The following is a 288,358-nucleotide window of genomic DNA, read 5'->3' as shown; positions in this document are numbered from 1 at the left end:
ATAATATCTAAGGAATACGATTAAAATAAGGCATCCTCTGTTAATGCCATTTAACATTAATGATTTCTATATAAACCTCTAAAAGATGGTTGACCAACATAATTTTGTAATCTTTTTCACCCAATCCTCAGAGAGCAAGGCCTAAACGACGTAGTGGATAAGTCAAACCTATAGTAAGGGATCTTGGCATGACCTTTCAAATCCGAATATGATACAAAACACTGCTGTTTACAATAAAATTGACGAAAAATATGGAAACAATCGTTCCTCTTACAATACAAACCGATCAACTATGGCTAAATTAGATTTAGAATCTTCTAGTAGTTAATTATGATCGTCATAGATCCAAAATTTTAACTATAGGAAGTATAACGTGTAAAATGATGTAGAGCTTTGAAATATTACAACGGGTCACTACGAAGAGAAAAATGTTTTTCCTTCGCCGACAAATTTATGTTTTCAATCTGATACAAAATCATATATTAATCATGCCCTCTATCCACACTCATTTTCTGCGTAATCCATCTCTTTTCATGACGTTTCGTGGAAGAGAACCAGTGAATCCAACTATAGCACTCCAGAACCAACCTGACTACCCTAATTTTCTTCCCAATCTTCCATCTTCTCGCTTCCCGATCTCTTTCCTACGCTTCGCTATCTTTCTTCCAGCCCACCTTATCCATCGTACCTCATTTTCCACCCCTGGCAACACATCTACCGCACCCAGCGAGCTTGCCTGCTCACCTCTCCCGCGCATCAAAGCCTTTTCTCCTCCGAGACTACGCCCTGCACCCCTTGAGCCCCACCCAACTGAGAAACCCTCCCGATTTAATCCACCGCATTTAAAATAAAAAAAAGAGCGGACCGCTGCTACGAAGCTGGGAAGATTGCAAGGGCTGAAGGGAGGAACAAGGGGAGAGGTTGTATGGGGGGTAGAGGAGCTGTTCCCCATTTAACAGAGAAGAAGAGACGGTGTTAGAGAAAAGAGCATAGGTTGGGCGATAAGAGGGATGTTCTTTCACAGGCTAGGCTTACAGCCTCCCTGCCGCCACGAAAGACTGTAGGAAGGTAGGATGAAAGAGTACGGGAAAAGAAAAGAGGTGAGATTTTCGGATTCATTCACTGTCGGCCCTTTTAAAAAGGAAAATGTAAATGGTAGATCGCTGGAAAGTTGAAAAAAAAGAGGCAGTCTTGATACATGGTCATTTTTGGGATGAATCTTACGAGGAACAGGTTACTATGGGGGACTAGAATGCGATTAATTTAGCGGAATACCTGTTATAGGACGATGTAGCCAAGAAGACAGCTCATAGCTGAGGTTTGACTTAAACTCAGGTACGGAAACCGTCTAGCTTCCTCTATCTCACGATATGTTATATTAAGAGAATTGGTCTTAAACGAAAAGGCAGGATAGAGGCAGTTTTGAGTGACAAAATTATCATCAGATATGTTATTACTTTTAAATCGCAGTCTCATTACATTATTTTATTAATCATTTCTAAATTGCAATTTACCAAGGAACTATGAGAATATAAATATAACTCGCGCAAATCACCGGTCAAACGCGCTCGTGTTACACTATAAATATGACAACCAGTTGGATCTTCGAGGCACCAGAATCCTTATCAAGCAGCTTTCCTTATTCTCAAGCCAATATATTTCCAGCTAAACATTTGAAACTGGTTCAAAAGTTTCCACTATGGTTTTTTCCATGAAATTGAACAAGAAAATAAAAAGCTGACACTTTCTCCTTAATATTTTCAGGAGCGCACAAGATTTTGGCCGTAAAAGAAATTTGTAGAAGAGAATACTTGGGGAAACATTGTTATTACATTTTCCCCCAAGAATTCTTTTATATTTATTATGCCTTAATGCATGATTAAATGCCACAAAGTAAAGTGTGAAATCATTTTGTAATATATATTCATTCTCCAGAGATAACTTTCAGAGGATATACTTGCTAAAATATGGATGATGGTGAAGGGAGCCTAGGTTGACGTACTGAAAAAAAGCTTAATAAATCATCGATAATGGTTAATCCTGGCTGAGTTATGAGCGCAAGTTTTGGAATGAGAAAGATGAAATTACATTACTTCTACAAAGTACCATGCAAGCGAGAACTCTAAAAGTTACCCATTATGGTTCAAAAGAAAAAGATCTATGAGTGAATTTAAAATATCAAGGCTCTAGAAAACTATCTCAACACTCTAATAGAGAGAAAATGGACTCTTTTCCCATGGTTGCTGAAGGAGGGTATAAACATTTTCGAAAGGAAAAATTGTTAGCTCTTCACTACATTATGGTTTCTAAATCTCTCTAAATTTCTCTAAGTGGAAAGTTGATTGCCAAAAATATTTTTTCATAGAAAATAAAGAAAGTGGAGGATAAGAGAAGGTAGGAACCACATGCATGATTATTTTCCCTATTAATAAAAGAGTAGAGATGAAATTAAGGAAGTATATAGAAATGACAAAGAGATTAATAGAGGAGATTATAAAGAATAAATAAGAGTTATGAATGAGTACCTTAGCTTCCGGGGAGGCATGGGATGAATTGGAAAGAAATTAAAAGGAAAATGGAAGGCAACTCTTCGAAAAAGAAATTCTTCCTACAAAACTATTTATTAGATATCAGAGACAAGAGAGCTTTGCTATGGTGCTTCTGGGTGTGTTAAGAATATACGTAATTCAAACTGAGCTACTGAAAATCAATTCTGAATATGATTGGTCCATGCGAGAGGAATAGCGTAAAATCTACACTGAATAACCAAAACATACTCATAAAAACTTTCACGTCTTTTCGAAGTTAAGAAATTCCACATGACGGAGACTATGAGGGTTCTAGGTGAACCCTCTTAGGGATACAACACACCGGGGCCGGGACCCAAGCCCGTGGCTTATACGCCCGATCACCCGGGGAGGGGGCGGAGAGGAGGGAAAAAGGAAAGAGGCGCCGCCGCGATGGGAGCCCGCCGACGCCTCTGGGAAAGGATAGGAGCGGAAGGGACGGGACGAGGGAAAAACACCCCAACGCTATAGAAGCGAAAGGGGCCCTACTAATTAGCGAAACCAAGCGTGAGCTATTAATGTTCTACCAATCCTAGTGGATTTTCCCATGAGGAAGAAAAATCCATCGATCGAATCGGTAGGTATTCCAAATGACAATCAAAACAGATATACTCTCATGGTGATGCTCCTTGATCAAGACTGCTTAAGATTCGATACCTGCCGCTCAACAGCAATTTCTCTTGCAAAAGAAACCAAATAATCGTTTGAAACATAGCACTTAGATTTGAACTTGGAAACATAAAAAGTTATGAATGTATTATAAAAATTAATGTGTAAACTTTTTTCCAAAAGGAAATTGAATTAATATGATTAAAATCTGTTAAGATCATAAAGTAAGATTAAGTCGTGATGTTCCGCTGGAAAAATTGGGAAAAAACTGCCCTCACAGCACTGCAAAAAGTAACGACATAATTGTGGTAATGAGGAAGGGATAACACGGAAATTTATAGATTTATTCAATAGGCTCGCTTGAACACCCAGAATCCGATCCTGGAAGAGTTTTGTACTTATTTGGCCCAACAAAATACCATGCTGCCTAAAACCTTAATCTTCCACCGATTACGTAGAGAAATATACACAGACCTTTTAAGTTGCCTTAGAGTTTTTCTATGGGAATTCATCTCGTTACTGATGCAGCCAAGGGAGTTTCACAATTATTTCGGTCTATCTACGCACTAACTTTCACCACTTGAAAATAGAAACTGCCTTCAGGCACAGTAGAATCAAAACTAATACAAGTTATTGCGATCTCTTCCGTTCATTATTTCTGGATCTTATTCTACGAGAAGGATCTAGCTTCAATAATTAACTTATGCAATAGAATTTTATAATGAATTTAGCCTCATTCAGCGGAACAGACGACGAAAACAGTTAACTTACAACAAAATTCTTGGTCATTTCTATTTCGGAATTTGGATTTATTTTCTGAGAAGCGTGTGTATATGAACTCGTAATCGGCTAATCACGTTTTAAGAAACCGTGGAAAAATACATCAATCACTAGGTGATTTGAAGTTAATTTAAATTAATTCCTATATAATTAAAACAAATAAAAATGGTAAGTCCATTAGCTGTTGTTAACCTTAAACTCTCTTTCTTAATGTCAATTCTCTACCTTCCAAGCTTTTGACCGCACTCGCCATTCACCATGAGTTAACGTCAGCATCAGAAAATCGCAAATTTCCACCTATCCATTAAACCTGTCGTAAATTATACCTGTTAAGCTGCATTCGTTCTGAGCCTAAACATTTCGGAGAATAGGAAGGATTTAAAGTTTTATGGAACCCTGGGGTTCAAAATACTAGGGGGATCAGCTACGGCGAACATTTTGGATAGAAAATAAAGGAAGGGTTGGAAGAAGAGAGGTTGAGGGGTGGGGTGTGTGTTGTGTTGAAGAAAGTCCGGAGGGTGAGACAAAGGGGTGAGAAGGCGGTGGAAGAAAAATGGTGACCAGCTGTGAGGAAAGTGAAAGGGGCCGACTTAAAGACTATAAAAGTATCGGTAGGAGTTCGGTTAAGACGGTGACGTGAGCCGCACGGAAAGAGCTAGACACGCGCGCCGCGGCGCGCCGGTGCCAAGGCTCACGGAAGTTCCTTCATTTATCTAAATCCACACCGCACATTTTAAGCAAGATTTTGAGCTACACATCCCGGGTTTCCTTTTGGGTATATGGTCCCAACGTTTCATCGGATAAGTCTGCCATCATCTTCAGGGGTAGAATATGGAGCCAAGTTCTTGTCGGTATTCATACCATCTAGTGCCGTTCAAGTAGGTCTTGATTGGTTTTGTTTTAGTATGTTGTGATAAATTATGCTCTTCCATGCATTGCTTAACTGAAAGCCCTTGTGCCTATTAATGGTCTTTTCTTCTAGGCTAATTTCTATCGCATCCTTATGATGCGTTTCCCGTAGTTGTCAGTGTAGCATAGAATCGTATTTGTATTTTCGAAATTAATACTACGCCCGAGATCTTGTCAATGTCAGCTGATTTTATTAGGTAGAAGAAGTGGATGAATCTTTTTTGCTTTGTAATTCGAATAAGTTAAGCCGAATACTCCGAAGACACGACATAGAAGCAGTTTGCTGGACTGCCATCAATATCAAAGCTTGCAAGAAGACCTAAGCCTCAAAAACCTCTAGTGTATACAACAATAGGCCGGCGTTTATTTTTTTCAAAATGATCCGATAAAAAAATTAGTGGTTTCAAAATGTGCGAAATAGCGAGAAAAAAAAATTAAAAACTTTCAGGTTCGTGCGACGTCGGGTAGCCGTGCCAATGGCGCCTATAGGACCTAGATGCAGTTATTTTGTATGTTGAGTTTTTCGACCCAAATAAAATACTTTGTTATGTAAACATGATATTTTAGACTCCTTTGTACAAATACTTCAACCGTTTCGTTGTTTCTCGATTCCTTCATGCTGAAAAACTGCCTCAAAGGTTCCCGCCACACGCCCCTCGCCTCCCTGCCGATAGGAGCGCTGCGAGTTTCTTGATTCGCGCGACACTCCTCAGTCCCGTGGATCTTCCCTCCTTCCCCTTACATACTGGCAGAGTGGAGCTAGAGTGAGCAGTAATGACAAGTCGGGGACAATATGATTCATTTGTCAATACCATCTTATAAATAGTGCACTTGAGACGAAAAGGAGGAAAACTAGGATTTTCGCAGGGAAAATACGTTGGAATAATTACATGAGATCTCGTTTCTTTTCATACCTAACAATCAAAGTTTACCTTTTTTCAACTTTTTCGTATACATACACTTTTTGTCGTATCTGCAAATATGGAGGTTTTGAGAGCAAAAAAAGATTAATCCAACAAAATGTGAGAATAGTTCTAATGCTGTCGTGAAGCATATCAGTGCAGTGATAAGATGGTCACGCAATGTGGGATTATTTCATTTCTAAGGTGATGTTACGGGATTAACTCTGTGTGGTGCGGTTTTTGAAACCAGCATTTATTCTTTGAAAGTCAATTTTAGACATTACCAAAAGTTTTCGTTCAAATAGCATACTGTAATTAAGCGTGAGCTATTTATTCTGATGCTCAAGTTCTTACACTACGAGCTACAAAAATTATGAAGTTAAAAATGTTTATCAAAATGCATTACGTGTTCGCCTGTTAGCATAAATAATACTTTCATAGTTGTCTCACCCAAATGTAACAGGTGATACTAGGGTACCATAAACTATTTCATAGTTAATGGAAGATATAAATACAGTCGATTCCGTTTAATGGGTCCACCGGTTACTTGGGGCAGCCGCTTAATCGGGGCAGATCTTGAAGAACAGAACACAAAAGAGGAATATCCCAGGGTATTCTCCGCTTAATTGGGACCGAATCTCACTTTATTGGGCCATGAGTCGGTGACATAGACTCTATACTCGCGACGAAAATAATTTTTTTTGTTTTCAGATTACTATTTTTTCATATTTTCCTCCTTTGATTTACTCTTATTTTTCACAAATGTTCCTATTCTTGCCCTATTTTGAAAGCTCTTGTTGTTATACTATCCGCAAGAGGATAGGACTTTTCTTTAATAGGGCTTAGTGAAAGACATTCATTCAGCGTCGCCCGAGTCTGTGAAAAATATTTCTCACTAAATTGTTATAATTCTTAAAAATAATAATAAATTAACTAAACTCACTGATTTATTAATCAAAATAATAGTTTGATAAACTTATGTTGCATTATAAACATTCTTTAGTCTTCTATTTATCATTTTAACGTTTGTTTATGCCCATATATATGATAGTTCGCCTAATTGGGGCAGCCGCTTAATTGGGGCAAAGTGCACAAGTCCCAATATGTCCCAATTAACCGGAATCTACTGTATTTTTATTTCCTATTATTATGCAAACTCCCCGGAGATGTCTTTCCCTGATGAATCAAAGACAGTTTAGAGTGGAGATTTGCAAACAGGAGGCAAGTTGCTTAGAAGTTTGAGACGAAACCGAGCTGATTGCAATGACAAGGAAATAGGCGAAGCCATCTGCGAAGGGTTTTGGAAGTTCGAGAAGAGGAGTTGAGAGAATAGTTTCGGGATCAAAATGTGCTCAGGGATTGATTGAATTGTAGGGTGTCTCAGATGTGGACGTGAGGTTAGACTCACTGATTTCTACCCGCCATCATAGCCATGTGGCTTCATTCAACCATTTTGAGTACGAGATGCTCTTGAGGGAAACCAACACTCCTCTTTTCTGTCAAATTGTTGCAAATATGTTGTTTAATTTTACGATAGCTCAATCCACTTATTAGATAGTTTATTTTTGATCGCGTTCGAAACAAGCCCAATGACCGAAAAAGACGGGTGCGCAACGAAAATTCAATAATGTAAGTAACATTTGTGGATATATTATTTTAACTTTCCCCCTTCCTAAAATACGCTTGCACTAAAGATTCATCTTTCATATATCAAGGCCTTCCATATAAAATGATCAACGTAAGAATCTGACGTCGTTGCCACCCTATGTATCTACATAGCCACGGTTCATTCGTAAAAAACAATTTCATGTGTCTCCAAAATATTTTACAACATTATGCAAAGACGACCATGGGAGCATAATACCTTAATATCTTCACAATCGTAAGCAAATAGTCTTCTGTGCGGTGCTTCAAGGTGAGGTCCTGATAAGAACGTGTCATGCCGCTGTACTGGTTACCCGTCATTGTTTGGGATCGCATCCAGAAACCTCGCTATAGCAGAAGCCCTGTTGGATACATGATCAGGTGGTGACGTAGCTGCTATAGCGGCCGAGATCCGCTGCAAAGTCTAGTGAGGTTCAGGCCATGCTACTCGCTACAAGTAATATTGCCGTCGGACTTCTTCTGCTTATCGTCTCGCATTTATAATCAATAATTAATTATGTATGGTGAGCTATAACCTCATGATAACCTTTTCTCTTTATATAAGTATTTATTATTATATAATTTATTATAAATATATTTATGATATGCATTATCCAAGTCTCAGCTAAACTCTGTCTTTAATTCATCAGAGGAGGAAATCTCCTGGGGGTTTGTACAGTAATAGGAAATAAAAATATTTATATTTTATATTAACGATGGAAGAATTTATGGTACTCTAGTATCAGCTGTTACATTCCGGTTATATATTTATGACATAAATTTAATGTAAACAGGTGAACACATAATGAATTTTGATACAAATCTTTAACTTCAAAATTTTTGTAGCTAGCGGTGTAAGAGCTTGAGCATCAGAAAAAAATATTGTAGGAATGCTTTAATAATCGGTTTTGATGCCAATGAGTAAATATTTTGTCTCAAATAACTACCAATAACTACTGTCAACAATACAGTGATGAAACCTCTTCGGCTTCAGTGTTTTAATTGCTATTATATAGCTTCCGAACTGGTCCTGTCATACCTTGAAAAACATTTATAATTAAAGAAAAACAAATTCGGGACATATTAATGTATCACCTTGATGCTATGAAGTATGTAAGTCACAGAATCAAACTTGCGATTTTGGGAATTGTTCGTTCATTCATAACACCCTCATTATCACTTTTCCATTTTTCAATGTAGTGGTGAATAACATTTCAGTTAAGATTTAACAGTAACTGAGGCGGTCGAGATGGAGTGGAATGACATCCTGATTTAATGAAAAAGAGGGATGGAAATTTTTCTAAAAATTAATTCAATAATGTACGATGTACTTCGACATCGTACTTGAAAATGGCCTGAAGGTGGAAACGCGGCGTATATTATGCACTTTCTTCCCCCTTCTCCCTTTCGTCTCCCTTTACACTTGTGTAGCCTGCTACATTGGACTCCAATTAGTTTCCGTATTTAATTTAATACATTTAATGTATTAAATTTTTTGAGATAGAGACATCCTATCTTATTACCTTTGAAAAATTGACCAAATTTAGGGATGAAATTCTCAGTTATCAAACGCAGTTGCTTTCATATTTTTTTATTTCAAATTTTATTATGAAATGAACTTTTGGAATAATTTCCTTTTCCCCTCATTTTCATCAAATTAAGTGATTTAAGATTTGCGCATCAGCCATTCACAAATTTACCAAGAATGGAAAAGAAAAAATAACATTGTACACTAGGCACATTTAAATATTTTAAGCCAAGAAAAACAAGATAAAAACCGAATTCATGGAGAAAATTTTTAAGTGTGCCCGACGTATACACGAATGAAAATAGAGGAAATATAACGGAAAAACATATTTAACACAACATCATTATTTGTCAGGGATAATAATTGATACATTCATATTTTAGGTGACTTACAATTTGAGTGAATAAGGTATAATTGATTAATTCAAATTTTAATGTGAAATAACATAAGCTTATTCCTTAAAATGGTTTCACACGAAATCACCATGCGAAAATATTACGAGCAGGGGGTCTAAGTATTATCTTAGTCTCTTATTACTTAAGTCCACGTAATAGCTGCTAGTAATCCCTGAGGATATTTCAGATATTGAAATTACTTGGCACTAAATAGATGATATTATATTGAAACCAATTATATTTTAACTCTTTTGAAGTTTTACTCCGAAATTAATTCGTGAGATTATTTGCTATGCATGGAAACTGTTGTCATTTCTTTCCTTAAGCATAAAGTGTTTTAGGTCTTTTGGAGGAAATAGGTGTTACTTGGTTGCAAGAAATTATGTAGTGTGTAACAAGGAACAATAAAAGCACAGCTATTACTCATCCCACTCAGCGGACAGGTTATATCAACATGCTCCATCAAAAAATAACAAAATTTTCATAGTGGCGATATCAAGATAGCTGAAGCGAAATTCGGTAGTGAGTTAACTTATTTAAGTAGCTATTAATGAGCCACAATTACGGAAAACGTGCCCATTCTGACGAGGGCAAAGTCTATATTTATCAAAACCCCGTAACACTCAACAAATAATCTCCACAGCATAGTAAAGACATCATTAAATCGGAGAATAATCCTCACTCCGCCTTACTTTTTGTTTCCTAACGTATACATCTTACTCTATGGCTTATATAGAATTACACGACATCATTGGTTATTCATATTTTATTTTTTATTTTCATATTGAGTGGCAATATGCAATAATGAACAATTAGGTACATTTATGAATTCGACTTACAGTTAACGTGATGCAATAGACTACTTTAACTTATTATTTGAAATAAATATAAGTTAATTCATCAAGATGAACTCATTTTGAATTCAGCATGCGAAAACGTAACGAGCAGCAATGTGAGTAGGAATTATTTTCATAAGTTATCAAGTTAAACAGGTCCTATCGTGTATCTTAGGGTATTTTCATTAACGCTGTGGTTAGAGTTGCGAGTAGCCCCTGGGGATATTTTTTTCCTTTGTTGCCAAGATGGTTAAGCAAACATGTACGTATATCTGCATTAGAATCGTTGATTCCGCATTCATCGCCTTGACCTTGATATTGCTTAGGATGCTTGCTTATTGCCGAAATCTCTTTTTTACCAATGACATGAATTTCCTTCGAGAAACTATGTTCATTAAATGAAGAGTTTCCCGGTTACCTGGAAACCGTCTTTGACAAGAAACTCACCATGACAGACCATGCCGGCCAGGGCACAAACAGAACTGAGCCCTGCGGCAAATGGCATTTGCATATGAGGGCAGGTGTGTCCTTCCCTTGGCCTTAAGCGGTATCCCAGGGAACTGGTTTGCTGAGATCACACAGCTAAGGGTCAAAGTCATAAGACTTCTTGCAACATCTCCCTTTACACTAACCTGCTACAATGGACTCCAATTAATTTCATGTATTTAATCTGCTGAAATAGAGAAATCCTATCTTATTACGCTTGAAAAACTATCCAAATTTAGGAATGAAATTCTAAATCACTAAACAAAGTTGCTTACATATTTTTTTATTTCAAATTGCCTCCCACAAAATTGATGCTCAAAAATGTTTTTGCTGTGAAAAATTTATATTATTCCCTTAATTGATTATAGTCAATGATCTGTCGATTATATGGAACCATATTTACTTTTGCGATTGAATTAGTTTCATAAGTATATTCCTAGGTTCCATTTACTACAACGATGCTCCATTTTGATGGCTAGTAAAATGCTGTAAACGCATTTAAATAAAGGTTTAAGTAATGTAACGCAAATTGATAGTTAAAATAGATGGCTAATACAGTTATAGCAGCGGAGGGGTTTGAATCATCGAGAAATTAAAATAAAAAAATTCTCGAGGATTCATCCCCAGCCTATATTTTGTGCACGAGAAATGAAAATACAAAAAAAATCCTTGTAAAATGATGACATGAAATTTTTGATGGGATGCCATTCTTTTCACCATACTTAGTACATTAACAAATTTTAGAAGTATTTTTGTCATAAAATGGAGCTCCCATTAGATTTGCCAGTTTTAGACACTGCTAAAAAAAAACAATTCAGACATTAATTAGTAGTTGACTTACATAATTAATGACAGTGCAACGTGAGGGAAGTTTGCGTGGCAAATACGGAAGAGAAAGGGAATTTAATTTATGGAAATGCTTATTTACACAGAAGAGATATCAGATCAAACAAGATCAGGCGAACCAGGATTCAGCACATCCTTGGAAGTGCCACCGTGGTAAAAACGTTTCCTTGATTCATTCCCCGGTTACTCCGGCGTTAATATGCATACACGCTGTACATTCGAGTGTCGCGTAAGAGATGAGAATAGGCTAGCGAAGAAGCGAAATGGAATAGGAAAGCGGTAGATTGAATTGCTGGAGCCGGAGAATGTGGAGGAGACATGCTGATTATTCAACAGGGCTTATGTAATTAGCATCGGGAGATTCGACACGAAAATTCACCACTGTTCGCCTCGCTATCCTCCCGACATTGGCCCCCAAAACCCTCCCTTCTAGGCCTCTCTTCTTGAAATAGTCGGGTACGCGCTGAATCCATGCGCATATAATCAATCTACTTCCATCGCAGCACTGTCTCACCTTAACCCATTCACACACATACAAATAGTGCGCAGAGACCTGCCCTCAATCTCACTATTACTTTATCACAGCGGGCACTAAAAACGTACGTAAGTCGGGATGTAAATTGGTCCCATTCCTTCCTCACAGAGAGAGAGAGAGAGGCGAAATTCTTACCTTACCGCACACCTTTAAGCTTCCACGTTCTTTTCACGACGTCTCATCGTCGCCCCCTCAACCTATTAGCTTTGTTCATCCTATTAACTCTTCATCCTCAACCCACCGCGCCACGTTCCTCCACCGTGTTCTGTACCTCGCTTCCCCGCCTCTCTTCCCGCTTCAATAACCTCCTTCTCTCCTTCATCTGAGACGTGCCCCACCGCTCCTTTACTTTTTTTAGCATGCTTCAACTTTTATTTCTCTTCAGTTTATTTTATTTTTTGAACGTTCATCTGTTGCACCTCCAGCTGCGTTGCTTTACACAGCCTCCGCCCAGAATGAGGGAAGAGCTCCGAGGAGTTTTTTTTCAGCTACCCTCAGTTCTCAACTCAACAGCAATTTTCTCATTCCGTTTTTTTATTTCTTTTTTACCTTGCCTTCTCACCTTCACTTTACCCCTTTCATCTTCCTCTGTTATACTCTCTAACTCCATTCTGTTTTATTCCACTGCTTATTTCACGTCTTGTCCAAGCACCACGTCTCACAGTCTCAGTCATCCATTAAAATGCGGAGGAAAAATTTGACGCGATAATTCATTTCCGACCGTCCACGCTAAAGCTTTAAGACCATTCCGTATCTGCCCATCCAAAAGCATCTCTTTTGCGTTGACGAAAAGCTTAACCTTGAGGAAAAAAAGATGCCACGGATGTCGTACTTATCACTCAACAGTTAAGTCTAAAGCAACTCCGAAACCTTTCATCTTAATTAAATTAAAAGATTAATGAATATCAGCGAAATGCTGTAAACTCTCATATTTTAAACCCAACTTTGGCTTAAAATGTTTAAATACTGCTCTCGATGTAACGAAAAATATTTAATAAAGGTATATATTTCCAATTAAAACTTGTCAAAACCGTAACTCCGATGAGAGCTAAACCACGCCAAAATTTCTCAACATTTCATCATGAGAGCTACTAATGACGCTGTAATCGGAGCAATTTTTGAAGAGTTTACGCAAGCCCTTCCGTAATTTAGATTTACTTTTTTTTTCATTCCTGCAACTGCAAGAGCATTGTTTACATTCGGAAGTAGGCTAAGAAAGCAGAACACACGTCGTCTTAAAAATATGTATTTGTTTGAATTTATTTTTTTAATTCATTTATTCACTAAATTTAAATATTATTATAATGAGCAATGGTACAACTTCCCTCTCGATTTGCTGACCAAGACGTGTTTCGCTGTGTATTGAAACATTGTTGAGCGGCAAGAGGCAATCATGCATTACGAAAAGAATTTTATTTTCCACACAATTGTGTCAAATGCTATACTTTTTTAAACACATTACAGGAATTCATTTTCTTAAATGCTGAAAAAATTTGCTATCGCCAAACTTTTAACAATTCGTAATTTTGTAATTTAGTTTTACATATTTTACCTTTATATATCGAGCATATCCCATAATCCGTATGTTCCAATGTTTGAAATTTCTCACTACTGCAAAATGCAGCCAACAAACATAGACTATTGTATATTTATAACCAGTACTGAACCATTTTCTTCACATTAAATACTTAAATAATGAAGCAACGAATTCCTTTCTTCACGCAAATATTCTAACATGGAAGACTTGATAGCGCTTTTCAATAATAAAAGACCTAGGATAAATCCTGGAGAACTGATCCTTCCTTAGTCATTTAGATTTAAACGGAGCGGACACTTTGGTTTCCTACCAAGCCAACCAATAAAATAAATGCAACGATAAAATGCCTTCCAAAAGAACGAACATCAAATCATCCTAATGAAAATAATTGATTAGATTTAGATTTAGACGGCTTTTGCATTGTTTGGGAAACGATCGCACTAGACCGAGAATCTAAGCATGGATTGCATTCGGGGCCATTAAAAAGACTTCTCCGCTATCCTTACCCTTCAATCTCGTCAAAATCTAATTGACAATAAATTTGGGTAACGAGGAGGTCTTTGCACTTCCCTGAAAAGCCAAAGGTCCTCGTTAGAGCGAAGGTTTTCGCCTTGGTTCTATTGTCGTTTCAAGTGATTTTTTCTACAAATATTAATATTAATGTCACCGCAGTTCACACAGAAGGTTGAAAATGTATCACAACAATGTTTTTAAATAAGATTTATAGCGTAATACGTGGCACAGCGTAATACATCAAAGAGACAACATTTCTATAAAACAAAATAATGATTAAAGATTCTATTTGAAGAAACTATTAAAAAAAACCTTCAGTGAAGGTCGTTATTCAAGGTCCTTCATAATTCAACATCTTGTACACATACAGCTATTGGTGGGATGGTAAAACAGTCAAAAATTGCGACTGGCCCTTAATGTTAGTGATAACTCGGGTTCTCGGGTCTTTAACCGCGTATGGTCCACCATATCTCCTTCCGACGTTTCAATGTGCAAGTCGCCCATCGTCCTCACAGATTCTGGTATCCAAGGGTTCAGGAATTCATAAATTCTTGGGTTCCTGAATCCCTGAGGAAGGTGGACGGGTTGCACATGGAAACGTCGGAAGGCCCTATGGAAGACCTAACCTGGTGTGACACCCGAAAATCTTCTGTGGCATTGCTAGCCGGAAAAAAAGCAGATAATATAATTTTAAATATACTGGTACAAGCCACGGTGATAAATTTTACGGGAGTCACCCGCAATGCACAAATTGTGCGAAAAATCCACAGTGAAAAAATTATTCGCTTTGACCAGTATTGACGATTGAGTCCAGAAATATCCACAGAGAGGAATGACGCCTCGGTAGCTAAACTGGCTAAAGCACTTGAACGGAAATCGGGGGATCCGAGTTCATAACCTGGTTAGGGCGAATAATTTTTTCTATGTGGATTTTTCCCAGACAATATGTCAGCCTTCATGTTAATTTTCGCAATAAAAACTAATACTCCCCCAATCAACCAAATTCTCCTAACCCCTAGTTAGGATTCTGCCGATCACCAGCTTCTTCCCTCCCCTCGTAAGGCGAGTCCTTGTAAATTAATCTGAGGATATAAAGGCTGGGGCAGGTCGGGACAATATTCATTCCAACTCCTTCCCCATCCCATCACATCCGGTTTTTGCGGAAATCCATCCCGAACGTCGGAATGAGTTTCAACCAAGTCACGTACGCCTCTCCTCTTCTCCCTAAAGTAGTTTCCCGCCCTTTCTCTATCTCACATTTCTGCTTCTCTCTCTCTCCATCTTCCTTTCTCAGCTTTACTCCGCTCACTCACAAATCCCTCCTCTTCTGCATCGCCCTCCTCATTTCCCTCCCAAAACCCATTGTCTTCCATCTTCCCGCCTTTTTTTTCCCTCCAATTTGGAGCTCCAATAAGATCCGCGTTCGTGCCGACACTCCTCATCTCCGTCTCTTTTTCTCTCGCCTCCTCCTCCTCCTCTACGTCTCTCGCAAGCGCGAAATTCTTTTCCTCGGCCAATCCAGCGAACACCATAAGTGCCCTTATCTATAATCAGAGGGAACTACGCGAATAATTCTCGCTCTCTCTTCTCCAAACTTCACCTGCTTTCACTTATTTTTCATTTTCAACTCTGTTCCTCGGACCAAAATGTCAGCCAGAAATTTTGATATCAACAGCATGGGAAGAATAAATTGGATTTTTATAAGGAATATGTATATTTTAGATAGCTCAGAGATTTTATACATATTATTAACTATTAGCAATATGTGATATCATATTTTGGGTAGGGTGACTATTGAGGAGAGTATCCCACCAACGCAGAAGCACAAATATCTATAATCAGAGAGAACTATGTGAATAAATCTCTCTCAACTCTCCAAAATTCAACTGATTTTACTAATTTTACATTTTAAAATTTGATTTCTCGGATCAAAATGTCAACCAGAGTTATTCATATTAGCAACAAAGGCAATTAAAAATGATTTTTTATCGAGAAAATGTTTTCATAGATAAATTAGAGAATTTATTCAGATTAAACTATTAGATGAAGTGATATCTCACTGTGGCTAGAGCATTTGACTACTAAGGAGATGATCCTGCAGGAACCAAACTCTATTCTCCAAACTTCATCTACTTCCATCTATTCTTGATTTTCCACTCTGTTGCTCGTATCACAATGTCAGTCGGGTTAATATTATTAAAAACATGGGACTTTTAAAATAAATTTTTACTAAGAAAACTGTACAGTTTAGCATCTGACTATAGATAACTTTGAGATTTCATTTACATTAAACTATTTGCAAGATTCTAAGGTGGGTAGAGAACTTGACTAATGAGGAAACGGTCCCGGGAAAACCTTGATCTAGATTTTGGATATTCACAAGCAAAATACTACCCAGAAAGCAAAATGGCCTAGAGAAAATAACTCCCCTCCTACCATGAATTCCTATTTTTGGATGGAAATGTACGAGTGAGGTGTATTTCGCAATCCTTCGACCACACTTAGATTATGCAGCGAGCATATTACATCCCATGCAGAAAGGCTTAATCCGTGAACTTAATAAAATGCAAAGAAAAGCTTCGTGATTCGTCTAAAACTGCTACGTAGTCACAAAAAGGGTTGCCCATATGTTAAAGAAATTAGTTTAGGAGCCGCAAGTTGCGCGCTAGACTTGAATTTCTTGACAACATGGTATTAGAACCCCTAAGTGTTTCCAGGTCCGAGAAAAAGAGAAATTAAGAGAAATATATTTTCCCGAACATTTAGATATTGGAACTCTTATTTAATCTCGAGCAATAAAGAGCTTTAATTTGTCCTACGAGAAACTTCGTTAGAACATTTCCTTTTTATTTGCCACAAGTCAATTGAAGTGGTGTTGCGGGGTAGTGTGTATATTTAGATTTTACTCACACGCTTCCACCGCCAATAAGATCCACGTTCGTTCAAAATTCCCTCCTATCCGCTACCATTCCCTTCTTTCTCTTTCTTCGTCCACTAGCGCGAAATTATTTTCCTCCCCTAATCCACTGAACACCAAGTGACAGTATCCATAATGAGGTGGAGCTAAGTGTATAATTCTCGCTAGCCTCTCCCAACTTCCATTAACTGTAAGTCGTAACTATTTCTGCCAGGAATGATAATATCAACACGGGCATCATAAAATAAATTTTAACTCAGAGAAAGTATATTAAAGATTAATTCGAGATTATTTCAAAATTGAATTCTTCGTAGAAATTTCTCTTTTGGACCTCATGGCCATTGATTTTTTTTTTTTTTTTTTGCTATTTAGCCACGTCACATTTTTGTTATCCCAGCTTATCCCTACAGACACTGGTTGCTTTCTAAAGACAATCTGGTGAGAAAAGGATTATTATATTTCTCATCAATATAGATGCTATATCAGGCGGAAGAGGAAGGTCAGAACATGTGTTTTAAATTTGTAAAAGCTGCCAGGTTCGAGTAATTTACTTAAATTCAAGTTGAATTTGAATAAATTTAAATAAATTGGCTATTAAATATCTCAAAAGGTATTTAATCAACACAATGAATTATTTGAAAGTTACGATTACCAAGTGGGTAGTGTGTTTGGATTGTTATAAGAGAGTTCCGGGGTTGACCCGAGTTAAGTCTTTAAAGATTCCCAAACAAAATATAGACGCTCAAAGTGAAGACGCCACAGGGAGAGAAAATACTCTAAATGTATATACTCAGACGCCTCTAGATTAGTCTGAGTGGAGCTCTCACTTTAGGCTGCGGCTAGTTCTAATAAATCAAATTTCACGTTAAATCAGTGAGCCAAAATATTTACCAGACTCTCTAATAATTCAATTAATAATTGCTTTATCACTAAATCATTTATATATAATTATCCTCAAGGAAGTTCGGAAAGTGAACACTACAGTGTGACGTCACAAGGCAAGACCCCAGCAAGCAAGATGTAACTTTTAATTTGATTCCCAAGTCTTTCATGATGTTTCTAAGCCTCTTTCAGCCTTGAGGACAACCGCTATTTAGAGATGAATGGAAATGTCTATGATGTCCGAGTTTAAAGCATGAAGCCCAATTTTTTTTAATTGGTCATTGATTATGAAGGTCTTTTTTTATATAAAAGCCATCAATTATTAAACAATATTGCTAAATGATACGAGCTTACTCCAAATCTGTTCGAAAGTTTGTTTGGGAAAGATAAGATTCCACTGAGTTCGGTGGATTGATATAAAAAGATCAATTTAAATATGCTGGGAGAGGGAGAGAGAGATTTATACTTTTTTGAGCAAAGTTTTAATAAAACGTTCCATTTAACATTGAGAATCTCCCAATTTGCTTTTGGTTTTTGGATTATTTTGACTTTAAATCTCTTATGTAATCAAGATTGAGCACCCAAAGAGAAGTAGTGCAAGATGCATGGAAAATACTACGCAAAGAAAGACGTGGAACGAACTTGAGAGAAAAGTAATGAAAGTTAGATTCAAAGTAATGAAACCAGACTTTACGTAAGTACATCTCGGTCCACCATTTGTGACACTGAATAAAAATAAACGATAAATCCCCCATGATGACATTAATTCCGTTATCGGTAGAACTGCGGCTATCCAAATGTATACTTATTATAAGATAATTATTAGAAGGTAAAAAGTGTGCCTATGGAACTGACTTTCACATCTGAACTCTTTAACGGTCAAAAATAGAGTCCTTTATTACATAGATATTTTCAGATGATGAATTTGAATTCCTGTTGGTGCAGTTGTAATAGTTTCCTCCATATCCTACGTTGAGAAATAGAGGCGATAAGCTCTGAACCAACTTTTCCATGGAAAAAAACTCGCCCAGTTTCTACGAACAGTTTTTCTAAAGCCATTTGACGTGAATAAAACTATTTTTACTATAGTAGCGAACGGAGATGAAAATTCAGAGGAAATACTCACAAAAATTTGAGATTTCAAATATAGGGTTCGCATGGAACAAGTCCATTCAGCAATGCTTTTGACTTCCAGAAGTTTTTCTCCACACATAAAAAGTTAACAAAGCTGTCAATCTAACTTTTCGTCAAGAAATAATGTGATGCTATATGCGAAAAAAATTGGATCATGAAAAAAAATAGGGTCAACAGCTATCACTAATAACAAAAATAAACATTTAAGCTATCTATCTCAAAGTTCTGCTAAAATACATCGTGTTTTTCGGATCTTTTGCCTCATATTTTTTTTTCTTGTGGCTTCGACAAAAATATTAAATTAATACATCATTATTTATATTAATTGACGGACGAAGTCGCTACAAATTTGATTTTCTATGGAAATAAAGGAGATATTATTAACTTAGATATCAAATGCCGTCTTATGAATTCACAATATTTTTTCCCCTCAGTCATGCTCTCAATCAACCGATATCTCGAACGACAGACACTGTTCCGACGAGCGTCAAACTACCTCCATTCTCTCAGAATGTAACACAGAATTTTCCACTTGAACAGACGCGCATTTGGCTTTTCATTATACCCATGCATATTCACACAGCCTGAATTCCTCACGCAGATTCTCCTGCTCGCAAATCTCCTGCCCTATGATTTTCCCTCGTCTCCATATGTTCCACCAGAAAGATTCCATTCATGGATTAGCTCAACTCGAACTCAGGCTCGTATCGATGGCTGAGACAAAGAGCGACTTGTGCAGGAAAAGACGTGTGTTTGCCGATTCCCTAAAGATATTAGCGAGTTTCGGCGCATACCGGTGGGGTGCAAACCAGATAATTCCATGATAAATTAGACATACAGTTGTATGTCTAACTTGATGTGCCTGGATTTTTGGCACAATGCAAAGTTTTGAAACGCGCTGCTAGTGAATTATCCAAGGATATGATTCATGAAGTTCCCATATTATTCACTGGGATCCCATGATAGCTTATAATGAGCCGCAATAGTTTCGAGATAAAGAAATCATTTGTCATTAGCAGTATTCTTAACTCTCTTTTACGCTATGAATGAAAAATGCACTACACCTCAATTTAAGTAAAGATTGACCAATATATACCTCTCATTATTAAATTCATTCCCTATTCCCAGATGGAATAAGAGAAAAAAAAGTATGTATTTGTTTTGAAATATTAGATTTTATAATATAAGTTGTAGCAGAATATCAATTCAATGGATAACAAAAATGACTTTAGCAAAGTTACAACTATAAAATGAGCTAAACCTTAAGTATCTAAGACAGTTGGGTGCAAAAATTAAAGATGGGTCTTAATTCAAGGCCCGTAAAAAGGATATTAAAAAATAAAATTCACACTAGTGACGATTTTTCTTCGCCCAAGGTATTTTTATGGTGAAAGGTAAAATTTAAGGTCAAACCACACGCAAACAGAATTTTTTATTAAAAGACTGAGATCAGACCCGAATGAGGATCAATCGTTTGTTGATGCAATTATGCTGGAATCGGGCAGTGTATGAAAAAACCTCAACTGACGCCAGGATTAACATGTGGACGCACAGGATGGGAAGCCAGCCCTGTAGCCACCACACCACATCTATCCCCCAGACGCCATAAAAGATAATAAAAATAAAGTGAGGGTAGTAGATTATAGAACAGATAAATAAAGAATCTCGTTTTTTCCGCGATTGATAAGAGACTACAAAGGCAGTTGTTATCTCTTAGAAACAGATAAGTTGGCTGGTAGTTTAGCTTATTAACTTATGTATTCCTTTATGCATGTTCCTGAATTTTCCTAGTATTTCTAACAGCATGTTTTGCACGTTGTATCTTCGTTGGCAGATTTCCTTCGTAAGTAGGATATATAGTAGATTTTGTTTCATATGCAGCGTACAGGACCCGTAATGCATATTAGTGGAAGTAAATTTTAATCCTATGGAGCATTTTGATGGTTCACCCCCTGTCAAACATCTCAGTAGATGGCTCGCAGGGTAATATGTATATGTAGATTTAAAAGAAGTTAAAATAATGAGAAGCAAACAGAAGTGGCACAAAATTGAGCTCTGATCATTGAAGTACTGAAACATATGTATGTTGGGCACATGTGCCATATAAACGTGTCTGACCGATGAGGAAGGAAGAGGTGGGCAGTGGTAGACGAGGAACATGGCCTCGAGCAATCGCCATAAAATCCTCAAGAGGCCCATTCAGAGAGGGAGAGAGACCCCCTCTATCCGCAGACGCAGACAACCCAGAAAACTTATCGAATCGGACCCGACCACCGCCCCATCGAAGCCTTACGTGGGGGTGCGGTGCAGGGGAGAAGGTCCCGTTGAGAATCCAACCCCAAGCTCTCTCTCCCACACTCAATCCTTTCCCTTGCCGAAAAAAATAAACTCCCCTGCCAGCTCACCGAGGGATAGCCATTAGAGGGAGTCAATCCTCGCCTGCATACTATTCAACCTTCACAACCGCTCCACCTCTCTCAAGGGTTCCTAAACTGGTCCCGAAACACGTGACCGGGCCTCCTCAACCCCCTCGCAAAATGCTTTCCCATTCATCGAGGGCCAATTTGGGAAATCTGTTGGTTCGGATAGTGGCCGGGAGGGTGGATCGCAATGGAGTGGTTCGAATTGGAATGGGCTCTGCGTGTCGTGATCGTCTTGAGAGTAGATTTTCATGCAACCGAGAGTGTGAGTGCCGATAACTTAATAAAACCATTTTGATCTACTTATGAGGTTGAAAATATCTCCGATGGTGAGCTCACCCGTCAATGTAAATTCTAAAAAGTTTAAGATATTACGAAGAGGTTATAGTACATGTCCATCTTAATCAGTAGCGTAACTTTGTGAGGGGATAAGGGGATAAATCCACCCCCCAAAGACTCAAAAGAATAAAGAAATGATTTACTATTTTCTAGTTTTGATATATAATAAATGCATCTGCATAAAGTTAAATTTTAAGAGACAGAATGATGTAAAATGTATTTCCAGGCATGTCATTTTTCAAAACTTTTCCCCGACCCCCGTTGCCTGGGAGGGGGGATGGTCGACCCCCAGACTCCTCATCCCTCCCCAAAGCATGTTGCTAGTTACGCCACTGTCTTTAATGTTTTTACGTACAATTATGGTTATGATGCAAAAACATGAATGCCATTTTGATTATATTATAACGCTGAGAATTTCTCCGATGCTGAGCTCAGCCGTTTAATTATATTCAAAAAGGAATAAATAAAATACATTAAGGGTATAAATACGTCTACTCTAACGTTTTCACGTACAACTAGTTTCGACACTTTCACGAGTTGAAACTATAACAACTGAACGTGAAAAAATTAAAGTGGACATATACTACATCATTTAAGTATTTAATTTATATCACTATGCTCCACAGCATTTTGCCTCACAGCGTTGATTTCATACAAAAAAATAAATATCTTAAAATATTCTAGTAGACGTTTAATTGTTGACGACGATTCAAAATATTCAATATTCTAAGACACGATAATGAAGAAGAGAATAACGATCGCATTTACATACAAATTGGCCTATCACCCTCAATCCTAAATCATCCTAATATTGGTTTTATGCAGCTCTCCACTCAATTCTCTGATCAGCTAAACCTTTACTGCTTAAATTATCCTCCTGTGATACATTCTTCATCATCTTCTCTAAGTAAGTATCTCATCCATGACTTACCTATGTCGTTCTTCCCATTCCCCTGTCCTTCAAAGTTTATTTTCGTGAGACATTTTGGCCCAATTACTGCAGATAAATATTTATAAATCAAAGACTGCATTTACAAATTTTTACAAATCAATCAATTTTTACAAATATTTACAAATCAATGGCTCCACACATTGGAATGAAGCGAACAAATACCTGAAATGTGATTTTTTTATGCATAAAAAAATTATTGTGAAGCCAAATAAAATGTAGCTAGGAACTTACCTTGCAAAAACTGTTGAATGTTTTCCCTAACGCATTGCCCAGAATTTAACACCCGTCAAGATGCCTTTTTTTAAAAGAACACTCTCATCCTGCGTATTAATAATATGAAGGCTGTTCGGAAATTAACTTCCGTTTTTTATAAATAAAGTAAAATAGATTTAAAAAATTATTTAGCATAATTATCATGACAATTTAGGCATTAATCATCCCTATAAACTAACTTTCAAATTCCTTCTGCAAAAAAAATCTCCCGCCTGTGCATTGAGTCATGCGGTGACCGGATCTTTGAGATATTCATCATGCTGAAATCGCTGGGAGCCATGCTATTCCATCATATTCATAAACCCATTCTTGGGCGTTGATTCTCGTTCTCCTTTCGCCCGGGTCTCCGCTTCGCCAATTTTCGAAAATTTTCTCCGCGATTATTCTCAATCTTTTCGCCCCGCCCATCGCTTCAGTTCGGGTAACTTCGTTGCCCTGGCGAAATATTGTGACGTAAGAAACGACGAATAACCCATAAGTCAATGGGCATTAGATAGTTTCAGCGATCAACGCACTACTTCCGCTAACAGGGTACTACACATCCTATTCTGCCTTGGGTTTTGCCGGAAATGAATTTAAAGCCTAATAGAGAAATTCAGTGATTCTTTATAAGAGCTGAACAGCTGAAACGAGATTTTTCCTGTAAAGAGAGATTATTATTATTACTTTAAGCGACTTGCTGGTGAATAAGAAAAACATAAAATGCGAAGTATATGTATTTATTGTGGTGGAAAGAAAAAAAGGTGAATTCGTGTGGAATCGACTTTAAGAAGTTAAAATTAATCTATCCATTACACCACTGCACCAGTACGTTATGCACCAAATGAATCGCTCTTATATGGCAAAACTCCCGTCAGTCTCTTTCTTATTGTTTCTGATGAAACGTTCACGAACATAAGAATCAAAGCAACGAGTTTTCTCAAGTAATCCAACAAATTAATATGCTTAGAATAACGGCATTTACACGATAACACAACGCTTACCAAACACAAAGTTCGCGGTTCATTCAAATGCAAACCCACTTTTAATCCCATTAATTTAATTACGTAGAAGGACAAGACGAGTAAAACAACACACAGGTTTATGCCAAACATCTTCAAAACAATTGAACTCATTGGGATGAAAAATACAGCATAATAATGATGTAAAGTGGTTGTAAAATCACGAGTCTGTCTCTCGCCAATTCTTTCGCTAAACCGCTAGAGCGATTTCATTGCCATCGCCAGCGAAATTCGGACTTGGCGTATGTTTACGTTCACTATATTCTCGCCAGACAGAACGAGAATAACTTTTTTCTCGCCAGAGGGACGAAGCACAGAATTTCTATGGAAATAGCGGATGAAAATGAGAATACGAAGGCATACACAGATCTCCAATCTTTTCGACAAATTGCGCTGGCTATAGCCAGAGAGAACCAGAATCAGGCCCCAGAACAACTCCTTCACTCATAATATTTGGGCCATACACAGCACAAAGCTCCTTATGAATCGTTGCTTGCGATTATTCCTCAGTTGTGAACAATCGAATCGAATAGCAGCATATACTTCACACTGGGATTTTCTGTTGCAGCACACATTTTGACAAGCTACCAAAATATCAAACTAGCCCTCAGTCAACCTTCGCTCCACCACGACTGCACGCAAACTAACCTGCCGTGCGTGCCGACGCAAGAATGGCGGCTCTACCCCTCCACTTTTCACGAAGAGAGCAAGCATAGGTTACTTTCGGAACAGACCTCATATTACTTACACGTAGGAGTTTAATCCTTAAATAACTGCCATTACGTCAGCGTTGTTGTAGAACTAGTATATGGACATCTACAAAAAATATAGATTTTATAAAATAAATTTCAATTTCTCAAAACAAATGTTCCTTCAGTGTGTTAAATACCAAATTTGGTCAAAATTACAAATTTTGTTCCTGAACTTTGCCCGGAAACAAATTGAATAAAGCTTAATTATACCACCGCAAATATCGGTTTCCCTTAAATTGAATGGAAATATCAGAATTAAGCGATTAAATTGCATTGTAATCTGATTTATGGCCATGTGAAAATTTATCTATTAAACAACATGCAAATGAATTTTAATATAACTGGTAAAATTTGATGTCAATGTACTTTAATCAGCTTATTAAAAAAACTTGTCTGTTTCCACACATTTATTTTCACCGAAACCAAGGTCGGTGAAAATAAAAGAGTGTGGAGACACAAGTGTTTTTTATAAGCTGAATATCAAAGATTTCCACCATATCACGCCGGACACTGTATCTTTAATTCAATGTACGTTAAGTGAAAATATTTAAGCAATGGATTAAAGAGATAAGTAAAAACATTTGGAAAGTGTACACTTTCTACCTTGTGGTTCTGAGTTTGAAGAAAAAATCTATTTATGTCCGCAGTGAAATTTCTTATATCGCTCATATGATTGCCTTTCAATAGAAAATATCGCTTTGCTACATCTGGGCCTCACCTTATCACCGCTACTAATCTAACCATCTCAATGGTGCTTACGCTCACAGAGTAGCATCTATTTTTCTCCTCAACAGTCTACCATCGACCCCGTGAATTCAATCACTAAGCCCTCGTCATCGAAGGAGTCAGCCTATCCTTCAGTCTGCACCAAAACTTCCTACTCTACCTCTCACATCTCTAGACCACAATATCCCTCATCTCAGCAGACAGCATTCTCGCTACTCCTTCGTGCCCGGTAACCTCGTATCTCAAGATATAAGCTTGTGAAAGGGGGAAAAATTGAAAATCAATGCTAAATGACGGACTTAGATTAATGGTTTTCTCACATAACTCACTCACAAAATTCTGTAAAAAGTGAAGCATTCTTATCCCTGCGTATTACTCTTAATAGTATTCCGGTTTTTATAACGTATATAGTCATGAGGAACCATTCGAATTAATCAATTACAAAGCTCCTCACCTAAGGTGAGATAATTGAAGAAATTTGCAGTTTGCAAAGGTATTTTTTGAAAGATCAATTTTCTGGGGAAATAAAAATACCAAAATGTTAGAAGAAAAATTAATACGCCTATGATGACATCGGACGAAGTCCAAAAATACTAATTATAAGGTAAGGCTTACACATTCACGTGCATAATAACTAAGTTATGGAAGGAAAGTAAGGAATGAGGAGGTGCTGCAAAGAGTTGGGGAGGAAAGAAAATTACAGAGAACTGTAATAAATAGAAAAGGGAATTGGATAGGGCATGTTTTGAGAGGGAAGGGGATTTTGAATTCAGCAGTCGCGGCAACAATGGAAGGAGAAAAGAGAAGAGGAAAAAGAAGGCTAATGATGACGGACGCGATGAAGTTAGAAAGAAGCTATACGGAAACTAAAGAGGAGGCCTTGGACAGATTGAGGTGGAGAGGACTTTGGCGCTTGTGACCTGCAGGTGAAGGGCAGAAAACCAGCTGATCTACATCTGCACCTGCATAATACCCCACAAGCCGCCAAAAAGCGTGTGGCAGGGGATGTTAGGACACCAGCCGTTCTTACATAAAAAGGAAGTGCTCTTAGGAAATTAGGACTGTCATTTATTAAAGTACTTTGTGTTTCGGGGGAAAAACGAATTCCCATATCTATCCGTTCGGCAAAACATCTCTCTTAGTTTATTGCTTCTATCAGACTTGGAAATAAAGTGGGGCTCTAATATTATCTTATCCGTGTCGCTCTTAAAGATATCCATTCTCCATTGCACAAGCAATCTAAGCCTAGCGTGCAGCCTCCATGTCTCCAGCGGCTCCCAGCCTAATTCGTTTAATTAAGTAACATCTGGGTAACACTGTCTGTACGCCCGTAGCAGTTTTTGACGAACCGCGCAGCCTTCCTTTGTATTTTATTCAGTTCGCGGATTAAGTCTTTCTGAACCGGATCCCTTACGCACGCTGCACATTCAAGGTGCGGTCAGACGAGTGCGAAATAGCACTTTTTTCTTACTTTTTAACCCGAAAGTCTTCCCAGAAGACACTCGACCACTCATAATTTCTTTGGGGCCATGCCGCAAATATTCCTTATATGTGTTCCCCACGAGAGGTTCGAGGTTATCGTTACTCGCAGGTACTTCACTTCCTCTGTTGCCTTTATGTTCATACCATCCACAGCATAAACATGGTTATAGTTGGACAAACTCCGCAAGAAATGTACCGACATGCATTTGCTTGGATTAAGTTTGAGTCCCCCCTCTTGGCTCCATAAATGATTAACAGTACATGAGGAGGCTGATGATGATGATAGTAATAATGTACATGTATGCTGACCAAATGCGGCAGCATCGAATTCATTAGTTTATTTTTATGCAAAAATCGACATTCTCCTAATCTAAAGACAAAACTAATTAAATCCTATGACTGCACTCATCTGCAGTGAGACACCAGTCCAAAAAATTTTAACTTGAAATTAGGCTCCAAATATTTAACCCTTTACTTCATTTAAAAAAAAACTGACCTGAAACTGCCAGAAATAACCGTAAAGTACACTTCAATTGAGCCGTTACTTCTACGTTGTTTGCCCAAATCTCAGTAACGTACGATCGGAAATCTTAGGTCTTTAAATTTTCGGAGTCTTCATGGGAGCAGAAAGATTTTTATCGCCATTCCAACCGATTACGCCATCTCACGGTAGACTGGATGTTTCCGAGGTTTTATAACGATAGTGGAGATGAAGCACTTTTTGAGATCTTGCCTACATGGAATCAACATCGAATTAAACTACCGTTGGCACAAAATCTGAAAACTGCAAAATAAGCACTAACGACTAAATGTTGAAGAACCGCGAGATAATTCTCATTTGCCTTATTCCAATAATACACTATAAAGTCTGTTTACACAAGGCTATCAAACATTTCGCACGGCCTTCAATCAGTCATTAAGGTACATATATTGAATTCCTAGTAACATTTTTACGCTATGTCAAAATACTTTATGAATAACATTTACGTTGTAATGGTTATATGAGCTAAAATCTTCAAAGGTATCACTGACAACGGCTCATTAATTTTTATTGCAGCAAAAATGTGGATATGCATAACGATCATATAATTAGTGAACATCATCGAAGGAGTGATAAACTTAACAATATATATGGAGGAATTTTTACTTTAGCAACATGAAATATAGATTGTTACATTCAGTTTTCCGTACAATTTCCGAAACTGGTAAATTATCTTTTTATTGCCTTTGAATCAAGTGTCCCACGTCCTCTTTTGACATTCATTATCGAGTACTCAGTGATTAAACCAGAATGTTGATTTGAGAGTATAATAGAACCTAAGTATAAGTTTTCTTGGAGAAAGTGAAATTTCGAATAGCCTTAATCTGCAACAGAAGAAGACCATAATTAACAATATGTGAAGATACTATGTTTAAATTTGCTAAATGTTGACATGAAGTTGTACTGCCATTATATGACGTCCTCACCATGCATCGCAAAAGAACCAACTTCGAAAAATTAGGTTCAAAGGTCCAATATTTGGATAGTAACCTGTTGAAAGAAAAGTTTTAAAGAAGCTAAACGAACAAAGTCGCTTCTTTCCTGATTCCGTACTGAGTCGACTATTCAGACTGGAAAAATAAACTATCAAGTAGCTCTAGTAGGCCATCACTTCTAAGAAGAAGTGTGCAACTTAATAGAAGTCATGCAAGTGAGATTGCAAGGGAATTCCCAGATTTTATTTGCTGCTTAACGCTCTAACCAAAATTGGAATAACGATTATAAAGGGATATACTCCCTTATATTTAGTGCGAGTGGGATTGACATCACCAGACTCAAAGGTACTCTATCGCATTGACATTTAACCTAACGGATACCCATATAGCTCAAAGAGATCTGCGGTCGTACACCTCTCCTAATAGATGGTTCAGGCAGCGCGATTTGGTACATAAGAACCTTGCTTCCTATATGAGGTATTTCTATTGCCTCGCTATGTAGACAACTGTTCACAGCATTACTAGAGGGGAGTCAAGACTAAAATATATCCTCGCAAGTCTAAATCAAGCGAACAATATCGATCGAATAAGCATAGTCAAATACACCAACTATTACACCGACCACGCAAGCTATCGTGCTATAATGGGGAAATTCACGGAAATGATTGGAGGAGGTAGTAGTATTATTAGTAACAGCTTCTCATGAATCAAAGTAATTTCATTTTCTACGTGAGTAAAATCCACAACCAAGTGAAGAAGAAGAGTAGGAAATATTTTTAAAAATGTAAAAGGTGAATAAAACAAATAAATTTAGAGGTGGAGGAGATTGTTTGGAATATTGATATGTTACTTGTTTGAGCGAGGGTTTCCGCGGCGATGATTTGATCATGATGGTATCATAATGATGATCATCTCTTAAATTATTTGTTTTATTCACATTGTTCCTTTTATAAATATGATAATTATGATTGTAAATATTCAATTACCTTATGATTGTCATTCAAGTGCCGATATACGTAGCAGTGATCAATTACAAGATTGAGCTCTAAAAAATATGCAAAGTATGCATATGCTAAAAAATTTAAGTAATGCCCTTCACTTAATATAAAAAAATATTATTACATTACAACACCCAATTTATTTCCGGAACAGATATCAAAACTTGTAGAACATGATCATTAAAACGAGGAAAACCCATAAGAAAAGTGCTTCGACCTTTCAGCAGACGAAGAGAAAATAATAAATATATTTTCCGTAGGAAGAAGCGTTTTTTTTTCAAATCTCAGACTGGTATTTCCTAATATTATATGATGACTTATCTTTCCGTTGGGATCTGGTTGTAAAAACGTCACCACCCTCCAAGATATCTTTCGTTTTCACGGCAGACTGAGCAGCCATCGGCAGAGGTTGGGAGCGAATTCTCAAACCCCACGTCTGCACCCATTTTCCCCGTACGAAAGATTAAAAATGAAAAAATGGAACGGTGACGACGATGAAAAAAGGTAAAAAAAATACGAATGCCGACAGAGGCGTTCATCTCCTTTACTGTTCGCTTTTCCCTTGTCACGATGAGTCCCCATGTATGACAAAGCAATAAGCGAAAGAAGGGCGATAAACTTTTTCAATATATCGCTCGCTGGTAGTGCCAACTGTGCGCTTTTACAACCTGCCTGAAGCCCCTCCCTTCTTCCGTCTCTCTGTTCCTTGACAATTCCGTCAACTCCTCCAATTTCTGTCACATACACCCCCTCAACCTTCACATGGCTCCACTCCTTTATTTCTGGAGCCGGAAAATCTGCTGTGTGATTTCTTTCGCCTTGGACATCATGATATCTTTGTTTTCCTCATCATACACTGTGAATCTAGCAATTTATAATTGCTTGAATCGCGCTGATAACATTTTTTTCAATGATGAAGCGGTTTTACAGTTCCAATTTGGGAAATATATCAAGCGAATTCTAAAATAGAGCAATTTGGGAACAAAAGCATTAGAAAAACATATGGATTTAACGTTTTAATGACTAGAGAAAATGTATATTACTTATGTTACTGCCAAGAAATAATACTATACTAACATAATGAAGAATACGTGTCTTTGTAAAATCTCACACTTTTTTTACTAAAATAATTAAGGAAAATAGGATATATTTCCCATGCAAGGAATTTTCATTCATGAGTTGGAAATTAAATAATTCAACACAAACACTTTTAAGACAAAGAGAATTTAATGTTTTGTATTCAACCCTATTACGTAACTTTAGCATGGATAAAGCGAATTTCTGATACTAAAGTGGTGGAATAAGTTCTATCTTCTAGTACCTCATCAATGAAAAAAATATATTTAAAAAGTTTTTTTTTGCATTATTCTCCTAAAACTACATATTATACAATATAATAGCCACTCAGAGAATGCGTGGTTACTCAAACAAATCGGTCAAGTCACCTAAGTTCCTGCCTGCGTATACAGTACACTCTTAACCTTGTACTGCAACATGCTTCAATGTCCAATGCGCCCGCATGATGAAGTACCTCAACATCCTTGAATACACCTGACTTTGTTGCGTAACAATCGACCTTAAAGTGAATTAAGTTTTTCCTGTAAACCTCATCACTCCCGTTGAGTCAACAGATATGAACACAAGAAAGTAAAAAAATTGACATACGACGATAGCGTGCGGTCGACTTCTCTTGTTTCCATCGTCTGCCATCTCTCGGCATGGAACGAAAATCCCTCCGGGTCCTGATAGTTTCCGGCACCATCTGGGTCCTTTTAATCCTCTTGTCATTTATATTCACACTCAATTATGCCCAACACGTTCTAGGGGCATGTCACTGCAGTTGTACACTTTAACAAATTGGTCAACGATGCCACGGCTCCAACGGCGGTTCATTGCATTTTGCGCATGTCTCGACTCTCTTTTATTCAACATCTCCCACTCCTCCCACACTTATCTCGCCGCACATTCGCTGTCATCGAGATATTTGCATGTAAGCACGCGGTCAATGCAATTAATCTTGGAGAACCGTGGCCCAAAAAGAGGAGATAATTAATTTGTTTGGAGATAAGTCGCAATTCTTATCAATTACGCAAATTCGATCCGTTCCAAACGCATTAATTATCGGAGAAATTACGGGTCACAATGATCTCGATGATAGAATGTGAAAATGGATCACCTAAGTTATAAACTCCGCCGATCCGATGAAATTGACACCGCACAAGAACGACGATAAAGAGAATGTTATTCAGCGGCGATCCACGTATTTATTCGTTCTACGTTGAAGTTTCACAATCGGGTTGATTACGCAAAAGATTGATGATAGTTAATCCGATCTATCGTGAATTCTTGTAAGCAACCACAAGCGACATTCAATTCAAGATGTTTCCATCCCCTTCCACCTACCATCTATATCCTACCCTAACCTGAATATTATAAAGGGATATTTAGTTTTTCGTAGGAATAGATTAAATAAAAACTTGGCTATTTCCACATGGTATTTTATTGTAACCGGCCATGGTTACGTCACAGCGTAACATTATCAAGGTGAGGAATTACGCATTAACGAAACCATGGTCGGTCACAATAAAATATCATGAGGAAATATCCTAATTTTTATTTCATATCTTCCTACGATAATGGATTTTCACAAAGTTACGCCCACTACTGGTAATTATATTTTGATTATATCCTTGTACCTGAAGATGACACCCTTGCGTCGAAACTAGCTGTGCCTAAAAATAAATTGCTGGAGTATAATAAAGTTATTCTTTTTATTAATGATAAATTAAACTTCCACTAGGTTAAGCCAGAGACAATAGATATAAAAGAAGCTCACTACATTCGAGGGAAAGAGTCTGGTAGAACTTCAAAGTAATATTGCCCAGAGATGATGATGACGATAATATGATCATATGAGGGCTCGAAATTATCCTCAAATATCATTCATTTAGTGTCGAGACAACGTTTGAAAAGCAAGCTGGCTGAGCTTTTTTAGCATTACAAAAAGACGTTACGGTTAATATTTTCCTGCAACAATTGTTAGGAGGTAGCATAATAGAGAAAAATAAAGAACCTTAGTTGATAAATTGTTTAAGTTGTGAGTTAATCATGAAACTCATGTAATAATATCTCTTTTAATGTCGATACCTTACCCTACTTTCTTTACTCTAATATCTACAGAATGCGTAAAAATTGCTAAGGTTTCTAAAAGAAAAAAATATAAAACTTTAAGGTTTCAGCGGGCCTCACCAATGTTGCAACTTTTTAGCCTTTTTGAGTAGAACGTACGTCCGATGTTTAATTTTCGTTTATTACTTTGCCGCATTAAATTTCCTTAAAATCGCATAACAGAAGTCGCAATCGGTGATCAAACGAATTGAGATTTAAGTAAGAAAGTCTTTTTGGCTCTACAATGCTAAAGCTAAGTTTTATTGTTCGTCTACTTCGTCCACCTAACTGCCATGAAAATTCAAAATCTATAAAAAATCATTGATTTAATCTTTAACAAAAATTTCCAAGGTTCCCAAATCTTGCAACTTTGACAAGAAAGTACTTATCCAGCCACACAAGTGTGTAGCGAAAGGTAATTTCTGCAGCCAGTAAAACTGTAACTTGGAGGCGTCAAAACCAGCTCCCTGAGCACGTAGAAAAATTATTTTTTCTGCAAGAGAATTTGAAGGATCACATGTTATATCATTCATTTACGAATTTAATATTTATTCACAATTGCGCAAATTCCTTTACTTAGGACTGTACTCTTCCGAGCAGTTTGGATGCATATTGGTACATTAATTAAATTTTCGACGTATTACTTGAGGTTAATTTATCTCAACTGCGCTTATGGACTGTTAAAGACACATTATTTTTTATTCATCTTCCAATTCCAACAAAATTAACAATTAACGCTCCACAATATCTTTTTAAATGAGGCAAAGCATTCCAAATAGTAAATACGCAAGGAGTTTTGAAAAATGAGAATGTGTTGCAGTATGCGTTTCTGTAATGACTGGTCCAGAAATTGCCATACTCGAATCGATACTCGAGAGCAAAAACTCGTGATAATATGACCATGACAACTCAACTTTGAAACGTGTAATACGGCTATAGGGCTGAGTATATGCCACCATTCTTGAGGAATTATAAGTTCTCTTTAGAATCTCATGAATTGGTGTGAGATATTCTTCTTGTCAAGGACCTTTATACCCTATGGGAAACCTTACACACCCGGAGGCTGCGCGCAGGGCCTAAATTGCTTGAACAATTTAGGATTTAGGATTTAGATATACTTTAGAGCGATACGGAGATCATCATATTAGTAACCCTAGCAATGAATTCAGGTTTACGTTAGACTTAGACTGCTTCATCCAGTTAGAATAGATATCTTTCCCCACTATATGTACTTCCATGTCTGACAGAAAAGATAAATCAAGAAATGTATTTTGCCAAACGGATAGGTGTGGGTAATATTTCTAGTCCTGTCGCGTGAACGGCGTTGATATATATAAGAATTGCCTTGAGAAAAAATTCCCCTGGACCGGGAATCGAACCATGGACCTTTGGCTTTCCGGGCCACTGAGTAAGCCAATACTCTATCCGGGTTCTTTAATTCCCATGGCAATTATACCGAGGCTCATGGTTCTAGGTGTTAGACCCTCGCGGTCCATCAAGGATGGCAACGCAAGGGAGAAAGGACTTCCAAGAAGCCACAGCCGGTTGAGAGCCTCAAACCTGCGCTAAGCGGTATTTGTAATACTTCTAACTCTGCCGAGTGAACGGCGGTGAAATATACAAAAATTGCCATGAGAAAAAATTCCCCTGGACCGGGCATGGGACCACGGACCTTTGGCTTTCCGGGTAACTGCCCAGACCAATACGCTATCCAGGTTCTTTAATTCCCATGTAAATTATACCGAAGATCATGATACTAGATGTTAGGTGCTCGTGGTAGGTGTGAGGATTCATTTTTCTCCCCAGCAATAAATAATTTTATAATGACTTACATAATAATAAAATGACTTTAATAAATACTTGGCGTAATTTCGTAGGACCATTTACATTTAAGTAGATAACGGCTGGTGTCCTAACACGCCAAACGCCTGTTGAGGTGGCTTGCGGGGTGTTGTGTAGATGCAGAATCCTGAGTCTGGTTGCCTGTGGGTGAGGAATGCAATTGTGTCCCCGCCAAGTTTTTGAGCAGCGTTGGGTCAGCGCAGTGCACTCCCACCATCCAGACGATCCACTGCGGGGAGCTCAGATTCCATTGGAGCAAGGGATTTTGCGGTGCGTGCACTCCTGTTAGGGAGCAGATGCTTTGGTGAGGTATGGGGAGGGGGGGGGGCTCTTGGCGTTCAGGGCGCCACAGCGGGGGCCTGAGGCGTTAGGGAGACGCAATTGGCAGTGATCACGCGAGGACCGGGATGTTTGGGGTTGAGAATGTGGAGAGCAGTCAGAGGGAAAGGGATCCGTGGATGTCTGGGTACGAGGCTGCGTGGAAACCAAGGGTATTGTCTGCGAATGGTTTGTTGGAGATCGATGGGATGAGGCCGTCAGAATATGTCTGCGTAGACAATAGAGAGAGATGAATACTGATCGTCGTGACTTGATATCAGGAGCAAGATTATGGCTATACTCCTTGTGAACAGGAAGGAACTTATGAGAGGATCGTTATGCAAGAGTTTAAAGAAGATTCTGATTTGAATTTACTTTAGATTCTTTTGAATTTACTTTATATAGAGATTTACAGTGCGGAAACAGAGGGAATACTGTAGAGGTTGGGTTAAAACCTACTGTGGGTGAGGCAAATAATGGAGAAGGTGAAGTGAAGGAAGGAAAACGACGAAGTGCTAGATATGGTGGGTGAGGAGAGGCAGCATTTAGATGAGATAGGAGGAGATATAAAGTATGGACGGATGAGTATTTAGCGGGGAGGGGATGTTGAAAGCGGAGTTAGAGGGTAGAATATTAGGTAAACGAGGTAGAGGAAGGAAGAGAATAGGATTTTTAGAGAGAATGAAAGGGAGTTGAACTTTTAGTGAATTAAAGCGGTAATAACACGAAGGGAGGCTCCCAGGACGCTCCTTAAGTAATGTATGAAAACCTACCTTGATTGGTATAATACTTTAGTATTAACCCCTTATGTTATAACCACTAAAATTTTGAACTTAATCCATTGTTTCTTGCCGCTATCATAAACTCACGGTACCACAGAACGATAGGACAGAGTTTCGCAGTGCATTATCATCAACTGCTCTCGATTGTTGTGTTCGATTATTATTATGTCTTGCTCGAGATTACTTCAAGCAAAGAAAAATATACCTAGAGAACATAAAAATTACGTATTAATGGTTGACTTGCACATTAAGGTGAACTGCTGAATCAGAAGCTCCGATGCGATATCTCGCAGAGATTTGCCAGGAGTGCAAATTTGCCTAATGAAAGATGATTGAAGTGATTGCGAAGGAGATATAATTTTATTTCCTTTACTTCATGAGAAAATTATAATAAATTTTCACTTGCCATTTTCTCTAATTACAAAAAAAGTAAAAATTACAATCTGTAATAATATTCTTTGCCTGTGTAGTTAAAGTAACATATTTCACTAGCTATATGTATCCATAGCCATCAATCTTTACTGTGTTTAATTATTTCACCATCGCTGAAGATGGAATGGGGAAGTAAGAATCGATTTCTATTCTTTTCGCAGTCGCTAACCGCTCGTATAAATTGAGCTTAACTGTTGAATGTTGTACTACTCAACTTCGACGATTATATCTAGCTTTAGAAACGTTTAAAATCTCTAACTCCGCAGTTAAATACCATTTAATAGCTACGTCTTCGCTCGAAATTATATTGAGCGATTTGAGCGTATCCTTGAAAGGTTTTCTCTCACTCACTCTATCCAGGAGCGCTACCAATTAACCCTGCAGGACTCGCGCCCCTTTTTGGAACACGAGTACTCGCGCTGAGCCTGTCAGGCTCAATTTTCTTTTTCAAGTCCTCACCTATTAATGTCGATTATTTTTCCTCTTCTTTTGTTTAAATCTAACTAATAATGCTGAAATGGTCCATTTCATGAAAAAGAAGTCCATTAACGTCTGATAAAATATGTAATTATTTCTTCATGTCGAGTGTGATATAAAATAGATTACCATTACTTGTAATTGATTTATTGACTCGTAAAACCACTACACAGTGTAAATATTAGGACAGAAAGAATATTATAAGGCAAAATTAGCTATTATCATTATTCTGCAAGCATGCACCGTACAATAAAAAAGTATGCTCGAGACAAATACACTTTCCACTACTTTCGCAGACATACCCGGTACATATATTTTTCGTGTATCCGCAGTCTGCACACATTTTTCAAATTTCAGTGAACTTTGGGTTCTCTGTTTTTTTAGTTGCCTTTGGTTAATCTATTCTGTTGGTCTTGATAGGCTTGTCTTATAATTAATTAGCCCTAACTCTTTGGGGAGCGATTTTATGGTTCCCCTTCTTTACGCGTGTTCATCTACGAGCCCTGCTGACAATTGCCTAAATAAGGCTCTCTGAGATTTCACTTCTAAGTTTTTGTTTCCGAGGTAAAAAAATGCAGGAATTTACCACAGCAATATTTAGCATAACGTAAATACTCCGTAAATACTACTATATAAATAATAAATTTTTAAAAATATATATTGCATGCGCAGAACCAATCAATTAGGTACCTCAGAACTATGTTGTGAAAGGGCTATTCAGGTCAGTGGTCCTTTATTATTTTGAGAACAACCAATTCAATGGTAATGTGAATAAAGAGGTCTTTCTAAAAATGAACGATAAATCAAAATGAACAGATTAATCCACATCTTTTACACAGGTGAAATATTTCTTACTCAAAATATGAAGCCAAGAGGGTTTCATAATTGGTTCTGAAGAATCAAATTAATATATATAACAGCCAACTCCAACATAAATCACCACTCCCTCAGGCTGACCTCATATTTCTACCGTTTGCCAGTCAGTCGCCTAATTACTGAGCTATCATCACCAAAAAATTAGTTTAAACATTTCAGTTTTAGCACACAACCGTTTATGGGACAAATTGGATGCACCTAAAAGTCTAAATTTTCTCCTGTTTTGAACGCATGTTTTATGTTATTTTTTAGTTTTTCTCTTGATGTTATTCTGGTTTTGCTGGATATAGTATCTTTCTTGTGGATTGCTGATTAGTATTTGAATTTCTTGAACATTTTGGCAGGAAAGTTAAAACAAATCGCTTTTCTTTTTTTTACAGAACAATCTCTCTTTATTTTGTTTCACTGCCGCTGTAATTAGCGAAAAAAATTTCTCCTGGAACATTTGATACTGCTGCTGGTTTTAAAGTATAATATGACATTTTACACTCTAGTGCCTCCATCTTATCCACTGTATAAAAAAACCTTTCAAAAACCCCATGTATTTCATCTGTGTTTTTTGATACCGTTTGGTAAATGGGATAAAAGTTTCCATCATGAAACTCAAGCTTGATGAATTTTTTATCTCTGCACTGTCGCTCCGATACATCCGTCTGATGTCAAGTTAATTTTTTATATTACCTACGATACTATGATCCTTACTTTCTCGTGAAATTCGTCTTTTCCTCAGTAAAATAAAATTAAAAGCATCCTTTGTCTTTACTTAGACGTAGATGAGAGTTGTCTGAGGATCTGTTTTTCACTTTTAGGACTCATAAATTCATTTATGGCCTTACTTTCCTTGATTTTACTTTTTAGAGCTTCCCTTAACGTCTCTTTCAGCTTAACAAACACTTCCGCTTTGACTAATCTAAAAATTAAGCCTCTTCGCTCAGTTTTTCCCTTCCATTATCATATCTTTATCTAGACCAACTCTTGAAATGAGACATGAGAAATAGTCGCTACCAGCGCACTGCTACGTTTTAACGAGTGAATTCATCATTTAGTACTTTTATTTTATAAAGAACCTTTCTACCTCTTACTACTATTTGCGCGACTGATTTCTCAGTTAGACTGTTGAATACAAGGTAGTTTTACTTTAAAACTTGATCTTAGCTGTGTTAGGTATCTTCTGCTACTCTTGATGAGGTGAAAGGTCATGCCCTCTTTTTCTTTTTCATGACTAACCCGCACAGTGAAATTTATGCTCAAAAAACATGAAAAAATTATGGCAGAAGGGAACTTGTGTATCAGTCAGTAATTAGTGTAATTACATCTAGGATATAAGCCCTTTACATCGAGAGAAACTACTTCATTAGAGAAAAAAAAGCGTCAAAAACTGATACATCACGGGGTTTTCACGGGAATTTCTCCATTAAGTAGAGTAAATAGCAAGGATTCGATGATACAAGAAAATATTAGTTTTTCATGCAGGCTTTTGAGATGTTTGAAATACACGTAGGCTTCAATTGAAGCAGTAATACAACTGTTAATAATGAATATTATGGTATATATCCGGGAGTGAAACCAAGTTCGAACGGAAATGAACGGCCTTAGATCTATTATTTGGCATTAGCGCTTCCTGTCGGTAAATTTCTGAAATACTGGCCTTGATAGCTCTGTAAACAAAAGTATTCGACTCGACATTTTAAACACTGCAGTCGAATACCAACTACTCGACTGGGCTTGAATATTCGAGTACTCGCACATTCCTAGAGGAATTTAAAGTAGATTTTTACTAACGTTTACCTATATAAAGTACTAAAACTTCACCGCTTAATTTTTCCGGCTTAACTACGACAAACCACGCCATAATAAAATGAAACGTATTTCCTTATTCCATCCTTATTACCGACTCTAGAAATTTGCTTCACTAATAAAGTGAATAATTCTGAATTTTTAGACCGATGGAATTTATTAAAAAAAACACTCAATTTGAATCGAAAACCTTGAATACGACTAAGGTTCCGACACCATTTTCTGATGTAATTATCAGTGAGGACCAATGTATCAATTGAATTGAATTTTTCAGAAAAGTTTACACCAGAGATAACACTGAATTTAAGTCTTGAAATTCCAGGTATGGATTAAAGCTGGAAATACACACTGAAAATTTCAGCAGGGCAAAAGAAATTTAAAGCGAGTGAAGCCTCACGATAAAGACCGATCAAACGGGGGATGTTTTCTCTTAAGGAAAGTTAGCAATTAATAATTCAGGATGTAGGAAGCAACAATATTAAAATACGACTCGGTTCAACTTCTTCATATACAAATGCAAATCGATGGCTAATTATTCCATCTTCGAATTTTGATGTTTCTTGCGATTGCAGATTGATCATGATTGATCACACCAATTGACACCTGATGAAGATAGTTAGATTTTGAAATGCGAGAATCCGTGTTTAATTTTTAAACCGATGAAATTAAATCGGTCAGCTTGTATCCAAAACGTATTCGCAACTGGATTTTATTATAAAAGTAAATGATAAAGTGGACACACAAAGCGAACTTACACGATGCTTTTATCAAAGCAATGCGGACAAATATTGCAATGATATGTTATTATATATATTCTCCACTTTACATGTTAGTGTGATAAATTGCTTTTGAACCGATACTTAGCAATATAAAAGTTCTTTTACATGTTATAGACTAAATAAATGGCTCAATAATGGATGGAGAGATGGTATAAGAATTAGTATTTATTCCTACGGATCAACCAACAATTGCTCAAGAAGCGCATCTTGAAATCTTGCAGGCAGCAAATTGGCTATTCCCAAATTTGCATAACGAAACCCAAATTCGGGTTACCTATTCTTAATTCCTCACATTATTAAGTAAGTCAAGGCAATTCTAATACATTCACAGAACCGAAAATTTAGGAGTACCCGTGAATTCAGTCTTACGAGTGCTCCAGAATATTAATGCTAGAAGAAACCTTGGAATATGTTGGAATTATGATAAAGCCGAGCTTTGTGCAAATTTATATGGACATTACGTCAAGTTATACCTATTTTTATCTACACAAAAGATATCTAAAAAAAAGGCTCTTAACCAAAGATGCGCTGCGTAAAAAAACAACACTGACTAAATTTTAAGTAATTAGTTTTTAAGCTAAGAACAATCATTGGGATGCCAGAATTTCAAGGAATTTCAAAACCACTATAGTTGGAATTATAAGATTAGTAACTTTTTAGCTTCCCAGATTTGCAGAATTAGTATCTAATCTAGCATATATGTCGCTGCAATTTTATCAGGAGGCAAAAATGATACTGCGATAAGATCTTGAAAAGTAAATCCCACATAAAAATTTTATGTTTTCAACAGCATTGTATGACAAAATGAGTGCACACTGGTATCACTACAGCATAAAATTATTTATATAAAATGAAAAAGCAAGGTTTTATACGTTGATGGCCCGTATCTGCATTGCGTACGTTATGGCTGGCATGGAACAAATTTTCTCCCGTGCGGTGCATTAGACACCCTACCTAGACCCTACGCACCATGAATGTGACCCATGATAACCGCCCATTCGAGGGATAAGTTTCCCAAAATGGACTTCCCTTGTCCACCAAACGTGGTACCTCAGCCATTATTCTTGTCGTAAGAAAGGTGTTTTGCAGCGTGATAGCGTAGATGATGGAAGACACAATAGAAGAAAATATTTTACAGGGAGAATGTTTTATAGGAAGTTTTACGGTCAGTTTTCCGCCGTATACCTTTCTGTACACTACCCTGAGGTAATTTTCTCTGAATTAAGCGTTACTAAAGGCACCCTATCTTAAGACGCATCTAGAGCCATCGATATACCTTTAGGAGAGGCCAACGGATGTTTATGGAGCAATTCTTCATTTGGTGTAGTAATGACATCCAACCTTCTCAGCTTACATGTGACATCTTTACTAGAGTCCTACACGCTTTATGGCCCACACAGTTTATTTGTCCTTTATTTGCCCACGAATTCTCTTCCTCAGCATCGAGGAACCGGAGTATTTTATTTTTGACTGCATGTCTTTCAGTGCTTCCCGTCTTAAAATAAACTTTATTCGTCAAATTTTTATATTGTGCAAAGCATGTCACAGACTAAATTATCAGATAATGAAAAGGAACAAACGGCGCAAATTTCGGCTTTCTATGTATTACTTCCTGGCCTCTTCTTTTAGGTTACTTGAAGGGTATAAACTATTTAATTTTTGCTATAAAGTCAAAGAGAAAAATCACAAAAAAAATATTTGAGAAATCCTACTTAAAGAATTTTAGCGGTATGAGCGTATTGTTGTATAGGTGATTGTATACCATCACTTGCATGCACATTTTAGCAACATTTGTGCACATAAAAGTGATAAATTAGTTTTTAAATAGCATGGCGGAATTGATGTACCTACTACTGGAAAATTTGTTTTTCTTTAAAATTGTCGTACGGATACAAAATTTACAGTTTTTCACTTGCTGAAGGAGTTCGTTTCATATGAGTACAGCGTGACAAGTTAGCGTACATTAAAAGTAGTGGCAGTGTTACGTCTTACTGCCTTACGGCGACATTTTTCATGAAACTTGATCTAAATCTTGACTTGAAATCTAAATCATAGAAAGTTAAAATGAACCTTAACAAAGATGATAGATATAGTCAAAAAAGTCTTGAATTTAGCCTAGTATTAGTTACATTGCGTTTGTAATGAACGCCCGGTGGATATTAATTCTTTCACCACTTCATGTGTGCATGGTAAAGAAAGTCTCTTCCCTTGTATCTTATTAGATATTGCGTTTTAAACAGTGGCATCGACGTTTTCCGAAACGACAAATTTTATATTTTTTTATTCTAATAGACCCTGTAAAATAATTTCAATTGATGCAACCAAAGCTAAAATATAATGTTGAACAAAAAACTGATTCGGATGCTCAAAATTGATTAACATTATCTTAATAAATAAGAGTAGGGTAGAGTACGGTAAACATCTAGATATAGATGAACGTCATCATAAGGACAATACAATTCAACTGGTGTCAATGATTCACCGTCATCGTGGAACATTTGAACTATTCAGGCCTCGATGCAATATCAGTTAACCCTTCTCCTCGCTATGCTCTCGCTGTTGGCTAAACTCTCCCGGGATCGTTCTCTGCTCCCATCTCACTGCAAGGAGCGCCTTGTCCACGCTTCCCTTTCACGAGACCTACTGTTGCGACCCATCAGGGCTTGGAGCCCCCGGCTTAGAAGTGAGCTACGCGTAGTATCCTGCCTTTCTCTTGAATGCCAGAAAGGGATAAGAGGAAGGGTGTACTCCTTAGGGAGGCTGGATCGAGGTTTTAGTGGCAACGAAGACCGTGGGGGAGCAATGCGACTGCCGGATAGCCTAGCGGTGCTTGCCATCAAATAGGGATGGAATGCGGAGAATCGGAGGGAAGAGGAGAGATGGATAGAGGAATGGTTAAGGATGAAAAGAAAAAGATAAAATCGCGAGGAATAAATGTACATGTGGAAATGAGGAGTGTAATGAGGAAAGAGCAGTGGCGTAAGTATGTGGGGGGATTGATCCCCCCCAGAGCATCAGAGAATGAGAGGCAAATTTTATGCTATATACTTGTATAGGAACGACGAAGTGCTGGACATGGTGGGTGAGCGGAGGCAGCATTTAGATGAGATACGGAGGAGAGAGAAGTTATGGATGGAGCGAGTACTTAGCGGGGATGGGATGTTGAAAACAGTGTTAGAGGGAAGAATGTTAGATAAACGAGGGAGGGAAGGGAAAAGAATAGGATTTTTAGATAAAATGAAAGGTAATAGGTCTTATTGTGCACTGAAGAAGGAAGTGCATGGTGTAAGGGGAGGCTCCCGGAATTCTTCTTAAGCACTCCTGGAAACCTACCTTAATCGGTAGAATACTTTATTAATAATGATACTTGTATACTGATACCTTCCCTGCTGTCATGATTTCCCGCGGAATTGCGAATGAAACCCAAATTTTAAGTGCCAAACTGATATAAAATGTATTTCCAGGCATTTTCCTGTCATTTTCAGAAATTTTCCCCGCATCCCCCGTCGTCTGGGGAGGGTGGAGGGTCGCCCTCCAGGCCACGCAATCCCACCCAAATCATATTCATAGCTACACCACTGGGAAAGAGTATAAGGAAGGACCATGCAACCAAAAATTCGACACGAAGGTAGGTAGTTTGAATGAAGCGCCATACCCCCTAAATTACTTGTTCCATTTTCCATATACATCGCCCCCGTTTCTTTTTGTCTTTCCGACTGTTTTTAGCTTCACCAAATGATATATGCCGAGTGACAAAAATGTATAGATTCTTAACAAACCACAGTTTCTCATACCTCTGGAAACTTTGATCCCGGATGAGAAAAAAAAGAAGGCCTTAGCATCTTTCTAATCTTAAATATATTTAAAACTAGCTGACCCGGCGAACTTCGTATCGCCTAACAATCAATGAACTTACAGTTTACTTACACCAGTTATAAATCAAGAGCGGCTGTATCGTTTTTAATCAAGTTTAATTTATTATAATAAAATAAGGATACAAATTCAATAAAACTACGTAAATGAGTACCAAAATTACTTGTCAGAAAGATATTTTCTTTTTTGAATCTACACATGGTGGATCGAAGCACGTTTACGCGGATCTTTTTCAATAAATTTTCTTACGTTTTAGCTTAAGAAATTTTGGGCATTGTGGTTTAATGAAGCAGTTCATGAAATAAAAATTATACGCATTCAGTTGTTGGCTATTAGCGCTATTAGCTGTAAAAAATGTTTTTAGGTCCAAGTCTGTTGCATACACTTGGCCCATTCAGGGGGCAGGTTGACACAACCCCAGACCGACGCTTAACTGATGCTCAAAATCGTGAAAGAAAAGCCCCTATGAAGCAGCATTCCCATTAAATGACTTAAGGCGCGCCAGTTTTAGTATCTCTGTTTGAAAAAAATGCAATGCGTAAACGTACTGCATGCGTAAACGCACCACGGTGAGCCCTACACATTCGGGTTTAATGTCTTGCGTCAAGCACCTTCTGATAAACAACACTTTTGGCTTTGTTATCAGGCGCAAGATGAAGCGGATGAAGCTAAATAAATATAGCGAAGCAAGGCAGTGACGCAGCGAGGGGAGGTTTTGGGGATAAACCCCCCCCCCCAAGAGCTTAAGAGAGTTTTTTTATGAAAGATTTTGTTATTAACATTAGGGGGACGGATGACTAACAAACAAAACATATTTAACTATTCACACAGCCGCAAAACCCACTATTTTGAACCATTTATCTTAAAAAATGTCTGGGGGAAGTGCCCCCACACTTCCCGCTTACCTTAGCGAGTTTTCTATACCCTACAGACCCGTAGTATTAGCTGCGCCCAAAACCCCCTATCCTAGCTACGCACTTGAAGTGAAGGAAGAAATACAGAGGATGGTTTATCGACTCGTGAACATAGCACGTTAAATTGACCATGAGAAAATCATGGGTTTTCATTAGAACATGAGCACAAACAACACAAAAACTGAAAGACTGACCATGCGATTTTTAATCGTTATCACGAATGTAACACGAATTGGAAATTGAATACGTTTAAGCTCATAAGGGCATATGAATTGAGATCATGGAATCTTCGGAATGAGGACTTCCTCACCTTTGAAATTCCTTTGAGTAAAGTTACGTGAATCACATTCATTACCAATTTTTTTAATCACCAAACACGTTCCGTTGGATAGCTATGGTTGGTTTATGCTTCGAAAGATCATGAACACAGAAACTACATTTTTTCTGTGAATCGTGCCTTGGTAAGCCAGGTAAGTCCAAGGACTTAAAATATTCAGATAGATAGTTGGTGATTTCGCCTTCGTTTGTAACACATTTAAAAGATTCGAACCAATGCAGAGTACGAACTATTTGAATTTACCTCGTTTTAGTCATCCACATCTTCGTTCTTGCTCGCTAAATAAACCATCTTTGATTCTTTTGGTGATCAATCATATTCTGGAACGCTTTGTTGATGAGCTCACCTTCCGCTGAAAATAACTTGCAATAATTCCAAGGAAATGAGTTAAAACTACTCGATTCGTCGACAGGAACACGGACATTACCGTTTGTCAACAATTGCTTGGAGATATGTTTACAAACACGGTAGTGAAGTGTCAACTCGAGCTGGGCCACGGCTGGGCTTACAATTAGCTCGAATTAATTTTTTTAAATTTAATTTCAATTTAATTAATATTTTGAATATATGTAGTAATTAAAATGTTATTTTGTTACGAAATTCAGTCATTGAAGTGGTAAAAACAAAACAAATTATTTTGTTTGTAGTTTTGACCGACTTATCAATTGTTGTGTTACTATAACTCCTAAAAGCATGTCCATATGAAAGAGATGAATTTTTTTGTGAAATTATCCTTTTTTTTAATGGCCTATATGTTAACCCCGCCTGAGACGAATCCAAAGAACCAATTCTCATTGACATCGGTGCAGCCGTTCTCGAGTTATAAGTGTTCTAACTAACACGATTTTCGACTTTCTTTTATTTTAGATTAGAAAACGTTTGTATGTGAAAAAGAAAAGGGCTGTTTTTAGGGTTTTCCCGGCAATTATTCGATTTTTTCTCGCCGTAAGAACCATCCTTGGACTTCAACGAACATTTTAAAAAAAGAATTGGCCAAATTGGTCCAGGCGTTGTTGAGTTATGCGCTTACCAACACATTTTGCGATTCATTTTTATATATAAGACTCGCTGTAGCTCGCTAGGGGGCTCCGCCCCCTTAGAACCCCCGGATCCGGCTTCGCCGTCTAATTTTGTGTGTGTTTGGTGAATTTTTTTTACGAATAATCTCACCGCGAATGTAGAACGAGAGCCAACCCTCGGCTACGCCACTGCCGGTTTCGGCGTCGCAATCTTCGCAACGGCCTCTTGATTCGTCGAAGTTCTTTCCATTTAGTTCAAAAACCCCTTTTCCGTCCAGGGGGAACGTTAGCTCCCGCTTGAGCCGCCTTCGTAAGGACTCGGTCGGCCGAAAGTACGATATATGTTTTCCGAATCTTTTATTTATCGAAATTTATGTGATTTTTGGAATTGTTCTACTTACATCTCTGTAGCAAAGGGAGATTAAAACAATCTGTTGCCAACATCCGGTTGAAGATATTGCCAGCATGTATGGTAATCATTTTCATTATTCAACCCACGAAAATAAGTCGAGGGCAATGGAACGTATTCTTTTTTTCCGTAAAAGGTATTCACAAACGGATTATCTGCCGGCTTCGCAGAAACACCACTTGGAAGCTCAGTTCCCAAAATTACCGGGTTAGAGAAGGGCGGGGGGGAGGAAAATGAACCCTCTACAACGCTAGGGTCTGCTTCACCGGCAATTTCTTCGGAACGGCTTTGTCGTTCCTCGAAGCTCTGTGCACAAAGTCCTCGGGGCCGTATTCGCCGTCCAGTGAGGAAGGATAGCGCACACCGACCCACCTTCTCCAGCACACTCCTTGGAACGGATCGCCGTTCCTTGTATCTTGTCCATATAGTTCTAGGTACCGGATTCGCCGGCCATTGGGTAAGGTTAGCACCCGCCACGTCCGTCGTCGCCAGCGAACTCCTCGTAACTTCGCCGTTCCTGTAAGCTCCGCTCCCAAATTCACCCGTCCGAAGGGGAGGAAGGGGCCCCGTGGCTAAGATTACTTATTTCGAACTGTAATGCATACTTTCATGTAAGTGCAAGCTTTGTAAGAAATCGGTCGTACGATAGGCGTCAATTTTTAACATAGAATCCCCTGGTTCGGCTTCGCCGTCTTGGTTGGTGGTTGTCCGAAGAATTTCTATTCGAATAATCTGACCAAAAAGTGAGAGGCACCGTCTTCGCCGGCCAGGGGGTAGGGAAGCGGACCCTTGGCTGCTTCACCACAGGCATCGTCGGCAAAGTCTTCGGAATGTTATCGCTCATTCTCCTACCGCTGTCCACAAAGTCCTCGGGGGATATAGGGCTCGAACCTCAAGAACCCACTTCGCGGCCAGCTTGGTCGGCCGCCTCCCCGAACGGCTTCACCGTTCCCTGCCACGGTCAGTCGGAGGGGAGAGTCGTTAACCGCGGCTGCGCCTCGTAAGGAATCCCCCAAAGCTGCGCTGCCTAGACCTCTGGACGGCTTCGGCATTCCTCATTGTGGGCACCACGCCGCCCGGAGATTAAAGCAGTCTAACCGGGGCTGCCACGCTCATTCTCCGTTCGCAGTTCCTCGCTTAGTGGGGGCTTCACCACACCCGGGGGTTGAGCATGCCCCCCCGGGGGTACCCCGATTAGTCCTCGTAACTGTTTCGCCGTTATTCGTTACGAAGCGGCTTCGCCGCCCAGGGAGGGTAGAAGCCCCCACCGGTGCGCCGCTTCTTCTTCCGGATGCCTTCGCAGTTTCTAGTAAAGGGTGGCTTCGCCGTCCGGGGTTTACTGACGCCCCCCGCGCCCACGTCAGTTAGTCCTCGTAACGGCCGTCGCCGTCTAATTTTGTGGGTGTTTGAAGAATTTTCATACGAGTAATGTGACCGAAAAGTGCTTGTGCAGAGGGTAGGGAAGCGGACCCTTGGATGTGCCACGACCGCCATCGACGGTAAACTCCTCGGAACGCCGTTCCTCGTACGTCTATCCACTAAGTCCCAGGGACCAATTTTTCCGGCCAGGGGAAAGTAAAGCGCCCGCCGCAGCCAGCTTTGCCAGCACACTCCGAATTGACGTATAGTAGTACGCGGTACAAAATGTGATATAATTGTGAAAAATAAAATATTTCGTGAATTATAATAATGTCTGGATAGTATTATACTGCGTTACGTTAAATTGTAAGTTATCCAAACAATGATCATAGTGTACATACACGGAATGACCGTTCTTGGAACGTAAAGTATGGCTAAAGTGTTGGTATTTAAATTGCGGGTTCTACCCATGATTCGAAATACAAATATACGTAAATAGAAGATGATAAGAGTTATTCATTTAATAAAAGCTGTACAGTGATGTGGAAAATGTTGGTGTTCTTTTACCTCAAAAATGCAACTAAACATGACAATATAGAGAAATACTGCATTTTCTCCCGTTATGTGTACGATTCGAAAGCTTTTCGAAATGACTTACTTAAAAAACGAGTAAAATAAATTGAAGAGAGCCTGAAAACATTCATTAGCTTTCCTAGTAAACTGTAACCACCCGTATAGTATCCCAAGGTCGGGAGTATGAAATTAATAGCATGCATATTTTCGGAAAATAGTAAAATTCAAAGATGGTTTATTTCTTTTCACTGCAACAAAGGTTGACGGAAAGAAATTGTTATTCATGTTAAGTGGAGAACATTTTAGGAATGCATAAGGTATTACTTTACTTCGTCTTACTGTCACAAGTACGAGGAAGGGAGCACAAAGTATTGTAAAAAGTACAAATTCTGCGTTTAAATGATGCTATCTATGTAAATTAATTTTCTGTAGAAATTATAATAACGCTGCTGCGTGCATCTGCATAAGGCATAATTTTATGGGTCGTAATAACTTCAATTCCATTCCCAAGACAGATTAACTTCAACAGATGTATTTGACTATGTAGCCTACTATTTGGCTATAGGAACGCTGAATAAAGTGAAACAGAAATATCACCAGACCTGTAAGTTTAATGTTCTCTAACATCTTTAAAATTAGCAATTCTAAAACCTTTTCTTCTACGTTAGGCGAGACGTGGCAATAGGAACGCGACTTATCGAGACAAAAAAACTATCACCAGACATGTAAGTTATTTTCATTAACATTATACATGAAAATAGGTATTCTAAAATATGTTTTTAATTCTTACGGGATGCATGGCTTCACGAACGCAAATCAGCGTTAGACTTTAGTAACAACCAGTTGCGCAAGGTATTTTCACTATTATTATCCATAAAAATTTAAATTCCAAAACATGTTCATTACGGTTACGCGAGAGAGGGCATCATTAAGGAAAATCAGCGTTAGATGACACCCATAACCACTCACTAAAGATTTTTCACAAACATTTTCCGCATAAATTTACATTCAAAACAACATTCATCACTGCTACGCGACAGATTGTGCCAGGAAGGTAAAGCAAAGTACATAGGTGCGACAACCAGGAGGGTTATTTTTCTACAATATTAACAATATAAATTTTAATTCAAACCATTTTCATCACCGCAGCGTGAAGTATTGTGGTCCAAATTGGTCGTTTAGGCTTTCTGTTATGTAATAATGCGTGAAATAAATAGGCAGTTATTCTGGTTGGAACAAAAGAGTGCATATTGCATTGAAACCAGTGTGTTATTTACCTACTTTAGTTGAATTAAGTTATTTAAACTCACCTCTAAAAGTTACATCGCTACATCAAAGTCGCTTTCACTTCCACTCCATGGTAAAAATCGATCGCTTGCCTGAGCGTAGAGGTAGCGTCAACAAAGAACTCCATACGTTTCGTGTGGCTCCATTGATAATCGGTTCACTCTCCGGGATTCCTGCACCCCAAACACTCTTCCCTAACTCCTACGCGTGAGTGCACGGAGGGTACCTTTCAGCACCGCTTACGCTTTCCAGATTGGTCATTTTGCATTGTTGCTATGAAGTCAAGCGTTGTATAAATAAATAAACAGTTATTCGGGACAGAACAACAATAGAGTGCAAATTGCATTGAATTCAGTGTCTTATGTAACTCTTCTATTTTAATTGAGTGATTAAAACTCCCCTAAGATCCCTTAAGTATATATTAGGAGAATGTATTGCAAAAAGTAGATGTTCGCATTCATATCTTTCCTTGTACAGTATAACTTTCGATCTAATCTTTCATTTGCCGAGATTCGCCATACTCATTATCCGCATGATTCCGTAGCAATGAGTGTTAGGGGTTCGAAAAGCGGTGGAAGTGTGACGAAAAGTACCCGAAAAGGAGACTTTTATGCATAATTTAATTTATTAGAGGGTGTTTCAGGAAGTTCGAAGATGACGGTATTATATGGTCACATTTATTTACTATTATATCTAAGAGAGGTTACCCCTATGACATCCATATGTTGAGAGTAATACCGTAAAAAGTAAGTCTTTCTCGGGAAACAAATGAGTATTGTCCACCAATTTTATTTTTTCGCGGATATATCGATTGAAATATTTCTAAACAGTTAACCTTTTCTAAAGCCATATGCATAGTTGTATATTATTGAAGATTTTTAACTACATCGGCCAGGAATAATTTGACGAAATCTTGTGTTACTCCTTTGTAAATCGTCATTTTCTCTGAATTTCAAAATATTTTAATTTTTTCTTAGTAATCAAGGACGTTGAAAGAAACTGTTAACTTCATTTCGCAGAACATGTTATGAGCATATATAAATATCACTTTCGTTATCCTACACTTGATATTACGTCGCGGGGTGTGGGAGTTATGAAATTTTTCCAGTAAAGAAGAGTTGATTGGTTTCTTATTGACCTTCTTGGACTCATGAGTCCCTGGAATGTGCCATGAGTCATTTCCATAAGAAATACTTGTAAATTTAGTTTTCAATGCCTGCGGACGTTTTTGCTTTTGCATATTTAATGGTCACATTAAGTTAAGCCACATATCATTCGAAAGAAAAATAATTGCAATATCTTATTCCTGCAGTTCCATTTCGTTTTATACCTGATTTATACTGAATTTAGAAATAAACAACCAAAAAAGGTTCAATTTTAGCGTATTTCGCTTACTGTCCCCTTGACGACCGTCAATATTGTTTATGCCGTTTGAAATATCTTTCTATCTCACTAAATTATAAAGGCATGTTCCAAGGAGATATATTACTACCACAAATCCCTATTATTCCGACAGATGTGCCAATTGAATACATACGGTTTCAATTTCTAATTACATTGGCAATCGCAATGACAATAAATAAGACTAAAGTATGTCCGTTTGTGGCTTACAATTAGATAATGGAAAATTTAGTTTTTCACACAGACACAATTTTGCGTGACAGGTTTTATCGCATGGTAAACCATTCAGTTTGTTTGTGTTGGCTGAGGATGGATTTACTATAAATATCGTACATTTCATCGCACTAATAGACAAAAATTTGGGGCAGGTACGGTTTATATGGTAGGAGAAAATGACACCTACTGATATAACTTCATATCGATATATCTTGAAAAGAGGATGTAGTTCTTCATTGAATTCAGTGTGTTATTTAACTCTTGTATTTTAATTGAGTGATTAAAATTCCCTAAGAACCCTTAAGTATATGTAAGGAGAATGAATTCAAAACAGTACATAGTTGCATTCACAGGGGCGGATGCAGGATTTCAAGGCAGGAGGCACAAGCAAGGTCGTATCCAGGATTTTGTTCCGGGGGTCATGAGGATACCTCGTTATACAAAATGAACGCAATGATATTGGGACCGTATAAAAAATCTTGCATAATTTTAAGAGCCTGGGGGGAGGTCACGTTCCCCCATGGCCCCCTAGATCCCCCTATGTGCATTCATATCTTTCTTTGAACAGTATAGCTTTCGATCTTATCTTTCCTTTGCCGAGATTCGCCACATTCATTACCGCATAATCGGTGGTACTCCTTGGCAGTGGTATAATACACCAAATCTGCGTATATTAGTATGGAAACTGAAGAGGACAGGGCTATTTCCCTCCCAGTAGGTGTCTTTGGGGAGGAAGACGCAAAAAATTTGAAGGTGTACCCCAGGAAAGAAAGGAAAGAGGGTTGATTCATTTTACATTGACCTTCCTCACACTTGCCAAAGGTATTAATCCGTGAAATGAACCTCAACTTCAACACGTGATAATGAATTTACTTAGATCTCAATATTGGCATATCATATTCAACAGTCAATGAAATGAATATTATAAAAATTAATAAGAAGCCGAATGGAAGAGTGAAGTCGGCTAAAGGTTGGAGGTAAGGAATCCATATTATTCCGACAGATATATCAGTTGAATACTATCGGGTTCAATTTTCAATTAGATAGGCATTCGCAATGAAAATAAATAAGACCAAAGTATGTCTGTTCGTGGCTTAGATATTGGAAAACCGTGTTTTTTTACAACGAAACAATTTTACGTGACATCTTTTATCGCGTGGGTAAACCATCCAGTTTGTGTGTGTTGCCTGAAAATGGACTTACTATAAATATCATACACTTCATCGCACTAAAAGACAAAAATTTCGGGCAGGTACGGTTAACATGGTAGGAGAAAATGACGACACCTATCGATATAATTTCATATCGACATATCCTGATAAGGGGATGTAGTTCTGCAAAATAATTTATTCGTATGAATAGTAAGTAACCTTCTAGCATACCGTTTAAAGTCTTATCCCAGCAACTATAGTAAAAGGTCTGCAAAAGGGATATATAAAATGTTCAATTTTATCGATCATAACTTCAACTGTAGCAACTGCATTAGTTTTATTTACCTTTTATCTTGTTTTTTACCTATTTTTATCTACCGGTAAAAGTTTCAGTCCCTTACCTAATTAAATATAAAAGATATAAGGGAAATATCGAATTCCAGGATTTTCTAATCGATTTTTCTTGCAGGGAAATGGATCAAGTGGAATGTCCATCATTGCTAAATGTGACCTCTATGGTAAGGATCATGTCCTTATATTTTTATTAATCTCGCAAAAGAGGAAACTTGTATGAAACGATTTTGATATATCCCCATTTACTTTACATTGAAAATATATTTCGCCATAAAGTTAAAACTATTGTTGCCATGGAGACCAAGATAACAGAAATCTTATATCACCATTCACGTTCTATCCTAAAAATTTCAAACTGGTACTCTCAATAACAAAGGAGAAAATTAGACCTATCGATATTATTTCATTTCGATATATCTTCACATCGAATCATTATTAATCAAAATTATTTACATGTACGTATAGTACGTTTATGTCTAATCAAATAATTAAAACTTTAATCCCAGTAACTATGTAAACAAGTCTGAAAAAGACATATATCGAATGCACCCTTGGATCGATTATAACTTCGCTTCTAACTATTCGATCCGCTTGATTTAACTTTTGCCAGATTAGGCACGTAAACTTTATTATTACATTTGAATTTCGTATTCATACCTTGAATAACGAAAAAGTTATTAGCGAATAAAGCGTATCCAAGGAGATTAGTATCGATATAACTCTCACATGATTCGATCGAGTGGAATGGTTATCATTGCAAAAGTTGTCCTTTTTGATATTAGTATTACCCTGAAAATTTCGTTTGTCTAACTTTAACGGTTGCCAAGTTATTCAAGATCGTGTGCTTGTGAGGATATTTGTATAAAACGATTTTGATATATCCCCATTTACTTTACATTGAAAATATATTTCGGCATAAAGTTGAAACTATGGTTACCATGAAGACCAAAATATCACAGAAATCTTATATCGCCAATCACGTACTATCCTAAAAATTTCGGACATCTACGGTCAATAACAAAGGAGAAATTTAGACCTATCGATATAATTTCATTTCGATATATCTTCATTATGAATCATTACTCATCGAAATGTTTCACATGTGAGTATAGAACGTGGCTGTCCAAGCAAATTATTAAAAATTTTATCCCCGTAACTATGTAAATAAGTCTGAAAATTATATATATCGAATGCACCCTTGGATCGATAATAACTTCGCTTCTAACTATTCGATCCGCTTGAATTAACTTTTGACAGATTAAGCACGTCAATTTTAGTATTATATTTGAATTTCGTATTAATACCTTGAATAACAAAATAGTTATTAGCGAAGAAAGCGTAACTAAGGAGATTGGTATCGATAAAACTCACACATGAATCGATCGAGAGGATTGGTTATCATGTCAAAAGTTGTCCTTTTTGATAATAGTATTACCCTGAAAATTTGGTTCGTCTAACTTGAACGGTTGCCAAGTTATTCAAGATCGTGTGCTTCACAAAATAATGGCGACAATGATTTTCTCACGTGCAGGATATTTTTCGGAATTTTATTATGAATTAACCAAGAGGGTTATCGGAAAAACAGGGTAGGGCGTGAGGGTACGGAGTACCCTCTAAGGGTTTTCACGGAGATTCCAAATTTTCATATGCCGAAGTCTCAAAGCCGAAATCCGAAATTTAATATTCGTCTCCTCGACAATGGAAAATCGAAAATCGTTTATTCCTCGGAATTCTTTCGACTTGTGAATATTCCAAGATAGCCAAAAAATCAAGCAAAAAATCTAGTATCTTGCGTTTCAAGGAATTTGTCCTACGATTATTGCAAGTTGGTCAAAAAAAAATCCAAAGATAGGCCCGTAAGAAAAGCATAGGAAATTTTCAAAAAATCATAAAAAATACTTTTTATCAGAATATCGCAATTACAATCACATCGAAAAATTGAACAAAAAATCTAGTTTTCGTCACAGGAATCTCATATTCCTGAAACATTAACATATACGGAATAATTGGGAAAATGTTTTAGCCCCATAAGGCTCCCATGTTAATTCAAGTCGATATATCTCGAAAACTAATCGACTTTTTCGAAGTTTCGGAATTTTCCTCCCGATGAATATTTTTTCTCCACCTGTGCAACGAATTTCAGCTCTCCAACTTTTATGGAAGTGGTCGGGAATTAGTATACATGAGTGAGTGAGTGGTTACACATGCGATGTTATATATAAGGAGAAGATTAACAAACCTTCGAGCATTTTTTATATAATTCATGTGACTAATAGCAAATAAATCATCCCTGATGAAATCTGTGCTCGACTGCTACTGCATAGTACAATTAGGTTGCAATATAGTGATTAATATAGGTATAGTGGTTTGATTGAGTTCATCAAGGAAGGAAAAGAGCATTTTCCGGGAAAACTGAAGAAAATGCAAGATAAACTTCATAATCCCGAATTCACGTGAGCAGAGTATTCACAATAATATTCACGAGATGACTTGCTCTTTTGAAAAAAAGGGAAGCATATCACTGCATTTCACGAAGTTGTCAACAATTTTGCAAAGGAACGTGAAGCACGAAATATCATATTTTCTTAACATGAACACGTGTATAAAGTTCGTTCCAATGCGTTCTAATAAGCTATGACAAGTTGCTAAAATTAAGTAAATTCCAGGACGTCCTATATCCCGTGGATAGTAGGGTAAACTCTGCAAACGTCGTCGAAACCTCATGTATTCATGAAACTAGATGTTGTTCTCAGAAAGGCGGGACGCGTTGCTTGACATGCCTTGCTATATGAACCTCCAGGAAGACTGCTTGAAATTAGAATTTTTTCGTCAGGGGAACAAAAGGTAGAATTGGGTTGATGTCCCTACGAAGTCAGCAGGATGTAAACGTTAAAATATATCCACGCGACACGGCGAAAATTTATTTTGAAGTTATGATGGAAGACTGTGGACTTAATATATTGGGTACTTTGAAACGTATTTCATGAAAGGTCAACGAAATTTCATGGTAAACTTTGCATTAATATAACCAAATTCAAGATTCGTTTCTACACGTAAAAATTGAAGAAGGGTCTATTAAACACGACAACCAATGGCTCTGACTTCAAATCAAATTTAAAAGGAGTTTGAAATCAATAATATTAATTCAAATACGCTACCTACTGCAATTAAAAATAAAATAATAGGAATTTTGAGGTAAAATTTAGTCATATTGATCATAGACTTGAAAATAGTTTTAACCGTTTGTATGAGGCTAAAATAAATAAAAATGTGCGTGGTGAAAAATCCGAATCGGGTATATTTACTTGCCATTGCAATTCAACATTCAAGCAAAAAAATTTAATCCAGGTGCTAGCGTTAGAGATTATTAATTAAATAAATTACCCAGCGCACATTAATTAGCGCTCTGATGCGTGATTGAATTCAGTAAACATTCAAAACAATGATGTTATTAGCCTAATTATTCTCTTATCCTATCATATCTCAGTATTCTAATTCAGCCTAATATGGTTGAAACCCAGAAATTATATTGTATGCAGGGTAGAACAGAGGTTATAAGTGAAGGTTGAATAGCTTTTATTAGCACTTACTTCGAACTTGCTTTGGTGTATCTCTTTGACTCTCACAGTATTCTAGGAAGACTATTCACCGAAATCCTTCATACGACCTTTCCACATCAATTCAACCCTTCGAGGAATCTCTCTCGAGACGTGAATCCCCTACACTGGCTTGGAAATTTCCTATTCGGAATTCCCTTTGATTTCAATTTTTATGCCCGTTCACAGATACTTTAGCTATTCCCGTGCCAATGACTTACGTTTTCCTCTCGTAAATACCAATCTAAGAATTCAAAAAGACTGTAGCTCTTTGTGATGCAAAATTTATTTATACAAAATCCGAAAGTATAGTTATGAATCAATATTTTTTCACTAGAAATTTCAACCTCCAAATATAATTTTTGCACGAGATAAATCTAAATATTTTTGGTAAAAATGCGTAAACTGGTTATAATATGTTTGGGGAGAATATGTTACTGGCCCACATACTAAATTACCATATAAACATGCACTTTAATCGCGAGAATAATATTGGGCCATACCGCCGTCTTTGATATAGGATGATCATAAAATTCACAATCACTAATATGTATGTTTAGATCGTAGAAAATTATTTAGGAGTGCCAAAAAATAGCCTTAATTGAAAAATGACTCATTATGCTAATTAATTTAAATTTTACAGCCCTTTCGTTCCCCTCGTATTAATTTGAAACTTAGAATGAATATAATTAGAATTATTAAACTACTATATCTATAATGATCTTTTTAGAATTTCCTCATTGCCATTCAAAGTTCATTAAATCGAATTTCAACCGCAGTACTAGCTTTAGAAATTATAAGTTAAATTATGTACCCAGTAGTCATTAATTAGCACACTGATGCGCAACTGATGATAATAAACACATGAAAAATGAGTTTATCCGCCTGTCATTGGTAGCAAACGATTTTTATGTCAGAACTTTAATTATATTTTAATAGCACGAGAGAGTGGTATTTCATCCCAGGCAGTATAATAGGCCATCAAGAAACTAACCAAGAAGCAGATGCGTAGTACCCGCAGCGCTAATGCACACGGACGTCTGGTTCCTTTCCTGAGATTACCTACGAAGTTGTGACGATGGGGGATCCTACCGCGAGGATTTAACAGGAATCCGCCGAAGTGGAAACCTCAGAAACCGAACGCGCAAGGCAGCCGGACAGTTGAGACCACAGCCGGGGCGAAGCGAGGGTGCGACATGATACGGGAAGATTTCAGGCTGCACGACAGCGAGGGGCATGAGCTGTGGCCTATCCGTGGGTTGGGGATGCAGAATAACTCCCTTCCTTTGGCGCGCAGGACAGAACAACGTGTTTAAAGACCACACTTACGAAGAAATCTTTCAAGAAAATTTGAGTGGAGATAGGAAACATGGGCAGTGGTTACCCATCGAAAGCAAAATTAATTTCGTTGATAGAGTTAATTTTTTGATGATTGCATACATATATAAAACAGGGTAGTAAAAAAATATAAAAAACTGTTTCTGAAAACAGTATAAATTACACTAAATTTATAATAGATTGTAGATAAAAAATATTACAGCTAGATAGAAAGAACGAGGAGTGGTTAGCACCCATCGAAAGTAAAATTTATTTCACTTATCAAACAAATTTTTATGTGTATTAATATCTAGTAAATAAAATTTAAAAAAATACAAAAAATACACCATCCTAAAAAAACCGTATAAAATCCACTGAAAATCTCAAAATTAGCTTTTCATCGCTTGAAGAATAAAGGGTGGCTGCTGATTAGATTAATTGGATATGAGTACAGAATAGCCTGGTAGGTGAGTAAGGATTGGAACGCAATTTTTATATCTTAACCCAATCATGTTCCAATTCATAATCATTGAATATTTTAGTTGCATATGTTGGTGTTATTTAAAGCAAGCAAGTGTGCAATATTTCAAGCCGATCCGACGATGGGAAGTGGTTTCACAATCAATTACAAGAATCTATCGATGAAACACACAAACAGAGCATGTTCAGAAAAAGCGTGTAAAAACACTTGATTAAAACGCTAAATATATCCATTTGTACGATTTTTTTCTCTCTCACTTGGCCAGCGCAATGATGACATCTTCATAGAAATCCCAATATTATACTTATTCAATGTTTTAATCCATTAAATCGTCGAAGGAGGATCCATCCTCCTGAGGATAAAACTCATCACCGAACTGCATAAACTGCAAAATGCCTTTCAAAGTGCATGTAGCATTCATCACTAAGTTTATTAGAAAATACCTTGAAAAGTTAAAAATTTTGTAACGGTTGTCCACGACAATTCTTGCCTCTAGGAAGCAAAAATTGTAACGGTGTCATATGATATTTTATTTAATAATTATGGGTACCAACAGATACTCCCAAGGATTTTGTCAACCTGACCGAGATGTTTTTTTAAGGCTTCTTAAACCGAAAAAATTTCGCCAAGGAAATATTCAATTCTAACAATATTATATCCATATATAAACATATGTCTAACGGTAAAATTCAGTTTTCATGATTAATCTCTCAACAAATATTCGAAAAACTAAGAAATTCCACATCAAAAAACTATGTCATTCCATTTTTCTTGAATAACATAGATTGTACGCATCTTTTATTTCCGAATATTAATTTACCAAAACTAAATACATGAAACTTTGATAGTTCAAGATTACTAACAGCCACTGTAAAGGTAATTGAATTACAATGACGAAAACCACTACGATGAGAAAAACAATGGACTGTTTTCGACATCAGTTTCCTCCATATTAATCATATACATCAGTGTTAATTAAAAGGGATATTAGCAGAAACATTATAGCGATTAATATCCGAGGCTTAACGTGCGCTCCACTAATGAATATACATGACGCATATTTCATTATCCCAGGAGATAGAATATATCCAAATTGTGGTCACTAATATTTGCTCAGAGGAACATTAACAGGACAGAATAATGCACACACCAAGGGTTCAATTTACGAAAAGGGAATCTCGAAATAATTATAACACTTTACGTTAACTTAGAATTGCCTACCTAGAACAGATAATTTGCAGGGAACGTATTTTATTTCCTAGCTAGTATAGATAGATCAATTTGCAGGGGACGAATTTAATCTGAAATAATGGCCATAATTACAATCAAAATACAAGTATAGGTGGTGAGAAACTTTATTAGGTAGCGTAGTTTAACTATTTGGGTAGCATTTTTGAGGACAATAGATGCAGCAGGAAGGATATCAGGAAGAGAATTGTGCTACCCACTAGTGAAGAGTCTGATCGAGAGTGTAGCGATTTACGGTGCGGAGACGGAGACGTCGAGGAAGGACGACAGGAGACTAAAAGTGTTCAAAATGTGGGTGGGGAGGAGAATGGAGAAAGTGAAGTGGATGAATAGGAAGACAAATGGCAAGATGGTATGGTGGGCGATGAGAGAAAACATCCATAAGAGATACGGAGGAAACAAGAGGGTTTAGATGGAGCGAAAATGAAGCGGGGACGGAAGAATGTTTGAATGCGTTATAAAGAGATGAATGCATGTTAAGCGTGGAAGAGGGAGGAAGAGGATGCAATTTAAACATATACTGAAAGATAATAGGCCCTATCTTAAACTGAGGAAGGAGGTCCATAAGGGAGGAGAAAATGCCGGAGTGATTCGCAAATACTCCATAGAAACCTACCACAACGGGTAGAATACCTCCATTAATTAATGTATTCCACGAAGCTAAAGCAGAAAGTGGTTGATCATTGTTTGTGATAGCTTACAACCAAAAATAAATCATAAAATTATAATTAAATACATACAAAAGGTCGGCAGGTAACCACATACTCTTACAGAGTAGAACGAAGTTTCTCTTTGTAATGACTCTGCCAAAAAATATTGTGTCCAAATTCGTAAGCCATCAACGAAAATGCTATCTTCCCCAGGACTGGGTTCTCAATTATACTAATAAGGCCCCTCTACACGGTGAATGATCATCCTGTATGATGACGTGATCATTCACAGGATCACGCGAGCAAAATAGAACATGTTCTAATTTTCACTGAATGGTCATGCGCATGACGGTTCATTTGCGAAAATTTCCGTTGTACATGGCGAATGATTTCATTCGCATGATCATTCACCGCGTAGAGTGGCCTTTAAGTCAACTGCTCCTTATATCATGGGTATGCTCATGTTAATTTGGACATTCATCGTATAAGGCTCATGAGGCGTAAGAACATTTAAGACGAAGTAACTTGCCCATTACAAAGAAGACGACGTTTTTACGGCCATAACTCAAATAACTGATTGTGAGTGGTGATAAAAATTTTTTCACAATCACCAGCCAATATACAATCCTCAGCAACAGGCCATATCAAGGTCGTCGAATGAAAACCTCAATTCGTTTCACCATTGATGGAAAATCACTAGGAGATGGAGAAGTAGCGGAGAGCATTTGATGTGATCAATTTATAGTCTAATAATTGCATTGTTCTGTCTTGAGGAGATGTTAAGCGACCATTTCCCTATCATCGTACGTTTTTTTGGCAACTTTTCATTTCAATATTTACACGACAACCTAACGATGCTCGGGCTTCCCCCGAAAATTCTTCGTCACCAAACTCTCTAGCCGATGCCCTTCTGATAGGAATCTTACTCTCCAAGCCAACGTGCAAACCAATCAAAGAAGGCAGGACTAATGACTGATGCGTGATGTAAACTTTTCGGTATTTTCAGCGTTTTACGGCAGTAATTAATGATTTGATAACCGCACTCATGGTCTGTCTTGAGGAGATGTTTAGCCACCATTTCCCCATAGTTTAGGGTTTAGGCACCTTTTTCATCCTGTAACTAGTAATGAAATGGGGCTTGGGCTTCTACTAAAAATTATTCGCCACTTGTCGAGTTTTGAACCTGTGCCCTACAGATGGGAATGCTACATTCTACACTAACGTACTCACCTAATCAAATAAGGCTTGACCCGATGCGTGATATAAATTTTTCGCTGTCAACCCTCAGCTACGGAGCGGGTCAGGAATTAAAAAGGCAAGCCTCATTTCCTTTCCTGTGGATGGAAAATTCCTTGGGCGTGTAGAGGTAGCGGATAGCGTTTGATGGGAGTAATTGATGATCTGATAATCCAATTGATGGTCTGTCTTGAGTTTTCTGTAGTCCTGAGTCTCAGCTTTATTAAGCGACCATTTCCCTAACATCGCAATTTTTAGTCACCTTTTAATTCACCCTCTAACCATCAACCAAATAAGAATAGGGCCATCTTCGAGAATTTTAATTTTCACCAGCATACTTACCGAGTTTCAAACCGGTACCCTCCAGGTATAAAACTAACACTCCAAACCGTCTTTCTAGCCAAATCAAAGAAGGTTTGACTTATAACTGATGCGTGATTTAAATATTCACTGTCATCAGCCAACTTTCAACCCTCAGCTACAGCGCGTGTCAGGGATTTAGAAGGCAAACCTCATTTCCTTTCCCCGCGGGTGGAAAATCACTGGGATGCGGAGAGGTAGAGGATTGCGTTTGAGGGAAGTAACATGAGATACGTTGGACGGACACGAATTCCACTGACGCGGTTTCGTGGAAAGAGAGATGATGAAATGGGGTTAAACAATGCAGTACCGGAACAAAGGACTAACGGCGCTCCACACATACACACACACTCCTCCAATCGCACCCGCGCGCGGTTTTATTTTGCGCACTCATTTGGCACGTCAAAGTCCCCATCCATTCTCTCCAACCCATCAGCAGAACACGTCCAAAACCGCGAGACCCCCTCCCTTTTCCTCTTTTAATACGCAAAATGCCTGTTTTCCCGGTGACGGTCCCGCGATTCCGGGGCCGCGGTGTCAATTGTATTAATTGAATTTTGCCTTCCTCGTGGAAAAGGGCCCTTTTATTACGCGCCAGGCGTGCGATCGGCGAAAAATTGAAGGTTCTCTTTGAAAACAACGAAAGGGTTGAAAATAAAATGTGAAAGAAAAATTAAATGTGATCGCAAGCACTCAACTCGGTATGTTTGGGAAAAATTGCACACGTTATAAACACGACGACGATAATGCCTTCTAATCGTGACCGACACAAATTTATGAGGGTGCTAAATGATGCTTCAATATCATAATATGTTTGCTGTCTCAGGGGTGAGGGACAGCCATACTGTGTATCAAAAAGTTGCTGATTTGGTAGTGGATTATAATTCATTAATAATGCGGAGGCATACAACGTAATTGAGAGATAAATTGAAAATCGACAATAATACGACACGTTTCAAAAGAACCTCCGTTACCCCAAACTAAAGGGATGCGGTGGCCGTCAGGTTAATCTTTGCCTTGTAAGCGGTCGTAACAGTTGCGTTTAATGTATCATGAATTATTTTTTAATAAATTTTTTCAATATTTCATTTCTGCATTTTAGAGTAGGCGTTTTCTTCGCATAAGGATTTTCAATTAATAACTGTGTACTAATCAAATAAGCAAATTTCAGGGCATTTGACATATCTTCGCAATTACAAATATCTAAGACGCTCAAAATTAGACATCGTGCACAAAATATTCTCGACGCCTTTACATTCGAAAAATGCTACACATAAAGTTTAAAATAACAAAGAAAACTGTTAAATATATATGTAAAAAACAAAGTCGAAAATCGTGTTAGTTACACCTTTTACAGCTCAAAAATGTACCAATGTTAATGATATTTGTTTTTTTGGATTCCTATCAGCCTCGTACAACAGAATAAACATTCAAATATAGTAGAAGTTCACGAAAAAATCAATTTTCATCTTATGGGTTAGTAACACTGCAACAGCTGTTAAGTCGGTCAATACTACTTATTAAATTATTAGTTTTGTTTTTACCAATTTAAATATTTAGTTTCGTAGCAATATAACATTTTAATAGGTACATATATTCATAATATTGAAATTATATTTTTAATGTTAATTCGAGCTAACTTTAAAACCATCTAGAGTTGACACTTCACTACCGTGTTCGCAAGCAAATCTCCAAGAAGTTGTTGACTATCAGTAATGTCCGTAATCAAGCAGTTTCATTTCATTTCCTCGGAATTTTTGCAAATTCGTTTCATCGAAAAGTGAGCTTATCAACAAAGTTTTCCCGAACATGATTGATCACCACAAAAATCACAAAAGGCTGATTGAGTGAGCAATTCTGACGGCTTAGAACGAAGATGTGGATGACTCAAACTAGATAAATCAGGACCAAATAGTTGGTACTCTGCATTCATTTAAATCTAATGACTGCGTAACAAATGAAGACTAAGTCACCAACTATTCATCTGAATGTTTAAAGTACTCGGATATACCTAGCTTACCGCGTCACAATTTACAAGTAAAGGTTGGCTAGGTTTACATTATGCTTCGAAACCTAAACCAACAAAAACTATGCAACGGAACGCGTTTGGTGATTTGAAAAAAGCTATTAATTAATGTGATTCACGCGACTATACTCAGAGGAAAATTCAAAAGTGAGGAATTTCTTATTTCCAGGTACCACGATCACAACTTACACCCCCTTTTGAGTGTTAAGGAATTCAATTTCCAATTCCTGTTGCATTCTTGATGGTTATTAACGAATCACCTGGTCAATCTTTCAGTTTTTGTGATGTTTGTGCGCAGGTATTCATGGAAAACCATGATTTTCCCATGTTCAATTATATGTAGTATGTTCACGAGCTAGTTAACCATCCGTGTTTCTTTCTTTGTTTCGCCATATTTATTTCGCTTCATACGCTTTATCTTACGCCTGATAAAAAAACAAAAACTGTTGTATATCAGAAGGTGCATGACTTAAGAGATTAAACCCGAATGTGTAGAGCACACTGTAATGCGTTTATAGATGGAGCACTTTTACGCAGTTCACTTTTTCCAAACCGAGTTACTACAACTGGCGTGCCTAAAGTCACTTCATATTAATGCTGCTCACTAGGGGCTATTCTTACACAATTTTTAGCATCAGTCAGGCCATGCATAGCGTTGCGTAAACTTGCCCCGTGAACTGGCCAATTTTACTTGACAGACTTGGCCCTGAAAACATTTTTTTAGAGTTAGAAATGAAAATAGACCAACAACTGATTGCAAAAACAATTTGAATTTATTAACTGCTTTATAAAACTACAATTCCTAACATTTCTTAAGTCAAAATATCAAAATTAGATAGTTCATTGAATAAAACCGCGTAAACGTGCCACGATCCATCCTATGTAGATTCAATAAAGAAAATGTCTTTCTGACGAGCAATTTTGATACTTATTTACGTAGTGCTTATTGATTTTGCTTCCTTATTTTGTTATAATAAGCTAAAAATGATTTGAAACTGTACAGCCTCTCTTGATTTATAAATGGTTAACTAAATTGTTAATTTCTTGTAAGGTGGCACGAAGTTCACCGGGTATGCTAGTTATATATACATATACAATTTAGGTAAATATTTAATACAGTCAAACTAATTTGGACTAAACATCAGAATTATGTGGGAAAAAATGAATATTCCGACGTTCCTGTCTTTCAAAATTATATGAAAATGCATACGGAAATTAGTTGAAACAAAAGAAAAGAACAAGAAAAAATCATGAAGAGATAGCATGAAAGTATTACAAGTAGGTAGAGTCACCTGCACCAAAAATGAATTCTAGAAAAGAATACGCTGAGAAAAATGACATTATGACTACAAAGTACGTACAAATAACGACATTGTTATGATGATTTTCAACCCAATGACGCACATTATAAAGCCTTATGATGATGCAGCCGTTCTCTAGAAATATCTGGGTCGCCCTCGAGTAAACCTGACATTTTCCAGGGCGTAGCTTCAAATAAGATTGTCTAACGTACTGTAACGCGTGTCTTGCGACTGATCTGTCACATGTTCTTTTCCCTCTAGAACATAAAGAACCCAATGAAAATCATGCATGAACAAAGCAAGGTGTTCACAAAAGAAATTAATGTGCCACAGAATGAATTTTGAGTGGCGGCATAATGCATTTCATGAACAAAGAGGTACCAATTACATTTTTGAATATTTTTCACTCATAAAATCCGCCTGCGAAGCTATTTCGTTCATTTTCCCCTAGCGCAAAGAACTAACACTCAAAATTAAAATTTTAAACGAAAATCTCTTCTTTCACATTTGAAAGACAAGACACCATACGCAAAGTGACACATACTCCTCATAAATGCATAAAATGATAAATGGGGTACATAAATAGCATAAAACTGTAAAGTATAAACATTTTCTACAATCAATATATATTTGTGGTGTTTACTGGATGGCTGAATTTCCTCAAATACTACTCACACGAAGGATAAAAATTGTATCGAAATATAAAGTAAAGATATTGCAGAATAATTAAGACATTGTCGATCTCTCATACTATCAAATTTTAATCGTGAGTCTAATCTGATAATCACCATATTCAGCAGGTACTTTTGCGTAGGATTGAAAGTAATTTCAGAAAAAAAGCCATTTATTGAAAGCGTCAGAAACAAAAAGAGCATTTTTTTCACTTCTGATAAAATTGAAAGTGGCTTCCAAGATCAGTTGATCGAAAGACACCCTTTTTGCATATCAAATAAGCCCATCTGATGCATACATTCACAAGAACCGGTGTCGAGAAAAATAACACACGTAATTTTACAAATTAAGTTGAGAAATTCAAGAGAAATCAGACGTCATGCAGTATTAGCTATTCCACATGCTCCATCATATCTTGATAAGACATCTGAAGGGGGAATAAGTAGTGGTATGGAACAGTAACGAAGCTCGATGCAGAGTGGAACGTGCATCGTGTTCGGGAAAAAACACTTAAGAAATCATCTATCATGAGGCATTACCAGTCACTACGACCATTCCTTACTACACGCGGAAAAAAAACAAAGACACCTTTTATACGCTCTTCTCAGTAAATAGATTCCTCCCATTCCTTTAAGACTGTTTCAAGAAGCAGTGAGTCAACGGGAGCAAAATATGATCGCTGACCAGCAGGTTTGAAACATCTTACGTACGGTTCAGTCGAAAGAAACGTCCTTTATCGCCATAACACATGTGATTCTAGAGGCTCGGAACGGAGAGCGATGCATCTTTCATATCAGTCGAGAGAAATCGTTCTATTTCAAGAGGGCAGGCAATAAAAAATAACAGAATTCCGTAGTTCTACGTCCAACTCACGAACATACCACCACTAGATCCTTCTCTCTTGCACATTGCGCAATAGGACACCACGTAGAAAAACTCTAGAGTTTATTTTCCCATGGAAGTATCACGCTACACTCATTTCAAACCCGTCGTGACTGGACCAGACGCCGATTTTTTTTAAAGAAACACCCTTTCCCTCACAGAACGTTCTGTCTTAGAGGCAATGAGAAAGGGAATTGGGTCCAGGATGAGACGCTAGAGTACTCTTTGAGGGCTCACTTCTTCAACTTCCACGCGGAACCTATTCCGAGCCACTTTTGGAGCCTTACGACGTCTTTTTCCCTCTCCCCCTGGCTATGCACCTCACCAGTGGAGAGATACAATAAGAAGTGTAAGCTCAGGAGACATAGAGAATAATAGGCTGTTTTACGACGTAACTAATGTTGCACGGAGGAATAATTAATTAAAATAACAAGAACAATAGTAAAATGCGTGATTTTTATTCAATGTAGTATAAAATTTAGTGCTTTGGTTCAGTGATCATAGTTTTTTTAAACTAACTAGACTGATTTCATAAAACTCATCAGGCTAGTTAGTTATTTCTTTAGACTCGCTTTGTTCTACTTTTGAAGATAATTTTGTACGTATTTTTTGCATGATTATTCCATGCTCACAATCATGGCAAAGCATCTCCCGGGATACAACTGCGAATGTATGCAGTGCGAATACGTATATTAATAAAAATAAATAAATTAGCCTCAGATAAGTTTTTCTGTATCAAATGCTCCTCAGTAAACACATTATCTGGGAACATGATAATAATTGATTTATTATTTTATTATTATTTTTAGGAAAATCTATACTTCCCTACCTCAAGATTGCAGTTTCATAAGTACACTAATGAAGTTATCACATGGACATGTTTTCAGTATGTCCCGTTCTTCTTGTTATTGTTAAAATTTTTTATTATTTATTGTATAAAAAAGTTCTCAAACTGAAATTTAAAAAATCCTTAGTCCTCAAATTTCCACAGAGGAGAATGACATCTCAGTAGCTAAAATGGCTAAAGCACTACATTAGAAATCGGTAGATTAGGATTCGAATCCCGATCAAAGCGAATGATTTTTTTCTCTGTGGATTTTTCTTACAATAGTCGTCGTATCAGCGCTCAAAGCCTCGCCCCAAGGTCATCTCACTTGGCGGCAGCGGGAACCAAAACGACATCACACGGGGTATTCCTATCATTCATTCTTAGCCGTCGCATTTTCACGCGTTTGAAAATTTTCACTTTTCATTTAACCCTCCGCTACTCGCGTGGCGTCTGCTGGACGCCAACCAATATGTTTTTGTTTTTCTTCGGCCAAAGTGTGCGTATAATAGTTTCTCCTTCTAGGTACCTTACTCTTTTCGAATTGTCTGCCATTCAGTTAAATCATATCAGATAAATTTATAGCAGGGTGCCAGGCAAGGGTTTTTGAAATGTATTTGAGTCTGTCAGACGCCACGCGACTAGATTCGTTACAATTTAATAAATATTTTATTTTCAATCAATGCTCATTTCTTATATTTTATAATTGTTATTTAATGCTATTATTAATTATGATTATCTTTAATTTGTTGTAAATAAAAATGCAATTTTTTTCTCTTATTTATTTATGTGGTTTAAGCTCGCGTTTTTGTTTACTGCGGGAATATATCAAGGAATTACTGCTCTCGATTTCACCGGAGACAATCATTCGAAGGTCGTATTTCAGCCACCCATCCATTGTGGGTTTTTTGTGTGCAACTTAATTGCACAGCAATTGATTGCAATCTGGGGAGCGGCACGCCACGGCCTGCTGTTTCGGCATATGCCCAGCTGCTTTTTTTTCTATCCGCGTAGGTCCAACGCTTGTCTTTTCGTCGAGTCTCAATTATAACGTATCTTACCCTAGTCTATTCAGCACTGTGGATAGGCGCCGCGTCGCGAAACCATATCGGTGACGACTTTGCTTTCTTTTGAATTCGGCATATGCCCTGCTAATTTGTTTTCTATCTGCGTAGGTCCAACGCTTGCCTTTTCGTCGAGTCTCAATTTTAACGTATCTTATCAATGTCTATTCAGCACAGTGTGATAGACGCCGCCTCTAAAACCATTTCGGTGACGACTTTGTTTTCTTTTCAATCTGCAACCTTAGAGAAACTCTCCAACATATCTATGACAAGTTATCTTTTTCTTATCTATTTCTCGCAGCCGCAGAGATGCCACGTCGGGTCCCCACATATTGCGCTAATTTACTAACTTGTTTTCTTTTGGATATACAAATGTGCAACTCTTGTAGTTCCTCCGTATAAATACCCAAGTATCCCGCTATCGACCACTCATTCTTTGTCCGTTGGTGTATTGGTGCGTCAGAAAGGAACTTGTGACTGCAAGGAGCCCCTGAATTTTATCAGTAAAACGTGCGAGTAATTCCAGAGTGGTGCAGTGGAACAAGCTACACTTCATAGTGTTTCATTGTTCGAAAGTGTAAGTTTTATATTCCTTTATATTTATGCATATACATTTATGAAATTAATCACGCTGTAGATGGTTGTTCCCTATTATGATGTATCTCTTCTGGATTTACTTACGTCCCTTAGATGGAGAGAAAAAAACAGCTAAACCTAATGCGTGAGGAAGATCGTAGCTATCTGCAGCGTCTTCTGATGGAATCATCAGATTCAGAATTGTCTGCAGTAGATGATGAGAGCGAAGGTGAAGAAGATTCCTTGAAGGAACAATTGCAAAACACGGATACGGAGCAAGAAATTACTAGTGAGGAAGAAAGTGACCGAGAGGATGAAGAATCAGGTAAAGAATTTGTTTTTGGGAAAGACAAAACTACGAAGTGGGCTTTGCAAATACCAGTGGTGACTGTAAGGACTCGTCGTCATAATATTGTAAACCTGAATTCACGTGTGAAAGAAAGTGCTACAACCGCTAAGACTGTACTCGAGTGTTGGAGATGTTTTTTTACCGACAGTCTGCTTGCTATTATTTTGGAAAACACTAATAAATTCATTGAATCCCAAAAAGATCGTTACGATAGGGAAAGAGATTGTAAATTTACCGATTTGAGTGAACTGAAAGCTTTCTTTGGATTACTGTATATGGCAGGTTTCCTTAGAAATAGTAAGCTAAATACAAGTGATTTGTGGTCTACAGATGGAACTGGTGTTGAATTTTTTCGATTGGTGATGTCTCGTAAGCGCTTCCACTTTATTTTACAAAGCCTTCGGTTTGATGACAAAGCAACTAGAAGCGATAGGAAGCTATTAGATAAGCTTGCACCTGTTAGAGAGGTTTTTGATATATTTGTTCAAAATTGCCGTGAAAGTTATTCTTTGGGAGAATACGTAACTATTGATGAAATGCTATCAAAATTCAGAGGAAGATGTGCATTTAGGCAATACATCCCGAGTAAACCAGGAAAATATGGAATTAAGATATTTTCTCTAGCAGATTCTAAAACATTTTACACAGGGAACTTAGAAGTATACGTTGGGAAGCAGCCGGAAGGCCCATTTTACGTTAGTAACAGTGCCAATGATGTTGTAAAAAGGTTGGTTAGACCGATTGCTCACAGTGGTCGCAATATAACCGCCGATAATTGGTTTACCAGTTATGAGCTAGTTTTAGACCTACTCAAAGCTAACCTTACGTATGTAGGAACAGTAAGGAAGAATAAACGGCAGCTTCCACCCAGTTTTACATCCCCTGTCGGTCGAGAACCATTTACAACTCGTTTTGGATTTGATAGGCATTGCACATTGGTATCATACATACCAAAGCCACGAAAAAATGTAATTTTAATATCTTCAATGCATCATGATTCCACAATCGATGAAACAACAGGGAATTCGAATAAGCCAGAGATCGTGACATTTTACAATGCAACTAAATCTGGCGTTGATGTAGTTGATAAATTATGCGCGACTTACTCAGTAGCAAGAAACACCAAAAGGTGGCCGATGACTATATTTTATACCATGCTCAATGTGGCAGCAATAAATGCTCAGGTTATTTACCTTGTAAACAACAAAGAGAGTTCTCATGCAATTTTGAAAAGAAGGCATTTTATCAAAGTCCTTGCGCAAGAACTAACTAAAGAGCACCTGCAAAAACGTAGTCACGTGGTAAATTTACCGAGGGAATTGAGAAAAAGAACTTTAGCCATTAGTGAGAAAGACAAAGAAACTGAACATAATGAGTCAAGTACTTGCAGTTCCAAAAGTATTCGTAGGAAATCGGAGGAAAAAACGAAGGAGAAAAAAGAGAATTCTAGAAAGAGATGTTACATTTGCGACAGAAAAAAAAATCGAATGACAAAATATAGGTGCATTTCCTGTGATCATTATATATGTTTAGAGCATTCTGAATACGTTTGTATTGTTTGCAAGGATAAAAATATGTAATTGTTGCTGTGATGTGGTTTAATTGAGAGCAATGTATCAAAAATGTGCTTAGTTACTAAAAGATGGTTAAAATGTCTTAAATAAGTTAAAAACTATTGTATTTACAATGTTATAACTTGTAAAGGAGCAAATAAATAACATAAAAGTAGTGTGTTGCATTTAATTTTAATATTAACTATTATATTATAATGTACACTATTGGCGTCTAGCAGACGCCACGCGAGCATATTTGTCCCAAAATTTGACGCGAGTGCGGAAGGGTTAATCGCGAAAAATAGATATCGTCATTTAAAAAACTAAAAGCGTGAAATACGGTCGGTCTCCAGGAATAATAATCTTTCGATTTAGGCGATAAAAAATAGGAAACTACCCTATAGTGCATTGCAGGCGACTCCGCAAAGTTATCACCGTTGCTAGTCCCGGAATACTTAAGTTATTATTCATTATTGATTAATTAAACACCTCACCCCTGCCCAACGGACGTTCCGTCTTAGAAACAATCAAAAAGGAAGTTGGGTCCAGGATGAGACGCAAGGGTATTCTTTGAGGACTCACTCCTTCAACTTCCACGCGGAACCTTTTCCGAGCCACTTTCGTAGCCTTTCGACGTCTTTCACCCTCTACCCCCTCTTGCGAACCATCTCGCCAGTGGAGAGACGCAATAAAAAGTGGAAGCTCGGGAAAGATAGAGAATAATAGGCTGTTTTACGACGTGAGTAATGTCGCGCAGAGGACTACAGGGACTAGGCAAGAGAGAGGGGTTGATGTGAGGAATGAGAATGGACCAAACGGGGCCACTACAGCGCGCTCGAGGCTATTGTTTCGTTTTTTCTTTTTTTCCTTTATCTTCCATCTCTCTCTTCGCCTCATCTTTTTTGGCCGTCTGCCATTTCGACTGGACATGCACTGTTAGTATCCCTCTCCTCCCTCTCTGGGACAGTCGGCTAACGAGATAGGCAGAGAAGCAGCAGCCCTCGATGCGGACAGTGCGAAACCGCATCGTTTGATATACAGCGCTCATGATAATACAACCACAGTGTTATGAGCCCTCCGAATCAATACTAACCGGTTTATACATGGCGTACCGATGACGGAATGCTCTTTAAATGCTTCTCTGACGGATGATATGACCCACGTTGGCCGCTAATACCGAGCAATATATATTCAAATGGGTTTCAGTTACCTGCGTAGCCTCGGGGGTGAAGATCCCATTTTAAATACATGTTGTGAATAGGATAACAGAGAAGGATGTTCGACCATTGGACGCGCCATCGAGCGAATTGCCATACACCCGAAACTTTGGTAGCAAATGCAATCACGAAATTTATTCGCTTTTTATTGGTATTACCTATAAGAAATTGGAAAGAGTCGGAAATTTTCATGCCATCACTTTTCCAGCAGAACTGGTTACTAAGGGGCATTTAATACAGGAAATTGTGTCGCTTACCAAAGGCTCATGAAACTTTTATAATAAACTAATTAAACGAATCCCAAATTAAATACCGGATATCGCTTTACCCTGATTAGGTATTTTGCAATAATACGTACAAAATTAACGTCAAAAAGCACAAATTTAGTCTAAAAAAGAAATAACTAGTCTGGATTGGTTTATAAAATCATTTGATTCTTATGGAACAAAATAGTTATCACCGAATTCAAGCACTTAATGTTGTAGTAAAATAGAAGGATAATTATCAGCGTCCAACGCTCAATATAAAGAGGAGAAAAATAATAGCATTGTTACTACGGGCAGAGCTATAAAATTCAAAGCCACATGGGCAAGATATTTCAAGCTGCATTATAATTCATGGCCAATCGACATGTGGGGAATTATCAAACACAACAATGTATCATTCAGTCAATGTGACAGAAACAATTTTCTACAAGGTACATTTTTTATAACTATAATTGAATCAGGACATGAAAAGCAACACTTACTTGTTACTCAATAAAGGTTGGTAAAATAAACCGCGGGAATGATATTCAACTAAAATTAAATAGACAATATATGCACCCTTATAGTGTACATGCTTTCCAGACTCAAGATTGAAGTTGCATGAGTGCCCTAATGAAATACTCACATGGAAATGCTTCCAGCACTTTCCATCCCTCTCGGTTTTGTAATAGTAGCTATTGAAGAATCTCATCTAGCTCTCAAAGGTATGATTGCAGCATATACATACCGCCAATGTGTTACAATCAGACGCTAGAAGGGGAAAAAATGAAATAAAACACTGAGGCAAGATATTTAAAAAATAGATAAAATATTCCATTTTATTGGTAAGATCTAATACTTTTACCCCTCAAAAAATTCAAAAGATCATGCAAAGTTTGAATCTTGTGTAGAAAAATGTTAGCCCTTGTCTTCAATACGTTTATATTCATAACCATTATCTCTAAGAAACGTAAAAAGTGCGTCTGATCATGGTATCACGCTTCTTAGTTAAACAATGCAGAGTATTGAAAAGCTAAGATAGGGTGATCAACATTTTCTCACATAAGATGCCCCCCCCCCAAAAAAAAACGCCGATAAAATTGCGAACAATAGTGGATAACTTTTCGAATAGCGACATTACAGTTACAACTTTTAAGATGTCCTCTAATGGTAGAAACAGGTCGTTGATGGTACATTTTCAAATCATGGAGAAGTTGTAAAAGTTCTCTATGACCTTAAATTTTAGCTTACCAATTTATTCAAGGAATGAAACATTTTGGAAATACTACGGCCCATTACCAAAGTGTTTCAGTGACCGAAGGAAGTAATAATAAACAAGATTTAATTAGTCGTCATCACTGGTCAACCGAATCCTAATATTGGTTTGACACAGCTTTCCAGATAAATTATACAATCAAAGAATTCCATATTTGAAGAAATGAAACATACAAACAGAAAAAAGTGTCAAATCCAGCCACGTTGCAAGTGTTGTACCCATCCGCAACATCATTTCGTATTTATAATTTGCCGTTATGAAACCGTTAACTTAGTATAAATTGTTATCAATCCTCAACTTGGAATCAAGTGTCAGTAACTAAATAAAGTGAAAATGAGAAAACTAAGACGGTAGTGAGTGCTTTGACAAAAGGAGCGATGTATTATTCGGGACATAAGTCAATGTGAAATAATTAAGCTGCATGAGTTTATTCTCGGAACATTCTCATTTACCAGAAGAGTATCACCTCCTATACGTTGCGTGCTCAAGGATTACATTGGCCACCCACCGCAAGAAAGTACGTGCACTGCCAGATACATCTAACAAGGCTCGTCTTCACCATTAAACCGCTAAGTTTCGGCAGAACTTTCACCAAAACTCTCCAACACCGTTCCCTCCGGGATCGCTTGGATAAAGCCAGAGCATAGACACGCCTCAAGACAAAGGGAAGAGAGACTGTCTGAGTACACCGACAACTATGCGTATACACTGCAAGATGATAACGGTGGGTGGGAACGGAGCAGCTAGTTGACCTGCACCCCTAGCCACACCTAATCAACGCGTGTCAATATTCGTGTCATGGAAACGCTGAAGAGAGGAGGAGACGAGGAAGTGGAAATACCCAGACAAGTTAGCATCCACAAATATAGGAACGTGATCCTTCTCCGGCCGGAATATTAAGGTAGTTAGTGCGCCTCGGTAAAAGTGACAAGGATTTGATGTAACTTAGGTAATATATTATTTGAAGGACGCACCTTTAATGATCCAAAGAAAAAGGGATTCCCACGTGCTGTTTCTGAGATATTTGACGGGAATATTAGGATAATTTAACATGAGCTCAAATGGAGAGATACTTTTTTTTCAAGCTAGCGAAACTGTAACAAGATGTTGTTCAGATGGCACTCAATAGAAGCAATAGACTGATCTAAATATGTACGGGAAAGTATTAGTTAATGTTAAAATAAGAAAGATATTTACAAAAAAACTGCCTGAATCTGGCTAGGTTGCTGAGAATCTCTGGTGCTAACATCGCAAAACAAAAATCACAAAACTGACTACGCCTAAAGTTCGAAAATATATTTAGTTTGCCGGCTTATACATACGTATTACATATCTTTTGATAGTAAATAAGCATATTCATTCGCACTAGATAATGGCTCTGCGAGCAGAACGCGTCGTACGCATTAAAAATTGTGGAAGAGTGCATTCATTTAAATAGGCTTTACCTCTTATATTGTAAATATTTAGTCAAGGTGCGTCATCAACAGTTCAGTATGCAAAGGTTTGAAACAGTTTTTAAACTAGGCAAGTTGACTACAGTAAATACGGGTATAAAAATCATTATTGACATTTACATTGTGGTGAGGTGCAAACTTACACTCGCATTTCATTCCAAATTATGTTTCATTTTGTCTAAATTTTTGACGACTCTTCTGCGCAAATAGTAGGTAGCCCGAATGCATTGTTGACTCGCATTGTACATTTGACGTCAGCCGATGCAACTGTAACAAGTAGCGGATATAAGGGGGGGGGCTGAGGGGGCTATAATCCCCACCCATTAGGTAGAAACACACAATAGATAAAATTGAAATTTTTGTAGGTTACCATTTAGTAAAAAAGTATTTATTTATATTTTCCCATATATTTACCGACTTAAACTAAAATTAGCTCTAAACGTAGGGCCAATTTAACACGCTTTTGGCATGTTACAATCTAATGGCAGATCCAGAGAGGGCCTTTAGCCCACCTTGGGTATTCAATTTATTTTATTTAAATTATCCAATTTAGATGGAATGGTAATTTTGTCTGCACCTGTACTTGGCCCCCCTTGTACCTATCCTAGATTCATCACTGACTCTAATTACCTTAAAACCATGGGGACTGCTTAGAGGAGGCCCAATTTCATCTCATTTAGGGCTGATTTCTGTTGCCACTTCAGTGGCATTTCAACCGGTTTTCAAAAATGCCCGCGGCGCGGTTATTAGTGCAATTCGATCCACTTTTTTCCAATATTTTGCATTATATTATTTTTTATATCAAGGAATAGCACTAAAGAGTAATGAATTTAACAGATACATGGATCATGTGTATAAATTTCAGTTGATACTCCTAATGATACCTTATTTCCCCGGTGAAACTTGGATAAATTTTTCCGTCAGCGACGCGAGTGGCGACTTCTGTAAACTCATTTAAATGAGCGGCGGGTGGCAACGAATGTAGAGGACGACTTGCGGATCCACTTACGTAATATTCGCGCTTAAAGTGATACTGTACCCATACAGATTACTACTTGACGTCGACATAGACGCCGTAGGGAGTGCGTGGCAAATTTTCCCCAAAGTTTAGTCGAAAATAGACGACGCGTCGGGGTGAAAGTTTTCAAGGCTAGTTTGCCTCTCAAAACGTCGACCCCTTCCCATCACCCAATATAATGCCTCCTTCACTTCTCAACTAAAATCCCAAATTTCTCTCTCTCTCTCTAGTTCCTTCGTCGTTTTTTTTCTCCTAAGGAGCCGTTGTCGTTGAAGTTTCTCCCACTTTCAAAAAAATTTATTTTTATTTCCGAAGAATAAACCTGTTTTCCGCGATGAATAAAAAAAGGAAGTAGCAGGGGCAATTCTCACGCCTCACTTAACGCTTTCAAAATTCTCTCGTCCTTTCTTCCCAAAAGAAACGTTCGGTAATTCGCTTCGATAATTTTTTTTCTCTCCTTAATCGAATCTCCATGCGACCTTCTGTGCTGCTTTCGAAAAGCTTTCACCTCGCTAAGCTGTTGTTGTTATTGTTGCTTCTGTTCACCCTGGAAGTTAAAGACATTATTTTTTTCAAACCTAAATATTTGCTGAAGCGTCAATCTCATTTTCCTGGAACTGATGAGCAAATATCATTATCAATGGTAACCGAATATTTTTAGGTTTTACAGAAATGAAAATATATTCTCAACCAGAAAAATTCAAAATAATATTAGCACCAGTGATATTTAGTAGCTTTGATATTTTCATTCAATAGAAAGCAAGTTGAAAAAATCATGGACAAAATAAGTTAATAAATGAAAAAGTATTTACTTCCGGGGTACAAACTGCATCCCATGGATTTCATATCCTATAAAACTAAAAAAGAGATAATCCAGATAACACGCCAAGACGAAGTAGAAATTATTCATGCAAACGCGTACTTATTTTCTAAAAAAGTAAAGAACCAAATAATCCAGCTATACTCTTTCAAATTATTCAAGTGACAAATACAAGTCTTCATTTATCAAAGAAACAAGAGAATACTTGGCTTCAGAGGCCTCTTTACGACGGAAGGGATAATAATTCGCTGGAAACTGGATATAAAATAGTTAATTATATGATTGAGTGCTTCGCTCATGTCCGCAACTACTCAGCACCTTGAATATTAATTCAATTTGACCGCTCTGTGTCTAAAAAGGGTATAGGAGCATCGATGAAGTCATCATTACACAATATTACAATATATAATTTGAAAAAATAATTAGAACACATCACTTATAACAAAAAAAAACAAAAATTATAATTAGTGGGGTATGGAATATAAAGATTAAAAGTAAGTGCTAAATCAAGCCACGTTTATGTACAGTAGGCTGTTCTTTATAGGTAGCATATTGGCCAGTGCGTCCAATGATTGTCTCCTTATTGATAGATTACCAATTCTTCATCCAAAAACGCACAAAATATGAAGTGTAGATCGGTGGAAGAACAAATAACACCAATCAAAATAGGAATATATGCTGAATTATTCCCTTCATCCATTACTTATGCCATTGATTCATAAGTGATCATGTGAGGAAATGTATGATGGCAGATTATAAAAGCGTGATGTGGCGTAATATGCATTGAGCGCCGAATACTACGGCAGGATTTCATATTTTAACGGAAATACTACGAGTAGAAATATTGCAAGTTAAAATTTAGCAATAGAATACATAAATAGCGTATAAAAATGATGCAATATGGAATATTTTTGTTATCAATGAATGTTAACGTAGCCACAAGTAAGGGATGCTTTGAAATCGCTATTTGCACATTGGTAAACGCTAATTATGAGTCATTAAAAACCCTTTTTTAGCTATGCCGTATTCACTTGCACGATTTAAAGATATGCTAGAGTAGTCTGTGCTGAATTGCCACGCGATGAAATGATAGACTGTCAATGAAAAAAGGCGACACAAAATATATTATTAAAAATCGATCTCAGCGTAATAACTAATTAATAGCAAGCCCTTCCAAAATGGTTGATGATTGCCAAGATCTCCAAGGTATTCAACGATTTTAATCGTATTAAAGCGGTATTACTTTAAGAATAATAAATTAGGATTCCTCGGGACGAAAAATTTAAAATATGAAATCTATTGCTTTTAAAATAAGAACACGGATAAGAGAAAAACCTTTAGATATGTTACTTGAATAGAATTTTCCGGAGTGCAATGTAGACACATTCAATTTATGCATTGACATAACTCAAATATTCCTTATTTCAGCCCTCGTATTTCAGGAAAGGATTTAATCACACTAGGACGAATTCAATCCAGCAAAATCGATAAGCAAGATTCGAAATAAAGACAAAACTAATCCTTTCATTGAAATCACATCTCTTGGAGGAAATGGCAAAAATTTTCTACCGTTGCTACGTAAAGGGAACACAACTCGGGTGCGAAAAACGTTTAATCTCTCTCTCAGAATACACATCGGCACACTTTGACGCGTTTCATCCACTAGTACCCCTGGCACCCCCGAAAAAAAATCCTATCGAGGAAAACATCAAGAGAGAGAAAAAGCTGTGATTTGAAAAAAAAATAACTCTAACTTGAAACGAAACACGGCCTCGTTCGGGAAAAGAGCCAAAGGAATAGAGGGTTAAGACATGCTGGCCCAATTAAAACGTTTCCATGGATAAGGGTTGGGTTTAAGAGCGAGCGGAAAGCGTGAGGAGTCGAGAGAGTGGAGTGGAAAGGGATGGTCGGAAAAAAAGGAGCTGGGGGAGCAATTAATTCCTCCCTCAATACTCCATTACTTTGACCTCCAACCTCATCCCCTTTCGGCTTCCTCGGCGAGGGCAAGAGGAGAGGCGAAGGAGGAAATGGAGAGGGAAAAAATATATAGGTCGAAAAAGGAATGGGTGAGATGAGTCTGAGTTAAAGGCTAAAGCGAGAAGGAGATGCTTCGAGAGATAGCGCGGCTTGCGAGGGTAGCAAAGGCTGGGGATTAGATGAACTCCTAAGCGAATGGCCGTGGGAGAGAGGGATAGGAAGGAAAAGGGTTAGTGGCTCAAGGGACGGCTGTGAACGCAAGAAGAGGGAAGAGTAGGGTGTTGGTAAAGATATACTATAGAGGAGAAAGAGAGAAGGAAGGAACGTGAATCTTCTTCCAGCTCTTCCTTACGTACTGAGAGAGGAAGGGAGAGTGGGATAAATTTTGCTGTAAAGACGCGGACAAAAAAAACTCACTTGCGAGTCGATTAGAACGAGTTTACAAGCTAAAACCGGCGAGTACACAAACTAGCGAGCCATCTATTGCAGGGGTGGGCAATCATTTGGGCTCGAGGGCCACTTTGTATGGGCGAAGGTTATCGGCGGGTCGCACCGTTTACAATGCTTGTATTCATCAGTTAACATTCTATTTAATTTCAGTAAAAATATAAATTATGTAATGAAAACTAAAAAATAGTGGTAGTTCTATTCAACTTATTTGGTTAACTTTATAATAGTTGGATTTCTAGCTGCTAGGACATTTAATTATATAATCAATTTAATGAGACAAATGTACCTACCCTATCACATTTTTTTAACTCTATGTCGGGCTATCACAAACTCTCTGGCGGGCCACACGAGATCTATTTGACCACCTCTGATCTAATGCCATAGTGATGATCATAAACGAATTATTTCGCAAAGCAACCGACTATCGATTGACTCTATAGGGCAATTGGCTCGAGAAACGGAGCATCTCTCGAAATAAACAAAATCCCTAAACAGATAACACAGGCCAACAAAAAATTTTGTTTGAAAACTTCTTTACTTTAATACCTGATCTTTATAGATTTTTATATGACAAATCCAAACCTGGCCTTAGTTTTTATGTATCACCCGTAGTTTCCAAGCAATATGTGTTTTAATATTTAGTCTAATACCCCTATACGGTATGTAGGAAATCAATGAAACACCGTGTTATATCATAAAATGGTTTGCATTTACTGTTCACTACATCGTGATAAAATTGTTTGTATTTACTACTGCGTGATAGTACAGGGTTCACTTGTCAACTGGCATTGGTCAACATTTTCTTTCCCTTTTTTCCTTGAAGCTTCTTGTGTAGCTTTTTCTGCGATGAATCGCTTGCTGAACTTCTCGGTTAAGTACCAACAGATATCCCCCATTATCTTCGTTCATTAGACCAACTTTTTCAATTTTATTATAACCCTAAAAAAGCTGTTAAATTCTAAAAATATTGCTTGATTTCATAAATTTAACTGTAAAATGTGAATAAATGGTGGGTGATACAACTTCAAAACCATCATATTTGGATTCAGCAACTTAAAAAACATTAGAATAAGGTATTTTCAGTAAAAAGTTTTTTCATTGTTGGCCTGCATAATCTCATACTTGCGTTCGTTACACATTAGGCACATGATTGAAAAGTAACATACGGGTGTATGCCGCGTGGTATATAGGATTTTTACCCCAAGGTTTCGCAATCGAAGGCTGGTCATTTCTTCAAGGGAATGGTGAAGGCTGAAGTGAGAAGGCAATCATTCCCCTGTAGAGATGACCAGCAGTTGGTTACGAAACGTCGCGTCGGGGCAAAATCCCATGTAAGTACCACGCGGCATACACACGTAGATCACTTTTTAATTATCATGAGCCGTGGAAGTTTTTATCAATATATATGCTTCAGAAGTATGTCAAAAACACAAATTAGGATGGATGTTATGCATAATTTTATAGGTATTAGTCAACTAATCCTCAAATCGAAGTCAAATCACCTATGCCCCATAAAGATGGCGCCACGGTCGACTTATGCAACTAGAAAAAGTATTGCCTTAAAAAGTAACAAGTTAAGTATTTACATCCAAAGTATCACAACCCTCCTTATTAATTTATACCGATATTTTCTATGATGCTTGCATATTTAAGCAAACGCGTGAAAATTGTTTGTTTCTAATAAATCATCCGAGAACTTTCTCAAGTTGTATCTAACTTTTTTGTAAGTATAATACTTGCGTGCTTCACCATTGACACATATTTTATCAAGCCTTTCCCTCAATAACCTTTGTGGCTACCTGCTAAACATTTACTATATCCTAACGTGGCCTAACATCAATGTAATAAATCAATGCAAGCGTAGCATTTGACTCGACCAGGTAGCGATTATAAATCCAGTGAACGACGCGATCCGTGGTAATGCCGGCCACCGGCAACCTCTGACCTGAAGATGTTTGCAGGAATGTCGATGAAACTGTCGTCATCAGGCATGGGAATAACGTGGTAGAAATTCGGAAACCATAGGGCCATTATTTACAGAATATATATATATAATCGGTCAGTCTGAGAGAAATAATTACAATGGGCTATTTCGCAGCAGTTGCCGTATTTGGCACGTATTTATCCGGGGCGTTTTTTTTCTTGGTCTGAAGATGCTGGCTGGCGTCCACTAGTTGAGTTGATTTTGACGATTTTTGGATTCCCTCCCACCCTCCTTAGTGATATGTCGTGAGATTTGTCTCGACCCCCTCCACCTCTCCCTCTGGTCTCATGTAAGATTGTTCAAAATGAATACCAAATTCTGTGTAAATGCGTTAATTTATGCTTCATTGCGTTGGATTTATAAAAAAGATTTGTTTAATTATTTTTATTTAAGAAGTTAAGACTACTATTTGATATTAATAAGACCGCAATTTTACACTGCATCTAGTGGGAAAAAAAATTCGTGATATTTGCTCCTTTCCCCCACCTGAGATTTGGTGAGAATAAGGCTTTAACCCCTCCCCTATCTAAACGCCTCGCGAAATTTCCCCCTTGTAATACCTGAAAAACTCTCGTCGTAGAATAAATCCGAGATGATGAACCACAAAAGCAACGGTGAAACTCATTTTCCGGCTTGAAGCATGTACACACAGTTCACCATGTGCCACTTCCAACTGAAGCCATAAATTCCAAAACGACATTAGTACCTACACTCGTTAGGAATTAAAGATTAAAAGATTATCATTTAGAAAGCCTATCTTTGTGGGAACAAGACCTGTTGCTTCGATTTACTTTTTAAGAATGGATATTACACATAGTGAAATATAGATTCATGGATAAAAGTCAGAGTGATTGCTTCAGTTATTTTAAAGATGCATAGTAAGATTGGTTTATATCGAAATTCAGCTAAACCGACTTACCGTCCAGAAATTCATCAGTTGAATCAGGTCAAACACCTAATTTTTAAGCAAAAAAAATACAACTTTATAGCGAGTAAATTAGCCCGACATTTAACTCTTGTTCAAAAATTCTATTACCTGCTACTTAGTGTATATTAATACACTAAGTGAGTCAACCAGCTGATGATTTTATGTTTGAGTAAAAATATTGAAAACTTCGTCTTACACGCATGTATTTATCCGGTATCACTCTTTAAGAAGAAATACATGTTGATAATTTTTTTTCCTTCTTGATTTTGTATTTCTTCTAGATAGTGACTCCGGGGTATTAAAACCAGTCGCGGCCTGACCAAATTACGCTGTTTGTAACAGACAAATTATCGATATACAGGGTCACCATAAAAGAATGGAGTGATTTTAAATATAAGATTAAATTTAAAAGAAGTCTCCTCCACCCTATCCCTACTATAGTCCTATGAATAAATCTAACCACACCGTTCTCATCTGATAACCATGTTTATATCTAGAAGAAATAACTGAACCGCACTATTCTTTTAGGATAACCCTGTTTATATTTAACCATAGTAAAGTTCCTCAAAGTTAGCTCGCAAAAAGTTGAAAATAGCAGTTATTTAACTGATTCCCCGTCATATAGCTTACAGACTCACTCCGTGTAACCAATCGCATTGGGAAGAGAGAGGGAACAGATTGATGAGGGAGGGAGGTACTAAAGAGGAGATGGAGAAGGAAGGAGTTCCAGTCGTCTTCCTCGTCCCGCTTTAAGTATTGGGGAAGGAATGAGAGGGTGGAGGGGGAGGGAGATAAAGTTGGCCGTAGGGACGTGAACCAAACTCTTAGCAGCATCGGGAGGGACGGAGAGAGGAATGCTCAGTGTGCGCCGCTTGTAAAAAGGGAAGACGGGATGGTGCGGGGAAAGGGTTTGGATCCCGAGATGTGGATCCGGGAAAGAGACTATGAAACACCGCCGCCCGTAGAATAACCAAAAACGTGGAAAGGCACTCTCATCCTGGCGAAACAAGCTGGAGAAACGGCGGTGGGCGGTGGTAAAAGTAAACCCCCACCACCCTCAGCAGAGACGGATCAAAATTTGTTAATATCGTGGTAAATTAGGAGCGAGGATTTCCTTGAAAGAATCATGCGACGCATGTTTGCGCACTACGGCAATCGAGGAGAACGGGTGGGTCGTATGAAGAGACTGCGCTGGCAAAATATTGAATGGCATGCATATACGGTAGTGGATTCATTGCTCACTCCCGTTATTCCTCATGAATTAGTAGAGTGATACTCACTATCTGGTCATGGCAAAGGATTTCTTAAATCGTAGTTTTCACATTTTTCATGTTTAAATCGTAATGTGTTTCCAGGTGCCAAAATAGGAAATGATAAGATATTATGTCGGGCGAATGGTTATTTGGTTTTGTTTTTATCGCGAACAAAGTATCCAAATAAACAATGTGTTTAACATAGAAAGTCTAACCTTTCACAACTACCGCCTAAATGTCTTAATATTCTTGCATGTGGTACAGGTTTAACGTAGAAAGGTCCTAACAGCAATCATCACATGCCTCTTGAGGGGTTATATGTGGATGGAGTATTAATAAACTTTTAAAGGGTATCCAAGAGATCTCTAGTTGTGTCCAGTGCTGTTGTGCACTCTTCCTGACCCTTCAATACACATAGTGAACCAACCCCAATACAAATTCGTCACGGTGAGAAGATGGCGGCATGAGACTTATTTCATCAAAAATTATAAATTTCTGAAAAATGGATTTAAAAATTTGAAAAGTGCACTATTGTGTTAAAATTTTCATAGTTAGATCAACGTTAGTAAAAGCGAATTAAAAATGAATTCCCCTGACAACTCTAACTCTACGACTGAAGGATGGTATGGTATGGTATTTGGAGGAGGCGACCGACAGCTGAAGTCATTTGCGCCATGAGGGTAGGGTAGGTAAGGAAGGGTGGACAGAAACCTGGCGTCGGCATTAGCCTGCTCTCAACGAAAGGCGCCAAGTCGACCACGGCTTAACGTCCCATCCGACGGACGGAGTGTTGTGCTTGAAATGTCCTCCTCACAACACTCAAGCAGGGATCGGGCAGTCTGAAAATTCTCTGCCATCGCCGGGATTTGAACCCGAGCCCGCCGGGTGGGAAGCCAACGCTCTAGTCACCACACCAACCCGATCCCCGACTGAAGGATCATCAATTAACACGCCGATAATACATTTAACAGTTTCGTACATTTTTTAACGAAAAGATTCGATGAATCGCTGCTCCCACAACATGATTTAAAACTTAGCAAATTTAAAACATAATAATTATCTATTTGCCGTTTTTACCCATTATTTCCTAGTCATGGCTTACAAAAAAATACATTCGCCTTTATTCCAAATATCTATTTAATTTTACTGCCTTAAAGAAGGTTAGCCGAAGTGTGAACTCCATGAATTTGGTGTATTCATCTTCCAACAACCAGGATATTCTCTGTAGTTTAGGTAATACATATTTCTGCAAACATGAAAATAAATGATGCCCATGTTAAATGAATTCATCTTGCAATTCTTCCTGGAAATGAGAACGGAATCTGTTAGACTCAGCCCCTTAAGCCCCTTAACCACTAAAAACATACATATTATTTTATTTGCAGATACACCAACCTAGAAATTTTGATAAACAAGTGAATAAATTAAGATTTCACATTTCTCCACTAAATATTTTACGATGATTTACAATAATTTCAATTGTGTCTATGCAAAAGAGATCGCGAAGAACAAATTCTACCTTAAAGAGCCCTTATATTAATATACATATTATGAGCCCTTATATATTCAGAAAGACTGAGTCCGATATATTGTATAGTGAGTATTTTCTTAGCTTGCTGAAAAAATAGCCTCACATACGATCGGAAAAGTTATGAATTGCACTTTATTCCGTCTTCTAAGACACCAATCTGTAAAATTCATGATTTTTTAGATATCTCTGCAAAACATGTAGTCAGATTAAGTTGTAGGGGAAAAGGAAACATCTGAATCGAAATTGGCCTGCGCATCCTCAACACCTGCATTTTGCTTTTTAAGTTAACTTTTATATCTAAGAATACTTATTCTATAAAAATTGTAGAAACAAGATCTATTTGTAACAAATATTAACGTACAGAAACGCCCAAAATGCATGCAAACATCACCTTCAATTTACAAGCAACAATTCACCCATTAAGAATCTCTGCAATCTAATCTTTGCGTCAAAACTTCTCGCAACTGCAGAACGCACGTAATTACAAGTTCATCACTTGCCAAAAGCCACCATTTCAAGTGATATGCAAGAGAATTTTCGGTTCAGAATAACCCTCCCCCCTACATACGCAACACCGCGTTGATGTAGTGAGATCAGCAGTTTAAGTACATTTCCAGTACGGCGTCAAGATACTCTCAAGAGACGCCAAATCTATGCGTAAACAGATGCATTTAACTCCCGCTCCACCCATTCACCTTAGTACTTGAGGGAAACCCACAAACTCGTGTCCCAAGTTACTAAGTTCTTGAATGGCACAAGGAAACTGGAATCCAAAGCAAACCGGAAGCCCTACGTGTTCTCCTTTTGGAGACAAGGTAACGGCTGTTTCTGAGACAAGAGTAGCTCTAGCACAGAGATATAACTGCTTTCCACAATTTCCTCTGCACTCTCAAGATTAGCCTGCAATTGGACTCACCTCCATGAGATATCTACAATCGTAAGTTGCCAGAATAGACTTAAGTTTGTGACCATAGTAGTACGTCTTTGGCCACTTAAGAGTTGGACGCTTGCAGTAAATATATTTTACCGGTTTGTTTTCAGACCATAAACCTTTTTAAGTATTACATGTTACCGTTTTCTCTAAGGTAAAATAATCATCCCTCTAGTCTAAGAGGCAAAATAAAAAAAAAATAAATAAATAAAACTATTATATTTCAGCGTTTTATTCTTTCAAATTTTACTTCGTACAAGTAAAACACCTTACGCAATTCCTTGCATTAAGAGGAGATAGTTAGCAGACTTTGAAGCATTGATAGTCTAGGAGTTGAAATTTAATATATTCAGGAATAGAAATGAAGCAAATTCAGACTCTTTTCTATCCTTAAAGAGTCCATTTTATTTAAAATGCAGCATTAAAAAATTCTAAAAAATATTTCTTCCACAGCAAAATCCTTCGGCTGACGAGCATTTCATTCTCACATGAAAATTTAGACTAATTACTTCCTCCATCACCGAATATTGCGAGTGAAGTTGTTAATTGAGATAAAAATTTAAGATTTATTCATAGTTATCCAACAACTTCTTTCAAAGAAAATATTTATACGATAAGTAGGAAAGTGCATTAAAGCACATCACAGATTAATTTACACTATTGTAGAAAAGAATTTTAGTGGATCCATAATTAGGAGGACCCTTTTGACAAGAAAGCCAAGCAGAAATTTAAGAGATTAAATGTTATGGAAACAATACCCTCCCTAGACTTCGCTCTATTACTCACGGAAGCTATAGAAGCTACTAAAGTTTAACTTTAACATCTCCGCCAATGTTGCCGTACTTACAATTAGACGGGTCTCGGGAGGTGCTGCTAAGGGTAGAAACAGGGGTACAGCACATTACAGAATTGAAATTATGATTCACCATTGCCACCATGAATACAATGAATGAATACTTTGAAATGAATAATTCTGAAATAAATACTGACAAAAATATATAACAGTCTAAATATGGAGAGATTTTGGCTTATGCGTGTAGTACCCACAATCTTCAGACGAAAATTTACTGAGACTTAGATCATGGCGTTAAGATTCGTAGTCCAGCAACTTCAAACCAGTTTGGTGGAATATCGCATTATGGATTCTTTGCGACTTCTGCAATCCTTTATAAACATATATGAAGAATTTGTAAAACTGAGAAGTAAGCACTGCTGTATGAGATCACGGAAAAAATTACTGAAGATCTTATAACAAAACTGCTTGACAATGACAACAGTAAACAGTATCATCAATAGACAGATATATTTAGTAAATTCTGGGATGGCTAAATTGTTTATGTAACAAAATTTATGCTAACATCTCATATTTGTCTCATTTCCAATCCCCGAAAATATATGTGAGTTGAGAAAAATTGATGATCTTGATGCGGTCACAATGAACATAATGCCAAAAAATATTCAAAACATCGAAAAAAGAGATATTATATCAAAAATACTTGTAATAATAAAAAGAAAATAATTTTTTCAAATTTAACGACAATTATGGCGTCAAAAAAAGATATGGGCCAGAATCATCTCAGTTAGGACATTTCAGGGTATTTATGCATAAGTTAGGATGCAAACTTTTGAAGCCACTTTTTTTTTCAAAAAATAATTCTAGATTGGGGTCTATTACTTTACTTGACGGATAATAAATAAAAGTATCGCTGAGGTACACGTCCTAAATGCCTATGATAGGTAAAAATAACAATAAGATATCACCTGGCACACAAAGCAAATAATTCATGTGGTAAAGGGAGTGCTGCCGGATCGAAAGCAAGCAAACGGATTTTCCCTGTTTGGGTTGCGTATTTGCCTCAGGCGGAGTAAAATTTTCGTTTCGCCTGAGGCAGTCGTCAACGACGAGTACCCGCGAAATATAGCTCGCTCGCTTGCAGGCGACGAACGTGAGAACACTGCCACTCTCCAAATCGATTCAATACTAGGAAACGTATCTCACCAATGTCCTACGCTCTCCAAAACTGATATTCAGTTGCCCATGACAACAACCGCAAAACTTGTCACCTGACGCTAACTCTCCAAATAAAATACGACCAACCACACCATTGGAATTTTTACTTTTAATTAGTGTTTTTGTTTATGATTATAGTTATGCCATCGCTTAGTAACTAAAAACAAACAAATTTTGCGGATTATGTTATAAAAAGTTTTATGTTCATAAGTTTAGTTCACGCCCAATCATGCTGATAATTAGAATAAGGTATCATAGATTTTTTACAGTTAATCTCCTGCGCAGGTTTTCAATAGGTTTTCTAGGTTTAATACATTTGATATTTCGAATTCAGCAAACTTATAAGTTAATTTCTTTTTATTTCCTATCATAAATAATTATGTATTTTAATAACAATGAAATCATAGAAAAAATACAGCCATCACATACAGCCATCACACAACTTTCAACGGCAACCACCTTAAATATGAATAAAGCAGATCAACCTTTACACCAAACATGATGAGTCAAACAATGCGCCATTTTCATGCAACGAACATGATATTACAAATGCGACAGCATTAGTGTTCTAGTGACTGAAAAAGAGGTTACTCAGGTACCTGCGATTTATTTTTACCGAGATTTCTATGCATTGTCAAACTTTAAATAAGTTTTTTTGCAAAAGCAACATGTAAAATACGATTGAGTTCCACATTTTTCCAATATCTAGACAGCCAGCGACATAATATCCCACATAAGTTATGACTTCCAAGAATAATGAAGAGAAAGCAAAGCATAGAAAATTCAATCATTTTACCGGCAGCAATGAATAACATTGGCTATTAGAAATCGATTTGAATGTTCCTATTATTATTGGAATCAATGTTTCACACCTTTACCTCATAAACAAATGTTTTCTAAAATACATAATACTTAAAAAGCTCACGTCACATGGTGTTTCATACAACGGATTCTTAATCACACAGTTTACCTGTGAAACTTCTGTCCTCGTAAGAGCCATTGGACCAATTCAAATATGATTTTGCCTTGATCCAAAATTGGACGGAAAAAATCCTTTAAGACCAATCTAATAATTACATGTCTACTCTTGATCTACTTCCTTTTCCCTCTCATGGAAAGCGTTTTAATCATTTACCCGATTAAAATTATATTGTTATACCAACCAATAGATCTAAATCCAGATAGTAATTTCAAAACTTTATTGAGTATCTGCTTGATTGATCGATTCATTGAGTTGCCACCACAGTGACAAACTCATATATTTTATAGATATACTAGCAATGGGAATCAGTTCCTTTCCCTAAAAATCTCCTTTCAAGCCCAAGTAAACAGATGGCGAGGAATAGAGTAAACCCAAAGTTACGTAACCTATCTCGATCTCTATCTTTTCATGCTGAATTACTGCCGATAAGTTCGTTCATTTCAAGGAAATACAATAATCTCATCGAAGGTGAACATGCAGTTTAATCGTTGCTTCCGGATTCAATTAACAAAAAATATCCCCGTTTCCAAATACATCAGAATTATTGCCAAGAGAGATAGTCAATATATTTGCTAATGACCACTGTGCAGCCGTATTTAGCACTCGTGTATGCTGCGTAATTTGAAAGGTGAACAGAAACATATCTGATGGCGTTGATGATCGAGGAGGGATGGAAACACTTCACTCGCATCGCATCGGGAGCTGAGTGGCATTACGGCTCGCAAGTGTACGCCACCAACGCGAACTCTCCACCCTTCATGCCCAGTTTAAATTTTCAAACGCGCGGCAACTTCGTCGCCGTTACGGTCTCGCGGCCGGAGCAGTGGGAGCCACTGGCGGGTGCGGATGGGATTGGCGGGATCCAAGCGGGTCGCGGGTCGAACGGAGGCGTAATGGTGCGCGAAATTGCACCCTCTTACTCGTTTAGACCACCCACGTCACTAACTCCCGACCACCCCTCCCGCTCCCATCCAGAAAACCCTCGCGGAATCAGGCCGGAGCGAATATGGGAATATCTAAAGCGTTCGGGAACGGTTTAATTATCTCCACTCGCGCGAACTTCCGCGGCATCAAGTGGCTTGTTATTGCTACCACAAGGAATAAGAGGGAGTGAAGATATTGGAACGAGCTGAAGAAGAGGGGAAATAGAACAACAACGCAGAGAGAGAAAACCAGGAAGAGTATCTACAAAAACGGAGGAAGTAAAGGAATCGCTCTGGGGTATTTTTCATTTAAAAAATTAATTTTAATTTATAAAGGTGATGCTTTTGAAAGTTACTCATTTAGAGACGTATTGCAACAAAAAATACTTAAATTTAATATTCACGACTCTGGTTTCAATGTAATTATCATCAACAGATCATTCCACAACGGATCTTCAGAATATGAATCTAACAAAATTTACCTCCCGCGAAATAGCATAGTTACAAGTAGCCACAAAATTTTACAAATTTCTTGAAAGGTAGTATTGAAAAGTATTTTAATCTTTTAAATTATTTAAACGTCCCACTGTTGTGAGAAGGATTCTGAAACCCAATAAAGCAAAAAATAAACTACGTTAAAATCACCAAAACAATATAAGAAACTCAGAATATGCATTGATGAAAGCATCAATGCAAACTTGAGTCACATTATTTTTGGTTTCCTAACAGTCCTTCAGCTGTCTCTTATTTGAGAAAGCTAGGGGCATATCTGGTTTCAGCTTGGTACTTCAGCGCCAAATTCTGTAGGCTTGCCGCGCACTCAAATGTTAAGTAACACTTATCTCTTTACCTTTCTTGTCCGAGGACCTTCCCACTTTGCTTTCGGTGATTCCCAATTATTTTAGTACTGCATACAAGTATGCCTTATATGCGTTCCTCATCATTGGTTTGAAATCATCGTAATTAAGGTAAATGAAAAGATCCTGAAACTCAGCTATAGTATATCAAAGATGTAACTAGACTAGCGTTAACTTTGCAAGCCTAATAGAAAACTTCTAACTGCAGCATAAGACAAAAAATAACATAGAATCGTCCAGCTACCTCAAAATGAAACAAAGACTCGATATCAATTTTATGTGAAACCGACTTGAGAATCATCAAAGGAATCTGCTAATTTAGGATCTCAACTCCACTGTGATCTCAAATACGCTGCCAGATAAAGACGAGGCGCCAACGACGGCGGAGCGAAAGATGCAGGCAGTGCAAACACACCGAGCACTCTTGCGCATTACACCATCTTGAAGTAACCCTCTGGGGGAAACCGCGAGTTAACATAAATGGAACGAGGTCAGAGTGGGAAAACGGAGGAAGGAAACAAAAAATGGCGAAAAACAAAATAGGGTAGTGTAGAGTGTATATGCATTTAGCAAGTTCAAGGCCCAAGGGTTTCTTAGCAATTCCATTCTGGGGAGTGTAGTATCCTCGTCGGTAGGTTTCCCGGCGAGATATCCCGGGAACCAGAGGTCATAAATGAAAAATATTTCAGGTGATACGCTAAGATTGTCAAACGAATCGTTGTAAAAAAATGAAAGTGATAGAATAATCCCAGAGTGGCATCACCTTCAGTTATGTCTGCAAAAACACCCAAAAATACCAAATTTTCAAAACCACAAGTGCGATGCGGCACGTTTTCACGGTATGTGATTAAAAAATAACTGTCAAGTTTTATTTTCTCACCAAATGGAACAAAAATGGGGGGCGTCCCAAAAGAAAATTGAGAATATGGATTAAACTAAATTAACTTCCAGTGAAATCAAATCGGAAAAAGCTTAGGCTTGATCTCGATTTTCTGTGAAAACGAGGAGAGAATCACCAAAAGGAACCTGCTCATTTAGGATCCCAACTTCACTGTAAGCTCAAATACGCTGCCAGATAAGGACGAGCAGGTTAAGATGGATACAGTGCAAAAACACCGAACACTCTTGCGCATTACACCATCTTGAAATAACCCTCAAGGGGAACCGCGAGTTAACATAAAGGGAACGAGGTCAGGGTGGAAAATGGAGGAGGAGGTTACCAGGGAAACGATATGGAGCAAGAAGGAGATGAAGCGGGGAGAGAGAGGGCGGATAATTGGGACGAAAATGGCGGAGGGAAAGTGGTGGGATTAGTGCAGAGGACTTAGGGAAAGTGAAAGGTGGCGCAGTGGAGAGATTAAAGGGGAGGAAGGAAACGGCGGAGTATAATCGTTAGTAAAGATGCATGCGATATGGCGCGTTGTGGAAGGATTAAGAGAGGACAAGGAGTTTTCGGGAACGCGAGCACCTGCCTGTTTAATGCCACGAGCGAGGGTGGCATGGAATGGGGATGCAGGAAGTTCTGAGGTCTTCAATGAAAAAAAAGTGGTGAAAAATGAAAGGGGGTGCTGCAGCTTGTGCCATGCGTTTAGCAAGATCAAGGACGAAATATTTCTATTCACTGCCATTCTGTAGAGTGTCGTACTATTGTGGGTAGAGTGCTTGGCTCCCAATTAAATGGGAGATCCCGAGATAAAATCCCGGGTGAAAACTTCAATAATCCCTAAATAAAATCTTAGAAGTGTGATGGGTCCGATAGAATGGAACTGGCCTCCATACCCTGACTTTTTGACTTACACAGGCTTAAAAGATGACCTCTACCCTCACCTACCCAAACCATTCTCTGGCTTGTGTCAATGAGTAAGTAACTGAGCCATTCGACCTCACCCGTTGCGATAATATTTCAATTTGGCATTTGTAAACTTCAGGTCAGGAACAGCTTTGCATCTAAAACTATGGTACAAAGTTTGATAATCTAACTTAATCTACCATCTCCCTTTTTTGCACAAGATTCAGACACTACGAACCCATCAAAAATTTCTTTTTGGCATCTTGTGCCGTGTTCCTCACATAAATTCTTAATCAAGTACATTACAAGAACGATAATAATTTAATTTAATGTATATTCTCAACGTGAAAAAAGTCCTTAACTACCAAATGACGATTTTAATAGCTATCATATCACTGTTTATTTTATTGTCCATGAACTTCCTCATTCTCGATTTATCGGCTCAAAATGTTTATGCAAATTAACCGTAAGCAAACAGTAAACCATTGTAGATAATCATTTCCCACATAGTGCTGGAGATTAATTTTACTTGTGAAACACGGATTTCTAAATACAAAAACGAATACTTGATGACTCATTATCATATATTTGAAATGTTATGGAGACGACTATCGAGCTAAATGCCGAAACGTAAGTAGACATTGATGATCTGGCCAGAGCTGTAACCGTTTCTTATTTTTAATTGTCCCCCATTTATTATTTTTATATGCCTATGGATTTAAAATCCATTACGACCTAGAGTTCATGTTACTACCTCAACTTGAAGCTACATAAATTTTATAATAGTGGAAAATTGCAAGTATTATTCCACTAGGAAAAATTCCTCTACATCTCGCTTGAATGTTCGAATATCGTGGTAATGACCCATGTTACTTATTTAAGTAGTGACTTAAGTCTTCGAATGCCACTGAAAAGGTCCGAGTTCAAATTACAGTGTGGGCAAAATGTTTTTAAAATAAGTGTGGCCTCAGCATGTAATGCTGTGGATGCAGATTGTGTAGTAACATCAGAACCTAGATCGTAATAAATTTTATAAGTGGGGGATTTTGCAAGTATTTATTTAAAAATAATTCCCATTGCCTTTGCCAATTGCCAACTGGTGAAAGACAGGGTCACTGTAATTATAAAGCTAAAAACTTAATGCGTCATGCATGAGTGAAGGTTTTAGTAGGAGTAGTAGGAATCGTTAACGAATTGGACGGGTGAGCGCGAGGTACACGGAGGACACGAATGAATTTAAGTAATTTTCTAGGGAAAGAAAAGTCGGAAAAACTCCTTTACTTTCCCGAACCAGCAATCAACAGGAGTTTAAGAGGTTGCTACAGAAGATTTAATCACTTATCTTTGAGAGAAACGACTGGAAACTTTTTTTATTCCCTTCCCATCTTCTGACGTGACCTTACCTCTATCCTTCTCAATCATCTTCCTTCAATTCATCCTCTAAGATGCCGCTAGAAAGAAATCCTGTTACATTTGTTTATTATCACCTTTTATGACTAAAAGTTTTATCCGTTTTATCATCCGTCATAAAGATTGCCTCCGCTCGTTTTATCTTTGACTCCAGTATTATCTATGCATCGCAAAATGCTAATGGTTCAGTAATACGCGTGAAAGCTCAGGAATTTCCTTAAAATTTTCCTAGACACCATGGTTTTCTGTACGAATACCTTTATCTCCACGGATGAAAAACTGTTTTTTTTTCACACCACTCGCATCTTGCGCCCCTGAATCTTTCTGTGTTCGCTAAAGCCGGTTGCTTCCTCCGTTACGCAGATGGACTTTTACGACTTTAGTTTCCTTCCGGCTAATCTCTGCAATCGCTAAAGCTTTGTTTGTTTCACAAAACACTTCGAAAAGATAGGCTTGCAAGCGTTCGCAATGACATCTTTACTTTTTATGAGGACATCCACACGTGACTCTTTTTGAATTCCTAATGTCTTTATCGTTGGAAACGAAACTCATGCGGAAATGAATGGACACTGAAAAGAGCTAATGCAGTATTTTATTAACTTCAACGCGTCGTAGAAGGATGACATATGAAACTGATGCTATATACAGAGGTGTCATAGCAAAATAAGCAGTGCCCGAACGCACTTCCCTCAACTTATTTTCCAGGTGAAATATTACTCAGAGAATTATTTTTATGACAAGCTACGTCTGCATATTTTAAAATTTATATGCCTTTCTTTAATTTATATTTAAAGTCTGGTTTACATCATTTCTGCTCATAAGTATGAGATAAGAAGAGAAAAAAGCTAATTTAAATGCTTTGGAGACAGAAACGGAACCCTTTGTTGTAAAATTAAAACACACAATTACAATAAACAAGTGTTATTTCCATGACCAACTATCATTTATTGTCTAAAGGAAAGATACGGAACTCCATGTTAAAAATCGCGTAGTAAGCCCAATTGTAGCGGCGCAAATCATTCCTACATGACAACCATATAAGACATAATAGCCAAAGGTGGTGTTTAACATTTAATGAAATCTACAAAAAATGAACATTGATATTCTATAAGTTGACTTTTAAGAAATTGAGTTTACAAAAGTTCATCAAATTTACATGATGGAGCCTCCATAAAAAGGCTATAAAAAGATGATTTTTTTAATAGATGAAGATAACAAGGTATAGTGGAAATAGAAAAAAATATTATGTAAAAGAGGCCAAATTAAAAAGTATACTTTAAATTTATATATTAAGAAATCTACTTTTTTAACCATTAAATATTATAAAAGTTTATGAAATCTACTTTTTCAAACATTAAAGTTTATTTTCGTCATCATTAAAACCACAAGTCAAAATACTAAGATTGGTTAAACAAAGCTCTCCACTCAGTTCTCCTATTAGCTAATCTTTTCAATACTATGTATTTCGTATCTTTTTTATCCTATTTAACCAGTTTAATGTATTTTTTTTATTTTTCCTTTTCCTTTCTTTCCATCTACTTGTCCCTGAACATTTTTTTTTCATCAAGCCATTGTTTCACAACTCATGGCCTTTAAGCTTTTTACGTCTTCTTATCAAGGATTTCATTTGGCATCTCTTCTCCGCTACTCTTCTTAGGACTTTCTCATTACTAACTCGGTCGGTTCATTTGATTCTCATCATTCTTCAGCAGCACCACATTTCGAAGGTCTCTGTCCTTGATTTTTCGACGAAAATGCCACCATAAAAATGAAGGTATTAGTTTATGCCTAATAGAAAACGAAAAGTTAGCTAAGTAAGTGATTCATGAATGAGTTATAACATGCAAATAAATGCATGCAGGCTGCTACTAAGGACAATTATAGTAAGTTATTAACTATATAAGCATCTTTTAATTTAAGATCTAATGAATGGTTTCCTTATTCATCCTTAATAAAATCCTTAAAAAGATTTGATTTATATAATCTACTTGAATTGGAATAGTTTGCCAATCTACGGGTAAAACCGTCTGAAAAAATCACGAAGAGTGATTTTCATTAGAAAATACGGTGGCAGGTAATGAAGTTTCAAACCTTTTCATGAGTAAGGGGATGTTTATTCGATAATCGGCGTTTGATGCATAAGAGGGCAGTGTATTTTTAACCTTTGCCTAAATCCGATGTGCTCGTAACAAATCGTCTATCAGACGAAAGATACATCAATGTGAAACTGGGGCATTGGTTTATTCGTGGAAAAATGGCAAAAAAATGGAGAAATTTTCGGAAAATAAATCTTTTGATGGAGCGAATGAACGCTTAAAAAGAAGCGCTATTGAGCGTCAAAGATGCAAATGTACTGGAAGAGATCAAGCGATTGGAAATATATTAAGAGCACAGTAATTGATGACGTTCTTCCTGCGGGGAGACATTTCTAAGACTTTGAACGATGAACCTCCTTCAGTGAATGCTCAACTGAAAAGACCGAACAAAACACGGTGAATCTATTGAGCGAGAATAACTGATGACTTCCGGCGGTTAGATACATGTATCGTATATTTAAATTAAAAATAGTTGGTTATTTTTATTTTATTATGAAATAATCATTAAGTCAATACATCACCCTCATTTGAGTCACTCTTTCTCATAACTTGTCACTTGCCTGACTTAACATTTGCTCTCACTTTTCACATATTTAAGAATAAAATATTTAAAAGAGTTTCCCAGAAAATAGTTGCCAATGGGCATTGAAATTGATGCTACAAGCAAGTAATTATTCCAAGCAAAAACCAAGATCTTACTATCCGAGATGTTGCGTTGCGAAATATATGTGCCAGTAAAAATGTTACTACCGTGAATTTTTAAACGAGTCTAAGAATTTAATGTCTCAATGTACAAGAAGACGAACATGACACACAGATTAGAACTTACTAACAGAAAAATAATAATTTTGCATAAAATCACGAAATTAAGGTGAGTATATGAGACGAAGCATTAAAATTCACTGCACTGTTGTAATGCATGGTCAATATTCATTCTCATTACTTTAAAACAATTATTTTAGCATTGAATTGAGTTATACAGAGTAAAAAATGGAGAGTAAAAGCATGACGTGGTGTTCAAAATCCATATCATCACGTATAATGAGCAATTTACTTCCAAGCAATGGTGAAAGTGAGGTCGAGACTTATCCCCCTACACTTTAATGAAGATTTATCTAAAAATCGATAATTTCCAGGTTAAATAAAGCACAACTTAAGATAAAAATGGAAAAATACACATGGGGCTGCCAAAATTTCGTGACCTATGGAGATAAATGTATTTATCACCATCAAAAACCATAATTACTAAGTATATTTTTGCGTAGATCTCTCCTCTATTCTCCAATCAGCAAATATTTTGACGTATGCAAACATTTTTCTGTTTTACATCCTTCATCACCGGCTACTTGTATCATGTCCAAGACCTTGTTTCTATTACTCTTTATTCAAATGTGCTCCTTGGATAATTTTTACCAGACTGTATTTGTCTCATGATGCGGCCAATTAAAATGTCCCGAATTCTACCCTTGAATTTTCAGAATCTTCTATCCAACTATTTTTAGACCATGCATATAATACATTATATGTTCAATAGATCTTCTGAAATGGCACGTTGCGACATCGTCTAGCCTTGACTTCTACATTCAAATTATTTTAGGTGATTATATCTTTGCTTCAGTTCCCATCGTACATGTGGATTGAAACCAGCCCAGTGCAACTCCCGAACCCTGGTAATGCCAAGCGATGTCGTCCTTAATGTCGCCCGGCGACGGTTTCAAACATAGATGGCAGCACCAAAGCTCACCCGTGTGCTCCTATTCATTTACCTTGTTAGGACTTAGCGGAAAAGGCTCTCAATGAGAATTTATATCTTTTAAATACTGACTTAAGCACAGAAACTTATTTTCACAACTAAAAATCTTTGTTCTGTGAAATAAATGCGTGGAGAACCATGAAATAAGCCCCCGAACATGACATTCTCTACCTCATTGCATTCCGTCTGCTAGGCTTCAAACAGATCAATCAACGACGTCAATAAAGCACAAACTCTTCAGAATGGGATTATAGCTAATACTTATCGCAAAAGTTTATCAGTGGAATTCAACTTCGTGAGTTATAAGCACGCAATTCCGCCTCAAGGAGATTATATCATGCTATGAAACAGTCCCAGACTAGAGGTGATAGTATTTTATCAATGTATGTCATAAAAGAGGTTCAAAACAACAAATTTAAATCCTTTAAATATCGAATCAAGCCCTAAATAGCATTTTTAACACACTTTATTTCTTTCCTGCGATAGAAATGTGGAAAAACCTAAGTGTAGGCCCCCGAACTTCGCATTTAGTGTATCATTAAACATCATCTGCTAGGATTTCATTAGGTCAATCAACAATGTAAAATAGTCAACTGTAAAAACTGCATGGATAAACAGTTAATACTTATCTCAAAAGTTTATCAGTGAAATTCAGCTTCTAAGTAGTGAACAGGTAACTCCGTTTCATAGCATATGTGATGCTACGAAAGTGAATGCTAGACTGGAAATAATTGCACGTCATAGTTGTTTTACTAATCGAGGCGGAAGGAACAGGATAAAGTGATAAGACCCTATCTAATATACTAGCTTAAAGTGCCCTATTTAAACAGGAATAGCGGCTTCCAATAAACATTTCCACTGTATTGTGGTCGAAAAGTTTGTGGCTGAAAATCTTAAGGGATAGATAGCAATGGAAATGTCAACGAAGTCAATTCTACTGCAAGGAATTCGTCCTTTTCCTCGAAAGTGTCAAAAAACTTCATCGAGAAAAATTTCCTTATACATCGCACTTGGTATCTCAAGAAAATTGATGGTTCTTAAGTAGCTTCAGTATTTGAAAGTTTGCTGAAAAAAGATCACTCGCGTACAATCACCATAAAACTCCCTAGATGTTTCAGGCGAGCTACCGTGCTGCCATCTATGAGAATAATTTCTCATAAGCGACAATAGCGACGACAGATGAAGCTTTAACTGCCCAGTCCTGATTATTCCAAGTCCGTGATTGAGACATACTCATTGCAGAGTTCCATAGATAATATCAACGGGACCAACAAAAAGAATTATGACAGCAATCAGAAGCATATAAAATCACATCAACTTGACTTTAGTTTAAGGCCAAGGCAAGGATAAATATCAGATTACTGAGAACGTGAAAGGATAATCCACGAATAGAGCGGTGTGTAAGATTATGTGTTCAAAAAGAGGAAAACTAAAACTGAAATTAAGACTTCCTAAAGCGAGGAAGCAGACGTATGTGAGAATATTCCCTCTGACTCATTGAGGTAGCATACTGAAAAGGTTTTTAATTAAATAACTCACGCGTGACCTCATGCTGAATAGGTATCATTCCAATAGGAGGTCTCAGGCGTATCCCAGTCGTATGAATGAAGGTGGCGACTAGGTTTTATCTTGTGGAAGAGAGATACGGTCTCAACGTTCAAGACAACTTTTAGCTCGCCGAGTGAATTCTGGCTAAAGAGTACTAGAGAGAAGGGGAAAGCACACCTTTTCCACGTGTTACACCCATTTAAACCCAGGTAGTCCATTCAATATCGCCCCCTGGCTTCTGCTTTCATCTCGTATTGCTGTCACTACTGCGCTTCCCATTTCTCGTGCCTCGACCCTCACAAATTCCCTTCCAATTTCACCGATCCTTTTCCGCCCTGCCATCCTTCTCTATCTTATCTGTCTTGCGCATACTATTCCTCGAGCCAATGACAACCAATGCACATCACAAGCGCATGCCATGCATTCAAATTCACTCACTGTTTACCAGATTTTCAAACCTTCTTTCTAATGCATGACTTTAATTGAGAAGATTGATTTAACGCTAGATGCAAATTGACTTTTACCCTTCTACTCCGGCTGATAGAACCTAAATGTTTCGCTTCACGTAAACAAGGTGCAGGTAAACTGGTCTACTCTTAAGCCGATTGCGTTGAATATGGAGACATACTCTCTTATTACTCACCGAGTATAGATTAGATTTACGAATATCCTTGGATGACGACATGGCTACTAGGTAGCCGAAATGGTAGCACTTTAAATTGATGGCGCTTATGCCTTAATATGCAAATTTATTAGAAAATCGCTCTTAAAAAGTTTTATTAAATGATAAGTTTGATACGGATAAATTTCTGAACGAGTGAATAACGATTGCTCTCAAAATTTATCAATGTTAAATCGTGTGCCATAAAATCCTGTGTTACCTATAGATGTATGTAGATTCCTGTACAAGTGATTACACATTTACGAGAGACCGCTCAGGTCTGAAACTTTGTAGTGGGAAAACTGGAAAAAATGATAAAATGCAGACCTTTAACCCTCATATGGATTTACAAAATTAGTTACGTCGTTTGATTCTCGGCGCCGCAGCGGCGCCGCGTCATTTTTTGCTATTATCTTTCAAAGTTAGCCTGAATTTACAAGTTTTTTGATTGATAATGGTAAATACATCTATTATCTTTATTTCTTACCGTGTTTTGCTAGATTTAAACCCTTATTGTTGAAGTAATAACAAAAAAATTGAACGCTGCATTCTTTTCCATTTCTTGCCGTAATGCTCTTTATTTCAGTTCCCTTTGTATGTTATTTTTGAGTGAAAGTTTTAATTTCGTGAGTAATTGTTGTTTGAAATATTTTTCTGATATGCAGAGCTCGGTAAACTCCGCTTTTTAATGTTTATATTGTTTATAATTTTATGTATCTAAATGCTAAAAATGATGACCAAATAAAATTCGTTTATGCCCATATGACATAATTTTGCTTCAACGCGTCCACCCATATGTTATATCTTTGCAGTGTATATAGAAGGATAAGTTATTAAACGTTAATAATGGAACAGATGTAGGTTAAGTGTGAAGAGACGAGTGTAACTTTCGTGATTTTTACAAGATTCTGGCGATCAAGACAAATCTTACGAATATTCTGGGAGCTTATGTCCTGAAATTAAAAAAATCAAGTCTTATGGCTTTTGAAATATAAATAATATGGGATGATAAGCGGCGTGTCAAAGAACTCAACGCTTCTTTGGAGATGGAGCTAGAAGAGACGGTACTCTTTTCCTACCACGGAGCCCCATTCCCCCACTGGGGACGTGTAGCCCAAGCGAAAGGTTTCCTTAGATATGGACGGGTAAAAAAGTTTTGCGTGGGAGTGCATCAGATTAGGTTTTACTCCTGGATTGGTGGGAAGTCCAAAAAAAATAAATTCTTAGAAGTATGTGTTATTGGTGGTAGAGGAGAATGAGCAGCTGCCTTTTTTTCGTCCAAATCTGCGTGAGAAACTGATGATAATATGCTCTAGGGTGACAAAAATACCCTCACTTTGGAAGGACTTCCCTTACATTTTCTTTCCGTTTCCTTTCTTAGCGTTTCACTGACCCAAACATTGAGACTCTCCATACTTTCCCACTAAGCTCCCTTATTCGTCATTCACCACCTTCTTACCCCCTCCCACAAAACTTGATTGAACTTCTCACTACCCTAATGACCCACCGAGCTGGACCTTCTTGGAATGAAGGGAGGGCCACCGCGGGGCGTTTTGACAAGGCTTTTGTTCCCTGTCCTTCATGCAGCGTTAGAAGGATGAAGAAAAAGCAGGCTTTTGTATCTTATTGCCTCCTTGCACTCCCAACCTTTTTTGCGATAAGGATTTTCTACTCCTACCTGTCCTAACGATCTGGGTATTCCCCGATCCTTGGCAGTCTACAAACTACCGCTCCTTCACCTCAAAACAACCTCCTGGCATTCCTTCTCCTTTCTCCTTCTCACTCATCCCTTTACGTTAGTAACACCCCCAATGCATAAAACATCTGTACATTTCAGTACACATAGAAACGAGATATATGTTTACAAATTTTCACCTCATGGTAAATTGTCTTTTCATCTATTCATAATGAAACGATTTTTACCATGTAAAGTCTAAACTCATCGTCAGGAAAGAGAAATTATTTTCTATCACGAAATTAGTTGGGTAGTTATTTTGATTTCACCTCAATGGTAAACTGTCACGTCATCAGTAGCTATATAAACGCCAGCAATTTTGTATAGACTATCGTAGCCGCAAAGGGATTTTTTTCGAATGAAAAGTACAAGACATATAACAATAACTGTGCGATGTGTTCTTCACGGTATTCGGTGAAACTTCTGAATCTCTTGGTAAGTTACAGTTACTCATTCAGCGAGAAATATTCACACAACGGTGAGGAAGCATTATTCTACGAATTCGGATAATGCATTGTGTTAAATTTTTCTTAGAATTGCTGCTTGGAGTAATTCTAAACAGAGTCACTCTAGTATTTACCCAAAGCTGACTATCACCACGGCAGTAACGTGGAAGCGGAGCGGAGAAGGTGCCCAAGCAAAACTAAGTCGGAAGCCATGGAAAAACAACTTTGAATAGCCATGAGTTTCTATGAATAATTCTCGCAAAAAGATGAAGTTTTGTCATTGAACATTATAACGAAGCAAACGTAATGATTCTTAGCTAAAAGAGAAAGCACAATTGGTATTGTAATATTTTCCTTTTGTTAAACAATTTCACTTGGTTTATAAGTTAAAAATTAAATAATAGGATTAAAATAGATTATAGCATTTCATATGAAACATTATTGCTTTGACATTAGCGTTGAAAGTGCAGACCCTGACGTAACGATGAGGAAATTCTCGGTCCAAGCAAAACTAAGTCGGCGGCCAATGAGAAAACAACTTTGACTAGCCATAAGTTTTTATGAATAATTTTGTAAAAAGATGAAGTTTTGTCAATGAACATCATATTGAGGCAAATATTTTGATTTTTAGCTGTAATAGAAAGCAAAATAGGTATGGTAAAATTTTCCTTTTGTTTAACAATTTAATTTTGTTTATAATGTTTAAAAATATAAATAATATGATAATAAATATATTATAGCATTTCATACGAAACATAAATGATTTGACATTAACATTGGGAGTGCAGTCAATGACGTAGCGACGAGGAAATACTGAGCGCCGCAGCGGCGCCGAAAATCCAACGACGTAACTTTTTCCATTAGAGGCCAATAAAATGTAAACTATCGACACTATGCTAACAAAATTTTATACGTAGACGAAGAAGGCAGAAAAAGTAGACTACTGAAAATTTCAGAATGATCCATTGGAATGGAAAATTCTTACACCACTTTTAAAACCACGAGCGCCGCTAAGGCGCAGAGAATCCATATGAGGGTTAAAAAAATCAGGGAAATTAGTTGTTAAGGAGGAGAGAAATGTCCTCCTTCAGTTTAGAAGAGGATTCTGATCCAGAGCACCACAAAGGAGCTTTCTGTTTTCGTTTCTTTTGAATTGAATTAATGAATTTTTCCCCTCGAATAGTAGCATGTCAAGATGGATGAGAGCTATTTAATATAATTGAAACAAGAAGAAATAAAAGTTACATTTAAGGAATTTTCCACAACACGGGAAGACAACTGAGAAAGGCAAAGGCAAAGCGGAATAGTTGAAATAATATGGATGTTTCATTTGTCTATAACTCCCATACATTCTTTCCCGAAAACTCATATTTTCGGCTGCGTCTTCCAAAGCGGAGTGGAGAACAGCAGGCTATTGCTTACACACCTCGAACAAGTACACCGTTGCTACCCGGCTTCCCATCTCTCACCGGCCATCTACATCTCCCGTGGGAGGAAGAAGCATCTCCCAAGAGATCCTAAAGAACATGTTCCCGGTCTCTCCGATGAAATGTTTCGTACTCTCATCTCTGATACAACCCACGAAGGTGTTATGGGCGGGAGCATATGGGTGCCGAAATGCTGAGGAGAGGAGTAAGGCGTGTTTCTTAGGGAAAAGAAAGGAGTTGGAAGCGAGGCGGAGTTCTTCACGTAAATACAGGGTAAGTGATAATTCAGGGGTCCTTCAAGAATAGCATTAGAGAATAAATTCCATAATCAGTAAATTTAACCGTTGATAAAAAATATGATTTTTCGACCACACCTTTTACTTTTGCAACTTGCTTTTGATACCATCATCATCATCATCATCATAGGTCCACAATCCTAAGATTGGTTTGATGCAGCTCTCCATTCCTCTCTCCTATCCACTAGAGATTTCATATAGACGGAGTTCTTCTCTTTTAAGTCCTTTATAACGTGTCCTATGAAACTCATTTGTAGTCCTTCCTCCCTTCCAGCTCTCCTTCTATTATCGTTTGCAACACGCCGTTATGTCTCATAACGTATGGTATGGTATTTGGAGGAGGCGACCGACAGCTGAGGTCATTTGTGCCATGAGGGATGGGGTAGGTAAGGAAGGGTGGAGAGAAACCCGGCGTCGGCATTAGCCTGCTCTTAACGAAAGGCGCCAAGGGGACCACGGCTTAACGTCCCATCCGACGGACGGAGTGTTGCGCTTGAAATGTCCTCCACACAACACTCAAGCAGGGATCGGGCAGTCTCTGAAAATTCTCTGCCGCTGCCGGGATTTGAACCCGGACCCGCCAGGTGGGAAGCCGACACTCTAGCAACCACAACAATCCAATCCCCGTCTCATAACGTGGCGAAATAAGTCGTCCCGTCTTCTCCCTAAGTTGTTTATAAGAGTTCTCTTTTCTCCCACTCTCCTTAGCACCTCCTCTTTACTTACATAGTCGATCCATTTTTTCTTCATCATTCTTCAGTAGGTAGTCATTTTGATTGCTACACTCTTGACTTTTCTGCTGCAACAATTGAAAATATCGCTGTCGGTGTCAGACTTTGACCTAATAAGAAAAGATTCCTAATCCTAAAAGGAAAGGATCAAAAGCCAAGAATTCTCAGATCAACATATACTCAGCCTAGAGTTAAATAAATAGTCACATGGTGAAGTGAGAGCATTTTTTGTTATCGACTGCCGTATGTGGTATAATTAAATGGTAAATAATACTTTACCACGGCATAAAAGCCTTTTGAAATGATGCATAACAAAAAACAAAAACAATTTTGTTAAATATTAGACCACATTAAAAAAAAAGTTTTTAGTAGTAGTTCCCCTATTTTTATTTGAGACAACATAAGAAAATCACAACTCCCGCTGCCCTCCACAAAGTTACCTTAATGACTCCTAAGGGCCCCGTTAGCCCTCAGATAAGAGAATGAGAGGGGGATGATAACCGATAGATAGAGTAAGCGGTGTTTGCGCGTTGCATGGCGGGGCGGCGGACGTTGGTTGCGTAGCAGTGAGAGGCGAAAAAGAAATGGGAGTGAAGAATGCCCGGAGGTAAGCCGGAAGATAAGAAAAAATGTTACTCCTGAGGGAAAAGAAGCAGAGAGGTTTCCGGGATAAGAGATATGGTGTTTTGGGGAAGACAAACGATCCGCGAGGAGGTAGATAAATATGAAAAATATTACGAACTTCGCAATGCTTTATTCATAGCGAGAGTTTCTTAAATCTTTGCCATTGTACTTTTCTCCAAAATTCCTCAGATATTCTATGGGCTATTATAAATATGGATATTATACACATATTTAGCCATGAAGAGAAATCTATGGAGAACTCACCCTATAATCCTTTTATTAGCACTATCGTGAATGGCTCCTCACGAAGAAATACGATAGAAATTATAATAGTTAACAAGGCATTAGAGCAGGAAATTTGCAAGTAATTATTGAACCATTCAATTGGATGGATATGGTCAATATTTGAAATCACTAATTCAAAAGTTACTCCATGTATCTGTAGTAAATAAAAAAAATATATATATTCACTGCGTTACATCGCATGGTAACGCCACTAAAAATATTTTGATTGATTGGTTATTGATCGAATAAACTGAATAATAACTATTTTACGTTTTCCCAACACAGTATGAAAATGATTTGGAGATAGCATATTTTTTTCCATTCCATTTATCTTTTATCCTACTTTGCCTGCAAAATGCCGTACGCACTTGCTATGACAATACATACGAGCATATACTCCAGGATACTACTGCCGTATTATCCTTGCCTATTCGTCACCAAATATCACAGAGGATATGCTTTTCTTGCGATGATATCGACGTCAACTTTAGGCACTGTTAACATGAAGGTGGTATAAGATTCAAAAGTAATATTTCCCACCAAATTATTGTCTTCACTGGGATAATACGGTTAAGAAACCCATATTTCAATTATTCGTGGACGAGAAACTGATATAGCGCCTTTAGGTACTTCGGTGCGTTGCTTGCAAACGGCAACTTGCTATGCTATCCCTGGAACTAAATAAAAAAATAATACGCCAATCTCTTGCACAATCACATATTTTTCAGCTAGTAAACTAAGGTGGCATGAAAATTAATTTAATAAAAGTGATAAATGTAGTCTACCTCGTTCAATTGCCTTCCCTAATAAAATTGCAGTGATACGAGTCATATTTGATATTTTTAGTGATAAAATGATGTAATACATGTAAATTATTGATAGGCGTATCCCCTACCTCGTCACAACTGAGGGTAATATTATAGACGGAATAGACATTAGAGTAAGAGAAAATGATCAGGGGTCACTATAAAACAATAAATTTATTTCCAATTATACACCCAATTTATCCGTTGACCGAATGTCAACAATTTTCATTTGAATTTACAGCATTGTCCATGCTCTATCTTTCAAGGTGAGGAAAAAAGTGCCTACGGGTAGAAACTTCTGCACTTCGCAATTCCAAAACTAGAGCGAAGCGGATAACCTTATCGAGAAGGTCACGACAAGTTAGATGACACAGCGGAAAAAGAGGGGGTCAAGCAGTTTTGGTGGTCAGAACGAGGATGGCTGTGGGTCGTGAGAGCAGAAAAGGCCGCATTTGGATGGCTCTGAGAGCAATGAATGCGGTGATGCCCAACTGCAAATCTGAAAACCTCCTGACACCTAGCACACTCCGCACATTCCCATCGTTAGAATCACAATCACACGATTGGTCAGCTGCAGACATGGGTTCTTCCCTCTTCAATGCCAGTTACTTCTCTTCCTTTCGATATTCTTTTATTTTGATCTTCTTGATATGCCCTCGGAAGTCGTCTCCTGGAAATCGCAAGCGGTAAATTTCTTAGTCATTCTTCAACTTTATGTTCGTAGCAAAACCCGAAAACGGTATCTATCCTGATCACATGTTCTCACTAATATGCTCCATGGCATATAACTAAAAAGAATTTATTTTTCTTAACTTTAATATATGTTCAAAAAATTATTTAGTTATTATCAGACGTCTTGACAAATACTGTTGCCATCCTTGAGGTTTGGAAACACATTGGGAAAATCTAGTAAAAAATTTAAGATTTAACGGATAATATGACATAATATATATGCTTGTGCTATGAATAAAGTTTACCAAAGTCTAATTAATAATGTGTGATACTAGGCAATAAAAATTATTTTTAATTTTTAATTGCTAAAAAATTCAGATTAATATAATGATATGAATAAAATTCTTAAATTAGTGCATAAATCAGAGCGCATTGTAAAAGATTAAATGATATCTAGACTTATGCGTTAAATATTACACAACCAACTTCGCAAAATGTTTTTTTACTAGTTTTTCAATGAAGTTACAAGCCGTCTGATTGAAAAGCCGTACTTTGAAACCGAAAACGAAACCGATATTCACCAAATCGTTGGTTAACAGCTTCATACCTTTACAGACCAAACTTTTAGGCAAATCAAAAACAACTCCATACTTTTTTAACTCCAGTGCACGTGTAAAGCTGAGTGACCTGCTTAAAATTTTAGGCCTAATATATATCTTTCATCCGTTCGTCTTTTAACCAATACATACATGTATTCACCGTTCAGATGAAATCTCTCTCTATCACCTTATTACTGAAGTTTGTCAAATTCTCTCTTACCTTAATAGCAATATTTGCAATAAAAATGTTAATTAGCTGTTTCAGTCTATCGAAAACCAATCGTAAGCAAATATTGAAGTAGGATCTTAAATGTATTGCATAGTTTTAGTAGTGCATAAGAGCTTTCGAAAGCCATAAGGAAGGCTTGGGTGGTTACAATGATATCTGCGCAGCAATTTGATGTTATCCTATTTAGAAGTACTTCCGTTGAAAAATAAGAATGAGATTTTTACTCTGTTGGCAGAGTTCAGTTAAAAAAAGAGCTTACAAATAAAAAGATCGAATAAAAACATTAGTGCTAATTATTAAAATATATTAAAGGAATAATAATAGTTCATGAAACTATCAGCATTCATTCTCTGTTTTGTTCTTATATTTTGTTAATGAAGTTTGATACATCTTAATAGTTTATAAAATTTATTTTACAACTATAATAACTATTTTCTTGAAATAAAAACAGAACAGTAATGAGATGCCTTGGAAGCCATACGAAATTAGGATGAAAGTACTATGAAGATTAGGAAAGATCTCTGCTCTCCATAATTCTCGTAGAATAAAGTCGGAAAAAATAAAATCGAAATGAAAGTAAATCTGAAAAGATAAATGGATTTGTTAAAAGAAAGAAAATATAAGTATGGAAAACTGATTTTCTTCGCTAGTGTAAACCAAAATAGCTCCAAAAGCCGTCTCTGAAAAAAAAAACTGCTGAACGACCGCACAAGCTCTCCTCAGCGCAGGGCTAGTGAAAGAAAGCCCAGCATAACCCATCCCATTGCATCCGTGGCCAACACTCGCTCCCCCCACTATTCCATCCCCCCCCCCCACAGCCTCGGTGGCACTCTCGTTCCGCCCTGGTTACCGGCCCACATCCTCCGTGGCTTTTGATTAAACTCCCGCGGCCGCTAGCGATGGCCACAAGGGTCAACTATCCTTTTCCATCCCCCTGGCCCAACGCGTCGTCCTCGTCCCAAGGAAATCCAGCGAGGCCCAGCATGAGTTCTGGATCCGTTCACACTCAGTAACAGGGAGGAGGAGGAGGGGTGAAGTCGTCGACCAAACACTTTTAGGTCCGTCCCCTTATAGCCCTTCTCCTTTTTCAACCCCACGGCCTCATTGCAACGGCCATCTCTTCTCGTCATCTTCGCAGCGTGGAGATAGAACTACCTACAATTGGTGGTATCTCCGTAGGTACGTGTGTATAAATGGCTGAGGTGGTTCAATGCTGAGGTGGATATTGTAGCTTCTATCCTAATTTTTCTTCATCTTCAACAATAATATAAGATATGCTCAGTTATAAAATCAACAGAACCATCTTATTTCAATTAACATTCGGACATCCAAAGTAAATTTTTAAACATCAGGATCCAATTTTGTGTACAATTTGTTTACCTCCAGATGCCTCGGATTCTTCATATGCCCCTGTCACCTTTACAGAATTATTTTTTTGCCATGAAGTTGATGTGCATTTATATTTACGCTTTGGTGCTCGCACAAATGAGAATAATATGTAAGTATATTTTATAGAGCTGGGTAATGGAGTTAATTCTGAATGTTATCCTAATGGCCTCTCTTGTTTGGTCCAAAATGATGTCCTTGATGGAGAGTCCAAGAATCAACTCTGATGGTATTTTATGGCAAGCATGTTTGACTCACTAATTTAAGTAATGGTATTAGGAAATCCTTAGCTTCTGAAATAAATTATAAATTGAAAAAATGAGGAATAACGACAGTTCTCCTCGTTGCGTGATTCATTTTAAGCAATGGTGAACATAAATTTGTTCTTTGTTCCTCAAATTTCGGTGCCTGCACCACATTAGGCAGTTCTGAGATGATAAAGCTAAACCAGAAGAAAACTATGGAAATGAAGATAATGGCGTAATCTAAAAAAATGGCAACAATAAATCAATACCTTGTGCTGGTCATCTACATTTACATACTACTCCATAAGCCACCTCAATATGCGTGCGGTAGTCAGGGGAACTCATGGAGAAGAGACGGAAAGAGAAGTTTACGGAAAAAGGAGGAGGCAAATTTTAAAAATTAAAGAAAAGGAGGTCGAAAATAAAAAAAAAATTAAATAAAAAAGGCCGCAAGATTTATGGAAATACCTAAAAGAGGAGAGATCTGGGTTAAGAAAAGTATTAAAGACATGTTTTCAATATATAATCCCATCCATCTTCTTTGATTTGTACATCCATGTCTTAGATGCTATATATATATTAGTTGTATCCCATACACGAGCCCCAAAGGAGCCCATCTCTACATTTCGTTCCCCTCAAAGCCTCCCTTGTCCAACTAAACCCTCTCCTTCATTTCCCCTTCACGGCTCGCTATCGCTAAATTAACGCTGGTAAATACTCTGGAGATGGCTTTCATCGCTTTCACCACGTTGGGATCATTAATATATTTTCGTCTCATCCTCAGAGTGGATCTCATCCATCAGTCTGGAAGGTCCATTATTTTTCGACGATTAAGGGAAGGTTGACACACGAAAAGTAAGGAAGAATATTTTTTTTCCAAAACCTTGTCCCTCGGTGACATCTTTAATGCTTCATGAGTTTTGAATGGTGTAGACAATATTTTTTGCAACTTCTTTCCCCGTTTTATTTATTCTCAAACACCTTCTTAAGTACTTTTCGAAAAATTTCTTGTCACATTTAATAAACTGTGACCTAGCGTTAATTCATGTATTATTTCCTGTGCCCACAAAAAAAATTTGATAATATTTATACAGCCATTCCCGGACATGAGAGCCCGTAGTGAAACGTAATTGGGTCCCTCATATTCATTGCCATGTGTATCTTTATAGTGCCTATCATGGATATTCTACGGTTTATTCTATACTGCCGCTCCACATTAAGTGGGTCTGAGATGAGATTAATAAATAAAAAAATATTTGCATAATAAAAATGGTTTGATATTAATGAATAATAAAATTCGAAAGTTTTACCTTACGCTTGTCATGGTCAAGAGACCGACGTAAATTTACCTCACACAGGAGGGTACTTAAATAAGAGAAGTAGTTATGAAGATTTTTAAAAAATTTCATCCAAATTGCTGAATGTTATATAATAACCGTACTTTACTCAATAAAATAGTATACCTAGTGACAATATAATTATATAAATTCTCTTAAACATCACAAATACTGAATAATTCCAATTCCCAAAATTAAATTGTCACTTTTGTATCAGCTGACAGTCCAATTATTTATCTTGACTACATGTTTGATGATATTCTATTGACAATCTAATTAATATTAATTCAGTAACATTTCTCAGGAGTTCAATGGAGTGCATCTTCTGGATTATTTTCCCGCAACTCTTATACACCTCACAGCATAATATTACGTTATCTCTCTAGTCTCACAAATTTAAGAAAAAAATGTCACTCCAAGGTCCACCATATCTTCCTGAAAACATCATTAACTACGAAAAACGCATTCGCTCATAAATGACCCTTAAAACATTTTTTAGGTTTAATACTATGTCACAAATTTATAGATAAAAATAATAAAAATTAAAAATCCACAAATTTATTCGTATATGATCATTTTAACGGTTTTTCATGGTCTTTCAGCACATCTTAGAGGTTATTCAAGTTTCTTCTCCGAAATCCAATTTCATTGCAATGAATGATATGGGCCGTAGCATACGGCTTCTCACATTTCAGGCACTGGAATGACCCCAAGTCCAGCGGTGAATGTCATTATACCGTGCGGACTCCCATTATGTGCCGTATAAACAAATTTGCAGGCCAACGCCGACCTACACCCAAATTTACCATTACCTCCTTGCTGCCCTTGAATTTTCACCATGCATCGCACTGGGAAAAAGATCTGATATCTCTCGTTTCTTAAGACATTTTTGAAATTTAACTGGACTCAAAAGTTTCACCGTCTCAGTATCACCGTCTTTCCTATCACCGTGGTCAAAATCTTTCAACATCATATCTATCTTTATTCAAAGTAAATTTAACACACATTTAAGTTTAAGTTTACACATCTGTTTTAATCACCTGGCGGAATTTTGTTCACGCTCCTTCAAAAATAGGTGTCCTTATTTAATTATAAACTTATTCTTTGAAATACGCGTTATTAATTAATAAAAAAACAAGTAAGTAATAATAAGAAGTACACATATGTCCCAAATTGCTTCTAATAACTCTAGGCTTGGTAGCGTTCAGCAAAAGGGTCGTCCACTTGAAGGGTCGTCCCAAAATTGCAATTCATTACTAGAATTCGAAATATAGACGAGAAAAATATATTCTGAGGAATGGGAAATCTTTCCCATTCTGTCATTCTCCCATAATTTTGAGAGAAAAAAATAATAAAGTATCTAATGTCCACTGTTCATGAGTTGGTTAGTCATCAGAGCTTTTGTTCATTTGCCAAATTGAGATGAGCCTTTCATCACGGAATGAAATTGGTAGCAAGAGTCTAAACAAAAATGAACAACATGAGGCCCATGCACAAGACCGAGGAGTAAATGAGATGCGGTGACCCATAGGCATGCGTTCGTGATGTCATCCACTTGTCTATCCCCGAAAAAATTGAAGTCGTTGATCTGTTCGAGAAGTGTTTGACCGAAGCAAAGTCGGGTCACTTTATTTTAAAATTCTATCACATAAAGAAATAAAATTACATTGGAGAATAAAGTCATTGTAGGATTATTGTTTCCTAATTATAATACAAAATGCATCCGTGTCCGGCTATTCCTGCTTCTTCTTCCTATTCCGATTCTCTCCTTTGTAAATTTTTTAAAATATTTTATTTTCAAACCACCGAATACAGCTCATATTGGCCATTTTATATCGGGTTGTTCAACAAATTTAACAATTAAACGTACACGAACAACCATGCCCTGGACAGGGCAAATCTACCCAGGTGGGACTCAAACCTGCGACCTCTTGTTTGGCAGGCGAGGACGTTACCCCGCCGCCAACGAGGTCGGCTAACTCGCGTTAATCAGTTAACAACTGTGCTGCGAATGATCCTAATTGTGAACACTGTAAAGAACGGCATCCTTAAACACGGTTTTAATTATAATTAGCATTGCCCCTCTCCTAATTTCCGATACCAATCTTGAGCATACTGTTGAAGGAGGAAATCCTCCGTGTCTATTTTTTATACCTGACTCGCCCTAGCTCATAGAATCCTCCACCCGAAAATTATGCCTCATACCATGACCTCACTCGTAACTTCACTACCGCACGTCTCTTGCACGAGAGTCCATCGCACACCCCCTTAGGGAGACAATCCGTGCATAGCAAATGATGAAAGTGGCGTTTCAAATTCCCCTATGATATTATGGGTATGCTACTTTTTTCGGCGAAAGTAGTGTCATTACATTATTTTTTTTAATCATATCACATGAAATGTTTAACGCCCGAAGATCTCAAGCAGTTATCTGCAAGTTTGAGAATTCTTACGTTTTGAAGATATTGTCTTTTACAGCTCTTACCCAAATAAATAGACAGAAAATTGTGCCACACGAATGGAACCTATTGCATGCGAGACGGAATGATTAGGAAAAAAATGAAAGAAATTGAAAAGCAATAGAAAATTATAATTTAGTACCTTTGACTGTAGAGTATACGTGGTCGTATTGGAAGCACATAGAAAATAAAACTTCTTTTAGTTTGAATTTTTTTATAAGCTAACAAATGTTCAGAGAGTTTCAGGGTCCTCAAAATATGTCGGTGCAGAGTGAGAGGGAAATATTCTCTCACTACGGCGCAATGGTGAATCAGTATTCAAACATTTGATACTCGTAGTAGGACTCAATATTATTAGTTATTAAGGTGAGATGGTAATTTACAACTTCTGGGTGATTAAATGTTCAGTATCCATTTACCATCAGAGTTCGTTGAGGATGTAATATGCTGAAAACACGCAATTTCTGAGATGAAAAACGCATTGGGATTGAGAAAAAAATGAATCGGCACTAAAGCCTTTACGCTACCATCCCTGAATTTGGGCCAAGCCGGTATAAGGGATCGGAACGGCGGACAGTTAACCTTTTGAGTGCAATCGCAGAGTCAAACCGCCTCCTCCCCGCCACTCGCTGCATACGTTCCGCCTGCTAATGGCCCGCGTCGCCTTTCAAGAGCCGGGCCCTGTCCGAAGCGAGGCGTTCCAGCCCATCACGGAGCAGGGGAGCTAATAACAATTTGGGCCGAATCGTTTAATTAAACCGTTCCCACTTGCCTGAGCCCCACACTCTCCTTATCTACAAACGTTTCAAACTGTCCCGACCTCCACGTAAGCCTTCCAACCCGCCAACCCGCGCACTTGAGACGGTTATCTGGTGTCATCTCTACTCGGCGTGGAATGGGGTAGATTGCCTCCCCGATTCATGCCACGGGGGTTGGAGGGGGGTGGAAAGAGGGTCCCTTGCGGAAATGGTCAAATGGGAACGTGCGAAGGTTCAGGGTGGTGGAAAGTAACCGTAAAAATGCTGAGTCGCAAATTTTTGGTCCTTAAACTTTTTTAAATTTCTCCATGGTTTTTCTCAGCATTCATTATGTTTCTTGGCCCCAATTTTATAAGCTGGAGCGAAAATAGTTTGGATGTGATCAAACAGTTATAAGAACTCAAATAAGTGTCAAAAATATTCTGGAAAATTTTTAATTCTTAGATATCAGATAATGGTCGCCAGAAAAAAAATCGTTTTTGGATTCCATGCAGTAAAAGAATATTAAAAGTTTAAACTCCGGAAAAATATAATAAAAATACCACATAAACGATGAATAAAGTATCATACCTTAGAGGTAGACGAATATCGAATATTTTAATAATTTTTGAAAAAAATTAGCAAACGAAATAATATCTAAATCGAAATTTAATCTGCAATGGTGCAATACATTTGAGTAATTATACACCAGAACACATGTTTTTGCTGCTTGGTTAATGGAAACATAACATTTCCTATACCAGTACATAATTAAGTAACTAAAAGTACACAGTAATAATAACAATTTCTGTAATAATATTATTTACGTAATCATTTTTTACGTGCATAGGAACTAGTGCTATCTGGTGGTTAGCTAGAAAAGGCAATTAAATACTTTTCGTATTTTCTAGTAGGTGGCCTAGAAAGTGCATATGAGTTGAGATGGCGAGATGGGATAATGGGGATGGCGAAGGCATTAGAAAGTAAGGTCCTTTCAGGGAATGAAAGAGGATCAAGGGAAGGATAATCACAGGGCGTAAATGAGTTCAAGGCCACGGGATCATTTCTTTGAGAACGGAGTTAAATTGAGGCAACGGGCTAAACGGGGGAATTTTCAAGATGAGCGTAGAGGGGATAATGTTAATAATGAATTATAAAATTGGGAATTATGAGCATATGATACATTTCTTTATATTTTCGATCCTATTCTAGTTTTACCCTTAAATAACTTCGTTATACGAAGAGCGTATTCATATCAATATATCCTTCGAAACACAGAAATGCTTGCATAATGAATTCAAAAATTTTGATCCATATTTCATAAGGTTCCACAACTTTATGCCATAATTATTTACCTCTCTCTTCTCTTCACAAATGTGATTCTCTTTATCTGTACTTTCGGGAATTTATCCTTTACTTTAGACAAAATAATTATGTTCCAATTGATAATAACTTTAAAAGTATTTCTTGCGTGATCTCTTTTTTAACATAAGATGTATTTACATCAATTTACATCTGCCAATGAAGCATTAAGTGAACCTGCAAAGATAAGCTAAGCATTGAAATTACTGACTTAATTGCCGGAGGTAAAATATAATTTGAAATGAACGTTAAGCATTAAAACATGCTCATATGAACGAGGAACGAACAAAAATTACTCTTATCTGTGCCTCTCTTACCCTCTGAACTCTCTTCAAGCACGTTATCTTGAGATAAACGAGATATGAACCGATGCACTCGGACTATGGCCGAGGAACTCAAGAGCTACCGCACCAATTGGATCTCCTCCGAGATAAGAGCGCTGTAATAAAATAAGTCCAGAAAGACAAAAAAAAGGCGAAAATCGTCGAAATGAGGAAGGCTGGTTGCGGACATGGGGGACGACATATATATGACTCAGACGGAAGGAAAGTCGTGGAGAATATGAGGTCGGGAGAAACCGAGAGGGAGGGAGAGATAAATGGGGTAGAAAACTCGAGAAGTGAAAAGAATGGCCCTTTGGACGCAGTGGAAGAAGGCGCAGCAGGGGGTGGAAATGAGTTGGAAGGGGAATGATACTCGGGGACATTGAGAAGGGAACTGGGGTGCAGGGTGGTGGGGCAGAATTGCGGAAGTCAAGAGAGAAGAGGGTTGCGGAGACGCCACCTACACTGTTAATTAGCTCTCGCCGGGCCTTTTGCTGGACGGGACCAAGAGAGGGACTCTCTAGCACGCCCTTTCGTTCTTGCCAATCACCCGTGACCAACAGGTAAGCCAGGAGGGAAGGGTAGGTTGGCACACCATGTGCAAGCTACTTTGAATGCGCACCTAAGGGAGAAATGGGACGAGGGGAGTTTTTGAGATGAAATTCGCTCGAATCCTTGCATCTCTTCACCATGTTTTTTCACCTAGGAAAATATGTGGAAACATTTTGTGCCGCTCATGCATTCCAGCAAAAACTTTCAAGTCACCCGCAGACTTCCGTTATTAATTGAATATTCGCATACTTCATCGATTCAGCTGTTAGTTGATATATAATTCCTAGGGGTAAATTAGAATACCCCTCATAGTCAATGCTAATGAAAAGTGCGCTCCAAAGTACCAGGATATTTATAAAATAGGATACAGGGTTAGTCCGGAAAGTAATAGGACTGAGTCGATTTAATAAAAATTATTGAGCCAATCGTTACAATTCTTTAAACATTTTCAAAATAGGCTCCTTCTGCGTTGATCCATCGCTGCCAGCGCGATTTCCAAGCATTGAAGGCGTCACAGAAGACATTCTCCGAAACAGCCTCGAGAGCCGAGGTGCATGCTGATTGGATCCCCTATGTCGTCTCAAAATTCTTGCCTTTCATCGGCCATTTCACACAAGGAAACAAAAAAAAAGTCTGGGGGCCACATCTGGGCTGTAGGGCGGCTGCGGAAGCGTTGGGATGCCGGCATTGGTTAATTAGCTGTTCACATGAAAGGCGATGTGAGCCGCAATTTTTAGTCGTCAGTGAGCACTTTTGGGACCATCTTCGCGCACACATCTTGCGCATGTTCAAATGCTCCGTCACAATGTCATGAACCACAGATTTTGATAAATGTAACATCTGGGCAATTAAACGAATGCTTAGTCGACGGTCTGAGTTCAAAACTTTGTGCACACGAGTCAAAATGTCGGTGTTTGCCGAAGTCACAGGTCTTCCAGCACCCTCTTCCCGGCCCTCCAAAAAGGCCCAGTGCCACCAAAACGCACCACTTCTTGCTAAAGCAACATCTGGGTAAGCCTACTTGATCATAACAAACGTCTCTGTCGCATATTTACCGAGTTTCACTCAGAATTCAATCGCGTACCTCTGCTGTAACGAACGCTGCATTTTCGGCTTGCACCACTCACAGAAACACGTCGTGCAAAAACGTCTGTCCTGACTCTCCAGGTGCTCGCAGACAACTGACCAGCCGCTCGTTCGTTAGCTAGGAACACCCTCTACCAAATTTAGTCGGTGTAAACACGCTCCGAAGAACAGTCGCGGTGGAAGAAAATCAGTCCAATTGCTTTCCGGACAAACCCTGTATGTTTATGAAACTACATAGATAAATTATTATTCAAGACCGATAAACAAAAGTTCCTCTTCCTTCTACAAGTTAAGTGACATAATTTATTTACAGCAACTCATCATTCATATTCATTCGCAACACTCATTGATTCTTACCGAAGGTTGGTAGAGCTCGCCCCAAACTCGGGCACAGCCGTATGATAATCAAATATCCATGGCAGAGGGGCAAGTTCCTTCCCGAGGCCAATTCAATTAGAGGATTGTATCTTGAGGGAACCCTGCCATCAGTAGACATGAGCTCAATATACTACGCTACCACGCTCCCTTAGAACTGCAGTAGGTACTAAAAATTATTACTATAATATCCCAATTACCTTAGAAAAATTAAAAGTATTTTATATTGTGATTCCATATTTACCTTGCAATTCATTAGTAGGAGCCGCTTGGTTTAAAGCCATTTGCTATATCATCCGGTAATTAATTTGGAGTCTCCACTCGAGGTTAAAAGAGCGTTATTCAAATAAATAACTTGAGAAGAATTTCTAATTCTATCTTTATTCTAAATTAAGCGCAAACATTTCAAGAAGGCTCATTCATGTTACGCATGGACCTCTAGCTTAGGAATGCACTGCAACCGAAGAGTTCATAAAGGTATACTACAGGTTCATAACCGTATCGGAAACGAGTCAAGAATAGGGGAACGACTCAAGTCAGATGATGATCGTCCGCAACTTTATAACTATTTGGCCCACAACAGCTACATATATCACAAACACATATAAACATATATAAGTTTGCATTGTAATAAATACGCTATGAAAATTGCTGGGGGCTAAATGAGGCTACCACGACGGGCAAAAATATAAACTTTTACCTTGAAAAGAAGATTCACTCACCGAATTTATTTTAAAAATGCACTCAAGTCTAATGAAAATCATGGGCATCTTCATCAATCTCAGGAAAAACTAAGAACGTCTCGCAGTAAAATCATTCTGTATAGGAGGCGATCTCTAACAATTCTTCGTAAGGAGAAATTCACGGCATTAAGAAAAGAAATGAGTCGGAGGATCTGGGCAAAACTCGAGAGCCTTCCCCGAATGAATGATGGACTCCAACGTGGACAGTGGAGGCTTTCCTCCGACGATATCCCTCCTCCTTAAGGTTCACGCACGCTTTAATCGCAATAACCGCTAAAGGGGATGTAGGGCACATGGCGGCGAAGCAAAAGGGTGGTGATGGATACGCGAAAACGCACACCGCGACCTACAGCTATATACTACCACACGTATAAATACTCGGCGCACATGAAGAACTTCCAGTAAACCATGAAATACGATCGTCCTTCCGGGCGTTGAGTTGGGCGAGAAATTAATGGGAGGAAAAATGGTCCGGGAACGCCGGGAGTAGATGAGGAGGGAGAAAGAGAGTCGCCCAGGGCGAGGAAGAAGGATTAAATGACGGGGTTGGAGGTTCTAAGCGAGTGGATGAGAAAGGGTGGAGTCAGTTGAGTGGCCACGAATTATATTCTCATGCCCATTTATCCCAAGCATTTATGCGGGTTGACCACCGATTTGGCACCAAAAATTTCCTTGGTCATCAAGGTTTTTCCGAAAAATAGTTTTTGGATTTTTTAGCGGACGATGCTCGATTTTGAGAGTGAAACATGGCTGGTCAATGGTACGCTCAAAGAAAAATTGTGGTTCATAAATATTAAATCGCCCATATTGGACCGAAATTAGGCTATTGAAGATCCCTCTTGCATCTAAAGTTGTAAATTAAATTATTGATCGTATACAATAAGCTTAATACGTTTAACTTGAATGCAACTAATTAGTAGCTTTCAAAGAGGTGTGTTACCACTTTTTTATAAAATAATTACAAAGGAAATATTTTCTCGTATACTTAAAATTGATGATGCCATATTAGCCCAGATTCAAAATTTGAATGTTCTCGAGGTTAAGGAAATTTTTCTCTTCCGTAAAAATTTCATTCGATTGCAATTTTATTTATAGGCTCATAACTATTAAATGCTAAAGAATAAATACTGACCTGTTATTGACGGAAAAGTTTCAATCATCCTGGTCCCTTCTGCTATGTAGTTCCTGAAACAAATAAAGACGAACGAAAATAAAATATTTGATTGCGGTCAGATAAAGACCATATTCATCAGTCCAAATGTTTCTTTCATATAGGCGGGCTGGCCACCAATTCGCCATTAAAAATTTCCTTGGCTATCAAATGCTTTTCTCACCAGAAGATTTTTAGGCGTTTATTGAGAGCGATTCACCTTTTTGATTGAATGGAGAGTGGTAGAACGCACGCTGAACTGAAGATTCATTCACCCCCCAAGTCATAGGTTACTTTTATGACTAGGACTGCTACGTGCATTATTAGTCAAAAATCTCAAGGAGGCCAATAACACCTCAGCAAATAAATATATACATAAATTGAATTTAAAATAAGAAATCTGTCTCTCAAAATGGCGAAGAAAATGGTTTAAACTGCTCTCAATATTAATTTAAATCAATAATTTCAACAATGCTTATGAAATTTTCTCCACAAATAAATTTGGCGCGGGGCTCAAAGATTTTAGGTACAGGAGTAACTTAAAAATCCTAAATCGAATTTCACGTTGAGTGGTTACCTAAGTGGTTTCCTACATATTTATGACGATTATTTCCTCTTTTGCTGTCGGATAATGTTTTAAACGTGAGTTACATTCAATTATTGGTATTTTCAAAGATATGTACTGCTGACCATGCAAAGAAATTTCCTCATATTCGAAGAACCAGGAAAGTCCTCAATTTTTTTGCCCCCCTTACTGAGAAAATGATATTATATCAGGATCATAATTACAGAAACCAACATAATCAATGTTGAAATCCATAAATTTTAAGTTCAGTCCCTGAAACTAATTAATGGTATTTTTTTATTTTAGCCATCTGAATTCCACGCTGTTCTAAAGTAAGAAATGCGAATTAAAAAATTCACGCCTTGCGCCTGGCTGCCCTAAAAAAATGTGTGGGCAAGGTTGAAATCCACAAGTGATGTCTACATATCAATCTCTGCACGCTACACTCACCTCAGGGAGTAACCGCGTGGTATAGCGGGTGAGTAATGAAGGGCACGTGTGGGGAGAAGTAATGAGTGGGTGGGGAAGTGCAGCCAGTGAAATGAAAGAGATACGGCGGCTTTTTTTGAAGAGGCAGAAGAGAAACCGCAGTGGGGCGACCGAGGATGGATGCTATGTAGGTCAACCAATGCTGTGCGCTTGGTCGGTCTCGAGTCCAAAAGCGCGTGCTACAGTCTGCCAGTGCGTCAAATGGAATTGAAGGATATGAGTGAGACGGAAGTGTGGAGTCAAGATGAAAGGGGATGTAGGGAAAAATGCAACGAGATGTATGGCATGAATACTCGGTACACCCACATTAAGACTGTTTCATATTATCTGCAAGTACCTACATCAGGTTATTTTCACGCACCAAAAACATTTATCGATTTATTGAGATAAAAATTACACTACCGACTAATTTCTGGCATTATCACCTGAAAAATTGAAAACCATCCTGTGAAAATACAGTCTATAGGCACACAATACCACAGAGTGCATGGTACTCTCTGATGATAGGTATCAAATACCTTCTACAAACATAGGAAATGAAGTAAATAATGAAGAATCTGAGCTTTTCCCGGTGAATAGTATGGACAAAAGGTTCTCGTGTTTCAACCGGGTCATGTATGTTTACTGTATCGTGTAGGCCTACACCATGCAGACCCTGACCCGGTTGGAAACCCGAGAAGTTCTCATCCGAGATAAACAAACACAGTACCGTATACAGTGGGAAGAAAGGCAACGACAGGTTCCACACGAGTTCCCAGAAAATTCTCATTGGAACTGTTTTATATGGTCTCCAGGAACCACTAGGTAACTTTTACGCATATAGTTATCGAATTCTTAAAATGGTCTGAATTGGCGTCACAACTAATTGCTGTCATTATCACCTCAAAAAATTAAAACCTTGCAAAGAAAATGCAGCGGGTTGGTACATGACACACACATAAAATCTTCTTTAAACTTAGGAAATGAGGTATAAAATCGCAGTGTGCAGAGGGAAGAAATGCAACGAGTAGTACCATAAGAATTCTCGATGCATTCTTATCGGAGCTGTTTTATACGGTTTACAAACACCTCAGGTAATTTTTACGCGTCAGGAACAAATTCATTGATTTCTTGAGATAGAAAAAATTGCCGTACCAAATATTTTTTCTGGAAATGGAGTATCGTAATCACAGTATACAGAGGATAGAAATACAACCAAATTTATTCCCTATAAATTCAAATTGGAACTTTTTTATATGGTCGAAAGCACATCATGAAAATTTTAAGCACCAGTAACACAAAATTTTCGATTCCTTAACATTGAAAAAACTCCGTATTGGTGGCATCACCTCCTCAAAATTAACACAACTAAAATAAGCCAATAGGTACATAATACGGCTAAAATACCATCAGAATCTGAGGTAACTAAACAAACCATCACAGTACTACGAAATACTTCGCAATTAACAACTAGATCAAGGATGAAAAAGTCTTGGGGTTACCCTTTCGAGGCCGAGTCAAAGAAATGGTGCCTTTTTTAATATGAATTCAGCCTAGAATTCGGAATGAAGTAAGAGAAAGGGGACTAGCTCTCTTATCAATAATTTGGTAGAGTTATGTGAAAAATAATTGATACACGTGTTTTTCATTGTGTTACATAAAGGCGTTATATCATGATATTAAGTATGAATTGGGTGTTACAGTGGAAGATGCCCTCAACGTTTTTTGTATTTGAATTGAATAATTTAGTCTCTGTCAGACTCGTACAAATTTATTTGCAAAAGCGAGTTTAAATATGTAACCCATTTTGTGCACTGCTCCGCTTGCTCAAACCATAAATAATGCTGAAAATACAATAGAATACCCTAAAATTACACTTACCATCATTACATTTAGGATGAAATGCTTCTGTTAAATTAAAAAATCAGTCCACACGTTCCAACTAACTAACAAAGTATGTGAATGAGAGAGGGAAACATGGAAGTGCGAAGTTTTTTTTTCAGTGCTTCATAAATCATCTCATCAACTCTGAAAAAAATTTGACATATAGGCATAAAATTTTAGTGCCTCGAATAAGATCATTTTGAAATGGGAAAACTGGAAAATCTTCAGACTTTAATGTTCTAGTACTGTATTACTGTATTTACACATATGGGCACCCAAGAAAGAATCCACAAGGAAAAGCCTACCCGTGATGCAATAAACGTAGCGGAAACAATTCCCGGCGAAGCGAAGACAGAGATTAGGAAAGTGCACACATTGCATTACTCATGGGTTTACCAGGTCCGAACGTATTGAGCATTGGGATGTGTGAAATGGCACTACATACAGTCTCAAGAGACCGCATAGCTCACACATGTGTACGCACAGACACGCGTTCTCTTCCATTGAAACGTAAAGGTAAAAACGATTGCTGAAGTTCCGCCTTTTTTTTCCTCAAAAATATTTTATCTGGATGAGTGTCTGCGTGATGCACTGCTTCTGGTCTCTGTGGATGTGTTTGTAGTGAGGAAATGAAAAAAGGTGTTCACTACGGTATTGGGAAAGATGGGCGACTGAGCTGAAATAACATCATTCGGCACTACCCGATAATTTCAGGGTTTAACTGCAAGAATGGCTGGATTTAACCCTCACCCTGTCCCTTCAAAAAGGCTACTTTTTTTCAAAATTTCTTTTTAGAGTCGGATTCGCGCTCGGGGAAAAACATCATTAACCTCCATTAAGGTTGAAGGCAGCGGCACGAATCCTATTATCTTAAGGGGAAAAATCATTGGCTACAGGCTTTAATGATGGTTGCTTTTAGACGAACGTTCATTGTTTATTCTACTCACGTTGTTTGAAAATTTAGGATATGTACCCCGTTTTTCCGCCACATTGTATTATATATGTATTTTAACGAGACAAGTTGTGCAATGAATTTATACTCTTCGGGAAGAAAATTAAATTAGGTTAAAAATACATATTCTACAGATTTTCATCAAATTAGTAGCTGATGAGGTGAATAAACTTCCCTGGAGTCTATGTTGATTATAAATACTGGAATGAGCTCTTTGCATGATATAATAAAATATAAAAATAAATATATGGAATGAAATTTTGTCATTTTATATTGAAGAGTAAATAACTTGATTGAAAATGCTGACGTTTGACTCTTTCATTAACTTCACTGAATGAAGTTCAAATTTAGGATAATTAACGAACAGAGCTATAAAAAGTAAAACGGGCATTAATCAATTCTTTATTTTTATTCACTGATGTAATGGAATTGAGACAGGCATTAGGAAAATTAATAATATTAACAATGGGGTAACGTTCTCACCTGCCAAACAAGAGGTCGCGGGTTCGAGTCCCGCCTGGGTAGGTTTCCCCGGTCCAGGGCATGGTCGTTTGTGTACGTTTACTTGTTACATTTGTTGAACACCCTGGTGTAAAATGGCCAATAAGAGCTGTATCCGGTGGTTTGAGAATAAAATTTAAAAAAATAATTTTTAACCAATTATTAACAAAATTAGAAAGCCTCATAGATCAAGAACCTCAATGCATGGATATTAATTTTCCTTTAGCTGCGTTATTAAGCCATTCAAAGACAGAAAGATATTTAGGAGGATATATAAAGGAGATAATTAGATAACACAAAAAAGTAGCTTCTAAAATTGACTTAAATCCGCAACTTACTACCACCAAGAGAAGGCTAAAAACTAGGATCGGAATGACACTTTGAGGTTAATAAGCGCAGAAAATTTTAATGATCGAAAGGAGAGAATAGAACTTATAATAGAATACACCTATTTCAAGAAAGTGTAAGTAGTTTTAATTATTGAAACCAAATACCACTCATGTAGTCCGTGCATGTAATAGAATAAAATATAGGGTCAAAATAAATTTTAAGCTTGGTGGTAGTAGTTTTAGCATACAATCTCACCTCCTGAGTTGACATAACCGCCTTACATTAAGAACCAACTGAAAATTGATAATCTTTTATGCATTTAGTATAAAATAATCTACTTAGTATAATAACAGCCTGCTACAAATCTATATCTCATATGTTCCTGTACATTCTATACTTGGCATAGAATTTTTCGAGTCGAATAGCGGCGAAGGGCACCAAAATAAGGTCACTGAAACCAAATTACAGACCAAATAATAACATTACATGAGGAATGAGCTGGAAAACAATACTTTAAAGTGGTAAAAACTTTTTTGCATTCCGAATTCAAGCCATTTTTAATGGGTCATGGTACTAAAAGCAGAAGTTAGAATACTGCTGGAAGGAAACAGAGAAAGCTGTAGTCATCCCACCGCATAGGATAGGATCCCTGCTTTGTGAAGAGTGCTGGTAATTACATGCGGATGAGATCCATAAAAGTCGAAATTTGGAGCGGAAATGAGATGCTGTAAGAAAATAAGGAGTAGTAACAGGTTTAATGGGGTTTTGAAGCAAGATTAAGCTTTCACGCATTAAACAGCGAGGCGATGGATAACAGAGAAAGCCGGGAAACTAAAGTTGGGGAAAGACGAAAGCAGCAAGAAAAGTTTCACGCCTATGAGAGGCATTAAGTTTCTTAAAAAAACACATAAATTACATGTGACGAAGTATCTGCGGAACGGTTGGAGGGAATGAAGTAGGTATACAAAAAGAACACTTAAAAACTTTGGAATGAAAACTTAATACTTTTTTGATGAAAGTACCCATGCCAATAAAAATCAAGGCGAAGAAAGGTTAGACCTTGGAGTTGTCATCAAAGTTAGCCAAAGTACCAATATGTTGAGCTAAAAAGAGTGCGACTCTTTTAATTTTTTTCCGTTTTGAATTATTGTGCTACGAGCCGTAGAATTTTTGTTCTTTCTAAGAGTGCACTTTCTTGAAAAAATGAGGCAGTGATTGATGAAAGTTCATTTAATAGATTGGGAGAGGCCTTGACAAGGAAAGATGGGTTCTTCAGCCAGCGAAAGAAATTACTGCAATTAAATCTCGGTGACCTTCTTTTTAGGCCGTCTGCCCATTAATGGAAGTTCGTAACACCACTTTGATTGCCTTCCGCATTTCTCACTGAACTTAATGCCGAGAGTCTGGAAAAATGGAGCCATGTATCGTAATTTTGGTATAATTTACCTTTTTTCTGACTCCTCTCTTTCTCATTTTGATAATTTACGTGTACATTGTCCATGCATGGCACTCCTTACTAAAAAAGGTGATGATTTGCTTGTTCAGTTGGAAAAACTATGGTTCTCTTAGAATATACTTCTTCTTATTTAAGCTTGCTTCGTAATTACTTGAAGTTATGCTATAGTATATGAACAGATTGATTGTAAATTATCTTATCTAGCTAAGTTTATACTTTAGCTCCATACCGAAATCCAACATTTTTTTCATAAAAAATTCCACCCCAATATCAAGGGCTATCAGAAAAACTAATTGAAATTCACAAAACAATAAAAAGCCAGGATATAAGTTTTTATCGGCGAATAGACTGGAGGAAGAGTTCAAGAGTGTCCAGCCGTGCCCCAGGGGTTTTTCAGCACCGACGTTTCGAAGGCTAAGTCTGCCATCGTCTTCGTGCTGCTTCTTCTTCTTCAGGGTGAATTTTTTCACCCTGAAAACGATGGCAGACTTAGCCTTCGAAACGCCGGTGCTGAAAACCCCTTGGACCCGACTGGAAACCCGAGAACTGTTCCTCCAAAAAAAAACCAAATAACTTTGGCACTCGCAGTCAGTAACCATTTATTACATCCCGGTAAGCCATTTCTTTATTATGACGTTGTTATACAGAGATGGTGGCTAAGTTACAGGTGGTCTTCTCGTTGCTCTTGTGGTGATTGGTTTACTAACGTTAGTATTCTAGCCCACAAAATGTCTTCCAGCGTACACTCCAGCAAGGTATTCGAGTTTCTAGGTCATATACATCCCAAAAGCGCTGCATTCCGGTCATTTTAGCAGGCTTAGAGCGTCGCCACAAGACGTTACAGCTTTCTGAACCATAAACTGAACCTTATTCCTATCTGAAGATTCTGCTTCTAGCAAGTATGATGAAGGAAGATAAATCTTATCAACTCTTAATGTCCAATATGCTATACCTTCAACAGGAAGGTTTTATTTCGCCATATAATTATTAAATTTTGTATCCCAAATAGCGTACAATTATCATACAGTAGTAAAAAGCAAATGAAAATTCCACCAAGCTGGTATGTTGGATATTTTGGTTGTCAAATAATCCGAGAATCACGATACTTCTGGTTAGTTTATTACCTTTACAGTTATCACTTTTTGAGATCCTTTCGAACAAAGTTCCATGCTACGGATTTGCTGTCTCTATATTAAAAATAAAAAAAATTGAGCTTCAAGTGAAGTAAATAAGACGTTTTGTACGAATATTTTATTTTATTTTATTCCCAAAGCACCGAATACAGCTCATAATGGTCATTTTATATCGAGGTATTGTGCAAAGTTAACAATTATACGTACACAAAAAACAATGCCCGGGACGCCTATCCAGGTGGGATACAAACCTGCGACCTCTTGATTGGCAGGCGAGGACTAATTAATTAAGTTGATACATGAATCCACGCATAGCGTCATTATCTTGCATTACCCCTTAATCTATTCGAGGTTGTTACTCTAAACTAGTAAACTATTGAGTTTTTTTCTATAATTGTGTTCCCAAAATTGCCTTACCACTCCCTGGTTCAATGCTCCTTACTCTTGCGATATGACATGAATCACTTACTCTGCCGCAAATTATTGTTGATCTGATAAAGACGCTATAACTCACAGCGCGTGGCTGCTAAAAACTTTTGCCATTCAAACGTATACAGTGCAAGATGTTTTGTTAACTTCGATTTACCATGTTCATGCACTTTATCTGTATCTCGTCTAATAATGTGTAACTGAATGTAAGTGATAATTCAACAAAAAAGATTTATTATCTAAAAAAATCTCTTAAGTCTTACTTATATGATGTGCCGATATTTTACGCGAGTTAATGTACCTTTCATCCGTATTTTAAGGTATTTTGTTTGGAAGAGGCCACCGACGGCTTAGGTTATTTGCGTTATCAAGAAATAGAGGAAAATGCGGAGAAAAACCCGCCTTTGGCTTTAACCATTTCTTAAAAAAAGGTGCCTCGAGGACCATGGCTTAACGTTCCATCCGACTGACGGAGTGTTGCACATGTGCAATGTCCTCCACTTATCTCTCAATTAGGGGTCAGGCTACATCAGAAAATTCTCTCCCACCTATCAGGTGGTAGAGAATTTTCTTGAATTGGCTTGAGTATAGGTATTAACATTTTCTTTGTTAACGAAAGGCCCCTAGGGGACCATGGCTTAACGTCCTATCCAAATAACGGAATGTTGCAATTGCATGTCGCAATATTGCTGAGTGTCCACGACATAGCACTGAAGCAGGGATCGAGCAACCTCTGAAACATCTCTACCAAAACCAGAATTTGAACCTGGGCCCCCGGCGTATGACACCAGAACTATAGCCCACTACCTCAATAATTTGAATAAAGTTTACACCCCATTCTGTGCACATAAAAATGCTAGTATTCTCAAGAGTGAAGACTTCTTTTAGGCGCACTGAGTACGGTTCTGTTTCTAGGCGCATCAACTAAGACTGCTCACTGCTCAGTGAAGCCGTTGAAGTACAAAATGATATAATATCTTACTCATCGCTTTAGAAATGCTTTTGAAGCGTTAAATGTGGTACATAATATGTTAACGCTGCGGGTAGGGATCACAAAAATACTCTTCACTAAAAAGAGGCAAGAGACAAGGACCATTGGTTACCTCATGCTAATGAATACACCATTTAAATAGGTCTATGTCATCTCAAGAGTGATGAGAGTCGGCGCGGAAGAATGATCCAACGTTTTGCTTGCGGTTGGCTCCGGATTTCTCGACCCTTTTGAAAATGTTTCCCGGAGGCATATAAAGGGAAGGAGGAGCACATCAGTTTCCACCACGAGAATTAACTCTAGTCAAGCACGTGGAAATGGTGAAGTAGGCGAAAACCACTCGCAGAACGAACACCAAATTGGCAACCGCCCCGGAGAGCAATTCGCGATATGAGAACCAAGGAAGCGAAAATGAGGAAAGGAGGATAAAAAATATGGGTTACCAGAGGGTTTTGGGGGTGGAGAGTACGAATGTTCACCGTGGCAACGTTAAATAGGGCAAATTAAGGAGACGAAAGAAAGAGTTGATGAGGTGAAGCTTAAATAGGCTGAAAGGTGAGCGCCAACTGACCTATGGATTTAAATAATGTTCACGTGTGGAAAAAGATTGGGGACTCAAACTTAAACGGAGCGAATCCACGGTGCGGCGGTGTATTTCCTACATTGGTCATCCAACCATCCCCATACTTGTATTTGTAGCGGTTCGTGTCAACATAAATGCGACAAATGAAGTGAAGTATCTTAGAGTTACGATGACTAGGAATCTATCGATAGGAACACATGCACGAAATATTTTTGTCAGAACCCTGAAGAATCTAGGATTCGCCAAGCGTGTTGTGGGAAGATGTTCCGATGAAAAAATAAAAGAGATATTTTATTTCGCAATCTTGTGGCCATACCTTGAATAGCATACAAGCGTATGCGATCCGGTGCATAAAAATTAATCCGTGTACTTAATAATATGCTAATGAAATCTGCGTGATCCGTCAAAAACTACCACGGACAATCAGAGACCCTAACACAGATTTTAGATAAACTTGGCTCGGAGCCGCTAGAGACAGCGCCCTAGACTTGAGCTACAGAGAATATATATTCTTCAGAGCGATACCGAGAAGATCATATTAGAACCCCAGCATATTTAAAGTTCGACAGAAGCAATATAATATGAGACATATTTTGCTAGATGGTTAGATCTTGGAATTTTCCCTCCGAGTAACAAAAAGAATTTTATAAATGCCAGGAGTCTGCAGAGCTTCCCTTTTTATTTATTGACGGCTGATTTTCTAAAACACTCACCTCACCTTTTGAGGCGTCTTGCGGTGTAGCATGTAGATGTTTATCTTTTTCCGTTCGTATAGGACCACCAAATATCTACATCTAAATACTACCCCGAAAGCTGCCTCAATATGTTCGCGGTGAGTGAATTTAATAAATGAGCCATTAACAAAAGAAAATGGAAATAAAAAATGAACGAAAAAATATACTTGTTTGTGTTCACTTATATCACTTGACATACCACGGACATAATATAACGTCTTAGTAATGTATCTAAAGAATGCCTAGTACTTAAAATTACATATAAAATAACATTGTTATGATTCCTTGAATAAAATAGTTCATATAGAACCTATTAAAAATTATAATGCATTTAATGGCTGCAGATCAATTGTTTCAACTTTTTTTTATTTTTCAAAAAGAGTATGTTTTCATAATTACATGATATATAAAAATCAGCAAAAATTTTTATTCGTCTTATTCATAAATGAGAACAAGGCTAACTTTTATTGAATTACTCTTCGTAATAAATATAAAATTTCTGCTGTTGTCTGTAAATATCATATGAATTTAGTCAAAATGGCTGGATTTTTTAGATAGGGTTTTCTATTAGCGACCGGCAATAAATGTATCATCAAATTTCTTATTCATTCGGACGAATACAAACGCCTTTAACTATCAGCTCGGCAAAATATCCCTCATTTATGATCGTATTTATCGTTGCTATCGGATCCAAATCATCCGTCTGAGTAAAATCCATAAATTATGGAATTCCTCCGGAAAAACAAAGGCAAAGTAACAATGAACAAATATTGAAGACAATTTAAATTTACCTGCTTCATAAAAAACATATTTTTGTCAAATAGCTCTAAGAATTGCAAGAATCCGTGATGCTGTCATGCACTTCCTTGTTCTTTGGAGCCTATTTTACGTGCATCGCTACTCATGCATTGAATATTTAATCTTGGATAGCTACCGCTACTCATTCCTACGTATATAAAAGCTTCATGAGGCCGTCTGAATAATCTCAGTGAACTAATATGCGGTAAAATTATTTAGTGAGCAGCAGAATGGTGGATTATGAATTCAGTTCAGGGAATGGTATTTGAAAATGGCAAAAGGTATTGTCCATTTTGCCGAGGTTGAATGATAAGACTAAAGGGGGAGAAACCGAGCGCCCGTATAACCATCACCAATTCAGTCGGATGCACGGCCAAAAAGATTACATGGTTAGATGTGAAATTGACTTCAATAATGCAGGCTCCACTAGGCTCATGAGCTTTGACACCCTTCCCTCCTTAACTTACACTGCTTGCCTAATTAACAGCATAAGATTCATGAAGCAAATGAGATAAGAGCCACCTTTCCAACGTAAAAACCAAGAAACCAAACTGGAAGAGAGGAAAATCAACTTAAAATGAGCATGAAGATAATGAAGGGACCAGGGAGATTAGAGTCCGTCTGCAGAATTGAGATGAGCTCTACCGCGAGGGAAATGGCTCAAAAGAGTTGAAGGGAAGAGTGGAATATTTTGACGAAGGAAGAAGCTAGGGGAAAAGAAATGGAACAAAAAGTGCGAGGGATGATGAATCTTTATATGACGCACCTAATTGAGCTGCTTTAGTTGATGAATATTCACGAGAATAAGAACGAGGATGATTGTAATCAGATTCCCGAGCAGATAAGGTAAGCTAGCTATAAGTGGTGTATTTTGAAAAAAGCGCGATTGTTTGGTTCACGTTTTTGGGCAATCCTACTTTTTAATGGCAATTTTTACAGTATGAAATCATAATAATTTCTTTTTCTCTGCATATTTTATTATAAAACCTAACAATGACCAAAACTTCTAAGAGTTTCTTCATTATCAGGTATATTGGTCATAGGAGACATCCAATTAATAGTTAAACTATTTAGAGGTGAAAACGGTAAGGAGAAAGCTTGGTTGCACATGTTTTGGGTGCGGGGTTGGCAGAATTTTTCACAGATTTTATTCGTACTATTTTTTCGCATGTGGAACGATAGGACGCTTATTACTTACCTATCTGCCTTCATTTTTCCTGCGTGCCAGTTAAACTCAGGGCTAATATGTCGAAATTGTGAATTAGGCATTATATCAAGAGATAATTATCGCAGTGAAGATTCATATCTAAAGAGTTACAATCTAAGAGTAAAAATTTGACAGTCCAGTCCGTGGCTTATGGTCAATAACGTATGCCAAAAAATATTCATAGAAATAATATGTACTGAACCTTAACTACACCTACGTACTACACCACCAGTCGCCTCAATGGGCGGGCGGCGGGGAACGGGGGGAATGTTAGGTTAGAATGTTAGGCCGTTAAAAAAAGAAAAATTATTCACTCTAACGAAGTTCCGTCTAGCTTTTATTAAAGTCCTTTATTGTTCCGGGGAAAAGCGAATTCCCTTCAGCTAAATACCTCTCTTAATTGATCATTTCTGTCGGACCCGGAAATATAGTATGGTTCTCATATGATGTTCTCGGTTTCGGCCTGGAAGATATCTATTCTCAATTGCACAAGAATTCTAAGCCTAGGACTAAAAAATACTTTTATCTAGATTTAGAAAATATTAAAATTATTATTAGGAAAAAGGGTGGATAAATAGAAGAAGGCTATTCTAGTGGAATACAAATTATATGCGTACATAAAAGGCGCAAAAAAGGTAAAATAATGCAAACTGTAACTTTCGAAAACCAGTACCATAAATGAAGCAAGGTATTGGAAAACACAAGAAGGAAGAAGGGCGCTGGTTGGAATAAATTGGAAAATGTTTCAAGGTGTTTCTCATTCTAAAACCGCAATTATTTTCTTTTTTAAAGAAAGGCTTTTGACTACATAATCGACCTCATCCAAACAAAGGTGAGGGAGACAAGGACGCGAAGACAATGCTAAAATAAAAACTCAAAGAAAGATGGAGAAAAATGAGGTGGAAGAAAAAGTTTAAGTAAAAAAATGATGTAAAGAAATGCGTTTCGAAGAGAAAAAGATGAGAGAGAAAGGAAATGGAGTAGTAGGGTTAGAAGAAAAAAATATTTCAAAGGAAAAGGAGGAGAGAGAGAGAGTGAGCGAATATTTCATCTACATCTACATCTACATCTACATAATACCCCGCAAGCCGCCTAAAAGGCGTGTGGCAGGGGGTGTTAGGACACCAGCCGTTTACAGCTATTAAAAAAAAAAAAGAAGTGCTCTAACGAGGTTGGGACAAGCGTTTATTAAAGTCCTTTATTGTTCGGGGGAAAAACGAATTCTTATATCTATCCGTTCGGCTAAAAATCTCTCTTAATTTATCGCTTCTGTCGGACCTGGAAATATAGTGTGGCTCTAAGATTATGTTCTCTGTGTCGCTCTTAAATATATCCATTCTTAATTGTTCAAGCAATCTAAGCCTAGCGCGCAGCCTCCGAGTCTCCAACGGCTCCCAGCCTAATTCGCTTAACATCTGGGTAACACTGTCAGTACGCCCGTAGCGGTTTTTGACGAAACGCGCAGCCTTCCTTTGTATCTTATTCAGCTCGCGGATTAAGTCTTTCTGCACTGGATCCCATACACTCGCTGCATATTCAAGGTGCGGTCGGACGAGAGCGAAATAGCACCTTTCTTTTACTTTCTCATCCGAAAATCTTCCCACAATACGCTTGACGAATCCTAATTTCTTCAGGGCTATGCCGCAAATATTCTTTATATGAGTTCCCCACGTGAGGTTCGAGGTTATCGTAACTCCCAGGTACTTCACTTCGTCTGTTGCCTTTATGTTAATGCCATCCACTGCATAAACATTGTCAGTGTTGGACGAATTCCGCAAAAAATGTACCGCCATGCATTTGCTCAGATTAAGTTCGAGTCCCCACTCTTGACTCCACAAATGAACGTTGTTTAAGTCCGATGATAGATTTCCATAGTCAGAGTGATCACTAATTTCGCGATAGATGACAGCGTCGTCAGCAAATAAACGTATTTTACTGCTAATGCGGGAGCACAGATCGTTAATGTATATAATGAACAACAGGGGGCCGATTACGCTTCCTTGTGGAACACCTGATGTAACTTTTACAACATCAGAGCTAATTCCGTCAAGAACTACTTTTTGTTTACGATCTCTGAGGAAGTCGCGTATCCAGTTTACAACTGTTTCGTTTAATCCGCATGACTGTAATTTGTATAAAAGTTTGTTGTGAGGTACAGTGTCGAAAGCTTTCTTAAAATCTAGAAATAGTGCGTCAACTTGTCTTTTCGATTCACCAGATTTTATAACGTCGTGAAGAAAGAGCGCGAGCTGTGTTTCGCAGGATCTATTTTTTCGGAATCCGTGCTGAAAATTTTTCTTGGACTATATTACGAGAAACTGAAATTGAAGGAGTGAAAGCGTGTGATGGTAAAGAGATAAGAATCCTCGAAGGGAAACAGAAACGAGAATCGGGAGCAACGACACAAAGCTCAGCTCAAGGTTGAACTTGCTTAGCGACCGCGCTGAGAAGGGTGACAACGGACTGCAATGAGGCAATATTGAAACTTTAATGGAAACAAAGTTAGGGTGCTAAGTATAAAATGCAGTAAATACATGTTAACATTTACTCATTCTTCCACACGATTTAAGACTTTGAGATCCTCACGTTATTGGTATAGTCTACTACAGTAAAATTAAACTCGGTTTCAATCGAAGAAAAACACAGATTTTAATTATAGTAATGATAAATGGTTAACTATTATGGCTTTAAAATTGTACATAGCAGTGAAAAATGAATCTTTTACATGTTTTATATGCAAAGCAATGAAAAATGTATTTGGAAATGAATAAACGTAGAGGGAAAACATATATTTTAATATATTTTAAGCAATATGAATTCATAGCAAACTCATCCATGACCGAACATTTTCATGGTTTTTACTAAGAAAGGCGGCATGAGCACACCTACCTATTACGCCCCTCCCAAAAAAATATTGATGAAAAGAAATAAAATAAAGGCCAATACCAAAGACGCTTTCATAATGATTGCTCTTTCATACGCAAGAGTTTTTTCCTTGATCTGATCTTCGTTATTTCCTAAAAGTTTCTATTCAAATCTAAGGATTCTGGAAAGAAAGATCCCCCTTGGAAGAAATACTGATTATGTAGCAGACCAGAATTCTTATAAAAGAAATAAGATAAAAACAGAGGTTCCCATAGTAATAAAATTGGGACTCAAAAGGTCACCATATTTCCGAGAACAGGATCTCATAAACACCATTAACGATCTAACTGATTCTCTGAATCCTGCCTTTTAGTGGAAAAACAACTTTTTTTTTATAGAAAACCTTTTCAAAGATCAACATAAATTGGGATAACTTTACCTCGTGAAAAATTTGAAATTTCGGGAATGTATATTCGTAAAATAAGAAATTCGTTGTTCTGTTTCCTCTTCAATGTTGCTCAGACCACATAAAAGGGTCACATCAAAACAAATATGACGAAAAAGAGAGAAAACGGCACCAAATGGCTACAGAAGATACGGTGTGTATTGATGCAAGTGATAGCATTCTCATCTGAATAAAATAGCATAACAGAGAAAATAAGCAAGATTTTTAATGGGAAACGAAGAAAATAATCAAAGAAATAAAGCTCAATATCAAATGGCGTGCTCCCTCATAACCTTTCCATCGTATATTTTTTCCTCATAATTAATGCAATACCAGCATGAAATTAATGATTATTATTATTACAAATTTAATTTTTTTACAAAATACTTCAGATGAAGGTCATAAAACTTTGAAGTTTTTGAAGCTCCTAAATATATTATATCCCAGAATGTTTAAAGTTATGTATGTAACATTAGAATAGAATAAGATATTGATCAAAATTGCCTAATTTTTTCGTATGATCATCAAAAAATGGTTATAATTTGTTTAAAATACTTCCAGGAAGCCAATAAAAATGGATAAAAAGCAGTAATGAGCGATATATAATTAATAGGCGGGAAAAATGCTACCATTTACCAGTTAACTAATGCAGAGTGCTTACAACATATTGAAAAACAAGTATGCCTTAGAGGAAGTAGTGCTGTTTTCATTTAACTATAATGAGCAGTTGAAAAATTGAAGAGTGAGAAATTCATCAAAAAGAGAAGGTTTACGGAATTATTAAGATTTCAAATTCACTTCTATTGCATCAGCTGACGTACAGAAGGCAAAAAAAGAGGCGAAGAATTTAATCATTATTTCTACAAGACTGGCAAAAAGCGTTCACAATATTGGCTATGTAACTCTGTGTCAAACAAACTTTATTTAAGCTACTAAAGTTTCTTGGCATCACTTCATTATCAGGTGGTACATCGCAACCCGGGTAATTTAAAACTATTTTCCAGAAGCAACACTGTCAGTTTTGTCACATGATGAACTGGTTTAAAACAAAACTACACCTGAGTCCGTCAATAGAATACACAACCTTGATTGAGAAATCAATCGAGATGAGTAGATACTTAATCTTCTATATAATTAAAAAGGAATTACTGTTACAATATGTGATGTAAGAAACACGTAAGGAAAAAAATTAAAAATGAAATTGTTACAACCGTCAACCATTCCTTTGTGAAAAACCAGTTTAGCGTTGCGTTATATTTTGCAAAACTTCTACTCAGGACTTCGTTCGTACGTTTTACTTGTAAATATTTGATAACAGTAAATGATTTGATACGGGTCAAATCCACCCCAGGAACGGCCAACTCTGACGACGATGAGTAAACCTCTCATTCAAACGCTTGCCATGTGTAGCTCTGAGGTTTTCATCGTTAAAACTTATTTCAGCTATTCTATGAATGCGTTATGCATGCCAATGCTAAAATCGCCAAAAAAATTAAAAATCACCTAGGCGTCGAAAATTATAATGGAATGATTTTCAAAACTAATTTCAATAGGCAAAAATTCAGCAAAAAGAGATCCTCTATTTCTATATTCAATATTCCGTGTATTTGGAGCAGTTCCCTTCATGGACCAATATTGCTTTTTATTTAACCCTCATATGGATTCTCTGCGCCTTAGCGGCGCTCGTGGTTTTAAAAGTGGTGTAAAAATTTTCCATTCCAATGGATCATTCTGAAATTTTCAGTAGTCTACTTTTTCTGCCTTCTTCGTCTACGTATAAAATTTTGTTAGCATAGTGTCGATAGTTTACATTTTATTGGCCTCTAATGGAAAAAGTTACGTCGTTGGATTTTCGGCGCCGCTGCGGCGCTCAGTATTTCCTCGTCGCTACGTCATTGACTGCACTCCCAATGTTAATGTCAAATCATTTATGTTTCGTATGAAATGCTATAATATATTTATTATCATATTATTTATATTTTTAAACATTATAAACAAAATGAAATTGTTAAACAAAAGGAAAATTTTACCATACCTATTTTGCTTTCTATTACAGCTAAAAATCAAAATATTTGCCTCAATATGATGTTCATTGACAAAACTTCATCTTTTTACAAAATTATTCATAAAAACTTATGGCTAGTCAAAGTTGTTTTCTCATGGGCCGCCGACTTAGTTTTGCTTGGACCGAGAATTTCCTCATCGTTACGTCAGGGTCTGCACTTTCAACGCTAATGTCAAAGCAATAATGTTTCATATGAAATGATATAATCTATTTTAATCCTATTATTTAATTTTTAACTTATAAACCAAGTGAAATTGTTTAACAAAAGGAAAATATTACAATACCAATTGTGCTTTCTCTTTTAGCTAAGAATCATTACGTTTGCTTCGTTATAATGTTCATTGACAAAACTTCATCTTTTTGCGAGAATTATTCATAGAAACTCATGGCTATTCAAAGTTGTTTTTCCATGGCTTCCGACTTAGTTTTGCTTGGGCACCTTCTCCGCTCCGCGTCCACGTTACTGCCGTGGTGATAGTCAGCTTTGGGTAAATACTAGAGTGACTCTGTTTAGAATTACTCCAAGCAGCAATTCTAAGAAAAATTTAACACAATGCATTATCCGAATTCGTAGAATAATGCTTCCTCACCGTTGTGTGAATATTTCTCGCTGAATGAGTAACTGTAACTTACCAAGAGATTCAGAAGTTTCACCGACTACCGTGAAGAACACATCGCACAGTTATTGTTATATGCTTTGTACTTTTCATTCAAAAAAAATCCCTTTGCGGCTACGATAGTCTATACAAAATTGCTGGCGTTTATATAGCTACTGATGACGTGACAGTTTACCATTGAGGTGAAATCAAGATAACTACTCAACTAATTTCGTGATAGAAAATAATTTCTCTTTCCTGACGATGAGTTTAGACTTTACATGGTAAAAATCGTTTCATTATGAATAGACGAAAAGACAATTTACCATGAGGTGAAAATTTGTAAACATATATCTCGTTTCTATGTGTACTGAAATGTACAGATGTTTTATGCATTGGGGGTGTTACTAACGTAAAGGGATGAGTGAGAAGGAGAAAGGAGAAGGAATGCCAGGAGGTTGTTTTGAGGTGAAGGAGCGGTAGTTTGTAGACTGCCAAGGATCGGGGAATACCCAGATCGTTAGGACAGGTAGGAGTAGAAAATCCTTATCGCAAAAAAGGTTGGGAGTGCAAGGAGGCAATTCGATACAAAAGCCTGCTTTTTCTTCATCCTTCTAACGCTGCATGAAGGACAGGGAACAAAAGCCTTGTCAAAACGCCCCGCGGTGGCCCTCCCTTCATTCCAAGAAGGTCCAGCTCGGTGGGTCATTAGGGTAGTGAGAAGTTCAATCAAGTTTTGTGGGAGGGGGTAAGAAGGTGGTGAATGACGAATAAGGGAGCTTAGTGGGAAAGTATGGAGAGTCTCAATGTTTTGGGTCAGTGAAACGCTAAGAAAGGAAACGGAAAGAAAATGTAAGGGAAGTCCTTCCAAAGTGAGGGTATTTTTGTCACCCCAGAGCATATTATCATCAGTTTCTCACGCAGATTTGGACGAAAAAAAGGCAGCTGCTCATTTTCCTCTACCACCAATAACACATACTTCTAAGAATTTTTTTTTTTTTGGACTTCCCACCAATCCAGGAGTAAAACCTAATCTGATGCACTCCCACGCAAAACATTTACCCGTCCATATCTAAGGAAACCTTTCGCTTGGGCTACACGTCCCCAGTGGGGGAATGGGGCTCCGTGGTAGGAAAAGAGTACCGTCTCTTCTAGCTCCATCTCCAAAGAAGCGTTGAGTTCTTTGACACGCCGCTTATCATCCCATATTATTTATATTTCAAAAGCCATAAGACTTGATTTTTTTAATTTCAGGACATAAGCTCCCAGAATATTCGTAAGATTTGTCTTGATCGCCAGAATCTTGTAAAAATCACGAAAGTTACACTCGTCTCTTCACACTTAACCTACACCTGTTCCATTATTAACGTTTAATAACTTATCCTTCTATATACACTGCAAAGATATAACATATGGGTGGACGCGTTGAAGCAAAATTATGTCATATGGGTATAAACGAATTTTATTTGGTCATCATTTTTAGCATTTAGATACATAAAATTATAAACAATATAAACATTAAAAAGCGGAGTTTACCGAGCTCTGCATATCAGAAAAATATTTCAAACAACAATTACTCACGAAATTAAAACTTTCACTCAAAAATAACATACAAAGGGAACTGAAATAAAGAGCATTACGGCAAGAAATGGAAAAGAATGCAGCGTTCAATTTTTTTTGTTATTACTTCAACAATAAGGGTTTAAATCTAGCAAAACACGGTAAGAAATAAAGATAATAGATGTATTTACCATTATCAATCAAAAAACTTGTAAATTCAGGCTAACTTTGAAAGATAATAGCAAAAAATGACGCGGCGCCGCTGCGGCGCCGAGAATCCAACGACGTAACTAATTTTGTAAATCCATATGAGGGTTAAGCAGCTTCTGAAAAATTGAATGGGTGAGGCAAATACTTTACCGCAACTACTGATGCATATTGTACTAAAGTTCTCAATTCAAAACTGAAGTCTATTTTTGATTAAACAGCTTTGTGTAGTCTGACATTCGACTCCTCCATTATTTTAAGATTTAGTTTTAATTAGTTGAATAGCTACTTGATTTTTTACAAGGAATTGCATAATGTTTGTCCATTTCATTCAAGCGTTTTCGAATTTTGGTTCATTGTTTTCCATCATCCAATGGAGAATGAGGAAATACAACAGGAAACTTTTTGAAACTAACGTTTGCACCACTAAACGCCAGCGCGACATGAAGAAAGACCGCGGAGTTTGGAAAAAAATGAGTGAAAAGAGGTCTTTGTTTTGCAAAAGCACAACTGACCCGGGACAGACCATCAAAGCGCTACCATCCGACCCAGGCAGTTTTCCATTCAGAGTTTAATAGAGCATTGGACGCCATTATAAACCAGTGAGGCGACGAGTGCGCTGCGTGGAACTGAACTATGGCAAAATATCCATTCGAATTGCAGTTTTTGCAGTTTGACTCCCGACCTCTCTAGCCGCAATGGTGACCCACACAGGGAGAAAAGAGACTTTCCTACCTGCTTGAGTGTCTACATCCACCTTTTAGCTGCTGTGAGCATGGGGAACCCACCGCAAACGTTGGCCCTTAGACGGTTAAAAGCGCAATGCGGGAAAAATTGAGAGAGTGGAAAAGTACGAATTCTCCGTTTCACGAATTAACACCGAAACTCTATCGTGGACTAAATTCGGGTTCTTTAACCCTCAAACGTACAAGGGACATGTATAACCCAAATTTTTGATATCCTCCCAAAATTAAATGAGACGGTGAATGATTGAATGTAAGAATTGTTTCTATTGTAGAATAGGCTGTTTAATTCTAGTTTTAAATTCCTTTTTTTGATATCCTTTAGATTATTTAGTATCCAAATTTCAAAGAACTTCACTTGAAATGCTGTTTACGACGTGGACATTTGCTATTTTATTTCAAATCAATGATAAGGTCAATCATAACAGGAATTTCGGTTTATCCTTTATGTGTACCTCTTCTGTAAAGTTAGTACGAATCTCCGCATTTGTGCTTAAATTTTCACAAAATCAGTGTTTTTATGTTAGGTGACATAAAATCACTAATGGGCCATGAGGGAGCGAGAATTGTTATTATTTCACTTTCCAGACTGTATCTCAGAAACTATTAGGGATATCGCTGTCATATAAATTCTTTTGGAATCTACGCATCAATATAAGCGTAAAAACGTATTTTTCATGCAATGCAATGGGTGCAATCCTTATGGTCTTTAAAGAATTCGCTGTCACTGAAATTTCCACTGCATTTCCCAGAAAACTAAAGCTCAATACAGGAACGCGTGAGACGATATGTAACAAACTTCATATTTTGTTATTAAATTATGTATTCTTAGTGTTAACATTATATTCAATAATGTTAAAAGAGGGAAATTGGCCCAGTATTACATAGATAAGTATGATACGAATAACATTAATATTTGAACTGGCTAACAATACCCTGCAGTTAACTGACAAAACATGCTTCTTCAACCTATTCTTAAATATATCTATATTTTTTGGGAAGGGTTGTTAAAGCTTTGCTTATCGATCATTCCAGACAAGTATTGCTCTATTAAGGCTGGAAGACTTTTTAACGTTCGTTCTTTCTGATCGGCACTTTATCTTAAAATTGTGATCATTATTTCCAATAAAGTTTGGCTCTGATATGTCCTTCCGTGTTTCTCCCCATACTATTTCCCCGGTAACTATTCAATGCGTCCCACATAGTCTGCTCCTTTTCCTCCTTTGCTTTAAGCTATCCCGACCAAGGTCCTGAATGATTTTCTCAACACTTTCCGTTTTTTTATATCTTCCTAACACATACCGGGCCTCTCTTCATTGCGCTTCCCCCAATTTAATATCCTGAATTTTCTCATATGGATCCCATGTAAGAAGAGCGTACGCTAAGATAAGGTGAATCAGGATTTGATAGGCCATATCTGCCTTAGCCTTGCGGCTCCTTTTGAGGTTTCTCATTATCCATAGAAGCGTTTAAATATCTACATAAATACCTATATCCTTTGCCTTATATGGAACTATAAATCCTATAGAAGTACCAAATCATCACCGATGATAAACATTCACATAAAATCAGTATAAAAGTAAAACTAACAAAAAATTTTACTAACAAATATTTTCAAATGGTATTTAACACGGAGCCAATATTTAGGAAATTTGAGCGTTCCCCGACGAAAACTGAAAGCCGATATAACATCTATCGATATTTCCTCACCTTGAGCGTCTCAGCGTTAAAGGAAAATCATTAAATGTTGAAATTTTGAGCTTGTTCACTTCTGTACTCCATTACCCCTTTAATTTCATTAATCTACCGTTTTTTCCCTAGTTTTTACATCAAAATCACGCAATATCAGGGTAATTAACTTCATGAACAGGTTTCAGATAAAATATAGTAGTACTTTTCCACAATATTTTAATGCGTGCCATGTCTTGTACCAGATGATGGCTCTGTGAGCTGAAACGCGTCGTATACATTAAAATATTGTGGAAAAGTGCTACTATCTTTTATTTAAACATGTCAAACTATAACCATATAATGCCTCAATCTGTTGAACTTATTCATGAACAGCTGTGAAATATTTATAAAAACATATAACCCAGAAAGCGAATGTTCCAATGGCATGCAAATAGAAATGACGCTATAGTGAACGAATAGGATGAGCCAGTCTCTCATTCTAAACTAAGACATATGATTATTCAACACAGAATTTGCCGGCCTCGGTGGCTGGTGGGTAAATTCTTCGCCCGCCAAACAAAAAGGCGTGGGTTCGAATCCCTCCTGGGTAGGTGGTGATGTTTTGTTAAACCTCCGTTGTAAAGACCTTATTGTGCTATTTGCAGGGAATTTGGAAATAAAAACATAAAAGAATATGTCACTTCATTCTCAGGTTTGCCTCTTGTTAGATCTTTTGTTAGATGTTTATCTCTTTAGGGGTGTTGTCATCAGTGATAAAGCCTAACTCTATAAGAAATCCACCAGGAAATGCATTCAATTATTGGTTGAAGCAATGAATTTCAATACAAAGTGAGTTCAGATAGTGGCGGTAATTTTAGTTTAGCGTAAATTCTTGTTTTACTCATAGTAGAATCACATCAGACCTTTTTTCAGCAATTTACACACTTTCTTTCACTTCATTTGCTGATTTTCTATGCTTTGCAACCATTCTTTCATCTATTTCCTTTAACAAACGAAAATTGCCGAACTCATAATAAAACGTGTTATTTTAGTGGCTGCCACTCACAAAGTAATCATTGAATACAACTGAAAATTATATCGTACTTCAGGGGCAAGTATGGAAGCATAATAAAAATAATTGACTACTGAACTCTCTAAACCAGTGTTTTTTAAGTACCTGATAATCTCTGAATATTCCTCGTATTCATTATCCATCGTCTTCAAGCTTAATCTAATTTCGGCTCATGTATTTGACTCATATGGATTAAGCTCTTGCGAGTTATTGTAGCTATTGGTGATCTTTTTTTCGGGTTTGCACCGTGTACTTTTTCGGTTGGCGGCCATGCAAAAAAAGAAAAAGTGACCAGAAACGACCACGAAACGTCGGGAAACAAACTGAATAAGTACAGGGGCAGACCTGGAAAAACATCATAAATATGTCTTTATTCTTCCAAGCAGTGGCGTAAATAGGGATATGCTTCGGGGGGTTTTGGGGAGATCTAGGGAATGGCCCTTCCAAACCCATAGGCAACGGGATTTTTTTTAAAATTTACATTCCTGGAAATTAGTTTTACATCATTTAGTCACCTAAAATTTGGGTTTCGCTCGTACTTCTGCGAGAAATCATCACAGCAGGGAAAAGATCACAGCAGGGAAAAGATCACAGCAGGGATCAATCTCTTCATCCCCCCACTGCTTCCAAGGATGCAACCGGTTTACATTTCTCTAATGCATACTAAGCATAGGAAACCCACATGGTTCATAATAAGCAAATAGAATAAGGGATGAAATAAATACCTTAAAACCTTCATGAATTATTAAAATTAGATTTTATGCATTGCTGCACAGAGACAACTATTTCATCAAAGTTCCAAAACACACGTGAAAGAATTTTTTTCTCCAAACCTTAGTTATGAAAAAACAATATCGTTAATAAAGATTTAACACTTTCCCGGCGAAAAAAACAATAAACTTATCTCATGATTCTGCCGATTTAATCGGATCGGGATTTGGAGCTCTTACAAAATCTTACCCGTATAATATCGTTAATCATCCTGCAATTATCAAAATTTTTTATGAAAAAACTGTTGACTAACAATAACACTCATGAGAAAGTGGAACAGACTATTATGCTGGTAGAGTTCAAAATTGAAAATTTCCAGAAAATCATGTATGCAAGTAAAATAACCCCAATCTTCCTAAAATAAAATATATCTCTACGAATATGATTCGTAAGAGCCGGAACTGATCAAAAACCTACGTTTCATGCAAACAATGAATACAATCCTCCTCAATTCCCACGCTCTATAAAACTCATTAAGGCGAATGCAACAAAACGGTGGTGAAAACTTCTTCAATCGGTTAAAAAAATTGCAGAAAATTAAAACAGCCGAGAACCAGAAGAAGACAATGCTCCAACTTCTGGACGTTTAATCAGAACACGAAAAGTTTTGCGCAGGAAATCATCCTTATTCACGTGATTTTCAGAGCGATTAATCTTCACTGAATCACACTTGCGTCTTCCAAATTACGTTTACAACGCGCGATACATTTCATTTCATTCTATAATTTTGATATCGTGCAAAAAAAAAGAGAATGCATTGCATATCAGATCTATCTTGATAACCATGCGTTAAAGTGTAAGCTAATATTCTTGCCTTTTATCCGACAGGCATATATTAACTGCCATAAGACACAATGGAACAATATCTCACCATGAAATACAAGAGTATCTATCTTTTGTAGTGATTGCGGACAGTAAAACTAGAATTAAAAGCACTGCCAACAGAATAGCAACAAGAATAAGTAGATGTGTATAAATCATTTTGCACACAAGGAGTGGTAATACATTCAAAAACATTGCCGGTGATGAAGACAAATAGCAGTAACTGCAGATATATGTATGCCAAGAGGACAAAAAGACGTATTTATTGAAAATCTGTTTTCACACGGACTACTGAAAGTAGACGTTGCATAGGTTGACCTCCTATGAGCTTTATTTCATGATATAATCCCAAATATTCCTTTTTTATCCTCAGGAACAATTATAGCATTACATATATACATCTTGTCAAATCTTTCCCACAAATAACCTTGTTTTAACAAATAATATCACAACACTTGCAGCAAGAATGATGCAGAAAGACAATTTAATATAACCTTAGATTATTGATTTTAAAATATGATGTGCTCACCTCTTATAATAGCCACGTTCACGTACATCTGAAACCACTAATCATTCATGAAATTCGATAGATAGATGGGAAAGAATAGTTGCGATGAAAAAACAAACCTTTTTCATTCATTAATTCTTTATTAATTTCGAAATAAAAAACGCCAAGGTCTCTGCCCACTTTTCATGAGTTAATGTTAGCCTCGTGCTTCAATTTATTGTTTGTTATTAATTAATCAAGCGCTAATTAATGGATGGGACTACTCATAAGAGAGTAAAGAGCAACAAACCACGTGCGGCCGTCGCGCAAGGTCAAAGAGTAGGTTGCGTTGAAGCAATAAAACGCTCGGTAAGAGTTAATGACATCATCAACTCATCTGAGAAAAATACAGTGATATCACGGCGTGATACGGCGGAAATGTTTGGTATTCAGCATAGTAAAACCACATGTCTGTTTGCACACACACTAATTTAAACCAACCATGGTTTTGGCAACTGGTGCCATTATCAAGGTGCTGGTGCCATTACCTTGATAATGGCACCAGTTGTCGTAACCATGGTCGGTTTAAATAAAAGTGTGTGGAAACAGACAAGTGGTTTTACTAAGCGGAACATCTGAGAAAGCGTTGTGTTCGTCAACGATCCGCCGTGGATACCTCGAAAAGTAGGGAGACGATCTAAAAAGGAAAAATATACGGGTCTCCTCATACTCTGTCACGATTCTCAATTATTAAAAATTGGTGAACACAGCCAGAGCGAAAGCAATTACTGCTCAGCAATGGAAATTCTGACTGGACAATAGTAACTTCGGGCCTTTGAGTTAGATTTCTTTTTGCGTAGGATAAGCAGCAGCCATCATCTCTCTCCACAGCTTGTGGTGCTCTTTTTCCATCCCCTTACAGACCAGCGGGTTAGAAACCGCGGATGACCCTTTCCTTTAAAACCACTACCTCACCAAAATCATTCCCACCACTTTTCAACACGCTCACCAAAGCGGGGAGAAAACCACTCCTTCGGAAGAAAAAAAAATTAAGAAAAAGAACATCGTAGTAGAGGGCGATATTAAAAACTCATTTGCAGTCGTTACGGTTGCGTGGAGCGAGGGAAAATATACGCACTTTCATAAAGTGGAAAAACCGGGAAGTCAGAAGGGTTTCACACACACACACGAACACGTAGGGACGGTGGTGGGAAGTGTGGGGAGAAAAGAGGTGCTACCGAGGAAAAAATTGCCTCGAGAGGGCGTCGGGGTGAAGTAGGCAGTCTTGTGTGTGTACGAGGCACTTGACTGGTTCCATATCTCCAGGAAAACGTCGAGGGTCAGGCGGAAGACGATAGCGGAAAGCAGTCTATTTTTCGGGAGAGTGACTAAGATCTTGATGACTGAGTGTTTCCTTACTCGGATGCTCAGATTACCGCATATAAATTTGTTGAGATGGGTGAAAAAAATATTATGCCTTATTTATTTGAAATTTCCTCATTCAGAAATATTGCCAATTGACACCGGCCCAATAGAAAACAAATCTATGAAACAAATTTGCAGGATGAAAAATAGAGAATGGGAACAATTAGTAAGAAATTTTGATGTAAAATGATGCTATTGATAATAATAATGATTATTATTATTTAAGGTGGCCACAAACAGCAATACTGTCAATTTACACTGGCCCAATAACAAGAGTAATCTATAAAACAAATACACAAAGTAGAAGGGAGTTGATGGAAGAAAATCGGCAAGAAATTGTATAAAGACTCGTATCATAAAATTGTATATAGTTAATTGTAAATCGTACATCGTGTAATTGTGCATCGCATAAACGTGTATCGTATAATCGTATAGTCTTACGGCTTCTGATTAACAGAAAGATGAGATAGAGCCTTGCTTGAGAATTCGTTTATTGATAGAGAAAAGGGGAAAAGGAATTATAAAGAGAACGGAGGCGGAGAAAAGTGAGCGATGAATGATTCACGATGGCCATCATATTTAAAATTACGATTCGTAATTTTTGTAGCATAATAACTCAACTCAAGGCTATTTTTTGCGTAAATGGAGATATTATGTATTGTATATCCTCCTCGGACACACATGTGTAACTCCACATTTTTGTTATTATAATCCTTCAAGTGTAAATTGTTGTCGTTCAACCCGCCGCTGCACTTCTTTGTACCTTGTAGTACATGATTCTGCCACTATACACCACATGTGATTTGTTTTGCATTCGTAATACATGATGGATGACACAACGACAAGCAAGATGAGTGTGCGTCGCCAAGTGTTTTCATTAAGCTATGTATTCAGTTGTTTAACAAATAATGTTTATGAAGATTGAAAATAATGAATGATAGTAAAGTATTCTTGATGAGAATGATTTATTTGTATAATCTTAGTCCATAAAAATACTGTCGCAAAATCCCAAGGGTTGTGTACCTCACTGTAAAAATTTTTAAAATAAATATTTATTTTAAATTTCATTGTGATGTTATTTTTCCATCAACCATGATTGTGAAAGGTACATGAAACGTAAATATAACAGCTAAGAGACTCATGGGTCTGAAGAGGATACATTAATTACAACTTTTTTTGCCTAATTCCTTGAATTGGGACACCTGCCATCTTTTGTCAACACAACAAAACAACAGCATCACAATCCAATTCTCTTTAGTAGATATTGTTTAATTTCTTAATTGAAATTAACCTTTACAATTACTTAATTAACCCTGAAATTTCCCATGTGCATTTGAACTGAGAATTTAATTTACATTTGGAAAATAAACAATACCAACAAGAGTTGTCATGGAGATCAAGTTTGCTAACTAGAATCTGGCGGGGTCACAATCAATGGATCTAAATATTTAAATTTACTGCTAACATACTGTATTTTGATTGATATTAATTGTAATCTAAAGTTTAGTTATTAATTTAAAAATCCCAACTGGAATTCGAGGAAATGAGTTCAAGTATTAGAAAATTCTTAAGGATAAGGTAAACCTTAGAAATGATGTACCGCGATGATCTCAATAATTAAAAGTACCATAAATGACCATTTTCTTTCTTTGCATCACCAGATTATTTTTTTTTAGATTTATCCTCTTAATTAATTTTCAAACAGGTTAACCACTGTTATTGAGGCAGGTAGTGTGGTGGTGTAACGATGTATATTACTAATCCAAAAATAAATGTTTGTTGTACCATAGATATATTTAGTCCCCAATTTATTTTAACGCTCACCGATTCATCACAACTCACCTTATAAGGAATATTCCTGTGCAATACAGAGTATGGAGGTACATACACGTTTTTTTTAAGTTTCAGTAGGAGAGAAATGGCATAAAAAATGCTATTTAGAATTTTAAATGCCTGGCCCACATCATGATATATGCAAATAAATAAATGTAAGCCGCAGGATTAAATAATACTTCCTAGTAGGGTTAAGAATAAATTGAAATACATTTCGCATTTATCGTGTCGGTTTTGGGTAACAGGACACAGCCATTTATTTATTTCGAATTTCCCCACAAATGATGGTGTACATGAACTGGCCGAGCAGGGGATTATTCTCGGAGAGTACATTCAACCAAGATAGATGCAAAAAAAGTTTTATCTCTTGTGTTTTGTTTCGCGGGCTCACGTAAAAATGGTAATAAGGCCGCGGAGGAGGCCAAGCAGATGAAAATGAATCGCTGCCCTGGCCCCGGGCGGGAGCAAGACATAAATATTCTGGCAATTAAATATGAAAGTAAACATTTCATTCTGCGAAATAATTTGCTCCTTCAGAACTGTAACCACGGGATGGAGGAACAAACGCCAACATTTTGTGTGTTGCAGCAGAAAATAATTTTAACATCAACTGGAGTCCATGTTCTTCTCTCGCCGGTGATCTATTACGTATTAAGACTACCGGACGTTAATTATGAAATTTTTAAGAGACCCGGCATTGTAATTATTTTGGGCAGTGGTTATTTGGTCCCGGAATGCATAGCTCACTCGAGTGATAAAAGAGTTTTCGGGAAAAATAATCCACTCACTTAAGCTTTGCCATCACCACTTTTCGCATTTTTTACGGCAAATAGGTTATGGGTGAAAAACCTCTGGAAGAGGCCTTAAATGTACTTAAAAATGCGAGATGAAGTGAAGAGGGCTGCAATAAAAAATCCAGACTGAAACTATTTCAGAGCAAATTCCAAACAAATAGTCGTGAATATAATATGAAAATGCCTATGATGGGATTGTTGAATTTCAGAGGAGATGCAATCCATAAAATAGAAATGATTACGCTAGTGAAGCGAGAAATATTTTCAAACAGGGCATGGCTTCTTCCAAAATCCGTCCTCAAAATTTATGTAAACAAATCAGCTCTAAAATAGGCAGGCATTTATCTAAAAAATTAAATTTTAGGATATTAATGTGAGGCACCGTCTTTTAGCCTAATCACGGTGGAGAAAGGGAGAGGGATTTAACTAACAATTTATCAGTGCATCTTAATTTAATAAAAATGATTTACACATAAATATTAGTCTGCGTAATAAAAATATAAACTAATTAATGTATTACACTATCCAGTAAGTACAAAAAAATTTTATTTCCATAAACCTCAAAAACATAGTCCTCGAATATAACGACTCCATCATTATTTACAAAATCAGGGAAGGCAATATATTTATATTAATCGACAAAGTAGCTAAAGCAGTAAAAAGCGTTATCAAAGAGGAATTTCTCCGCAATTTCTAAATACAGGGAAGTACATGGGAGCAATGTTCGCCTCGAAACTCGACTAGGGGTTTCATGTATTAACGCTAAGTCCCCAGGGGTCGACTCCAGGGAAACGACGGGCCCACGAAATTTACACGCGACGGGTGAGACTTAGCAAAGTACATGGGGTACAAGGTGTTAGTAATAGCCCAATGTTTCGAAGTCAGAGACTATTCAAAATTTCCCACGTTCCACGAAAGCATATTTTTATATTTTTAGTCAAAATCTACAAAACATTTAAGGCAAGAAAATAAACTTATGAGCCACTCTATAAATGTAGAATATTTGCTAACTTGAAGCCAATAAATAAGTTGATGTAAATTAAACTGAAGTTTAATAACTACATGTCGACACATTAAACTTTATCCTTGATGAGTACATCTAGCAGTAAGCATAATAGTTTTATAGAACTCCCCTTCAAGCCACACAGTTAGAGATACAGATATAGGGCAAGAACAAGTAATGCAGATGGACTTCGAATAGAATGGCAGAATATGTGTAAACAAATATTTGGCAAGACCTTGACACTAAAAGACATCAGCAGGCCAAGAGAAGTCTTAATATTCTGCTGCTATCTAATTAAAACTATCAAATATCGCATGTTAGGAATGGGGAGAGTAAGAATAAATTGAAATATTTTGGCTGGCTGTTTGGAAAATACATAAAAAATGAAAATAATTCTATAAAAATAAGTTAACATTTTGAAATGCCACCAGATTTTATAGCATGATATTTGCACAAAAATTAAAATAATCTAAATTAACTGGACGAATTTAAAAATAATAAATAATTCCTTGTTGATTCCTTCTCACAAAATTTCTAGAGAAATAAACTTGAATGACCTCAAATTTGTATAACCTCCTAAGTCATTTGGAGCGTCTCCATTAGGTGTTTTTTTTAGGATCACTTAATCGCCAAAAGACCTAATTTCCTCTCGTTTCTTTTCTTTCCGCATATTTTCAGACCTTTTACTGGAATTATTTACTGGCAATCAGGGCTCAAATTAAATTTCAATGATTAAGAGGAAATTGAATCGGAGCTTAGTTTACCCGTTTTCCTCCAATTACCCAGGAACTACAAGGACTTAAAGTCTAAGATAGGCGAAAACGGCAATTTGAATACGCTTGACATAATTCACGCTAGTTCCACATGGGTACTGCTAACAGAAGTAATTAAACGCTTTGCGTGAGATGAGGAACGTTGCCCACTAAAAGTAAACTAAAACAAACTTTAAACGCTCCATTTAAAGCATTCAATAACAAGCTACCATTGATGCACTTTCAAAACATGAGAAAGGCTCTCATTTCACACGAAAAATAAGTTATTTATACTATAGGTGGTTGGGGTACATTGAAAAATCCATGCATGTAAATCCGGCTTCGCTTGAACTCTGGATCGGAGTCCGGTGTTTCTGACAAAATTCATCCCTATAGAGATTATGGACGATGCGGACCAGCCAGTTACTTTCCTTATTTATGAGGATACAAATTCTGAAATTTAAAACGATAAAACAGCATAAATTTCTTCTCAAGTTCCATGGAACGAAGTTTGCACGCTATATTGAGAACAATACCTTGCATAAAAGGGTTTTCACAGTTAAAGGATTTGAATCTCCGATGAACCCCTTTTTATGTAACAAATTCCGAGTTCAACCTCACTCATTTCCAGGAAAAGGAATCGGTTTGCGCACGGTACTATGGCAAAAATAAGAATCATACAGTCATTAAATATATATTTAATACCATATTCAAGAGACAAATCAATATGAAGTTGGAGTTTTTAAAATATCTCATGGTATAGATCCTATACAACAGCATCGGTTTCCTTCCTCTCCGAGACGTTTTTGGACACAAAGGATAAAACGTGTAATTATGCAAATTTTTTTCGTAAAATAATTCCAAAGGTATTCAGTTCCACTTTTTTCTACTTTTTATTTCTTTTAGATGGATACACTGAGAATATAGCTTTAGTAAAATAATAAGAAATCTTCAAACCTATTTGAGACTGGGCTCAAAAAGGAATGAAATGATGAGAAAATTCTTCTTGAATGATTGTGAAATAAATAAATTTCTATAGAATTCTCGTTGGATTTAAAAATATACCTGGCAGTTCAAACATTTTACCAACACTGACGAAATAACAAATTTAAAGAGTCAATTAGGAAAGAATGACACCTTCCACGCCACTTAAAAGCCCATGATTAGTATTAACTTTGATAGGTACTATATTTCATACCAATTACAGTATCTTAAATATCCATCTAGATGTCCTCATTAATCAATTTGTCAAAAGTGAACTGCAAATATCCCTCGAACCTCATATCCCACCTCCAGCAAATCATAATCAGTTCTTCTTCTCACATGTCACATCGTCGTCAGTTTTTAGCGCGTGCAAAAAAACCACTTTCAATGCCAAAGGACATGATAACATTCCCATTTCTTGCATTAAGAAGGCTCTACCTGTCATTTTGCCCTCGCTCTCAAATATAATAGACGCCTCTCTTCAAACGGCACACTATCCTGCGACCTGGAAGCACTCCCTTGTACACGCAATTGCTAAATACCCCCAGCCCTCTACACCTGACGACTTCAGACCGATAGGAATTTTATATGCTTTTACCAAGATATTTGAGCGGATTGTATTTACCAAACTGCACTCTTAAATATTTCCGATGACATTCGTGAGGCAATGGACAAACGCCAGGTGACGATCTTAGTATTATTTGATTTCACCAAGGCTTTCGACTTCGTTTGCCATGAATTGCTCCTCCGCAAGCTGATTACCCTAATTTTTTCAAAGAGTGCTGTTGACTGGTTTCGACCTTACCTCAGCGGTCGCACTCAAGCAGTAGTGGTCAGTAACAACCTATAGTCAAACTGGATCCCAAATACCGCAGGGATGGTACAAGGCTCAGTTCTTAACCCACTTCTTTTTTCTCTCTTTATAAACGACCTCCCTGATGTCCTCATGGATTGCGACTACCATCTATACGCTTACGATTTCCAAATTTATCATCATTCATGGCCGTCCAATATTATGAAGTCAATCGCACATATCAATGAGGATATCGAGAGAATTAACAGTTGGGCGCAGACCAATCATTTGGTTCTCATTGATAAGAAAACAAAAGCAATAATTATCGGGAGCAACTACTTCTTTTCCCAATTAGAACATGGAAATCTACCAAAAATTATAACCGGTAGCCACAATATACCTTTTGAGGAAACGGTAAAAAACATTAGCAAATGACTCTGCTGTCGACGCACCGCTAAAAAACGCAGCGTAAAAAACCTCGGAGGTATATTCGATGGGAGCCTCAAACCCATTTTGTGAGGCGAAAAATTTTGGGATCACTGCATCAACTTTTCAGAGCCAGAGAGATACCTACTTACACCCGACATAAGAATTTCTTTGGTAAAGACATTAGTCTTCCCTCACCTGGATTATTGTGCAGCCTTATTCACAAGCCTTGAAGACGAAAACAATAAAGGACTTCAAGTGGCCATGAATTCGGCTGTAAGATTTATTTACGATTTAAGAAAATGGGACCATATTAGTAACTCTTACAACCGCCTTAATTGGCTTAAGTATAACGAGCGTCGCACCCTTCTGATAATAACTCTAGCCTTTAGTGTCTTAACGACCGTTTACCCGCCATACCTGTACGAGAAATTCGTTAGAAAATCTGAAGCACATAATATACCTACCCGTAATCTAACCATCCACCTCCATATTCCAAAACATCACACGCCTCATATGAACAAATAATTCATAGTAACCGCATCACGAATATGGATCTCTCTCCCAGCCCAAATAAGAAGCAGTACAAATATCAATAGGTTTAAACATAGCATATATTAGTTTCTGAAGAATGCCTCCTTAACCTCAAGTTGAATTTCTTTTGTTTATATTCATGTTTAGCCTAATTCTTATTATTATTGTTATTGTTATTTGCATTGATACACATGCGAATAAATGGTCAACTAAATTTAGAATTGTGCTAAATCACAGTGTTATCCTAGTGTTATGGATTCTTTAAAAAATGTTTGTTTGACATAATTGTCATAACTTATTATCACCTTAAATTCTTGTAATTAGTATGTTATATCTAAGTGCGATTATTTATTTTTTTGCTGAAAATATTGTATTGTTTTTTTCATGCTCTAGGCGATTTGCACTGGTTGCATTTGTCTGTAATTATATTTATTTACTTTTTACTTCTATTTATCTACCAAGTTGGAAATGTAGAAAGCTGCACTTTTATTTTCTCATGGGCCACAGTGCCTATGAAAATAAACGACATTATTATTATTATTAGTATTAATATATTTTGAAATCAGTCCCTGAGCCGTCCAATTATGAGAATTTTTAGATCACGACGGTGGTTTAATACTGTTTGTGGTTTAATACTGTTTGAAACGCGTTCAAGATTAGATTTACATGAAGCCATACCGGCATTGGTTTCATTTGGTGTCAACGTCTATAAACTACGTAAAATTAGTGTATGCATGCACACATTTATTTCAATCTAGGATATTTACCTTCATGAAACTACTTCTTTCTCAATTCTACGAATTATTGACACCCGAGCATGAAAACATGACAATAACCTACGCCAGGTCGAATTGTATTTTAAAAAGAGACGCTTGATGTCTACTCTTTCAATAGAATTGTAAAATAACTTTAGTTCATTTTATCTGTTTGAACTCTGTATCTGCTGTTCTTTATACGCCGTAAAGCTCTGTAAAAGCTGTTCTTTAACGCCATTGTGGTCCGGTTAGGATATTTTTAGCTGTAATATGTCGATAATTATGTGGATTGAGGGATTTTTGTGTAGCCCTGCTGCCTTATACGACCAGAATACTAGTTATTGGCTTCTATAGGAGGAGAGCGATGGTTGGTTATCCTATATTTTGCGCATACTTAAGTGATTGCCTTTGGTCATCCTCTTCTTCTTGCAAAGCGGAAGTCCGTGCGTCTGGAGAAGGCCGAAATCTATGGGGAAAACCCGCTGGGTTAATAAACGTCGAGTGGTGATTTTGAGAATGTCTAGGACGGAGAAGAGAAGAAGGGGAAATCGGGTTTCTTAGACGTTTTGTTGGGAGTGGAGGGATGTGCCTTTCCTTAAGAGATACGAACAGGCTATTGCCAAGGAAACGAAAACAGGAAGTCCGTGAGGAACAAGCATCAATTTCCCCTCTCCCTCCAATAGCGTCCTCATGCAGCAACGTCGGAGCTGGAGTTTGGCGAAAGAAAGGAATTAAGGGAAGCAATACTGAAAGGCGAAGACTAGGGCTAGGTTCTGAGGCAGAGGTAAGGGAGAGTAGGGAAATGGATATCAAACAGGCTAGGATCGGTGACCAGCGGTGTCAAAATGTCGAAACGCCGTTCTGGCACCGGTTGAGAAAAGAAATAAAAGTCAAATGACACTTTCATAAATTTTGGAGCCACAAATTTTCTAATACAATATTAATTTGTAACCGAAAAATATGTTTTCGATTAAATGTAATTTTTTACTTGTAATAAAAGCACAGTAATATTTCACTTGCAAAATATTTTTGGAAATTGCAATCCGGCATTGCTAATTTTGGAATGATACAACTGTTGGTGACATTCATCTATCTCAAAGAAGGCATTAAAAGACTTTTGACGATTGAACGCTGGCTTTACCTCTATAAAGCTAACCGTAGGTGTTCTCTAGCAACAAGTATGGAAATTTTCCTGATTACTTATCACTTGAACTGGGATCCCCGTATCTTGTAGAGTGCTTTAATCTATTAAGATACTAAATCACCTTTTATCTGGTCCCGTTTGGTAGCTTAAGAGTGAAAGGCGATGGCTGCTGCTGGCTATATAATATTTGAAACCAAAATACTTGTTTGTTTGCATTAAATCGCACATTGCAAAATAGCTTAAATAATATCATACCATTCCTTCGGGTACAGGGAATGGTAGACGATCGTTACCTACCTAAGTTTTTGCCAAAAAGTTGAGCTATAATTTTATTCGTTGATACATTATAAAATTTTCTATAGGACCATAAAAAATAAAAGAAAAGAAAATATTTGAGCTCAAATGGAAAGATAGGTTCTAATACATTTAAAAACAGTATCAATCATTAACTACTTCTCTAAGTCTGTGAGCTGCTGATAAATATCTTGAATCAATGTAGCGTATTGAAACAACTAGATATGTGTATTGAATATTTTATAAAGTTAGGAATTATTATGATACTCCGGTTTTATTAATATACTACCATGGATAAGAATACTAGTTAGGTACATTTCGAAGCAAAAATCCAGCTGTGGGGTTGGTGCCTTGTGGAAAGGCTGAGGACATTTTAAAAGAGGCGTTATACGAAGGATCAAAGAATTTTATCCAAAAATTTAACGGCGCCACTTGTGAAGTTGCCAGAAATTTGACTTTCTCGATTGTTATATGTCATTCTAAGGCTTCTCACATGGGTCACGGTTACATGGTAACAGATGTATTTGTTTACTTTTCAGTATGATAGCATTATTACGCACAACACGTCTTTTCCAATAGTTCTGCGCTTCATCGCACAGTAGTAAGAAATTATAAATATTTTAATATTAAAAAAATACAAAGTTTATAGGCGTGAAAACCTACCTCATGCTTACAATACTTGTATGATATTAACAAAATGGGTGTAGAAAATATGCAAGCGTAATGAGTAATTATCTCTTTTAATTTAAACACGTAAGCGCACTTGTCTTTCTCTATTTTTTTCATTTTGGCTGACAGTTTTCCTGCATGAAAGAACGTAAGCATCCTATGAATTAGAACTAAGGCTCTCCGATTCATCCGGTCTCCGGAATGTATGAGCATGCTATGTGGACAGAGATACCAAGAAACAAGGAAATCCACTCACCCCACCTAGTCGCCTGAGTATCGAAATTGCGCAAAAAGTAGCACAAATGTAGACGAAGAGGAACAGAGTAACAAATATATCACGAGCCTCATAGGGCTACTGAGATTAACTCCATATAGAATAACAGAGAAGAAAATTTTCTAATAATTTGAATGCAATTGGACCGACCAAAGGCTGAAGTTCAAGTGATATTTCGATTAAGTAATATTTCGATAAATAATAGCTGGACTAACGGTGCGATGAAAAACTCATTGAAACAGTATTTTAAAATTGAACTTGAAAATTTTGAAAACTTTTTAGTGTGTTTTTTATGATGCTCCAGAAACTGAGGTAACATTAAATTTGTGACTATATTTTGCCTAAGCAGTCTTTTCGTTCGGATTATAATGACTAACGAAAAAAATGCCGTTTTTGGTGGATTTTCCAAGGCAAAGAGTTATTGATTCCTCAGTGTTTTTGAATTATAATTAAATAGATTTTAACTATAGTGTTTTATAAGTACAAAAAAAGAGCCATGCATTTAACCGTTTTTCAATCTGTTGCCTACGTCTCGAGCTATTTTCGGCCAAATATCTACGGCTTTATGTACATAAGTTGATGACGTCACGAACTCTAGCCGAGCGCGTTCTCACATATCCACTGCTTCTCTTATCCTCCTTCTAAGTATATTCTCACTCAATTAACAGCTCTCCATTAAAGAGAGAATGAATTAGAACTCTCATGAAGTCATCCATTCATGTACATTAGGGGCGGTAACATTTTGTTCTTTTACTTTTAACCTTATGCAAGACTAGCTAAATGAAGAAGGTTATTTTCGTTATAACTTATCTTCCCATTCCATCAAACGAATAATTGTAATGAATTCTCTTTACGAAGGTCAATGAACTACCCTATCATATGTTATAATGAACAATCACCCGAGTGTCACTACACATCGGCATGTCTTTCAACGCTTCGAGCGACTTTTATCCTAGTAATTTCTTACCTACCAATACTTATCATTCATGATCCATTATGAATAAAAAACTACGAGGCCGCTATGCTGCGTAAACGATGGTATTCTTTGAAAATAAACCGTGTCACAACGATATGCGGCGAAAGACACATCTTAGAAAGATAAGATATCACAACGAAACAATAATGGGCTTAGAATAACGGTAATGAATACGGTAACCAGAGAGGTAATCTTGGCTAATAATAGAATATTTGAACGAAAGTATACGCCCTGCAAATAAATTTATTATGAAAAATATAAATTTTAAAGTGAAACGGTTTTTCGGATACACCATTATAAGCTTTTAATGCATTTATAATTGCACTATTTCCCAGAGATTCTTAAGCTTCCGTCAAGAAAGCGAAACCCAAGACAAGTTAAAAGTTTTGATAGTCCTTGACGATCAGCATACATTCTATATCTAATACCTCTTATCTTGCGGAACCCCTCGCGGCGTAACTATAACAATCGTTCTCCTCAGCCAGGAGAGTATGGCGTAATTAATCAACTACAACGAGCCAATCATATAAGAATGAAGATTCGTTATTATACCTTAAATTCAGAAAATCAGCATGAAAATGAATGCGAGGTGAAGTAGATGGATAATAGTAAACGCAGAAAAGGAACGAGAGACCAAAATACGCAAGGAGGAAACAAATGAGAGCGGAGGAACGCAAGGAGAGGAGCCTCACCGCGCGGCGTCCGTTGGGACTGTGCTTCCCCATGCATCAGGCAGCCAACAAAACGTACAAGGCCAAAGTTGCTCAGAACCGAGACAGAGGCAGGAGCGGAGAGAGGGTAGGTACAGAGGATTTCCGCTTCGGAGCGATATCCGAGTTTACCTTCTTGCAGGCAACGGTGGTGGAAGTAGCTGGTAGGAAGGTAGGTTAAGGCGCACTACGCCTTGTGCTCCGGTATGCTGTAGCAACACGCAAAGCTCTCACGTGGTTACATCTCCCCTCGCTTTTAAGTCTCTCTCGAGCTAAGTAGCGCGGCTCGGTATCCACAGTAGGCCTTTGAAGAGTGCACCCGTGCGGTGATGGATCCACGAAAGTGTTTGCGTGCAAACGCAGAGAATAAGAAGTAGGCTAACTCCGGCCTGGCGGTCCCTGAAACTGGGAGGAGCGAGAATGCGGCTGTTTCAGGCGCTAATATGAGGAGCTCACGGGTAGGTGGAAGGAGACGGGGCGAGATGTATATGAGGTGCCCCGCAATTGGAGCCGCTAACGCCGGCGAAAATGGAGCCATAAGAGGGATAAGTTTCCAAGAAAAAAATTATACGTATATGTGTGGAGAGGATGGTGTGGGAGAGATTTCAAGGCTATGGCGTTCTCAGTCATTTGCTGAAAGCATTTTGACATTCATCAAGCCTTTAATAAACGACCGGGCTGGCTTAAACCTCCGGGAGAGGGAGGAGATTAAATGTAGCTACCGCGCTGATGCATAGTTTGGTTTCACGGTCGAGCTGTCTTTGTCATTCGGGGTGAATATGTCCACGGAGATGATACTAATGAGGAAACATATTTAGGCGGAAATTGCGATACAAATGAGTTGAATTCGCGAGGGAGTCGGTCTGTTGAGTGGGATATGAGGTGCGAGTTCTATACACAGATGGCTGGACATTTAATTAAGCTAAGTATCGTATTCGATTAACGCATCATTTTGAATCCATCATCATGTTTCATTTTATCATTTCCCCGGATAATGATGTTCACTTGCATCCATAAAAAATGACCGTGAGCACAGATGTGGAATGTGTGTGAAATTTATGACAATTTAGACAAGATATCAAGAAGCTATTCCTCATGAAAAACACATACATTGTCGAATAATATACTTTTTGCAACATGTACAGGCCTAAATAGAATGCGACAGTCAAACCCTATGAAAAAGTAAAATGTTCATGATAATGATCCCTTTAAAATTATCTGACTATCTATAGTAACAATATATGCTTCCACCATAGAAGGGAACATTAATGTAATAAAATTACTTCCACTGCATCGAGTGAGAGATGACTCATATTATCAAAAAATATGTTCGATAATTTCAAACCAATTACAATGATGAAAATGCTTATATCACATGCTGTTATGATGTACAAATAGTAGCCCCTTAAAAAAAAAAATGTAAGATATTGAAAAAGGAATCAATTGATATTTTTCTTAATATTTGTAAAACAGACCTTGGGCATCTCATTACGCTACAGGGAATTGGAAATCTGTGTAACGTATTTCATTAACAAAGCAAAAGAATTGGCGAGGTGTTCAAAATAATGACCACAAAATACATAATAGAGTAAGCAGAATCTCGCGAAATTCGTTTTATGGTATCAATATATTGGACTATATGTTTTAAAAATAGAGTATGGCATAGATGAGATTGGGTATCATAAACAGGACCTAACTATGGCGCAGTTTGGTTGAAACCTCGGTCGGTCTTCTATTAATAATTTTGAATTGAAACGAAGCAAAACTTTTATTAAAGATAATCTATTGCTATTTCTACTAATCAATTATATATAAATGGTGATGAAAAATCTAAATAGACTGTATACAATGACTGAATAGAATGTTTAGAATTACATATAATTAGTTAGCTTCATAATTTAGAAGGAATTTGACTTAACTTTGCATTCTGACAGTTTTATAACCCATGTTCCGTCCATTTATGAGTTAAAAGAAATCACCATCGAATTTCTGATACAACAAGAATTTGTTCGCTCAAAGCTAAGAATAGAATTAGCTAGCATTTTATGCTACGATGATGTATACCTCTAAAATATGTAAAAAGACGAAAAAGAGCGTTCAAATCGCTTTTGATTTGCCGCGATAGGGCTTTGATTTTATTGTACCATAAATGTTTTTGGAGAATTTTTTCAATTAAGAAGGTTGATCAAAGTCTTTTAAAAAGGTAGTAACATTATATTGGATCAAATAATTTTTTTTTATTTTTAAGCACAGTCTCCAGTCAAGCATTTTTCCAAGCATTTAACCCGTCCAAAAGGCATAATTTCGGGATCTCCTCCAAATAGGCATTTCCTCCTTGCACAGGCATAGGCATAGGATGTCCTCCTCCGTAGACTTTAACCTTTGTTCGCCGAAACATTGCTTCGAGTTAAGAAATAGGAAAAATTTGCACTCTAATTTCTCAATTTTGACCATCACAAATGTACACTGTGCACTAGTGCAATATCTTGATAAAAGAGGATTTTTTCCGTTTCCAATGAGGGAGCTTTTCCTTGACTTCTTCGATTAACCGATGGAATAACGATGAATTATACTCTCTTGTTAACGTTTCCTCTTTTCTGAGTATTTAATGTAGATTATTCCCATTACAACCGAGAACACCGTTGCATTAACCTGATCGGCCCATCATCGCCTGCTTTGGATCCCATTTGTCATCAAAATTCCATTTTTTTAATTTAACTAATTTTGATGACATTTTATTTGATCAGTGGTTACGTATCGACACATAAAATCCTACTCATTGCGACGGTTAAGCGCCCAAACACCCTCATAGTTGACCACACTATTGCGTTTCTTCTTCGAAAAGAGCAAACGCGGCACCCATCTTGCCGAGTTTTTTACACACCCGACTATTTGTGCGATTTTTCCTTGCAAAATGCCAATGGAATCAACTACATCGAGCACTTCGAATCATCTATCACTAAAATCCATATCGTGGTCCAAAACTAATTGGTCGTCCATAATTAAGTCTGTGAGATATACAAAAAAAATTTTAATGTAACATTCATGCAAAAACAAAAAAGGGATAGTTTCACAATTTTTATTCGTTTCATAACAAATTAATGCAACGTTGTCGGGCAATACGATTTTACCTGTAGTTTTGAACCAACGTTTGGTAATTTGCAAACAAACCTATAGTTTCCACATTAATTCTCATTGAATGAAATTAAGTAGAAAAATTTAAAGAAATATTACTTCGGAAAGGGTAGCACCAACACTGCCAAAGATGTGTGAAACAAAGAAAATGTGTTCCTAATACACAGCCAGCATAAAATCAGGTCAACGGCAGAGCTTACACGGAGGCCGCTTTTGATGAAACCCAATGAAAGCAGGACAAACTATGGAAATTTTCACATATCTCGACACCGTCTCATATTCGCTGCAGAACCAATGAGGCATTCGGTTTTATTTTCCAGCTTACGTGCATGGGCGGATTCTAATGCGCAAAACAGTGGAAACTGATAAGAACTGAGGCGAAGAAGAAGAATGAAAAGCGGAGACGCAGCGTAAGTGCATTCCATCTCTTCACGGGAGAAAAATAGCGATAGAAATACTGAGTGTTATGATGGGAGCCGCTATATCAATGGCCTGTATGGAGAGGGTGAAGCAGGGAACGCAATACAGAGATACGCGTGCATTCAAACGTGCCAGAGTAGGTGAAAATAAGATAGACAAAGAATCGCTTATATCTCCGCGACACAGAACATTTGATGACGGCAACGGGACGGAGAACTCGCTGGAAAGAAGTATGCCGCGGCCGTCCTTATGTCTTTGTATTTCAGAGCAAATATATCGCTGTGGGAATACACGCTTGCATTTTCCAAAAACCAATCTTCGCCCATGATAACGGCAGAACAATGCAAGTTCCCACGAAAACAGTCGACAGGAATTCGCATTAAAAATTGCTGTTTGGGAAATAATCTTCTGTTTCATTGCATCCTTTCATTACATTCCACTTCTGCATGCATTTGGAGAGTCAAAGCACATAACAATACATTTAAAGTAATATAATATCAATTATTCTTAAAGACCTATGATGATACAAATATGGTGTTTGAACAAATCATGCCCTGTAATGTGGCAACTAAAAGGGAGGAACCCCAAAAAAGAGGCCACCGATTTCTATATATGAATAGGAATACAGAATAAAACAAAGTAATACTTTGATAAAAAAATTTTCGGGATTCCCACCGGGTATGGTATTAGGTTAATTCTCCCAACGTTTCAATGGCTGAGTCTGCCATCGTCTTCAGCGGCTTACTCTTGATGGTACTTTTTACGGAGAGAGTAAGCCTAAGAGAGAGTAAACCTAACCATTAAGAGTAAACCTCTGAACACGATGGCAGACTCAGCCATTGAAACGTTGGGAGAATTAACCCAATACCACACCCGATGGGAATCTCGAGAAATATTTCATCAATCTATACGCCGGGAAAACCTAAAATTTTACAAAGTAATACTTCTCTTTTACAAAAATAGGAAACGCAAAGAATCTATGCGCGATATCTTTTCCAAAACTTGAACAGGCACAAAAGAAAAATATTAACCCTTTTACTGCTGTGAACGTACCTGGTACGTTCGCACGGCAGTCTGCTGTGAACGTACCTCTTCTTTCTCCCTGCCATGCGCTCAGCACTTCTTTTCGCCGAATGTGAGGAGAAGGTTTTCGGAAATTGAACAGCAGCGAAAGGGCTAAAGAATAAATCTGTACACCATTTAATTAATGAGGGTAACAAAAGAAGATCGGTAATGAGGAAACTGTTAGAGAGACATGAAAATTATTGCATGCAACTACCAGATCTACAGCAAGACAGAGATTGAAGAAAAAAACAGTTTAACAAAAACTGATCGAATACAGAATGATCAAGGAATGAAATGTAATAGAGATGTTGGGAATCAAATATCAACGTTCAACAACTAAAAGTATTTCTCCTGCAAAAGAACACCAAAAATATCATCCGATACAAATAAGATGATATTGTTGATTTGTGCATATGAAAGATCTTTTTGTGCCCTTTTACTCTCAGAAATAGTTAAAAAAATGAATTTTCTAAAAGTTTTCATGTAATCTGTTTTCCAAATCAGGCATTACCGGTAAAACGACAAAAACATTATGAGCAATTAAGGATTTATGCTTGAGATGCAGAAGTTTCAAACAATCACATCAATTACTTCATGGTAGCAGGTAAAAGATAAGAGCATTCAAAATCCATTCATGAATAGCACTTAAGAGATTAGGCTGAAAAACGTCAATTACAACCGCGATCATTGGACACGAATTATGAGCATTATAAAGCTGATACAGAAAGTCAAATACTTTTAATACGATCCAATTAATGCGATGGCATAAAATAACAATGATTATGAGAGCAATTCGCTCACACGACTTTCGAAGCCAGCGATCGTATTCTCATACTTTAGCGTAACGGTAAAAGTAGTCTTGGATCGATAATACTCAAAAACGTATTAAAATTACAGAATACGGATGACTTACAGGGAGGAGAAAACGTATTGACCCACAAATCTGTCAATTTTTAAGATGATGTAAAATTTAAAAAATGTTATTTGTGCTTTACTGACTATACAATTTTAGCTATTTATTTAGGGCCAAAGAGCGTCGGAATTTTATATTAATAAATAGCGAAAACAATTAAATATAGCCTCAACTTGGTATCCAAAAAACCTCTGTTGTGTCAAAAATTACATAATTAACTCTGGGTAAAATTTAGTATTTAAAATGTAACTTCCATGGTGAGTAGGCTCTTTGAAATGAAGGCCTTCATGACTTCATCAGTAATTATTATATATTTCATCCAAAGATTAAAAAAAAATATTATTGTAAAAATAATGATTTCATGAATTATAGTCCAAGCGAAACTTTACAGAGAGTAACGTACCATATGCAGCAATAAACATTTATCACTTGTGATCAAGGAATTGCATATTTTTCGCGCTCCTCCATTTCAAATAAATTTTAAACAACTATACACTCCATCTAACGTTAATTAATTTTACAATTAATCAGTCAACGTCAATTTATGCTGCTTAATAATAATCTGTTATTAGAGAGACGAGACGTGGTTTCAGTGATTACAGTTTTAATTCCATGCGCCCCAAAAGTTACACCTGCAAAGGGCTTTGTGAATTTTTACTACGACTTAGCACTCGCATATTCTCAGCAGCAGAGAGACTGTGACTTAATTAATGACATGGTAGATATGCATAAATCATTCATTTAGCAAATGTATTTCCATTTGCAGTTTACAGGTGCGAGGTACACGATGTGCGCTTTCATAGGATAGCTCACGCAGACCAAATGCAGGGATTTCGTTCTCCACCTTTGTGTGAGGGAGAATAATGTTTAGATCATCCTTCCAGGAAATAAGCAGAAACTGCACTAGGAAATCTGCACAGTAAAGAGTGATGGAGCGTGGAAAACGGTCTCATAGGTGCCTCTAAAATGAATTCTCATCGCCGAGCCATGATAATGTCCTATCGGTCTCAAAGGTATCAAAGCTCAATATATTTATCTTGAGCCTCAAGAAAATAATGAAATACGATATCAAAGGACAATTCAGCATGGCGGACCGATGAACAATTAGAGAAAGAAAAAGATAATGTAGCCTATGATTTTTATGTAGCCCTCATCTTCTTCTATCATGTAAAAATTCAGAAATATAAAACTGCAGTTTTCACACAATATATATTTGCAGAAATATTTCTGGCCTCTATGATCACCACACATCAAGAATTAAAGAAGAAATTCTCAGGACCATGAAATAAAGAGACAAACAAAATGGTAAAAGGAAGGAGTAATTTATTGGGACAGACATGACATAGAGATCGGAAGAAACCTACATGGCAAAATAAACCATATGTCTGTGAAACTGCGTCAAAATTAACAATTTTTTCGATGAATAATGGAATACGAAGAATTAAAATGTAGAGGTGACACAAACCTGGACTAAATATGAGCACTTATTCTTCACAAGGATTGCCCATATAGAAACAGGAAAAAAATTGCAAAATTTGAAGTCCTACAAATCGCATGGTTTTGCTGAAATTTCATAAGAATATTATGAATTACTAGGTAATGTACAATCAGTCCACGTCGTCAAACGGCCGGCTTTGGTGGAGGTGTGTTATATGACCTTATTCATTACACCTTAAGAAGCGAGATCAACACCCGCCAGGTCTCTGCTGGGAAGGTGGCAGGAAGAATCAGAAGTTTCAACCCCAGGGACAGAAAGACTAAATAAAGGCTATTCTGTATGTTAAGAGACATGGACCACCATCTTTGCCAAGAAAAGTAAAAATTACACTAGATTAAAGTATACTGTGACTAGCAACGGTGATAACTTCACGGGAGTTACCCACAATGCACAAATTGTGAGAAAAATCCACATAGAAAAAAGTCACTCGCTTTGACCGGGATTCGAACGCAGAACTCCCGATTTTCTGATCGAGTGCTTTAGCCAATTAAGCTTCCGAGGCATCCTTCCTACCTGTGGATGTTTACGCATAAGCTTAATTAGCTGAAGCTCTCGATCGGAAATAGAGGGATCCGGGTTCGTATCCCGGTCAAGGCAAATGATTTTTTTCTCTGTGGATTTTTCGTGTTAAAATTACTCATTGCGAAAAAAAATTTGACACAAAAGTGATATCCAACCCAATATCCCACAGCTGGATCAAATTAAAGAGCTAAATGTAGATTTAAAGATTCAAATCCACGTAATTTATTTTTGGAGATTGAAATATAGGTTGGTGGGTTATAATAAATGTAAAACGAGGAAAATAAATGGATCAGATGAAATATATACAATGTACCTTTGGTCGCGAGGCTAAGATTTCCCTCCTCACATAATCGCCCTTCATCTGGTAAGGAGACAACTAGCATAAGGACATGTCAACCCTTCGAATTGTATCAAATACTGAAACTTTTGGACTGATAACTGGCTTTGAGGCTCATAATTTTCTCAAATTGGACAATATTACTGATTCCAGAACGCTTAAGTAAAAAATAATCGGAAAAATTAGGCAGATTTCGGAAAAAATGCCTATGGAGACAGAAACAATGATAACTACAGCTATTTTGGTAAAAATAGAAAAACTTTAAATTTCATCACTAGAAAAACGTAATTTATAACGTAAAAAATCATTTCAGGCTTGATTTTGTGGAAGTTAGCTACATCCATGATGAAGGACAGAAATAGTAATTTCCAAAATTTTTAAATGTTGAAGTTGAACATCCCCATGACATCAAATGCCGTCATCCCCACGACGTTTTCTGTTATCGACCTTCATTCATTTGTTAACCCAAAATGTTTCCCCCTCCCAGAGTTCCCATTCACAGCATTTCCATATGCCCCACCTCCTGGGTATAAATACTGAGAGAGTTAAGCATCCCCATGACGTTTTCTGTTATCGGCCTTCATTCATTTGTTCACCCAAAATGTTTCCCCCTCCCAGAATTCCCATTCACAGCATTTCCAAATGCCCCACCTCCTGGATATAAATACTGAGAGAGTTAAGCATCCCCATGACGTCAAATGCCGTCATCCCCATGACGTCAAATGCCGTCATCCCCATGACGTTTTCTGTTATCGGCCTTCATTAATTTGTTCACCCAAAATGTTTCCCCCTCCCAGAATTCCCATTCACAGCATTTCCAAATGCCCCACCTCCTGGATATAAATACTGAGAGAGTTAAGCATCCCCATGACGTCAAATGCCGTCATCCCCATGACGTTTTCTGTTATCGACCTTCATTCATTTGTTCACCCAAAATGTTTCCCCCTCCCAGAATTCCCATTCACAGCATTTCCAAATGCCCCACCTCCTGGATATAAATACTGAGAGAGTTAAGCATCCCCATGACGTCAAATGCCGTCATCCCCATGACGTCAAATGACGTTTTCTGTTATCGGCCTTCATTCATTTGTTCGCCCAAAATGTTTCCCCCTCCCAGAATTCCCATTCACAGCATTTCCAAATGCCCCACCTCCTGGGTATAAATACTGAGAGAGTTAAGCATCCCCGTGACGTCAAATGCCGTCATCCCAATGACGTTTTCTGTTACCGGCCTTCATTTATTTGTTCACCCAAACGGTTTCCCCCTCCCACTCCCCACACAGCAGTTCCATATGATCCCACCTCCTGGGTATAAATACTGAGAGAGTGTTTCTTATATCAACTTGAAAATGACACAATTTGTTGAAACATGGTCGGTTGTTGAGGGTGAATTAAAAAGTGTGGAAATTATCATTTGTGTCCTTCATTATGGACGTAATTTATAGCTTATTTTATGGATTTCTGATTTGAATTAACTAAAAAATATCAATAAAAGCAACCCGCATACCGCGAAAGCCCTTTCATAAGCAAATATTTTTTCTCTTCAGCCCTTTGTAAAAATAACTGATGTAAACAAGTCCAATACACATTACAGGATCCAAATAAATAGGTGGCATAGATTATTGACCGAATCGCTTACACGCCAGCATTTCCAAGCCAGTGTTCGTATTCTCATCCTTTGGCATATGATTGAAAGGAGTCTTGGTTCGATAATACTAGGAATAAAATAATAAAAATTGAAAAACGTATTTCATTCCCTATTAAGGGATTTCATTCCCTACCTTTGTGCGTGGGAGAATAAATGGTAAAATTCTCTCTAATAAATTGTATCCTTTTTCTTCGGTAGAACCACATTTCAAGTGTTACCACTCTTCAACTTAAAGAATATTTGAGGGAATCATAATGTATGCATTGAAATTCAATTCAACAAATTTAAGTGCCATCCAAATATAGTTTTAATCTCCTTCAATCATAACTGAGGGAGCGACCCGCAGCACGACAATGTATTTTTGGCCCTTTCCGTCTCCAATATCTCTTTATTGTTTGTTAAGCATTCAGCGTTGACGGCTGAAACAATCACTACACCTCATGGGTATCCATTTGCTATCACCTAGCAACATTTGAGCAAGAATTTGTGGTGACACGTGGTGGACTTCAATTGTAAGTTCGAAACATTGGCTATGCAAAGTAACTTCATTAAAGGACTACCAGGATTACACCTTCTATCCGGAATTACAGATTAAATAAGAAAAGCAAGAATACTGCATATTTATCACCAACGTTCTATGAATGAAGAAAAAAGAAATAGGGGGCGGCTTATTTCCTACTTCTGTCTTCCTTTCCATCTTAACTGTCTTCCATCCTGTCTCCACTGTTCACAGTTCGCTCTTCACAATTCCTTCCACTCCCAACAAACACACAAGTGGAGGCACAAATCCCAAACCGTCGCCGCCGCCCGCACTCGGATCATCCACCTTGTCACATTCCCCCACACGCACACATATATAAAGCGCACTTCTCTTTCTCTCTTCAAACTCTGCATAGCGCGCGCAGACGGGACGAGAGCACAGTGCTCCCCACGGGATGGCACCCATCGCCCGCCGTCTCATACAACGCCACCGCGGTTCTCAGACAAGTAAGGCACGACCCCACGTCCCCAAACCAACGCCATTCGTACATCACAGCACAGCCATACAGCGTTAAAAACCACAGTTGAAAATCCTAGTCTCTCTATTTTATATTATGACGTTTTAACTATAATTAGAAGGTTTTCCTTATAATTATTACGTGTTTATTGTATTTATGAATTTTTAATATAACGTTTATATTATAATTATGAAATTTTGATTTTCATTATAATTATAAAGTTTTAATAACGTCGCTTTGCTGCTTGCTATCTTGCCGTGTCACATCTTTAAACTCAATTTTCACCAACTTTGCGGTTAGCTATCAAGCTGAAATTTTCATGATAGCTTGAAACCTGATATCAATTCAAACACTTTTATCACGATTTAAATTTTATCTCATTTGTTATTCGGAATTTAAAATTAAATTACGGATATTAGTTCAAAAAATTGCCACCAAAAATCCGATGGCGACGCTGCGATCAGGAACGGGAACTATGACAATAAAAAAAATCAAAGTCCATTGAAAAATTGATTGAACGAAAATTTAGTTGCATTCTTTTTAGTTCACGATAAAACCTACTTTTTACAAAAAGTGATTTTATTTTGTATCTATTGTTTTTAATTCGCCATTTTTTCCATTTCATCTATATTCCTTAGGTGATATGAAACATATCGATACTTCCACCGCAAAAACGCCCAACAATCGCACACCGAATGAAATCCGCTCATCTAGTGGCCCAACAATATGAATGCGCAGAGGTGGTAGCTGCCGAAGAACAAACGCTCATCTCCGAAGCTTGGAGAATTGATACAGTGGGCAATCTGTTGAGCGTTTGTGCAGTGGAGGTATCGATACACCATTTAATTATGACTTTGGACATTAAAATTTTATAGCTTTGCCAATGAGGAAAATCTGATGTCAAAAAACTAACCGTGTGTATCAACATTTTATGGGCGGCTTTTCAGCCTGAAAGATGCCAATTTTATATCACCAATATCAAATTGATATCATTTCCACATAATGACAATGCAAATGAGGAAAATGTGATATAGAGTAATAACCCTGTGTAAGGCAATGAAGAAAGAGTGATACCAATAAAATGTCATCTGTTCAAACAACAACATCATGACTAATCTCATACAGTCAGATTTTAATGGTAACGAACGATAGCAATTTACAGAAATTGATGAAAACATAGTATCTTATTTTTGGTATAGGTTACTGAACGATCAACAGCTGTTTAACAGTCGAAAGAAAATCAATTACACAAGGTCGCACATTTGTTGGGTAAAAAGAGGTTGGGAGTGGGAAGTTAAAAGAATGATAGTGGGATGACTTACAAAATTAAGCTGAAGAACATGAAATAAACATTTACGAAAGCTCACTCACCTAGCAGATATTCTCTAAGGAACGAATATCCCCGGAAGTCACAAGCACACACACACTCAGGATTGCGAAGCCTCCGCTTACGCCAGTGACCCGATCACACCAAATTAAAATTCTTGGTGTTAAATATGGCCCATGGAAAGAAATTTTCACCCCTACCCTGAAAATTCAACATAATCTCGCATGTAACTTTTAAAGATATGAGCTCAACTCGGACCTACCCACATCACCTCTTGGATTAAATCAATTAGATACTAAAAAAGACAAGTAATATATCGTTTAATACTGCCCAAGGATATTCACTGTATTAAGCGATGCTGCGGATAATATTTTTAAAAACATTTAAAAATGTCATTACGTTAATGGCGATGACATTTTGATTCATACCATGAGAAAATAAATTCCCCTGGTCCGGGAATTGAACCTCAAACCTTTGGGTTTACGAGACACTACGCAGATCACTTGGTTATCCTGGTTCTTTAATCAAATGAAATTATCATGAAATTAAGAATCTGAATTGTGTAGTATATATCGCAGTGTCCCGAAATATAGTCAGTGGTTCGATACCCGGTTCAGGGTATTTTTCTAATGGCCATGAAAGTGAATGTGTGCGTGACAGTAAATATCAAATAAAGTTTACCTAATTAATCGATGCAAATAGAGCAATTAATATTAATTTAGTCCTCGCCAAATCCAGCAAAGAAATGAGGTTTAGGGCGTGCGTTCACGGAATCCACAGGGTTTGCGTTGAAAACGCAAAGGGGATCCCCTACGCAGAGAAACTCCCGAGGGAAATCTTCCCCTTGAATCCCTGTTGCGTAGAGGAAAACTCTTCACCACGCACGAGGTTTCTGCCAGACGCCTGCAAACGCCCTCTCTCCCCAACTCCCTTAGCCAACTTCCTCCAACTCATCGCCGTCCAAACCAGCCCAGCACACTGTTCCAACACTCAATGCCATCCTCACCCAAAATTTATCTCGTGAGGAAGTTCAACCTGCCGACAAGAAATGCTTGTACACGCATTCAGATCAGCGTTGGAAGTCTAATACTAAGCAGGCCACGTTACAGCACATAGTAATCACGAACGATTTTAAGGTTTTAGGGTATTGTTAGCTAAAATAACTTATAAAACTCTAATAGGCGGTGAATAAATATGCTGCTGCGATTGTGGAAGGTTACTCGGGATTTCCGAGTAACCTTCCACATTTCTATACGCCGGGAAAGCCTGCGATTATTCTTCACATACTGCTATCATTCTAACGGTGAAGGCGAGACAACCTCACCTCTTACGACAGAGGTTTTTTTAATAGTCTACTTATACTATAAAATCTAAATAGCCAGTCGGAAAGAAATTTTGTTCGGGCTAAGAGGTTCGTTTGAAGTTTATTTTTAAAAGTTCGCTATATGCAGCCCTAAAAATGAGGTTATCCATAATTTTCACTGAAATTTAAAAAAATCAACAGGCAAATTTGTTTATTCATGTATTTAACTGCAAATAGATTCTAGACCGTTTCAACTCAAAATTGTTTCAGAAGATAGTTGAAGAGCCTGTAGGCAGTTCTTGATTCTATCTACTTTGCGGGAAATAATTTTCGCAATCATTTAATTATTACCACACCAGCTTCCTAATATTCTCAAAAATGCATTTTTAATGACAAAATGGGGACTATTTAGCACTAATTTATGAAAATTGGAAAGTACATATTCATCATGCAAATTTTCCTCTCGCAACTACATCTGCTAAGATTTTCCAGATGTTCCGCAAGTGAAAACCTACTAGTTATACCTAAGTAACCTAATAAGTTCTTTCAATGAAAATTATAAATGTGACCGAGAGTTTAACTATGGTTGAAATGAACTTCCATGCTCATTCCACCCGATTTTTTTATTCGATTAATGAAAATACCGATTTAAAAAAATCTTCACAGGATACAAAATGAACTTATATCAAAGAACCATTGATTTCAATAACCTACCGTGATGCATTCCTAGTAGAGTTGTATGCTGGGGTGGTTTAAGTGCTTCCATTTTGAAAACTCTTGCCTGGACTACTGATATATCAATGGCCATCATTATATAAAAATCTGAAATAAAAAAATAAGAAAAAAGATATTAGGACTGTTAATGAGGCTGGTGATGGGATGATGAGAGAATATGTATAATTATATGTATAATATGAGTAATATAATATGCATGTATACAAAATGGATTTTCTTAGGTCAATACTACTTCCGAGCGAACTGCAAAAATAGAATTTAAGAAAATATATGGCTTTTTGTTTTCAATAAAAAATCAGGCTTATGTGCACGAGTCACAATGAAACTAAATTAATAACAATGGGAACTTATTTATGCACATAATAAGGAATTATAATGACATCACTTGATATCTCTTTTTCACGCCTATGTGAATTCGAGCACAATTCTTTGGTCGTGGTACTGGTAATAGCTATGACATATCTATATTATTAAACCATGATAGTAAGATGAAAAGGTTAAGAATATTGATCGAGAGAGAAATCCATTGAATGAAAATGGAGTCTTGAAAATAGCCGAAATCTAAGCAGTAAGCATTGCATAAAAAGAAAAATCTTTCTTCACCATTTAGTTTTTGAATGGGTTTACATTGAATTACATACTGCTGCCGTATTATTTTCCCTTGAACAGAAACCCTTTCGTAACCTAGAATAGTCATGAAATTGTATGCAAAAAAAACTTAAAAACATACCTAAAAAGGAAACGAAAAAAAATCAGAAACCAGAGCAAGGAGAGGAAAAAAATAAAAAATAAATCCTTGATAAAAGAGAAATTTCCACCCCAATGCAAATTGATTTATTCTGGGAAAAGTAACGGGTTTAAAAAAGAAAACTGGCGACGATTTTTAGGGGGGGGGGGATAGGTCTTTCAAAGAGGTTTTCAATGATGAAGGTCGGTGGGGATTAAGGTTGGAAAATATTTTAGAATGAGCGCGGAATTCCGGTCAAACATTTCAGAGGGAGCCACCAATAGAGGGTGTCCCTTCATGCATGTAATCGCGTTCCGCTTGTTACACGACGACTCTGTTAGCTCGGCTGGACGGAATTCATGCGCGAACGAAAAGCAGGGACCCCCTGTTAAGCCCGAGGCATATCTACCCGGCCCGCTACCGCTGTCCATAAAAATTTCATGCACTCCGAAACTGCATTTGTATGTGATTTTGTGAAAGGAGTCTGCATCGGCAGTGGTAGAGCCAGAATATCCACTTCCTCGCCGACGCTATATTACCTTGTGTGTCCACGAATTTCACCGCGAATTTAACAAGCCATCAATTTGCGTCAAAACGGCTTCCTTCAGGCTGGAGGCGAGTCGAAATGGTGGTAGCCTCATGCAAGGAATTACGACGATACCAACTTTCAGATTGCTCCAGGGCAAGGAATCATGCGATGCTTTACAAATCTGTTGAACTCGTAATGTGGTCCAATTTGACTGTATTTTTTATTTCGTATTGTTGTTCAACACAAAACAATGGAATGGTCCATGTGAGGAGAAACCAAATTTAGATTTAATGCCTCTACGTCAGAGCGATAAAAGATCGAAGACCCCACATTTTATTCTTACTCCTTATCTTCCCATCCATGCACCTTACTACAACAAATAATTGAACACGGCGGAAAAAAATAATAGCGAAAATGTGTTTCGCTAACTAACTTATTGCATATAGAACTTAAATGACGATTTAAGGTGGAAATAGTTATCAATAGCTTAAAAAATTAATCTAGTAGTTAAATGAATGATGCTCGAGTTAACGATATTTTTTGTATTTCTTTATATGTGCTGTATTTATTCACAAAGAGAATTTAAAAATGAATTTTTGAAAAAGTTTACAAAGGTCGATAACAGCTTCGCGGAAGGTAGACGGCTCAAATAGTTTGTTAACACTTCCAATTGCTTATGCCAGCTCTTGTGGTAAGATATGGATACGATAAGTTAAATAAGGATATTAGAATAAAGAATTCTATGTTTTTATATGTTATTAAATAGATTCACGAAATAAAAGCGTTACGGATAAACAAGCAATAGCAAAGAAGATAGGGTGCTAAATTTTGAACTATAAGCTTTACGAGCACTTTCTCTCCTCTCACTTTGTCTCTTTCACTACTTCTGATAACGGAAATGATAGCATCATTCTATATGACAATGAGCTCAAGAACGCAGATACGAGTGTTAGGTTATGGTATGCGCTTGGGAAATTACGCCGCCTAATATTAAAATATGCCTGCGTAACAGCACTTTTTGACATAAGTAACAGCGGATTACCACAATAAAACATTTGAGGGATGACAAAATGGAGTGCTTAATCCTCAAGACCGTGAGAGCTTCCCAGAAAATATTATGAACGAGTATAGTCGGTTATTCCCACGAAAATGACGACATAAAACGTTAAAACACCTTTCCCTCTTGATTATGCAAAATATAATCGCTCGTCTCAAAAGAATATCACTAGAGAGGTTGGAGAACTTCTTAGAATCCATCATCAAAATAAGAAGCGCTGCTAGTAAAGATAGTTATGGCCAGGTTCCTTCCACGGAAAACATTGTTGAATGGAGCAAGGTCCTTATCATTTCGCTTAACTGCCCTCACTTATCACGGATGAATTGTCTCCCGCGTCAAACGCCGCACTTATCCGATCACGCCCCTTCCTTGTTATGCTCGCCTTCTGCGGCTGCCAATTAACTCCTACCCGCTCCCCATCCCCACGCAAACTCCCTCGGTTCCCGCACCCGGAAGTGCGGCGTCATTCACGAGGACGAACAACGCAGGGGAAGAGTTGAGCTCGGTGGAAGAAAGACTTCCTTCCTCACGACAATCTCTTCATCTGCTTTCATTCCGTCATGACATTTCTCGACGCCCGGACAAAGCCTTATCACCACGGCTTTCACCGTGATGTTCCTCTTCGGCAAAATATACATGCGGGAAGTGCTTCTGTCAATGAAAGTGATGCAGATACAAGCTAGGTAATGAGAGAAAGATACATAACTTTTCCTGAAATTGCTACTAAGATATCTCATGATAATACTGAAATAATGCACTCCCTCATCCTTTCCTTAAGATAAAGCGGTGTATTTACTATTTTTAATGTCACGCAAGTCCATTCCTTTGATATAATATACTTTGCCATAAGATTTTCAGCAAGCGTAAATTCCCATTAAAGTGGCACGATTACGATAACCCCACAAGCTGATAAAAATTTTGCCGTCCAATATTCAACTCAATCTTGTACCATATTGATTATTAAGTAAAATGTACCAATGTATTACAGTATTATGTAGCAAGAATTTAACAATAATGCTATTTGTGAAGTGTTAAATTGAATATCAAACAATATTGGATTGTTAATTGATATTCGAAGGCAGTTTAGGGACGTAATACCAATATAAACCAATTAAATGAAAAGTGTCATTACTAACCACACTTATTCTTCAAAGGACAATTTTTATAAAGGTTTATGAAGGTTCTACTATGGTATTAACATAAATTTCCGTCTGCATTTCATTTTATAACTGATCATTCTTTAGGCATAAAGCATTCATAGTACCTAAGTCTCAATGCTAATCATCAAGTTCAACAAAATAGAGACACAACTTATGTAAAGTATTCTTTTTAAAAATTTATTAAAAATAAGACTCAGTAATGTTTTTTTGCTAACTGTGGACCATATGTCCGAGTTAATTGCCTATGCTGACGTTATTTATTTTATCTTACTTAATTAAACTTAAAAATAAGCATATTCGGCCTTGAACAGCATCTTAGAAAAGACTAACACGATATAATATACGATCTTGAAGTATGAATAAAAAGGGAAACCAAAATTTCCACGTGCTTGTTTTCTATGCACCAATAGGCTCGACTACATTCAAGCTTAAACTTCATTTATTATTTCTTCCATTGAATCGCTCTCCATCTTTCGACCCTTATTTACACACACATCTTCCAGGACAGATATTCAGCGACACTGAAGCGATAAGCCCTCGCGCGGGAGAAAATTCTTGAGTGAGAGCAAAAAATTGCAGCGGAGGTTAACATGTTCTTCACCACCGAAAAACTTGATCTTTAATGATCCTTGAACTTTGCGGCAAAAAATTACTATCTTATCGCACGGGTTTAAGAGCACAAGCTGCGTAAAAAGGACAACTGCATGATTCTGGGCAAAAAGGTTTCCTTATTCGTATTTGTATGAAGAAAAAAAGTTAACCAGTATTTTTAAAAACTTATACCATCCAGGTACAAAACTGTTTTAATTTTAAGCTAAGTACACTTAAAAATTATCTATATACTATCAATTAAGTATGCAGAATTAAGTATCGATTGAGTATATTGGAGGAGGCAATAGACGGCTTAAGTCACCTATGCTATGACGGAAGAGTAGAGAATGGAGGGTAGATAGATATACTGCGTTGGTGTTAGCCTGCTATTAACTAAAGGGATCACGACTCAAAAATCTCCCCGACAGACGAGGGGCTGCCCCTGAAGTTCCCTCCGTAAAATAATTAAATCAATGATCGGGAAACCTTATGAAAAAGATCAGTCATTGCCATCAATTGAACCCATTCCGACCATCTTAAATGTAAAAAATGTAATGCCACCACCTTGGCAACCTCGTTTGCCCTTGCATCATGTAATATATGTTTCTATATGCCGCCTGTCTTCATCTGATATTTACCTGACCACATTTACAATGTTTACAACTGCCTTCAAATGTATACATTTTTCGCTAATCCCAGCACTCCATTTCCTCCCATGACTACACATTAGCATCATAATCATCTCCTTAGGAATCTTTCCTCATAACCAGACTCCCTTGCATGCTGTTATACTACATGCTGCTACAGTGTACGCTATTTCGTGTACTATAACGTCTTCCTTCGAAATTATATGCGATTCATTGCAAAACATTAAACATTATATAGTTTACACAATTTTCAACAACAGAATTTATGGACAATTTTAGCGTTTTCGTATATTTTAATTACAAAACTATAAACAATTCCTCTGCAAAAAGAAAATCAATGCCAACAATTCTTAACATTCGCAGATTGTCCTCGGCAATGGCTATCCTCATCCTCAAACCCCCGAGGCAATTCCCACAGGGAAGGCTTTTCTCACTAGCAGAATTCTTAGTATCAAATAATTCATAATCAAAAGTGGAACTGACGATGCGTTGGAGTTTTTTTGAAACCCCATCGGCTAAAATCTCCCGCTTACCACAGGTTCTTCTCCGCTGTCCACAGCCCCAGGCGATAGGATTAGGGAAATGCTCATTTGCTCATAAAACTTTCGTCAAATGCCTTTGATAAAAACTCTGATTAGCCTAAATAGCCTATCTCAACCATTTTTCCCAGCAAGGAACAAATTTCGCCCTTGAAAAAGTGATTGAAATAGAAAAAGAGCGGCTACTTGCCGGAAAAAATGAAAAATTTCCTGAGTAAGTACAATAATTTTTGTTTATGCACCATCGGGGTGAGTCAATGAACTGAGTTGACTCACGTTTTGAAATTTCAGCTTTTACTTTGTACTTTTTAAACAAGCCAGTATATTCTGACTGGCTGCGTAGACCCAGGCTAAGACTCTTCTGCTATCTAATATTTTTGGTACAAAACTATCAATCGTGAATATAACAATTTTAGGACGTGGCTACAGGTAAGAAGGTGCAAGTTAAGCATCTCTAGACTCCCTGCGTCATAAATATATCGAGAACTCAATGAAAAGTGCTTTACTATCCGACAATGTGGGAGGATAACTTTTATGCGTAAATTAATTTACTAAGCATATCCATCATTTCTTTTCCGAAGGAACACCGATAAAAATAAGTACCACAGAAAGTGTTAATTTCTCCAAAAAAAAAGACCTCTCTAAATCTATCAAGAACGGCGTACCAATAGCTTACGCAAAATATCCAATGGGGGCTTAAAGAAGTGTAAGGATGTTATTTTTTCTGTTCACTGTTCTGGCTTCATGTTTTCCAATATGCATGACCCTCGATCCACTTTTCTATTCTCCAAAACCCCTAGCACAATATTCAAAACATATATTGGAAAATAGTTTCACTCACCCTTTCAATATCCATCCTTATTTGGACTTTTGAGATGGCTATTTCACGAGCCGCAATATCCTTCTAGGACACACGAGGCGCCATAAGGCAGAAGAGAGGGAGGCATTATGCAGAAATTTTTTCCACGACCATGAGGACGGAAAGGAGGAGATGGCGAAAAGTTAAGCTCTAAGTTTTCATCTAGGGAGGACTAGCGAAATCTAGGAGGAGATAAGTAATGCCTGAAGAAAGGACTAGGTCACTTTTCCATCCTCCCCACCTCACCCATGATCCGCCATCGAAATATTTTTCTCCTTTCCCAGTAAACCCCGCCCACAATCTCTCGACCCCTTCATTCTTTTTATATATATGTATACGCACGTATATTTTCCTTCGCAACAACCCCGAAAAACCGTCTCATCCCCAAGGCCCGACCCCGCCCAGTATTCTGCCTACGTAAGCGTGGTTAATGGCGGAGAAATTCTATCCCGTCTGCGGGCCTCCCACCAACCCCCCTTCAGCTCAATCCATCACCCGAGCCCCGTGGGGGAGGGTGGGCCGGAGAAAGACTGTGGGGTGGGCGAGAGGATAGGGAGGCAACAGCGTTTTTGAAAGCGAGAACTGCCCCCTTAGCAGGGGACTGGGTGCGTGGTCTGCTTTAGGAAATGAGAGACGCAGCAAAAGTAGATGGGAACAATAACAAGGAAATGGTAGGACAATATCAGCAGAAATGGGTTAAGCCATGCTTTTATCTTAACTTATTTTAAACAATGTCTCCAAAACTTACTTTTCTCAATTAAATTATGCTCAATCCCTTAAATACCAGCACCATGAAATGGTGAAATATATGCCAGAAGAGTTTAAAAATGCATTAAGATTATTTCGTATAAATCAAATTCCCATTGGTCAAAGTCCTGAGCTGTAAAAAAAGCAGAAGGCCCCGAAACCTTAAAGAAACTTAAAATCCTGATTCTCTGCACAGCCTTTCTAGATCCTCCAATGAGATGAGTAACTGCGTTGTAGTGTCCATCTCTTGATCAGCGAATGGTTTTGATGGTAGGAGATGGATGGGATGGAACACGGTTCGGAGTAAGCTCTGCTTTTCTCTGAACCTATTTTATCTAGCGTCTTCGACAACTGCTATGCTCAATTACATCATATCCATTCCCAAAAAAGTACACTGAAATGATGAAGTATTAGAAAAATATATGCGGGAAGGGACGAAAAGAACACGCATCAAGTCAAATTCCTATCAACCACATTCATATCGGTCAACGTCTTAAGCTGTAAAAAAGGCAAAAGGTCTTTAAATCTTAGAGAAACTTACAAACCTGATTCTCTGCATACCGCATACCCTTTCTGTTTCTCTCAATAGGATATGTTACTGCGTTGTAGTTTCCATCTTTTAATCAGCGAAAGGTTTTTACGGTAAGAGAGAGATGGGATGGAACAGAAGGCCGAAAGCCCTTTCCTGGTGATGAAATCATTGAAGAAACTTGTAATCCTGATTCTCTGCGTAGCCTTTACATTTATCTCAATAGAGGTGCAACTGCTAAGTAGTTTTAATCCCATGATCAGCGATGTATTTTGATGTCAGGAGAGGGGATGGAACGTGGTTTTTGAGAGCTAGAACTGCCGTCAAAGCAGAGCAAGGGTTGTTCGGTCTAGTAAGTTAAATAGTAGAACAATTTATCGATGGCTAAGTTCTAACAACACCTATCTCAAATTTGGCCTGTTTGAGGCAGGTATCTTAAACAGAAATGTACCACCGTGCATTTTCTCAGATTACATCCTAGTCCCCACTCCTATCTCCGCACAGTCACTTTGTTTAAATATGATGACAGAATTTCAGTCATCACTCATCACAGTCAGTGATTACTTATTTTGCGACAGATGACAGTATCGTCAGCAAATAAACGCAGGTATTTTCTTGCTAATTCGGTAGCAGAGGTCATTTATGCATATAATAGGCAAAAGTAGAGAGTGGCTACGCGCTGCTGTTCTTCAGTTTTTTTCCCCTCCCAGCATGCTCAGTAACAGCCATAGTCACTTGCACCACCACCCAACTCCATGCATTTTAGGCGGCGGTTGTGGTCATGTTGGCATAAAGGTTTGTCATATCACTATCTCTTAAACATTATGAACTTATAATGCTTATTTGTATCTTCTTGCATGCTCAGTCAGAATCGTAACGCTAAACACACCATAACCACCCTTTACCTTAGTGATCTAAGCATCTGAATATCAGAGACTTTAAGCTTCGACCTATATTTGGATTACTACGTAAAGGTTATTCTCAGGAGAAGACAGGCTGAATTCCTTAAGTTAAGTGTTCTGAGAAGCATGCGTAAAAGTGTGCTCCTATTAAACTCCTAATATTTCATTATGTTGTTTATAATCAGAATTTTACAGCGGTTGACACGAGAAGTCCAATATTGAGATAAAAACAGGATTTTAACAGCTCGCCCTCAGCGTCCTTTATCGGATTGAAAAAAATGCTTAATCCATTAGCCTTAGCCTCATTCTAGGGCATCTAAAGTACACGTACCTATGTATTATCGGAAATCAATTAAAAAACAGTGTCGTGTAAGTGCATTAATACGAATTCAAATGGAAAAAAATACCCAACAAATGAAAACAGTTTTTGATAATTTATATTTTCAATAGAAGGCACTGTCATACTAGGGAATCTCATCATAATTAAAACTCAGTGCAGTGATGGGCCATATGCCATCGTGCTGAATCCAACATCATATAATGAGCATATTTGATAGCAATACAACTAGGACCAAACAAGTTACCTAGGCTATTAATTCAAAGCTTAGCAAATGCGTACATTGACTTGACCTTTTGTCAGAGTTGACAGGAATGAAGCCATTGATCCACAAGATTAAATAGCAGTGCAGACATCTCGGTGGAAACGCCTGAAGCTACCACTTTGCTTTTTGCTGTAAGCTCTCCCAGTGAGATAGAAGTTGACGTTAAACTTACTGCCAGCCCCAACCTTATGCTGGATGACCCAAGCGTCTGTCCATCCCCTCCTCGCAAACAAATGTAACACCCTCCTTGTCTGGTGCAACTTGCTTTCGTGGGGAGACCACTATGCAAGCGTTACACCCTCAGGGGACAGCGCAGACGTCCCCTGCAATCCGAATGAAATGACTGCTCATATGAAGGGTGCATTGGTCTTCCTTCAACCCCATCTCCTCATCTTCCTCAACACGGCGCGGCCGGTTCTGTAATGTTTTTACCCGCAAACTTCTTGCTCACTTGCGTCAAATGAAACAAACCCCAGAGAACCCTTTCGTCCGTTCGACTCGTTCGCCCCATGCGCGTTTTAACTAGATAACTGCCCCAGGGGCTAACCTTCTGCTCGATTAGGGAGACTAGTATGAGGAGGTGGAGGACCAAATCCACTGACTCAAATCCCCTAAGGCCACATAGCCACCAAATTCATGGAGTTGCGACTTCACGCTTGTTTTTTGCCTGTATCCCATTTGATGTTTCCAAAGTATTTTCTCCCTAGCCCCCTTCATTCGAAGATCGTGTGACTTTTTTGTCACAGTGAGTAACTTATATGTGGCGGGAGAGGGATATAAAAAAACTACTTAACGAGCCCCTTCACTTCACTTTAAAATTTACAATTTTTTCCAACATAATCAAATATATATGCGTAATTAGATACGGTATAATAATGCACCCTCAATATGGAAGCAATTTGAGTATCCTGTCATTAAACAAAGAATATTTATTTACAACTGTTTCATGGTAGGCATACAACGATCCTATGTATAGGATCGAAACAAGGCTCACATAGAGAAAATAGCGCAGCAAAAACTTCTATGCTTAAAATTACGAAAAGGACAAATAAAATATTGGCAGAGTTTCAATCGACTATACGCAAGAAAGAAATGAGTTCCTTCAGAATTTCAATATCCTTATTCAATAACTGTTAAATTATTGCCCAACTTCTCAGTGTGCAACTAAAATATTAAAAACAAAATCTACTTATGAAGAAAAGTTAATTTTTTTATTCGACACCAAAAAACATCCGTTTCTCAAAATAATTTGAATTCCTGGAGACCTTAAAATAAATAATGCTCGACTATGACAGGTTGGTTTCATATGCCCTTCATCTATAGAGAACTCGAGTGAAAATTATTTTATTTCAAAGCTGGAATGCGATCATGCACCAAATCGTTTATCCTTGCAGCTAATTTCATAAAAGCAGGTTATATGGAAAAGCGAAAATTCAACGGTTAGAACTAGGCGTAAAGTTATACATTATTCTCATTCCGAACATGAGCGGTGATTAAGCATTTTCACGACCAATGAAGCGACTCACATAACGTTCTAGACCATCGCGCCAGAGTAATTCGGATTACTTGATAGTTAACATGAAAATTGACTCCATTTTTCTAACACTAGGCCCGCTTTCCTTTCCAACTCTATTGGATATAATCGTATTCCACCACTTCACGGAGAACCGCTTGGAAACTACTCCATGACCGTTGCCTAGTCAATGAGAGAGACGTCTGTATTGCAGTATCTGGCGAAATTTCCATGAACCTGCGCTGTGGAGAGCACTCCATGAACATCTTTTTGCAATTAAGCCTTGCGATTTGATATTCACTGTTCATGACAACGGCGTGGTCCAAGGGTAATAATTGAAATGAGAAGCAAGGTAGAGGAGACGCATATCGTTTCTAACGGTATTCAATTTTGGTTCAGCACACCATAACTTCATGTAGCAAATGAGAACATCCAATCCGTTGCGGGAAATCATCACTTCTGTCTCATAGTCAGCGACTCATTATATGAGTCACTGCAACTAATGTCACGGTAGGATTTTGAACAAATAGATTAACAGGATATATTGTCTCTATTTAGAATTAAGAAGAAATTATCTAATTACTTGAAATATCATTAATGAAGAATATAAAATTACTTGAAATAACACTGCGTTACTGCTCTCCTTATTAAAATCCAACGAAAAAGTCATAAAAATTTCAGCCCTATATATGAAAAAATAGGAGTTTGAAACGCTGGATGAGGTTAGCGGGTTATATTTTATATCTAAACTCGTGGAAAATGTTTGAAACTTTTTTATTTAAGCTAATTAACTCATATATTGGTAGTCATCCGGCCATAGCTACGGTAAAACGTTCGGGGAATCCGGGTTTAAATCTTGGCCAAGAAAATTATAATTCCCAAACTCATTTTTATCATATTATAGCATACAAACTAGATGGCCGAAAACAATGACATTTTAGGATCCACTGAGCTCAAATTCATGCATGCAGTAGGCACATATTTCACGTTACAATATGCTTTCACAAAGAAGACAAGAAAAACCCGAATTTGAAAGAAATGAACACAGTAAAATTCAGGCGTTAACAGTATATTCAATCTGATAGTTCTGTGTATTGAAATGTAATGTTCAAGAATATAATTAATATTATTATAATGTTCATGTCCCTGATGCACTTAGTGAGTATTGCTCCTTATGAAACTTACTCAGAAAAATGTACCCTTCAAAAAGAAAACATACATTTCTGTTAAAAATATGATTAAAACCTGATATCTACTCAAGGTCCATGTACACTTTTCGAACTTTTTATTGCTTGAGGGCCCAAAATAAATATCAGCGACAGAGAGTATTTTTCATTTACCATGAAATTAACGAACAGTCTTTCCGAGTTAAATAGTGGTTTTAAACCTCAACGTTTAGGAAAAACAAAAAGGCTTAATATAGCTTTTGGCGAACAGAAAAAGTAACTATTTCTGTATAATGGAATAAATGCTATCTTTTAAAGTCCCTCCCTCGAGTACCTTAAGGCTTAAGCTTGGAAAAATAAAATAATTCTACGAATTTTGCCCATAATCCAAATTTCTCAAGGTCCGAGTAAAATAACTGTCTGTATTTCAGTGATGATGAGTCTGTACCATGCGAATCGCAAATAAAACGCAGTCTCTTTAAGAGTTACAACGTTTGTTTTGCCATTAATGAAAAAAGAAACGGAAAATTCAAATTACTAGCAACTTTATTGTTACAAAAAATTGATATTTCATTTGGGAAGGGTTAAAAACGATTCTTAGAATAAAAAAATTGGTCATGCCTATGGCAAAGTTAATCGACGTTGAATATTTTTTACAAACTTTCTTTGATGATTTTTTCACTTGGCCTTAAATTGGCACCGCATTGCAGTTTATCCTTAGGAATCTCACTTTGAACATATTTCCTTGAATAGATATTAGCTTTTACGAATTTTCATATGAGAAGCGCTAAAAGTTCAGGCAAAATATTTCATTGCGTAGCGTACAATAGTCGTTCGCTTGAATTCGCAACACAATTGAAAGGTCATGCACTTTTAAATCTTATTTAAATGCATATTTAGCTAATAAGTATCAGTACGGCCATAAAAGATAATAAGCTTATGATGACCGCTGCTACGGTAATTTTTGGCTACAGTGCTTATTATCCAACTTCCAAGCGCTGAATCAATGGATATTAAGGATTTATGTCTCATTTTTATGAGCTTGTAATTTATAGGGCCCTATGAATTATCATCTAACGGTAGACGATCTCTTGATGTTAAATTGTCCATAGGAAATTGTATTTATTAGTATCGTAATCTAACCCGTCATCATCATCATCACTGGTCAACAATCCTAGGATTGGTTTGACGCAGCTCTCCACTCAGTTCTCCTCCTGAGCGAAATTATTGACGGTTTTGTTCCACAGCGGTCAAGTCTCGCAACGGAGTTTTAATAAAAATAATTATTTAAAAGTCTAAAAGAGGGTAATGGATAAGCGTAATCGCAAAAGAAATAACTGAGAGCTTGTTATGAACGGAAATTGGTCTTACGCATGCATAGGTCCCGGTACTCCGAAAGAATCATAAGAAAATTAAATAAATTTACTTGATATGTAAGGGTCAATTCACTACGATGAAAATAATAAATAATAAGACTAACTGAAATTCCATTATATGTTAAAAGGTTTAATTATGCGTTTTCAATAATTTAAACATAAGTTGATGGAGGCTTCCGCTGACTGGGGCAGTGCGAAGAGCGACTGGAAGAAACTTTTCCACAAACCGACCAATCAGATCGCACCTGGCCAAAACCTAGACCTATGTAAAACAGGAAAAAAACTTGCATCCGGCACTTCAAAGCGGAAGGCAACTGCTGCAACTCCGGCAAAACTGTCGTCACAAAGATGAATCGACGAGGAAGATAATCCGGAAGCTTAGCTGTGCCTAAATTAATAATATCTTTGCAATGCAGTTCTGTAAACATGTAATGAGCTCCCTGGGATATTCAATGGAAAAAGCATTCACAGTAGCCTTAATTAAATAACTAACCATTGAATAATGTATATTCCATTTGTGTCAATCAAAATGAGTTATCCCCTCTTCATCTACATCTACATACCACCCCGCAAGCCGTCTAAAAGGCGAGTGGCAAGGGGTGTTAGGACATCAGCCGTTCACTCGTATAAAGGAAATGCGAAATTACGATTGTAATTCATTATTAAGTACTTTATAGTTCGGGGGATAAACGAATTCCCATATCTATCTGTCCGGCTAAATATCTCTCCTAATTTGTCGCTTCTATCGGACCTGGAAATATAGTGCGGCTAAAATATTATGTTCTCCGTGTTGCTCTTAAAGATATCTATTCTCAATTGTTCAAGCAATCTAAGCCTAAAACGCAGCCTCCGAGTCTCTTCAGGTAATCCCCGGTGGAAATGAACCGGATCCCAAAGAACTTTGTTACGCCTGCCCTTGAAATTTTCCTTCACGCTTAAAATATATTCCCCAGCTCTAGTTTCCCGTAAAAACCCTCTAAAATATCTTCAACCAGTCTTTAATACCACTCTGCCGCGTGACACACCAATCCGGCGTCCCAGGAGAGCGAGGGAAAAAGAAAGATGAGGAGAAAAAGCGTCAGGATGACAAAAATAACCAACTTTCCACGGATCAAAGACTTGCAAAGGAGATAGAAAAACCTTTATTCCCAAGGCATTCCCAAGGTCTCTCACGCTAGAAACTCGTACTTTCACACCCACGACCAGATACTCGATCTAAGGTCACGCAAGGGTCTACATCTACATAATACCCCGCAAGCCGCCTAAAAGGCGTGTGGCAGGGGGTGCTCGGACACCAGCCGTTCTTACATAAAAAGGAAGTGCTCTTACGATATTAGGACTAGCATGTATTAAAGTCCTTTATAGATCGGCGATCGGTTTCTATCCGTCCGGCAAAACATCTCTCTTAATTTATCGCTTCTATCGGACCTGAAAATATAGTGCGGCTCTAATATTATGTTCTCCGTGCCACTCTTAAAGATATCCATTTTCAATTCTTCAAGTAATCTGAGCCTAGCGCGCAGCCTCCGAGTCTCCAGCGGCTCCCAAACTAATTAGCTTAATATTTGGGGAACGCTGTCTGTATGCCCATAGCGATTTTCAACGAACCGCGCAGCCTTATTTTGTATTTTGTTCAATTCGCCGATTAAGTCTTCCTGCACCGGATCCCATACGCTCGCCTCTAACTCAAGGTGCTGTCGGATGAGTGTGAAATAGCACCTTTCTTTTACTTTCTCATCCGAAAATCTTTCCACAATACTCTTGACGAAATCTTCAGGACTATGCTGCAAATATTCCTTAATTCCCCACGATAGGTTTAAGGTTATTATAGCTCCCAGATGCTTCACTTCTTCCGTTGCCTTTATGTTAATACCATCCACAGCATAAACATGTTTATAGTTGGACGAACTCTGCAAGAAATGTACCGACATGCATTTGCCCAGATTAAGTTCGATTCCCCACTCTTGGCTACACAAATGAACATTGTTTAAACCGATGGGTCAGATTAATGCAAAATCTATAACAATACTCCTTGATGGGACAATGAATAAAAGATAAAATTAGTTCCTTGCTATAGTCCTCGAGAAAAATTACGGCTTAATGGTACACAACAATGGGACAATAAGATTCAATTTCCTTAACAGGACACCTTTGATCCTCTAAACCGGACAAGTTTTGTCTTTTTTGTGAAGAAATACTTGTTTAAAATTTGCCTTTTCATATGGGAAATTTTCAGTCGAAATTTTACAAATTTTTCCAGTAGTTTATTGTGATGGAATTTTTGCAAACGATTTGAAGAACGACTTGTTCTTGATCCTGCACTGTTAGTGCAATGAAATTTTCAGTAATATCATTATCAGGCCATTCCATGAACTAATCTCCATACTTAACGTTTAATTCTGAATACTGTTTTAGATTCGGCTTCAATCATGACCTAGTCTAAAACTTGCTTTCTTATCTTGTTTTGAGCTATCTTTCAAATTTCATGTTTAGTTTATCAGGAAGTTTGTCGAAATTTGAGTTCCAATATTTTTTTTGCATAGGACAGGCAAAAACAAACAAGAGAGCGACTATTATATAATTTGATAATAAAAATCCTCATTCCTAAGTATGCAACTACAACCTGCCTATGTCTAAAGCACTTTGCCTCTCCTCCAAGGTACCTCCACCAGCAAAGTGCGCTCTACGAGGAGGGAAACGAAAATTCGAATGATGTAGCAATAGAAATTTCAAAAACCAACCAGCCAGAATCGAGTTATCGAAACTAAAAGTTGACGTCGAATAAACCAAAAATAGGAGTGAAACTATCGATTTTCGATGAAACACAATTAAAAATAATGTTGCGATAAAAATCGAAATCGATTTTCAAATCCCTACCTCACCCTACACATTTTATTATTATCTATTTCAAATTCATTTACACCATGGGCATTCAATCCTTGATTTTTACATTAATGCGTCTGTCTTTGAAAAATTTCTTGAGTAAAAGTCTTGAGCCAAAATTATAAATACCGCTGATCTTACACCATAGTGACTTGATAAAAAAATTCATTCAAATAATATTTTTCTCTAATTATATTTAAAGTGCAAGCTTGGATGAAGAAGCTATTTTCTCAGGAAAATAATTGTTTTAAAAAATGATCACACATGAGTCCTTAATCGAAGCTGCGTCAGACGATATATTCTCAACGGCAGCACGCTATGATAAAAGTTTTGGGAAAATTTCATATCTCCGGGATTTCATGCCAGCGGAGGAAAAATACTTTTTCGCTTCAAAAAACATCTGCGGACCAGAAAATTTGTGGGGGGAAAAACCGAAGGGAATACCTACGCCATGGAAAAGATTGGTTTAACATCTTTCATCTTCTGGGATCTCTATTCTCGCGCATCATTTACGACCACGGCAGTAGGAGTGGAAAAATTAAACGAACCATGATTCACGGTCCATCCCCCATCCTTCCAAACTACAATTCTTCTTTTTTTTTAATCCAAACATCTATCCTTTTCATGACTGGTGTCGTAACACTCACGCCCTCTCACAAATATGGGGAAGGGGATCGCGTAGCAGATGCAGATGTAACTATGCCACCGAAATGATCGCAGCCGGGGACTTAAAAAAAAAATAACAGAAACAAATGTTTCCAACTCTGATTTCCCACCTCTACCCTTTTCCTCGGGACCGCTAACTCCCGAAACAAAACCAGTTCTCACACCCTTTTTCCCTCGCACATTGTTTATTGTCCGGCTGCACCCGCTTAGGGCCGAGGCATGGAGAAAAAGTAGGCCGTGGAAAAAATGAAACGTGGGGCGAAAAAAACAACAACTATGAGTTTAGAGCAGCGAGATGCAGATTTGTAAGGGTCGGAGAGGAGGGGGTGGAGTGGAAAATGGACACGTTAAAGGGGGAGGTAGAGGAGTCGAGAACTAAATGAAATCCTCACCAAGAGGAAAAAAATGGTAGAAAAATAAAAACAAAAGAAAAAAATTCGTTATTTATCGCGTCATCCTCGGGGCATTTTATTTTTACACGCCAGCCGCAAAATGCTCCACACCACCATGATATCCAGGCCGTAAAACTGAAACCCAAAGAAAATGGTAAACGTACGTATACACAGAGAGGGGGGTGAGGGAGGTTTGAGTTTTCTCTATCTTGTGGGCGGAAGGTAAAATGAGGCGAAACGTGAGATACCGTAGGATATGTTTTACACCGAATATCCGTTGTGCAAGGACGTGGCCGATATCTTTTCCTAAGCCCAAAATTTATTCGTACTGACCCCTAAATACCTTGGTAGATTTAATTGTAAGCAAATAATTGAGTACTTAAGAGAACATATTTTAAATACCATTTCCTTCGCGAATTAAAAGGAGTACAGATTAAATAAACGGCTTCCACTGCTGTTAGCAATGCGTGCATAAAAAGAATGTTGAATTAATATAATTAAGAAAATGCAATGATTCAAATAAGAAGTTTCATTCTAACAGGTTGGCTTCGTGGCTAAAATTAATCACCGCGCTATCTCGGTCTTTTGGGTGAAGCCGCGTCTAGTTGTCACTGTTAACATACCTGCCCGATGTTTCGGAGGCGATGCAGCACTCCATTATCTTGGCACACCAGGCGATCAACGTTGGCCTGGCATATGAACAGTGACAAATTGACGTGGCTTCACACCGAAGGCGGAGATAGTGCACTGAAGAAGCATCATGTTTGTTTTTCTTAAGTATACCACAGAAAGGACACACAATAAGTACAAACAGTTTATCGTGGACGCAAAAATGCTCTGCTACATTGGTATTGCAACCATAATAATAAAGAGACAACAATACATTTTTCCACGCTGTGTGGAAAATGAGGATTAATTATTTATTTCAGTGTTATGCTTGGAAAGTGTGGAAAGATACTGTCGATGTCCCCCTATCAGTTGCGCTGAATATGCTCGAAGTAAATTCGTCAATAATTTCTTATTGCAGCCAGAAAGAACCAATGTACCTATGTAATTTTTATATTCTGCGAAAACTAAACAAAATATAGCTAATTCGGTTGATTCATACAATTATATCCTCTTAGGGTTTAACCTGCGTGGCAAAAAAAATTAATTAGATTCATCATTCCAAACACGCATCACCCAGGAGTACTAATTATACTCGTCTACCCACTAAGCACATTTTATTGTTTCATACAATTTTCTTTGAACTAAGCAAAGGTAGGCATAGACTGAAAAATCTACCTGCTTGACCATCACAGTATTACGCTGACGAGCGCGTTTGAATTTTCCGTTTCGAAAATAACAGAAGTGTCTCTCTCTCTGTGAATTCCTTACGCCAATGTTCAACACTTCCTATCTTTCCGCTGCCAAATCCCAAGATACTCGGATATTTAGCCCCATTAAAGTGAATCATAATACCAAGAGAAAGGAGATTGACTGAGCCAGGACCTGATAAGCTCGATCATAGGGGTAACATCACAAAAAATATTCGACAGAAGGTCTGGAATCAGTATATTTCGGCTGGCCCGTATTTTTATGCATCCCTAAAAATAAAAAGCTCCCCAATTTTCTTCCTTTTCAAAGCAAAGACCTTAACCAGAGACCTAAACAAAAAAGGAACAGATTAGGACATAACTTCGGAAATGCTCGGCTATGAATTTGTTATCTCAGCTAAACCTTCATATCATCTTTCTTAACCTCAATATCGTCCTGCAGGACGCGTATGGCCTTCATTTGCTTTGATTCCGATTCCTAAGATTATTTTTGGACGTCTTTCACTACCTGCAATATCTCCATGACTTTCGGCTAAATGATCAGCTTGAAAAAATAATGAAGGACTTTCAGACATAAAAACCCACCCCTTATTTGAAAGAAATCAATAATTAAATACATCATTGAAGTAAACATTCATCAATGAACTGAGATACTGAAAAGCATTTCTTTATATACAAAAATAAAAACGATGCCAGATTTACACCATTGGCATTTTTAAAAACCAAGTAATAACCTTTAAATTAAATAACGTACTAGTCATGGTAATTCTGGGTGAGTCGAGGCATAATTAGTTTAGACTCTCCATCCTGGTCCTCCTTATATATTAAAGATGGATCTCAGTCAGTGTATGGTGGTCGGGAGTTTAGAGAATGGTCGGAAATTCCCTACGTAGCCCTAACGTCTTGGATTGTAACCGCAATAATCTCGGAATAGAACAAGTTCCCACCATATGTATTGCAAAGATATATAAAACATTATGACTTTTTGGGCGAAACACTAGACCAAGCAAAATATATTTTTTAGCGAAAATATCGGAAAAAATTCTCTTCGGTCGCACATTAGGTTAGCTTAGTCATTCCTAGCGATAACAACACAGAATTTATAATTAATTACTCTAATGTTATAACTGGCTCGTATTGGATCAAACTACACATCCTGGATAATATTTCAGCTTTTATTACGCCGTTAATGCCAGGTATATTTTATCGTTTCAGTTTGAGCATACGCCGTGAGAATTCTTGACCAAAGCTTCATGATGCACCAGCATTTGCATGCTCGTACACTTAAAAGCCATTCGGGAAAGGCCCTTAATATTACAATTCCTGCGAAAAAATTATATTTATAGTAAACACCTACAAATAATCTCTGTATTATCAATATAGCTTTTAATTATGATTACTCTTAGTACAACGTTATGTTTAATTGAGGGGGACGTTCAAATTCTTTATAAAACTTGTTTTTTTGCCACCTGTACGTGTTTCCTATATCGCTGCAAAGATTGATCCCATATTGCTAGCCACGGAACAGAAATAAATGTATTATCAATGAGCAATAGTTTCAAACATTAAAATTAAATTTATCAAAATAGGTTACAACATGATATACAATCATCACTCGCAGCCAACTAAGAAGAAAGCAGCCATACAGTGCTCCACTGCAACACATAACACTGGATTATCATCCCCAGCGTTTGGGGAGGACCTACACACACTATATGTATTTAATATTTGATTATGCCTTTCATTTATTTCCTGTACTCTGCATTTAATATTTAATAATATGCATATTAAACTGGATGTGGTTGAGCTCACTTCTGATGAGATATATACTTCTAATATCACAACTTTCATCAGTTACAGCACTATTTACATGTTTTTTTTTAAATTCACAATTTCGTGATGGTAACCATTAAAAAATCCACTACCATACACGCCTCTTGTTAATAAATTCATACCGTGGTTATCGGAATTCGCTATTCCTATCTGTTTGTACAGATAGTTCCTTCCTGGAAACTCATTCTCGAGCCAACTACTTGTTTTTCCTTAATTATGTCGCCTTTGTTCTCGGGTGGTTTGCCGGAGATCATTAATTAATGTTCTATATTCACAAGTCATAATTTCTAGGAGTATAAAGTGAAATAGTTCGATAAAGGATATCGCACGACATGGGATATATCACGCGCCGTGCGCCGAGAAGAAAATCGCCATGCAGAACATCATTCTGACGTGTAAAACCGAACCCTAGCTCGAGAGGAGGGCATACCCACGCCGCGGTTGATTCAGGAGGATGGGAAAATTGATGCTCTCTCGCAGTTCGACAGTGGCCGGTTGGCTTTTTGCGGGATGTGTAGAGGGAGCAAAAGGGGGCAATGGGGAACTAGGGGAGCAAAGAGGACGACACGTACGGCCGCTGGATGGCGCGAGTTGAGCGCGGTCGCGCCGGAGTTAAGGGCGGCATTTGCGACAAACGAACGCAACGTAATGGCGGGGTGAGGATGAATTGATGCAGGGGAAGAGTGGGGTGCAAAGGAGCGCGTGGTGCGGGAGTAGTTTTGGACGGTCATCAACTAGATCGAAATCGTCAACAGTCAGTGGCGCCCGGAGGGGCGGCGCGGGGACTCTCGTAATTAATAGGGACTCGGGCGGATGGTGGGTCATTAATCTCGGGCCTCGGTGAAAATCCTTCTGTCCCCATTCCACCAGAATGCTCCCAATAGGACCCACATATGGACCCCACCGAATGCCTTCTCACTCCGACTTCTCCTATACACCCCTTCCTCCTGTAGGTAGCTACTGGATAAAATTAAAATTTTCCATAAAGGCCATGATTTTTTGCGTGCTCGATAACCTAGCTTGGTTTTTCACAAGTTTATATTTAAATTTTTTATTTATTTATATATATTGCCTTTTCCCTCCGACTCCGCTTATCCTCCGATCGTCACCCCTTCCTCTCTCGTGTACTGGATAAAATTAAAAATTTCTGGAAATACCACCGTAATAGACATTCTCGATAACTTAGCCCGTTGTTACCATCACTAATTTTTATAGTAGGTATACATTTTTCCTTACAATTTTTACATAAAGCCTTATCTATCTGACTTCTTCTACCCCATGCTGATCATCCTTTCCTTTCTCATTTGCTGGTTAAACTTAAAATGTTTATAGAAATACTGTAGTTTTTTGTATGCTCGATAACCTAGCTTGATTTTTCACAAATTAATATATGCATATTTATATTAATTTATATGTAATGTCTTATCTATCTGATTTCTCCTATCGTGCTCTGATCACCCCTTCCTCCTGTATCTGCTGGATAAACTTGAAAATTTACAGAAAAAATATCGTTTTTTGCATGCTCGATAACAGCTTGATTTAAAAAAAAAATTCGTATACAATCGTTTATTTAAATAGTTTCCAACAATTTTAAATATAACATCAGTATTTAGATAAATAAGTAGCCGTTTTTTTATATCAATGGAGTTGAGCGTTGACATTGAAAACGATGGAAACTGGGAAAATGATGGACTCACTTCAAATGATATGTCATCTCAATTTCTACATATGAACTGGTATCATTTCAAAACTACACGTCTCACAGTATTAACTAAGGCATGCAATATTTCTTCCACCATTATCACCAATTATATCATACCAGCAGTAAAATAAAATAATAGCAATCGAGCGAGAAAAAAATATATTACTGATTTATTCTCGATATTAACGCACATAAGTGTTAGCTTAACATTTTTAAAGGACTCACATAAAAAAATAAACTCTCAAGGTTAATTTTTATGAATATCTGCTTCAAAATAACTGTCACATATTCTCAGTAATATAAAGTTTGAAATATCAAAACAGTGGCATATTTATCAGGCAAACAAATCACCTTTGGAAAAACAAAAAAAAAATGCTAAAAGTGACCAATTACCTCGAATTCGTTTTGACTTAGATAAAAGGTGCGGCAAAAATTTTTCGATCCTTAAATTCGTCGGTTGAAGAAAAAATCATTCACCCTCACGGTAAAGTCGAATTTAGGAAGGTTGGTGACCAAAGGTACCGATTTGTGCGTGGTTGAGAAATCATATATTAAAGAATGTTAAAATAAAAAGAACCTCTAGATGTGGGCAACCAGGACAGCAGTTGTTCAATAGATGCGTCATCTACGCACGCCTATCTGTCCATTGCTTAGACGAGCTTATGGGAGAAAATTTCCCTCCGTAAAAACAATTAAACCTTTTCACTCTCACAAGAGTGTGAAAGATAATTAGGGTGAAAAATCTTACAATTTAATTATGCAGCAGCAATCTCTTGGCCGTTATCATGCACAAATTGAATTTTGGAAACGATAAAAGTAATTCCCCACCCTACTTTGCTCGAAGCTGGAGGCAAGTGGTTGAAAACATGTAGGAGTTCCATAGAACACCTTACCTGCTTCAACGCTTAAAACATAATTTTATTTATTAAAATAATGTGAGCTTCACTAATTACCTTTACAGAGAAGAAAATAAGTGAAACGATAGAAACATAATAAAATAAGAACTAACGCAATTACTTTTTGAAAATAGGTACCTAAGGTAAGATACCATGCATTATTAAATTTATATTTATTTGATATTCGTGTATTTTCGCTTTACTACACCGTGGATTTCCATCAGGTGCTAAACTCTGAAATCACACTTCATATCGCATAAAATCTCCTAAAACTCACCAATTCAACCCGGAAAAATCAATGGCATTTAAAAATGAGGAAAGATAAAAAATAAACTCTCTGCGAAAATAGCATAAAATGCCCGAAATAAGTAAAATAATTATTTTTCATCTATCTGACAATAAAGTATGAGTGCTGATTACGATTTTTCGCAATGAGTGTAGAAGAGAAATGGGAGTAAGGATTGCCACGAAATATAAATATCTAAACCTAATCATCTCCCGGGTCTTCTTTAATTTTATTTCAATCTTCTGATTTTTGTGGTGAATCATACCATCGATGGAATCAGAGATGCTAAAAAAAATTTCTGCCAAAACCTTATTGCTCAGGCCATCCATAAAGACAATTTAAAACTATATTTCCATAAGAAAAATTCAGGTAATTCATTTGATCCCAATGGATCTAAATTTCAACTTACTGAGTATTGAATATTTTGAAGTCATGAGAAGCAAGCATTTTTTCAAGCCGATCCAAAAATTGGGCTACATACCAATTTCAAGATTCCATCGATAAAACAGACAAGCAGACGAAGCAAGTTAAGAAAAAGCGCGTAAATTCGCGGTTGCTAGGGCCGTAAATATTACAAAATAGGATCCTCTAGTCGGCCTCAAATGTGCTGTCACACACTGCACATTTAAATGGATCTATAGAAGTCGCCACTCGTGTCACTGACGGACAAATCGAACAGTTCCACGGGGGATGAGGTATAATTTGGGGTTGTTACCGAAATGTATAGTACATGACGATGATATCTGTAAAATGCATTACTTTTCAATGATAATCCTCGCAATGACGACCATTTTACTGCAAAATATTGGAAACAAATGGATCGAATTGCACTCATCTCCGCGCCGCGGACATTTTTGAGAACCGATTAAAATACGACCGAAGAGGCAGACAAATAGGCCTTCTATGGGATGGCATTGGGCCCCCTCTATGCAGCCCCATTGGTTAGGGCAACGAAATGATGAAATTGACTCTAATCATTAAAAAAAATAGTAAATAAAACTAGCGACAAAAAATGCCAACACTATGCACACTTGTACAACCTTTTATAACTATATATTTTATCTTGAAGCTCTACCTTTTCTCCACCCGGTCGTAAAAAGAAGCACATAAAGAGCGCCAGACCCTTTCCTCATCTACCACGGTCGCCACTTCTCGGTCAAGAATAAAAATAAAATTACACAAGAGAAAAAGGAATCCCGCACGAGGAAGGAGAAAGAGAGAGAACGACGAAAGATTTTTACATGCACGGAGCATAAAACTCGGTCGCAAAACTAATGAGAACGCTTCACGATGTGAGAAAACCTTTCTCGGGATCTGTAAACCGTCCGCCCTAATTCCACTGCCATTTTCCCTCACTTACTAACCCACATTCCTGCATGTCTCACACCGGACTTTTAGGTTTGTAATAATTTTATAAAGATTTTATAAACTTGCTTTGTTGTTTGTCAACTTGTTTGGATCAAATCTTGCAACTGAATATTAACCAACTTTTTGATTAGCCATGAAGCTGAAATTTTCAAGGTAACTTTTAACCAGATCGCAATGCACTATTGTAGAGAATTTATTGTGATGATAACAGTGTCTGGATTGTTGTACAAAATTTAAAATTAAATATGGATATTAGTTCAAAAAGTGGCCACCGAAATCCGATGGCAGCGCTGCGATCATTTAAAATAAACGCGAATAGTAATATTAACAAATTTGCTAACGTCAAAGATCATTGAAAAATTAAGTGAACAAGAATTTACTTGCAGCCTTTTAAGTTAGCGATGGAAGCGTGGTTTCGTATAAACATTTATTTTTATTTAGTATTATTTTAAAATATAATTCTTTCAAAGTCCCTCGTTTACTCGCAGAGACTTGTACAGGTATAACATCGTGTAGAACTGATTTGTCAGGGGAAGATAAAATGATTGGTATTGGATGAAAATGTAATGTGAAAATGTGTAGCCTTAAGTTACCGCCCAGAGTTCTATTGTAATGTGAGTGTCACGCTGACTTGCATTCCCACCATGGTTAGCTGTAGAGCAAGCAGATACATAATGCCTTCCTCCAACCCCTCCCTGCATCCGGTGAGAAGAACGGTGGGAACTGCAAGCTGACCGATGCGCCGGTGGGAAGAAGACACGACGTTGGTTGTTGGTTTGGAGACGACTTGCGGGATGGATGTATCTGAACGCGAATAAAGAGGAGTTATGGAAAAGACCGGGAATTTGTTATTAATTCCCTAATTCCCTTCCTCGCGTTCCCTCTGCGGCCTCCGGCGAACCCGAGAGACTTTACAGTAAGTTATTTTTCGGGCAACCTACAACGTTATTAAGCTTTTGCTGTGTGCAGCCTCCTTGAATATGAAATTACTCAAAACAAAAGCACAGAAAATAAAGAAATTTCAATACTGTTCAAATTTCGTATACCTAACGGTACTGAATCAATATATAACCCCCCTCAACCCTAAAAAGTCTTTTTATTTCTTCTTTCTTTTAGCCGTTAAAAAATCATCTGTATCTGAAACGTTGGTAGTAGTAAAAGACCTGGCACGGTGTAAAACCCGAGTACTGTTCACAATCAAGTCTTTTTCGTGACAGAAACAGAGTCCAATTGAGATGACGAAAGCTCCATCGAAATAGCTTTTCTGCGTAGAGTGAAACTTGTTTGGGATGCAACCCCGTACTGAGCATTATGCAAAATAACTCGTACTCGCTAGGATTCCAGAAATACTATCTCAAAAGTATGTATTATAAAGGAAAATTTATTTCTAAACTATGAAGTCGTCTTTAATACTCAAACAAATTATGAACATGATAACAGAGATGACTAGGTGGAAGAATATTATATGTGTGGTCCTAACTTTAATATCCAATTGAAGAATGATTTAATGTTGAGCCCGAGATGAAAAAGTTACTAATTTTCTGCGATATATCCCAAGGAAACTCAACTGTTTATCTCCTGCAACCTCACTTTAACATGTTGATGAATATAATGTACACACGGCTAACAGACATTTATTTAAATACATTTAAGACTAGTTCATTCCTGCAAAAGGATTTTGATACCTTTCTTAGCGATTTGAACTTCATATCTTCACCATAGCAGCTTTAGTACAGTGAGAAAGAGGCTGCATAAAAAATAGCTTTACACTGAAACTCAAATATTGACGCGTCGTACACACAATTGTATTGAAAAATTTTTTGCCTAAAAGTAGATCTCATATATAAAGATATTTAGTATTATTTTTATTTTCTTAGAGATGATGCCACAAATAATTCTTTCCGGACAATGTTTACTTCTCCACATCCAAAGTTAAATAGTAAATGGCAACAAGAAATGTGCCCTTAACATAAACAAATGCAAAAAGAACATATATACGTTCAGTAAATACAATACCCTTTTTGTCTTTCAACAAGCTACTTATTTAAGGCATATTTACAGAGACGAAAAGTAAACTATTGGTAATTTGAAATAAAAACATGACAAAACGGACCAAAGGAAGGCTGTATAATACCCCTTTGAATTGTACCCCAAGGAGTCCGAACAATGCAGATTTTAAATCGTCAGTAAATAATTAATGTTTCGTTTATATAATATGTCGTTTAGCTCCATAAACTTAAGAGCTTTTTTCAGCAGGTTTTTACAAATTGCATTCTAAAATCATATGATATATTATATAAATACATTAAATTCCATCGACCAGGCATATTTAACCTGATATTCCGATTTACAACTTAGAATGAAATTTCTAATTTTTGACAAATATGAACCTAATATACCAAACTGGATTACTTTAAAATCTCTGGATAACTTTTAAAAGAATAAACATAAAAGAGGCACAAGATCAATGTAACGTAAGGAAACGAAAACATTTAATTTGAAAAGCACTGGACAATGAAGAAAAGATCCCAATATGAATGTAAATGAATTGAGTAATTTAGACGTCAAAACATCTACTCGAGTAAGGTTTTCTTAATCAAGATTCGCCATCTGCATCAACGCAAATAGGAGGGCACGCCAAATTATATTTTCAAAACTATCACGCTGCACTGAGTAACAAAAAAAGGCTTACCCTTGAACACACAACTTCCCCAACGGTACAAATTTCAGACTCCTCACGAGAAAATTTAACCCATCCAATGGAATCCTCAACTGTGATAACGACCTCTGCTTTGCCTTCGCCCGTATTTTTTTCTCTCTCCCAAAAATCCCCTCATTACTTTAATGTCCGATAACTTCGCTAATGACCTCAGTAGCTTTGCCCTTAACACTAATGAATACCGCGAAACTAGGATGGTGATCTCATATGTACACTCCTCGAGTGCTAAGCGCGCAAAAATTAAAGTGAACTCCACCCTTGCCTATATTTTTTAGCCCCAGTTCCAACAGTTCGCGCTCACGTGTGTTGGTACAACCAACGAAATCTGCGTCAGGTGCAGCATTTAAAGCTCTTTCTCAGATTTACGGCGAGCCAAAGTTATAATCTCATTTTTACACATTATCATTTTTTTATATTCCACACAGCGTTCGGTTTTAACGCAAATCATTCACGTCGTGCCACATCCTAATTACATGTTTTCCATGGTGTAAATTCACCATTTCTCCAGGTTCTTCGCCAAAAGATAAAACAGCATTTTGACAAATGGAATCATAATTTGTTTTCTTGTCAGTGCTGACACGTTGCCAGAAATATGCTTCGGAGAGAGTACTGTCGTAGGCTAGTTGCCTATACTTCTAATTTGCTGTCAAATTGCACGCGCAGTCAATCCATATCTTTCATTAAATAAGCTATTAATCTTATTAATACGGTTATGAAAGTTATACCCATCAAAATTACTCTGCAGGGCGTATTCATTATGAATGTGTCTTGATACGATATTGACCCCGAAATCCACGTGATATTTTGCAAAATTTTAAACCCTTGGTCCATGGCAACATTTGTTAGAACTATTCGAGTCTGGAAAAACTATGGGTATTGCAACATCAAAAATTATATTTGTGTCCTAACTAAAGATATTCTTAATGCATCCCCTGCTATAAAATTTGAAAAGATACTTAAAAAAAACTCTTCCAATCCAAATCGAGCTTCATTTAAAATACATGCACTTTTGAAATAGCAGATATAACAAGGTTGTAGAGTTCAGGCTGAACGGATACATGCCCCTGGTTTAATCGTCTACTGAATAAATGCATTGCTGGCAGCCGCTGAAAGGGAAATATTTCGAGGGGGTTGGGTCTGAAGCCCTCTAAGCCGTCCTCTTTTTTCGAATACGTGTACCATCCCGAAATATAAAAAAAAGTTTGCGCGGAAAACATCGAGATAATATTATTCACAAGAATCTTCTAGATATGTTGCGGATAATTATAGTAAATTCGCTATTCGCATCGATATATTTCGCTATTCGCGAAAGTTTTTTTACTCTAGTGACATGATAATCGAGCGGAAACCTGCGACAAAGCATCTTCAGATTAATGAATGATGGCAATGACTTAAATTTCTGTACACGGAATACATTTTTTCCTTGCAATCACCATGATTCAGCAACATTCCTTTAAACATTCGCCTGATCCTCCCTCAACCCTTTACAGAAATACTTCCCCTTGAACATTTCTCGTCCCAAAAATATCTACCCCTCTCATGGGCCCACCACAACCCCCCCCCCCCCCCCCCCAAGGCCTCTTCCGGCAATGACCCACTCTGCACCGTTTTGTGCGGTTGTTTGTGGCCGGGATGTAATAAAAGAAAAACTCCCTCATTCGGGCTTTCTTCCAGTCCGAGCGAGAGAGGGCCGCAGGAAAGAGGAATGCGGAGGACGGGAAGGAATTATAATTGGGAGTTAAGGAGGAATTTATTCGGTTTGCGGACGCCCCTCGAGCAGGGGCGAGGAAAAAAAGACGAATTTAATATATCCTGCGAGAAGTGAAATTATTTCCGTAATTCGCGGAGAAAGCTGGTGGACTTAGTTCCCCGGGCGTATTACTCGCTGCCCGCCAGAGATTTATCCCCACCATGGTCCCATATAGGGATATTATTAAATTTTAAAGTTATCAATTATATCTGTATGGAACTCATGTGATTGGAATGTGTAATGTAAATTTTATGAGGTGACCAGAAATATGGTATGTGCTAGTCATTGGCCTAGGTGGGCTACTCTCTTGCACTACTTTGGTGAATATTTTAAAGCAAGCACCCTGAAGTCTTCACTGTTTAAAGCATAATTCCTCAACGCTGTCCTGAATATTGATAATAAATATAAATAAAAAATAAATAACTGATTTATTTCAACTAAATTAAAAATTTGAGACTGGAGACATGATAAATATCACTTCATATGCTTTATTCGCTGAATTTCTAATTAAATAAATAGTTTTTGAGCCAAAAACTATTTTTCATGAGAGATTGAAACATCTGCCTGTATGGAATTTATATATCATGCATAATTCTATTCTTTACTTCCATTTCTAAAATGTTAAACAGGTTATAAACACCTACTTTCAGAAATCTACATGATATCGTTAATTGTGTCGCTAAGATTTAAACGCAACATTAAAGCTTAAAAATCGTAGATTCCTTTGACGGGAAATGCTAGACCGAAGGCTTTAACGAGGAAATAACGAATATTGAGTGATCAATTTCCCTCTTTCACGAGGAGAATCCTAAACATTTACGCGATCGCCTCCGACTAATTACGGCGAAATGACGGCATGGTAGCACATTCTAATCTTATATTTACGCCGCAAAAGCGTTGCCAGAGAGAGAGAGAATTACGTTCTCTCTCCACTTCATCAACGTCGAGAACCGCATCCCGCCGCACTAAATTCAAACGGGAATGTCTTTACCACCCATTACCGCCACTCTGACTTTCCATCACGGTAATCCGAAATCACGAAATGCATTGATGGCGGGAGGTTTTGGAAATTAGAGCGAGCTTTCAAAGAATTTAAGGGGTAAAAGAATTATAATAGGCTCAACGAGAAAAAATATTACTCAAAATATAAAACCTTCCCAATCAATTTTTCTAATGCAAGTTTTCTAAACCATAACCTCTTGTTGAGTTTTTTTTAATGAAATGTACTTCTTCAACTATCATTTATCTATTGCATTCAATAACATTTTCTTTTTGTAATTTTGATTGAATCTTTCTAAAACAAGTAATTTTAGCTGATGGCTCATCCAGAGAGGGGGTAGGGGTGCTATAATCCGAAATAGAAACCAACTAACTCTAGATAAAATTGTAATTTTGTTTACACCCCTACTACTACTGGAAGGTTACCCTCCAGACGCTCCCCTTGTATCTATCCTGGATCCGGCGCTGATTGTAGCGAGGGATGACAAAACCTATTCAATTTGGTGGTTGGTAAAAATCATCCAGTCATACATACATTCCTCAACGATTTTTAAAAACTAATTAATTGATTAATTTGATTGTAGAAATAAAAATTGAAGCAACTGAACCGACAAAAATTAAAGCGGCACAATGAAACCAATGGCTAAAAGATTGATCACTCTGAAAGGAGCTTGGAGATTCTCGCCACTGGAGACTGTAAAGACCAGTTACAGGAAATAAGATGGAACATGAAAATTATGACCCAATAAAAAGTTATGGTACTATGTAGAATCTGAGTTTTTCCCAGCGTATGCTCTGCAGGAATATTTCTCGGGTTTCCCACCGGGTGTCGTACAGTAGTAGTGTTGTAGTTCACTTGAGTGGTAGGGAACTACAACCCGATACGACACCCGGTGGGAAACCCGAGAAATATTCCTGCAGAGCATACGCCGGGAAAAACTCTACATAATACCATAACTTTTTATTGTGTCATAATTTTCATGTTCCATCCAGGAATATTTCTCGGGTTTCCCATCGGGTGCCGTACAGTAGTAGTGTTGTAGTTCACTACAGTAGTAGGGAACTACAACCCGATACGACACCCGGTGGGAAACCCGAGAAATATTCCTGCAGTTATGGTACTTTTACACACAATTTATTTAAGGCGACCGGTTTCGTCGCAGAGGTGACATCTTCAGGTACAGAAATATTTATTAAAAATAACGATGTCTGTACCTGAAGATGTCGTCTCTCTGACGAAACCGGTCGCCTTAAATAAATTTTGTGAAAAAGTACCACAACTTTTTATTGTGTAAAATGGATTTTCACAAAGTAAAGTCTGAAACGATCGAGTTTAATGAAAATTATTCCTGAAAGACTATAATCAACTTCCATTGTGATCGGTGATTTGGTATAGGACTCGACTCATCTCGGATAACCAAACTTCCTCTTTTTATTTAAAGATAGATAAAATGATTGTGTAATGACATACAGCGAACTGAGCGTTGAAAAAGTACGAAGGCAAGACTTCTATTATAACCATAATACTGAGCATTGTTTGTTATTTAGTATTTCAACATTATTTCTCCGCAGCGGAGAAAGCAAGGATAGAGGCCTTTGAAATGTGGTGCTACAGAAGAATGATGAAAATGAAATGGATCGACCGAGTTAGTAACGAGGAAGTCCTAAGAAGGGTAGGAGAGAAGAGAAGCCTCATGAAAACCTTAATAAGAAGACGGAACAACCTTATAGGCCACATCTTGAGACATGATGGCCTGATGAAGACAATCGTCGAAGGACAGGTGGAAGGCAAGAATGGAAAAGGAAGACCTCGAACAAAATATATGGAACAAGTAAAGAGAGATGTGAAAGAGAAGAAATACATAGGAGTGAAAAGATTAGCTGATAGGAGAACTGAGTGGAGAGCTGCGTCAAACCAATCCTAGGATTGTTGACCAGTGATGATGATGATGATGAAATGACCACTATTTCATTTATTTAGCATTGTTTTCCTGCTGAGCCACACTTGGATTATAAACCTTTTTAAATTTAGCAGAATAGTTATTACATATCTTTGGAAACATTATTTATGTGAATAGCAACCATTTCTTTGTTCTCCTCTTCACCTCCATCATTGATTCTATACATTTAAAATCATCATTTTATTGAAGAGTTTTTGAAGACAAACACGTGATTGCCTGCAGCCCTGAATATGCAATATCTTGAAACGTCACATTTATTAACTTTCCCAAGTTTAATATCTTGATAGTACAATCTTTTCTTCTTGCATTTATCGCTGATATAGTTTTCAGTGTTTACAATAAACTGTGATGATTTTGCAACTGGTAAAGAATTGAATTCTAATATCAAACTTCATAGCATAACCATTCATCCTGGAACGTACGTAGAAGTGAACACAATTTTAAAATTAAGCACTTCACTGTAAAATATTTCTTTATGAATAAACAACGCATACACAGGTACTTATTTACCCTTACATATTAGGGAAAGAAACATTATTTTAGGTCTAATATAGATCTAAATGAAAACGAAACTTGGCTTGCGTTGACTCAACGCAACTCACACTGTCAATTTTAAAACAAAACATTTCACTGTGAAATATGCACTATTAATAAACATCATATAATTGTGTACTTATTTCTTCCGCAGCAATAATCCAATAGAGGAATTGTTGTAACTATGAAGTGATTCTAAATGAATACGAAACTATGCCTGAGTTAACTAGACCCAAATCACACTGTCATCCCCTTTCCCACGAGTCCTCACAATCCCACCGATCAAACGTTAAATGAACACCTACCTGGCAGTTTAGAAATGGCTGAAACTCCTTAAACGGCATCTATTACCCAACCCTTTCCTTCAATTCCACTCCTGTTCTGCCTCCAAGTAGACCCTAGCGACCCAATCATAGTTCTGAGACCGCATTCGAATGGCAACCGGGGGAATCCAGAGAGTCGACTTGGCCCCCCTTGGGCCCTCTTCCGACCCTCGCATCCCCTCCTGACCTTCCCGCCAGCCTTTTCCAAGGGTTTTGTGGAGTCGTCGACATGGGAGAGATAAACGAAAAGGAATGCAATTATCACAGGCGCGGCCTCAAAGAGGAATTAGAAGAGCTGTGCTAAGGGAGGGAGACGTTGAAAAAAGAAGCAAAAATGACAACGCCGGCACAAGTCCACGGGCCTAAATACTGGAGGTAGTAGAGAGAAAGTGAACGTAGATTACATAAAAGTTTTATGGAATCGTGAAAGTAGAGTTTTAATCGAAAATACGATAATTCTCACGATTTTTTCGTTAAGTTTTCGAATTTTCTCCAATGATTGTTCAATACGTTATTCCATCGGGAAATAAAATTTAAAATAATTAACGAGATAAATTATGTTTCTTAACAGGAATACCAAACCCATGAATATCATATTATCAAGTATCATATGAAGAGCACTCTACTCATAGGATGACTTATTGAAAATGGATTTGGCCCTGCGACTGTTCATATAACCATGTCATCACCGAGGTATAATGAAGGTAATAACTATGCAAGAAAACTCTAAATAATGGTACAGGAACTTTAAATTCAATTTAAATACGACTGTATACCCATTAAGTAAAGGCAAACTTGATCTAATGGATGGATGACTCAACTTAATGAAGATTAAGATAATCCTAATCAAGCAGATTTCTCAGCTGCGTAGTTTCACTGAAGACCACGATAACTTCTAAGATGTGCCAATGTTTCAGCAGAATCCGTTTGACTTGATAGTAACATTTTGAAATATTTATTTCTGGAAGAGTGCAAAGAGAAATATATTCACGCTGTTACACCCACATTTTTCGGGCAATAGCAGTAAGAAATTATGGATACAATAAGCAAGAGCCGAGAGGATATACCCGCTTTCGAAAACTGGACAAACTTACATATGAAGGAAACTGGAGCATGGCTGTGAAGAAACGGAAAACAGCAGATAATTTGGGGTTTTTGGACCGTAAAATGAGGGAAATGGAAGCAAAAATGACAGTAAAAGAATGAGAAGAATGATACAGATATGAAAGGGAAATTATCAAAATTCCCAGAGAAAAGGGTTTCATAATTACAGGAACAATGCCACTGTTATTAAATTTCTAAGCCCGAAGCAAGGTGAATGACCGGGAGAGGAAAACGAAGGGTGACTAAGAACTACTCGGTTTTATGAAAGGATGTAAGGAAATGCTAGGGGAAAATGATACGTATGAATTGTATGCGGATTCAAAACTTATAATACATGAGATGACGTTTCGAACGTCGCAGAAATGGGTGAAGTTCATGCTCGATAGAGGTAATCCGAATAAATACGAAATAATTACATATAAATAAACTCAAAGGTAAGGAAAGAAAGGGATAGGAACATATAATGGAAAAAGGTCGAGGACAACGGTGCTGTGGTAGATCGCAACTGGTAGAGTACCTGGCCGGCAACCAGGAGGTTCTGGGTTCGAGTCCCAGTCAGGCCGCATTTTCACCCTCTGTTTTCTGTTTTTTTTCCATCTACCACAGCACCGTTGTCCTCGTCCTTTTTCCATTATATGTTCCTATCCCTTTCTTTTCTTACCTGTGAACTTATTTGCATGTTTGCGCTTAAGGCGCCGTGTGAATGAATGAAGTATTATTACATATAACATATTCGTACAATCAAATGGCCGAAACTTGCACTAAATACTAGTAAATATGCAGTAAGAATAGATAAAAAATAATGTATCGCGTTGATACAGAAAAAAACAAATAATGGACCATAGGCAAGGTCTTTTGTCCTCATGGGAGTCACGGCAGAAATAAAATTTATCCGCTCATAAACACAGAAATAACATAGTCTACTCTTTTTATGAAAACTATCGGCAATCACAAGGTGAAAGTAATAAGAAAATATCTATTTATCTAAATGAGAACTATCGAAACTGATTTTAAATAGCAATTGTTCTCATTCACTTTATGGAGCTAATTGTGGAGCGATAGGTATTATTAGAAAACATCAACAAAGGAATGCTATCTACACGATTATCAAAAAAAAATTAATTCATGGTACATTCTATTTTGCTACACTAATGATATGTTAAGAGGAATGAACGACTCACATAGATATCCGTAGGTGGTATCTAATCGGCTTCTGGATTTTGACCGCTTTTAGAAAAAAAAACTAGTCTTCAACCTCATTTACGTTTTAGTCAGTTTTGAAACTTTATATTGAGAGATGGCAGAGCATTGTAGGTCAGTACCAGAAATAGAAATTGGTGAATTAGCTATTTACCACCTCCCTTGGTTGATGCAAAACATCTTAAACAACAAAAAATATTTAATCTCTTCCTGCTGTATTATTGATCGTACAATAAGCATTGTGTTGCATTAACAGCTCATTATTTCCCTCTTTTGCCGTAATAAAGCAGGAAATTCAGTTTCCTAAATAGAAAGAACACGTATTTATATGCAGTTATGTTCTAGAATCACGATTGGGCATCGAGAAAAACATAAAAATGATATAAAATTCATGAAAAATACCCTATACCTCATAATCGATGACTGTTTCAATGCGTCCTAATTGCTTGTGCTTAAAAGCACATGAAATATAAGTAACTCAGAATAGTGCAATAAAAATCTTAAAAATGAAAATTATTAGACAATTCATAATCTATGCATATTAAGAATTTAAGGCAGTGCCTGGATGTTTCAACAAAATTGCAATAAAATATGCCATAGGTTAGTAATTAAAAGCATGTATTCCATGCGTTGGATGGAATACGAATAAATAGAAGGACGATTAACATCAGTAAACGATGCACTTTCCATAGAAATAGTGATACTAAACCTTTTATACTGCAGGATGCATAAACAGTCAAAACTTAAAGGGTTATTTCACAAAATCAGAGACGTTTTGAAGAGCTCATAAATTTCAAATTGGAGAAAGCATTTTCCTCCATTGTTCAAGCATTCAATTATCTGCAGAGAATCGTGTTTTATTAAGTCATCCGAGAAATATCATTCGCCCCGTACAAAGTACATTGAAATGCTGAATAGGTAACGATATTTTGATGAAGATATGCAAAAAGATTAAAATGAAACTATGGACTGTATTAAGGCCCTATCACACAATGTGAATAATGAACAATTGTGAGCCTTTTCCTTTGAATCAGCCCACAGAGGCACATCGCGTCGTTGCAATAATCTCCGCTGTTTTGTACCGAAATCTGAACGCTGAAACTCTGGTACGCTAATGAACATGATCGCATAACAGTTGAATCTCAGATAAACTACGTTTCGGAAACGGCGTGACTCGATTCCGACAGATAATAGTGAAGTTTTCTCATAGTGACACCGAAATAACAGCCGAGCGTTCACATTGCCTGAACCAAATGCTTTTGAATCACCTCATTTCCAAGAAGCAGAGATAGCTCGCAAAATACAATGCAATGATATGAATTAAAATATCTACCTTTCTGAGAATAAACATCGATGCAGATTTTTTATAACCGATTTATTGATCAAGAAACTATTCACATTTGAGATAGCGAGGAATCGTCACTACTTCATGAGTGGTGTAAAAATGACAATAAGAAAACATGAATTAATTTTTTAAAGTCACCAGAAATAAATTTGTAAAAAATGCATTGATTACCAAAAACTCTATATTACCATTCATTTGCTTCGAATCGCTACAAATTTGCGATGATTATTGGCAAATGTCGTAATAAGAAGTTAAAATTTCATATCAAGCGGATAGACAATTGAAGAAGTAGGGATAGTTTTAATTCTTCATATAATTTTCACTCTTTTTTAACGCATTCAATCTGACCTTACATCCGTGCTAAATTCAGAACTACATAAGTTGAATGACTCAAATATATCAAAAAAGGCATGACAGATTTTTTTAAGTTCATTAAGAATAGGTTTGGCTAAGCTATTCAAATAATAATGTATTCATTTTTCTGAACTTAAAGATGCAGAGTTTAAAATTAAGAGAAGAAATAAGCAATTGAGTGAATAGTATAGCAGTACTTAACGCATGCTAATATCATTCGAAATGTTGTGAACAAGCGAATTATCCCCAAATTTAAGATGCTATCAAGTATAACGTTCCGACAACCATATTCCAATGTGTGTTATGTTTACGAAACCGTTCTCGCTTTACGTTGAGCCGGTAATATTCAAATTGGTTTGATTATCTGGCTAGGAAAATACCCTGTAAGAACAAATTTAGACAGATTTTCTAACCTTGAACCTTATCTAGCCGTAAAAATATATAGGTACGTATGTCATCAGCACAATAACATACAAGTCATCTATGTACTTAACCCTTTTTAACCCAGAGTTGCTTCTGAGAGGATTTAAATTCCAATACTTTTCATTATATGCATGTGAACATTTTCTACTAATCATAATTATTGTTGCAGCTACATATTTCGCCATTGAACTTTACAACACAAAAAAAACGTAATTTATTTATTTCCGGAATCGAGCTGAAAATGCACACATGTTTGTTGTTACTTAGGAATAATATTGGGTTATAATGGGTTAATACCCCGGAAGTAAGCTCAAGAGACGGATGTCATAAAAAAATTAATTGCATCCCCGGGAAAAGATTTAGCTGCTTGGTGCGACGAAAAATCTATGGACGTATACCATTACTCGAAGAAAAAACACATTTTTATACCGACCATATCAATACATCCCTCATTTTTCGGTGAAAATTTTCTGTTGTTCGTACGTATTATAATCTGTGGATCTATCGTAAAAATAAAATATGGCAAAATTACGTAATTAATAAAATTCACATAGAGAAGGGTCTTCTAGAAATAAAAGTTCAAAGAAATTGGCTACATTGAGTGCAAATTGTCCAAATTGAAAAAACGAAGCTCAATTATTACTTTAATATATAAGTTACCATTGGCACGATTTTCATACCCCCACAATGATGCATTGAGATCTACACTCAAATAAAAATTATATATTTTGTAAAAATGCCCCTTGTTCATCCCACAAAATACCCGCTTTCAGATTAATATCCGAAGATTGAAGCGTGATGGAGTCGATTTTATCCCATATTATAGATAAAATTGTATGTATTTCAAATAAATAGTTGTAATTTTCTACGATTATTTAGCAAATTATAAAAGTTTTTTACCATAAATATGATGCTATAGCACTGAAACCTTGGTCATAATAAAATTTATAATCTTGGAAAATTAAAATTATTTATTTCAATTAGTTCAACTTTAGCTTTTTCAACACTGTTGGTAAGGATAACGGAGGCAACGTCAGTTAGACTTCACTTCCACCCATTACCAGACCCAGACTAACCAGAGTCAGCAATCGGACGTAGCGAAACGGATTGAAGGAACAACTTTCCCCAGTTCGCTCTCGCAAAGATGCACGCCCAAATCCCGACTACATCCTCTGGTGGGCCTCCTTCGGCCACCCCACAAACCCCCATTTCCTGGTCCTCCGTCCCTTTAAAAACGAACGACCATTCCTCAAGCAGTCCACCGGGGACCAAAACTACTTTCGGCCGGCCACGACACCACTGCCCGCTCAGCTTAGGAAGAGGCGGGTTCGCAAAGGATAGAGTGTTTCCTGGAGTTTGTGAAGAGGAAAGAAGATGCTTCTCAAGCCATTTTGCACCCAGAGTCCACGACAATCCCGCTCCCCCACACCCAAATCTCTCACTCCCAGGGGAGAGCGTCTACCCGAAAGGGGGATCCGAACAAGTGCAGACTCAGAAACTACACAGAAAAAATGGATCTTTGAAATATTCTTGTCCGAGTTATAGAAAAAATAGCAGTAAATAAAAATTAGCGCTATGCAAAAATTGAATTAATGTTAGCAGAGAGTATAATTATCTCCCAAGGTGGTATACTTAAAGCACTGCAGGAACAAGTGACTTTGTACGCAGTCACGCGCATGGGTGCAGCGGAACCCATCCCGAAGCTCAGTATAAGAAAATGGCTGAGTGGCTAACACACCTGACCGATAATAGGGAGATTTGGGTTCGTATCCCGGCTTAGTCAAATATTTTATCATGGCGAACTTCATGTTTTGGTGACAAACTTATTTTAAGAATTCAGGACGACATTCAATTTCAAGACTACTGCTCCACAAGGATCCCCTCCAAACTAAAGAAGATTTTTCATGCGCCTACACTCAAATCAATTGGTCACATTTCGATTATTAATAAGCTAGGAGGATACCAAACTTGCTCACGGAATTCGCTCATAGTCCTGAAGACAATGAGAAAGTCATTGATGGAAACTTCTCTCTTTAACAGCTTTATGCAGTGCCTAACACGATAGCATTTTACAAACACCCTGTCATGCAAACAGTGGACCAAGTCATGAGATGAGTAAAGGTTATCATTTAAGGCTGATAAATTGAGTTCCAATTCAAATTGAGTCGACAAATTCCAAGATGTCTACCGCCATCGCTTCATGTGTTTATGATGAAATATTTCTCGTCAAAAAATATGTCCACGAGTTATATTGTAGCACAGCAATTCTAATTTTTTATGAACGGAAGAACATAAGTAACAAGAGTTTATGTTGATTACTTTTCTAAAAATTACCAATGAATAAACACTCTAGCTCAAAGTAGTTGATTTTAACTTAGTATCTTAAATATGAACTCTAACTAAAAAAATATTTGGTTCTGAGATCTGAACAACCGTGGCGGAGTGATATCTCAAAATTTTCTAAGTCACGTTCTGGAATACCACGTTTTATCTGAACGAGACGGGGCAAATGCCTAATAATGCCACGGGTATTACTGTGTATTATCATCAAACGGGTTGAATAACTGTTTTCGTTTTGAATGGTGGGGAGAAAAAGCCCCATTATTCTCACCTATATCCATCATAGGTACCACCATCCTCTGTAGCTGTAACGAGCATCGCATCAAAATCGTAGAATTAATGAAATTTATTTCCTCAAGAGAACGAATCAGTTACCCTAGACCGTTCTTTTTTCATTGTAAATGACTCATTTAAAACTTATGCAACAAATGGATTCATTTATCAATATTATGATTTTTTCCAAATGTTAGTCTTTTTAACAATATATTTTTCTTTAATGCTGAGAAAGGTCTACTCCATAACCTCTGAAACATCAAGAATATGGAGTAAGTTTTAATGAGTGGGTCTTAACTAAATTAGAAAAAATATGGCCCGTAAGGAAGAGTAATGCGCTCTGTGAAATGAAAAAGTTAAAACATTATCCAGGCCGACTTAAGGAAATTAAAACCACAATTTCTTCATAATTTATTCATCTGAAATCCTACACGTTAGATGAGCATATTAAGAGCCACCTACGGTAGCCGTCCTCTACAAGATTATCTCGTAGCAATTTCCTTTAAAGCGTTCTCAGCATCTTGCATCAACCCAACATTGAGTCGAGTCCTTGAGTCAATGGCCAGAGATCGGCTTAAGATGAATAATCAAGCTGTGGAAGGGCTACCAGAACTTGGTAGAACAACCGTGGCAATGACACTATTCCCACCCAATCTCTGTCGCTTACACGACGCTTTGAGGATAGCTTCCCCTCTCTCCTGATCATCCTTAATCTTATGGCCCCTTCAAACATCACAGGGTCGTGTACTTAGTAAGCGTAATGATTGTAGAGAGTGATTTCAGACTTAATATGATCCAATTCTAAAGTATTTGTAAATTACCTGTCACTTGCAATTTTCTAAAAATGCGTAAATTTATTTTTAGGAATATGCGAAATATATTGTTACCAGTTTTAACAAGTTAAATAAAAACGAAAAGAAACTAATGAGTTAAGCGATAACGGATAGCAATTCAGGTTGACGATGCGGAATAAACAAAGTGGGAGTGATGGAATAGATATGGTGGTCGTACAAGTCGTCGCTCCCGATTTTTGTCCTCAATAACTATAAGTTGTGTGCATCACAAGGTGCTGATTAAATTTTGAAAGATACAGTACGTCCTATCGCCCCCAAGTCTTTTCATGACGACGCATCAAGGGCAAGTGTTTGATATTTTGTTGTTTGTTTGTTATGTGAAATAATGGTAATGTTGCACGAGTCGTGAAGTAACATTGACGCATGCGTGGAAAGTTGCTTGTAGCTTTAAATGTTACTGGCAATTAATACTACTTCATGAAACTGGCAGTTACCATAAACACTACAAATTTGCCTCAAGACCGGCGTCAAAGCATTATGTATTATCTTGAAGGTAATACACCTACAATTAAATACTAACCACCAAGCCACCTCAATAGGTTTGTAGCGGGGGTTGTTAGGACACTAACCGTTTACAAATGAAAAGGAAAGGCGTATTCAAAATCTCACCTAGATTTAATTGAAGCCCTATTCGGGGGAAAAGTTGATTCCCATAACTATCCGTTCCAGAAATATCTCTCTTAATTTATCATTTCTGTTGGATCGAGAAACACAGTGAGGTTCAATATTGTGTTCTCTGTGCCGCTCAGAAGGATATTTATTTTTCATTGCTCAGCCAATATACGCCTAGTACGTAGCCTCTGAGTCTGTAGCAACTCACAGCCTGATTAGTTTAAATGTATGTAAGGCTTTCTGTACGCCCGTAGCGATTTTTGACGAATCATTGTTAAATTTGTGCTCTCTGAAGTTCACGGATTTAAGTTCCCTGCACCGTATCCTATTTGCTCGCTCCATAAATAAGGCGTGGCCGAACGAGTTCGAAATGGCACCTCTCTTTTATCTTTTCATCGAAAATCTTCTCACAACACGCTTGACGAGTAAAAATCTAGCTACTACGGCCTCCTTTGACAAAATATATCAAAACAGGTCTATTTTACTCTGCTCAATTCTAATATTTAATTTACAGGTCCTTAAGTATACTGTTATAGGAAAATATTGCATAATACTTCAGCAACGTTACAGAAAGGTTGGCTGGATAATTTCTAAACATATATTTATGTCAAAAAATAAATACGTTGGGCTTAAGAAATGCATGGATGTACATCTGTATACATATAAAAGCATTCACACTATTATCTTGCGGAAATCTCTTGAAGTGGAAGCTACATGAAACAGTAACAAGTTGCATATGAGGTTGGATGTATATGAGATAAGAAGGACGATCAATCAGAGAACTTGTAGCATGCGCCTTACATTCAGAATGAAGAACGGGAAACAGAAGTCTTTAAATGTGGCTCCAACGAAAAAAAATCACAAAATGATAAAAAATTAAACCCACGGTAGCATTATTAAGCTCGACCAAAAACTTTTTTCAGAAATCGGATGAAAATGCAATACATACACCGCTACAGGCCATATAAACTAGATTTTTCTATCAGAAATTATAAAGAGTCGATACATTAAATAACTTAGCTATCAAAAATCGACTGAGCTTTAAGCATCTACATTCTTTTGCTCGTTTTTCATCAGTACCATCCTAAATTTTTCTTCATAGGATGATTTACATTTGTAAATAATAATCTGTCTTTGCATCGCTAAGAACAATGGTGGAATACAATCATACTTATATCTTACAGAGTAAGACTAGGAATTAAATGCTGCGCTTCAAAATACGAATCTGATACCAGCCAGCGGACCACATTAAATTCAGTTTTCATAAGGAGCTGTGAAAGGATGGAGTTGGGGTGAAAATCATGATTTAAGAAATTGATACCCACACTTTAGCAAAGAAACACGCCCCCATTTGAAATGATTCGAATCAAAAGACTGATGGATACACATTTATTTGGAAATGTAAGACTTTCATAAAATATAACCGAAATAAAAGTAATAAAACGTTGTAAACTACCAAATACGTGGCCAGGGGGAGGGGCTTCGTTCTCCCACCTCGAAATTTCCTTCTTGGTGGCAACTAGACGCAGTTCATCCGCTTTAGAGATGACTAGCCCAGAGGTACCTCTGCCACTCCATTTTTTTGCAATTACGATTCATGGTACCTTCCACAAAATTACTTTAATGAACAAATAACTAAATCTCCTTGGCAAAACGACAAAATTTAGCGATAAACATCGGGACACTTACAGAGCATGAAACTGAGAGGTGAAATACTAAGGCAGCACTATCTGAGTTATCTTTTTTGCGAGTAAGAAATACAGGTGCCTTGATTAGTCTAATTGCCGCGCCTTTCCCTTCTATGCAAACCAAATACTACTTCTAATTTAAGCATCATAAAAAGACGTTCATAGCTAATTAGTACATATAATCAATGTTATGAAAATCCCAATTTAAAGGCCACGTAAGTGCTGTTTTCGGTGAATGATAAATAAAATCATTTAATGAATGTTATCCAAAGCGTTGAAAAAAATTACCATAGCGATGGCTAAGTTCTAATAACATGCATCTCAAAATTTGGCCGGTTTGACACATGCATCTTAAACAAAGTGTAATAACACCAAAAATAAAATTAAAGCAAAAAACAACTCATTTTTGGCAAATGTATGTTTCTTTTTCAGTTTTCTGAATTTTTGGTTGTTAATTTTATCATACAATTAGAAAACATTAATCGTTTTTTTTTGCTGTCTTGAAAAGTTGTTACTTTTGAGATACATGTTGTAAGAACTTAGCCATCGATATACCAACCTAGTTCGCTTCGAACCAGATATGTGGTTCGAAGGTTTACGTGACAGTAAAATATCCACAATTATTATGTATCCTTAGTATTTGGATGCATTTAACATCTTAACTACATGTAGCTTACATTACGATCCTTGGGAATACATCCTTTAAGGTTTACGTACCAGTAAAATATCCACAATTATTATGTACCCTTAGTATTTGAATGCATTTAATATCTTTATTACATTTCCTCTTTTATTCTCGACCTTGTTTAATAACTTTTTATGATATTTCTTGGAGTTTAGGTCAATAAAAACTAAAATCAAAATTAATCATCAATCAAAATTAATGGTAACTAGGTGTGGCAATACCTTAGTAACACAACATCAATAAATATATGCAAAGTTAAGAGGTATGTCAAATTTTTTGTGTATTCTATTCTGTTCTTATATATATATATATATATATATATATATATATATATATATATATATATATATATATATATATATGTGTATACTTTAAATTATATTACTGTATAAAAAACGCGAAGGTAACATTTTTATGTAAAAATATTGTATATCGTTGTCATCTTTGTATTTTATATTGTTCATGTTTTCTCTTTCATAGCCCTAAGGATGATTTTAAATAAAACGAAACGTTGGCTATAACTTGGTTTATATTGACCTAAACTCCAAGAAATATCATAAAAAGAAAAAAAATCTTTATTACATGCAGCTTACATTAAGGTCCTTGGTGATACATCCTTGGGAGCGAATCAACATTGCGTGTATGGGATGATGAGGACTGTCACAGAAATCGGTCGGACAACCATCATGGTGATCGCACTTGTACCCTGCCCGTACTTTCCCAACAGCTTCCCCGAATTTCCACCGTCCTTCCAATCCCTTAGCGACCTCTCCTCCGACCTCCCACTCACTCCCATGGTCCTTTCTGCCTCGCATTACCACCTTATCACCCCCTGTCCAACCCCTTCCCACTCTGGACATCAACCCCTTCCAACTAACCTTACCCGTTCACTCACCAACCCCGTACTTCTCCTCCATCCAAGACCCGATGCGTGCCCTTCCACATCTCCAGCGGCATGACCTCTTGACCTCACCCTCCCGCCAGGTCCATTATTGGCTCCAACTGCTTCTCTCTCGGACCTCGCCGCCGCCACCTCCTCGGTCTCCCCCCTTCCTACGGCCCGCCAAAAACTGGGATTCGCTCTCCCTCTTTTATGGTCTCTAAAGACCACCCACGGAAAACCCCTTATATGAGGGTGGCACGAGAGAAGGAAGGAGAGATAGGCCACACACATCCACCAGGGCCACCTATTCCCAGATTTAATTAAAGGGATTCGATGGCGTAAGGGGTCCTCCTCCGCCCATGACCACCTCCCCTGGTTCCCACCGCCGTCCCATCTTTTCCTTCTTCTCCATCCGCCAACTTCGTCCTACTCTGTGCCATTCTATCCTCCACCGGCCTTCCCTTATCTCCCCTTCGACCATTCTCTTTCTTTTAGCCTCTGTGTCCTTTTTTTCGCTTTCTTTATTGCTTCATTTCAAAGACGAGCACAGTTAAGGGGGCTCACTACGTATTTATGTCCAAAATATCTTCATTAGCACTATTGGCACAAAATTCAGGTAAGGGATGCTCTAAAAATCACACTTTGTCATCCTTGAGTCTTACAGAATAATTCTATTTAACTTTCTTCGTTGCTTCATTTCAAAGAGGGGCATAGGTTAAGGGGATCATCGCGTATCTATGTCCAAAATATCTTCATTAGCACTATTGGCAAAAAATCAGATACATAACCGATATAGGATCATCAGAGTTTGTTGCCCATGAGTCTTACAGAATTACGATTTTTCGCATTTTCCATTTCCTCATTCCAAAGAGCGACACAGTTAAGTGGGCTCACTGAGTATTTTCGTTCCACAATATTTTCATTTGCATCAATGGCACAAAATTCGGATACGGGATACTCTAATAGACATAGATTGGTCATAGCTTTTTGCTCATGAGTCTTCAAAAATTATTCTTTTTCGCTTTTTCTATTGCTACATTCCAAAGAGGGGCACAGTCAAGAGGACTCACTACGTATTTTTATGCCCAAAATATCTTCATTATCGCTATTGGAACCGAATTCAGATACGAATTAGTCTAACGGACGTTTATTTATCACAGTTTGTTGCCTGTGAGTTCTACAATTAAGAAGTTTCTAGTTAGCTCTATTGGCACACAATTAAGATACAGCTGAGTCAAATACACCTTGAGTCATCACCCTTTGATACCAGTTAAAGGTATTCCCCCGGCAACTAATCAGATAAAATTCACAAAAATCTTTTACGTCGTACAAATGACAACCGTTTTTCTCAAATAGTATTTGAAATATATTACATTTGTGCATTCAATGCAACCATTGTCGTTGAGTTATCAAAAAAAGGTTGACAAGAAAAGCAACGTAAATGAGAGTGGAGCTTGAAAAGTTCGAGGTTTTAGGCATGCTGTATAAATGGTTTTATGCAAGTTTTATACATATCGACTTACTTGATATTTATCGCTGTAAGCGTAAAATAATCCCAACAAAACAACATCATCATAAGCTATCAATTCACATTCATGCATAACATTCTTCTCTATAAGAGTTTCTATCTTTTTTTTAAATCCATAGACGTTATTAATTCAATGCTCGCACCGTAGCTACTTAGGATACCCTTCATACGAGAGACTTACATGCGAAGCTCATCAGAATCAAAAGATGAGCCGAAGGCTTTACAAAGCGCTCTGAGTAATTTCAAGTTCGGTATATCCGAGGACGACAAATTAGACTCAACTGTTAATTCCTAAAGACCTAAGTAAGATTGGCGGTTTCTAACAAAAGACTGATTGAGGTAGTAACGAACTTGTTTCAAAAGATGCATTAAGACACCCATTAATTACCCTCAATCATAAATTTATAAAATCGACTGTAATTTTTAAGACTTAAGGAGGTTTTAAGAAACTCTGTACGATTTGCTAATTTTTATTCACCAATTAAATCAAGTTTTGCCATAGCCTTATTTTAGGCATGGGTTAACACACATCAAGATGATAGGTTGAAACCACGTGACATAATAGAAAACTTAAAGGAATTTGAAGATCAAACTAGCAGCTAAGATCCACTGGAGAGTAGCTGTATCATAAACTAAATGCGAGAGTTATTCTTCATTAATTTCATTTAACACTAGCACTACCGATGGAGTCATTTTGACTCTTCGCGACTATTTATTTCTCTGACCCAACTAATATTTTCCGAATTCCGACCTGAAATTACGTGAATTGTATTTATTTTTGACACATAATTAGGCTTTTTGATAATAATAGTTTTCGAAAAAAGGTAGTAAACAATTGTCAAAATTTACGTTTGACTACCAAAGAGGGCCATTTTGACTCCATTATTTATTCATATTCATTTAGTCCTATTGCCGAATAGTAATATTTGTTCAGGTATTATTTCTTATTATGTAAACAAATAATTAAAAGCAATAGATGGTTTTTATCTATGATTATTACGCTATTTTTGGCAAATATTTGCGAGAATTTGAAGGCATTCATAATTTTACGGGTCCGTTTATTCTAAATTAATTCTTAATTCAATAAATGACAAAGTGATAATGATAATTGTGAATTTAAATGATAAAGTGCTTCACTTTTAGCCTCAGGTAAGAATAGTCAACAACAGAAACATCCCATGGCCACAAGACAAAACAATGGACTGCAGACATGAGTTTGGCACTATAACTTTGAGCAATATATGGTGGCTAGACACGGACAGTAAATCCTTCGGGTCCTTTTGGATAGTGTGCTACACTTTACATTTTCATACCCATACAAACAGCCAGAGCTGCCCCATTTCACCAGAATAAATGCACCTATAACCATTTAGCCCGTTTCATTGCAGAATGTATTATTTTCAGGAGGACAGCGACCAATACTCGCAACGGTCATTATCGGTAATATATGGACGTTCTCTATTCAAAGGTAATCGAGTCTTTAACCAAAATCAACTAATTAGAGGCGGAAAATCTATGGATAATTATACAGCAAGGGTCATTAATTAGATCTTAAACCGATCAGCTTAAAATGCTAACCAGGTTATTAATCATTGAGTTATACGCTCAAATTCAACAATGACGTACAAGTACTCGAGAAAATAGAAGTTTCATAAAACATGACAAAACTATTAGCATGCATAAATTTTTTTCACGCCACATTATCATTTCCCTTAATATGAACTTCATTGTCTTAAATAAAACATTTAAATAAATACCACGTTTCCGGATAAGTCTATGGTTGACAATTTGCTAGGAAATGAAGAAACATAATCATAGCTACTTTAATCTAGATAAAATTTCTTCAAATAATTAATATTTTAAAAACATCATATCAATTGAGAGAGCAAAGAAAACAAATGTAAAAATGAAAAACGCGAGAAATGGTGACGGAGTGTAGAGAAGACAATTCCGAACAGAAAACCTTTTTTACTTTTCGCTAAAACAACAAAAATAACAAGTAATAACTGCAGTCAAGTCAGTCAAAGATCATACTATGACACAGTATATCAGGCTACTGATCTACTTAAATTGCATCCAAATTGTCTTTTAATGCGTCAATATGCCTTACCAGAACAATTTATGGAAACGACATTTTTTTGAACACCCGAAGTAATAATTACATCACTAAATGCATAAGCCATTAAAAATAAAATGTACAAGCCCCATGACCCTGCTGAATTGACAGCATTATTAAAATAATTTGGCCGAAAGTCTAAGGAATAAATAGAGGATGATTTTTACATGCCCTTATTTTGATAAATATTAGTAATTTTAGTATACCGATGACGCATTTTCAACTGTACACATAAAGGCGTTGTTCTTTGCCATGAGAACGAAATTATAGTTACCTCTATTAAACATTAATATTGCTCAAACATTAAAAAGAGAAATACATAATGCAGTATATTTTTGTCCGATGAATAATAGCTATTAAAAATGAATTTCCTAACGCTCACAGTGATTGAATATGTGAAGGCATGCATATGAAATATTTTGAGACAGAATATAAATGTATTCACCCTATATGTGATACAATATTTCTTACAGTCATGCATTACACAACACCGTTAATTAGGTAGTTTATATTTCTACATATGCTACAATGAGAATCAATGTATTTGGCTTACAATCAAATTTTCCGTCCATTTAGCAGTGGTTCCGCTGTTCCGCAGAAGTATAGATAGGAATTATCAACAAATTGATAAAGCGAGCGTGATTTCCTAGTTCTATATTATTTGTAGGGATGGTCGGATCGGATACCTCGGATCCAAATGTCCGCGGATATTGCCCTTCATCGGATACATTGGATCGAAAGTCACGGAAGACATCGGATCTGGATCCGAAATTTTAAATAATAGCTTCAGTGAATACAACTCCCATAAGGGTGGAATAAGTACCGATTCTCTCTTCGAATGCGCCGTCGCATGCGATTCTTGTCCTACTCATGAACCGTTTTGCTTAAAAGCTCTCACAGACGTTACGTAGCAGAATTTCTGCCGTGGAAAATTAAAAAGGCAAAATACGACTGGCACATAGTGTCACTCTTCCAAAGAGATTGAACAATCATCAGGGGAATCTCAGCGTCAGGAATTTGAAAATGCATTTGGATCCGAAAATATCCGATCCGGCTCCGAAAATCAAGGATCCGATCCGAATCCGGATTCGAAAAAAATCCTGGATCCGTCCATCCCTTATTTTTTGTCTAATTCTTTTGTGTGAGTGGGTCACTGTCGCAAGCGGGAGCATCGCAAACCTTAGTATGAGTATGATTAAGACCTACGCGGAAATTTGTTACTTAGAGCAAATCCGGGAAGTGCGTGAGTGTGAGCGTGATTTTCCTAATTTTATAATTTTGTCTATTACATTTGCGTGAGTGGGTCATTGGCGTGGGCGGAAGCTTCGCATACCTGAATGTGTGTGTGATTGACACCCACGCGAAAATTTGTTCTTAAGAACAAATCTGCGAGGTGAGTGAGTGAGCTGCGCGATTGTATTGTTTCATAATGTTTTAGCTTAATTTCCGTGTATCACCCCACTGTCAGCCCTGTAGCTTCCCACCCCCCACATTTTGCACAGCAAAGAGTGCGGCCTTGGGGAATTCATTTTATTTCTACTGTTCAACGGCCGTAAATAGTTCAGTCACCTATAAAGCGATACACGTCAAAGATGATATTATCCATCTTTTGGCCTCGACGGGATTCGAACCAGGATCTCCAGATTGCGCTTAAGTTATGCTACCCGCTGTACCACCTAGCCATCTTCTAACGCAAATTTCTGACTGTGTTTCTGCAGTGCTTTGTCCCAGCGAGCTTTTGTTAGCTGAAACGAATAAATGGTGATGCAATTCCTAGGAATTGTTAGCAATCCATTTTGAAGAGGTCATGTGTCGGATTCTAAATAGTCCTGAAGTGGACAATGGACCGAAAATGCGTCTCACACAGCTAAAGAAGTAAGTTAACCAATGAGGATAAAGTACCTACCGGATCACCCCGGAAACGTACGAAAGCAGTAGGGGATAGGCTATGGTTGCCCAAATGACCACGCATAAATTTTAAAACCCACCGTTTATCGCCAGAGAGGCTTTCCCACTGCGGCCCGTCGGACATCAGGAAAAGGTCAGTGTAATGACAGTTCAAGTGGAGGTGTTTGCAGCTACGGGCGTTGCTGGATACACTCAGCAATCGAAAAGAGAAAGGACCCAAATCCTACAGGAGGGCGCAGTACTCAGTAATATTTAGTGCGACTGATTTTTAATAAAGCAATATGGAGTCTGCTATCCACAAATTGCATCACCATATTTATTTTCCACGATTAATAAAAACTAAAAATATTCAGGCACATGTATCGCTAATCATTAACAGTGATATAGAATATAAGGCATTACTAATGATAAATTATGGTACAAAAGTCAACTAAATGGATGCTCAAATATTTTTCTTTAGTTTAGCCCTTTATAAGTTTATATTCATAGATACCTATCCAGGGCTATCACGGAAAATCATTTTTGGAAAATTCAGAATACAATTGCTTATAACTATAATTGCTTATCCATAATGAGGAGAGATATATGGCCTGAAAACCAGGGGCATTTTTTCCCTTCCAAACGTGTCAAAGGACGAAACGAAGCTAGGAGACTAACTTATAGTTTTGCTAAAAGTATAGCAATAAATTTGACTCAAAAACCAAAGATACGAAACTCCATCCACGGTCCCAAGTCACCTCACGTATCACTTATTTAAAAAAAAGTAAGTTTTCCAAAATGGTTGATTGGGGAATGATATATTTCAGTCGACTGTCGAAACATATGAATTCAAATACTGGCTTAAGAAGACCTGAAATATCTGTGACTTCAATTCAGAAGATCTACTGTGCAAGTAGATAAAAAGCAATACCTAAGTACATCAGGCCTTAAGACAAAGAAACCGCCAGGATAAATGGGAAGCGTCGAAAAGCTACCCGCCGGGCCCGATTGTCAACTGCTTTCTGGGATCGAGGTTAAAAGTTGGTCATCTTCCATTTTCTCCTCAACAGCCCGCTGGGGAACAATTTCGGGGTTTTCGACCGTTGACGAGAAGATTACAACTCCGCGTTCCTTTTTTGTCTTAAAAAAAGTAGGGGGCAATAAAGTAAAACAAAACAGTTCTTGGCGGGTTACGAGGGGAGAGTGGTGAGAGGTTAACGGAATGTGAGCAGTAAGGGACAGCATTGAACAGAGAGGTCGGTCAAATGCGCCAACTTATAAACGAGCCAGAGTCCATAAAACGATTTAACGAGGTCGGACGACAAATGAGGATGGGATAGGTTTCTGAGGAAAAGAGACGCTCTTAGCTGTTAGTCCACACAAAGCCAGCAAATAGTACGCTTGAAGACCTGCATTTATAGTTGACTTTGGATTGCTTTAATTCAAAAAGATGTAAATGCCGTCATTGAACAATTTTCATTATTTTGATGTTTTAAATACGGGCACTTGTTGAAACTCATTACGATTAACTAATTACATTTTATCACGGAATTTCTGGCTCCAGTGATAGATAAAACACAAAAAAAGCACCAAATGAAAACTACGAAAATTATGATTTCACTTTTGTAAAATATCTTGCAGGATAATTTATGTGCAAAATTTTACATATAAATTTTTCATAAACCATCTTTGAATACGTATTGTATTCTCTTTTATTAGTTTTTACCGTGCTCAAAGGCGTTTAAGTAAAATATGACAGTGCATTTACACAAAGAATGATAAATAAAAAGACGGATCTGGTATTTTCCCGACGTCAGTTGCTGATTAAGCCGTCACTAGTTTTCTACCGGGAAACTGATCAGTAAGGTATAGACGTTTATCGATGTAAAGACTGTCCTAAGGGTCGTGTGTCATTTTTGACCTGTAATTTTAGTAACTTGCATCGAACAATATTCTCTCTCTCTATGCATATTTTCTCAATGACCTTTGACACCCATTATGACTTCCGGAGGTCAAAAATCTATTATACGGATCTATGAACTGAAAAACCGGCTTTGGCACCCTTTTAAACCCATGGTTCCACACTGTGACTGTCATGATGGCCCGACGTTGACCGTTGACCACATTGTGACCCTCGGAGGTAAAAAAAATCAACAACACTGCATAACCGACTTTGACATCCTTCAAAACCTACGGTTTGATACGTTGGTTGTCATGATGACCCGACGTTTAACTCAATGACATTTGACCCCATTGTGACCCTCGGAGGTCGCGATTAGTGAATAATGCGGGCCAATGACTTGAGCACCCTATAAAACTTTTGGATCGACACCTTTGTTGGTATGGTATTTTTTTGCCACCCTTACGACCTTGACGGTGACCTTACAGGGTCAACGGTTGAATTTTCGTAAATGATTGTGTTATTTTCGGGTGTCTCGTGTCCGAAAACCTATGAATTGACATCTTGGTCAATGAAATTCAGACTTTTTTCTATCTCGATTTTTTTACATTAAAACCCCATTTGGCAAATTCAAATCTTTGGTTTGGACCCATATTGTGAGGTCAAAAGGTCAAAATTGTAACATTTTGCTTGCACTCAACAAAATTTAGGACTTTTCCCCGTAAGTAGGCCAATTTTCATGAATATTGCTCGATACAAAGTTACCAAAATTACAGGTCAAAAATGACACACGACCCTTGTGACAGTCTGTATAACTCCGTCATCATGGCGTGTTGGAGCACTAAAAGCCTAAAGTAAGATGCAAGATATTATAACCATAACATCGTCAACCAAAGTCTCACATAAGTGGTGGAACTCCCGAGTCAAATTTATAATATAAGCAAGAGAACTTCCTCAAGCTTTTTGGGTAGTTTCTTCGATTTTACCACAGAAAGGGTTGAATAAAGAAATGAGCTGTATTAATCTCAAATTTACCAGGGTATTAGTCAATTCTTTCGAATAAACTGAGCTCTAACCTAAGTGATTCATCAAGGCACTATGGGCCTTCCTTCATCGAGAAAGGCTTGGAATATTTCCTGAATGAGTTTTCAATGGTTCGTTTTTGCCACTCACAGAATTCCCTCTCCATCACTTCGCTTGGTTCCCTTCTCCACCGTAAGACCGCTGTCCTTAAAACGTCTGGAAAGCTAATTCAGATGATTTCCGCGCGCTGAATCAATGGCCCCCAATCCTATTTGCTAAAAGCCCCAACCTATTCATAACTGAGTGAAGTCTGTCTGTTACCTATTTGATGAAAGAAAGGAGTTTCTCATGCGTATGCCATTAATGGAAATTGAATTAAAATCAAAATATTTTATTTCTAATCGAGAAAAAGATTTTTCCGGACTCTAAAACATTTTAGCGCTCATGCTATTTATTAAAGCCATATTTAAAACCAAAAAAAAACTAAATTTAACGGTTATAAATATTAAACTGCCCCATACCATATTGTTACTCAACAGAACGATAATAAGTTTAAAAAAAATGCAAATGATTACGTACTATATAATATTTTAATTTGCATTCCACTGGCCTTTTTTGACGTGGTTATATTATTGCGTTTGCGACAGCTGAATGCAACCGGATTAGCAAGTTTGTAATTTTTTCGAGCTCACCCAGTGAATTAATCTTAAAGTTTGTTCGCATGGGCGAGGGTAGAGATCACACCAAAATTATCCAAAGATGTGTGAATATCATAGATTCAGGGTAGGGAAGCCAATTACTTTCCCTGGGTCACTATAAAACACGAGGATTTTATTTGGTGTGTCCGAGAATCTGAGCCCGAGACCATGGGATCAGCAGCCAAGTTTGATGGAAACTGTTTCGTGTTTCCCATCGGGTGTGGTATTGGGTAATCTCTCCCAATTCAATGGTTGAGTCTGCCATCGTCTTCAAAAGGTATACTGTTTACAGTACTTATTTAGTTATACGTGTCCTTGGTTGCCCCTGTTGTTGTTTACGGATGTAGCGATTAACTATCACATTCTAGGTACTGCTTAGTTGAAAGCCTATATCTACATACAGGGTGTCTCATTTATCTTGACCATCCGAAGTAACCTTATGTCCAGATGCAAATTGAAAAATATGTGTCAAGCATACGTTCATTAGCCTTCAGGGGGACATTAATCAGTATGACTGCTTTCCTTGTAGCTTTGTTATTTACAAAGATATGAACGGCGGTATGTCTTTTTTTAAATGGAGGAAATTAATTTCCGAATAAAAAATATTGGGTGCCATTTAAAAAAGAAATACCGCTCTTCATATCTGTGTAAATAACAAAGCTATAAGGAAGGCAATCATGCTAATTTATGTCCCCCTGACGGCTAATGGGCATTTGCTAGACACATTTTGAAATTTACATCTGGACAAAAAGTTATTTCGAGTGGTCATGATTAATGGGACACCCTGTATATGCTCTTCTCCTCCAGGTTAATTTCATTTGCCTCCACAATTTGATCCCAATAATCGCCCACGATGACAATGACCCAACAGCTTGGCATACTTCCACAACCTTCTTATTTTTTAAATCCATCCCATGACCGAGGTCCAAGCAATGTTCCGCTACCACCAACTTCATTGGATAATACAGGCGTATGAATCTTTCATGCTACGTCAGGCGTTTTTCAAGTGTGCAGCCAGTTTTCCCAATACAAACGTGACTTCACTCAAATAAAAAAATGGGAAAATTAAGCATCTAAGGTTTTCCCGGCGAATAGACTGGAGGAAGAGTTCTCGGGTTTCCAGCCGGGTCCAAGGGTTTTTCTGCACCGACGTTTCGAGGGCGAAGTCTGCCATCGTCTTGAGGGTGAATGGATTAGCCAAGATGTGTCCGTCTTATATACCTTCGCATTGGGTCTGATTCTGAATGGTCGAGATCCCACCTGAACCCATGCGTCAAGTGATAATGGACGATATTTGCTGTTGATGGCGTGGAAAAGAGAATCGGAGGGAGTATGGTTTCAAAAATAGTGACGAGCCGGTGTTCGCGTTGTCGCCCCTAATGTAATAGCCGAAAGAACTGATAAAAAGTGCTCATGAAATTCACTAACCTAATTTTTGAAGTTTATAATGAAAATCAAAAAGTAACAAAGTACAACCTGCCGTGCTAATTAAAACGATTGTAGAGAAATTCTAAATGCTGATTTTTCATACTACTCATTCCTGTTGTGCCCAGCGCTCCCTTTCAATGCTATTGCTAGTCATTTGTATCATCTTTACATTTTGAACCTAGGTTTCTCCTGTAATGCCTCGTTCACATTACGATCGTCCGAGCCGTCGTCGGAACTATCGTGCATTCACACAACGATGGTTAAAACCTTTGCTGCCCTCAAGTGCTGACATCTAAAGTGAACGGGAAATTGAATGTTAGCAAAGCTGTTGAGGTATGTATGGACAAGATATTACTGTTTTTAACGTGTATTTACCGAATAATTTTTCTTCCGCCCATATTCTTCCTTCCAAGAACAAATCCATGAAATGTCTATGAAAAAAATAGAGCTTCACGAGCTTTTCGTCTTTCTCTTGTCGCTTCCGTTTCCGGTCTCCCAGCGCCTAACCATCGTAAAGTGGCAACGTTCGGAACTACGTCAACAATAGTCAGAACTTGCATTCACACGGCTAGTTCAGTCAACTATCGTTAGGACGACGGCTCGGACGATCGTAATGTGAATGAGGCATAAGTGTAGTACTAATTATCAATTCGTTGCTATGGAGCCTACAGCGATGCTTTAATTTTCAATTTATTTTGAAAGCATTTCTTATGAAAAGATTTATTGAAAACGTTCATTAATCGATACATAATTATTGTTTTAATCACGCACTCTGGCACACGAAATTTTGCCATAGTTGTAAAAATTTAATTCATACAATCTTCACGTTCAATGTATAATTGTTTCCAAACAAATATATTTCCACAATTTTAGCACGCATTTAGTACTCGAATCATTTTGTGTATCAAAGATTATTACGTCATGTTTAGAGCAGATATTAGCCACAGTTTTAATGGGTGTACTGTAGTTATTTCAGTACGCATAACCTTTAAATATGGACGTTTTCCTTGATGTTGCATTTTTCGTCAAATGCTCTAAATTTGTGAGACCACGGGAGTGGAAGTTTCTCGTCCGCGTTCCTTTCTCCTTTTATGGCATGAAAGGGAAAAGAAATGTTGCTTGCGGAAGTGATAGAGGCCAACAATTTCAAGACCATTAACCCTGCGTCCCAAGCAGTGACGCTCGCCTTTTCCACTCAATTACTTTGTCAATGGTGGTGTCGAACAAAGATTGAGGTGTCGCGTTCTTTAACGCGTTGGAGTGTATCGCAGAACCAGGTCTTCCGACGTAATAGTACATCCCCGAGATTCTTTTCTCCTTCAACCCATAATTTTTCCCGTATTCCGTTTGGTGGAAGTGATAGCCTGATTTCTGTTGGATATAGTGATGCGGCATTTATTAGTCCTTCCCGGAAAAAAAACTCGATAATGGTAAAAGCTGTGGAAAGTTTTGGTTTTGGTACAAGTGATGCATTCACAAAAGTAGAAGATTCAAGACCCATTCACCCTGAAGACGATGGCAGACTTAGCCTTCGAAACGTCGGTGCAGAAAAACCCTTGGACCCGGCTGGAAACCCGAGAACTTCCTCCATAATGGGAAAAACTAAAATTTTTCGGCATTGTTCTCTACTCACTAGACTACAACGGTGCCATTATTAATTAAGTTTAGATAATGTTTAATGATTTATTAATGCAGTCTAATAAACAATGACTAAATCGATATAGGACAAGACCCCATAGAGCTTCGGCAGGATTTTATACGAATACTTAAATTTCAGCATTCTACCTTTTTTTGCGCCAACAGTAGACCACAACGCTGCCATTATTAAATACAGGATTGTCATAAAAGAATAATGCAGTTTTAAATTTGATTTCAATGAAAACAGTATTAATTAAAGCATTTCTTTCTTTATTTTTCAAATTTGTCGTTTTAAACAGTTATGAATTACTGGAATCACACCATTCTCATATAATAACCCTTTAGGTACTCCATGACCAGAATTGAAGAAATATAGATAAAAGGTTTAAGAAATTAGATAAATAGTGGCAATATACCTTTCAGTGGCCATCAAGTGGAAAATAAATCAGTATATTACTCAATATAGCTACCGAGTGAACTGCTTTAGCAACTTAAAGAGGAACTGCTTTCATCATCCCCCTGAGTTTATGATTGTGAGATTAAATATCTGTTTAACAAAAACCTGGGATCCGACGTCCGAACCTGATAACGAGTATCATTCCATAAAATCAATCATTGGGCGTAATTTAATGTATGCTCTTTTAGTTGAAAAGCATTATAAACCATTCGCATGGAAACTGCGAAAATGTTCAAAATAGGGCGATTAATGCATAAATTAATAATAGAATTTTAGTTTCTCCAGCTGAAAAATCACAGTCTCAGCATATGAAGTCTAAATCACTGAATTTAAGCATCGATCTAATATTTATAATAATACGCATTATATCTCTAACAACTAGGGGTTTGCAATACATATAAATGTTTAATAAACTATAAAAATTTATGCAGAATTATATTTGTAACTATACATTACTTAAATAAAATTCAAAATAAAAAAGATGCTTTGACATGTAGCCTTTGGTTTTTCAAATAGTGATTCATGCAATAACGTTTTAGGTGAAGCCAAAAAATACGAATTTTTGGAGTAAATACATAAAATTTTGAAACTTGATAAAATCAAAGAGAGGCTTTTTTCGGGTGTTTATTCTATAATTTACAAATACTAACGTAACTATCAAAACCAAAGTTTGATTTGCCTATTCCGAAATCGGAAGTGTCAAAAAAATATCGAGCATCTAAATCGATATCTCCAAACTGGTTCGACCTGGGCGCTTCTTTCCCATGCCAAAAAATTGACCCCTTTTGTTTCCCATTTGGAGCTCGACTCCGTGGGGCGATGAGATGTGGTCGATAACACAAAATACTTTTTTCTCAGAAGAACACATGTTAAATTATATCAATATGTATGTAAGATTAGCACACTTTTCGGTATTTTCAGATTTTTTCTACTGATGAATACTTTTTTAATTTTGTCACAAAAAATTTCAGGTCTGTAGCCCTGGTAGAATGTTGCGAATTTGTAGCTATTGACACTCCGAAATGCCAATACTTTGTGATTTAATGCCGTTGGTTTGAGCTGAGGTAAGCGATTAAAAGTATGGCTTTGCAAAAGAATGAAAATTGGTATGTATTCATAACCAACAAGAGGAACTAAGATTCAAAATATAAGCATAAAATCAATGACAGGCAATACGATACCTCCACTGCAAAAATGCTCAACAATTGCCCACCGAATCAAATCCGCTCATCTAGCTGCCCAACAATATGAATTCGCTCAGCTAGCAGTGTTGGGAGCATAAACGCTCACCACTAACCTTGGAGAATAGTAGATGAGCGTTTATGATCCGGACACTGCCAGCTGAGCGGATTCGTATTGTTGGGCTACTAGATGACCGGATTTGATTCGGTGGGCGATTGTTGAGCATCTTTGCATTGGAGGTAGCCTTCTATAGGAGCGCAGCTTACAACAACTGTGGAAAAAAATTTGTATGCCCAAAACTTCAGCGTTTTGTCACAAATAAAGTATACACAAGGAACATTTTGGATAGTTCTAGCGTGGATTTTTATATCAATCAATGACACGAAAAAATGAATACTCCTTAATAAAATTGTTTATCGCTAGTGAATTGATATAAACGAAAATAAATTTACAAAGGAAGCGTAAAAAATATCCAATTAAATATATTTTAATAGGTATTTCCTCTCACGATTTTAACTTCATGTACCTACTCAACAACACACTTCTATCAGCGTTCCTTTCGGATAGAGCTGATAAATACCCAACTTAATCCTAAACATTGGCGGCTACAGTTCTGGACAACACTTATCCTCAGCTCTTTCAACCACCCATTTCCTTCCGAGAGGGGATATTCCCTGCGTTTGAGTTATGTTCCGGAACGCGTGGAGTGCGCCAACGATGGGACAAGGGCCGTGGGATGTGATACGGAACGCACGCGGCATAACAATTGCCCCACCTTATCTGGATTTTGAGCACGATGACGCTCTTGCATGAAGCGGCTATGAGGGGGCAGGAAAGTATGGGATATGGAGAGGTGGGGGAGGTTTACGGAGCTCAAAACTCCATCACGGGCCATTATCCTCTCGATGGGGACAATGACTGACATATATCTACTTAAACTTGTAAACTTCCCGAGTTTTAGCCCTGCTCCACTCCGACCGCCTCCTCTTCATCAATGCAGCGCTCTACCGATAATCTGATGGAGGGCGGTTGTTTACGCAGATTCGGAGAACCTTTTGCGGATGATGTTCAGAGTTGAGGCGCGTTGAGAAGGGATGTGGTCGGATAAACTACGGGACGGAGTGCACCTACGGCTCCATGGTTGAATGGATTGGCTCAGCGCTAGGTTGAAAATCAGACTAGAGTGTCAAACCACGCTTCCCACTACCGAGTACCATAAAACACTCACAGTCCATTTAAATCTATGTATTCTTGTTCACAAGGCTAATAACTAATTTACATTAGTTATTTACTATCTTAGATCTGATTCCACGATATTACCATTATTATTAGAGTTACACTATTATTATTAGTTTTGACTATTCTGACGGGTGGTATCATTGATACTCAGAAATGAATATACACATCAACATGTGATTCAATAAGCGTTAATCCAAACATAGTGAAACATACAAATTAAAAGGCCCTTAAAATTCAACCTCACTCAACTATCCCATAAAGGACTTAAGATTTCGCGGGAGGGTTTCCAAAACTATGTGAGGATAACCGTTCCAGTCCCCTATCCTCCGGTGAAGGAAAGAATATTTCATCGAATTGGATATGTTCGATGATGTATTATTTTTCTTTGAGTTTCCTTGCGTTTTGATTACTGAAATACGCCAAAGGAATGATATCCATAGATGAAGAAATGAATCTATAGATTAAAATAAAAATTAGGTAAGATGAGATACCCTGTATGCTACGACACAACCAATTTTGCAGTCTTGAACGATTCTGATAGATTTTTTTAAATAAAAAACATATTAGTACATAAAAGAAACATAGTTTGCACGCATCTTAGATGTAAATGTATAGAATCTACCTTTTAGTCCACTTTTTGAGAAAACAAATATCTATATTCTTCCCTGATTCAGTAAACTAAAAAATTATTAGATGGAAAAATGTACGAAATTAAAATCTAAGGATATATCTAAGCTGCTTAAAATAACCTTGATGGAAGACTTGGCTTGAAATGAGACTTAAGACTCACCTTAGGACTCCTCCATGGGACACTCTACATTTCTACCAGTAGATTAGCAGTGCCGCACACCTATGAATGTTATAATAAGAACGGTCTGAAAACGATCAGCAATTGAGAAATTATAAACGCACACTAATTTCCATGTATTATAGCTAAAAAATTCTTTTATAATACAATTTTCCTTCAAACTTTGCCAAAATGATCGTAAGCCGGTGGAGAAACACCCTAAAACAATATAGAAAGACAAAATGAAACGAATATCTGACGAAAAATAGCTCAGATTATGAGATTTACTACATTACCCACGAGCTATCTTAAAAAAAAATTCCCTAATCAATTTATCAACCTGGTCCCGTACTCAACCCACTCCTTAAAAAGATTTGGCAGTCCTCTCTGTAAATAATCCCGTATTATTTCTATTTCTCTGCGTCCTGTTATTGTCACTATGTTAGGTCATATACTTTTTGTCTGCCATTTGTTACTTGAGGGTCGTTTACTTTTCAGTTGGCTAGATTAGATGTAAGCAATATTTCCATTTTCAAATAAACCGAGCGTATGGTACGTAGGTTACAATATGAAAATAAATTTTTATATAAGAGCAACATTTTTCTGCGGGACATAAAAAATAAAATAAATTTCTACGAGTCAGACAGAGACTCTTTGTTATTCCATTCAAGTACAAAAAACGTTGAGAGCATATTCCACTGTAATACTCAATTGATACTTAATATCTTAACATAACGACTTTACGAAATATAATTCATAGCATATTCCACTGTAATATTCAATTGATACTTAATATCTTAATATAACGACTTTACGAAATATAATTCATAGCATATTCCACTGTAATATTCAATTGATACTTAATATCTTAACATAACGACTTTACGAAATATAATTCATAGCATATTCCACTGTAATATTCAATTGATACTTAATATCTTAATATAACGACTTTACGAAATATAATTCATAGCATATTCCACTGTAATATTCAATTGATACTTAATATCTTAACATAACGACTTTACGAAATATAATTCATAGCATATTCCACTGTAATATTCAATTGATACTTAATATCTTAATATAACGACTTTACGAAATATAATGATCTGCAGTTAACTACATTTTAAATGATAAAGCACTACATAAAGCGAGTAAAAACTGCAAAAAGTATGTTTAAAATACCAGTTTCTGATCAAACTCTGTGTATTCTTGCTATTTATTTATGTATTTTCTTCATTAATTTTTGGCATAATACACTTCCATTGTAGCTGTGATTGTTATTGTTGTATTTATTTCTATTGATTATGATATGTTACATTAAGAAATTTGTAATGCCTCGAGGGCCAGAAAGGCCGACAGTATTGAAGTGAACTGATTTCTATTCCTAAACGTACTGTATTTGGTTCCTCCTCCACATATTCTTTCTTACTTGCCTTATGTGTTTGCCCTCTGATCTTCGAATGGGACCCTTGCTTGAACATTTTCTTCTTTAGATGTCCCCAGGTCGTTTCACGATATGGCTAACTTACTGTCTTCTATGAGGCATGGTTCTCTAGAGTTCCTTACTGCCCCTTATGATTCTGTATATGCACTCGTCTTTCATTCATCCACTCATTTGATCTTCAAAATCCTTCCATGCCACGTGATAAAAGGTTTTATTTTTTCAGATTAGTTTTTTTCTATGACCATGCTTCCAAAATGCAGCTTTGCACTCCCCTTAAGAAGATTTCTCCTAATAACCAGGTGCTGATAACCGTCTTACCTGAGGATATTCGAGTCCTATGTTGCCTGCCATGCTTCCTTTATCACAGTTAACACTGCTCTCAAGTTATTTAAATGGTTTATTCTATTCCGTTCACGTACCTACAGCTATCCAAGAAGACTATGATTACAGCACTGTTGTAAGTGAGCCAGGAAAACAACATGTAAGCCAAAACAGGCTCCCAACCATGATTATTTATATATATATATATATATATATAATACACACCTGTACTTTACTCTGGGTTTGAGCTCTCCCTTCAGCTACGCAAGCTGACTCCGCATTGAAGGAATCACAAAGAACTCGTGATTAGATCAGCCGATAAGATGAAATAGATATACTGCATAAAGTGAGAGCGCTAAAAGGAATATTCATACTGCTGTAGTTAAATTTCAAAAGAATACGAACATATTATTGTGCTATTACGAATAGTTGAGCATTTTTTCCCGGCATTCAATCAATCTTAACGCTTTTATTGAATAGGATCCTCCGGAAATCATCACAATACATACGTTAAAGTGGGACCAAGTGAAAATTCTATGCCGTGATAATAAATTCTGGGAAAGATTAATTAAGAAATCCATCGAGATCCGGCTGAAGTGTAACACCCTCAACCGTGTCGCCGGGTATTCACTAAGTTATGTACGGAAACCGGCACTTAGGAAAATAAGATTGGCTGCCTCCTGCCCAATTACGTTAGACCTTCCAACCGAAGAAGACTATACAAGCTGGAAAACTTCATCCACTCTCAGCCCTGAGGATGGAACCCGACTCGTGTTCCGAAACGTCGGTAGAATGGAGAGAGAGGCCACCCGGCTGGAAGCTTGAATAGACTTTTTCGAATATATTTTTCGGGAAAGCATCAGATCTTACATTGAAATACATATTCCCGATATATTATTCCACGAAATCGGTGTGATCAGACGCATTAGGCCTTAAGTATACATTCCCCCAACGTAAGTCAAGAGGGGTAGTTTCCCCATAAGCTGTTTTACCATGGAGAAGCAAGAATAGAGGGTATGTTGAGACCGCCTACCCCATACGAACCACCAACATACCCCCTCAACAATAGCGGAATGGAAACCTTAGCTGTTATTGCCCGTGAGCGAGTGAAGAGGATTGGGGAAGAAAATACATTCTCTATTAATATACCCTTCCGGAGCACAATAGATTGGCGATAAAAAGCTACCTCCATGAGATGGAGCGCTTTAATCTTCACGATGAAAGAGAAGGACGACCGGAATCCTCTCGCACACAAAAAAGAAATTGTATAGAATCAATGAATGATCCTGGAGACTCGCTCCCCGAGTTGACATTCAAGCAATGATCTCATGACAAACACCGTTCACCGCTTGCTACTTCGGGCCATGGCTTCATAGAAATACCCAATGGATTGGTTTCTATTACACTGCTGAGTTCATGAAGCATGTCATATTTAAGGGCAAGTGAAGCGATTGCTCACTGTCACCATCAGGTGATTAGCAGTGGTCACCACCGCCAATGTGGCAATGAATTTAATGGAACGCATTCAATATCTTGCCAAACGTACTTGTATCCTTAGCCACTATTAATAAATAACACAATGTATGCATTATTATACTAATAAGTACGAACTTAAGGGTCTCTTGTTTTTATATTAAAGCTTCTTGACAAAATTCTATCATGACATGCAGTGGCTGTAGTAAGTATGCCTCTAAAAAATGTTGAAGAACACTTTTCCAAAAAAAATGGCTGAATTAATTGGGTTATTTAAAAAATATACCACGTAACTTAGCACTTATCCTTTTGTGACTAGATTTGTATAAGCATATCGATAAATGAGTAATTTTTAATTGATCACAGGCAGACTAAGAGTGCCTTAAACTTTATAAGTAAGTTTTCGCGGGTAGGAGGATTATTTCACAGACGCAAAACTATATCTCGTCAACTTAAGAGCGAAAAACCGCTGTTTTCTGGAAGTAAATTTTTTAGCCTAGGGAAACACTCCTTTCATCAGAAAATAGCGAAGATTTCAGATATAATACGGATAATTCGTAAGATATTCATGTGAAAATAAATTATATACATGCAACTGAGACCTACTGTATTCCCTCTTGAAATTTCTTTAATCGGATTCAGTCGACTATAATAATTACAATAAACTTAGACGTGAACCGACGCTTCATTTGTAATAATGTTGACAAAAAGGATTAACGAAATTTATTAACGCAACGCAAATAACGAAGAAAGGCTGCTTCCAAATATTCTGCACTTTTCATTCGAAAGAAACTAGTTATAAAGGGGATTTTACTTTTGTGCTAAAAATAATATTATAAGGCATTGGATACAGTATTTATTTAATTTTAAACATTGATCCATCGTTTTTAATAGTAAATATAGTAGTTTGGTGAGTCATTGATGAACTTCCTTTTTAGCGTAAGGGTCGATGTTTCTATGAAGGAACTAAAATGGAGCAGCGACCCTTCGAGACAAAATCCATCTGTTATTAAAAGAAAACTCTTTAGACTTCAAAATGAGGGAATTCGATAGCACTATATGAGTAATGTAACTTCTAAAAAAAATTAAGATACGCCTTTCACTGCATACATGGTCGACGATTTCCCGGAATAGCTCATGTAAGAAGAAATTGGATAAAATATTCCCTTTCTACAGGTTTGCAGATACGGAATGAGTAGATACGAGAAAATGGAATAAATAAGGCTAACCAAAAACCTGTTGGTTTTCTCCATACCAATAAATGCTAGATTTCATTCATGTCCTCTATTCTTTGCCACTTTGCCACTTTGTTAAGATGGTTAATAAAACCATCCGCGTTAAAAAAAATAATAACCTCCTCAAAATTTAATAGCCATATTGGCTTCAAAATGAGGGCTCATTGATAACGTAAAAAGAATATTGTAATTTTTCCAAATGTTAGGTAAGCCCTCCACAGAATATTCTGTTGACAGTGTCACCAAAATATCTAGTGGAAGAAACTTTTCTAAAAACTGTTTATAAAGTCTTTCTTGGATAAAAAGACTGGCTGGTTGGTTTTGTAGAAAAAAACTAAGTTGATATGAGAAAATTGGGACTAGCTATGGCAATTCCGCACAATTATTCGAGTAGATGCATATCGTCACACCAAAACCGGTTATTTCTCTCCATATGAATACCAGGCATGAATGATTAGCTTCGTAATGGAAGAAAGCTAGTTAAAAACTCTAACTTAAATGACTAACGCTGACTTCAGATTTAAAAAAATAATGATTCGATATGAGAATATTGACGATACACGTGATATTCGCTGTCTATGGGTTTACAAAAAAAGACTGAGTTGATATGAATAAATTGGCAGGACGTATACAGTACTTTTACGTTACATGTAATTTTACTTTAATATTTTCATACCCTCACTCCAATACCGGTTATTTTTCTCCAAACGAATGCAAGACTTTGCTCACCTTCTCTTTTCTTCACCACAGAGCAATAAAGAAACGCGAATTAAATGTGCGCAAATACTTGCCACCACTCTAAAATGAAGATTCGCGAGCAAGAGTAGGAGCTGTGGAGGAATTTTCCACCGAAGTCCAAGACGCCCCACGCATCCCATCCTCCCGAGACATTTCCCCCGAGGCTCGTAAGGCTGCAGTGCAATGCACTAGACCACTCACTCCGACCATGCGATTCCGTTTATGACGGAAATCTCGAAATTTCAACGGAGCGATTCGTACAAACAGGAGGAGGACCTCGGTGACGTTATGCGGATACACGCTGGACGCACTTCCTTCCTCATCTTCACAGAAAAAGAAAACCGACCCGAAAAGGAAGGAAGAGAACACTGCCCCTTCCCTTTCTCCACATCCCCTACGCTTCCACGAACCGAAATAAAAGAATAAATAAAAAAAGAAGAAGCAGGGTACATTCACCAATACGGACGAAATCCTGAATCCTATCTTTTTTTTATTTTATTTAAGGCCAAAATCCTTAACCGGCTCAAGGTCTCATGGCACAAGGGAGGATGAAAGAAGGAGGAGAGAAAAAAAAAACCCTGACTCAAAACTTATCTCGTATCTTGAACGATTTTCTGCGGTACCCTACCTCACCCCCTTTGCGAATCACATACAACCGCCCCGGCGAGTATAGCGGGACACTCGGCTGCTTTCCTCCCAGTGCTCTCCGGTCGTATCTCCCCAGAGAGAAAAAAGGGGACGGAAGAGGTCAACCAGTGCCCCTTTTTCCTTCCTTCCTTTCTCCACTCCTTTCTACTCTTCTCCTTCTTCCCCTTCCTCCTTACATCACTCGCCGGAACTAGGAGTTTTGTCAGGGGGGGCAAAGATCAGTTTGTGCCCCCCCTCACGAATACATCTTCCACTCCTTCCCCCACCACTATAATGTAATACATTAGAAAGCTATTTTTTGAGATACTTTAGATGAAATTACACACCATGTGTTTGCTTTTAACAAGTTTATTAGTATTATTTTTTTGTTATTTATAAATAAATAATTATTGTTAAACCCTATCAGTGCCACCGACTTGGGATGGCTTTGGCGAGAAATGACAAAAGTATTTAAATCAAGTGTAACATCTTTGGGAAAAAATTTCTGCTACGTAATTTTTTGACATATCTACATGCTTTTCTAACTTTGCTTTTATTGTGTAAGTTTTTAGCTGCATAAGAAACCATGATTTTTTACTCTAGAGTTTATTTGCTACATAATGTTAATTTGAGCAATTAACTGCCTCAAAGCTGATATCTCGACTCATAGCTCTTATTGGCTGAGATTCAAAAGCCGACATATCGGCGAGTGATACTAAGAGTGTTGATAATCTAATTAGAAAAATTAAATAACTTTTAAAAAATAAAATTTTAAAATATTGCCGCCCCCTGAAATCTGCCACCCGGGTCACATGCACCCTCTGCCCCTTCGCTCCCCAAGATCCGGGCCTTTCTTCGCCTTTTCTTCCATTCCATCAATTCGTTTCCTTCCTCTTTTCCTCCCGATGCATCCTCGGCCGCTGTCTTCCCTATTCCGCTCGGGCGCAAGCAATCCATCTGTCCCTTTTCGCCTTTCCACCTCCTCTTCCGATATATACGTGCCCGGCCACCCTCTTGCGCTCAAGTATTCTCTGTTTACGATAGAATATTTGACGATCTCCCGAGAATTTCGAGTGAAGGGGAGAAAGAGGAAGAGGTTATCCATGGATTTTTTTCTCTGATGAGATAGCAAAATTTTATTTCTATATCCTTTCAGAGCCGATCCGTGTGGGCTAAGCTAGATCATTTCAAGTTTTCTTGGTCATGCTTCTTTATATCCTAGATACCCTATTTCTATTTTACTCTATTTATAACTATTTTAAGAATTTATAACTAAAAGGTGGACAACCCAACGAGTACATTAACTGCGGCCTGAAATGGTTAGAGCCAAAGTCAGGCAGAAACACGAATTTTTTCCTCGACGGAGTAGGAAAATTTATTGAAAATAAATCACTTGGCCTATTTAATATCTAGGGTGGATACTGGATTTAAAGAGTTGTGCCATTATAATACGCCAATTTTTTGGCTTGGTTTAAGGAGAACGCATTCATTTATTACCACAGTTTTCCGACGATTCATATCTAAATATTATTTCGCTCCTCTTGAGGAAAAGGGCCTTGCTTCAGTCATCTCAGTGAAATCATTTTATCATCCATTCGCCTATGTTTGTAAAAATATAATTTTATTTCAGCTATAAATCATCAAATTAATGCATTCATCTATTCTGAAATTAAAAAAAGTTTAATAAAAATGTACACCAAATGTCTAACCATTACTGTAGGAAACTTAATCCTAATTGACGGGAAACATTTTTCATTAATATTACACAAAGTGGATTTCACTACCTTCCGCACGTTACGACGCTGGGTTCGGGTATTCGGTAACCATGCGTTAAGCGACTAAAATTACAAATAAAATCAGCGGATTATATTCCGCTGAAATAATAGAAAGTGTGCGAGGGCATCGAAACCTTTTCTATATTTTTAAATTATTTACAAAACACCAGAATAATACAACAGAATACCACACAGAAGCTCTCGGATACTACTTATACTTTTGACTGACACGAGGCACAGTGTGATTACTTTAGGTCACAACTTGAATCCCATCCAACGGACAAGGTTCTGCACCCAAGAAATTTGTTTGAAAATCAAGTATGGATCAAATTTGAAACAAAAATAATCCCAATTTAAGGAAATATCTTAGTCCTCGGAATATAATTATTTTCTGTATTAAACCTACCCTAATTTTTACTATGAGGTACAATTCCTCACCGTTATACATTATTTACATGGAAGCAAAAAATATAGTATTTTAATAATGAGTAATTTTATGGAAATAAATATTATAGTAATTCAATGTCAGAACTTTATAATACTCCACCCCCAATCAAATGACTATATTTACCAGAAAATTTTAGATCAATATTCAGTCAAACCTGCCAATAGCCTTTGTGGGATTGAAAAAGTCCTTGAAAATAAAAAAAATAGGTTATGCGGAGAAGGAAGCATGTTTTTTGAAGGGTACCATCGTTAAATATGATGTGTCACCGTTAACAAATGTCTGTCTTTGTTTTTCCAACCCTATCACAGTTAAAAATGGAAAAACTTTTCAGTATTTTTAGTAAAACCACTACCTATTTTAATGAAATTTAGGGATAACCAATACACGAAAGTTCAACGTTCATAATCATTTGCTAGTGGTGAAATAAATAATAGATATTTTCTACGATTGTAAATGTATTATGACCTAGGATTCATTATCAAAAAATCACCTTGAAGATGATGTAGTGGCATTTAAAACAAGGCAGTGAAATCGCAGAAAATCGCAAGTATTTTTTTTTTCAAAATTCCACTCCATCACTCTTGAACCTTTGGATTTCATTATTTCGTAGTGAGAGTTCACAATCACATAAATATTACAAATGCTTCACATTCTCAACGAGCAATGGTGTTTTTCACTCCCGAAATCCCTCTTGCGCCAAAACCAGTGTTCCGGGAAATCCACAACTCGGAGCTGATTCTTTCCTTACGCACCTTTCAAAGAAAGCGCTCGGATGTATGGTATCATTCCGACCGATCAATTCCCGCTACTCCCACTCGATACCCTTGTGTTCCCCTTTTTTCCTTCATTCCCCTTGACCCTTGGCCTCCTAGTCCCTTCAGCTCCTCTTACTTTCCCCCCAACGAATCCCGTAATCCCTCCAATTGCGCAAGAGACAGAGAAGGAGAGAGAGAGAAAGAGAGAGATGCTCACCCAAGTCCCATCATCCCTTGCGCTCACGCCTCAACACTCGATGCGCTCACACCGTAAAACCCGCATCCGACCGAGCTCACCACCCACGCATTCGCACCGTACGATATCGGTGTTGTAAAAAAAAAGGCAACATAAAAACAAAACTTATACTTGAAGTATACGTCTCTACGGAAGTGAGGCATGGAAAATGACAGCAGCGAAGAAATGAAGTCTTACAAATAAATAAATTTCAAAGATATCAATAATTTTTAAGCCTTCAACAAAAATGGCACTATAAAATTGACATACCTAACCTTTCGTCAAATATGTTTTTTATATTAAACTTAAACTTTAATAATTAAAGAAATAGTGCTATAAATATATTAACAAGACAGGAGGGAATCCACAAAGTTTTATAACGAAATAATTTCGAAATAACGACTTTCAAACTAAGAAATAAGAAACGAGATTTTTTAAGTGTGAAGCAGAAAAAAATAGCGTTCAATAAAATTAATTGAATTTAATTTAAATAATTAAATGAGTGATGTTAAATGAATAAGTTTATAAATAAATTAAAATATATAAATATTAATAAACTATTGCTAGTTGGCACTCCAGAATAGACAGCAGCGTGACTTAGACGTACCATGAGTAAACACGAGGATATATCACCTCACAAGGCATGTACTTTCCAAATGTTCCATACATGAAAAGAGGACTAGACCTTAACATGAGAGGAGAAAATTCTTTATGGGAAGCATGAGGTCGGATATTAACTTAATCGTAATTTACGGTCAAAAAGTAGTATGACACACTTTGTAAATGATTCGCTCCAAAAGACTTCCTGTCTTTTCATCGTTCACTCATAAATATAAGGTATTTCTTCGGTACTTCTATAGAGTATAAAATTCTTCATTCCTGTGCCGCATGCAACAACATTATATAATAAGTTAGGAGAACAAACTTCTTGAAAAGAAAATTTTGCATTGATGTGGATTTTTGCGTCCATGTGATGTCTTGTTAAATAAATACCAATTTTACCTGTTAACGTGATATGAGGAAACTATCGGCCAAAAAATGTTGTTTCCCACAAATCGATGAAAAATATTTGCCTTTTAAGACCTGATGTACATTGACTAGCACCAGCAGGTAAATCGTGGATGGCATCGAAAAAAAAATCGCCGCACAGGTCCTGCAAAACAAATATAAGCAAACGCCGCAAGCAAATATAAAACAGAAAAATTCTATCTCGTAGATACATAATTGATAGCTTGATGGAAATTACTTCTAAATGGGTTTTCTCTGGCCGCAGCGGCGGCGGCGGTGTAAGAATCATCTCGATTGAGGAACTTCAATGGACTGAGCAGAGGATAATGGGGGTGCGCTTATTCCAGTCAACTACCTTGATGCTAACGAACTATACGAGCTGCTCCTCTGTTAATTCCATATGAAATGCCTCGAAGAACTTTACGAGCTTCCCATTCACCCTATTAGCATGCATACTGCACCACTTCATGAAGCGTAATCCGGACGCTCACGACAGGTATAATGTAATGAGTGGCGCAGTTTGATACCGGATGGTCCGCAACTTCCTCTCAACGAAAAGTTTCTAAAAAACAACAGAAGCTTGATTGTAGAACTTAGAAGAAGGTTGTAGATTAAGTTTAAAATTATTCAAACAATGGAAACCAGTTTATCAAGCGAACTAAAGATTAACCGTAAATATGCAGTCGTAAAACCTTTTCAAGTACACTCAATTGAAATGAATGTAAAACTAATTTATGTGTAAAGAGGGTGCAGGAAAAAAGTAGAATACGATCAACATGGCAAATTATATCGAACAAAATGAATTTCCACCGGTAATTCCCACAAATACAAAACAAAGGAGGCTCTTCTTATATTTAATTGCACACACAAGTGTTGGCTGTAATAATGTAAGTAAATACCACATTGCTGTATTTTGAGATAACGAAAAATTCGCCACCGAATAACATTAGAGTTCCTTCCTAGTGTAAAAAATTATATTTGTTGTAGCCACTGCATTGATGACTTTTTTTGTAGAGATATAATATTGATTAAAATTAACAGCTTTACCATCATGTAGCAGTACAATAACGACATTGCGCCTGGAAAAAGGTAAGCCGCAAATTTTATTTACATATTAGATCAAGGAATGTGCCCAGAAATGACAGATGCTCAACAAAATTTACGTATTAGAGTAGGATTTAAGAGATGTTATATTTCTAAACTGTTTTTCTATTAAAAACATATCCAATCACACCACTACCACAATTTTATTTCCAAGAATCAACCAAATTTAATTTATTTGTTAACTGAGAAAACTACGAGGGCTTTTAAATATATTCATAAGTGTTGGAGTTGTGGTTTTATATTCATTAAATTTATATTACATCTTTATGAGGAATATTTTCATCCAAATAATCAATTTCAGGGATAAAACACTTCTCATTAAAGGAATCTTTTCCTTCAGCCTTTGGTTTCTATCTCTCTATCGGAAAAATTCATATGCATAAATACTGGAGGTAAAAATATTTAAAGTAATTTAATTTCGGTTTTGGGACGAATACTCAGCCTTGTCTATACGTATTTCCCTTTTCACTCATTTTTCCTGCTATAAAACCGTTGTAAAGGTTAGTTTTGAGTACTGAATAAATTTTATGTTTTATGTTGTAATCCACAGGCCAATCACTCAAATTATGGTTTACGAGTAGCATTCAAATATGTCTCTCATACAAAGCTCATTTCCGTTCAACCGTGAAGTCTTTCTGACTCAACTATTTATTTCATACTACTATGCGTCGATGATATATTCCCATTCGATAAAATGCGATAAAGTTTTTCCGATTCATAATATTTTCACGGTTTTTTTCCTTGAGAAAATTGTACACGTTGTCTCCCTCCCATTTCTTTTTTATGGGCACTTACTCAACCCTTACCCCTCTCTATTCCGCCCGAGGGTTAACGTACAGGGTGGTTGCAGGATGTTTGCGAAGAGAATAACATTGAGAGAAGACATGAGTGTCCAGAGCTAACAGAACCGTAAGTTATATTTCCCTTTCCCCTTGATACGTCAATCACATATTTTCCGTCCACTTGTCCTCGCCACATCAACTGTCGGATGCATGGGTTTTATTAGCCCCCTCCGGCGCTGTATTCACCAACTACTCACGTCCCTTCCAGCGCAGCTAACTCGGTCAGATATCGTAAGTTGTAACTTCAAGCAATATTTAGAAAATATAACAGTGCTTTTCATAGTCCCAAAGGCAACCATATTGCAAATTTAAACAACTACCCTAGTTGGAAATTATCCTCTTCACATCGCGTTTGCATACAAAATAGGAATTTAGAATCCCAGAAATGTTACACCAATTCTTCTCATTTAAGTTCATGATACTTATGGTTTAGGTGCAAATGGCTTAATTTTTATATATGAAGTTATAATCTTTACACGTAAAATATATGGCAAGTTACTAATAAATTCAGTTAAAACCGTTATTCAAAGATTCTTTAAAAGACATATCTGTTCAATTATATAAATGAGCATAATTTACTGCTTGACTGTCAAAAGAGTAGACATAAAAGTATCAATATCACCACAACCTACCCAAAAAATTCAGCAATTATCCCACGTGGCACTATTACCTAAGTTGATGCTTATAACACGCCACAAATGTTTAGGAGAGAACAAAAGAACTGATATTCCTATGCTGATTATATGAGTGCACAAGGAGGTATTCAAAATTTGAAAGTGGTATGACCTTTAGAGATATATCAGAGAAATCCTAGAAAAATCCTAATAAAAGTGTAGGCACATTGAATTCAGTGCTGCAAATAAGTCTAAAACTACCTATGCATCTATTATCAGACATTTATCTAAATGACCAAATTAAGCATATCCAAAGAAACCATATTCATAACTGTCTCACTTATTTGGATTTAAAATAAGTAATGCCAACATTTCATATCATTTTACCAAATCACGATTTTTGCAAGAGAAAGTGTAGCAGTAAAAAAAACATACCTATTTAAGAATATGATGTGACGTGCTATGAGATAGAAACTTATTAATATCATAATAATACTTTACAATATCTAACTAGAAAGCTCTATACACAATATTGCATTCATAATTTACGATGGACTTTCACAAATTAATATTTTTCCAAATAACGGCATCTATAATTGAAACGTGTACTTACCGCTAAATTCCGATGTTTACTTATTTAGATTTATTAATTAAAATACAGTTTCTCACCATATATGCATCATAACCATGGATACATTGCATCATACTCGTAAATTTCCTAATATAGAGATATTCCAAATGACAAAGTCTGTTAATAGATTGTAGCAAATTAGGAAATAAGACAAATACCAAAAAAGGTAGGTTCTTTGGGTTCGTTCCAGAACAATGCGGAATATATATTATAACTAAGAAGAATGAGTACACGCTCTCACTTTCCTTCCCAATGGGCATCACAATTGAAAAGTCATTTGAAACTACATAACGTAAGAAATGAGTCATTAAAAAGAGAATCAACGAATATATTTGATTAAAATATGTCAGAGGAAAGGCGATGAAATGGACTCAGGTGAAAGTGCAGTAAATGTTGTAAAATGTTACTTTTAAGCTCATGGCATGACGATGAAGATACATTTATCATTACACACATAAAAATAATGCAGAGAAAATGGTTCTTTTAATGACCTAAGTTAAGAAAGGGGTCAACTTCCAGTTGAAGTTCTTTTGAGTATGTTACATAGATGAAAGGTACCGAAATAGCCATCACAGTTAAGGGAATATGAAAACGCAATCATTCCATCGGAAACGTAAACGTGAAAAGTGAAATTTACACTAAATCACCCCTCTTCAATGTCATCCACGATCTATATGCTAGTACTAGCCAATGTATATCAGGTCTTAAAAGGCAAATAATTTTCATCGATTTTTGTAAAACAACATTTTTGGCCGATAATTTACTCATATCACGTTAACAGGTAAAATTGGTATTTATTTAACAAGACATCACATGGACGCAAAAATCCACATCAATGCAAAATTTTCTTTTCAAGAAGTTTGTTCTAATTACTTATTATCTAAATGCTGCTGCATGCGGCATACAAGTGAAGAATTTTATACTCTATAGAAGTACCAAATAAATACCTGATATTTATGAGTGAACGATGAAAAGACAGGAAGTCTTTTGGAGCGGATCATTTACAAGGTGCTTCATTTTACTTTTTCACCGGAAATTACCATTAAGGTGATATCCGACCTTTTGCTTCCTATACAGAATATATTTCTTATTTCATGTTTAGGTCTAGTCGTTTTTTCATGTAAAGAGCATTTTGCAAAGTACATGCCTTGTGAGGTGATATATCCTCGTGTTTACTCATTTTACTTCTAAGTTACACTGCTGTCTATTCTATAAACTAGGCTTCATCGGCATTCAATAGTACCACTGTTATTCATTTGCTGCATACTAAGGCTGAAAACTGCATTTAATGAATTTAAGGATCTAATTTTTATCACTTGTTGTTAGCGACTTTACCGGGAAAAGTATCATCTGGATCTTGAAAAATGAAAGAGAAAAATGGCCTAAAACGAGGAGGGAAGAACTTTCAGAGCGAAAACACAGCTCACAATCAATCATCCAATCAGTTACCTTAACGCCTCATCTGCGATAGCGAAAAAATCCACCGTTGCAGACGATCCGTGGAAGGACCTTTCATCTTACCCCTCCCTTACTCCCTTTCTTTCATTCTTTCTTCCCATGCGTGGAATATTTCCTCACCCCGACCTTCCTCTTTCCTTTCAGTCAACACAGTGGGATAAAGCGATAGTGTATAGGAAGGTTTGGGAACATATGGAGAAGATAGCGATCCAATAGGGCATTGAAAGAGGGAGACAGGGCGGAAGTTACGAAAGGAAGTAAGTAAGAAAGAGAATGTGGGGTCAAGGTGTGTGGACGACGGATGTAATAAAATGCTCAAGTTACTTCACTGTCCCTATAACGCTCACTCTTTCACTCAGAATAAGTGAATATTGGTGGGATAGGAAGAGTTCAGCAAACACACTAGCCGCTGGTTTGTAAAAGCTAAATCTGTAATAGGGTAAGTTCTTTTCAATGGGCCGCCTTCGACAACTGTCTGGGAAGAGAAATATTTCACTTCATGGATTTAAAAGCACGTATTGTTTGAAAGCCATCAATAGTGATTTCACCCTACAACCTATCTTTCGCAGCACTAAGTTCCACACTCTAGGAAACGATGATACCATCCTTAGCATTTTTCTCAGTTTTCCAGATAACTCGGCAGGCGATGCATAGTGAGTTATTTTAGAAAATAAATAAAAAGTGAAATATGAGCATTAAGTTTCACGACAGTCGAAAATAGGATATTATTTATGCATTCGCTTATCACATGTATTATTTAATCAGATAGAAGAAAGGAGTGACGTACAAGGTCAACGTACTCCACTATTTGATACAAACAGACGTACATATCTTCCTAATACGAATAAAACCGCTCTTTAGGTGTTCAAATTCTCTCCCAAATGAGTTCACTACTTTTCTACTGGTTAATATTATTCACGAAACGTTATATTTAGCTTTGTGTCGTTTCATCAGCTTTGTATATTGCATGAGATCTTCAGTGAAATCATTCTCGCTTGATATCAATCTCATCAAAAAGCATGCAATTACTTCGAAATATTGGTTGTAAAAGTAGAAAGTGCTGAAATAATGATAGAGTATATCCTGAGCTATGCATAAAATATCTTTATTGAGAGTAAAGAACATTAAAAAAGAAATCCCTGTACTACAATTCTTTTAGTACATACCTTACCGTGCCAAAGAATTAGTGCATTATTTTAAGTATGTTTTTCATTTACTCGGTTGACCTAATGCACATAAGATTCACTAATTTGTAAACTTAATCAAATAGTGAAAGGAAAATCAGCTATATGTGATTAAAAGTTACTACAAAGAGGAAAAAAAGTACCAAAAATTAAAAGCTGGCCGTGAGACCGTTGTGTTTCCAGCGATCACTGCTCTCAGGAAGTGCTGAGAATCAAAGCAACATCAAGAAACGAGAAGAAATGGATAAAAAAGGAAGAGGAATGAAGGAAACTAGAAGGTGCCCAGAGTATGATGAGTACATCCTGAACGATGTACATAAATACATTTCATGATTTTATCTCACCTTGGGAACATCATCAGCAGGGGTGTCATGGTGCCGGAACGCGCCGGAACACAGTTCCGAAACTTGTCGACGAAAGACATAATAGTCAAATAACACTTTTATCAATTTTGCTGCTTAAAAATTTCTAATATATTCCTTTGTAACAAAAAAATTGCAATAAAATAACTTTCAATAAAAAACACACATTAATAATTCACTTCTAAAAAAAGCTAAGGAAAGTGCGTTCCGGCACTGCCAACTTTGCCATGACGTCACTGCTCATCCGTCAAAACTTTGAATTACCAATCTTTGAGTATTCACTTAATCGTACCAAAGAATTAGTGATCTTACGCAAACAGGATCCACTAATTGACAAACTTACTCTAAGAGTGAAAGAGAAATTATCCATATGGGTAGAAAATATCACAAACGGTCAAACATACACCGAAAATTAAAAGCTTGCCTTCATACCGTTGGTTTTCAAGCGAACATTCCCCTAGGGAAGTGCTGAGCATCAAAGCAATATCAAGAAATAAGAGGAAAAGGATAAAAAAGAAGAGGGATGAAGGGAAGAGAGGAAGGATCAAAGACGAAAGATCGAAGGAGATGGCCGAAAGAGGGAATGCGGACACGGTGACCGTGTTACCTCCTTCACGATAGATTGCAAGGTCATCCACATCAATATTTCATCCGGCGATCCCCAAACACGTTCGGTGGGGAAAAAGGACCCCAACTCGTAACGATACCACCACCCGCCCATTTCTTCCACGACCATCTCCTCTCCCGACAAAAAAAAAAGAACCTCGCTTCCCAGGAGCAACAGAATTTGGTGTTCCCTCAGGTGAACTCTAATATCTCCCGATGAAGAAGGTTTTTTTTATACCCTTTGGGGCCGCAAAAGGACGTATAACGACTATCCCTGTTCGCACACTTGTGCCTTCTTGCCACCAACAGCCCATCTATAACATCGCGATCTAAATCCAACGGTTATTTTAGGTTGCACACAGTTTTTGTGTCATACTCAGCGACTGCATGTCCATAGAATATTGCCTCTTTCCCATTAAATGGCCATGAAGTAGAGCCATTTTCAGATTGATATAAGTATTTATATGTAAAAGCGTAGGAAACAATGCCCTTCGTAAGAAAGGACGTACGAAAGAAGAAGGAAATGGTCAGTAGAATAGCCCAAGCGAAAATGGCATTCCTCAAAAAGAAGAGTGTTCTTACACCTGAAAATGTAGTAGTTGAGGTCATGAGGCAATTCATCAAGCTTTTTATTACTGAGGCTTGGACGATTACATTGGCGGAGAAATCGAGGTTGGAAGCTTTCGATATTTGGTGTTACAGAAGAATTATGAGGGTCAGAAGGTTATATAAAGGTTAAGGAAGGTTAAAAAAAATCGTGTGAGTAATGCAGAAGTTCTAAGACGCGAAATGAAAGAAGGGATATCCTCTGAAAACCTAAGGTAGAAGACGAGACAATTAAATCGGCCACATCATGAGAGACGATAGTAATAAAAAAATAAATAAATATCGATGAAGAAAAGGTGAAAGAAAAGAACGGCAGAGGTAGGCCATGGTTGAGGTGCTGGTGGTGAAAGATGTAAAGCAAAAGATTTATGTAGGTGCTAAAATATTATCCGATGGTGGAATTGAGTGGAGAGCTGCGTCAAACCAATTCTACCCTTATCGAAAAAAGTGTTGAAATTTCAACAGTTAATTGCTGAATTCATCAATAACTGTTGGATTTATCTGTTACTGTTAGAGTTAACAGTAATTGCTAGTTTTAACAATTACTGTTAGTTTTAATAGTTACTTTTAGTTTTAACAGTTATAGTTAGTTTTAACACTTACTGTTGGCTTTAACAAAGGTCTCAATATCCTTGAGAATAAAATGAAATGATAAATTTCCACACAATTTTATTTACAAAATACCGACCCGGTTTCGAATACTTGATAATGACACTACGTGTCGAAACCGGTTCGGTATTTTGTACATAAAATTGTGTGGAAATTTACCATTTTATTTTATTCTCATGGATATAAAACATTTCCACCAGATATCGCCGGACACTGTGAATTATGTTCCCAATATACTGTTGAATTCAACGGTTACTGTTGGAGTCAACAGTTACCGTTGGATTCAACAGAGTTCCCAATTAAATGTTGAAATTTCAACCATTGTTTCACTAAGGGTAAGTTTGATGTCTGCTGATGATCACATAATGATTCCCACTTCGGGAGCTATGCTATTTGGAGGAGGCGACCGACAGCTGATGCCATTTGCGCCACGATGGAAAGGTATTGAAGGAAGGTTGCAGAGAAACCTGGAGTCTGCATTAGCCTGCTCTTAACGAAAGGAACCAAGGACACCACGGCTTTAAGTCCCATCCGACGGACAGGATTTTCGCTTGTAACATCCTCCATACATCATTCAAGCAGAGATCGGGCAGTCTACGAAAATTATCTGCCACTCTTGTGAACTATCCTTTCCTTAAATAAACTGTTCTCTCTAAAAAAAACCGGTCGTCACCAATCAAGGAAAGGGGAGACAACCCCCCTTATTTTTACATGATTTTACTCAACTTGCTTCTTAAATTTGTGCGTTTAATCGATGGAATCTTGCAATTGATTTTAATTTCAAATTTATGACAGAATTGTTGGATGAAGACTTTATTTTTTCGGCTTGCATTTCCCTATGATCGGATGCTAAGCAGGGTTATTTTATATTTAAGTTCAGGCTCGGTAGAGGACTACAACAGTCTATACGAAACTAATGGAACATTTTTAAGTGTTGGAGGATCGGTAAACAGCGTGATAATTCATTCGCCATCAATATTTACGAGCAAAATCATACCAAAAAGAGTCCAGGAAGTCGTAGTAAGCAGGAGAAGATTGTACTTGAAAATGTATGATTCGTAATACTCCAGTCATACGAAAGGAAATAGCCACCGTGTGCAAATAAATATCTCTTTTTTCATAAAGATAATATCTTCAAAGCTATGATGGACACCATGAAATCCAATCAGAGATTGGTTTATTATGAAAAAGTTCTACTTTTCCGCATATACAAAATGATAGAGGGTTGTGAAAGAAGAAGGAAGATGTAGAATATATAAGGAGGTGATATGAAAAAGAGAAATGAAGATAAAGGAGCAAAGGGGAAGGAAGAAAAATATGAAAGGAGAGTTGACGGGAAGAGGGATGTGGTTGAAACGTGGATTCATTCTGTCAGTAGACTCGGAGATGGGTGGAATGATATAGTGGACTTGACGTGAAATATGACGCAGAAGAGGACAGCGTAGGTGGTGGACGTTGAATTGCATCATTGGATGGGGACAATCTCTTTATATTTCCCTCAAGAAGCGGCGTTTCTTTGCGTGCGGCAAAAATATTTCGATTTTCATCTGCTTCCGGCCCCGTTTTGATGACAAACACTTCACCTCCCTTCACTAAAAAATGTTTTCTGGAAGTCTGTGTCAACCCTCTAGATAATTTTATACAATGTTATGAAGCGTTTTCATTGTAAAACTTCTTCATCACTGACAACATTGAAGAGGACGCAATAATCAATCAGGATTGCTCCTATTTTGTAACTTTTTATGGACTTTGAGGGAATCCTTTCGGTTTCTCAACAAGGTTAATTCAGTCGCATAGGCCGACGTTTCGGAAGAAGACTTTCCGTCCATTTTCAAAGCGTTTTAATCAATGAATGTCCAATTTCACACAAGAAGCGGCGTTTCTGTTTAAATTGGACATTCATTGAGTAATACGCCTTTAAAATGGAAGACAAGACATCTTCCGAAACGTCGGTCTATACGACAGAATTAACCTGGTTGAGAACCCAAAAAGAATTCCTCAATATTGTTCACCAGGAGAAATTAAATCCCTTTTTATGGATCACTTGTTAAAAATGAAGTTATAATCTTTAAAGTTTCATGGTATATGGAGCAAAATTTAGTCAACTTGTGGCAGGAAAGTGAATAAAAAATATTTTACATCATAAAATATAGCTTAAGAGGGCGCGAAAAATGGCTTTATTTTGGACTTGTTTTGATGAATCACTTGTTCAAACTAAGGTTGTCATCTTGAAAGTTTCATGGCATGCAGAGCTGAACCTAATCAACAAAGTGCCTATAAGGTGATTACAAAGTATTTTACGTAATACAATATAGTTGGGTAAACCTTATGAAGTTGAGATACAGGCCAATTCTGACATGCTTCTACTTTGTATTCTTACGTTGAGAAGCTAAAAATGTTAGATAGCTAAAGTTTTTGACAAGAAAACATTCGCGAAAAAAGACCATTTGAGCAGAATTAATGCATATCGTTAAGTATTCCGATTCGATTTCACATTATAAAGCAATTGAGCGCCCTATGCAAATTAAAAAATGGCTAAAATAAAAAAATCTGGAATAAATAGGGTAGTTTCCTTCATCAAAGAAAATGAAATGCATTGATTGCGACTCCTTACCCACCATTAGTGTATTTATAATATACAAATTATTTGGTTTTAGAAATCCCAGTTCAGACGAATGGTAATGGTCAATTTTAACCGCATTTGAAAAAGGCCAGATTGGCGCCCATGCGCCCATTCCACTCCACGTGATGTGACAAGGACCTAGTTTTTATACGAGTAGATAGGAGTTTTACATTGTCTGAGATTACCAATTCATGCATGAGGCACAGAGCTCAGGAAAACATGTCTTAATAATCACCCATTAAAATTGCCTAAGTTCGGAAAGTTTCCTTCGTTTGATAGGGTATTAATAATCCTTATTAAGCCAAGCGCTACCTGTTAGCAGGGTACTCTGCTACCTGCTAGCAGCCTGCTTCGTATCAGCGCTCAAGCCTCGCCTCAAGGTCACCTCATAGGGCGGCAGTGGGAACCAGAAATACGTCACACGGACTTTTCCCATCATTCCTACTTAGCCGTCGCGTTTTCGTGCGCTTGAAAATTTTAACTTTTCGCTAAACACGAAAAATAATATCGTCATTTGAAAATCTAAGAGCGTGAAATGCGTACTCCAGGAGTAATAATCTCTTGATTTAGGCAATAAAAAATTATAGGAAACCACCCTATTGGTAATATTCGAATCAACCCTTGTGCTACTCTAGCGTTAGACACAGTCTCTCTCGATCAAAAGAGAAAACGAATATTCCATTGTGAGTTAGCATTGCCAATTTTTATAAATTCTCCCGCGATTCTGGATATTACATTGTATGCTGTACTAGACAAAACTTATTTTTATCCATTGTTCCTCTGTTCTGTTATAAATTCATACTTAAAGCCTTAGAGTACACATCGTCCAAATTTCACTTCATCCGAAGCAAACCCAATGATTCTTATAACTTGTTGAAGTGAGTCAATGCATGCCAAACGTAGTGCATTATCAGAATGTAATCATTATTTTAAGTAACTGATAATTTATAATTAAAGGCGAGTATTTAAAAAGGAACGTAAAAATTATAAAAGTCAACAATAACGTGGTTTTAAGTTCTAAATTATATATGGGTTTCGGGTTATGAACTTGAAAGTCACGTTTGCCCATCTACGTTCATTTTAATGATTTTGAAGTAGATATGATGGTTTAGATGAGAATAAATGCATACGGCCGTATTCATAGTTTCCTTAGTAAGCTACTAACGCCTAAGTAGCGTTCTAAGTAGTAGTATACTAGCAAAATGGTATTCATAGATCGTTAGTAAGGGCTGCTAAGCTGAGTATGCTACTATCTTAGTAGCCGGTTCTTAGTCGCCCTCCGGCCTTGTCTAAGAGAGCTACTAAATATGGCGGACCATTGTGGATGATCGAACTCCGGTATTATTTGTATACTGTTATGGATTTTTTACGCATTTGTGCCAAAATGGAATACGATAATCCATTCTTCAAGTAAGGCAGGCAACGTACGTAGTGTAGTTGTTGACAGGAATTGAAAGTTTTTTGTAGCTGCGAGGAAGCTACGACTTGCAGTGAACTTGTGCCTCTAGTGTAAGTGAACACAATTTGTGCATTCAGTGCGCCCATAAGTGAATTGATTGCATATAGACGATGAAGTAAAGATTGAAGCGACAAGTGAAGTGATTTGTGAGTGTATGAGCTTCGACAAAATTATTTATATCTTTCATACTGGTTTAATCATTTCGATCAAAGGTATCTACTAGCTGTTGCGAAGGGTATATGTTTCATATTTGAAGCAATTTTTCTTTAGGGATACCTAGTTGATTCGGAATGTACGGATTATAAGTGTCATAAAGACAGCTCGTGAAATGTGAAGTGAAATGGTTTGTGCGTTGTAGTGCTATTTGTGATATGATCAGCAACAAATAAGTAAAACAAGTTACGTTAATTATGCTTTGTTTTTTACATTAACCACCTCTAGTAAACTATATGCCGTATATTTCCGCACGCTGTCAATGTTTGAAATATTTAAATGTAGCGAGGCAGATTGTTGTTTCCTTGACTAACATTTTAGGAGTTGCAAACATACGTTACTAATTGCTCGCACGTAGGTGTTTGTAACGTAATAAATGTGTATCATTCACACATTTACCTTAACGTTATTTTCTTAACGATTCATTTCTGCATAGCAAAATTTTTCGTTTCTACTCCGACATTGAGGTGTATCTCTGCTTTCCGAATACAAATGTGTATAATACTGACGTTGCTAGTTATATTTTTCCATACTAATCATCCATACACTAATGGAAACAAATGTTGGAAGTACAAAAAATATGCAATGTATATGGTCAATGAATACACGGCCGTTTGTACAACAATAACTGCATCTCAAACATACAAATGCTTCGGTAGTACTCATAAATTACCCTTTCCCGATGGTAACGCATAATTGTTGTGTACAGCAATCAAAAAATATGTTTGCGATGCGATATCACATTGAATTATCCATTATGAAGCAGAAATTTCAATGCATATTGCTGAATCAATTTCTTTTGCTCGATAGTTTTACGAATTTTCCGCGCCGCGGAGGAGTCAAATGCAGTGTTGCCAAGCGTAGCCTAGCGGGTTGAACCCAAATCGCTACCGAGTATCGGCTGCCGAGCTGGCTAGTAGCATACTAAGTTAGTAGCTCTTAGTAGCTCACTTAATAGAATCCATGAATACCATATCTTAGTAGGCGACTAAAAGGTCTTAGTAGCCGACTAAGTTAGTCGCCCTGCTAGCGTGTTTTAGCGGAAATCTATGAATACGGCCGATAGAGTTTAGGTAATAATTCATCAGATGCTATGTACGGCTATGTATCCTATGCGCGTTTTGCGAGTTCACAGCAGCAGGAAAGTCAAGGGCGGAAGTATTTCAAATGTAGTGCTATCGGAGAATACCGAGAATGACATAAACCAAACGAAAACGCCGGCCTCGGTAGCGGCGGGGTAAAGTCTGCCTCGCCTGCCAACCCGAAGGTCGCGGGTTGGAGTCCCGCCTGGGTAAGTTACCCTTGGCATGGATGTTTGTGATTGTTAAATGTTATCAACTCCGATGTAAAGGCCGAATAGTGCTATTTTCGGTGGTGTGTGAAATAAATAAAAAAGAAAAAAAAAATATGTAATGGGGAAGTTCTAAGAATCGTGGGGGGGGGGGGGGGAAAGCCTTCCAAAAGCCTTAAGAAGAAGCCTGGACAACAATTATCAACCACATCACAAAGCATGGTGGCCTAATTAGGTAATAATCTTAGAAGGATCAGTGGGCAGGAAATAGGGCAAAGAACGACCCCGAATTAGTTACATGAGGTAAAGAAAATAATGACGCTAATGTGAAAAGATTAGCTGGTACGAGAGGTGTATCAAACCAATTTTCGAATTAGTTACTTATGATGATAATAGTTCATGTAAAATCTTCATCAATGCTATGCTTTAGCATTAAGATCTATCGCTCTAAGGGTTAATGTGGGTCTAAATGACTAGCGATATTAATATTACTCGGTAATTCATCATTCATCCGCATCATAAAGTCTCGCAAGTGACAATTTCTTATGTCTCTGAGTTTAGAGTTTTACTTTGCCCATAGAGATCCAATATCTTTAGGAACCCTTTACGGTTTCTCACATGTATTTCCAATGATGCCCCCGAAAGAAGGCGCAATTTCGAAAAGCTATGTTTTCCGCCAATGCGTTGGGCGATGGCAGCGAAAAGAAACAACAGGACGGAATACTACTCTTTGGCATTGCCGTCACGTTCAGCCCGCATCATTGTCACCTCACCTGTGCTCCATTCCACCTCCGTGAGCCGTATTAGACCCTGCCCTCTCACACCTCCGAAACAACCCTTCACGCTTCCGTCTCCAGCTTCCGCGCCAATCACTATCCATCCATCTCAAAACTCCCACGCGGCCCCCGCTCCCATTTCGGATCACGCCACTCAAAAACACACCGCGTCGCGCGTGTGGAAACTATATAGGTAATGTGTGGGTAGAAATCGATGCTAACTTTTTTGCACTCACCTCGGTAAGAAAGGACATAGAGTAGTGATTAAAACAAGGGTTGCACTTGAAATTACTTTTATTTCATTTTCGGCTAAATTAAAAATTTAATGGAAAATTTCAACAAATATTTTATTTATATTTTTGAAACATTTTCACTAACTTATAATTTACTAATAGGTTTGAATTACACTAGATATCTACTATATATCTGAGATACTATATATCCTGAAGAAAGGCTCTCTGTATTTATTTTTGAGCTTTTATTTTGTCAAAAACACCCTGCACAGAATAACCCTAATGGACTTCTATGGGCGATAAAAATGAGAAAATTTCTTTTAAAATTTAATACATACCACAATGATATGTATTGCTTACACTTCTGGCAAATGTTGAAAACGTTAACAGAAATATGTAATTCTGTGAGAATTGGGAACGGGTGATTCAGGTGATTTTTGGGAAGAAATTGATGAGAACTTCTTAAGGATATTACGTGCACCATTGCAAGAAAAGAAAGATGGAAGTGGCTACAACATTGAGCACCGGGGCAACTTCAAAAAGTCTTTATTTCAATTTTGATTTAATTAAAATCTTATGGTTATTTTCCACTAATAATTTTATTTTTATGCATAAATTTTCCTCTTAACTTTAAATTTACTAATTTTTTAACTCTCTATTGTAATATCTTAGCTATTTTTGCCAAAAACACTCGGAAATGGATGACCCAAGGCCAATGATGATAATATTCCCCAACTGATAAACACAGAGAAAATTTATTTTTAAAATGCATGTAACTCACAATTGTCTCCGCTAGCAAATCATTTTTTTTTAATTAACAGATATGTTAAACTATGAGAGAATTTTTTCGTTATGATCACAAAGAGCTCTTTCTTTCTTCATTTGGAGACAGGGTATAAGGATTTTAGGGTGAAATATGAAAGAAAACAGAAACGCTTGGTTAAGTTTCGTTCGTTTCAATGATTTTCATACATCAAACGAAGTAGACGGCAAATATAAGAAAGTTAAAATTATTATCATTTGGTGTGGTAGGATCTAAAGGCACTTGTTACATCCGCGATACAACTATAACTCAAAAATATGAGCCCGGAATTAAAATTATCGGTTATTGGAAAAATAATAAAAAACTGGCTGAATGCGGTAGGAAAAGCTACTAATCAGTCATGTAAGATCACCGATTCAAAGTTTCCTAAGGGTATTAGGCCATTATTGTATTTCAAATAGCATTCTGTTTTACAAAAAACACCAGAATTTCTAAAAAAAAGTATCAAGCAAAACATTCCTGCTACAAGAATTTCCATTACTTATTAGTGCATGAAAATAACCAATAAATGCACTATCAGGTATCGGAGAGAGAAAATATTTTCTTCCGTGTCACATACGCGGGAGAAAGCAAATGTTATTCAACCATTTTCAAAGTCGAAGAGGTTCAAGGTAGCGGAAATAAAAAAATAGACAATGCAAACAGAACAAGAAAATGAAAATTTTCTCCAATAAGGTTCATCAGTAACTAATTCACACTACCATGACCACGCATTGACCTATTGTTGATCATGCAGTGCGCTACTAGTACTGACGACCCCATGACCTATTTTTAAAAGGGAGTCCTCGCTCAATTTTCCGAATGTAAGGACGTTCGTCAACAATTGTATACGCAAGGGATGAGGACAATTGCTCAGAAACTTAATAATTGGGGATCGTTGAATCAAGTGCAGGAGTAAACACGGATGCTTCTTGTCTATGGACCCATGACGACGTGAGCTTAATCCAGATTCAGCTTTCCGTTTGTTTGGCGCTCTAGTGAGAGAGGCTAATGCTAGTCGACAGTGTCGCTTTTAGGAGACCAGCAAGTTTCCTGGCCCATGCTAGATAAACGCTAGAGTTCCTCGATTGACATCAATGCCAGCATAACAAATTGCTAAGCTTTACCTCTTTTAAACAAAGTAATTCCCACTCAAATAAATATTAATCGCACACGATCTAAAAAGCAACATAAAATCACATAAAATAATCAGCCCTTAAAAATATATTTCATAAAAGTTTCGGATTGCGACGAACTCACCTTAATGTAGGCTAATGGAATGTTGGTTGTAGGTACGTTCAGTATCATCAAATTAGCTACCCTAGAACGGCAAAAATGCTATATTAGCCTAATTTTTCTTCTTCATGATAATCAAACACAGCATATTAAAATTTTATATCTCCACAATTAAATACGGAATAAAAACAAAATTTCAACTGTGCGTAATTAATATATCCTTAGAGCTGAACTAATTAAGACCAATACCTCATGGCTTGCAACTAGAATTTAAACTTGGAATTTAAAATTATTCGCACAAGAGAATACCGCAACATAATACGTTCATCTACATCTACATGCTACCGCGCAAGCCACCTCGAGGGGGTGTAGCGGGGGTGCTAGAACACTAGCAACAAATAGAAAGGAAATGCTTTACTAATGAAAATGTTATTATTAACTCTCGTCCTTTCTTTTTCGGCGAAAAAGCGAGTTTCTGTACCTATCCTATTGGCAAAATATCACTCTTAATGCATCGTATCTATTGGACATGAAAATATGTAAGCAAATCTAATATGGTCCTCCTTGTATTGCTCTCAAAAATATGTATAATTAATTGCTCAAGCCATCCAAGCCTAGCTCGCAGCCTCCGATTCTCAAGCGGCTCCCAGACTAATTCACTTAATATATGTGTAACGCCCATAGCAGTTTTTGTACAAATGGCTCAGCTTTCCTTTGCATGTTATTAAGTTCACGGATTAAGGCACTACATATTCAAAGTGTGGCTGGACGAGTGCGAAATTGCACTTTAACTTCATCATGCGAAAATCTTCTCGCTTCATGCTTGATGAATACTAGCTTCTTTAGAGTCCTGCCAAAAGTATGTCTCATACGAGTCCTCCACAATAGGTTCAAAGTAATAGGTGTAACTCGCAGGTTAGTCATAGGTATTACTCCCAGGTACTTCACTTCACCTGTTGCCTTTATGCTGACACCATCCAATAGTTTTGCATGCGGATAGACGGGTGACCTTTGCAAGAAGTGTACCGATGTGAAATTGATCGGATTAAGTTTAAATCCCCACTTTTAGCTCCACAAATGAACGATGTTTAAATCCAATTAGAGAATTTCATCCGTCGTAGTCATAAAAACGTATTTTATAGCTAATTCTAGAGAACTCTGGAGGGGGTCGATTACGCTTCCTTGTGAGATAATCGATGCCACTTAAACTACAAAAGAGCTTATTTTCTACTTATGATCTATCAGAAAGTAACGTATTCCGTTTACCACTGTTTCGTTTAACCGGTATGACTTTAATTCACTCAAAAGCTTTTGATAAAGTACGGTGCCAAAAAATTCCTTAAAATATAAGGCGTCAACTCGTTATTTCGATTGCTGTGACGATGCTTAATATTGACCACTTGAAATGACATTTTCACGAAATATTTACCAATTGACATTAGCTAAGGTGAACTAATCGACTATAATATAAAGAATATTATATATTACGTTGAGAAATAAATTACACATTGTATATAACTTTATAAGTGGCTGAAATGGACACGAAACTTGCATTGTAAAAACGGTAACTTTGGATTTACCACACGCATCTCTATTGACAATGCCACCCGGTGTCGCCTTCAATTAATTTTCATTCGAAGCACATGCATAAAATTTTCACGACATTGATGAAGACGCAGGAATTTTAAAGAGGCTAAAAACAAGCGCTCTTTATTTATGAAAGTTTTCAACACATATTGCAAAAAAATGTGTAGCGGCGAAATATTTATCCTATCGTTATTTGCATAAAGTATTTACATTTGTATACCTTATTACCACGGGATGCTCCATATCTCTTTACCGGCAACCTGAACACGATGCATCAAATCTCCACGGTGATAAAATCGGTGTTTTTAAAAGCGCGGGGGAACATCGATGCATCAAGTATTCCATAAATATACCGTGGGAAAAAAATACATGAGAAGCATCCAGCCGATTTAGCGCTTGTAACTCTTCGGATGAAACCTTTCGCACCCCAACGTACCTTCTCCTTCTTCCGCTGACAACTCCTCCTCCCACACAGTCCTTGCATTTCCCACCTTTCCTGGGGCAATATCTTTCCCATTTTTATCTCTTCCTTTTCACCCATAGTCCTCCTCGCCATTCAACCAACCAAATCCCCAACCCATCTCCGCGATCAAACTCAAACACTCTCCTCCCCCTTTCACACACGCAGCTTATACAGCCCCAACCTCTCTCGAGAAGAAAAAAAAACTTCCTCTCGATGCGGCCATAAATATATCTCTCCCTCAATCGACCATTTATTTTTCCATTTTCTCTTTCAATTCACTCGGGCGTCATCTCCTTCTATCGCATCTTCCTTCCCCTCCGCACCCCTCACCCCTTAAGCTTCCTCTCTCTCTCTCTCTCTCTCTTTGGCAATCTGAAATATTGCCCCCGTAGCATTTCTTCTCGCAGGTGTGAAAACTGGAGGCCGCGTTACGTCTCTATATGTGTGCGTGTGAAAACGGATGAAATTTCAGCGTTCGGCGCCATCCGGCTTCCCGACCGTGCATGTACGCTGTGAAAGAATCGGTGTCGCTGCGATATTGGTGATTACGGTCGAACGTGGAAGTGGGCGATACGGGTGGATTCAGATCATCAATGAATTTTCTGAGGGGTGGAGCTCCTTAACGATAATGAAGCCTTTAGTAAGATACTTTTCACTCATGTTCACAATTTACGTACTTATATTGTGTACAAAAGTGCCTGTCCGATAAAACAAGTTACCATGTAATTTCCTATTAACTTCTCGTTATTTATAACAATATATATTTTGTTTTACTGAAGTTCGGAAAATTTCTTCCTGGGAAGAAATATGAAGGTTTTGCTAATCAATGAATTTTCAGAGGACTGGAGCATAGAAACTGTAACTCATTCCCTAATACGTTACGTCTCACTTATATTCATATTGTACGTACTAATATTGTGTATAAAAGTGCTATACATGATATAACCATGGTATGATGTGGCTTATTAATTAATTATCTTTGCTTATAACTCTATAAATTTGATTATACTAAAATAATCATTCACTTTACGATAAGGTGAAAGCATTTTGGGGAAATTTCTTCCAAGGAGCTAACATGAAAATTCAGATTTTCAGAGTTTTCTGTAGACTGAAGCATGTATACGGTAACTCAGTCGCTATTAAGATAAATTTAACTCAAATTTTTAAATTGTTCTTGCTAATATTGTATACATAAGTGCATATAGTCCTCTCTCTGGCAATCTGAAATATTATGCCCGTAACATTCCTCCTTGCAGGTGTGAAAACTCGCTGAGGAGGCCGCGTTACGTCTATTTATGTGCGTATGACATCAGATGGAATTTTGGCGTTCGGCGCCATCCGGTCGTGCATGTAGGCAGAGTGAGAGAATCTGTGTCGCTGTGATATTGGTGATTGCTATCGCATGTGGAAGTGGGTGACAGTTGGATTGAGATATCAATGAATGTTCAGCGGGATGGAGCTCCTAATCGATAATGCAGTCTCCAGGATGATATTTTTCACACATGTTCACAATTTACGTACTAATTCTGTGTACAAAAGTGCCTGTCTGATAAAACGAGTTTTCACTTACCTTTCCAGTTAACTTCTCGTTCTTTACAACTATATATCTGGTTTTACTGAAGTGCGGAATACTTTTCTTAGAAGCAAATATGAAGATTCAGATCATCAATAAAATTTCAAAGGACTGGGGCAAGTAAACTGTGTATTCATTTAATAATAGGATACTTATCACACATATTCACATTGTACGTAATAATATTTTGTACAGAAGTGCTATATCCGATAAAAAAATTTACCAAGTACCTTTTTATTTACTTATCTTTACTTATAGCACTATAAACTTAGTTTTTCTAAAAGTTACAAAAGTGCAAGTTTGGCTGCAAACATTGCGGGGAAATCTCATTCTAGGAGGTAATATTTGAGGTAATAATTCAGGTATTCAATGAAATTTCAGAGGGTTGGAGCTCCTTAACGACAATGCAGTCTCTAGTAAGATATTTTTCACAAATTTTCATAGTTTATGTGCTAAAAATTTGTACAAGAGTTCCTTTCTGGTAAAACGAGTTGCCACGTTCCTTTCTATTAACTTCTCGTTATTGATAGCTCTATTAATTTGGTTGTGCAAAAAATTACGACAATGCACGATTGGCTGCAAACACAGTGTTAAAATTACTTACTACGAGATAGTATGAAGTTGAAGCATAGGGTTACTTAGCGACATACAGAATATCGGATGCTTTTCGGAGCAGCTTTTGATGCTATGTGTAATGCATTAGATGATGCGCCATGTAATGGGCGAGATAACTCATTTGAAAAAGCGTTATACGCAACCGTTCCCAAATGCCTCCAATACGCAGCTTATAATTTAACCAAACATATCTTTACATGCTATTTCTTTCATAAATGCCATTACTTTATGAAAAAAATGTGTCTAATAATTGCAGTTTCAATGTTTCTTAGATAACAGAAAAGCTGCTAGCCATGTATTGAGATGACCAAGAAAAGGAGTATAGTGACCTTTCCGAAGTACTCTAATTAATTTATCTCCTTAAATCCATTCCATATCTAAATAATACTACGGTATCCTTATACTTTACACGTATAAAATGTAGATGGAAATTTGATTCTAAATTCAAACAGCTTGAGTAGGCTGGAGATCTAAATCATTTGTGAGAATATACCCAAAATTGGGGACCGCGCGATAAGCAGTGGGAAGACATAGACTTTACCTTCTAGGAATCTATGATACCAATAATTAATACTAGTGTAATGAAAGGCTAGGCTGACGAGATAAGCTTTTCATCGAGAAATTGCAGCTACCTGATCCCAGAGGAGTAACTAACGTTAAATTGCTTGAAGAAAGATAACGAGCACTAAATTGAATATTTCTCAGAAGTCAACGGGATACTGTTCTAATTTCCGTGTAAAAATATATCCTCTTCAACAGACGGATGAATCTGTCGTCTCTCATTGTGAATATTCTCGCAGTAAAATGCTACATAAAGTTCTAGGAATTCTGGGAACGGCTATGGGCATACACACGACGCAGTATCGTAAAATCCATGGAGTCGGAAATTATTGACAAATATATTGACAAGAAAATTGATTAATATATTGTTTTATATAGATGAAATAAAAACATTTATTAAAAATACAAATTTATGAAAAAAGGCAAATAAGATACTGAATCACGCCTTAATCCACTCAAATCTACCAATACATTTGTATATTGACTAGCCATTAGAAGCTGTGGGTCTGTTAGGGACGTTCCTTGTCCTCTTACGGATTTTGAGGGCCACATATTTTCGGATTTTATAAGAATGTACTTACTACATTTGGAATTTACACCCCTAATTACTTTCCAATATATTCTTGTATGATGAATATCAAATATAACAATAGTAGTGACATTATTTTGCCTTTCTCCGAGTCATTAAAATTTGAAAATTAAATTGAAATATAGCCCTCTATGATATAGCCTACATTAGACACAATTTTCTTGTAAAGGTTCCAATTTAAGCTTGTCAAATATAAATTTCGCGATTATCAATGGTTAAAATCAAGCTCTTTTGATGGCACATTCTGCATAGGAATATATTACGGATCATCAAAGAAAGCAGAATGCCTTCTATGGAAGAGGTTTCTTCACATCAAAAGATCTTCAATGAAATGTCTACTTAAACATTTTTATGAATTCATATGGCTCGAGGTAACTGGCCTAACAAAAACTGGTTCAAGAAGTTCCTTCCCGTCTGTATGATATTTAAAAAAAAGGAAAAGAAATGCGAAGAGACCGTTTTGAATGCCACTCATCGCCAAACGTTTTCGCGACGGTCAAGAATAAGATTTTTTCCCCTCTAATTATTTATGTTATCTTACAGAGCCCGAACTTCACCCGCCATCTCCCATTGTCCCACTCGCTTTTTGACTCGCAAGCGATGGGGCAGATCGAGATGACTGCGTCGACGAACTGGATGGCTGAAAATGTGGAGCATGGTCACAGTCTTCATACACACACAACCACAGTCGCACAGTAATCTGGAAGTTTCAGAATCAAGAGGAACGGGAGAGAGAGAGAGAGAGAAAGAGAGAAAATATGACAGAAGCAACGAAGGGGTGAGAGGGAGAAGACCAAGAAGAGAATATTACGTACTCTTTTCGTCGAATGGGGTTATTCGTCCCAACGTCGAATGCGGCCGCCCGCCTACTCTTTTTTTTTTTTTTTTGGTTGAATGGAAGCTTGGGGTTTTTGACTCTCGGTGTGGTGTGTGTCTGTGCGGTTTTTGTTGAACACAGTGGGATCGGGGCCACGTCATCAAGGTTTGGTATAATCCAGAGCAGGGAGTCATACATGCAGAGGTTGTGAAAGATGCGCCCGCACACACAAACTGCCATGAACCTCCTCCTCCCACATCTCTTCACCCGCTTCCCTCCCTCCTGCTTCCCGCCACTCTGAGGGATTTATACGTAATTTTATTTTATGCGAGCCGAGAGAAAAGAGCCAGAATGAAAAAGGTAGACGCGATGGGGAAAAAAAATAAATTCGACTAAAAAAAAGTTTTACTTGTTGCTCTGTCTAACAGAAAATGAAATAATAAATGAAGGACAGAGAGAGAGGGAGAAGGATGGAGGCTTGAGGGTGGTTTTATTTTAAAATGGGAGGAAGCTGCCAACTTCATTCTCTCAAATATAAGGAGAGGGATAATATTAAAGGTTGGTGTGCACATTTTCCACGTGGCGTTTTTTTAAGGTATGATGCGACGGCTTTTAAAACACATTTGCTGTTGAGTTAGGCCAAACTATTGGCGTTTATGAAGAACGCAAAAAATAAATTTTATTCTAAAAAGTCGGAAACCTGAATGCAAACAATGTTTTAGAGGCCAGATCGTTTCTGAGCTACTTATAAGAACAATCTGTCCTCAAACAACCAATATAAATTATTGCCCTCAATTTTTTTAAAAATAAATGACAATTATCGACAAATTCTGCTTTATTGCAAAAATAAATACGAATATCTGCCTTTCTCACCATGTTATTTTCAATTTTAGAGGAAATAAATAAACTGAGAAAGAAATCAAGCATGTTTTCAATACATTTATCGGCTTCATACTATAGGTCATCTTCACAGGAAAAATATCTGATTAAATCGACTACCCTTTCGTATTTAACCTATTTCTTTTCCGATAGCACTATTTGGTACTTTTCCAATTTCATTTACCATAATACTGAATGAGGTTTAATTTCTCAGCATAATCAGAGGAATTTATGTGGAACTTTAAAAGGGGGAAACTTTACAGTCAAACTAAATATCTTAGGGAATGCTGATTAAAGAAGGATGTAATTAACACCATGAAGCTGTCAATGTGCAAACCATCACTACGTAACGCTTGAAACCATCAATACCTAGAAACGCAGATTGCGTCATTTATCATTAGAAATGCTGGCATAAGATGAAACAGTTTTATTAATAATTTGTTAGTGATATTTTTGGAATAACTCATAAAATTACCTGTGGAATTTCTCATAAATAGTGTATTTTAAGGTACGTCTCTGCGAGTTTTGGCTATAGGTGGTGTTTTCATATTATAAAGTGAAGTAAGTACCTAATGAAAATTTTTAGGGTTCTCAATCAGATGACGATTGAATGACTTCTGATTTTTTCGTGAGAAACTCGCTAAGTATTCTCAATATTATATCTTTTAATTATGATGACCGGGATTCAGGAGATTCAGGTTTAAACCCCGGCGACGTAAAATATTTTCTTTTCAAACCGACTTTCTTGCTTTGGTGCTTAGGCAAAAACGCTTTTTAGGGAATGCAACACGATTCGAGAAAGAGAAATAGGAGAACTCATATAAAAAATGGAAGAGAAAATTGAGGAAAAATGGTCACTTACCAACCCATATCCAGCGTCTCTATCTTCAAATCAGGCAAATTTTAAAAATCAATTTGCCCAGTAAACCCCAAAAGTTATTACGACACAGACGACTATTACGACAGGGAATGTTAATAAATTAAAAATCAACGATCACAAAGAAACATTCCTAGGTAAGGGCCATCTACCCTGGTGGACCTCGTACCCTAGATGTTCGGTTTAGATCAGGTAGAACTTTATCCTGCTGCCACCGACGCCGACAATTTGAGTTGAAACCCGATGTTGGGTTAAAAACCCGGCCAGGTAAAATAATATTTCTTCATGCCGATTTTATTCCTTACGCCTTTATGAAAAACTCCATGTGGAGAACACATGGAGTTTTTCATGAACAAATTGAAGAAATGTATCGACCAACTCTCCATGCCTTGCGTCTGTATGTTACAAACACCCAATTTGGGTCAAAACCCCGGCCAGGAAAAATAGGTGACACCTATTCACGACTATTGCCCTTCCTCAGGCTTTCATGCAAAACTCTTTTCACAGAACACAAAATGGTTCGCGGGTGAAAAATAGTGGGATAGGAACGAAAAGGGAAGAGAAAATTGAATAAGAAAGATACCGACCAACACTCTATTCCCAGCGTCTATATCTTTCGTCAGACCCAGTGACTGCAACTTATATGCAAAACTCTTTGTACAGAACACTAACGTTTTTGCGAAGGAGGAATAGAAGGAGAGAAATGAAAAGGTAAGAGAAAATTGAAGAAGAAAAATATCGACCAACACCCCCTGCCAAGCGTCTGTACCTTTCCACCGTCACATTTTCATCTTCCTTCGAATCCCCACTCAATATCACCTTCCTTCTATTCAGCCCAGACGACGTACCTATCCACCCACACTCGACCTCTTCATTCGTTCGTCAATTCTCTCTCTTTCCCAGAGGCGCAGCACCGTCTCCCATTCAACCGACCGCCACACACACACACACACACACGAGAACGCCAACTCCTCCGAAACCGCACCGTCCCATTTCAATTCGACCGCGACCCTGTTGCCCTCCCATTGCTACATCACTCCCCCGCATTGGAGGTATACCCGCCCCTTGCATGACTTCCTCTCAAGCCCTGGACCGCAATCTATGTTTCCCGAAAGGCGCAGGAGAAAGGAACTACGGTAACGAAGTGAACACGCGCCACACCACCTACCTTCCGCACTAGGATGGCTGCTTGATTTCTTCCCGTGGTTATTTTGCTCCCAATTCTCGCGCGAACAATACATTTTGGGCATTTGCTTGGCAGCTCCCAACGATCATTGGGAACCGGATTGAATAGATCGCTACTTTATAATGATGTTTTGTTGAAGTTATTGAATTAATCAATGCTAATTTAAATTAAAAGAAATAAATAAAATGGTGCCAAGGATTTAAAGTTTGTTGATTAGTTAGTTTGCGGATAAGATCAATTAGTCAAAGAGACAACAACGACTTGCATAATTTGAGACTAATAAGATCATTATTTACATTAATACTGTGATTAATAGTTATTAATGAAGCAAAAGAAGAAAAATTCCAATACATTTAATCACAAAAATTAATCAACTGACCAACTACTTGTGGAGGAAAGCGCTTTATTATCATATTTCCCTTTTCATTTGTTTTATAAAAACAGGGACATTGATGACGTGTGTGAGTCTCCCAAGCCCCTGACCGCAATCTGATTCCCCAAAGGTGCAGGGGAAAGGAACTAGGGTAATGAAGTTAATTAGAGGCATTTTCTTGTCAAACTTCTGATTTATGCCCATTTAACAATACTCTAGGCCCAATGGGAACCAATTAGATTTTTGTTCATCCTAAGATTTATGTTCACGCGTAACGGTTAATTCTAGCACAGTCTTCCTTCCCAACCTCTACTCAGTATTAGTAGAGTTTGTGGTAGCAGGGTGTTAACTTAGACAATCGGTCATGAAGGTGCAAAATTCTCCCTCTGCATCTGCGCATCTATTCTGTACTCTTGGCTGAAGAGATACGAAGTAAATTTTAGTCTACCTTAACACATATGTTCCCGTGTAATTGTCAATAACGACATAGTCTTCCTTACGAAGCTCTTGTTAAGATAGTTTGAGGCAGCAGGGTGTTAAGTAAGATTATCCGTCAAATATTAATGTATATTTCTCAAGAATGTAGAGTATAGTGGACTAATGATGCATAAACTTTAGAAGTAATGATCATGATGATTGACAATGATCATGATAATGATTAAAACTTTAATGATTAATTAATTTAAAAACATGGACCTTGAATGGAGCCGCATTTACTCAAACCTTTAAATCAACTTAAAAATTCTTTTCAAATAATAGCAATTCACTATTGGAAATCATCCCTAGATTATCAGAGGAGATTTCTCATCAGGACGCTCACTTCCACATGTGACTGATTTCACTACTTTTATGAAAACAAATGGAAAAGAAATTAAGGAAATAAAGTGCTTTATTCCACAATTATTATAGCCAGTTGATCGATTTCAGTAATGAAACATCGTTATATACTAGCAAATCCTTCATGCCAGCCCCTTATGATGATACATGATTTATTATGAAAATGTAATTCCCACCACCAAGAGAAGTTTATTTAGATATAGTAAATTGTATAATTTGTAATAGAGGCCCTTTGTAACAGAGGCCAGCTGAACCACTCACAACTTAATCTCATTCAATAAGGCCTTGGTAAGGTTTTCCTCCCTTACCATATTATACTTTAAATAGACCAACATTAGTATTACATTATTTCTGTGTGGCTGAGAGTAGTATTGGAAGCTTCTCGAATTTGATTCAATACTTATGAGATTTATAAAAAAACTGGGTTAAAAACGACTAGGGTTCATTTGAACCTTGATGTAGCATGTTATGAGGTTGAAGAAAGCCTTCATTAAAAATAAAACATTCAAAATAACACAAATGTTTGCTAAAATGCACTCCTCCAACATGACTCATGGAATGGAGCAAATACTTCCGCTTAATTCCATAATTCAAGTTGCTCATTTTATTATATCATATTAGTAGCACGCCCATAACCGTTACATAAAATAATAAAAATGACACATGAATACGATTATTCAGCGAAATAACGATTTCTTTAGGAACCAAAATGCAATCTAACTTCGAGCATTCTCCCCGTTTTGATTTTTCACTGTAACTATTTAACTTTCTAATGATGAAATTATACGACCTGTACTTCTTATCAATAGTTACTCATCCTGCCAATCTACCGCAAATACCCTATATAGCGGGAGTTTGAAATGCAGCCACATTTGTTACCTAGTTATCCAATCTTTTCTCTGGCTATACTGGAGGGAAGGTTTTTTGATATCAAACATTTTCGTCGCTGTCTGAGAGTAAAATTTCAACGCCACCTTTCCCATCTTGCTCGAGGTGAGAGGTCTTACTCACCGCTTTATAGAAATGGAATCGGTGACATTTCGTGATTCAAATGCAAACGTGGAAAGTTATCATGAAACTATCTGGGAAAGAAATGCCCATTGAAGAGTCTCACAAAGAAAATCTATACCAATTCCACGGAACTGCCAACGGCGTTCAGACTGAATATGAAAAAGGAATCTAAAAACTCCGTTGTTCGTCATACTTAAACTTTTTACTGGTCTCGATATTAGGGACCCAATACCGCCAAAATCAAAGTAGGTAGTTTTTTTATTCAAATATGACTCCACCTTAATATCAAGGAAATGATTACCTGCGAGTATTATCAAAGGAAATTTAAGGTAATATAGACACAATCAGTTGTTATACAATTTCCATACATACACATTCTATTGCTAAATACAGCTAGTTCTTCAATAATTTAGTAATGTGAGTAGTTACAAACATGTCGTGCTTCGCCCTTCCCACATTACACATGTATTTAGTCAAGTAGTAAATAGTTGTGATTCACTAGGTAATAAAGAGGGTAGATGAAAAAGGGACAGTATTTTCAACCAGTGACTCAGAGTCAAACAAGTCTTGATCATCCTCATCATTCCAGTTTCACTCATTCGTAAACCTCATCACCTTAAAATAACTAATCCAGTTACTTCATTCTTTGTCCACTACTTTGATTCCCGAAAGATAATCGAAGATGACTCCTATGCTTAAATTTACGGAAAAATATAACTTTTCATGAGGGAAGGAAAAAATATGTAAAATTATGACTAGCTTATCATTAATCAAACGCTCTATTCTCTTCATTTATACTAAACTGAAATAATGTCTTCGTATACATTGCTATTTAGTCAAGGCCTAAGGTCAATAATACCGTTAATGTCAATTATGAAAATATTTACGTTTTCCCTTCTCACTGTAATGGCATCACACACTTTTTCGGAATAAAGAGATATCTGCACAAGCTCGGGTGACCAAGAAACTTAGCATTTTAATTTAAATCACCGTCATCAATAATAAATAGATGATTTGAATGGTAACCCGCTGAAACTCTATAGTTAAAAAAATGAAAAACAACGACAGAATTCAAAACTGAGTATAGCAGTAATACACTCATCATTTGACTTTATTTCACTCTTCCTTCCTATATCTGGCCTCTGCTTATTTTATAGATGCAGTTAGAAATAGGTACTTCGCTGATTATTATGGTGTCATTGAATGGAATTTTATATATTTAACGCTTAAAAGAGTGAAGTACTTATGATTTTAGGTATTGAGGCTACAAATGTAGGCCCATAATTGAGCATTCCAAACTTTCGACCATCTTCACCCTCTGAAGTATCATTTCATCTTTTTACCAACCTAATATATTTTACCTACTGATGTTGTTTACTTTCATTTCTCATACCACCTCTTTCCTTTTCACACATTTTCTCATGCAAGACCTCTCTCTATCTCCGATACAGGTACAATATCAAAGCCAAGGGAAAAAAAGCCAACTCTTTGTCCAAAAATGCGTCCCAAAATTCATTCCTTACAGCCGATTTTCTCTCTCAATTGCAGCACTTTCCTTATTATTCGCATCACATCATAGGCACATCTGCGACGTTAATGTCCCCATTGACATCCTCCTTCTTATAGGACTTCCTTCTATTTCCGCTTCCTTTCATAAAATATGGTGTTATTTACTAAAAACGCAGGCTACATATATTACATGCGATTTTCGTTCTTTTCTTTAATTTTCCAATTTTTGTGGCCGTTTTAATATTTTCATAAACTTTGCCTTCCTCTAATACTTGTACCTCAGAAATGGTAGAAAGTATTTTCACTCGATTTCAAACTTGCATGCCCTCATTCTTTATTTTACCGGCGAAACTTCTTGCAGTAAAACAGAGAAGGGTTATAGTGTCATAGTGGATGGAAAAAGGTAGACACATCTAGTGGCATTAAGGTGTCATCCCATTCATTCCACTGATAAAGACGCACGACTAAACCTAATCATCCAATCCTTATTCCGTCGTCGCCATTGTTAGAGATTTTCCATAATTGGCCAAGACGGATTTTTCGTCGAATAACTGCGCATCACTTTACTATGGCTGTCATTTTTTATGCATAGTAAACATTTTTATTTCGTTCAATCGAAGTTATCGCGAGTTTTAAATTTTTTGTGGACCTCCCTGAACCTATCTTACCTCATCAAATGTTCCCAATCAGAATATTCCCCCTTTTCATTAAAACGGCAGACAGCAAAATAAAAATATTCTATTACACCTATTACTGCAAATAATGTGAAAACATAGTGCCGTGTAGAAAAGATAATAAATTATTGCATAGAAAGGTATATTCTCTTGAATTCAATCGATTCGGCTTTTACTTTGTGAAAATCCATGCTGAAATGAAAATACACAGCCCTGGTAACTTTTCACTGGAAAATTATTTATTGTTACGACGCGCTTCAACGCTGAGGCGTCATTCTCAAGTACCTACAGTACTGTCCTGTACTTGGGAATGACGCCTTAGCGTTGAAACGTGTCGTACCAATAAATAATTTTCCAGTGAAAAGTTACCAGGGTTGTGTATTTTCATTTCGTATATTCTCTACTTTATATAGTGCTCCATTTCAAAGAGAAACTAATAAATCGATGATATTCTGATAAAAATTAACAAAATTTCCGGTTCTCTGCTGTTGTCCATCAATTATGATCTCAAATAACCCAGTGAGAATTCCCCCTTTGCCATAAATTAGAGCATATGCATGAGAATATACGCGCTACAGTCTTCAAACTCTACTTCGGAAAAGTTATGGATTACACAGATAGGTATTCATGGCGATATTGCACGGTACTAGATGGTATACAACATCAATATCCTCTGTAGGAGACTCAAGAGAAGTCAAAAAAATGACCGAATCCATGAGCTCACGTACATTTGACGTGAATTTTTCATAAGCCTCGCACGCTCGGACAAGCCTAGGGAATTCCTCTCCATAATCGCAAATGCATCCCACACGACTTCCGGCGAAGGAATTAATGAAAAAATCCATCCCTTCCGATGATGAAAATGAACAACCCTATCACAAAAAAACATTCCAAAATAAAACTGCGGGCCACAGAAGACCGCTGGAAAGACACGTTGGTACTTCTCGTGGCCCTTAGTGAAATTAAATTGTCAAGGTACTATAATATTTGATGAGATAATTGTAATGCTGATATGCGCCATATATTTGGAGTTATAAAGTATTTCTTAGCTGTTGATTGGTTATCATAAAGTGAATTTATCATGGGGTTAGGGGAATGAAAACATGGGTTCAAGTAAGAATCGTTGTAAGCATGGTGGGCGAGGAGTGGAAATTACAAGATGAGAAATGGAGGAACCAGAAGGTATAGATGGAGCCCTTCAATGATATTAAATTTCAAGGTACTAAAATATTTTATCTCAAATAGTTCATAATCTCAAAATACAATATTATAATTGGGAAAATTAACTAAAGTCTGAGAAAATTAATATATTAATATTGTGTTTGAGAAATTTTTGACGTGTATCATTTATTTGCTGTTAGAAACTAATTTTCAGCTGCTGATGGATTAACTATAAGGCATTAGGAATAAACATAAGAGATCTAGTACCACAAAAGGCTAGACGTGTGGGAGATGAGTAGAAATTTCGAAACGTAGAAGACAGAAGGCATGGATGGAGAAATTACTGAGCGAGAATAGAATTTTAATATCCATGTTAGGGGGACGAATGTTAAGCAAACGTGGGAAGGAGGAGGATGAAAATAGGATTTATAGACAGAATGATAAGAAAGACCCCTTATTGTAAAATTAAGAGGTAAGTTAAATTTGAGGAGGTGGAATAGCAGCGTGTACTACAAAATACTACGTATGTGAACCTACCTTTAAATATAAGCCTACGTCAATCGGAATGATACGAACAGAAATATGTATTATAATTTACAGTTTTACATGATATTGGAAATGGGTTATAAGAAGAAAAAGGATTGTAAGCCCTGTCTTAGAGGTGTATCAAACCAATTTTGAGTTTAATACACCCTTACATCTTTACCACCATCCAGAGTATCTTAATCGATTATATTTCGACCTGGGGTGCAAGGATAGCTACCTGGTAAAGGGCATCGTCCGAGAGGATACCCTTTGGTCAAGCAGGCATGGTCAGCATGCGGAACAGGTGGGAAGGGAGCCAGCTGATTGATCAGTTTCCATTTTCCACGCAATGGAATGCACGGCGCGCATCGGAAGATGGAATGCGGAACGTGTAAACGGCAGAGATGCGGAGTCCGACGGTCAAAGGTGGGCATGAAAGTGGCCGGGGAGGAGCCAACCCTTTCTGAGAGAGACTATTCGTGCGGAAGGAATTGGATGACACAAAAGTTACACCGTGAGAATCATGAGAAACATTTTGAGCATGATGAAGTTTATCCATTGACTGCTCTGCTTGAAGGAATAAAATATTTTAAAAAGTTTATAATACTAGGGTAGGTCAATTATTATCCCGCATGTAGTTGAAAAAGTTACATATGTAAAAAATGTTTTATATGAAATATTAATTAAAAATATTGTATATTAAATTATTTACGCATTATATATAATTTATTTTTATAAAAAGTAGTACACAAAAATATTTTATACAAATTTTTATACTATATTCGAGAGTAGAATCGTAACTAATTTGCAGATGATGTGCCACTTTGTAAATAGTAACTCGTCTGTCTAAGAGAATCATTTCACGTGAACGCTCAATGTATTCTTCATTTTTGGCGGTAAACGGTTGTGCAACTCATTCATTAGTTTTGCTTAACATTTGTCCGACCATTTTGGAATAATTCTATTCCTTCGTTGACACTCCGTTGTGGAATAACACTCTTCCCGTACTGTACCTAAAGTCTTCGATGAATTTTGGCACAAGACACGCCTACCGACCACAGAAACGTGATCACTGAAAGCTGCTCTTCTTTGGCGCAAATGGCATAAATAATTAACTGCACGACAGCGATAAGGAAACTAACCGAGCAGCTTAAAACTCGCAAAGACATGACAAAAATAAACAAATCATGTGTCATCAACGTAGAACGACAGAAATACCAAAATAAACAAAGCTGTAACTAAATTGCGAATAATAATTGACATGCCTACCTGAACGAAAAAACTGAAGTCCTAAGTCTGAAAAATATAAAATCAAGTTCCTGCCAAAGAGAAAATATAAAAGGAGGGTATTACTTCAATTGTACGAGAATAGGAATTAATAATACAAGCCTTAGATATCCATAGGAGGATTTGAATTATATAAGGTGCATCTTTGTTTCAGTTATCATTAAGTTGAATCACTGACAGTGCACTGCATATATAGTATATAGTACAACTTGTATATAGTGTATACTGTATAAGTTATACTGTATATTCGAGCGTCGAGCATTTAGAGAAATATGCCTACAAATATTTGCTACATTATACCTATCAAGAAATTAAATTTGCCAAAATGAATATTTTTTACTCAAAATACCCATGCATAAAGTTCTTTCAAGATAAATATTTGTCGGTTCCTCCTCTTCTCCATTTCCTTACTACATATTTTAAGCAAATTTACAGGCATATCCTAAGCAATGTTTTTTGAGACTCGTGAAACTATTAATGAGTTAATTAATGCTACAGTTCACGTCAATTTTATAATATTTTATGTGTTGCATAATTTCATTTTGTCATAAGCATTAAATCATATTGAGTGTAAGTGTACCTGAGTAACAGTCAGTAACTCAGTACATAAGATAAAACAAAGGGAGAAAAATAACTTTCTCCCTTTATAAACAACTAGCAAAAGATTACAAGCTAGGAATATTACCATTCAAAAAAGGTGATACCACTTACCGTCTTCAATAACGCGAAAAGAATATGAATTTTAATAGAAATTAATCAAAAAACTCATGTAGTAATCAATTCAATGCAATTCAAAATACATGTAAAACGGAGAACTAATATAATACCGATCTTGCGATAGAATGCATATTTGTGACATTATGCATATACGCATACTATTAAGTACATTTTTGGAGCACTCCCACAACACAAAGGTATATTTCACTTTTTCACCTCAGAAAAGCTATGATTCATTTAGATTGGAGAAAATGAAGACCACTACTATTACTTCCATTATTCTCTCAATTACCCAGCTACCGAGTATTCCGCTACTCAACATCATTGTTCTGAATCCATTTCACGGAGTAAGGTGAAGTAAGTTTGCATTCTACACCTTAAAAATATTAATCCCTAATGGAATCAGGCTATCGTTGGTTCGAGGAAAAGAAAATATGCGCTGCGTATTGATCCGTCGGACCGATTTGAGTTAGTTAGACTCAATAACGTTATGGTCTCAGCCAAATGTCCGATCCGTTAGAAACTCGACGCGATTAAAAATTTCAATTAAAGCGATACGGAGATCAATCTAAAAAGGAAATCACTCAATCCCGCCTCCCATACGACAAGATCAAATTCCTATCCCCTCCACATTTTAAGGTTTTGGACGCCGGAAGGGCCAATCCAGACTATGGTCTCGATCCGCGCCTAAATTAAAACCGCACTCAATCCCATTCGACCATGGGACGGGATTAAAAAAATAAAAGAACGAAAAGTATTCTCTCCATCGCCAGGACTTTGAGACAAAACGAATGAACTTCCTGCTTGATATCCCCAGTCACTCGAGCGACCCGGAAACCGGAGGTTACAGGTTCCAATTGAACGTTTTCGGCCGTCTGCTCAATATTCCTCCTGGTCCCAACCCAACCTATCCAACGGACCGTCCCAAAAGGTCCACTACGTTTCTATTCCGTCGCAGCTCAAAAACTTTACGTCTCCAAGTAATAGAGCCCGTTCCACAATGAACACAAAACCCTGCCTGAGCGAGGATAACACATCAATGCTCGAGTTTAAACGTACCTCATATGGATAATAGTACCGTTTCATCCGTCTTCATGCCACATTTAACAAAAAATACCACATTTAAAATAGATTTTTCGCGGATATCAATCAATTCGACCCGATCATGTTTAACACTTTAATTATATACTGATTACTTTAATACTTTAATTATATTAGGTAATAATTTAAGTTTAATACTTTAATTATATAATTAGTAGAGTTGAAAAAATTACTAGTATCATGAGGCAAACAATAAAAGCAATCATCCAACACGCCAGTTTTCATCTAAAGGACAAGATTCTTGTAACATGACTCTGCATATCTTTTATAACAATGTAGTTTTCAAGTTTTCTCTTTCCTATTGATAGCTTCGATCACTTATTTATTCGATTTCCTCGTGCTGAAATTACTCACTGCTTTTAAGTTATAAATTAAGAACGAGCGAATAGGTACATAACTTTCATTTACCAAAAATAACACTTAAAACAGTGGTAAATGACAAAAATCTAAGCAACGCGAGCTAGTCTATCATCAATGAATTTAAAATTGTATTGATAGATGGTCACTAAATACTAAATCCTGGATATTAAAGAATTCTTTCAAAAATATAGTCAAAATATAATGCATCCCTTAATTTCTGAATGTATAATTTTTGTATTCTTAGATAAAGACGTCCAAAGTCCTAACAGCTCAACCCAATGCCAAGTTAGGCACCTTAAGGAGTAACATAGAAGAAATAGAATATATACTTAATAAGCTCTGTGCATCACCCTTTCAGCAGAAGTAAACTGGGAGGAGTATGATTTATGCCTTACCTGCGATGAACTAAATAACTGCAGAACTAGTCAATCCATCCTCACGAGTATACGACCTTGGAGGAAATGGAGATACGGAAATCTTATGTTTAAAATAACGTTTAATTCATGAATTACGATAGCAAAATTATGCACCACAGCTTGGTTTATATTTTACTGAGTGTTGTTGAAGTACACCAATGTTACTCTTAATTAACAAATAATACGGTATGATGATATATAATTCGGTATTTATATAGATCAAAAGAGAATTTTGCCCAAAAAATAGGAAATTTCGTATCGTAATCACTAATAACGATATATGAAAGCGTTACAATCGAACGGTAATTAATGGAAAATTTGTGGCTTTAGAAGAATTTTATCTATTGTAGAAAAAGATTTACTTCAACAAAAATATGTAAGATGCGAGTGTATCATATGCCACTCATAAAATCACGTAATAAGCAACTTGACGGAAGGTTACCGAGTGGCAGGTATCTCGTTAAATGAGCAAAACTTCTTACAAGAGCGTACTTTGGGCTGCCAGCTCTTTCAGGATAGAGCATAAGTCAAAGACCGAATCTGTCTTTCTCGTTACCCTGCCGCGCCCAATAATATTCCTTTCAATCCTAAATTTTACGTGAATCAAATCTTTTTTAATCGGCGCCAAATTTTCCATCTTCGAGAAAGAAAGTCAATCTCCAAGAGTAGCTCCCCACATCCCCTCATATTATTTTGGGGTAGCATAAAGCATTCATTTTACGAATATACTTCCAGTAAATAATGAGTACTTTCTTTCTATAAGCTCAGAAATTTAATGCAAATATTTCTTACATCAGGCACAGAGAAAGAGAAAAATAAAACATTTTTAAGGTACTGAAAAATTATATGAATGATTCAGATGCGAGAATACATTCATTGACCAATAGAAAATTAGAACTGTAATTTTGAAATACAAAGTATTCCGAAATTTTAAACACTAAAAAGATAGGATATGGTCGATGGAATATTAGGGTTAGTCAAAGCGCGTAACGTTGCTATCATTCAGAGGTTTTGTGACTAAAAATAAATTGAGATTTAGCTGGGTATATTGGGTCCAATATTATTTTTAACCAGTCAAATCACAAGAATAGTTGTATTTCATTTACCTTTTTTGTCGAGCAGTCTCTCGAGTTCATGCAAATTACTCATCCTTAACTTTTATCCATCCTAATATTCGCACAACCAAATGCAATTTCATGGACCAATTGACATTTTCTGGGAATATTTCATAAAAAAAGACGCTTTTAAAAAGTTTATTTGATGTTATTTTAATTCTGGCTGTCGGTTAAGTTGATAATGTTTCGACATTAACTGGGGTTTCTATCACCGTTGGAATAAGGATGCTAAAAAAAGCGAAAATTCAGACTTACATCAATAAAAACATATGCTGCTCGTAACGGATCCACAGCTGATGATAACACTACACATATATGCCGCTAAAAACAGTAGGTAAAGTAATCAACAAAATTTGGGAGCCAAGAATGGTCAGTATGACCACACAGGAATTTCTCGTTACACAAGCCCACGAGAATAATTGATGACCCAAGCGGCAAGAAAATGAAATTACAACTCACAAGCTTCAGTTGATTAGGACTAAGAGCCCTGACCTACCGCATGCATAAATGCTAATAGCTTCTGATAAATAATGAAAAACTAATGCAGATACATGTAAAATATGCAATCAAATGTAACATGAAGGTGCGAGTATTTTATGTGATTATTCTACGGAAGATTTACGATCAACATTTAAACGCTTAAGAAAAGCATAAAAGCCAAAACAATTTACGAATCTATAATTGTAGTCTACACAACAAGTAACCTTAGTACAAGTAACAGCGACGGCCTTTTAGTGGTAAATAGCGTATTGCTCCGATTTCTATTTATGTGCAAATGTCCACCTTTGCTGTAAGTAATATATTTTAACTTAAAAAAACATGAGTCATTTTTCGTATGTTACATTAAACACACGCTTAAAGATATCAGAGAGTGACTTTGGAGCATTATTTTAAGGATTTAACGTGTACAGGGATCGTAAGCATAAAAAGTCAAGTATTTTCAAAGCTGGAAGTGTTAAATTTCCAAGAAATTCCGCATCAGGTTATGAGGCACCTATTCTTAGAATGAATAATATTAATTTATTATTTTTATACGATTCCATATTATTTAATCATGATTCACTTTCCATTAGTATCGCTTCCTACTCAAATATTAACCTAACCTCCTTCTCAAGAATTCAATCACTGTGTTTTCGAAAATAAAGCCTTGACCCTGGAGATAACACTGGTTATGATTATTTACTTTGTGATACCTATCTTATTATTTCTATAACGTTTAGTGCGGTGTAAAGGAATCTTAAAATAAAAAAAAAACTCTACTCGCATATAATTTAAAATAACTTTAAATGTAGAAATAAATCGCACAGCTTTAGATGAATAAGATTAAATTATGCAACAGGAAAATAAAAGAGAGAAGTAAGAGTCACTTCAATCGTGACCATAGCCTCGGCAACAACTTAGTCTCCAAATTTGTTGACGGTCGTTAAGTGTCGGATGAGAGGAATGCAAATTAAAGAGAAAGGATAGAATGGGTCGCCGGGAAAATAGAGACAAGAGCCTCGTTTTGTCCTTACACAATCCCGAATTTCCGACCCCGATTTCAAACTCACGCCACGACCGTGCGTTTTTTTTAACAGAAAGATGGAGGGGGATAGGAGAGGGAAAAAGAGAGGTATTCAGAGTGTTTGCTCGGGACAAATACATTTGATTTTCAACCGCGCACTTATCCTCCAGAATTGGCCCGAGTCGAGCTTCCTATAAACCCTCGGGTACCCCATACCACCATTCTCTCTCGACGCACAACAAACACATACCCCGACTCGACACTTGACGCTAACCTCCCCTCTCTCTCTAACCCATTCTAACCTTCAATAGAAAACAAACAGGCCAACGTACTCGTCGGGGTTGAAATTATTTATGGGACCACAACCATGTATTCAGTCAATATCCCCGCTCTATATGCAAGGAATTTTACTTCCCGTTCCGCAAACTCTTTGGCTCATTCTTCCAATCTCTACAGGTTGATGAACCCACCCGCATGTTAAATTATTTTCCTCGACAAAACTAGATTTTTAGGCATGAAATAAATAGATATAAATCGCCAGTCGACGCCTGATTGACCAATGAAAACCCCTCTTATTTTCAGTACTTCAAGCAGGAAAGGGAATTCATCGTACCGAGAAGGGAACTAGATGATAAACGTTAAATGACACACTTTATGCGCTTTAAGGTGAAAGATATACACGGAGTATGTATATATTTTGCTCTTAATCGTATCTACCTGAACTACCTCATATATTTTGGAGATGGGATAAAAAACGATGAAAATGATGGGTCGAAAAATGATGCTAAAATATTGAATCTGCGTGCGGATTGAGGGAGAAAAGGGTTTCGTGACAACTGAAATTCAATATATCATATACATAGTATATATTTTAGGTCATTAATTTTGGCAAATTTACTACCTATTTATCCAGTATTTAATTCCAACAGATGAAAATAATATCAATATAGGCACAAATAATGGAAAAAATGATCCGTCCAACATCCTATTTGGATGAATTTAGCAACAAAATGTCCACGTTAGGAGACAAATGACAAAATGGTCACTCAAAATCGGCTCCATTCGTTCCATAAATTGTTTTTTCATTCGAAGCTAATCGCAATTATTCTATTCCAAGAACTTCAAATAACCTTTAACCTCGCCGATGTTAATCATAGAGCAGGAATTAAATTTGGTTAAATAACCTAAAAAATTACACAAACATATACACTGCCGCTGAATTAATTTATCAAAACTACCAGGAGTTTTTAAGAGTTTTCCATAGAGTATTTATCATAGAAATACCTGAAATATTCAGGATAACGATAGATGTAAAGGACCCAATGCAGGAGATAATGATAGAAAAAGTATTAAGCATAATTTTCTTGTTAACAATTGAAAGGTACTTTTTCACAGAATTAATTTAAGACGATTGGTTTCGTCGCAATGGCGACATCTTCAGGTACAGAAATCATTATTTTCTAAAGTTAATAGCTATTGTTATACCTGAAGATGTCGCCTCTGCGACGAAACCGGTCGTCTTAAATAGTTTGTGTGAAAAAGTACCAAACCTTTTAATTGTTTACAATGGATTTTCACACAGTTAAGCTTGAAACAATCGAGTTTATGATTTTCTTGCCTCAAAGTAGGGAGGATAAAAGTCTCGCCTCCTTGGTCGCGTGTTCGAGTTCCAACTGGGCAAATAACCCCTGGCAAGAATAAGCGTTTTTCGAGTCTGGATTGTGAATTCTTAAATATCCCGTCGTAAAGGCCGTAATGAGCTTAGTTTGAGAGAGTGGAAGTGAAACAAATACAGTGAAGCCTTTCATTTTCGGACACTAACGGCTCTCGAAAATGTGTCCGTAAGTGAATGGTGTGCGTCAGTTGGAGGTGATCTAAAGAAAACTCATTATTACGCTAAATATTACCCCGGAAGTATTTTAAAGTAGGTATTATTAGTATGTAATCCAGCCGAATGAAATCCTTTTATTAAAAAACTCAATTTTTGAGAGATCGGCTAGAAAACCCATGGCGACGGTGTCCTTAAAAAGATAAAAATCGTGCCTTAAAAGTATCCGAGTCCGTAAGTGGGAGAGAATATGTACCAGACGTTCTACCCATATAAAAATGTATATTCTGTTGTCGGGGAATTCAATACTGTCCTTAAGTCAGAGGTGTCCGTAAGTCAAAGGTGTCGACGAATAGAGGTTTCACTGTAATGTACTTGGATACAAGGTATGCGGAGACGAAATACGTTGACATTTTACATGGCGCGAGCAGCTAAAATACATTTAATTCTGTCTCGATCAGAAAGACCCATTTCCCAAAAGAGGGAAGTTCTAAACTCCTTTCTCCAAAGGGCGGGACTCAAGCGAAATAATGACCGAGCATTTACGTTCGTAAACAGGCGAGGCAGGCGTGGCGGCTTGACGGGAGCGACCCTCCCGCCTCGACACAAACCTTCCGACATCGTCCCCGCCTTCTTCAGACGACGTCTCCACGTGAATTAAAGATGTCAACCGGCGTGCCCTTCGCATATTCATTGCGGGGAGCCGCGGACGGAAGCTTGAGGTGAAAGGATTCGCCCTCTCTTGAAATCCATCCTAGCCATAATACCCTTTCACTTTCAACCCTCACGCTGATCCTTTCTTTCAGTGTCATTGTTCGACCCATCTTTTCCATCGTCTCTCGTCCCATTATTGGAAAGTATATGGCAAGTCAGGATGATGCCATCATTATGGAAATGAATGATTGACGCGGCTAATGTGATAGCTTAAAATTAAAAGAGCATGGATTTATGAAATTTAGAGGGAGACTTAGGCATAATGGCGATGCATTTTTTGCTCCTCAAGCTGTAATCGGTCACCCGACGGTTTACATGCTTTTAGACTGTTCTCAAGATCTTATGTTGAAAATAAGCTTTTAAAAAATATCTATCTATAATTCATCCTATTTATTTACTTGCCCAACCTTTTCGTAACTTTTTTTAAGCTCTTCTGTCCACATAATTATTTTCTAATAATAATTTATGGTATTAGAATTTACCACATTATCGTTAATGACACTGTGGACTACACAGGCACTTTATTGTCCTTTGTGTACATAGATGTTTATTTACGCTGCGTTTATTTCTTTAAATAAAAAAGAGCGTTCGTTTCATGGAGAGGAATTTTCAAGTGCCTTTCATACACTTACTTTCTAAACTTTTGCGACCACAGTGTTGACGGATGGAGCTCTACTATAATCATTACTGAAATTTGAAAATTCTTGTAAGCAATTAAAAAAAATGCAACAAAACATGCAATTTTTACTCGATTAATAGCAAGTTGCTGTGACCTGATTATTTAAATACCACGCTGGACGCTAGTACACAATACAAGTGCGTAAATACCTAATTTTGAGAGAATCTTCTCCTTAAAGGAGACATAAATCGGACCATTAAAACAAATCCCTTCAAATGGGAGGTTGAACCTAAAGTCCCTAACCTAACCTTACCCTAACCTAATGGTAGCAACGGCATGGAGTGTTTTCCTTCTTTAAAAACCAAATTTTCGCAGATATCTATTTAGTCATTCTGAATGGACCAATCCCTTGAAAATAACGAAAATTTAATACAACTTTCCATTTCATTCCTAAAGAATATCAAGCTCATCATGCCTTCACAGATTTTAACACGACAAATCCGCAAATTATGAATTTGTCCTTAAAGATGTAACTTTTAATTCAGGCGTTACTTATCCTACTATTTAAATATAAGTGCATGTACGCATATATGAAAGGAGATTCAAAACAACCTAGCCAATCGCTTCTATCTTTTCTATTTATTTCTTCTTCTTTTAAATTAGCTCTTATTAGAATCGCACTTCAAGGCTTCACGGTGATGAAGGCAACATAATGGAAGAGGAAGGGACGGCTTAAGAGTACGACGAAATGATCCGGGTAGATATGTGATCATAAAGCCTCCCTGGCCGCGTCCATGCTATTCTCGTCGTTGGATCAAATACCCATCATATCCCGATCAATTGGGCTTCATATCCCTTCTCGCGAACGCCTGAGGGGTCTTGTCATACGAACGCGGAGACCACGTGGCTCAATTCACAGTCATTGCTGAGGGTTTCCACTTCATGGAATGCCTGTTGACGATAAATAAGGAGATTTAAATGATCGTTGAATCCATAGCCACGAGATGGCGGTAATCAATGATTTTTCTGATTCTAGATAAAAGTAGAATTTGAAATCCTAAACACGATTTATTACCACAGCCTAAGACCGTATTTGAGGACAAAATATATATGCTTCGCATTGTGATTTATATTGGAATATAACCCACTGGTTCAACAGGGCAAGACATATACTTATTACAATTTACAACAGCAATTACATCAAAATCAATCTTTAAATTTATAGCACCTCTCAATGGTTTGAGTATATAAATTACTGAATTGTCGCATGATATTGTAAGCCACTGCTAAAATCTAACTGATTTTTACCAGTATTAAAATTTATCAATTATACCCACCTAACCACTACCGTAACCTTAAACTAATTCAGGCATTTTTGAGAGAATTCTTGTATAAAAATCTAAATTGTGACAAATAATTTCTCACGCATATGATGGATCTGTTAAGTAAAAAATACATTTAAATCTAGTGATCTACATTTTTAACAATTGAATATTGAATTTCAATCTCATCGAATTATAATAAGGATTAGCATTTACAAATTATATGGAATATAAAAAATATGAACAGCAAATCTGCGAAAGAAAAAAATATGAATGCAGAGGTCTATATCACCATATGGATTCGCTGCGAAAGAGAGGTCCCGAAATGTTGGAGTTTTCTCCCTGCCTTGTTTTCGGCTAAGGTCAACCACCCTCTCACCTGTTCCCCTGCCGTCAATGACCCCTCTGCGGGTAAGAGGGGCGAAAGAAATTGAAGCAGGTGGACTGAATTCGTAGGATAGAGGGCCTTTTGGAAGGTGGGAGCACGGGAGAAGTGCCACAAACGAAATGAAGGATCGAAAATTGAGGTAGCGATCACAGACGCAATCCGTGAACAATGCCCAAATTAATGACGCCAATGCCAATGAACAAATTCATAATCTAATTTAGTTACAAATCGCCTGGAAGACCATTAACTGGTATCGCATATTTTATTACGAGCTGGTCTAAGTCAATCGAAAGCAACTACAAGTCACATGGCATAAATCGGCATCACGCGTCATGCCATTCCGTAAAACAGATACAGTATATTCCGCTTAATGGGTCCGCCGGTTACTTGGGGCAGCCGCTTAATTGGGGCAGATCTTGAAGAGCAGAACCCAATAGAGGAATATCCCAGAGTATTCTCCGCTTAATTGGGACAGCATGCCGCTTTATTGGGTCATGAGTCGGCGACATAGACTCCATACTCGCGACTAAATTAAATTTTTTTGATTTCAGAATACTATTTTTTTATATTTCCCTCCTTTGATTTACTCTTATTTTTCAAAAATGTTCCTTTTCTTTCCCTATTTTGAAAGCTCTTGTTGTTACACTATCCGCAAGAAGATATGACTTTTCTTTAATAGGACTGAGTAAAAGACATTCATTCAGCGTCGCCCGAGGCTGTGAAAAATATTTTTAACTAAATTGTTATGATTCTTAAAAATTATAATAAATTAACTTAACTCGATAATTTATTAATCAAATTAACAGTTTAATAAACTTATGTTGCATTAAAAACATCCTTTAGTCTTCTTTCCATCATTTCAACGCTTGTTTATGCCCATATACAGGATAGTTCGCCTAATTGGGGCTGCCGCTTAATTGGGGCATAGTGCACAAGTCCCGATATGTCCCAATTAACCGGAATCTTCTGTACTAGTAAACAGATATAAATTTTACCAAAGATGCTCTACCTCATACATCTCTTTTACTTCCTACCTAAATAATAGGAATAAATGTTTCCGAAATATGCTTTTTTATATTATTTAAATGGTTGAAAAGTGAAGACGAACAAATACCCACCATGTTATTTTAAAAGATTATCTTAATTATGAGTAATCCTTGGGATAGTAATAACGGTTCTTTCCACTATATATATAGACTTTGACATCACGATGTCGTTAGAGACGTAACTGTTACCCATTCGGGTAAAAAATATTGCACCGAAAAAATTACGAAACAAATTATGATTAATATAGTAATTAATAAATATATTATCACCCGTTAATTACTGCGGAAAACTTAAAGGAGAAAGAGCCCAATGTAAGTTATTACCGTACATACGTTAAATGAACGTGTATGTGTATTGCTATTCTGGCATGAAATATCTTGTATCAGTGAGAATACGGTGGCCATTTTAACAATATGTGGAGGATATAAAATTTAACAAAATAAAAGGAAGAAGCTATAACAGTGAAGGATGATGATAAAATTTGTAGTTCCAAGGCATTGGCATTTACAACATGCATTGTCTGACGATACCCATTAATATGAACTGAAATTGGTATTTTTAGATATTTCAGAGAATGTTTGAGGAGAAAAAACAACAATGCGATGTTAACCACTTTTTAATGAATGTCAGACCACAAATGAATTACGGAGGATGAGTTAACAAGAGCCTGTTAAACAACACCCTCTCTTATCACATCAGTGATGCATTTTTTATTTTGGTTGAGCGAGAGAAGAGATTTTCTGCTTACAGCGTTTTAATTATATCATTAGAACACAAATAAAACAATTATTGAAGAAATCATTAACTACACTATTTACTAATTATAGCTGATCAGTTTGCAGTTTAGTTTTTCCTATTTATTCACTTATACACAATTTTTTCATCGTCCGGTAAACCCATAATCTAAATACTTAATACTTGAGGGATGAGGAATATTAAAAAAAACTTTAAAAATTAGACCTATTAAGTTACATCTAGACAAATATCTGCGATAACAACAATTTTGTATATTTCATTTTTATACAAATAAAAAAACTGTAGAAAGCAATAAATGCGCCACAAATTAATTAATGCCAATTAGTTAGGAGTTAAATAAACGTGCATTCGCTAATTCAAAATGCATTCTACAACAGAAAAATCTTTCTACAACAAAAAAATTTTTTAAATACTTTATACTTGTAGGGATGGGGTAAAATCGGAGAAAAAACATGTAAAAAGGGTTTCAGGTTATTAACATATTGCCTCGAAAAAATGACGTCCAAAAAAATCAAAAAACCTTTGAAGTTCAATGTGATGCGCAGAAATTTCCATCAAGACAGTGGAGTAGCGAGGAGGGTCTGGGGAGGGTCCTGGGAGGATCTGGGTGGTCATGACCCCCTCAAAATAGAAAAATACAATTACTTTGCCCTATAAAAGGAGACAAAATATTGAAAAATCATGAATTTACAGCAGCTTTCTTGGCAAAGTGAATTTTTATCGAGTGTGAAAAGAGTTAAAAATGGTTTAAAACCC

The sequence above is a fragment of the Ischnura elegans genome, chromosome 4, assembly GCF_921293095.1.
Source record: "Ischnura elegans chromosome 4, ioIscEleg1.1, whole genome shotgun sequence".
Taxonomy (NCBI): Eukaryota; Metazoa; Arthropoda; class Insecta; order Odonata; family Coenagrionidae; genus Ischnura; species Ischnura elegans.
The sequence above is the reverse complement of the archived record's forward strand: the minus strand, read 5'-3'. Positions refer to the sequence as shown.